Raw genomic sequence first — 248,948 nt, forward strand, 5'->3', positions numbered from 1 at the left:
GAGAGTACACGTAAATATGAAAATACTCAAAAAATAAAACACTAAGTAAACAGGGAGAGGAGCAGGCCAAGTGTTTCAGGGGGGTCCATACAGAAATAGCACATTAGACTTTTTAAAAATATCACTAAAACCACTTGCAGTCCCTGTGGCAATGCATTTTTAATCAGCAAGTTAACTTTGATTATTATAAATTATATGTTTGAAAGATCTGAGAACAAGAGTGGCTCAACAACCCCAATAAGTGGTGTGTTTGTGTGTGAACTATATTTGTAAATTGTTTGTCCGTTTTTATTACGACAGTTTTCTTTTAATGCTTTAATTTAATACTCTTCTTGCCTTCCCGCAATATTTGTAATTATCTGTGTGTAATATTCTACACAAGGCTAGTAATTTGCTATAAAAGGAACAGCTGCGCACTGATCTGGTTTTATTTCGGATCCTACTTATACCATAGAGTTAGGTCAACTCTTTTACATGTTGGTAAAGTCCCAAACAAGATATTTAGGAAAAAAGGATGGATAGGGTAATAAGAGGAAATATTTAGATGTATTATCTATAGAAACATTTAGAAATGTATATCCATTTTTTCTTTCTTGATTAATGTAGAAATTTCTAAAATAAACATTGTTGCCTTTTTTTTATTAAGATCTTCCAAAACTTTTACAAAAGTGTATTTATATATCCTGTATTACTTTAAATATTTAGTGCATTATACCGTACTGTAAATCCCTAACAGGTGTTTCAAAGTAAACCAATGTGCCAATTATCATAGTGCATGTTTCAAACTCAGAAAACATGTTTAAAGTAAGAGTCTCAAAAAAGTTGAGATACCGATTTTGATCTTCAATGTCTTGAATATCTGATAACAAATACAATAAACAGTAACTTTCTTTTAAAGTCTCTGCATTATCTAATAGTGGCTCAGTGGTTAGCAGTCACATCCAAGAAGGAGTTTGGATGTTTTTTTCTCTGGATAGGATAGTTTTCATCAATATGTGCAGGCCAGATGGATTTTAGATTCTAAGCATTATACAGGACATTTCTACATATACTGTATAATGTATACATGCAGGTATTAGGAATATGCCGTTTATAATACATTTCTAAACATGATGACTTTGCTTGGGGCTTTTTCAGGTTCTGACCTTGTGAAAAAAATGGTTTAAGCCAGATGCCAAACAAAAGTTTAAGCCAAACTTCTGTTAATATTTTAGACCAACATCCTGAGTCTGCTCAGTGACTGCAGTCATATGAGTTTCAATGTGGTGAAGTATGTGTGGCCTGATGGAAAAGTGGAAAAGTCTGGTGATGTAACACCCTCTGAGGCTGAATACTCCACACCCTGTTCCTGCTTCTACTGCCTCTGCGCCCTCCATGACACTTCTTTTCCTCCCTGTTATATTGTCGAGTTTGCAAACACTGACAAAGCAGAAACAGAGCATCACCAATTTTTGACAAAATATTTATTTTTTTCATGGGTACCCTATGCAATGTCTGCTATTTAATTAGAGGCCTCCCTGATGAGGTCACTACTCAAAGGGAAAACTGACCCTGCTTGGAAAGATTGTTGATTGTTACAAAAAGGAATAAAGCTGTTTAACAAAAATTGTTACACAGCTTGTGTGGATCTGGCAAACAGTGCACGGACATCTGTTTTCTACTAGTTTAGCAACTTCATACTTGTTCAGGCTTGGTAAGGCCAAGTTAAGAGCTGCAGTTGCTATAGAAACAAAACAGGATGGACAGTATTGTCGGCGTTGTGGTTGAAGGTCTGGGATGAATAGGCTTTCATTGTGTTCTCTGGTTGGCGATTTGAGGGAGTTTTAACTAAAAGAAAAAACAGTAATATCCTGTTTTGGCAGTAGCATAGCTTATTTAACCTTTAACCCATCACGTAAGTTCTCAAGAGGAAAATGAACAATATCCCATCAGCGGACTCCCAGTTTGCGACAAGCGCAGATGAACCTGAAAACAGAAAGGGTCCTAGCCCAGAAAACTGTACTCCAAAGGCAAGGTGGACAGATGGTGGTGCTCCGGTTTGAGCCTCATCATATTAAGTGAAATCATGCAAAAGAAACAACAGCATTCCCTCAAAGGAATGCTCTTAAAAACATAACAGAGACAGGTTGCTCATTTTCTCCAAGTTAGTTCAAGAAGGGTTTCCACACAACAATAAGGATGTCTACAAAGTCAGTTTCAATCCAGAGATAGCAATTCATCTGAGCGAAAAACAAAGCCTTCTTATTACCTGACCTCAGAGATGAGCCGTATTCTCTACCATTAGTGAACGCACATTCAATTACACAGGCTGGAAACAGCTCCAGGGTGCCGGATGGGTGAAGAGAGCCAGACAAGACAGAAATTAAGCTTGTTACAGACTGATTTTCAACTTCACTTAGCCTAATTCAGCTTCCCTTTACGGATGCCTCCCATACCCTAGTGTTTCCCCCCCCCCACCACTCCTCAACATGGAAGCAGGATTTACATATTGCAGGTGAACTGGGGAATAAAGAATGCAGATCCAGTTAAACCTCTAGGGAGCTAATTAGTTACAATTAAGTTTCTGCTTCACTTGTTGTGTGGGATTATTTGGTAAACACCTACAGAATGTTGAAAGAATCTTGGCCTTTTCCCTGAACTTGAGATGTGCTTTATTCATCTACTGGAAACTTAGCCTTTGTAAAGAATTTTTTTTATCACATTAATTAATCTGTAAGGATCCTGTGGTGAGTTATTGACATCAAAGTTGACGGAGACATGGTGAAGGAGCAGAACATTCACCCCATGGCTTTATAAGGAATCTAAGAGGTAAACGAGGTGCATAATCTGACACTCCGAACACAAAGAATGGCCAGTGTTAATATCAAAGAGGTTGAAGGAGTCATTGTACAACCAAGGCCTGCTTTGAGTTAATTGCATGCTGACTTCATTAACCTTGATGTTCCGTATTAAGCACCAGTTCCACACTCCCTCATTATGCCTAAACATCTTAAAGAGAGAAATCAAAAGCTGGCAAATAACACAGACAAAGATAACAGAAGCTTTTGTATCAAGCTTGTTGCTCAGTTGAACTGAGCGCAACAAGCAAAGAGCAATGTCACATAACATTAAACAACAATGGCTAAGGCATTTCACCTGCCTCTGCAGACTAGCCTGCAGCCAGTCATAGGTGTGTTCAGTGGCTTTGTCCTGTCATCACATATCACCATTCATTTGTGCATTACATGGTTCCACACGACATGTCCCTTTCTGTTACACTGCCCACTAAGTGACAGACATAGTTTCAGCTGGCAAGACAAATAGTCCCATATGCATCACAGAAAAACAACAGTAGAGCGTTGCATTAAAACAACACAGGGGGCTTTGTTGGTGGGGGCGTGTTGTTTACAATGAAATACAATCCAGGAAGTCCAGTTGGAGTAACAGCTTAATGCGTTCTAAGGCTTATCAGATGCCAAAACACTGTAAAATACAAATATTTTATGTTTTGTCACAGCGATCCAGGTTAAACCGCAGAAAGACGGCATTTACATCACAAAGCACTCTAGGAACGCGTGCTTACATGTATTTGGTTGGTGAAGACAGCGCCTTGCTGGAAGTTGTTCCACGGTGTTGCAGGAAAAGTAAAAAATTCAGTCAGGTTAAATTTTTTTGCCGGCCAACTCGGCGCAGTTTTGACGGAGCTCACTGCATTGGTGCCAATGGTTTAGCACCATTCAAATGAATTAGAGGACTGCGGGTTTTTTCATGCAGGGCTACCGTCAGTCTAAATGCCATCATGTTTGTTCTGCTAGCTAATGTTAACTGTCAATGTTTCTTTCAACTACTTTCTTCCAACGAAATCGTCCCGGTGAAAACAGTTCACAGGTCTGTAAAATTGTTACTTTTTTGTTGCTGTTTTCCTTTTTTTTTTTAAAGCTGTGAGCACCACAAATACAATTTCCATTGACAGAAATCTCAAAGACAGATATCTCAAATAAAACCAAAACTATAACTGGATCCCACTAAAGGTGGGTGAAAAAATGTGTTTTTTGTAATTTGGGTGAACCAACCCTTTAAGATTCAAGCACTAACAGAGTTTAAAACATCACCTTAACACCAACTGAGCTTGAGACACATCACATTACTGACCCTTTATCCAGGTGGTGCAGGAGGTGTTTAAAGAGGAGGTCTGTGAGCTACATACCTAAGTTGACATTTGCATTCAGTGCGGTAGCAATGCAAAGTGTTTCAAATTATGGCAGAGAGGGAAATGGCACCTGCTGGGCAAACACACCATATATTGTAATGTAGCTTAGCAGCACTTGCCCAGCTCCTTGCACTACAAAGCAGTCCATCAAAGTGAGATCTGAGAGGGAGAGAGAAGAAGATCATGACTCTTTTCACACCTTGTCAGACTGACTCGCCTCTGCCAGTTTCAGACCGGTCAGTGATTTTCCTCTGCACTACAGCAGCATCTCCAAGCTGTGCTGTGGCCAAGAAAAAAAACTACAGACTGTGGGACTGTTATAATCAGAGCGCTTTTTAATATAGGGGAGTGTGGGAGTGGTGTAGGTGAGGGGGTCTAATTCCACCTTCGCAATCAAAAACAACAGTAAGACGTTACAACACTTATAATATGTACTTCAGTGAAATTTAACAGGGATGGAAGGCACACAAAATGTTCAGTCTGATTTTGAGTCTGATGATTTATTTTTTAGTAAATTAATTTTACAAAGCACAAAAGCATAACGTGCAAAGAGGGTTATTAATCTACACAGTACACTGAGGTAACACTTGGAGATAACTTGAAAGGGTCAAAGTCAGTGTAAACCAACAGTAACATTTGGCTTTTCACCGGGATTGGAAAAGGTTGGCAATAAAGCTAAAGGAGGGCAATTTCCATATTAATGACCTGTTTGATGAAGCTCATTTAAATGATAAAAATGCAGTGGAAAAAAACTCTCATTTCTTCTTAATGAGCAAAGTAAGATAGTTCATATAGTTTGGGGAGTTTTTCAAACATACATCCTGTTGTTGTATTGCATGTTTTAATAAAAACTTATTGGAAATACAATGTGAAACAAAACATGGAGAACCTGTACAATACAGTACAGTGCAATATGACACATAGCACTGCAATAAATATTAACTTTGCAAAACTTGGGAAAACTTTTTGTTGTTTTTTGAATTTTATTTGTCTCTAAAATAAGTCTAGATGCTGTAACTTGTAGTGTAGTGTGGTTGTACTGGACTGCACAGGTATTCCTGTTATTTTGTCCACTGCTGTGCATGAATCCTTTCTCAGCTACTGCCATTATGATTTTGAAAGTAACTGTCCATACAGGGTAGATTTTTTTTAATGAGAAACATCAAACTTATGTCACTGGAGAAAACTCACATACAATGTTGAATATCCTCCACAACAGGCAGATTACAAGCCATACTGAGCACCCCTGCTGTGCAGGGGCCTTATAAATGTCACAGGAAAAGCTCTGCCACATGCCAAAGGCACTCGTCTCCATTAACACAGCGCCAGGGGAGACTTACTTAGACTGACAAGCGGCAACAATACTGAAAACTCTCCCAACTGTGAGAAGAGAGACACAAAATGAAGAGAAGTGAGAAAAATGAGTTTGGAACTTTCATTGTCCTACGCCTTCCCTCCGCACAGATGCGCAGCTGAGGAGTGCAGCTGGCCAACTGACAAATGGGAAAAAATAGTCCAATTTGAGCTGGTCGTTAGGAGTCGGAGCACAGCATTCCAGATAAATGAGCGGCTGCCTCAGGTATGGCAGGAGATCTTCCTGAAGCATTCCTAGGAGACCGGTCCGTACCACTGCAACCCCTTAGCCATGCCTTCGATCCGACAGGCCCGACACTACAGCAGAGGTGACCTTGCAGTGCCGCTCCTGCCGGGCTTCTTATTTTTACACTCCCCCTCACAGCCCCCTCTTCTCCCTTGGCCTGCACTCCTCTTTTTTTCTAATCCCCACTTAAAGAGACAGTGTGGTGGTTTTTATATCATTAACTTCCCTTTCCCACCATTTTTTGTCCACAAACAGAGGCAACGATCGAGAGAGAGCCAGTGAGAGAGAATTGGTAGTATTCATCTGGGCTGGATCCAGGGTAAAGGGTGGAGGGAGAGCCAACTCCATTAAAAGTGTCCATGAGGGGTTGAGCGGAGTCAAACACTTACTACGGATGTTAGGATTCTGACTCTCCCCTTGTTGATGTAAGTTTGCTTCTCTCAGTGCATGTGTTTGTGCGTCTGAGTGTGTTTCTGTATGTCGCTGTGTGCCAGCGTATGCCACTGTGCCTAAATATATATGTTTCAGTGCCAGCTGCCAGAGTGAGGCCACTTTCTTCTGCACACCCACCGTGGCCTGTGGGCCGTAATCTTTGTCAATGCCACGCTGGTTACAATTCGCAAGAGTCCTGAACGGAGTGGGCCAAACAAACACAGACATGGTTGATTCTGCTTGTTTTTCACTCTATTTTCAGGACACAGCTTGTGAAACCCCACTCTAAAGGCTGTATTTAGACATTTCCAGATTAGAAATGAATCAGAAACCAATTTAGAAAGTGGTTGAATGCCCTTGACGAACTGTCTGCAGAATCAACCACATACAGTGATACAATCAGACATGTGTTTTAAAAAAGTGAACTGTCAAAGAAATTAGCTTTTTCACTCACAAATACATGATCTTCAAAATGTTTCTATATCATCAGAAGACAATTTATGTCCCAATACAGTAATTTGCCTCTTATATTACTGCATTTACTACATCAGCACTTGATTCATTCTTGGCTTTGGTTAAAATTAAACCTCCCCATCTCTGTGGACACTAATACAAACCAGTGTGTGCCTCTCATCAGCCTCTCCACACTTCGCACAACCACTTCCTGACAGCTACTTCATTGAATAAATCATGACTATTGATTAACATGCACACAACAGTCTGCACAGGCACATTCTGAGGTTTGTTTCTTGAGTGCCAAGCTCATTTAACATGGGCTCTATCATGTGAGTAATTGTGTGCAATTCCAGCCATCTACAACCCCCCCACCCCTATAAAATAGAAAATCCCACAGCTATTTCTCTCAAAGAAATTAGTGAATTGTGATGAGGAATTGAATCAATTACTGCCTTAAGGTCAGAACCTATTAAAAACATTTTCCCACTGTTGCAATCAATTATCTGTTCTGATGTACACGATCTCATTTTGTGCACTAAAACACAGTGACACACCTTGTGATTGTAATTATCTATTAGTATTCCCTGTTCTTTTTCTTGAAATTTGTAGCACTCCTCACAGCATTAATGCCTGACTTGACCATAATTGCACAAATAAAAGCTTTGGTGAGAATTTCATCAAATATTCTCATCATGTCATGCTCCTTATATAGATATATTGTGAATAATCTTTGTAAAATCTGAGAGAAGCAATGCAATTATCAAAAAGTGTTAAATCTATTTTGCGTGTAATATTAAGCTCAGCCTGGACGTGAAGAACATCTACAACACTGACACAAAGTGCACAGGAAATGGTGTGAAAGTGGGAAATTATTTTGATTTTACTATATATCTCTACACCTCAGTATTAGTGCACAAGATGCTTGAAAGTGCTTTTAACATTTTCTGCACACTCTGCAATGTCAATCTGCAAAGGGAAGTGGTGAGAGGAGAGGAGAGGAGAGGAGAGAGGCTCTGACTCTTACAAATTGGAGAAGAGATCCCATAGACAAGGTGCACTCTGGGACTTGTTCAATCAACTCAGTGCTATAGTGAGTACGTAGATGCCGTCAGCCATCCATAGGTGTCCCTGGTCATCCCAGCTAGTCCCTCCACTAACCAACAAATGAGCCACCACTCTGTCGGACAGGCGTGCTCATTATAAATGAGGATGTACATTTGTGGGGGGAATGCGAGAACCTAGGCAGGAACACCAGGACTTTCCGCCCACTCTGTCCATCCCTCTCTCTCTTTTTTCCTCTTGTGGAAAGCTGAAGACCAGTAGAGGAGGGTGAAAGCATCTGGATCATGACCTTTCCTCAGGCGCGCTGAGACAAATTAAAGCCAGACATCTGATGAGAGGAGACTGAGGAGACCTTCCAAGCTGCTCCAAGAGCAGCCTCAACGCTTCCACACTTTCAAGTCACTGCACATAGAGCAGGTTACATTGTCCAGTTATTTTAATAACAAGCTGGGGGCCTATAGTGCATCTCACTATTTTTCACCAACAGACAATGTTGTTTACTGGGGGAGATCACAACTAAATTATTAGAGTGATGATGTTTTTATTTTAAAAAAAAAGCTGGGTCTAAACTCTTCACAATGTCAGAAACACAAGAAACAAACATTTATCTCTAAAGAACTACATCCTCTGCTGCTAGCTCCAAATGACACAGCAAAAGCCTTAGACTCTAAGGCAGAATCCAACCACACAACAGACTACCTCAGCTATGGAACTAATTGTTTCCATTTCAAAGCCGATTAGCAGCCTCAGGGAAACTCTGACAGTTGGACATCGCAGAACCAAACATCCAGGAAGAAGAGCCATGGCTGAGGCTCAAGCTGATCACCAAGCACTGCATCTGCTTCTCTGCACTCTGGCATAGGCAGAGACTCACTTAGCATCATGGTCCATCTCAGTCAAGACCAACAGAAGCTACGCATTACAGTCTGGCTAGACTAAATAAAGTGTTCTCCCTGAGGTCTAAATGGAAAAAGACTCCTGGAAAGTCCTTTTTTCACACTGTCTTAATTGCTGAGGGAAACCAAGAGACAGAGGGGCTATTGCTTAATACATCAGAAACAAGTACTGAGATTGGCTTGACGTAGACATAATTAACCATGGATTCAGTGCCGGCGAGAGGACCTGCTAAGCACAGTAACAGAGCATGCAGATTTCGATTTAGTGTGCAATTTTCTGTGGAATAATCAGTAATTGAGCTCAGTGTAAAATGAATTAGGCTGACGAAACATCCAGGGAAAGTTTGGGAAATATGTTAATGTTATTGTGATGGGTTTGAATTAAAGCTCATGCTCTTTGAAGACCTTTATTTCACTCATGGTGACACATCTTCATGTGAACTTTATGTTTCAGCTTATTTATCTGAAATGAATACACTCTCAAAAGGAAGAAAACACACTGTATATGCTTAACAAAATTGCAAAGTAAAAGCTGAAAATGAAACCACAGATTGGAATTAGAATTAAGATGTGGAAAGAGTTAACTTTGCCAGGCGGAGACAAAGGACTCAGTAAAAACATTTTCTTACCTGAGGTACAGAAGGAAGAGGCCACCATCAATGGGACAGCAACATAAAGAAAAAAAGAGAACATTTGTAGTTAGGCAAGCTGTGGGGTTTTTTTCTATTCAACGTGCTATCCAATTATCATTTTAAATATCTTTGATCAGACAGCACTCACAATATTTATGGAACAATAATATGTAAACAATCTTCCAAGAAACTAAATCTGTAACGGCCTGTGTGGCATCCACCAAATATGACCAAATATGCATAAGTGCTCTCATTAGATAAAACCTTCAAGATACCCAGGGGAAAGATGGGAAATTTAAACTAAACCGCAGCTTTCATATGTCTGGTCTACGCCCTATAGACACAGGCTCTTTGACAAGCTAAAATATATATTATATTATACACACATATATACACACACACACACACACACACACACACACACACACAGCTTGTAAGGCACAAACACTCTCCTGGAAGTCTCTTTGCCTACCTCTGACTCCCATATCCATAGATCTAAACAGTCAATCACAGTGGCACGTTAAAACATTAAAATAAAAGTCAATGTAGGGAAAAACACTATTGTCTGAAGTACAGATTATGTGGGCAGTTGTTAGACTAAGGGCAGTTGTTACACTAAGGTATGATTTGTAAAGCTGTAATGGAGGGGTGTCTCTGCAGGAGAGTCTTCAGCCAGGGCTGAATACTGATGCGTCTGACTGATTGCCACGTCTGTGGGATCTAATTTGAAAGGTGGACAGTGATGAATGTCTTTCCTCCACTTACTGGCCGTCTGATGTATTATGCATCCCCATCTGATCAGAGAGGCTGATGAGGCGCGGGGAGATGAGGGGTGTCCATGTCCGACGCACCCTGACATTGGTTATATAAATGACTGCACCTCCACGCCTTTCATTTCCCAGCTCACAGGTCACGGGAGGAGCTAATAGGGCCATCGTTAATAGGGGATGACTGACTTCAGCTGGGGCCGCCCGTGCATTTTGATGGGCTACACATTTGACAAAGTCTCTTAACACAGTGGCTGAACCATGCTCCCCTGTCAGCCTGGAGTCTAATTGTCAGAGACACAAACGTGGGCAGCAGCCGGAGGATAGTGCTATCGGCTGCCCAACCGCCACTGTGATCATCTGTCTGTGTACATCTTGGCTCTGCGTGAGAAAAGGTATGCTTACTTCAGTTGTTTGGCAGACAGACGTGGAGGAAATAGGACCCTTATTGTTACAGCTGTCAGCTACAAAACCCATGATTTAAGACTATTGCTTTGATCCGTGGCTACCAGAAAGCATATTGTGCTGCTGACATCATGTTGCCAGCTGTATAACTGAAGGAGTGAAACCCTTCTATTAGCCTGTAGGAAAAAGACTGAGTGCCGTACTATGTTTTGTTTTCTCCCTAGGAAAAACAGCATTGGTAATTGTGGCTCTGCTGAGGGAGTGGAGTAGGCTCATTCTTTGTTTAAGTGTCCACCAGGAGAGCACTCTCTGACACAACCAGGGCTCCTGAGCGCCCATCAAGTCCACATTTTAATGTGCTGAAGCAATATTAACCACAGCGGCAAATAAAAAAGCCCCGACCCTGGCGGGCACAACGTGGGCCCTAACGAGTTTATGGCTGCCCTAATTGAGCCATTTTCACATCAGCTGTTGTTTTTTGTCAGATCAGGAACTACTCTCCCACTCCCAGCTGTGATTTTCTCTCCAAGAGTCAACTCACGGCCCCCATTTCAACCCTGCACAACAGAAGGTCACCGTTGGTACAGATAAACTCATTCACACAGGCCCACACACTGACACGCCCCGAGAAGGATTTGTAGTCAAGAAAACATCGCCTGGAAATACAAAACAGGATGTGTGATCATTTTTCATGGCTGATAAGACAGAGCACAAGTACAAAAGTTGACAGTGAATTAGTGCTGCGAGTGAACAACTCCATCTGATTCCACATCCACTGTTCTCAGCGTCTTTCACTTTCCGCCATTATCTGAATTTTGAATTTAACCATGGCACTCATTTGTATAAATCCGTATGCTGATTATGCGGCAAACAGCAGTGTTTACCAGCCAGAGAGCAAGGAAGCCATCTTTAATTCATTAGAAAAACACACTTTGCAGGAAGACTTTCAGTGGAGGCTTTACATTACTTGGGTTGCTATAATACATGCTCAGTATGCAGAGGAGGCCTATGTTAAAGTAGTGGATAATAGGTGAAAAGGGCTGGGGTGAAATTCAGTCCTCCTCCAATGAGCCATTAATTAGTGCTGAAGGAGGTGAACGACGTGTTCAAAAGCTGAGGATTCTTCATTAGTCATCCCCAGGCTGCACACTAGTCATACAGACACACAATTAGCCCGCCAGCAACAGCCTCTCCTCTATGGAGCGAGCCATAGGGTGGCATTTTCACAATTTGACGGTGTCCACGTTGTCCATACACGGTGTCGGTGTCAGCGTTGCTTCCCTATCACCCTTCTCTGTCACATAACTGCTTTGATTTAAAATACATGTGTCCCATTATGGCATATCTGGCCGTTATAATTAGAGGATGGGAGCAGATTTCATGAGGAGACACTGCATGTGATCTAATTAGCATTGTATTAAAGCGCTAAATCAAAGTTGTAGCGCATGTGCTTTTGTTTGAGAGTTCTTTCATCTTTGGGGGATTGTTGTAAAGATTGTTCATGTCATTAATCTCTCTTCAAGATGCTAAATGAGCCAGAATATTAAGTACATGATTGACATACTGTAGCCCAACTGGATTTAGTACACATGGTTTTTGAAGATTTATTGTAATCTTTCAGGGGAATTGTGAGTTTTTTTTAGTATCAAGTGGGGACCGGCATTTTGCTTTTCTAAGCAATAAAAGCCAATGATAAATGAGAGGGATCAGACATATATCCATTACAAAGCTCTTGTGAACAACTACTTACTGCAAAAGTGGCTTAGCTCTTAGTGTGTACAGTTTAACATCTGCAGACCATTTAGTTAACATTAAAATGTCCTACTTAGAGCCAGAATGGTTCATTCAGCTAGACAATTTACTACGGACACAAACAGCCTGGGTGTTTTCTTCTGACCGCTCTGAATAAATGACTAACTGCATTGTACCTTGGCAGCCATAACGCTTTGTCTACTGTTTTGTTTTTCGATAAACCTGTGCCTAGTATTTACCTTTAACATCACAAATTATTTGAAAAAATAAAATAGTACAAAAGAAACTACAAGTCAATCAGGACCGAATAGGGCTAGGCCTTGATGGTAATCTTCAGAAAGCTGCGCTCTGGACAAGTGTGGTAGCAGCAAGACAAAAGCAGCATAGTAGGGAGAGGAAGGCGGGAAAAAGACTGTTGTGCTGGGAACACGACAGGCTTCTCTGTGCTGAGCATATTCCACCATGCTACTGCAAAACACATGCATGCACAAAAGCAGATTCACTCAAACAGGCTCCCGTCACTGATAGTCCTACAATTTCTTTATTTTTTTATGTGCTTCCTGTCGTGATACGCTGATAAGTGGCAAAGAGACCAAACAGTGAAAAGTAAGAAAACAACAGCAATATAGTCATTTAAAGGGAGTCTATTTTGAGTCAGGGACAGCTTCTCTCTCCGTTACTGAATTAATCAAATCCAAAGGACATCATCTTCAAACTCGACATCCCCCTAAAGGCGAGCATCTCATTCTGTATGCAGCTGAGGAAGCTTCACAACATCCTAAAAATACAGCGCTCCTGGAAGAGAGGTGCTCTTCCAGTCTGAAGGGAAGCATGAAGAACTAGCAGGCCCGTGGGAATAGACATTGTGATTAGATGCAAAAACTCTGCTTTCATAAACAGCATTAGTTCTTGTTAGACATCCCACCCCTCCCACAGATGCAAGCCCTCTCTGTTTTGCAAAGCTGGGAGAAGGCATTATTGTTTTATTTGCATTTTCTTTTTCCAGAGCTCTTTACCCCCACATGTTAAACACTAGCGGGCAAAATCTGTTGCTGGCAGACAGGTGTTTGGACTGAATGCTCAGTCCGCATTCATCTTCTGCTGGTCGCTGTCTCTAGAAACAAAGAACCATCTGAATTTTTTTCCCTTTTACCCACTTCCTCTTTGAACTAATCAATTTGCTCCAGGCTATTCCTCTCCTGTGATCACATAATGTGAGTCCAATAAAAAGGCCTAATAGAACATTTGGACAGGGCATCAGTTTATTTTGCTGTTTCATCATCATAGTTAACTTGGTGTGCAAAGGAAAATTAAACACATACTGATGAGATGCTTCACTGCTTAATATTTAACACTGTGATTATTTGAACATTTACTGAATGTACAATCACATCCTGTGTTTTAAATAATAAAAGCACACATTGTAGATATTTAATTGAGAGTCTACTTGGGTCTATTGCATAAAGTTGCATGCAATATATTTTCCATTCTAAACCATTTGTTTACCAATAATCAATGTCAGGTAATGTAGGTGGGGCTGCAGTTGCAATGAATACAAATTATATGACACAACAAGTATTTCATTTCCATAAGGTAGTGGGAGCAGATCATTTTGCTACCTATCACTCAGTGTCAGCGCCAGTTATCAACAAATTTGTCAGGTTGTCACTCTCTGGACTCCCCTATTACTCCTCTGCCTAAATTCAAGAAAGCATATAATTTCAGATACAAAGTGACACTCACTGAAACTTTACTAACAAAGGAAATATGACTGCTGCTGCTTATAGTTTATCCCAATAAAAATGGCATTATTGCACAGATGTATTAATTAAAGTACTAATGCTGTCTACTTTTGCTTCTTAACACGAAAAATCTTTTTTGCACGCTCAAATACAACTGTTTATCGTTTATATTCACATGATTGGACATTTAAAACTATCAATTTTACTTTACGTTACGTTTCCTTCGGTCATTGCGTTGCTCTTTTGGAAAAAACCTTAACGATAACTATTGTCCACCAGATGGAGCTTTGTCATTTGTATGTTTAATTTATAATTTAGTTTATCATATACTGAGATTGGCTATGTCAACATTAACAGTGGTCAAGTTTCCATCCAAATGTAGTGCAAATTTTAACCGAATTTCCAACTACCAAAAGAAAAATGCAATTTAGTATGTGTTAGGGTATCCATCTACTACTACTATGGGAATATTAGGAGTTGGGGGTATTGAAATAAAAAGTGAGTGCACTAATTTAAAGTGCCATTAACCCATGAAAGAAAAAAGGGTGCAATGAAAGAGGACCAGTCAAACTTCAAATGATGGAATATGTGATGTGTGCATTTATTTTTGTTTGTTTCATTTTTCGCCTCTCCAGTGGAGCGGAAGCTTGTGTGATGCTTAAGTCTCATGCATCATGTGAGTCACGGTTTATTTGAGTTTGTTTCCATTGCACTTTATGACATAATCCTTTTATCAATCCACCAACCTTTCCACCTCAGCTAAGTGTAAAACTTTTTTGCGATATTTACATTTTTTTAGTTGTTTATTTCCACTCAGTTTTTTTTTATGTGCATTTGAAAATATTCATAAAAACTAGTAGAGGGAAATGCACTTAGAGGCTCCACCATTTTCCTGCCTCAAGGCAAGAGAAAAATGGTATTAGTGTGTTATATATGGGATACTTTTCAAAATTAACTTTAAAAGTCTAAAAGTCTATCTTGAAATTATATATTATGCTTTTTGGCTACTGTTGTACCATCTCTCTTGCATTTTGGTGAGAAGTTACTGTACAATAACCATTTGTAAATGCTGAAAATATACTTACAGGCTTGACCATTGGGGCTATATCCATACCTAATTCAGGAGACAGTTCATAGCTAGACTAAGAGAAATCTTTAGCACTGTTGCAGTTTCAAAATAGCCTGAAGGAAGACATTTTAAATTCCCTAATCCATTTTGATTACACCGTCTTCATCTAACTTAAACAGCCATCTAAACAAATTCTGCTTTGTGCTTTCACATTGAGGCTATCTATTTTGGTCTAATGTGTTTTGAATGTGGGTAAAAACCCACCCTTGTAGCCTGCAGTCAAGACATGTATTGTCGCTTGCATTACAAGCATTTTTTTGTACATTATAATGAAATTTAAACAATGATTAATTTATGATAAATTTCCATCAGTTAAAATAATTATTTAAGCTTACAAGATATTTTAAAGGTGCCGTAGAATGGAAAACTGTATCTAACTTGGCATAGTTGAATAAAAAGATTTCAGTACATGGAACAAACATGCAACACACACAACCCAAAAAACGGGCATATGCCAACAGCACTAGATGTGATGTAACATCTGGGCTCATTAATATTTATGTACCCAAAATTTACATATAAGAGCCCACATTCTACAGAAGTTATCGAACTACAGCTGAGGTTATTCAGTAACGTTATGTCTCACAGAAAGTGCTTTTATGGTTATAAAGGAAAGGTAAATCTGGTTTCCCTCGGATGTCCTCTGGCTGCTCTGCTCTGGCTGCTTTATGAGGTTTCCTGATGGACAGACACCTTTACTTACTTTTAACGCTACAATAACCACTGCTGCTAACTGTAGCTGCTGTTATCAGCTGGATCTGAACGAGCGGTCCAGTGCGTCTGTAGTAATGCTAGCGGTGTAAACACCAACACAACCCTGGAGCCCCAAGATTCCAGTCCAGTTAGAACAGCAATACGGTGGCTAGCTGCATGGCTAACTAAGTAGCTGCTGATACTGCTGATAACAGTAGTTAGTGGCTAAAGTAAGTGGTAACATACAAACTCTGGAAATCTCCAAAAATGGAGGCAGAGCAGTCGGAGGACATAAGAGGGAATACCAGACAATATTTTCTCCATCAAATCTTATCCAGTTTACCAATACCAGTGAATAAAGTTATAAAGTTGTGTTTTTGGACAATTGTCAGTGAGGCCTAGTCTCGCATAGCAGGCCTTGCTTCAGCACTATGTATCTAGGCCCCGCACCTCTGCTGTTCTCAGGGAAGTTGGCTAATCAGTAGCAAGTTGGCTTTTAGGAAGGAGGGCCTTAAAGAGCCTTTCAAAAAAAACTCCAAGGATAATCCAAGGAAGTGTCAACTGCATACGAGTACTTCAGTGTCATAGGTTGTTAAATTCTTCCTTCCAGTTTCTGGGAGCAAATTAAAAGTTCTCAGATTCCCAACACATGCATCTCCTCTAAGTGACTCTACACATAAACTTAAACTACACTTTTGTAGCTTTATTGTCTGTACCAAGAAATTGACCGTTGCAGATGTTCCCAAATGTGAACATATCTAGCGTGCCATATCCTTGCCACTGACTGTAAAATCCTTTTGTACGTCAGTATTGTGAGGCTTCTGTGAGATATGGATGAAGCCATTTTGTGAGCATAGTTCTTGTAAAATGAAGTGTATATAAAGTAATAACATGCAGGAGGGTCTCCTCTCTGCACCATGAATGAGTCGCTCCTGCCGTGGGGAGTTGGTGACATGATTGTGATTGGACGAGACACAGAGAATCCAGATCAAAGCAATCTCTAGTGTTTTGGCCCCCAGCGCAGTGTAGAGCAGGCCCACACACACACACACACACACACACACAAACACACATATTATACTGTATACAGAAGTATGTACACAAACCCACACACACACAGTCTTGCACTAACACTGAAACACATGCATCGTCTCTACCTTTTCACTCTCACACATGTACACTCATACTTGGTGTCACACATTTATGCACTCTGCCTCACAAATTCAGTCTCTATCTCTCCTGACACATTCATACATGTTCAGCCGACACTCTAATGCACTCAGTGGCTGGAGAGTGTTGATTTAGATGAGTAAACTGCAAGAGCTGAAGGACACTACCATGTCTTTACAGAGCACAAGACATTTAAACTCGTAGAATTAAAATTCTTAGTATTTAGTATTATGTTGTTATGCAGTAAAAGAAGCATTTTAAATGATTATCCAAGGAAGGTTAAAATCAAGGACTAGCTTGAAGATAGTTGAAGATGTTTTGCCTCTCATCTGCGGGGCTTATTCGGTTCTGGGAAATGAAGAAGCCTCTCGGATGACTGAGAAACTCCACAGATATCTGTTAAATGATTACGTAGGAAATTTTAGTTGTTAGAATTTACACATTTACCATCATTCACTTTTTTATAATTTAGCGTTTTATATCCTTATAGTACTTTGCACAGCATTTTGTCTTTGGCCATTTTAATTGATTAAAATATATATTTTAAATCAATAGTGAAATTAATTATTAGTTGCACCCCTAGTATTTACTAGCAATGTATTGTTCATATGTTGCTTCTTGCAGCTTTACATCTACAGGTCCCTCTCTTGTTGTTGCTTCTCAGATGTCTGGTCTGACTATAGAGCTGAGGTGAATCTGAGGTGATGATGAGGAAATGCACTGCCTGTGGCACGCAATAGCCACACACATTTACCACGCTGCAGCTTTAGCTCTCCTGCCTGTCTCTTTACTTCAACGGACCATTTAGAATACAAATATAATTATTTTACAAATATCTTTAGAATGGTGGGTTATGATCTCACCATGGCGAGCTGCCATGGTACATAAACACGGCAGTGAGACTTAGGTTATAAGTAACATCATTAGATCTAAGTGTGCGCTGCTGTGCATGTAAACAGTCTTTGTCTTGCATGCACACACACACTGTCACTGTGTCTTATTTGTTGTGAATACATGCAAATTCAAGTTCTGTCTCTTTCCATGAAAGACACACACAGACATGCACATACAAACAGAAACTCATTAGCTGTAGATGATGGGTCTGCTGCTGGGGGGAGAGGTAAAACCATAGACTGTATAAAACACAGACATAGTGTCTTTAAATTCACCCATAAGTTTCAGGAGAGCTGTTGTGAAGCTCAATTTGTGTGGCTCTCGGTAGCTCTGGTCATCGCCATCTTGGAAGTGTTTGATTCCAGATAATCCAAAAATGGGTAAAGGGGTAGAGCTGAGGCGGGCCCCAAGATGCCTGGCTTCTGAACCACCTCGCAGCTAGCCACCTGAGATTGCACCCACCTGTCGCTGAAAGCGGCCACGTCCCTAATTGTGCATAACTTAAAGCCTTAATATGATTTAAATGGCTAAGTTATATAGAAATTCACCCAACATGCAGTCATGAACAGGGAAATTAATTCTAGAGACCAAAAATGTTTTCTGTACCAGACTGTAAACATTATTTCTGCTGTAAATTTGGGCATTTTAACATGGGGGTTCTATAGAGATTGACTTGCTTTTGGAGCCAGCTTTAAGTGGCCATTTGAGGAACTGCAGGTTTTGGCACTTCAATGTTGGCTTCATTACTCAGCACCAGAGGTTGCTGATTGGGTAAAACTTGGATCTGAAGGATGTAGTGCCTTCTATGTGACCTTGCTGGTGACATCAAAACAGAGTCTGTAGTAATGTCTGACTGACACACGCAGGCACACACATATACACACATACTGCTTAGAAAAAAGAGCAGAGCGTGGTACAAGACTCTCAGTCTTATTTCATACTTTCCAGTGGTAACAGTTAAATTGACATTTTCTGTCCCCACCATCCCATAAATGGAAGCCTCCGTTTAATTGCTTTCATATGGTTAATCCAAATTAAGCATACCCACAAAATAAGATATTCCATTTCATTTGGATAGCTGATGATTCCAACAAATCTTTCTTTTCCTTCTCCGTATGCTCGCAATACCCAAGCACTTCTGAATGAATAACTTCAAACCTTGGAAAAGACCCAATTTTGGTCAAAACTGTTTGTACAAGACAATCCTCTATATTTGCCATGGCATGAATGCTGAATACGGCAGTATTGAAGTTTTATGGTAGAATTAGAGAAAGTACATTTCAGTTGGAAAAAAGTTGCCTAATTGAACCAGATACTCTATTGTGTAACATTCACGTTCTTTTTCTAAAACCAACAGAGCAGAAATGAATGTGTGAAAAAGCAGAAAGAATGACAGAATTATCTTCATGTCATAATTCATGTGACTCTTTATGCCTGATGATTTATCTCAGCAGTGGTCGGATACATTTCCTCCTTCATAATCAGAGATGAAGAGGGAATTAGAGCTGCGTTCATTAAAATCAAACAATTTCTTTAGTCTAGTCCTACTGCTGTGCGCCTTGTTTGAGTTTCCTAAAAAATGTATAGATACTCCAGAAAAAAAGCCTATAGATATTCTTGAGAAGTACTGCAACTGTGTATTTTTATCCCATTCAGTTAGTTTTAACTTGCATATTCCATAACAGTCAGGCTTGCTAGGCTGTACAAGTGCTAGGTTAAATTGTCTGAGAGTCTCTGCAGTGTCACATTTTGATCATGTTGCTGCATGGCTTATGTCACTAAAGTAAACCGAATGCTAGAAGAACTGTGAGCCAGATGTTGGAGTAACTGAAAACAAGACTATAGTTCACAGATATCTGAAGTGCCTGTCTTTAGTTCCAAGCTATAAAAAATTAGTATTAGTTCTGCTGTCAGTTCTGTCTTCACTCTTCCAGGCAAAAAACGGGAGACCTATTCTCTCCTCACAGAGGACCTTCTCTGTCGCACAGGGAGTGCTACCACTACTCAAAAAAGCAAAAGGGCCTTCAAGTCGGAAAGTACTCTCTCTCCCTCGCCTCTTTTTCTCCCTGCTTCACACTTGATTCCCACAGGCCTCCATTGATTCATGTGCTACAGTGTTGATGGAGAGCAAACAGATATCCCCTTCTTCAGTGTACTAAAGTCTGCATTGCCTTTTTAACCTGTCTACTGATAGAATTTCCTGGTTTTGAGTCCTAGGCTAATACAATAGAAAGGCATCCCTCATATTCTACACAAAACTGCTTCATTTCAAGCATAAAATCAACCATGTAAGCACAAACATACAGCCAGTATTTACATTACTGGTGAAGTGTGGGGTTGAATGAGAACAGGGTAGCAGGGGCAGAGAGGTTCTCTCCCTCATGCTGTGGACAACACGATACATAGCATTTACCATTACTAAACAGCCTTGGATTGTTGAACTGTTGAGATGTCTACTGTCCCGCTGTAAGAGCGATTTTGTGCAGACGAGTTGAAGAGAAAGCCGACAAGCCATTCTCAGGGTGACTGAGTTTGCAAGTGCAAGTCAGGACACACTTTAACAGCTGGCTCTACAGGAGCTCTTGTGCAATTATCAACAGTAACAGCAGGGAAAGTGAAGAAGGGGCCAAACCTTATGTCATCCAATGGGAGAGCACCACAGCCAATTCCAGTGTCTGAAATTTATGATGAAGTGTACTGGAAGTGACCATTTCAATTGACCAAAAATCATGTGTTACTGCCTCAGCTGGAGATAAAATATCTTTGAGGGACTGTTCAAAATCCCCAAAATGAATTACATGTGTGCACATGTACTTTGATGAACAGTTTCTATGGTATCTCGATATTAACCAAACATTGCAGATCTACACAATGCAGCATAAACTTTGGAGGGTTCTCAGCTCTTATCTAGTGGGGCTGCGTAGTAAGGTAACAGCAGCTGAAAGCCATCTGCTGTGGAGGAAGAACTGGCTGCTTTAACAAGTAGGCAAACTGTCAGAGAGGATTAATGCTCTACCTTAAACCTGAGTTAATAATAAATGGGCTGTTTACTTGTTCAAGGGGGAGGCCATAGATAACAGCACTCAAAACCCCTCCTCTTACTGCCAAAAAGATAAATTCTGGTTAAGTGGGGACCTGCCTGCATTGTGGCCTCTAGTTCCCCAATCATTATGAACAAAACAAGAGTTTTACTCTCACTTACTAATGGAAAAGGTCAGATTGCAAGCATGTATACACCACATTCTGAAGAAACTTAGGGATGTTCTGTTCAGTGTCAGTAACTGGACTGGACCGTCTCAAAGTGTGAAGTTCACGCGGAGAGATTTTTTAAAATATAATTTGGGTATTTTTTTTCCTGTAGTACACACCATGATTACGTGTGCAATTTGATCATGTAGATGCATCACATCTGACCACCAGCACAGCACCCAGCACTGTCAAACCCCTCAATGAAGGGCTTCAATAGAACGCTGGAGGCGGCTTCAAAACTGGCGACGTGCATCACCTTCTTAGCTGCTGATGCATGCAAGAAAAAAAACCCTGAGAAAGAGTCAAAGAAATGTCTTCTTCTCTCTCCCCCTCTCTCCTTCGCTCCTAGAGGGCTGTATTAGCCCACGGTGGGGATTTAACTAATGAGCCTAGCTGCTCTCCACTGAGGGCATCCCAAGACAGCCTTTCTCCTACAATTGGTTCCAAAGGGTTTAAATGCGCTGGTCGCTGCAAAGCTCCACTCTGTCCAGGAGATTATACGGTAATAAAATAGATGGGAGAGATGTAGTAGAGGGTAACGTTTCACATTATTTGCTGTTATGATGATTGCTGAGCAAACAAAGGCATTCTGGTAAGTCAATAAATTTGACCACTGAATACATTTTACACCTTTGTGTAATTTCTTTTCACCATTTTGGATACATCTTGAAAGCAAACAGCAAAAAACACTTAAGGCTCTAAAGTACTGTATACTTTACATAAAGTAAGATGGAAGTCTTGAGAAAGTGCACAGAGAGGAAGTTAATATTCACTTGATGTTGAAATGAAGTGCAATGCTCATTGTTGGACTGAAATTTTACCCTTCATGCCCAAAGTCCTTACTTACTACCTTGTGTGGTCACTTCTTGGAAATTCCACTGCTGTAGTATAACGACGCATACAGCCAATACCTCATTTCCTGGCCACTATATTCTGGCTCTCAGAAAAATCTGACAGTACTGAGGCCAACTAAAAACATCCTTCAGCTTCTCCCTTGAACCATGAATGAAGTATATCTAGTTGTAATTTTCTGCTACTGTGTGTTGTGGGCAATTTTGAAGTTGATTGCTGCATTACGAAGATATTAAAGCTGCAATAAATGTGGGTTTTTTTGGCCATTTGGGGGCAGCACACCCAGCTAAATGCTCTACTCTGTTCACCAGCTAGTGCTAACTTTGTCTGTTGCTTTGCTGGCATGTGGGCAGGTAGTGTACAGACGATTTATGAGTTTTACTGCTTTAAACACCTGCTGTAGCTGGAAAGGAGTTTGACGAGAGCAGTAAGACTGAAACGAAACAGTAAAGTTGCGTGGCAGAGGTATGTTCTGTTATGATAGCATGTTGCCTTATTCCAACTCAGCTTTTGGCCTTCGTTTTATCCAGATTTAGAATTGCTGGCTTGTAACAAACAAATGTGGCAGCTGATCCATTCTTCATTTTCATTCAAAAAGCTATGAGTGACATCACAAACATATACACATATTTTTTATACAGTCTATGAGATCATCCCATTTCCACAAATGAGCCTGTTGAAGTTGCTGGCCATTGGCAGGCAGAAGGTTTGGTCTTTTGATGTGGTGATCCTACATCTGTGGCATTACAGAACACATTGGAAACTGACTAAATGTTCCTGTAGTGACGTCAGTTTTGAATTAATTCAGAAAACGCAATTAGGCATTGTTTCAATTGGACCTATTTACTATATGTAAAGGAGCACTGAACAACCCTTCCAAGTGCATTGCAACTTGTCACCTCATTGCACTAACTGCAGATTACTGCTGATTTAGGCTGTTTAGGGATGATCAAATAGTTGCAAAGGTAGAGATTGGAAAGAGGCAATAATGACAGCTGGCACATAACAAACAAACAAGTGTCAGATTATTGTCAGTATCACATTTGTGCTAACAAACAGCTATAGCAAGTTGTGAATTGAGTTATTTTGTGAGATAAATGTCTGAAAGCTGTTTAGTGTGATACAATTTGTCTGTTATTGTAAACATTCAAATACAATGCTGTGCTGCACACCATCTCGATCCTGAGTGGCACCAGTTCACTCTGCATGCTGGCGGTGACCAGCACAGATGCGTGATGCTCTGAATATCTGAACAGGAATTCTGAGAGGGCTCTCAGAAAATATTTTACAAATATGAACATAATGTTTGTGTGTATGGCGTAAAAACCAAGAGGTTGTTAAATTATATCCATATGGTCCTGTAATTGTACAATGACATTAAGTCTTCTCCACATGATTACTGAGATCAAATAGAAGATATTTTCACCCAAGCATCCATCTTGGCCAAGAACCATTCATTCAGAAGGATCTATTTCAATCTTGTGTCCAATGTGCAAACAAAACCTGCTATAATCCTGACTATGGCGCGTGTGTGTAAGGATTGGATTCTCTAGACTTTTCCTGTAACATGAACAGCTGACAAAGAGCTTATCACAGAGGATTAACTATTGCTTTTCAAGGTGTTTTTCCACATCAGACCTGTAGTTTTTGGCACTCCACCAAAGAGCATGGGTGTGGCGTGCAGCAAATCTCTTTCAAAATCCCCCCTGTGATGGTCGAGCATTTAGACAAGCCCAACATGACAACTTGTCTAGCAGCAAGCAAGGTAAGCACTTGCAGTGGGTATGGGGTAGATGAAAACTGACAACCACCCTGATTACTGTGTATAGAAAGCCAGTGAATGTGTTACCCTGAGAAATCAGAAAGGATGTTCACTGATTGGACAAATGTGGATTAATCTACAGTGTATTCATCATCACTGCACAATCACAGCTGACTTTATCCAAGCTGAGCTGTAACATGGGTGTGTCCCTGAGCAAAGATGTCTATTCAACAGCCGCTGCTTTGTTTGCATGACAACCAATAATAAATAAACCTTGAACACTGACTCACTCTTCGCAAGCTCAAAGCTTGAGTTACTCAACCTCATGGCTGAGGCGATAGCTCAGAAAACCGAATCAAAGTGTTTAGGCTGTCTCTTCAGCAAACTAGCAACAAGGGAGTCTAATACATTTTCTCAAAACTGTTTTTTTTTCCCCAATAAAAGCCAGCAAAGGGGCATCTCCTCACTTTTCAAAGCACCCCTCCCTCCATCAGGCATCCAAGGAACACTCATTTGCAACACTGAAACAACGCCGTGAATATCACCCTCAACTGCTAATTCTCAGAGGTCTTTGTGGAGGTATAAATCATTAAGACAGATACTCCTCAGAGATGCTATGGTGGTCATATACCTCTTGCGCCAAAATGCATTTGATTTCAATTGTTCTATGCTCTGTCTTTGGGATACCGTATAACAAGCCGAGTGATGTTAATTGAACACCTTGTTGAGATCATTTGCATTTTTTTCCAGCTAATTTACACACTATAGCAGGATCTGCAAAATGAGTGTTGAGAGGGTTTGGCCAGGGAGAGTATATCAGATTAAATGATACTGAAGTGTCACTAGAGTCATTTACAATCCAAAGATTGATGAGCAAACAGAGTAAATTCAGTCTAATTCGGAATGCTTATAGGTGAGCCTTCCATCTGTAGCAGATACAGTGATGTGCTATATGGAGGATGCTCATTGTAAGGGAACCATTGTTCTACTGCTAATCCTAGCTCAGCTTCTCAACCAACCAGCACTGGAGGCTTAAATGCAGCAGCCCTTTTAATTCTCCACTTTGTGCTGCCGTTGATGTTCTCTACTCGTAAATAATACCAACAGGCTCAAGAAACAGGCCTGCAATTGAATATGAACCATGTCTGTAGAAATGCATTGTGACTTGCAAATTAAGGTCCCCCCCTTCCTGTGGACTGGCTCTTGTCGTCTGCCAGGAGATGTGCAGTGGCAGAGATATGACTCTGGTGTCGAACAGCACATCAAAGATGAGGCCTATGAGAGGTCTGCTTTACCTTTGAACATAGAATAGGATTGGAGGCTGCGCCAGCTCTCTGCAGGCAAGGCTCAGGCTGATCAGAGGCTGCCCAGCGCAGCAAATGCAGCAGCAGTGGGCACAAACACTCGTACTATAGTCAGTTTCAAAGGAGCCCTCTACCCACCACTGATAGCCTACACACAGAGTGAACACAAGCTTCGCCACTGAGGGAAACTGAGACTGTATACCAAAGCACAACACCCTGCAGAGCTGAGGCGGTGTCATATGGAACAAAGTTACTGATTTAACAGTCTCTCACATAGTTCCTCCTAAATACTGCATTTCCCACTTCGCCAAGCCAGCATGAGGAGAAAAGATAAGTACACACTTGAAAATCCATCCCTCAGAGGGAGGCTCAGAGTGTCCACAAAATTATTCAGAAAAACAACTCACACGCACACCTTTATGTCTGTGCCGGCCAATGGGAATCTGATAGCAGAGATAAATTCAGCTTGCTCCTCTGACCTGTTCCCAGGGATTGATTCAATTAAAATTGGCTTTATGTTTTTTTTTTTCCAATCCTTCTTCCACTTCTTCTGCGCAAAATATTAATTACATGAATCATAGTTCACAGTCTCTCAGTTAATTGTTCAGCAGTAGAGCATTTCACAGGGCCGCAGCTGAAGCCTGGGAGATGAAAACAGGATGGAGATGGGGGGGGATGTGAGGGGGTCGGGAACAGGGCACTAATGCTTTTCCACTGTCACTGGACTGTAAAACGCAGATGGGACCCCCATCATGTGTTGCTTGCTCAGCAGAGAGACAACCACCTTCACAACTATTAAAAAGTTCTCTACTTAATTATTACAATTCCTGTCAACAACTTATATTACATGCCTCCGAGTGAACTGAACATTCAGTAACACGATAAAGTCCCAAATCATAGCAGCTACTCTTGCCACTTCTGAGAAACATGATTGTTTTAAAATCATTTGGCAAATTATCTCGAAAAAATGTTCGTGGGCAGAAAAGTCTTTATGAGCACAAACGATTATCAGGTTAAGCAGAAGAAAGCCATGAGCTGGCGGTTTCCTTGCTTTGTAATCTCTACCCCCATATCTTTGTAACAAATTTAGTGTGGACTCCACAGCTTACAAAAAAAGGACTGTATTCTTGCAGTAGCCCACCAATTAAACAGATAATTATGCAAATGTAGCCTTTACTTAGTCAGCGAGTGGGCTGCAGCAGCAGCCAGCGCTTTCTACAGGGCAAAGGCTACCACTGAACTCACACAGGAGAGTCTATAGTTGAGCAACATACTCATGATCTAGCCTCCCTTTCATTTACACACACACACACACACACACACGCACACACACTTCACCTTCAATTATCAGAAACAGGAAGCTTACAAGCCGAAGTCAATGACCGGAGGGAGAAAAAGAGACACCGCTGCTGACTGTGCATGAATAACATTTGAATGCAGCAACACTTTAACTGTATGCTGAATGCGTAATGGCTGTATTCCAGAACTGATAAGGCAAACTTTCTCTCTCTCTAATGTGTATTATTACTCGTGACAGTTTGTCAACAGCAAACCACTTGTCATGATTCACATATAAGAGGATGGGAAAAACAAATTGGAATTGTAAAGTGACAAAAGTGCCAATGCAGTTTTAGTATGGAAGCAGCCTCATTAGTATTGGATGTACTGCCTTTTTTAAGACGCCTGCCAGATTGAGAGGTTCTAGAAGCGTACCAAGCCATTCAAGATGCCCACCACAACAAAATGATGGATTTCGATGCGGGGATTGTCAGATTGAACAGTCAGAGAGAGAGAGAGAAGGCTGGATGCCCGAGTGCTCTTATCCCACCTGCCTCTCATTACGCAGGGAGGGGAATTGGGGGTGGGGGTGGGGTAGCCCCCAGGAAGTTCAGTATCTGCATCTGCTTGACCACATCTCAGCCCCTCAATGAGAAGCTAGTTCTCTGTCTCTGTGGCAAAGTGAGACAGCATGGCTCAAAGAGTGCAGGATTAGGCCACGCTCTCCAGGCAGACCTCACAGCACTTCACTGAAACATTCATAAGGTTTCCAGCATGGAGGCAGAGAGACAGAGGCCAGCGTCTGATCCATGGGCAGAGCCCCCTGCCTGAACTGGACCCCTAGCTGCTCCTTAACCAGGCAAAGTGTGACAAGCCCTCTCACATAGCCCATCAGCTACCGGCTGCGGAGCTCTGCTGGGGCTCTGGTGGGCTCTGCAGGTACTGGCCAGTAACCAGGTCCCTCACGGGAAGGTCCGGTAGCCATGCTGAGGTGCTCTTTAAGCTGAGAGGACTCACACTCTGGAGGCGGAGGTTGGGGCTTCCTTTGCTACGCATGTGTTTGTTCCTTAGTGACTAACAGAGGTCTGCTTGTGCCTGCGGAAAAGACACGGTGAAGCTGACATGTTTAGATTGGAGAGCAGTCAGGCCTGTCTACGTAGTCGCACTGAAGCGACAAAGGGTTGCTATAGAATTAATAGTGACAGAAGAAATGGTTTTGACAGCAAAGACCAGGATGTTTTCATACTGCAGCGAGGTGCTCATGGATACAGTGAGAATAACAGAAAGGTCGAAGACTTACAGTAACTTGGCAGGAACGCTAATTGTTACTGAACTCAAGACCAAACCTTTTTCCCAGCTCTCTCCACTATTGATTCTTTTGGAGCCAAAGGTCTCCATCAGTGTCGTAAGTGGGGATCACTTGTTAAACCAGTTGTGGGATGCCAAATCATTTCCATTTGTTTCCACAGCACACCTGACCTTGGTGAATAGATGTGCCAGACGTGTCAATTACAGTAACATGAATCATTTCTGCCTCCACACCAATAGAAAACTCTGAATGTGTAACCACTGAATATCTTGACTTTGTCTTATTTTCTTCCTTATTGCAATCATTCTTTTAAAGAGGAAGAACCACAAAGCAGCAAGCAGTCAAGGTATGCCTGGACTCTTCTGGACTGTAGGAATTGCATTGCAGCAGCTCTAAGTAGCCTAATGGTAAAATCGGGAGATGGTTTTAAAGTTTACACTATTGTGTTGGTATGTTTATAGAGAAAATACAGATGAAAAAACAATTGATAGATTATGATAATGAAAATAATCGTTAGTTGCAGCCCAATTGATACAAATTGTACTAAAATTTAATTCAAAAGCTTTGAAGTAAAAAATATATTTTGATTCAAATCTTGAACTTAATTTGATTTTGTGTGCAGTATGAACATACAATACATACAGTAGACACATGCAGTTCTGTAACTTGAGCAGAGATGCCTGTCAGAGCAAAGCACACATTGAAGTATAAAAATCACTGCGTCTCTGTTACCTTGCCTCCGCCACACTGCATGACAATCACAGCACTACAGACATAAAGTTGGGCTGTGTTAATTTGAGCACTACATATCCACAGGCAATCTGCAGAAAGACACCAATTACACAGAGTTTTAAAGTGTCTAATTGAGGCCCTTCAGTCTGAATATGTTATTGCCAGTTCTGATTCAAGGATGAAGACAACATGCTCAGCTGCAGCCTGCTGCTTACTCTTCAAGGGATATGTGGTGTTAATAGGATGGATGCTCAGCCTTTGGTTCAGCGTCCTCCTACTGAACCAGCACGCCACAGGGTGATAATCCTTATTTTGTTGCACTGGCTTATTACAATGCTAGCAGTAAATTTTTGCATTTAACCACAGGCCCTAGCTGCTTGATGTGAGAGCAGCCCTCTGGAGAGAATGTCAAGTCTACAGCATATCATGAAATGGTGCACTGTTAAGAAAACTTTTTTAAGTAAAAAAATATGCTTGGAAAAACTAAGCATTACTATTGAGGAAAACTTATTTCTGACATAAATTAACATCAACCCATGTTCTAATGTTATATTGGACTTAAAATAATAATTTATGAGTCTAAAGCCAAAACTGTAAGACAGATCAAACTTAAAAAGACACAAGGCTGTGATGAATGTGAATGATGTCTAGAACTTGAATCAAAACTCCTCTAAATTGGAGTGTTGATGAACTTGGTTGGCCTTTAATTCCACTTTCACTGCACCACAAACGCAAAGCTTTGTCCACAGACTCGAGTACGGGTCACACTGATTTCCATGACTCCAACTCCAAAAACAGCCACCAGACTCTCATTAGGAACCCCATGTTGGAGAGCATGAATTATGCAGCACACTTAGAACACTGGCCAGCGTCTGTACATTCACCAGTGTGTTTGATCTTGTCAAGTTTAGCTCACATTTCTGCATTTATTCTGTGGCGTTTAACTAAGCAAGTTCCCCGAATGCACACAGGGGTGTCGCAGGCAGTCACTGGTATTTGATGGGTATAAATATGGGAACGTTTGAAGATTAACCCAAAAGACTAATGCCGCTGTAACACTTGCAATGGGTAGATCAGCTAATGAGAAGCCAGCCCTGGTCTTTGGCATAATAAACATTTTACCAAATGTATTCCAAAGCCCCCTGGAAAAGCATCTTGAGAGTTCTTCCCCTTATGTACTGTTCTTCATCTCATTACTATAAGGAGTCAAAAACATCATCAGGAACTTTGAAACTCTGAGCTCTTCTATGAACCCGAAGGCACAGAGGTGAGAATGGGCATATTAAAAAAATAAAAACTCAAAACAGTCCCACAAGTCCAGCCACTGAGGTGCAAAATACAAAATAAACTGCAAGTACATTCACCCAACAAGTGTTATAAAAGGTAACTTTTAAATCAGATTACTCCGTGGGGTTTAGAGTGTATAAAAAGGGTCACATATATTTCAGCAATCCATTTATCACCTTCATCTTAGTTTCTCACACCTAACTGGATCGAAAGAGAAAGAAAACAAATGATTTATGTAACTGTTCCTTGCATGTTAAGCCATGCAAAAAGCCAGAGCATCATTAAGGACACACATCTGTAAAACACTGACAATCTACTCAGAAAAGTGCTTTTACATCTCTACCTACATAATGCTGGTCAGAGTGATAAAAAAAACCAGGTCAAACAAAAAGAAACAGTGGAGACCTCTGTACTCAAATACTCATCAGATGAAAATCCATGTGTCATTCAATAGTTCAAAAGTTCATTACAGTCAAAATATTTAAGGGGGAAAAAAGGCAATTTTAAGCATATCATCTCAGGGAAAGTCCTCTGAATTCCAGCAAAAAAGGGACCTTGGAGAAATGTAGGAAACTGATGGCAGTTAATACCAAGCCATCATGTTACAAGCCCGCTGATTGGAAAAGACTTGAGCAAAAAAGGGGAGAAATAGGCATGTCAAGCTTAGCTTTATTGAAGGTCAGAGTAGCCTACTTGCAGTGTGGGCAATCTTCCCCTTAAGTCATTTAGCTTTAATTTCCACATCTGATATCACAAAACGTGCTCCCTGTAAGAGGGATAAGCTTACCATTGGCCAGAGCTAAAAATAATAAGTCTTAGATGTTAAGAGACCAAGGTTTGTTCTCCCAAGTCATTAGCTGAGATAGCCGTTATACTGACTTTTATTCCCTGAGAGGAGCGCAGGAGGAATGGTGCACTGCCCGCTCTTGCCTTCAAAGTCATTCCAAAGAGTTTTGTCTCCTCCAAATAAAACAAGATTTTCCAAGAAATATTATTCCCTAACAAAAGAATAAAAAAGATTACTGACATGATGAAGGTCTCTTTTGAGCATGATGCTGAAATAATGCTGTTATGAGTTACTTATTTAGTCACTGAGTCAGAACCTATCAAGTCAATTTAATGAAGATTATCCAAGTACACTCCCCAATGGATGACAAGCTGCATCAGCTGCATAAAGATAAGAGCATCTTCAATGCACACTGGGGAGATACTATCAATGCCCCTGTGAAAGCAAAGATGAGAAAGTTCAGTAGAATTACCAAGTACTCGTCGAAGAACTCAATTACAGTAAACAAGAATAGTTAATTTGTTGCCAGCAGATAATCAAACCGGATTAAGCTGATAAAAACTGATTTTAAGGTGCCGTGGCAGTGAATGTAGTGTGTGAGCCAAAATGTTTCCAGTTTGATAAGTCAACCGGCTCCTCCTTAAAGCAACACATTGGTATATTTGATACACAGTCACTCATCCTGCGCCTTTGACAGCAGTGAAGGTAAAAAGTTAGGGGCTATAAAAATGATATACATGACAACGGCATTTCATCATGTGTTGTAGCAGCTCCCAGATACTCGCTGTTAGCTCGGGACCCAGAGGAGCTTCTGTATCTCCATGATAAACTCATCTGGCATGATTTATTAACTAGTGAATCACACTCTACTCTCGCTCCGAAACACACACACGCACACACACTACAACTTCTCTGGAACAGTAAGCCTTTCCACAGGGACAGTCAAAGTCATTAGCACCTCCAAACTTTCTCCATGCTAATTTTTGCTTTGATATACTGGGTAGCTCATTTAAAACATAGTTCAGAAACAGTGTGCTAATGTTTAAAACTTTCACAGCCAATACAACTTCGTACCACTCTCACTCTCATAACTACAAATTGTGAAAACTTTAATAATGCTTCTTGGAAAAGGCATCTTTCAAGTTCCATAGTTAAAAAATCATGACTTGTTTCACTTTCAACTCATCCATCTTTCTGTGGATTCAGGGTGCCTCCCCTCATCAGCGCGATGCTCTACTCTGGCCAAAATGACCTTGTGGAGGTTAGGCTAAGGCAGCTGTCTTATCACATCGGCCCTACACTGGTCTCAAGCGGTCCATCGAGTGCACTGCTGGCACCAGACTGCACAAAGAATGCTGGCATCATTTCATTCTTTGAGCCTCCATCTGCCATGACTCTGACCAAGGGGCTACTTCTTATTTTAGACCATCTATTCACATCCCCGCGTCCGTGTCCGCTCATACGGACCCCCACCGGCCCATCACCCTCGTCCCATTTACCCCTCACATCCACTCTTCAAACGCAAAACTTGGGCTCCCAAGGCAGAGCTATGCTGAACTCTATGAAGTAGACTGGAAACATCCGTGTCCTTTCCCAAACTTTGTCAGGTGAAGGATAGTGGTTCTGCTCTAATGGACAGAGGAGCAGCTTTGCCCTCTCACTTACACAGCAATTTAAAAGGAAATCCCGCACAGACAGTACAAAAGCAACATTCAGACGCACTTATCATCTTGTAATGAGTACAATTTATTAATGAAGGGGTAATTTCAATAGCTAAAAACACATTTGCATTATATTTTAGCAAAGTGTGAGATTATAGCCAGGGACAAACTGGCAATTCAATATAAAATTCAATTCAACATATGTTATAATCTATACATCTGTTTCCTTCATAACTATTGTTACTAAATGATCATTGATGAGCACACAGAACAGCAGAGATTTTTTAATTACCTAAAACGCTTAAACTGACCCTAAAAACCCTGTTTCTCAGTATGACTTGCATTTACTTTTCATTCATTGTTCCTGTTCACTCACACATATAAGTACCTATGTACACACACACACACACACACACACACACACACACACAGCACAAATGTTGCTGGCTCTTTTAGGATAGGATAGAATCACATTTTTATGACTACTGTAACTGCCTGACACACTAGGCTGGAGACCACAACATCTGGAATGATGGATGGCCTTCATATTAAAGATATCAAAGTAACCCCAAAAGAAATACATTCTAAGTGACATCTATGTATTACCAAGGGGGAATGGTTGCACATAATTGACTTCATATGCAGCTAGAGTGAGATCTGGCAAGCAACTGACAGCTCTGCGGAGATAGTGACATTTTATACTACACAGAATGTGCTGTGGAGGACGGACTGCAAGGACCAAATATTTGGTACAAGGCCTTGGTGTGTGTTTAAATTCACATTGCTCCTTCTATTTTACTGGCCTATCGTGCATGTCTAAAAATGGACTAGAAAAGAAGAATAAAAAACATTTTGTCTTTGACCATTTCCACTAGTTGTCATGTAATGCCACATACCAACATTATAGTCAGTCATATAAAAAAAAGTTGTAACGATGATCTGACACCTCCTAACATGTGTATGCTTCAACATTGTTGCTTTCTTAACCACCTTGTTGGCTGGGCTGGTAGGTGCAACCTCACAGCCAAGTCAAGGAGTGAAAGATTGCCAAAGAAATGTCTGGCAAAAAAAAACTATTTCTCTCCTGCTGGATGAATCTCCACGGTAGAAAAGTACACCTGAGGCCACTACTGTACCAGAATGGTTGACTTTGAATTTTTTTTGTATTTGTAGTCTCACAGGTGGGACCAAATTAACTGTAATCATACCCAACTTCTAAATTAATACACCTCTGAAAGCGCAAACGACATAAAAACTTAATATCAGAAGCACTTTCATTAATTTGGTATCCTTCCAAATAATGGCCAGAAAGACTAGAGTATGTAGCTCAACTCTTCTCGGACAAAGCTATATTGAGCAGCTGCCCAGCTTGTTGTTTGAGTGCTAAAACACAGTCCACTAGGAAAGCTAAACTTCACAGTTTTTTGTCCATGACATCCACTTCTTGAACTTTTGGCTTTGGAGCTTTTGTTCCTCGTGTCTCTTGGCTGCACTGTGCAGTATATTGTCTATTCTCCAGCAGTTAGAGAAGACAGGACTTTGGTGAATCTGAATTGTTCCGTTTTAAAATTACTCCCCGGAGTGTGCATCACAGCTCCACACCGTTAGTTTGGAATTTAAAGGAGTGCAGATTAATAAATCATAATCCTGAACTCAGCACTCCTCAGTCACCTTTTTTGTTGTATCTAACACCCCAATTCCCGGCAGGCTGGGCACAGAAAGGCATGTAAGATCTGTGATGCTGACGAGATGGGAAACAAACAGGTGGTGTAAACCTCGGCGGGCCCAGCATCTCGGCACGAAGCCTCCCTGACTCTGTCCTATCAAAGCAGGTTGTGAGGCCTTGCTGCAGTTCCCTGGTAGTCCCTTGCTATGCACACTTAGCAGCCTCTGGGAAAAGCACTCCAGGTGCTCATTGACTTGCATGAAGGCTGACTTTAGTTCTCACGCTGGTGCATTCGAAAGACTGATGAGCTGCTATTGATCTCTTGCAACACATGCCTTTTCTCGTGTACAAAGAAGATTATATTGGTAGTAATAGCAAGAAAATGATTTTACCAGTTATAATCAGTGGTTATTATTCTAGTAACCCTGAAAAAAATTCAGCAGGAGAAACATTTTGCATCCTGTTAACCACCAACCATTTTTAACACTACCAGCGGAGAAAGTATATGAATCAGCCTGATACAAGGTGCACGGAGTTGGGAAACTAGACTGCTATTACCCATGAGTGCTGCAAGATGCCCAGCATAAGTGAGATGCCGTTTGCTTTCAAGGACACTCAAGATCCCAAGGTACTTGTTGAAGAGGAGGAATATTATTAACCCCAGTGGCATGGCTTTCCATTTCTTTATATTTCACAGGCAGAACCGTCAAACCATTATATTACAACATTTCTTTGAATGGTGAAAGCTAATTTGACTTGGGGAAAATTGTTCTGCGTAAGGTCAAAACAATGCCACAACAATGGCGGAAATGGGGCATTTTAAAAATAACTAGACAGGGGAGGAAACTTCAGCAACACAAGCTGTTCTTTTTTTCTAGGCCAGTGTGCACCAGCTTGCCATGACTAGACACTTGTCTAAGTAAAAAAAAGGGAAGTAACACACTTTTACTTTTAGAGAAAAACCAGATGAGAGTTGATAGATGCACAACTTGCTTTTAGATTTTCGGCTTCAACTTTCACTTTCGAAAACTTTGTAAAAGACCTTGAAAATTCTCAGATGGCAAATTTGTCTCCCTCGCAAACCAATTTAAGCTACAATAGTAGATCCTCTTGGAACCACTGAATTAACAGGGAAGTGCCTGATAATTTCCATTCTGACTTATCTAACAAGTGCTGATAAATTAAACAAGACTAAAGTTTGAGGCCCCACTAGTAGCCATGTAGCTGCAATGCCCCCCACAATACAATTTGCTAAAAATGTATAGTGTAACCTCAAAATGACTGCGTAAAAGGTACATAAATCACAAAGTTCATGTGTTTTTTCTAGTGGAAAGTATAAAAATGCACAGAACAAATAATGAGAATCAGCCACAAAAAATATAAAATATCTTATGTTCAACTTTTTCTGTAAGAGGGGCATTACTGGAAACACTAACCAAAACCAATCAAGGTTTATCTTCTGGAGACCATAAACATCTACAACAAAATTATTTTATGTTATTTTGTGTGCAGCATTGCTAATTTGGCACAAGAGTGGTTCCACAGAAAAGGTCATACAATGTTCCTCTGGGGAGTATGACAGTGTGTAATAATGTTCATGGTAATCTACCCTTTACATTTCGGGAGATCTACTGTATAATTGAAAATTTTGTCCAGAGGGTGGTGGTAAAGTAAAGGTCAAGGGGTCACCCAGTGAACCATGCACCCTCCAGAGGATGGCAGGATGGTATGACAATGTTCTTGTGTACAGGTAGAAATGGTTGTGACAGTCTGTTGCTGGGAAAATAGCCATTGCACTTCTGGATGTCAAGGATGAAAGTGTTGGTCAAGAAGAAATTATGACATTATGATGGTGCTATACAAAAGGTCTAGGCATCACCAAATAATTAGGAATTGCTCTCTAGGGACCTCGAATATACAGCAAACTTTGCTCTGCACCCAAGAGGTGGATGAACCAACATACGTCAGCATCAAGTACCTGCCAACAGTTGTTTCCCTAAGAAGAAATTAACTAAATTATAAAACCACCAATTTTACACATCAAAGTTTGTTTACAGGTCTTGGGGAGTACTACTACATATGTGAAAAAAGTTATATGAAGCCTCTTGTGGTTTCAGAGTGAGCTGTGTGAAGTCCATAAAATTGCTTAAAGTGATGTCACAAAAAGAAATCTGAGGGGCTGGTTTCAAGTCTTCTTCAATACAGCAGGACGTTTATTTTGTAAATTATGGTCCCATTTAGAGTAAAACAGACGATTAAGCTGAGTATGCTTTGTAAGTCCCCACCACGGTGACCTGTCAATTAACATAGAGTCGAATCATATCCACTGCACTGTGTACATTTAACAAGCCATGAATTTGTTTTTGGGTGCTGTCACTGTTTTCATCCAAGACCTTTTATACAGTCTATGATTCTGTTGCATCGATGCTGATAATTTTTTTCACCTGTCCATCGGAATCTATAATCCTGATGTTCTAACCCTAACCCTTAATTTCACCATGCTTAAGAGAGATGTAGCCTACAACCACAGCCACGGACAAAGTCTGTGAAAAATTTCAAGTAACTCTTGGAATCAATGTTAATTAGTGAAAGCTGATTTGACTGCCAATGACATTTGTCATTTTTACCAGCGAAAACAGTCTCCACCGGCTTGCTGAAAGTTTTGAATCCATGCTATAATACTTATCCTTAGGTTTGGCTTGGGATGTTACCATCTCTCAAAAGTTACTGGTCAGTGTATTGGTGTATTATTGCAGCTTTATCCACAAAACATTCATTATACCAGCCATTTAGCTATTGGCAACTGTTCATTTCACCTGGAGTGAATTGACTGTGGAAGAGAGAAACGCTGCAGAAACTCTGGCTGAGCAGGTATGCTCTTACTCTTGTCTTTTCTGTATAGGACATGGCAGTATGACAATATTCTGTCTACCATCCTTAGTGACACAAGACTCTGGAGCTCCCCTATAATTAACCCTGGCTGAGCTCCAGTCCAGGTAGTGCAGGAGAGAAGGCCCACTGACTGCCAGTATGTCTGGCAGACACCATCCATTCCCCAAACCTGAAGATGATCCTGCGCAGGAGACACTTTGACACTCTCTCTACCGCATTCACGGTGGACTCAGCAGAGCTTCAGCCAACAAACCCATCTGTGGAACTCATTATTAAATCACTGCTAAAGACTCAAGCAAGACCCTCTACAATGATACTCGGTTCTGCATATATTTCTAAGCTGAATATGCAACATCGCTATTCCATTACCTCTTTAAGTGGATCTCTTTTTTACCCATATATATTACATATCATTCACATTTTTGTATAGAAAGATGCTACACCTTGGTTGGTTAGCTTGAAGGACCTGGAAGGCTGTTTTCTTTGTTTAGATGGTTAGTTACATATAAATAACAGACAGCATAAATATGCTCCTTGTAAGATGAAGAAACATTACTATGTTAATGATATATAGCTTGTAGAGTTACAACTCCATACTGTATTCAAAGCATGGAAAGATTTCCACAGCATCCACAAGTGCTGAGCATTATTGTGCATCAGCATTTCCTAAAAGGGCCCATAAGAGCTCTAACATTCTAGGTATCATCTCAGTCATTGTTGGATAAAGAGAATCCATAAGCCCCTCATTGTTTGCAGTTTGACCAGGTGCTTGGCACATAAAACCCCTACATTCATCTGCCAAAAACTGCTGGCTCGCACACAAGACCGCAAACATCTCCTCTTGCTCACTGCTCTGAAAATAATTTTGTCAAGAAGCTGCGCTCTATGTGGAAACAGAAAGTGTTTATATTCAGATATTTCTTTTTAAAAATGTAGAAAAGAAATAAACATTTATCTTAGCTGTGGATATAGCGTAATGGCTATTTGACGAAACAATATCTTCATCCGATTATCTGTCCTTTTGTCATAATCTGTTACTCAATTCCAGTTAATGAAATGCATATCACCACACATAAATCAAACTTATCATAAATGCCATATTTTTTAATGTTCCTAAACAAAAAAAACATGAGCACAGTGCAATCTAGTGTCTTTTTTTTGCTGCCTTGCGATGAATATCAACCTAGGGTTAAACTGTTCCTTACATAGACCAGAAATCAATTAATATTTAATCTGTCTGCGAATTAAAAAATGTCTCTGCAAGTTTTTATTAGATTAATTTAAGTGTTTTTCATCAAAGGTAATGTTACACCAACGCTGCCACATCCCCTCGCCTTCCCAGTTTTGGCTGCACTTTTCTTTCAAAATGATTGATTCATGAATGGATGACTGCACAGGCCTGGTGTGCAATTCAGTGTTTCTTTCATGCTGCTAATACAATCTGGTTTTAAACATTTTATAAGGTTTCTCATATAAAATTTTACATATCCGATATGACCAGAATAAATGAGGTTAATAATACGGACCATATTTCTTTTTTTTTTTTTTCAAGTGTATTGTGTAACAAACTCACTAACAGGTTATAATTTGTTGTTACTAGACTTATTAAATACAAAACACACTTGCAGTAATTTAACATCATTAAATTCTCAATTATGAGCTGTCACTTCATAATGAACAGTGAGCAATTTCATTGATTTTTTAAGTGAATACGATCCACTGAGCAAGTACAACACTAATTACTTCATACAAACTCTTGAGTCAAACAACAGATAAACACAAGCGACATTTTGGCATGCACATCCATGCTGCTCCGCGCTTACACTTGAGAAGCTCACAACGTCTGACGGTTTTGATGTACTTCAGTCAGCCGGATATTTCCCTTGTTTAGACAACCTGCTGTGGTTTCATCATGTGAATGTCTGAAATCATACAAAATAACCTAAACAGTCACATCGGATCCCAGACGCAGACATAACTTGCCGTTTGAATTCTAGCCACAAGCCTCTACAAAGAATCTAACAGTATTTTAATTACTGGGAAGCTGAATATTCATGTTATCTATGCTGACCATCACAACAATTTAAAATTTCATTTTAAATCCCCTTTTCTCAACTTTCTATCAAATTAGTGTTCAAAGGCACACAAAGGACCGTCTGACTTGTTACTAAACAATCAAAAGCCAGCAATGATGCTTGTTAAGCTTCAACATGTTCAGCATATCCAGCTGGCAGACCGTCATTACACAAAATCAGACTTGCTGGCAACATTCTCTCCAAAAGATTTAAAATGACTGTCATCTCCTGATATTTAAATCCTCATATCTGCATTAAACTATTGAGAAATATCAGAAATATAAAACATAATTAGGAGACACCAGATTTATCAGTGAGTGAATCGTTTTTCTTTGCGTGGATTAAAATGTAATTTCACTTTTTCCATTAAATACAGAGTGGTATAAATCATTTTATGGAATAGATAGTTGAACCTGGGCTGTCGCTAAGGGTCAAAAGATATCCAAATGTATGGCACGGGATGAAACCACCCAGTGCTCCGCAAATCAGCTGGGCACAAAATACCCTTCTGTTCCCACTGTCACCTCCTGGTACCTTCACGCTTTGTGGATATATCAGGGAGGGAGGGGGAGGCAGGGGAGAGCCAGAAACCACGGGCTGAGGCCGAGGAGCTTGGATAAATTAGCCAAACCACTTAGGTGATTTCAACTAAAATTAGCAGTGCTGCCTGTGGGCTCCATCAATTCTGAACTTGCTCAAACTCTGACAAGCATGGGGGAACTTTTTCCCCCTGGCTTCGCTATCTAGGAGCCCCCTCTGTCTGGCTCACTTTCCTCCTTACACCCTGTCCTCTGCTTTCCCTCTACATTTTACTAAAAAGAGCTCCAATTAGGGCTCTCAGCCACTTTGCATGACCACACCGACATTCAAAGATATTATTTTTCTTTATTTCTTACCTTATTCATATCAGAGGCAATTGTAGTATTTCAATTAAGGAACATTTCCCAAGGTTTGCTCTACAGTGTATTAACTGAGTGGGCCGAGGTTAATAAGAAATTATAAAATTGAACATTATTTCAATTTGACATCACAAATAAATGGTGTAAGTGTTTCAAAACTGTGTTGTGATTCGTTTTCTAGGTTCATACTCAGCATCCAGTTCCATGATCACAGGTGCCCACAGTGTCTGTTGACACACAACAATGTGGTAGCTGAGAAACCACATGATCTGAATAGGGTGGAACACAATGAGGCTCCTTTTGCAAAGTTATAACACAAATATTAGCTACAGGACATCAGAGATTTCTCCTTTTTTTTGTACATGAAGTACATTATGCACATATCTCACTTGATACTGCAGAACAATGTACTTACAATTAGAGAATGATATAGCAACCATTTGTTAGAATTAAGCATTTTGTTCTGCACATGCAGGATGAATAGACAATTGCCTTTATAATCTGATGACATATGTGCAACATGTAGTTACACCTGGCTCCTCCTGGAAATTGCCAGTCTACCTAAACTGACAGTAGGCCACTCTAAAATGGAAAATTTATATTTAGTCAGTGTCAATTGTGTCTCCGGAAGGCATTTCCAAAACACTGTAATATCACATGCTGTATTAGAAACAGAAGATAATGTGGAGAACATGCACACAGTACCTGAACTTTATAAAAGCAAAAGTGAATCCTCTATTTAGCCACACAGAAACAGCATCCACTCAGCCTGAAACATCACACAAACCTCATGTGTGACTTGGGGAACATTTCTCTATCCACATATGTTTATGAAATCAACCACACATTTTAAGGTGATTTTTATTAGCGTAATTAATTGCTCACAGTAGTTCAAGCTGCAGGGTGAACACCGCTTTTCATTGCTAATCAGACAGCAGCTCATCAGCACCCAGGCGCCATGCGTGCTGAAACAGAGCACGGGAGCATGAAAACCCAAACACATGTGTACACACACACATTCACACACCAATAAAAACAAAATGACAACATTTAAAACTACACTGCCATGACTCACAGACATTCAATCAGACATGTAAACATGCATAAAACAGTGACGGATCACATTTGCAGCTCGAGCATCTGCCCGCAGAGGTTGGGCAGATGAAGACAGAAACATTTCATAGGAGGAAATGCATGGCTCCAACTAGCCAAGCAGACTAAATTGACCTATTCCTTAATCGCTTTTAATGAAGACAATGTGAGCCCTGAGAGCCGGTGAGACCTCGGGTGCTGGCGCTGCCTGTGCGCACTACCGAAAACTGCCTCCCACACAAAGCTGAGGAGCTGATTTTTAATTCTAAATTGTGAATTCCAAATCATCTCTCCCTGAGATTACCTTTCTCCCAGCAGACGTTCTCTAATTTGTTCAATTAATGGGAATAGTGTTCCAATTAAAATGTCACATCCAAATGAATTTAATTTGAGATGAAACTGCCTGTGACAACTGGTTGGCGAGAGATCTCTGACAATGGAAATGAATAAAGCAGTTATATTAACATCCATCAATCCATTTTCGACTTTTCCCTAATAAGGGTCTTTTTTATTATTATTATTGTTACTTCACAAGATATCTCAAGATTATGTTCAGAAATAAATCAAATGGTTGTTGGAAAACCTAACTTGCATTATTGACATGCCCTCATTAGTTGGATTGTTTTACTAGTTTATGACCTGTTTGATGGCACTCTGTTTTGTAAGGTCCTACCAAGAGGCAGCTCAAGAGATACCACTGAGACAAAGAGCTCAGAACAAATTAAACTATTTGATCACACTGCTGTACAACACCAGAGCTGGTTGAATTTTTTCTAGCCATTATGCAACTGCTAACATCTGTTACTTCTTCCCAGACATTATGTGCTGCCCAATAAAGTTGCACAATTATATTTTGGGTTTGAACAAGAGCTTAAATTTACATCAACACAAAGCTGAAACAGAAGGACCCGTGCAGACCATTTGAGCATTTAATGAACAAATCAAATATCACCAGGATAAAGGTGCTAATATGCTAATTGGATGACTTTTTCTCCCAGGTGAAATAATTTATTTGCTCACATTAAATGAACTCATTTTGCTTCAACCTCCATTTTCTACTGGGCCACGAGCGGTAAAAATGTATGCAGACAAATGTTCTCCTCTCTTTTGGGAATGTCTAGCGGAGGACATTTCTCTGGGAATATGCGAACATTCTTTATTCGGCGTAACAGCTCCTGCAAACCTATTGTTTTGAGTTGACAAGGTGCTCCACGGAAGCACGTCAGCTCTTATATCAAATTCGCCATTCTGACCTTCACCCTAGTTTCAATTGGGGGGGTGGGGGTGGGGGAGTGCACGTGAAACAGAGTGGGAGAGGGAGAGGGGTAGAGAGAGCGAAGACAGGAGAAGTTATAGAAAGGAGATTTCCAAGGACGAGTCCAACTTCCTAATGGAGTCTCCAGAAGCTGGAGACTGGTACGCCAGTGAAGAGGAGGGCAATAGGAACAACAGCTTCCTTTGGGGTGAAACAACAGGGCAGTGGTCAAGGGTGCTATTAAGATAAGCAACCAGATAACTGGCAGCTTTACTGATCCATCTACTGTACCTGTAAAGCATTACAACGTCATATCCAGCTATCATCTATAGTGTAGATGTCTTTATAAAAATAGCTACCTACTCTTCACTTTTAAGACTGCCGTTGGTTTCCTCTCTTCATAAGTTAGATTCTCTTGTCATCTTACATGGTTTGTGTATATTTCTAAACTATAGAGGATTAACAGCCTGTAAAAAGTATGCTGTCAAGGGGCCCAATTTCAAACACAGCTGCTTATTTTGTCATTACAGACCTCCCTGTACTAAGTTGTGTTAAAAATACATCTCCTCAACACTGCTGCTGGAGTCCGAACGGTAAAATACCTTTTCTTAAATAAAATATGAACGAGGGGGATTTGTTTCTGCTGCCTTTCATGACATCATCATGCATTTTGGCAACCGTTACATGAACTGATTTAGAATCAGATGTTAAAGAAGCTTGTTGACAGTAACGTATCAGCCATATTTTAATTTACATCACACTTTCTATACTCACTTGTTCACTATACACAAAACTATGGACTCACTATTCTTTATCAGAGGAGATACAAAAAAGTAAAAAGACAAATCTCTTTTGTCTTCTGTTATTTCTGACAAAGTGCTGAAAATGTTGCTACTGCAACACTTTCTCCATATGCCTCCAGACATCATCAAAAGACTATTTTTACTTTTTATTGGTAAATCATCAACTTTTATTTGAAAGTAAAACAAATGACAGACGTTTCAGCCCCTTGGCGCACCATCATGCGGGCAGGACAGCAAAGCCAGGCAGCCTGACGAATGCCCAGCCAAGGCAAGCTGGAGGGAAGTAAAAGACACTCCTCAAACGGGCCCGTCAGCTTTCAAAGAAACAGCCATTAGTGAGTGCTCATCAAGCGGGAGCAGGGGTCCGTCCATTCCCCTGGTGAAGCGGAGCAAACGGCAAACCACAATGCGCTACGAGAGCAGGGAGGCGGAGGACTACAGAGATGAGCCCTGGACCCAGTGGTGTTTCCGAGTGGAGTCAAGCCGCACGTCCCAGGCACACTCAATTCCCAGCCCAACTGTCACTGCTGGCACTCAATTCAGCCCCTTCAAGCACATAATCTGTGCTCGTATGGCTGTTAAACACCACACACTCCGGTCCTCCACTCATCCCATGCCATGGTATTGTTGTGTCTGCCGTCTTTCTTTCTATTATGGAGCCATTAAAGGATTTGGATGGAGAACCATTTCTCAGCATATGGTATCTTGATCAGCAACAAGGCAACTTAGGGACAATAGATTCCTTGCACATTTAGAACCTAGTCATTTTTTATACCAGAGGTACAACAGGAAATATCATGTACTGTATATCTGTAGTCTGCTTTGGAGCATGCTATAACCACCGCAATCATTTGCTCATTGGTTCATGCAGTGAGGAGCTGTGTGCAGCACTATCACCTGAAACAAGTGGGAGAGAGCTAACTGAGATTCTTGCAAGTTGGAGGGAGAATCGTTGCATTAATCTCAGTGAACACAGTGTGGTCTAAGGTGGCATGGTGCCATACTGGAGATTCCCACTTACAGCCATCTCGATGACAGAGCGATAATGTCACATGGGTCCAGGTGAGCGAAAAATGGCAGCCTGTTTGATGCTCAGCCGGCTGCTTTAATTGGCTAAAACAAAGTAATTTCAGAGCAGTATGTGGGGCACGAGGGGGTAAATTATGGGACAGAAGGTCATTGCTTCTCTTTTACTCTGCTGTGTGCCATCCACCAACACTCCCAGCATGTGCTACAGTTAATATTGAGATCTATTATGCACTAGCCTTTCACCATCTGCTTCACACACTGAGAACCTGTGCTGCACACCTTGTTACTGAATTTAAAAACAGAAAATTTTGTTTTGCTACACTGTATGTCTGTTTAAGGATGTAGCAACATTCTTTGATTAGTGGGGATCATGCAACACTCGGATGTTAGTGGTGGTTGGCAAATGGTAATATCATCAAAAAAGCTTTTAAAGGGCAAAGAGCAGAGTATTTTTTTAAATGCCTTCAGTATCCATATGGCGCAGTCAGAGCAGGGAACAATCAAGCGTAATGCCAATATGAAGCATTATATTTATTCTATAGTTCAAATGATACTGGAGCTGCAACCAATGATTAATTCCATTATAAACTGATCTTTTGATTACTTTTTGAGTTAATCAATTAATTATTTTGTCTATAAATGTCAGAAAATAGTGAGGAAAAAAGACTCATACAATTTTGCCAGAGCCAAAGGCGATGTCTTCGAATTCCTTGTTTTGTCCAACCAACAGTCCAAAACCTAAAGGTATACAATCTTCAACGAAAAACAAACGTATTATATTTGCAACACTCAAACCACAGACTGTTTTTTTGCTTCCTAAATGACTAAATTCATCAATTATCAAATTGATGTTGATCTATTTTCTGTCAATAGAATAATCTATAAGTCACTGGGAAAAAAAGACGTCGGGAACATCAGTTTGAAAACTTAAAGTAACAATCTCAAAGATTTTCATTTAAATAAATTATAGTATTAAGTAAGTATGAAATAAGTCATTGCCAAATGAGGCAACACAATGGTGATTAAGTCTATGGCCCACCTATTAAAGTATTGCAATGTTTATATATTTGCAGTAAGAACTGGGTGTCGGTGGTGACATTCCCAGAACAAATTCTGCATTAAGTCACTCCTAATGCAAACCGAACTTTCTCTACTGCTGCAGTTTCACATTAAAAGCATTTACCTGGCAAAACACAAGTTGTCTTTTATTGTGAAGTAGCCACAGGAAATGCATCTCTGTAGTTCAGCAAAAATGCGTCTATAAAACAATGGTAATATTCAGCATTTTTTGACAGCGGATCAGTTTGAGTAATTGAACAAGAAGGTCACTGTGGCTGCTCCGGAGCAGCTATAGTGAGCTGTTGAGGATGAAGAGCTGCAGGCAACTTCTCAGCGAGGTACACAGTAAACTCCTTTACAGTGCCCTGCTGTTCGCAGACTCATGCCGTGTGCAGCATTATGAATTAGAATTATTGCCTGACTTTTTTATTAAAAAAACAATAGTTGGTTTTGCTGCCCCCAGAATTCTAGGATCCATAGTATTAACTCGCATTTGCCATTAGGCCTACCACCAGTAACTACAGGTCAAATCAAACCCGGACTGAAATCTTAACAGTTACAACTTTAAACTAATTCAAAATATGAATCCAGTAAGACATATGCTACTTATGAAATACTAAATGATCTGCTGATATCTAATACCTACCGTAAAACTTTGATTAATAGCCCGGGCTTTTATTTGCTAAAATCACTGAATTGACCCTGCCTATATTTAGGACAGGAGGAGGAGTTCACATGGGACAGGCCTTTAATGCCTTTTGCACAAAACTTAAACTACTATGAAACAGATTATTTATTTCAAACAAAATATTACTTGTATAAAGCTTATCCAATCATATCAAATACACGTCATTCATTAGATCTAGCTCTGACATGCGCTTTTATTTTGAAGTAACATCACAAAAAACAACATAGTGCAGGATGAGAGAAGTTAGCAGACAGAGCGCGATGGACTTCACATGGCAGGATTTACAACTTGGATAAATTTTTTATGAAAAGCTGTTTTGCTTCTTTTGATCAGTGGACCCTAACAGACTAAAGAAATATAAATGATCAAGGAACGGACACATTTGGACTTAATGAGCGCTTCAAAGGTAACGCAGTCAGAACTTTTTTTCCCTTTCCTCTCTTGTACCATGCAGGTTACACCGGTAAACCTATCAGAATTAGACTTTGGGGCTCGTTGTTTCCGTTAAAAAAAACTGAACGACTTAATTGTGGAGAATCTAACCGATCTAACGATGTGCAGCATGTTCAAACTGACATATTGACCATACCTTTAAACATTAACAGGGTTAATGGATTCTCAAAGTTAAATTTAAGACTTTTTCAGACCTTTTTAATACCACCTAGGATGAAATTTAATACCAAGTTCATGGCTGTATAATGGAAAATCTGTATGAATTTTAAGCCCGAGAAAATTAATTTACAAAGCTATGTGAATTTAATAAAATATTTTATTATAATACATTCATATTTAACACACTAAAGCTTTTTGGGGTGTGTTTGTACTTTGATAAGATAAAATGAATCAAGGACGTCACTTTGTGTTGAAAAGTGGTGGGGACATAAGGGTTCAGATTAGGGGTGTGACGATACATTTGGCTCACATGAACGATTTACAATATTGAGTTCACGAGAACAAGACAAGAAGACACTTTAACACAATTTGATTAAATATTCAATGCTGAAATATAAAAATGGGTGGTCTGGGGGTTTCCCCTAGACAAATTTGAGCACTAAACACTTAATTTCCTCAATTCTGGAGACATTTTCTGCACCAATTTGTAGTAGAATTGTCTTTATCTATAAAGTTATTCAGGTGACAAGTCAAAGAATATAATGCAGTACACAGTAGCTTGTTTTTTTAGCTTAAGAAACTTTTTCTCTTTTTTCTTCTATCTTTAAATTGCATTGCATGTTTTCTTATTGTCCAAATAATTCTTTCACAAAGTGTTTTCATTTGTTTTTTTAACATTTCTTGTTGCAAGCCATTTTCAGAACATGTTTAACAAATGCTTTTAAAAAGTGATCCAAGTATCCACAGTGTAAATGACAACTATGAAATGAATACAATATTTGTACACTAAGAACTCTTAAGGGGTGAAATCAAAAATACCAAAAAATTGTGTGGTATAAGTTGTTGCAATTAGTTACACCTTGGCTAGATAAGGTAATGTAATGTAATCTAATATAATATGCCAATTGCTTCTGTGATTATTAATTCTATTCTGTGTTTACATCTAAAGGCTGCTTGAAATACAGTATTAGCCTATATAGTATTGGCTTGAAAGCACCCGGGATAAGAAGTTGGGCTCCTGTTTGGGTGATGTAAGTTTAATGTGCGTTAACGTTAGTTGGACGTTTCCATTCACATAACTTTACTCTACAACAGTGACACAAAGACACCGTCCTCGTCTTATACACACCTGTTGTAACGATATCACGACCAGTAACCTGCAGCGGGTCTTCCAGCTCCGCTGTTCCATTAGCGCTTGCTAAAGTGTGACTGGCTCGCACTCCGACTCGCTTGTTGCGCTAACCTCAGCAGCACTGCCCTCAGCCTCAACCGCCAACTGGTCATATCTCTGGCTTTCTGAATTTCAAACAGTTGCCCATTCTCAGGCAACGAGCTAGCGTTAGCTTGTTAGTAGCACGTCAGAGAAGTTTTGTTTTCATTCCTGACAACTGACTGATACGCGCTAGAGCTTGGATGCCAGAGCTCGTGCACCGCGATCACTCCTCAAAGCTAAACGCTGATGTAAACGTGAACGTTAACTGTACTGCCCTGTAACATTAGTCACACCAAACGGAGTATATTATTAAGTCTCACACGCACAAAGTAGGTTTTAAGAGGTTTTATACATCCAAAGAACTTCTATAAAAACCAGACCAGGCGTTTAATTGGGACCTGCGTTTATTTGTCAAAATGTGATCCCACACCAGGCCAGTAAAGGAGATAGGCGGCTATTTGGAACTCGGCTATTAATTGAAGTTTTATGGTATATATACATAAATGGTATGTAATAGAGTTTCATATATACATGCAATTAATGTTCTTTACCTCATCACACTCACTCATATGAACATCGTTTCTTAAGTAGTACACAATGTTGATTTATCATTTTATTCATTTTGATTTTTACTTTATTACAGTATATTCCCTAGTGATATTTTATCAAGATTAAAGGTAAAAATTGACAGAAACAACAGGTCATAACAAAAGGTGCAGTACTGCAGACATTTTTCCAATACAAAATCACATGCGCAGACAGCATTTCATTAACACTTGTGTATCTCTGTGTGCATTCGAGCATGTGTGTCTCTGAGCGCTCATTCAAGCGTGTGAATGTGTGCACGCGCTTGTTTGAGTGTTGAGATACATGATGCACCTGTGTTAAACAAATGACCCCCATGCCTGTGTGGGTTTCTCCCAGGTGTGGCTGATGCATGGATCATGTGGTGCAGAGTGCTCGGGGCCACATTGGCTCAATCGTCCTGGGATCATCTCTGAATGTGGCCCTGAATTTGCATTGAGTGAAGGAACGGTTCACCTCCTCAGCACAGCCTTCGACGCATCTGAGGTGCAGGGGAGGAGTGTGCTAGACCAACCCCCTGCAGGCAGAATCAGGTGTTATCTGTCTGACTGGGGACACCACCATCAATCTCTCCTGTCCACTTTCCTTTGCCCAGAATCAAATCAGCACAGGGTAATACATCTGCGCTGACGACGTGCAGACAAGATAAGCAATCGAGTATGCCAAAATTTTGCCATGTTTGCCCGATGTGTGAAAGGAGTAGTGATAATGTATTTATCACTATGTGCAACTGGTTTGGCCTTTCCACTGTGAAATGATACTGCGATAAAATGAGACAGTGCTGTTCCAGAGCTTTGCATTCACCTTAACGCTCCATTGGTAACTAGAGCCAAAGCAACAACAATCTAGGTGTGATGTTGTTGTAAGTAAGTCAAATAACAGCTTTCATCTTCAGAACAAAATGCACAGTGCAAATGTCATCCTCCTTAATAAGCTTCGTAGAACAAAAAAATTCCAATTTGTTTAGTGTTATCTGTTTTGATCTTAGTGCAGCCTGAACAGAGCTGAATGACCAACCACTAATACACATAAACACATATACATATGATACTTTGGAAATAAGAGGTTCAGTACAAGCTGAACCGATTACACTATATTACAACAGGGCTGCTCTTCAAGGTTAAATTTTATGCTCCATTTTATTTTCCATTTATAGGCTCACAATTTTCCTATATACAGAAAACAAAATATTTCCTCCTACTGCTGCATTGACAATAAACTGAGCCCTTGAAGGCCAGCGATTCAAACAGTATAAATGTTCAGTGTTGCTCTTGAAGTTTTACATTCAATCACCTGAAACATTTTGACAAAAGCTTTGCCGATTGCAGGCTTTTTATCCACTGTAAGCTGTCCAGAAAAGATGGTATGCCGTGACCTAAAACATTACCTCTTTTTCAACATTTGAGTTTTTTCTATAATTAATCTGTAAAAATATAAATGGAAAAAGTCTTTTATCTTCTCGCGTTTAGAGTACCCTAACTTTACTCTTAGATCAATCACAAGTCTGTTTCACTTCCCTGGCTCATTCAAAATTCAGCAGTTGTGCTTTCAGCTGGTTCAAACAGACAAAATAACATCGCCCGAGTTCTGCTCTTTTCGCTGGTTACCTGTTACGTGAAGAATTGATCTGAAGATTTCACCGATTACTTTTACAAGCACAGTGAGGTCTGGCCTTGAGCTATACTGCAGACCTTAAAGCCCCCTGTGAGCTAGCCTACAGCCTCAGATTATCCTTCTGGCTGTTGCAAATGTTTCTGTACTGGAGACTAAAGATGACCAAGATATGGCTTTAAACTTAGGAAGGACCTGTTTGAGGATCTTAGGCAAGCACATTTAGCCCCATCTGTCAAATTACTTTACAATTATTTCTTATCTCCCCTGGTTTTAGATGTGTATTGTCCATATGTTGCTCTACAGTAAACTCAAAAGTAAAAATAGCAATTGTACTTTCTTGTAATTAATCTGTAAAACAAGGCTTTTTATGCTGTGGGTCACTAGGCTGCAGGAAGTTTAAAGGTGACACAGCAAAGGGAAAATCTGAAAGTCGCCTAAAAGATGCTGAAGAGAGCAGGAGGGGAAGAGGGAGGTGAAAAACCTCTGTTGACACCTGGTCTGTATGATAATCTGATCTGTGTATGATGGCTCAGAGTTTGAAAGGCACTTTGTCCAATTAGAAGTGTGCAGCAAATTTCCACCTGCCCCTGACAGAGATGAAGTGGCTCTTTCAGAAGACGCTGTGGCACGGAGCCAGCAAAGAGAGCCCAAACACTGCAAGTGGAGCAAGCAGAAATTAATGAGCATCACAAGCCACACTTGTTTAACACATGATGACATCGAATGAATATTCCCTCAGTTAAACTGTTTAATACTATATTTCAATTACTACATGCGTACAACCTCAATAAAGGCTGAGTAAAAATACTTTGTAAAGAGAGAAGAAGTTGATGGCAGTTTTGTGTTTTGACCTTTGATTTGTGTTGGATTTTTTTCTTTACCTGCCACTTTCGCTGTCCAAGTACTGTCCATAACCTAGCTTTAACCCACATACTATACCATTCAACAACTTTTAAAAGTGAAAAAAACTCCAGTTTTTTATATTAACATAACTTGAAAGCAATAGGAATCATCATGTGGTGAGAAAATTTCAAGTTCTTCATAAGTTCATAGAACAGTGTATAAGGAACGCCTGCACGATATGCCACTATCAACATCAACCAAAGGCCTTCATCTTCCTATTTCTGTATGTCTATTTCTGTCTGTCACATAAAAATAGGCTTTTAACAACCCAGCATGGCGTTAATTATTGCCTCTTAAGTACTGCATTAGTAAAATAAAGCTGCAAATATTGATTGATCAGATGATATTTGTCAGAGAATGGGAGCAGGATTCGTGTATGTATGGTGAAGAGTGACTGTCTTTCAATCACTGTCAGACAGCAGCACAGCAGCAGCATTGCTGCATTGATTGAGCCCCATAGTGCCTCACTCTGTCTTAGTACGCCTCCTAAAGCAATCAATCCACAGACATGCAAGAACCAAATATTCATTAGTGACTTATTCATATTCAGAAGCTGCCTTTTGAAAGTAACAAAAGAGCAGAGTTGTCTTTGACGGGCACATTACAATGATTATGTGACATACTGTGTAAGGCATGAACAACTGTGATCATCTTCTATTATTTTATGAGTAAAGAGTTGTGTTCACTATTGTTGTCTGGCAGATGAGGAAATCTGCATTAACAACTAGATTATCTAACAAAGATTATAGTGTTATGATTAACAAGACTCAGACGAAATGTTACACCATGAAACAAATACAAATGGCTCCTTTGATTTCACAAATGTTCAAGCCAGAAGTCTCCACTCAGATTTGTTTATAATGACACAAATATCTACATTTGGATAACTCGCAGACTAGTGTGATATGTTTCAACAAGAAGAAGCTAATAGTTTCACACAGAGTGATTCAACATGATTAATACTTATGGGTATTGTTTAACTACTCCAGCCCATTGGCCCTCTGTAACTGGCAAAAAAAAGAGAGATGGGCTGCAATGTTAATAATTAGTTGGTTCTGCGCTCAAAAAAATTCTGTCCAACCTCACTAGATTTTAATCAAAGGCTGAAAATAGTAGCTGATTGTAATCGGCACTCAGAAGTCACCAGGGGTTTTTGAAGAGCCCGTCAAGCCTGAGAGTGGAGCTAATTCGATTAAGTGGCGGCAGTACCTGGAGGGGATGGATCTGTATCTCTCCCTTTTTTATTTATGAGATTAAGTCGCGCTTGTTATTCCAATATAAATAATCAAGCCAACAGAAATGACACTGATTTTCAAGTTGTTTTATCTTCCTTGTCTCCAAAAGTTTTTTGTTTATTTCAGGTGACAAATAAACTTTGTTGAGTAGTACTCAACTTAGCAGTACTGATGTAACGAGGATGTGATATGCGTGCTCAGCTTTTCACAGCATTTTTACCTTACACCATGTGATAGCACCAAAGAAAAATCTAAGTATAGGCACTAGAAAAAATGTTCTGCTCCTGCAACTATATTATTTATAATATTTGTAAAATTAGAAGATGGATTTGCGCAAAAGAAAAACAACAGCAACTTCACGTGTGGTGAAATAATGATGCAGAGACTTACAAAAAGTAAAAACACACTAGGAAACAAGACTAATAGTTTCAGCAATTCCAGAGACCACCTTCTCTTGTCTAGACTATTCTAGTTATATTTAATACATCCTGAGAATACACAAGTGCAGGCATTGTTAAGTTACATTTTTATTACACCAACCAAAAGAGAAAGCACCTGGCTTCTGCTGCCTTGCTACTGTTCTCCGCTGTTCTTATGCAGACAGCTAAAAGCATGCAACACCTATTTCTATTTTTCATCTTAGTTCGATGTCGTAGTCCACCACGCAACAGTCCTTATAACAGAGCTGCAGTGAGGGCCATTTAGCCTACAGAAAGCAAGATAAATAACGGTTAAGAGGCTCTTGAGGTGTGCTGTTTGAATAACATATTTTAGATTTTACAACGTCACTTCTGCCTGTTGTAAAGTGTGAGAAACTCCGTGGAGATTTTTCTCTCAAGTGTTCAACACATGTCAGTGCTCTGCAGCCTGCATGAGGCGGTAAAGGCTCTGTGGTAAAAAAAAAAAAAAAAAGGGGTTTCCTCTGAGTGCGCAGACCCCAAACGGCGTTAGGTTCACATGATTTGACACACATGACATGAAGCCACATTTAATGTACAGTATATGTCCAGTATGATTTTGATCAAAGACACCGGAATGATGGTTTCAAAGATACTGCTGGTCAAAGTTCCTGAATGAGTGCTGCGAGGGGCTTACCTACCTGGTTGGGAGCTTTGCACCCTCTACACTGGTAGAGATGTGAAAGGCTTGGCCCTAGATGTGACATAAGAATTCCTCTGAGTGATCCTGTCCACCACTCTCACCACCTCTTTCCCTCTAGGCCTCTTCTAAGGGGCCCAGTTCATATCAGAGAGGCACTGAGCAGCACAGAGCAGCACAGAGCCAAGCAGCACTAGTACTTAGGTCACAGTGTACCACATTAAATTTAGACTCCTTTAACGCCCTCCAATAATGCATCTGGAGTATTTCCGGTCATTACTATTCAGACTTCTATCTAAGATACAAACTTCTGTAAATGGGCCATAGATCTGAGCTATCATTCACCACTGGAGATTTCACATCAAATCTGGTGTCTGTCACCAGTTGAAACTTCTGCGCCAGACCCAGTTAAGCCACTGGTGATTCAAACTCAAAAATAAATTGTCCCGCAAGACTAAAACTTTCATATTTGGTCTAGGGTAAGTTTGACATTTCTAAACTTTTTTTCAATTAATATACCCTACTGGGGGATTGCGTTCCCTACAATATCTACCCATTATATTTAAAAACTGCAGTTATACCAGAACATTTGTAGAATGCATTTTGGTAACAGTGTTTTAGTTTGTCAGACCCTCAGATCTATAGTGTGTGCCCTGAGCTGTGTAACGAACTGGTTTGTAATAAGTCAGCACCAGTTAACGGCTTGTACAACTATTGCACTTGAAAAAAATTCCTCCACTTATTGAAAGCACATGGACTCAAATAACTTGACCCTTGATAAAACAAGTTTTCTGCATCTGCATTTTCAGTGCCACGGAACACAGATGATCGAAATTTGTACGCAATTGATATAAATGCATGTAGATTTCAGCACGGTTGAAGCTATGGTCAGACTTATAGAGAGAATCAAGTGTTGAACTCAGGCATATGGTATGCCCGCTAACAGCTAGAAATGTCACTGTGTAAATGTTAACTGGCTGGGGAGGACCAGTGTGTCTACAAAGCAGTTTCCTACAATAAAATCCACAGGAGTCCTTTCATGCAGTTTCCTTCGTACCAAATACAGCAAACGTACTACTCTACATCATCACGGGTAATTTGCACGATAAGTAAGTCCTTCATATCATAGATATGGAAGATTAAATGCTCCAATGATAATTACAAAAAAAAAACGCCTGACCAAAAAAGTGGCAGAGTCGCTTTTCAGCCTTGCACTCGCGCTAGTGGAGCCCAAAATATCCAAATGTCTGCTATTTAAACATAAAAAGTACCAAAACCACTTAGTTAAAAAGGTCCCATGAAACGTCTTTGTGAGTGTAATTTTCTTGCAGTCTGATCTGTTTCTTCACAAAGCAGGATGTTACGGCAGGACTTCAAATCAGAAGGGACTTCATTTAAATATTTGAATATAATGAGTTTAAAGTAAATTTAGGCCATTTACATCACAACTAAGACACGTCAGGAAAGTTTCTATAAAGAGACACCTCTAACACAAACACAGCCCTCTGATCTGTATTACTCTAGCTAAAGTCACTTAAACTTACAGATTGTGTTTGATGGTGGTAAAATCGATGATGTTTTATCGGACAGAATTTATTTAGACAATGCATCAACAATTTGTTTTTTAAGTTGGTTTATAATATTAAGTTGGTTTATAATTGGATTAAAAATATTCAAAAATGCAGGACAATATTTTTGGTATATGATAGTTATAATATAAAACAAGCCACTGAGCACTCAGTTAGGGTTGATTTAACAACTAATCCTGATGTTATATTGACATTCACAGTATGCTTGGCAGTATATCAAGGTGTTGAGGGTATTTACAAATCCCCCCATATGACTGTCAAAACTATGTTCCTCTTTCTGTTAAACTGATAAGGAAATGGTGTATTGAGGTGATGTATTATAATGTATGCTCTTACCGTAGGTGGGCAACGCCGCTTGAAACTTACTAACATCAACTTCAACGCAATGACGCAATAACCCCATTCACTTTTCCAGCAGTTGGTAAACAACGCGCACACGGGAGCTTTAGCTGCAGCCTGCAACTGTAACCTACACTTTACATTTACTGCTAAACTGACAACTTGACTGCTCACCTTTTCATCTGCTCCGCTGCATTCACCGTCACTCTTTGTCACTCGCACTCTCTCGCTCAATCACACACTCACTACACACACAAAAAGGAGCTACTGGTCAGTGACTGCAAATGGTGGGGATAATGTTACAGGGTTAGTAAAAAAATTTAAATGTCTCTGCCGTTCTCTGGGAGTATTCTGGATTTAGTCTTGATGATAAAGATGAGCCAGCCAACTGGCTAGATGTGTGCACATCTTCTCCGTTCAGCCCACAGATGTGTGGTCTCCACCGTTGCAACCTCCTCCAGCCAGAATCTATGGAAGAAGGGTGCTTATTTCCTATTTATACATAATTGGGCCACTTTTGTGTCTGATTCGCCACTCCCAACAGTCACAGGGATGAACAGATTATCTGCCCCAAATATCCTGTAGTGTAAAGTGTTTACAGACATTAATCTTAAAGTTACCAACTGGATTGGAGGCTCCCTGATTATTTCCTGTTCTGTGAAAGTAACAACAATGAAATGTTGAGTAGAAACCCGCAACAGCAAATGAGAGTGAGCTGACCGGGAAGCGTCCCAGGCGTAAGTTCATGCTAAAATGTGTAAACCATGCTGATTCTGTCAACTCAGCCATTGATTTATTCTCATTTTTTTGTTTTTCTGTGCAAAACATAGCAATCAAACGTGCAAATAGCTGACGACGACAGTCTTACTTTATGTTTATTCATTTTTGAAGTCACGTTTGATCACACAAGTTTCTGTGAGATCTCAAGTGCTTGGAATCGCAACTCTGAAATCATTTAGTAAAACGGCAAGTGTGTTATCATGTATCTTGACCAAATTGTCTGTTGTGTACGTTCTTACGGTTAAAATATTAAACGGTAAAAATCTGTTGGCTGTGTCTGTGAAATCCCACGTTTTTAAAATCGGTTAAGATTGGAAAATCTTATAGTGTGCACCAGTAGGCTAATTGCATATGAGACACACAGCATTGTAGGCTAGACAATGTCACACATGCAGCTGGTATGTCGTTTTTTGTGTGTGTTTTTGTTGTATACCATATACCCCGGTGAAATGTCAGGAAGGTAATACTGCTCAAGCCTAATTCACAGGTACATCCTCCTTACATAGGCTAAACATGCTGCTGCTCAAATGTAATTTGACCTTTGAAGCTCATAACAACAGAAGGCCTTTTTTTTCCAAAGGTAGGGGTGCCAAAGTCTAAACTAAGAGCAGATGCCACGTCTATGCAATAGCTCAGTGTACAGTTAAAATAATTCTGTTCTTCTTTTTCAGTTAAACTAGCTGTTTCCAACAATAAATCAAATACTCAGCTGTGAATTCAAATCGGCTGATTGTTAAATGTCTGACACATACCGATGAAAAAGTTCATGATATCATCACCTCACCCACACTTAAGAATTGAAAAGGCAGCAGGGCTGAAACTCGATATTATGTTACAGGCAGCCAGCCAGAAAAAAGAGACACCTAATGGAGTTCCTCTCCAGGATCTGTCCGAGCTGAGGGCTCAGCTATAAGCCTATACCTGTATCTTCATGCTCTCCAGCGGGCAGAGAGCCCTAATTCCTTGAATTTGAGAATGCCACAACCTCAGTAATGTTGCCGTCCATTCGAGTGGTGTGCGAGCCCCATGCCAACTGCCGGCTTTTCGAGATTTTGTGCAAAACTTTTTTTTAAAAGCCTGGGTCCCAGATCCGTCTTGTGTCAACAACTAAATAAATGCTGCCACCCTAGCCGAGAGCTCTCATTGCGCTGCCCAAAAATAAAACTGCTGGATAAAAGTCTGGGTATGTGTTCATTAAGAGAAGACTGAATATATTCACACCCTACCTTTTTAGATGGGATCAGCAACTAAAACTGCAGTGTCAGGTAAGATTTGTTTCCCACAATGAAACCAACATTTAAAACAGCTGATTTTTTTTTCACTTAAGAAAATGGTAACACAAGCATGTGACTGGCCATAACAACTACAAATGTGACATAACAAGTTGAAAACTGGTATTTTGTTTGAAAAGCTCAAAAGAAGATTAAATCTAGATATGACACTCAGGCAAGCTAATAAGCAAGACACTGTAGGAGACCACACTGCATGTCACCTGGTGACAACTTTCACAACATTAAAAGCAGCATAATGTTTTTTTTGTCTTTAATGAGTCATCCACCTCTTTCTCCCTAACGAAGGAAAATTATGTTCAGAAGACTCGTTGTCACTGAAAATAACAATAACAACAATTGTACAGCATAAGAAGACAAGCGTAGTAGGCATTTAGTGCAGTCTTCTATTACAGTAACACAACACGCACATGTACTGTAGATGTACTTTTGACACTCAAACTAGCTTATGTTAACAGAGGATCCAGGACACAAGAGCTCTTATCAGATCTGCGGCTACAAAACGTCTCTATGCAATTGTGAGGTTTCAAGCCCCTGCAGAGACCATGACCTTACATAACCAAGCCATTAATATTGATTGTTTCCAAATTTGCGAACTGAGGGATCTTGCAATATGAAAATAACACCCTTTCTTCTTTCCAGTAATGATATCTTCAGCCCTCCAAGGCCTGTTCTCTGACCCACTCAAGTCTTACAGCAGAGCTTCTGCTGAAGTAAGCCCTTTCTACTTAAAAGGTATTAGCACTCAGGGTTAAAACAGTAAACGCTCTGCATGCAGGATAAGAAATGTGCATCCTCAGAAAGTCTAATACAGCTGGTGTAAAGAGGGAAACTGTGCTTGAGCAAGTGTCTGCCGCCTTTCAGATGTTGGTTTCTGTGGCTGGCCTGAAAAGCCCAAGTCTGAGCAAAGAACAGTAATCCTAAAAAATGTCCGTAACACCACCATGAGTCATAAACATAATTTATTGTTTTTTTATTTTTTAGTAATCCCGCACTAAACAGTGCCAGTGCAATGAACCAACTGCAGTTGCGTCTTAATAGACTTTAGTATTTTTACATCAATGCTTTACTAAATAAAGTAATTAAGGCATAATTTCTTTATGAAAGCACACTTTTTTTCTATTCTCCTGTATGGTGAATGTTCTGAATATTTGAACATTTATGAATAATCTGTTTCGTGAACCCATTTAATTTGAAAACAAATATGTTGCAATGTTATAATGCTTTGTAAAAAGTACAGGTTAGAGGGCAGACCACAATAGATTGCCGTTACTGTATGTAACTGTACATCAAAGCTACAGATGGCAACTTCATGATTCTGAATGATAAGATAAAAAGGGAATTGCCTGTTGTTACCACAGTCTTCTGAAAATTGAACAGGCTCTGTCTGTATGAGGGAATATACCAAATGATGGGCTAATACACACTAAGATTTGAACTACGAAGCAGAGTCTGAAATAATTTAGGAATTTAACCCATTTCAGACAATTAGTGACTTACAATAAGTTATAGAAAGTTCTCAAAACTTTTCTTTAAGCTGTCTGCTGCTAATGATCTCTAACAATCAGGTTTTTTTCTTTGCAAAAGGGTCAAAACTAAGTTTCAGTGCAGGGAAACTCCTTCAAAGCTGCAGAGGTTGTCCCACTGAACATGTGTTTTTTTTTTCACCCATTCAGCATTACATAACAGACCAAACCGTTCTTTTTCCTGTCTTTCTCTTTCCCAGACGCACTTTAATCCTGTGCATAAAAGGGTGGGGTGAATATGGGTCAGCAGGTTAGGAGTGTCTCAAAGTCAGACTTGCAAAAAAATAAATCAATCCACGAAGCCTCCCAACTACCTGTCTTCGCCCCACTATTACATAAGTGTTCCGGCTGTGCCAACCGACAAAGTCACACAGTTTCCCTTCGGGAGCATATAAATACCCGCTAAAGTGCCTTGATTTTTGTAATTAAACAACCGTTGTGATCATGGCGAGTGGGTGCAGCTCGTGTAAAAAGTGAAAAGATCTACGATGATAATTTCTGCTCCCAGTTGCGCGCCGCTGTTTATGGCTAAACCTGTTACATAACCAGCTTACATTCCACATTCACCATATCACACTCTAAATATACCCTTGCGCACAGGAATAGTGCGCACACACACGCACACAAAAACACCGTGCAATGAATTAATTGTCACAAATACACCGTTCGCCTCACTGTCATGTACACACCAACTCTGCTTGTCAAGAATCAGCAGAGAAATCACTCTATCTTTGAACTTGGATGAGCCCGGTTAGCCTGCACAAGAGACAGCCGAGAGGGGGTGTGGTTAAATACTGTCTGTACTGTACAACATGGACGGGACGTGGTGGATAAATCACGTAAAATGAACTAGTCCTCTGTAGCAACGCACACAGACTTTTGACGAGCTAACAGACAATACAGGCCTGTTTACTTTTTCATTGTCTGATCATGTGGAGGTTTTAGTCGCAAAAGGCGTGCAGCGCCTTTCATGCTTGCAACAGTGTGTGAGAGCTGGCGTTGAACAATTTCCAGCTGCTGGGGCGTCTTTTTGCACACAGGAATAGCCTAAATGTGTTAGCTGGAGATGTAAAAATCCATCCAGACGGCGCTGTGTGCTGTATCAGGAATAGTGGAGGACACGTCCCCTGTACAAAGGAGAATGGGACTGATCGATAAACTGGCCCACAGTCTCCAAAAGTTCACTTTTGACACTTTGACAATATCGCGTTTGAGCGGACAGGTTGGCCCGTTTTGGCACGAAGAGAAGCTCCTGTTGGTCCATTTTAAGTTGCTGGGTAATTGATTTATCTTGCAGTCTGAATAAATGTGACATCTGTGACCGTATCACCCCCCTATGATTTGAGCTGTCAGTGGAGCCTGAACACCAGCAACACACACCGAGGCACTAATTACAACCGAACAGAAAAGCCGCGGTGATAAATAAAAAGCCATGCCCCTGTGGTTGGGTGAATTTAGAGAGTGAGCAGTTATTTATGAGGGAAGCGATTTAATTCATTTATGAAGTTTGATTATTTTTTTTGTAAATCCCCCGATCGGTCTTTATTTCTCATACAGTAAAAAGCGAAATACGGTACGCTTACCTCTGTTGGTGCTTGAACAGGTCTGCCTTCGAACCGGGGCTGGATGGTCCGCTTTCCGGAGCGTCTCCAGGTTTACCGGGGTTTCCCTGACCGGGGTAGCCGGCTCCGAGGCGCTGTTGCCCGGGTCGCTCGCTGGATCTGGAGGGGACTCCATGTTGAATTTCAGATTTACTGTTTAGCTACTGCTAGTACTTAAAACTAATTCTATGCGATCTGTGAGCTCCGACACTACGTCTTGCTATCTAATTTAGACTAGAAGTAAGAAATGAGAAATGCGAGTGTGTCTGGAGGTGGGTGTGTAGGTTTGATTGTCCACTAGCAGCGCTAGTGAGAGCTCTAGTCAGGCAAACTGAAAAGGGAGAGGTTGTCAATAGCAGAAGAATAGATGTAGGCCTGAAAAGTAATCCATGCTGGTCAACCCTGCGCAGTTTTACATGGGAATGGAAATATTTTATTAGTCTAACCTCAGTTGTATTATCTCACTTAGCCTACATGTTGTGTGATAATAATAATTGTATATCCCTATCTATTGGCTGCTGTTAAATTTGAAACTGAAAACTGGTCAAAATACATCATAATGACATGCATTTGCATCATCTCATAAACCATTTAATTGGGCTATTCAACTGGAATTTAAAAAAAAATAAATGTAATTTGCAAGGGAAATGCAGCAATGGTTATTTTTGCTTTAATCGCAATCTGCAAATCGCTTAGGCTATAGCTAAATAACCATTAACATCCACATCCTTATATTCCATTCACAACACACAATCACATCTATATGTTTGCAAGTTCGTAGTCAAAAGCGCAAATTTGGAAACAATCAAATGCGGAGGTAGCCTACAAGAATGATTTACTGCAAAATCATTAGTTGTGTGTCATCCCTGGCTGCAGCAGTCTGTAGGCTACTCCAGACCATATAACAACTCAATTTTCATGTCTATACATTTTTTAAAAAAGGATAGCCAAATCGCTTATCATTATTTTCATCATCATCACCACCGTTATCATCATCATCATCTCCACCGTGCTGTGGGAGGAGCGGACTGCATTTCTCAGTAGCCTACTCTGCTCGAGCTGATGAAAGGACTCTTCCTTTTACTCACAGCCTAACCTGTGTGTCTCCGCTTTTCCACATAAAAGTTATGATTGACAGCTGTTTGGAGAGGATACGCTTTCAGATACAGTGCCGTGTACAGCTGGCATCAAACGTCACTCTGGCAACCGGCATCCATGCGCTGCTTGTTGCGCAGCAATTACAAACACCATGCTTTCTGCATGTGATCGGCGGGCAAGCTGCGAGGCGGAACCCCGCCTCTTCAAAGCGGTGCACGTGGACTTTGACATGGTCCTGCCCTCTCAGTACAGAGCCAGATACTGATAGACAAGACATTAATAAAAAGAAATCACTACGCAAGAAACTAATGAACTTAGAATTAGTTATTTAAATAACAGAGGAAAGGTTTATCTCTTTAAACACATTATATATATATATATATATGTAAAATTAAAAGTATTTGTATATTAATATTCTTAAGGCTGACTTTACATGGTCTTTCTCAAACATTGGGATCGCTTAATGAAAATGATCATTGTTCACATAACATGTAGCCCCTTGGTGATTACATTTGATTGAAACCAGTATGACTTTCTTAAGCATAAGAAAGAAAGGATCACTGATATGAAAATGAAGACTCAAAAATTGTGAAAGTTAAGGTTATGTCTTGGACTAAACATGGCCAAAACAATATACATAAGCATCATTGTATTTGACTGCATCCACATGCAACAGCTGTAGTACACACTACAATATACTGTAATTGGCAGAAATGAAAGTAATGTACTTTAAGCAGATGCTTCGGTATGTATTCTCATTTCAAAAATGTCATCTTGTCCTGTATTTGGATTCTGTGTCAGATTTGGTCTCCTCTGCTTAGTGTCAGATTTGCTAATTAGTTGGGTGACAAAATATAAATTATGTAGCTTTTGTATAAGGTGTCAATCTTTCTTTGCTTTATATGTTTGTTTTGGATAAACACTTCATTAGTGAAGTGACATAATTTACATGAAGGTAAATGGTGTCAGACATGGTATTGAAACAAGGTGAATTATGCAGAGTACCATGGGTTACAATGCTTCTGTATGGTAATTAAATCAACTAATTTCAAATCCAATGAGCATGTGCAAGAGCGGATAGCATAAAAGCATAAAGCCAATGAGCTATGTGCAAGTTAGTCCATGTAAAAACACTGAATGCACTAAATTCTATAAAAAGTATTAAAAAACAGGCAACATTTTAGATTTGGACTAGTCACAGGGAGGGACTTTTTCAAAAGAAATCTGTTCTCATGTTTCCACTGCAGCACTCGTTGCGTGTAACTCACCAACAAGAGCATGATATAACTTTTGGAGCTGTGCTGCACTGAAGGCCGGCTTTTTGACAGAAAGCCAGAAGGAATCTCTCACTGCCAAGCGAAGAGGCCAAGTTCCATTCCTTCTGCTCAGCTTCAGCTCCTCCAAATTTCCCTGACCTCCTGACCCACTGCAATCTGACTGTGTGAACCCTATGCTACCATTCCACGCCTGTTGCATGTTCAGCATCGAGGCTGAGAAACTTGAGCTTGAGAGAAACACACTCGGGCTATTACCTCTGGAATACACAAACACACACAACACATCTGTATTACTAGTATGAACAATATATTGCTTATGCATGCACACCCACACTTGTAAATGTAGCCTACATTGTACACAGGTACGTCTTAATAATCCTTACACATGCATTTCATAAAGCAAGGATATGAAAGAATGTTTTATTTTGCACCTACAAAATATAGATGCAGTATAAATGCATAAACAAATTAAAGCAACATAAACACACACACACACACACACACACACACACACACACACACCAACACACTCAGCTGTGTTTAAACCAAAGGGATGCAAGGACAAGTTTGATGCTGCCTGTTTAATTTTTGAGTAAAAATGAATTATGCTGCTGTCACATTGTTGAGCAGGGGAAGGATGTGGTGGATGTGAAGCGAGTAGAGTAAGCATGCCTGCCTGTGTTTAAAAATGATTGATTAAGCTGACACCGGCTCAGGGGTGCAACACCGCTCTATTTTTCTCCCTCATTATGTAAGGCTATATTTCAAATCAGGAGTGCACTGGAGGAAGACACCAGAGACACCAGACAGGACACCCTTCAAATAAAAAGTTTATCAGACAACAGGAGGAGACTGATGAGTTTCCCCTCTAATCTTGTCTTGGGAGTGGAGATAGAAAAGAGGAAAAAATGTGTTTGTCAAACGACAGGGTGATTTTTAACAAAACACAAAAAATCAGTTTGACCAGTTTGGCCACAAGCACAGCATTCACAGTGTTTGTACAGTTTACTTTGGGGAAATGTTTGTTTAAAACTAAACTCACAATCGGGCAGCATACAGAAGGTTACATGTAGGCTATGCATTTTTAATAATTCAATAATTTTCCCTGAAATATACTACTTGTACTGCATTAGTTGCCTATTTAAGCAGCAGGAACCAAATGTGAATTCTCAGATTGACACTTTTTTTTTCATACGGACATGGTGACATATCTTTGTTGCCTTACAAATCGGACATCAGAACCCAAGCCCGGCAAACACACAGTTCTTTGCGTGCTCATGCAGTGCAGAGTGCCAGAGTGTAATGAAAGAGACATATTAATGGCCTCTCACTTATTCATGCGTCGGAAATGAAGAGGCACAGTCGGTTGAAACGGTTGACAGAATAAAGAGCCAACATTGGGGAAATTATTGTATTTATGATTTCACTCTGACAGATGAAGGTATCAAGAGAGAGACAGAGTGACACATTTCTGACAGTTCAAAGTGTTAAATGATGTGATGTATGGCAACATACTCGAGCACGGGGGCACCCGCTCTTATATATTTTCACTTTAAGATTCAGCGCCTCAGGAGCGTAGACCTGGGAGGCAGCTGAAAAGCCATTGCTGCTATTTCAGCAACACGGGGGTTACTGTATAATGTACAGTATATACACATAATGCATTGGAATATAAAAACTGAACTGCAGAAGAGCTACTTACCATATGGCTTTACACGATTTTGGGAAATGCAGATGAATCTACAGTGTTGCTTCAGTGTGTAGTCTCTCCATCAAAGACAGTGCTACCAATAGCACCACCTAGCAGCAGCTTGACCACAGTAAATCAGTGTCCACACTCAGCCTCTGGTTGCTAACACATTATTTCTATGTAAAGAATGCATACTAAAAAATAATGAGTGTATTGATACTGTTGAATGTATTCACTATTTAAATCTACAATTTCTATGAATTGTTTTTCAGGGTCATATTAGCAAAGATGTAGAAAATGAGAATGTTCATGGTGTATCATCTGTTCTCCCTATCTCACATCAAAAGCTGCGATGACATTAATTCTTGATAACAATTATGCATTTCATGCAGTTAAATAATGTCAGTACTATCTGCAACTGAACTCCTTCCTGTCAGAGCTACAATTGACTCATGGCATGTGTGTAGAGTTCATATGACTTGGGACCGGAATGATTTTCTCAGTTAAAAATCAGGATGTGAAAAATGGCATGGTTATTTGTGCCTGACAGAAGTTAAGAGCTTTTCCCTGAGGCCCGTAGCATCCCTGCTGACCGCAAGGCAGCCTTCTCCTCCAGCATCCACTCACCTTGTGAGATCACACCTCTACACCGGCTGCTGGGATGCCACATCCCACAACTCCACAGCAACTTGACTGTCTGTGTATTCAGTATGAGGATTCCAGCTTTATTGTTTTTAAATTGTGCACACAAGTTTGTGCATCACTGTCTTGTCTTTGCTTGTGTGCAAGATGCCTACAGAAGTTGAATTCTGGGGCAAAGCACAGAGGCAGGTAAATCAAGTGCAAGGTCAAGGTTTTGTATTTGTGTAATTAGTAGTGTAATTGCCGCCTGGTTCTAAGGCTTATCAGAGAATCCTGTATGGCATAAACAGGTCCCACAGGAAGAGATCAAAGCAGTATCTGGGGAAGGAGGATCTGGATTAGAGTTTATGTTTTAAAGGTTCAGAGGATAGAAAACAATCTCATATCCAGGACGTAATATTTCATATGGACCCATAAATGTATACGTGGATGTAGATGCCAGCAGCCACACAAGTAAGTTTGCTTAACACTACTAAAGAGTGGCAGTCCATCTGTGGTCTGTAATCTGTTTATTAGAGAAATGGATCAGAACAACTACATACATACCGAAAATTGTTGTGTTTACTTTATACATGCGTATACTTTAATTGTATCTCTATTTTCAGAATTATGACTGAGAGAATTTATTTTTAGCTGACACTTTTATCCAAAGCAACTAACAATGGCTTTATATGTCAAAGGAGTTGTGCTTTGCTCAGGGACACATTGGTGGTTGTGTTGCAGTGGAGAATTTAACCTGGGTCTCTCACACCAAAGGCATGTGTCTTATCTACTGCGCCATCACCACCTCAATGATGTTGATAAATAATGTTCACAAAGGTCATATGATAGGTGTGAGATAATATGCTTATCTCCGGATTTTATACTATCACGATACTGGGGTGCTGATTGGATATGTATTGCGATTCTTAAGAATTGCGATTTCATATGAAGTTTCATAAACTAGACCAAGAACCAAGACCATGCCTTGAACTCACCTTCCTCACACCAAGTATTTAGGCACACCTGTTCTGTTCACCTCCCCTTGACTCAGCTTTCTCATGAGCGTGATAAACAACCTAATCACTTACCTTCAACAATGGATTCAGAACTCGTCCTAAATACTTCAGACAGTGACATGTTCAACGAGCATCCGACATCAGAGATACAGGAGTCTTCTTATTCCCCTGACCAACTTCGTCTGAAACGTCGGCTGTGTTCAGCAATCCACATTCCCCGGCGTTCTCAGCCTGCAATCTCCAACAATTCCGACATTACCGGGCCTTCGCTTGCCAGCAGCTCCAGGGGTAGATCCAGGCTTCGCCACTCCAAGCACACAGCATCGACCAGCCACCGGCCTGCTCAGGGTCCAGGCGCTCGAGCGATAATCGTAGCTATTGCTACCAGCATCCTCTGAGCCAGCACTCCAACCGTCCTACCACTCCAAGCATTTCCGAGTGGACAGTGGCCCAGCTCAAACAGGAACTCAACCAGAGAAACATCTCCTTCCATCACTCCGACAGAAAAGCAAAACTTTTCCTACGGTACAAGGAATCGCTACAACATGCATCCCCCCGCAGCCGAGCTTCCTCAGTACTTCCGGGTCACCAGCGCCACTCCCGGGACAACGGCAACAACTCCGTAGCGCATTCCCCAGCCGAACACGCACAATACCACACATCAGCCCTCACACAGGTCCAGGTCGTATCGAATCCAGCTGTACCCCAACCTCTTTCTCATTCGTTTCCTACGTCTCAAACAGTCCTATCTACCTGAGCACATGCATCCTTCTATCCCCGCATCCTTTCTTCTTCCGTTGTTCCTACTTTCCCAAACCCATCTCCTCTGGCACCATCAGTCCTTCCTGCCTCAATACCAGCTACCACAGAAATCCAGACCGCACCCACACAGGTGACCCATGACTCTGCCATCAGCCAGACCTTTCCTCCTGTCTATCCTTTTCCCCCTCCCCCCACCCCATATCCCAAATGCATCCAACGTGATTGTTCCCTCCTCTAACACACTCCTTTTCTCCTCAGCTCCAGCCACAGCCGCTACTACCGGTCTTTCCACACATTCGTTCCCGCCCAATCACTTCACCTTAGCCACAACAACACCTTCCGTGTGCCCCGCGGGCCCAGCCAGACCATCCCCAGTGTAACCCTCACTCAGGCAACAGATTCCGGCTCAGCTTGCACCCTCGCCGTCCCTCTGCCTCATGCCCCAGCCCCCAACCCTTCATCCATTCCACACCCTTGAAACCCAACCGTTTTCAGCAGTAAGCCCCTCAAAGCACCCCCACCGTCAATCACCCCCAAACCAGCCTGCACGCAGCACACCACCCGTGGCCCTCTCCCTCAAGGCGTACATGGGAAAAGCAGACCAGTCCTCTTCCACGCAGGGAGGATGGTGTGCAACAATTTCAACGACCTACACTGCTCTGTTTCTAGTTGCAGATTTCTGCACTCATGCTCTTTCTGCGGCGGCGCCCACGCCAGAACAATCTGCCCCCACAACCCAACCCAGCATGGCAAGTGTGAGTATCTCAATACCCCCGTTCAAATCCATACACTAGCTACAGCCTTAAAGAAGCACCCAGATCGTCAGTTCGTAAACTACCTTTACAGGGCTTCACTCACAGTTTCCACCCAGGCTTGCTGGCCATACCAAATACATCATACACATGCCATAACTTGCAGTCAGCCATCACCGACCCTGACACAGTTGACAAACTCCTGGCTAAAGAAACCAAAGAAACTTTCATGATAGGCCCATTTTCCAGTCCACCGTTTCCCACGTTCAGAATAAGTCCCATTGACGTGGGCACACAGGAAATATTCTAGAAAAAAGCGTCTGATCATCGACCTCTCTTCCCCGCACGGCTCCACTGTCCCGAGCATCAACAGCCTCATACCAAGCTCAGACTTCTCCATGCAATATTCAACTATCGATCACGCCATTTCCCTCATCCGTACCTCAGGGCAAGGAGCCTGGCTATCCAAGGCATCACTAGAGCTTTCAATGTGCTTCACATCCAGCCCGATTACTGGCACCTTTTCGGCATTCTCTGGAAGGGCGCTTACTATTTTGCAGTTTGTCTAACTTTCGGGTGCAAGAGCAGCCCAAAAATATTAGACTCCCTCTCCGAAGCACTTTGCTGGATCCTGACCAACAACCACAAACTCCCATTCATCATTCACCTTTTAGATGACTTTCTCACCGTTATGAGAAAATCCACCACATTTTCCTAATAATTTCCAATTTCCTTCTGGCCCACCGCTGCACCAAACGCCAACTTCTCTCACTCCTAGGCCACTTTAACTATGCTACCCGGATCATCCCATGAGGCTGGTCCTTCCTGTTGCATCTCCTTTCCATAGCCACTTCCGTCCCATCTCTCCACGACTACATCACACTAGACGCCGCATGCAAAATGGAGCTTAAAATGTGGCACTATTTCCTTTCATCCTGGAACGGCATATCCTTCTTCCACGACAACCACGTCACCAAGGCAGAAGATATTCAGCTCTTCACAGATGCTGCCCCATTCCGTCGGCTTTGGCGGCTACCACAGCAGTAGTTGGTTCGCAGCGGTCTGGCCGCCTGAATTTTCAACCCTCTCTCATTCCTCTACCATCCATGAAATGTTCCCCGTCATTGTCGCAGCCATTCTTTGGGGGTCTAAGTGGTCCAAGAAAACCATCGCGATCTACTCTGACAATAGTGCAGTGGTAAACATAATCAACAAAGGATGGTCCCATTGCCCAGACATAATGCAATTCATTCAGAGGCTCACCTTGGTGTCAGCACAGCACCAATTCGTCATCCAAGCCTCCCACATCCCAGGCCACAAAAACAACATCGCTGACTCTCTTTCTCGTTTCTTGTTTCAGAGATTCAAGCAAATGGCGCCAGCTTCCGATCCCTTTCTCAATCTTCATCACTTTCGCGCATTCCGATCTCAAGATTAAATCCTCCACCATACAGGTCTACATCAGCGGAATCAATTTCTTCTTCAAATTATCCACAGGTGCTCCTTGTCCGGCTTTGTCCCAATCACACATTAGCATGCTAACCAAAGGCCTCCGCAAGGTCGAAACACGACCCTCGACAAAATGTCTAACCCTCACTTCGGACCTCTTAGCCCCCTGCATTCAAACCATCAGATCGGGTTATCTGACTCCACACATAGACAGAGTCCTGGAATCCATGTTCCTACTGGCATTTTTTGGTTTCATGCGGTGGTCAGAGTTCACAGCCTCCAGCCTCCAATACCATCCTAGTTTTCATGTCATACAATCCGCAGACACACTCATCTATCATCTCAAACGCAGCAAAACCAACCAGTAGGGCTTACCGCAACTCATCTAGCTCTTCTGACTCAATTCCTACCTCAGTCCGTAAGAACCCTTACATCACTGCTTGGACTCGAGACTAGCCAGCCACGCCGCCCCCCAAGATCCGCTGTTCGTCACATAGACAGGAAAAGTAGCCACGCACCTTCACAAAATCTTATCCAAATCTAGAATATCCCCCGAACTGTTCTACGGGCATTCGTTCCGCATCGGAGCCGCCTCTGGACAACATCATCAAAATCCTCGGCCGCTGGTCCTCAACAGCCTACCTCACCTACATTCACAACGATCTAAACGATATCAGAAACTCTCACACGCACCTTTCCGTATGAAGTTCTCTTGAGGGTTTTTACTCGTCCGCTGACGAAGAGACGGCTCCCCCACCCAGAGTCTGCCGGTTCCCGCATCCCTTCACGACGCAGACACCGGTCTATTCCTTCATCCCCATGGATCTGACTCCTCCCCCATGGTCCCTCACCCGTCTCCCCCTCAACTCTTCATCCATTCATCCTCATTCCTCGACCCTCTCCCCCATCCCTCAGCCCACCATCTGGGCACTCGATCCGTACTCTCCATACGATCCCTTCTTGAGCTCTATCATAAGCAATAAACCTTTTCAAATCTACATCTTCACAGGCGTGCTCTTTGTTAGTGAAATTACAATTTATTGTAATTTTTGATTTCTTTTTTAAAAATAGACCATGAGAAAAAGTTGAATCGCACACTTCTAGAGGCTGTATATCCTGAGTCATATTTCCTATGCACATCTTATGTCAATTAGTCTTTCTGAGTTGTTTCAGAAGCATCATTGCTAAGTAGTAAATAAGATACTTTTGAAGTAAACTGTAACATTTAGAAAGGGGCGTAACACAAAAGTCTGGACCCCTGTGCATAGGCATTCTCAATGGGCCCCTCCCCGCATCCACAGATATTCATTCTAGTATAGTATTCTAGTATTCTGATCTCCTCCTCACATGAGGGCTGTGTATACTCAGTCCTACGCCCCTGCATTTAGCTGTTCCTGCTCACCAAGCTAGCACCACAAGAAATCAGGAAGTAAAGTAAAAAAAATGTAAATGAATTTATGAATTTAATTATAAAAAATCACGATACTTACGTGAATAAATTCCCCCCCCCCATATAAATGTTACGATGAATCCAGAAATGTGTTACATGCAAATACACAAGTTATAGTAAATAGACATTTTTAGTGTAAAGCTCATATATGTTTTGCTTTTTCCTTGATGTGGTGTCGATTAACATGCGGTTAACATTCAAATTGCACAGAATATAAATTGCAGATTTTAAATTACAATAAATATTAGGTTATTCTGACTCGGCAGTCAACAAAGTACTGTGGTCGCCAGTCTATACTGTTGCATGTGATGATGAAAACAAGACAGCAGCACACTGCCTCCCTGAACTTATCTGACAATCCTCGCCCGATCAACATTACTGTTCGGTCTCTGATGTTGGGAGGCTGCTAATTTAGCCTTTAGCTCCATGGTACCGTAAATCACAACACTCAGGAAGATAAATGTCAGAACACATGTTGCCAGACTGTGTCTTTGAGCAGAAGATTCCTTTAATTGGGTGTGCAGGGACTGGGTCCAATCCCCAGCACCCCCCTCTCCTTCCTCCTTCCTCACTCTCCCTCTCTCTTTGCCTCTCTCAACATACTAACAAAAGGCAGAAAGATGAAAAAGACAGTGCCAACCTATCCCTACTTTGTGCCATTATAGAACAGACACACTAGGGGTAAAGAGGTACGATGCTGAACATCAAGGAGAGCTTTATATAACTCTCTTTTTATTCGCCTTGTTTCATGTTTATTTTACTTCTTCAAGCTATCATGTCTGATTGACACTGCTCCCTGTCATAACAACCATTATTCATCGAACCAGCTTATGGAATACAGTGATAGCTTCTGGATATATTTGTCTGAGTTTAGGAAAATGTGTAAAGAATCAAAAATGCTCTCCAAAGTATGTTCGGTGTCATCTCATCATCAGTGTTATGATTCCACCCTTCCCCTTCCTCCGCTCACGCACACTCTGAACTTCAGCAGAGGGAATAGAGATCATAAAGAATAGATATTCAAAGGCTTTAACACAAAAAGACTTTCCTCAAAGCCTGCCTCTCTCTGGATCCGCTGGGCTAGGGAGGGTGAAATGTCCACACAGAGAAATCACAGGGCTCAAGTCAAAAGAAGTCATTTTAATTCTGTTAAAATGTATTGTTCACAATTTAGATATCATTAGCTTTTGAGCAGCGACTGTTTATTTCATCATTTGTTACCAAATCTGAAAGTGTGTGCCAATGTTAAATTTACAATTTTGCCAAGATTGAAGTTCAAATGCTTAAACCTCCTTGCTATCATAACCCACACTGTGGAAAAAGACATTAAAACATACTTATACAAGGGTAGGACCCAATTGCCTCATTAGTTGTAATAAAGCACAGTCAAAGGTTGCAGGCACACTAAAAAAAACTCAGACCAAGCTGAAACCACTTCAGATGGTATCAAGTCACCACAAAACTAACTTTAAAACACCCTAGGACCCAAGTTTAATTATCAGATATGTTTTCCTCTGAGCAATGCCTTCCCCAAAGCTGAAGGATTTGTAATATAATTACAATAATTCTGCATTTCTTCACTAAAAGTGAGTTAATACGGTGGAATTATTTGTTCAGTGTCAGGCCATGCAGAATACAGGCTGTACAACTTAAATGGAGCTGTGACACCTGCAGGTAAAAGGGAGTTGGAAAGCAAATTAGATATTGCATGTAGGATAGATGAAGCTTTTCCGAAGAAATCCTAGCCATCTTATATGATCACTTTCTCCTAGCAAAATCTGGAACTAGAATATTTATCTTATTTTTGCTACTCTATGAGAAAAAGCGATCTGAGAGGAACTGATGTGAATGTGAATGATTTATTGATTTAAAAACATTGCGCATACTATATATCATGTTCAAGACGTACATAGCCCGTAATAGATAGTTTAGTTCATAAAGTTGGTGAGTAAATATTTTAAAGGTGAGATTCAGTACCTACTTTTATTTTAGATTAATGTTAATATTCCACTACATCTAGACTTTGTTAGCTTTATAGAAACAATAGTAGCTAATAAAGGCAAGATAGGTCGACCCACCAAATGCAGTTCTGAATAGAAATGAAATAGAACTTGTTTAGTCAAATAAGAAACACTCAATAGAATGAGCAACACTGTGGTGTGTTTGGGGCTAGTCATTGGGTCACAAAAATCAGTAGGTTTCTGTCTTTTTGGAGCATTAATGTGAACAAAACACTATGGGTCTCAGTAGTATATCGTATATTGTTATATTTGTGTTGCCTACTGTTCCCTGCAGTCGAGCTTGATTTGTGTAGCGATGTGAGGAACTCTATAGTATAACATTCCGATAAAAAAATGACAACAGCTCATAGGGATTGTTTTTACACCATTATGTAACATTACCAAACATTTTAAAGTTTTGTTTTTTTAAGAAATGTGATAATATCCATACATTTTCACTGCAAACTATATAATGCATCACTGTTTCTAAATTAACTTAAACATACAGTATACTATATGCTGATATACCAACATATGCGCCTGGCTGATCATCTAGCTCTAGATAGTTCTCTGATGGTTTCTGGTTAAATTCTATTACTTTTGTATCAGTAGACTTAGCTGAAACTAGTGTAATTCACTGTGTAAACTAAACTAAGTTGATAGGTCTTAGGGGTAAAAGGTGAGTTGTATTCATATATATATATATATATGTTTCCTGAATGTACACTTACATTTTGTTTTTACAACATGAATCATTCTAATCTTACATGAATAAATATAATCCACCAATCCTCTTATGATTAATTAATTATTACAAATTTTACAATGCATGACTGGGGTCTAATAGATTACATGCAGAGTGATGTGTAAGTGTACATCACAAAATGTAAAATTAGTACATTACTTTGTACCTGATGAAATTATGATTTATACAGTATGTATTGTGGATCGTAATAACACTTATAACACTTAGTAATGCACTAATTTTTTCCTCCGATTCTGAGTCTGATGGCAAAATTCTGGGCGCTGGCTGATGAAGAGTACTAATCTGAGGCTACATTAAATCTATATCCCTCATTGTTAAGATCTCTGATTATTCTTTCACGTGTAAGGCAATACAAAGCTTTAAATACACTTCTTCACTGTAACTTGAGACATTCATGCGCCAACATTCATTTTAGGCTGGTACAAAATTTTTTGTTATTTATCGTTGTTCTTGCAAGTTTATACTATTATTTTGTTACACCTTTGTAATGACAAAGACAAAGAAACAGTATTTAATGTAGATCGGTCACATCTGGCCGTTATCTGATCATTTTCATAAGGTCAGTCAATATTGGTGCAGATAGCGATCCAGTATATCACATTGTTGCATTACTAATTATAATCAACATATTGCACTAAATGAAACACTCCGAATGACTCCAACAAGATCTGAAATTAATCAATTTTTACAATTATTTTATTAGATTAGATTAGTTTTAAACATGCAACAGTGTCACAGTGCTGATTTTAATGACTATAAATAACCTTTCCTGATTTCATGTGTTGCAAACCCTCAGCACTGGAGAAACTCTTATTTCCTGCAATAAACTGAGATGTGATTCACATCATCTCGGTTTGTTTGGGCAAGGCGCTGCATAGCAGTGGGGAGCGATGGGCCATGAGCTGCACAGCGCCACACTAATGAGCAGAGCTGGACACAGACAAAGAGAGTCTGGACTCTGTTGAGCATCTCTGCCGTTTATCTGGCTCTGGTCCAATACACAGATATTAATTCCTGTTCCTTTTAGTGACTATGATTTCAAGAGTATCATTCTGTCCACAAAGGATGCGCAAACTTTAATAAATATGCCTTAAATCAATATGACATTTTCTGACCAAAGCTGTTTTAATCCAGAGAGAGCACTGATTTACTTAAGCAAATTAATTTAATAGACCAAGACACAACCATATGTAAAATCCTTACACTCTTGATAAATCTGAGGATTGGGATACATATGCATTCCAAAATGTGTAAAAACACCTGAAATATAAATCATAAAAAAAATCTTTGATTAACATTAAACACATCATCATAACATCACACTCATGTGGACATCACACAAGTATACATTACTTTGTAATGTAAATATTTACAAGCTTCATGAATGGATCACGGCATCTTCATTCTCTTTAAAATGTGTTCCTTTAGGTTAAAGTCTGACCAAACTTGGAATTTTATACTGTTTTTGAGACCGTGTGGGTTCCTTAACATCAGTCTAAAATTCACCAAGACTAAAATAGACAGCCTGTAAAGAAAATTACATAGAGACAACAGCCAAAGCTGTCGTTTTCCCCAAGGTTTTCTAAAGCCTGAATTGTTCACAGTAATGTTTGTCTTCAACAACAAAACAAGTCTCTACTCTTTTTCCTAGGTGGGTTTTTTTCCCCAGCCAGACCCCATAGTGAGCAGCAGGCACCTTTTATTGATCAACACAAAGTCCCAAATAAATGAGCGCAGAATGAGAGCTATGCTCCAGGGAGTTCAGGGGAGCTGGAGCTCCATAGGTTCCCATCAATTTTAATCACTCCACTAATGAAGAGGCTCCTCTCTGTTGGGTGTCCATAACTCACTGTGCCAGTGCTACCTCCACTACCTCAATCAAATCATTTCTACACAGCCCGCTTCTCTTCACATCTCTAATGACCTTTTCAAAATAAACAATGCCTGCATTAACAGAGCTGAAAAATAGTTAGATATGAATAGAAACGTTGAGTGTTTTACATAAAGAATGTTCGCAAGACAGAAGGAGTTAATCACGCTCACTTCAGCTTGTGAGCCAAGACACAAAGCATTTTTGTAATACATTCACATAAGTAAGTCAGTATATTACAATATATTTAAATTGGGGATATTCTCAGATGATCACTTTGTAAAAATAACAATTTGATTGTCACTAATAAGAACTACTTAACCAGACTATTATTCCTTGTAAAACATTTATTAGTTCTAACAGAACAAAAATCGTTATTTGATTAGAGAAAAACAAATTTTGAATTGAAACTGAGTTCACCAATTGTAATTTTAGTATGTGATTCATACATCCACAGTTTTCTGTTTGTAAAATGCCGATTTCAAACCAACATTCCACCTGGGCAACATTGTATATTATAAATATAATATAATATATATTGTGTATAAATATATCATATAAATATAATGTGCTGTTAGTTTGACCAAATGCATTTGCAAAGTCCTTTTGTCTGCAATGTGTCAATAGATACTTCAAACTTCAAGCCCACAAATAAAACTTGAGAGATCTAGGCCTTCGTGTGGAGAAACTCCTCATTCCATGTTGGTGCGTAATCTCTTCGTCTCATCATTTTTTTACCCTCCAAGTATTCCAGAAGTTGTTGAAACTCCAGAACTCAGTGAACTAGTGTTTCATGTACACACACATACACACACACCCACACTCATATTTTACTTCTCGTGACGTCCAGAATCTTTCTCCAGCATCTGCTCCCCTCACTGTAGGTAAGGGAAAAAATCCATCACCTTCCCCCTGGGTTTGCATAAGCCTCTCAAAGAGGTGAGTCACTGCCATTGGGCTATTTGTTGCCACGTTCTGGGATTTGCCCTGTCTTTTCAAATTTGATATCTGAACACTCCCTTGTGTGCATCTTGGCGAATGCTCAGGCAGGGTGATGAGAGGCATTAGGTATTTGCAATAAAGCCTACTCTTCCTTGAAAGTGTAACAAGATATTTCTATATTGTATGACTTTCGCAGTTTAATTGTACTGGGACTGTATTTAATAACCAAATGTACACTATGTGACTTTAATATAATGCTGGAGAGAGTCACACAACATAAAAGAAAGCCATTATATGCCATTTCATCCACTTCTACTGTGGCAGTGCAATAACGTGTACCCAGTTGTGTGGATATATATTTTTTTTAAAACAACAAAAACGCTTCACTGAAAACACACAGTTTAACTGGAGTACTCTCTGGGTGATCTCTCAACTTGAATACATTAAATTCACTGTGATTAACAGCTTGCTCTAAGAGCCTATGGTGAACATTGATGTTTGATCTTTCATTTGTGATGTAGCACATGAGGCACTCGTGTGTTGTTGTGTAGCCTGTGGGCACACTGCGCTGTGTGCACAGGCAGGGGCAGTGGGCCAAGTGGACAGAGACTTTACTATCTTCTCTGCAGCTGGCCTGACCTGCTCATACATCCACATTAAGCGTGGATGTGACCAGCTCCAGTGTCGCTCTTTAGACACCAGACTGGGAATGCTCCTGACACATTGTTGTGTTAAAGAAAAATTTAAACCAAACCAAACTTAAAAAAATAGCTTTACAGTTATAAAAGTGAGTATTAAAGTATTCCGAGCTAATTTTGTTATTTTATATGGCTGTCACAGCTTCAGATATGTTATGTTGCATGCCTCCGACAGACAAAATATTTCTCCCTGTTAAACATAAATTTAAGAATAAGATAATGAAAACAAGCTGATGAATGAGTTTGCGTGGCAAGCATGTCTATGTTAAGATGCGTTGGTTATTATCGATCATACTAAACAAACTGATGGAGCTGACTGAAAGTCACCTTGATATAATTCTGGCTATCAATCATTTGGAGTCCACTCTTAGTCATGGTTGGCAGTGCCATTAGCATCACCATGGCATTGTTTGGTGAAGACAACAGGGCTGTTCCGCTGTGATTAACACAATGAAGAATCATATCCTCCTGTCCCACTGCAGCGTCTATTGTTTCCCATTTAGCTCTAGCTAATCTCCTCTGGATGCTTCATCTCTGCATTGTAACTATCCCAAAATGTCTCGAATGTCACTCTGAAAGTGTTTGCATGTGAGATATAGTATAGCGATATATATTGTATTTTAAAGCCTTGCATTGTCAAGCAGTTGAATCTCAATGAGGAAATCTACCATGGATAATAATTTAATAATAAAAAGGTGCAGAGAAGCCAGGAGATTTCTTAAGTTTTTTTTTTCAAACAGAACTCTTAAGCCTTTCCTTTTTTGCTTTTGTACAGTGAATGTTCAAAAAGGCACTCACATTAAATGAAATTAGCCTAGACCAGAGCTACTGCCCAGGTCAATTTCCATGAATTTGTTCTCCAACTTCTAAACAATTACAGTATCAGACCTGATCTACTGTTTATCCTCAGCAATATGTAATCAAGCTTTTTTCTAGATCACTACTTACAGTGCAATAGTCCTCTGGACACAAGACCTGGCAGTGCATTTTATTCATGATCATTACCTTATTATACACCACCATCCAATTTTTAGCGGTTTTGCTGCCAATGTTCACAACAGAAGCACAGAGAAGCAACTTGCTCAACACCTGGTTTGAGATCAGGGAGCAGAACACATTTGCCCGCTGGTCTCACATGGACTGCATTCGGAGGCGAACTATGGGCTTCCTAAAGGTTCTGTGTGGTAGGGAGACATATGGCTTAGCCTGGTGTTATGTAACCCTCAACCCCCACCATCTGCCTGGAGGCCCAGGTGTATGGAGCCTGCCAGCCTCCAACTGAATCCAACACCACTGGAGCTCTGTCATTCATGCCCTTAAAATGTTGCCACCGTCCCTTCCCTTCCTCCAATTACCAGACACACACGTGTACAAATAAGCTGTATTAATAAATGTGGAAGCCCTTCTCAATTTGGCCTGTACAGAGGAAAGAAGGACTGGAGAAGCTCCTACTGTGGATGTGGGAGGGAAGGTGTAGGGGGATAGTCATGCCCGGCGTTTGATGACAGGAGGGCCCAGTGCACAGAGCAGGCTGGGAGTTATTGGAAAATAAATCATAAATCATCTCACCTCAGTGACAAGGAAAGGTTCTCACAGAGCACATCTCCTGTGTGGCCAGTCTGACGCCTGCTCTTGTAATACTCATGCTAATACAGCTCTAACGACTATGCACGCACCACACCATGGATGGATCATTAAGGAGAGGGACTGAGATATGAAAAACTCTCACTCTCACTAGCAGGAATATCTTTGACCTCTCTATGAGCACCACTAAGAGTTCATCCCTCAAACCCTCTGTGTTCCCATGAGGCATCAAGGCTTGTTTCTACACAGGGGTGATTTAGACAGCAACTCATCCCCTCAGAATATTGGGGGTGGGCGACTGGGGGGTCTATATTGGGACTTGAAACACCGTGGGTGGCTTTATATCCAAAGCACTGACAGGCTTGTAGTCAAGAGTGCAAACGTTGCAAAACCAACAAATGTATTTGCCTTTACAAATACAGTGCATCCAGTCAGGTGATCGAGCCTTTAGTAAATATTGAGTGGAGGGGTGTCCCAGCAGCGTGGTCTGCAGGTTTATCTGTAGAGAGAGGAGTACAAAGATGAGCCCCCACGAGGATTCAGGGAGAGCTGGCTTGTGTTTGATCACCCATCAGGTGTCAGCGATGTTTCGGCTGTTAAAAACACAGGAGAGGCTGCCGCTCTTGTTTGTGCCAAGCACATCTCTTCAAAGAGCCTCGCAAGCTCTGTAGCTCCTCATTTAAATGGGAAAGTTTCTTTCAGCTGATAGCGAGCGCTGGTGGATCTCCTGTTGACACAGGACATTTTTTCCTGTGAAAACACATCACTGTTGTTTTCCTGCCTCGTGGTGAGAAGGTGATTAATGACCAATTTTGAGATTCTATCAAAGCAACTGCACTGCTCTGCAAATCCACCCTAATTACTACACAATGTTACAAGCGTAGGAGAAAGAGAATATCACATGAATGCTGAGACCAGAGGAAAGAACGCCTTTTTGTATTTGACATATATATTTAAAAATACTTTCAACAATGCTGAATCATTTCTACCTAGATAATCACTTAATTTTTTTCTTTAGGGATGATTTTCCTTTTTTTAACCACGATCTCTGAAAAAAAACAAAACAATGTAAGCTCACTCTCAGCGCATACTATACTTGATCCATTTTAATTGCCACAGTTCTCACCCCTCCAATATAAAGAGAAACTTGAAAGTAAAAAGTAAGAAAAAAGAAAGAATGAAATGTATTCCCGCATACTATGATATGGTAAATGTTAGCGCCTGCTGCATCGCACTCCATATCACTTCGCTCCATATGAAAAATAGTTTGCTATTTTGGAACCCCCTGGCAGCCATAGTGGATCACCACAGACCCAGAGCTCATTTATCTTTTGTCAGAGATGAAGCCAAACTAACGCCATCTCCTGAAGCTGCTAAAGAATGAGGAGGGACGTAGGGAGGGTAAAAATAAACCTGGAGCCCAGGTAACTACACAAAGAAGTCACTCTACAAGTAATGGGTGGCTTCTGAAAGTGGAACTCTGTTTGGAACTGTCTCTCCGCTTGAAAATTATATTATTTAATGTCCAGGTTTACTCCTTTGCTGGCTTTTAAGAGATTGGAGATGTAATGACAAAAAGTGTATTTAATAGGTATGTTACCTAACTAGATAAATGACCAATTAAATTATGCTTTTGTTAAGACCCATGTAAAAGCCCCTGCAAATATGATAAGATTAGGAACCAAAAAAGGAACCTTCTATATGTGTCAAAATAAAGTGCAGCCAGAAAAGCTCCAGAGCACCTTACCATCAAATTAATCACCTGAATGAAAATAAACAGCCAGTGTATGACACCACTAATGCTTTATAAATTACATCATTATATTGTGTTTATAAAAGAGAAAAAATATTTTAATTATAATTATATAAGTATTATATTCTGTAAATATCTAATTATAAGTTTTTTGAATTAAGTAAGTAATTTAATTATTTTACATAAATACAGACAGCCATTCTGGGTCATCTATAATACCACCACATAACAATTCAGTTTCCCTTCATGTTCTCTAAACAATTCCATAGACAAACCACTAAACTCTGTTAAACTCTAAACTAATGGAGACACAGCTCCAGTAAGAAACACAGCAGGATCAGGATTTCCGTTGACTCTGTTTCTTAGCAGACAAGTTGATTCATTATATGCTATCAGAACTCTTCAGCCATATACTAAAGAACATAGTACAAAAAATAAAGAAATAAAATTATAACCCCCAACTTTGCAGGCTCACATTGGGGTTTTGAGCCAGCAGATTACATTTGTGTGTCTCCCTCATTTCTGTCCCTTCCCCGCATGACCAGGTAAATCATAGCGCGTGCGTAGTGAGTAACCTGGCTATCAGCCACACTCACACTAAAAATCGTACTTGGCTTTAACTGTTTATACAAACCTTTGGTACCCTGCAAATGTACATCCCTGTTGCCATGAATAAGCCAGTTGGAAGAATATTCCTTTACACCTGTGGTGCCGCACCGCAAGATAGAGTGGTCTTCCAGCAAAACAATGTCGGCGCCAACTACAGCTTCCCTCTTTGACTCAGCTCTAATAGAATTCTTCCAAACATGAAAAAGAAATGATAAACCTTATGGTAACAGTAATGGTAAAAACACCTAACCACAGTATGTACTGATACACACTATACATACAAGTTTGATTTCGTAGATGATCTAGTGAATAAACTCAAATGTTTTAGTGACTCATTTATATCGGTGTAATACATCTTAACACAGTTATGACATTTATGTATGGTTAATTATTACTGGCATAAATTGAATCAGAGCACACAGTGACACTATCAACATTTTCAGTCAGAAACTTTAAAGGTAAATCATCTTTTTTTATCATCTCTACCAGTCCTCCAAATTCAGACAGCAGTGGGCTTATACAGTACAGATAAATGCACACAAAACCACATTGTTAGGTCTCACCTGGAATTGACAGTTCAACGTTAAAATCAGTACCCCAAGTCCTTCCTAACAGCTGTATTACTATATTTCTTCCTACTCTCACTACGGGTTATAAACATAAATGGAATGACTTTCAAATGATAACAGTTATCTGGAAATAGAAAATGCATTTGGAGGAGAAAAATGCCTACAGAAATGTTGTATGTCACAGTATGAATCATTCTCTACATCACACAAAGGCCACATGATTGGCCATCCTGTGCATCTTTTCAGCTCTCTACATGATTGACTAGATCTGTGGCGCAATAAACTGTAACTGTAGCATATCTCACTGACAAGGCAATGATAGACCAGTCTGTGTCTACTCAGAATGAGCCATCTGTGGGGAGCTGGGGCTGGGCTTTGCGGACAGTATGACAGTCCTCAGGTATATCTCTCAGCATGGCGCAGGCTGATAGTGTAGTGGGTTGGTGTGATACACTGCTTGGTTACTGTTACAGATGAATGACCCTGATGTGTCTGACTCACTGTCTGACTCCACCCGTCTCTATCGGTGTACCTCGGAGAAGTTCCTCAGTGGAGGCAGGAAAGCAAACGTACCCAGAACCAACACACAGCCAGTGGGCTTGTCATTGGGAGAACACACCATGACTAAAAAAGGCCCAACTGTGATTGCCTCTCCATGCCTGATGTGGTCTGATGATGGCTCATCCCTGGCCCGGAGATGAGAACCTGATGAACTGTCAGGAGCCAAACAGCTTTAAATGAGAAATCGACAGACAAGAGCTGCATATAGGGAACATAATTGACGCATTGGGATGCTTGAACATCTCCTTGCAGGTGGTAATATGATGGCTTCTCTGTGTCTCCCTTGAACATACAGTACAATGCCATACAAGAGCAACAATATATCCACATAGTGTCTTGTATCCTCTCTACTTGGATACAACAACTGGCCATATTTCCATTGCAGTGTCTTGTTAATTATAAAACTGCTGAAACAGACTATGCATTGTTTCATGTTGCACAGCTATTATCAAAGAAATGTATTATTCCTTCTCGCTGTAAAAAGATTTCATCACATCTGCAGTGCTCGGGAGCCGTTTGACTTTGATCTTAACGTGTCTTTTTAATCAAACTCCAAAAGAGACGTCTTCATTGTTGCAGGCCCTGGCCAGACAGCACTGGGAGACATATGCTAAGTTTATCTTCAGCAAATAGATCAGCAGTGCTTTAATATTTTTGCTCTATAATGGTCTTCTTTCCCATCACACTGGGCCCATTTGGCATTATTTGCTGCTGGGCATGACTTCTTAATAGAATCGGAATTCCAATTTGACTCTCCCGCTTAGCAGCCTACATTTGAAGACAGGCTGTCCACAGCCTTGGAAAGTGGAAGCCAGTAATTTGAGCAGACCCCCCTAGCATTACCACTGCTGCATAAAGCAAAATTCCTGGTTACTTTTTTTCTTTGAAGGCTATAAATGAAATAACAGTGTTTTTACTGTTTTCACATCTACTCAGTAAGATTAAACTGTATTGTCTTATTATATGGGAAGTTCATTTGTTTGCTTGCCTCCCCCCTACAGAGTGGTCAAGGTACAGGGTCAGCAACAGAACAGCAGGGCCGGGGTTGGTGGAGATTCAAACGTTTGCTCAAGGACACATCAAAAGGATGGATGTATTCTGTCATGGAGGCCTGAACTCGGACCTTCTGTATGAAGGACAGTCTACCAGATCACAAATTTCATAGTATTGTAAGCGCAAATAAGTCCAATAAAATTGTACACCTAAGCTGTAATTGCAAGGGAATCAATAATAAAATATTAGCTTTAAGGCAACAGACAAAGAGGCTGCTAATTGAGTGTATAATTACCAGAAAATGAAGGGAGGCAAGCATGTGACCAGTGGTTCCTTGGGAAGTTCTTTGAGACATCATTCCTTACATTTGCCCTGGAAGTGACTGCATCCTAATGGTGCATATGAAGGGAAGCTAAACAAACTCAAAACAGGTCTAAACATTACATTTTATGCACAATGATTAAAATAGTATTTAGAGAAAAGATAATAGATCCAATGTGTGTTAGTTAGTTAGTGTTAGGAGAGAGGGATGCAACAGACACATTTCCAGGTGACAATCATTTCAAGATGATTTATGCTATCCATCATATATATACACATATATTTACACATAATTCACCAGGTCAATATAATATATATGATTGCATTAGTTATGAATCTGAAAAACAAGACACTTCAGTGTGTGTAATATGGATGGATAACAGGGAGAGAAGAGAGAGATGAAGAGAGAGATGCCTGCCCAGTCTGCTGGCACTCAGACCCAGCTGGGTTATAGGGAGGCAGTGGCTGCCTAATGAGCCTCTCCTACCCTAGAGAGCTCACCCCTCTCCTCCCCCTAGAGTCCCTAATATATGGATGAAGGACTGCACACACTATATCACTATCACATGTGTTGCTTCTCCAACCCACAGCAGGGGAGCTGATGAAAACACAATCTCCGTCTATAAAACGATCACTTGCTCACCAGTTAGCGGCACGCTCACATTGTCTTAAACCAGAGGAGAAACAATGATACCTATCAACACCAATACTCACACATAGGACTAAGCCATTTAGTCACCTCACTGCTTTCTTTTCTGTTAACTTTCACCAGGATTGCATTCTTGAAACATACTCATGGGATCTGTCTCACAATAAAAGCACCATAATGTCGTTACTAATGACCACCAACACTATTGTGGCAAAGGTGGATGCTTCTTTGTGATTAACAACACTGTGAACACGTTTTCTTTGGCAGTTATAGTAGATCCATGGCTTGTCCATGAAGTCCATCTAACTTTCTCGGGCTTGTAAAAATCCTGCTTAATGGCCTTTGCTTCGTAAGGCCAAAGCCATAGTTCAACATCTGCAGAGGAGTACTCCCCAGACAGTTGTAAATTCCAATAAAAGGTTCATGCCAAAGTGAGCATGAGTGAGTTATTCTGTTAAGGAGGGTGGTGGAAGAACTCCAGCGGGCCCTCTTTCCATTACCACAGTTCCCTAGCGCGTAATGGTCAAGGCCTGTCTCCACTGGGTAAATGTTTACCCTACAATAAGAAAAGAAGAGGCGCACCACACACAGGAATACTGAGGCCAGCATGGGCAGGGAGATAATGAGCTACTATCTGCCTCCCTGCCTCGGCCACAGCCAATGCTCATTAGAGCCTGGGTGATGGGCAGGAGAGTTGAATGCACTCAGTCAAGTGGTTCTCCACTCTTCTACAGACAAAACTGCCTTCATATTCCAAACAAGAGAGAGAAAGAATCAACAGTAAAAATATTTGAACAATCTATTCAAACACCTTGTGCATTGTACTGGAGGCAGGCGGCCAGAGAGCAGTTGTTGAGAATGAGCAATGAATAGATGGCGAGGACTTGCAGGCAGTTCAGTGGGTTTTTTGTCATAGGCTGCCAAAATGGCTTTGATTTACTGAGGGACCTATTGATAATTAATTGTATCATCTGTTTCCTCCTCCACTCAAGCCAAGAAAAGCGAACCCCAACTCTTCATCAGAGGCCTGGGCACAATTCATACCATCAGAGAGGGTGATTGGACCGAAGCTGGCTGTGCAAGCTGTCAGCAGATGGCAGCTAAAACTAAACAACTTCACTCTCACCCCCAAAGAGAATACAGACTCATGAGCCCAGAACTTTGCCAAGGTGTGGAGGAAACAATTAATAGTCTACTTATGAATTTACCACTCTGGATACTGCTTACCTAATTAAATCAACTGGAAGATGGGGTGCCTCCCCATGCCTGGTGCCACCATTAAACTGTAATGGTTGACACTGCAAACAGTCTTCTTGATTTTAACATTCCTTAATTCAGCCAGTTAAATGTGGCATTACAGGTTTAGGCAATTCGTTGTGATGGCTTTAATAGCTCCTGTCTACCCGCTGTTTCACACAAACACAGATCTCCCACACATCTATGGAGTGGGTGCTGTCTACAGCAAGCTACAGTACATGGCCATATATGGAACATACTTTTAGCTCAATAATTCATAATCTTGGAGGGATGCTGAATAATTGAAATGAACTTGGAGGCCTTTCAGCTCAGTGGAGCTTTGCATGTAGCTGATGGATCTGTGGGACTCAATGCACATTACAGGGGGAGAGGGGAAATATAGTGCTAAGCTGTGTTTCTGTTTTTCATGCACATTCATTGATCAATTATTCAGCCAGGCCCTCTGACTGTGACCCACAGTTCTGAGAAGAGGCCTGAGTCTTCTCAGCCTAAGACGGGTCTGTGACAGTGTTTGCCTCTCTTATTGTGCTGCATTTCATGCTCTAGCCAGCATGCTCTTATACAGTGTATCTCATAGAGAACACACTCAAACTCCTCTCTGAAGCGCTCTTATGTTGTTCAGCTGCAGTGGCCACTGCTTCAAATATTACAGTAACTGTCTTTCATCTTCTTAAATGAGTCAAAGTGGCGAGGCTGCTTATGAAATGAGAAGCATGGCCACTTCGGGCTGTTCTTTTCTTGTTCTCCTCTAGTCTGGGGAAAGAGGTGAAAGGGGTAGTGGGGGGGTTGCATTTAGAGAGCTGGGGGTGTCCCCTGACTGAGCATGGCTTTATCACACAGGCCTTCTCGCGGGTGCTGGATCTTTTAATCAAAGACATTATTTCACAGCAAAAACCAGCCTCGCAGCCAACATGACTTGGAGTGTCTAATTAACACAAAGAAAATCACTGTACTTGAGCAAAGTCCCTCAAAACAGCGACCTCCATCACAGCATCTGAGATAGCCTTACATTTCCTTATAATGCTGTTTTTCCACAGTGATTAATTTATCCACTCTGGCTGTTTTAGCCTTAGAACTCAGAGCTTACCGTGCAGACAACAAATATTGTATTGAAGGCTTGGTTTATTGTTAATCAGTCATGAGCTCATTTAAATACAAAAACGAACTATTTCACTGAACACTGTAGGACTTGGGAAATGGTGCAGCAAACTCTCTCTTCTGAGGTCTATCTGAAAAGTACAGAAAGAGCCGAACCAGAGATGGTTTGTTATGCAGAATCAGCCCTCAGGGATTAAGTCTGCATTGTTCAAAACTCAAATAAAGTAACTGTACCTATTGAGGCCAACAGACATCCACACTGAATCAGAATAGCCTGATATACAACCGTTTAGAGGTCAAGCTGAGCTTTGTCTGCTATGATTTATGATCCACTTGCTCACCTACAGCTGTAGGGGAGAATACATGTCATATAACATTGCTTTGTTAGAAAAACACAGTTTGATACCATTTTGATAGATGGATTTGAAGTTACCCGGGCTTTCTGACATGAGCTGAGCGTGTTTTAGACAGAGGTGTTTAATCTTCATCCTGACTGGTAGGCTCCTCACGTCCCCTGAGCTCCTTGTTTTCCTGTATTGATTAAAATCTGCCCTATCCACCTTCCTGCTGTAAGAACTCCTTCAAAGAAAGCTCAGTGGGATTATTCACTGAGAAAAACTTACCCCCAGTCTTTGTTCTACTGGTTGCTCTACCTCGTTCAATGAGGCAAGTTTGTGGGCCAATGTGGTTATGAGCAGGCGGTTTTGTAGTGAGCTCCTATGTGACTGATATATTTTCATACTGTACATCAGGTAATTTATCATAATGCTACATCACAAAGCTTACTTGAAGGATCTAAACTTTAACAAGAGAGATCCAAAGGTGACCTTTGTACGGCATGGACAGCTTCCCTGTTATTTTAGTTTGACCCTTGAAGCTGCGGTCTGCACAGAGAAAATGAAGCGGGGATTGAAACAAGGGATTACTTTGGAAATGAGCCCTGCCCTATCTTTAAACACGGACTGGCTGAGGACTAGGTAGCTTACCTCTTATCTTTTTTTCATTGTTGCCGGAGCTGTGGAAATAATTTGAACACACACATTCACAGGTCCGTGTCTGTGGGTATGTTTTACAAAGGTATGATGGCAACAACCACTTAATTCGTGATTAGGGCTTTATTCAAAGGCGTGTTTATTCTCCCAGGAATTCATTAGATCCAGAAGCTGCTTCTTTTTTTCCCCCTTTCTTGCGACTCATTCCCCAAGTGAGGTGATTTAATGCTAGTCTCTAGGTGATAAAAACTGAAGAGCATGACCACAAATACACTGAATACATTATCTCTTTTTTCCCTACCAAACACAAGGAAGGTTATTCTATCATGCAAATTACCCAGTGCACCAACACATTTCTCTTGTGTCTCATTCCACAGACATCAAATTATTTTAGGTTTAGTGCCAGATGACTTACCTGTAGTGTTATAATGTTGCTATTGAAAAAAAAAATAGTGCTGTTGTTGTAGCAGCTGAAACTATTTGAAAAACATTCCGTGCCATGAACTTTTCAGTGAGGATTAATGTAATATATCGGAGGGAAAGTAAACACTTTAAAATTAAGACAAATCCTGATTCTAAGGTGATACACCTTCCCAGCTGCTGTTAAAAATAACTTCACTTTGACAAATATAATTTCTTTTAACTTCTTTATGGTAACGTTTTAACTTTTGACTTGACAAGACAAATGTTGAAGTTTTATTCAAAAAAACAGGCACAACTTCTAATTGTCCATCTATCCATCCATTGTCAACCTCTTATCCTGTGAACAGGGTCACAGCTGACATCGGGCGAAAGGTGGGGTACACCCTGGACAGGTCACCAGTCCATCGCAGGGCCACACATAGACAAACAACCACTCACACTCACATCCACACCTAAGGACAATCTTGGAGACACCAATTAACCTAACCTGCATGTCTTTGGATGGTGGTAGGAAGCCGGAGCACCCGGAGATAACCCACGTGGACATGGGGAGAACATGCAAACTCCACACAGAAAGGCCGGGGCAAAAAAGTTGGGTTTAGATTGAGAGAATGTGATTCCCATCTTGAAGCCTTAAACAACAGGCAAGGAGCAATTTGTTAATCTTATATTAGTGTAGAAAGAACCATCAGTTGTTGTTTTTTTTTTACTGTTGTGACTGACAGAGATCTAACAAGAATTAACCTGAAGCATCATAAAAATTTAAAAACATTGAGCATCTGTATGGAGATGAGGACTGAGCCTTTGTTTACGGCTAGCTTTATGTAATGCTGAATTTTAGCTTAAGCTGAGTATTGCAACAGATTTTGTAACACCTGCCTAACTTTATGTGGCCTACAAAGTCAATGAGAGTTTAGACCACAACATAGTCTGAACTACACGTTAAGCATTTATCTGTAGTTAAGGAAAGCATTGCTCAGTTTAAAAACTTCATGTTCATCATGTTTACACAAATGTTACCAGGCAAAGTTTCAAAATGCTGAACAATGTCCATCCATCCATCGATTGTCAACCGCTTATCCTGCGTACAGGGTCGCAGGGGGCTGGAACCAATACCAGCTGACATCAGGCGAAAGGCAGGGTACACCCTGGACAGGTCGCCAGTCCATCGCAGGGCCACATAAACATACACTCACGCTTACACCTGAGGACAATTTTGGGTCACCAATTAACCTAGTTCGCATGTCTTTGGACAGTGGGAGGAAGCCAGAGCACCCAGAGAGAACCCATGCAGACAATATGCAAACTCTACACAGAAAGGCCAGGGAAACCAGGGTTTGAACCCACAACCTTCTTGCTGTGAGGCGACAGTGCTAACCACTGCTCAACTGTGCCTCATGCTGAACAATGTACAAAAGAAATTTTGTTTACATGTCTAACAAGAAGAAACATTGAAACATGCTTGTTATATACTTTTGAACCCCATTAACCTTCTTGCAATGCTTTTGTTTAATACTAATATACTGATATAGTGTACTGTATTGGGCCTTAACATAGTCCTAAAGCCTAAGGATAGATGCAATTTCATTGTTAGGTACTTTACCTTAAATTGTAAAAAAAAATTAATAATAATTTAAAAAAGTGCCAGAACTCATAGAGGCATTTCCTGGTATGACTAGTGGTCATACCATGTGACCTCTATTTCTGTATGATGCATATGGGAAAGTAATTATATTTCAAACAATAATGAACTGCAGTACATCTCTAAGGTGTATTTGCAATGAGAAAAACTTCCACTAAAGGCAAGGCCAATGTGTTTGGGACCATTTTTGCGACTTGGGACCATGACGTGCCGTTGCAACTGAATTCAATGAACTTTCATCCGTTGATGGAATTTCTACTTTTTCCTTCCTTCCTTCTTTCCTTCTTTTGGTGAGCGTCATTACAAACTCAATCTATAAGCTGTTATGTGGACAATCAATTTTGAAATCCATAGAACTTCATTCTAAATTCCAGTCAAGATCAAAAAGTCACCAGATGAATCGAAGGCAAATGTATATAAAATGATACACAAGTCATACAGATTATTTCTTTTCGATGTAATAGAGTTCACTCGATATAAGCATCACATAAAGTACATAGTTTCACTGAAGTGTTTGAACACACACAGATACAGAATATATTCTGTGATATTGACAGACATTTTTCTTTCCCAAAACCTTTAGCACAGCTTGGGCGACTATGAGGTACTTGCAGGTAATGCTGATAACAAAAGCGTTCTAATCAGAGGCAGGTGTTATGCAAGGCGTTTTTGTTGTTGTTTTGAACAAAAAGAAAGAATTTCATAAATACTGATTTTTATAAAGTAATGCTAGAATAAACTCTCCTGTTTTATTTTAGTTTGAAACCAATTTGGTGTAAATTCACTTTGCACCTGTACAGTATTAGAGACTGCCTATGTTAGGGGATGATATGTGTGCTGTGAAGGCTATGTTTCCAGACGGCTTTGAGCTGAGCTGCAGTGCACCATCTGTAGCGGCCAAGGGGACAACTGTTGCTCATTAAATTAGCCAGTTCCATCATCCTGATGCATCAGAGGAAGACCTGGGATCTCTGTGACCTTTCTCTCCCCCACAACCAAGCCCTTTCCTTCACTAATATAGATGCAAACTCAAGTAGGTCAAACACCAGGTATAAATCTTCCTTGGCAAGCCGCTGCAGCGTTTGCCAGGTATGCACTGCAGGGTGGCGTGACGGACTGTGAGTGGAGGTGTGGCTCAAGCATAAAGTGGGCACGCTGTTGCTGCTGCCAGCAGGCTGGGACCAGCTTGCCGCTGGCCGAAGGGTTTGCCTCCTACATGGGGACCAGTTGGCTGCTACAATGTGTTTCTGAAAACAGATATTTGTTATCAGAATCCGGCTGACGGTGCATTTGTGTGAACAGTTTAGAATGAAGTGATGCTGCAAAGGCTCCAGCAAGCACCAATCATGAAACTCCCCAAAAATATGCATGCTTTTTTTAACCCATGCACTATTAGCAGGAGTAAGGTCAAGGTTATAACTCTGTTCTTTTTTATAGACGGCCCTTGATATTAGAAAATAGATAACTGGCATGGCCATAAAGTTTTTATAGTAGTTACTGTATACAGTCTATTTAACACTACAGCATTTGATTTTGACCTTTGAAGTTTTACTGCAGACAGAGAGGTCCTGCCCTCACTGGGTGATAATATAACAACGAGGACTCCATAAAATAATTTTAATGCTGCAGGAAAGAATTTAAATGCTCAGAAGAGGTGACTCTCCTGTGTGATTTAAAATCCTACAGAGCACACTACAGAATAGGGAGCGAGGATACCCACAATTTTCCACAATAAAAGCTTTCTAAAATGTTCATTGTCTTTTTCAGGGGGCTTTTCAACAAACCTTCCCTACAGTGATTTGCCAAGTGTACCTGCTGATTTAGCCAGTCAGCCAGCTGATCAGCTAATGATTTTAGTCAAAATACTTTGATCACATCAGCTAATTACTAATGTAAATGCTAACATTGTATAATGATGAAAGTGTTGACATGACCATTTGAGCAATTATTTATCTTCACAGAGTAGGAGACAGTTATAGACTGTGACATTAGTGGTAAATGTATGTAAATGTATTTGAAACTATAATTATATTTAACAATACATTTCTGTATCAATGTTGTCAGATTACTATTCAGACTATTTGACTTGTTTGATTACACATTATGATAAAATGATAAATGAAAAGGATTAGAAGTATAGACAATTGAAAGGGACAGAAAGTCATTTTTCTTGGGTGAGCAAGAGAAACTGCCTTTCTGTCTCGTTGTGTTGTATCACCCTCATTGAAAAACACTGCATTAGTAATGCCTCAAAGTGGTCTGTGCACACTGGGCTTTCTTGCACACACACCCTCTATGTAGTCTTAAATTTACAAACCACTCTGAAAACTCACACCTGAGGCAAATTCATTCTCTCCTCTCCTCTATTACACTTACATAAGGGGGCACAACAGGGCCCTCAGTGGTATTGTAATGCCTGTTGAGTAGTGAGCCATCTTCACTTTAAACATACAGGTTTTCCTCAGTAACTAAGAACACTGTGTCTGTAAATTCTCATAAGCTACTAGTGTGAAATTGCATTAATGTATATTTTAAAATCCAGGTTTTGTGGTCCAGTGTGTGGTTTTATTAAAGTTTCAGTTTCAGTTATTCAGTTAGTATAGGCTTAAAAAGGACAAATCCCAAACTGGTATAAAATATTGAGTATTGACATTCCCTCTAGTGGCTTATAGTGTGCACAACACTTTATTAGGCTAGAACCTCAAAAACTCCAAAATGTGATTTAATTTGACAAAGTTATTATGCAATTTCCCCACTGTGGGACAAATAAAGATTTTCTTATCTTATCTTATGTTGCACAGCTTTTTAAAGCAAAAACGCTCAGACAAGCCAAGCGAACACTACCCGCACAGTGCTAAACGGCGGCTGCTGCCAGAGACTTTTTTGATAGATCTTTTTTAAGGTGTTGGTGGACAAAACTACTGTGAACTAAAAGGTTGAGTGTTAGACCAACAATGCTAATAATATACGTGTATATCTACATTTAATCTGAAACAAGTCTGGAACTAATTTTTGATTTCTCAAGCATAGATCTATTACAGAAAGACATCACAGTACATGCTCAAGTTACGTGTCTAAGTTCACACTGACTTGCTAGTTTGACAAGCAGGAATAAATTTCACGGTATGCGTATTGTAATGAGGGAGTATATCAAACAAATGCATCAATCAAATGGTTCACCCTGGTAGTCTTGGGGTTAATGCTCCAACCATTAACTGCAACATATATATGAACTGCCAAAAAAATCTAAACAAAGAAAAGAACATTTATAGTACTTCCATTTTAAAATTTCAAGAAGGTTTTATGTATCTATGAGAGTGGAATCTAAATTATGTAGTATTTTCAGAGGATAACACTGACTGGCCAGAATCTGATTATTCACAAAAGACAAAAATCTGTAAAAATGTATTTACTACTCAAAAAACTTTAACCATATACACACTAATAAACCCAATAAGATATATATAAGCCAAATAACAAATGTTTCTGAACTACCTTCAAAATGGAACACTGACACAAATAAAACGTGTCTAGAGGAGTGCACCCTGAGTTTCAGAGGTTGAGGAGAGTTAGCAGAGGTTGCTGTGCTTAGCCAGTATAAAAAATTGAGGCCTGTATTGAGTTTGTAGGCCTGCAGCTCCAGGCAACGGTGATAAATCCACCTGTGAGAGAGCTTGTATCAGACAGGCCCAGGCCACTGGCAGATAAATCGACTGGCCCGTGCCCTGACTGGGAGACGCACCCCTGTGGGCTTCCCTGCCGCTGAGAGTTATATTTCCAGCACTGTCCCTCGTAGGTTGGAGCAGCGCTTCAGGATACGGGCAAGCTAAATGAAACACTAATGCACCAAGTTTCCCATCAGAAATTTCCATAATTCATTTCCACACATTTCCTTGAGTGCACACTGTGGGATTTGAGGGAGGGGCTGGGAATCTAAATGTACCAGCTGTGTGAAAAGAGGTGTCTGATCACCAGCTCAGTGGCTGGGGCCTTATGTTGAAAGCCAACCACCTGACCTTACAGGTGTATTCCCTATCTGTCTAACAAGGAATGTTTGTTTTTTTTCATCAGGGTGCAGGTAGCGTTAGTATAGTTAAAATGTGCCCTGCCTCCTCCCCCAGTCTCTTTGGGTTTAGAGTTTATACAGTTGAGAAAATCTATTATTTTATGTTGCACATTTCAAAGAAATCCCCTTTCTCAGCTATTTCATTTTCATCAATAAATAAGCCAGATTCTGCTTTCATTCAGCGCTTGAATCTATGTTGAATGATTTGAAGGGCTTAAAACTGCTTCAGCAGTTCTCTTTGTGTTCTGGGTTAAATGTTTCCCTCCAGTTTGTTTTTGTTGCTGTTAAACTACTTACTGAAACCATTTGTTCTCTGTAAAAATAATTCTCTCTTGGATTGCAGAGCAATGAAGATATTACTTTTGATGTTGTTCTCTCAGACCAAAGGCTGTTTGTGTCTGTTGGTATATTGAACCAAAGCCTGAGATGTCCAATATTACACTCTGCTCAAAAAGTTCAGAAACCATTTCATAAAAGGCTCTTTCAAGCTTAGGATCTTTTAGAACTGTAGCTGTCCCTAACTCTTTGTTCATGGATTATTACTTTTCCATCCAGCATCCAGTCAGAAATAATGTTAAATAATGGTGAAAGTGAATTACCCTTTTTAGACTTCTAAACAGAATGCAAATTGAAAATAACTAATATTTTGTTTAATTTAAAAATACTATTTAAGATGGGTGCAAAATGTCCCAAGAATAATGGAGCAGTAATGAGGCTTTGCAAGCATTGTTAGATGGAGAACAAATGGTTTGTACCAACAGTGTTTAGAAAACAGAAATAGTCTGAACACCAGGTGCTGTAGAACAATATTCCCTGCAGTGTGATGAATTGGTTGACTAAAGAGGGTATTCATCCAAAAGCACCACAGTCTGCAATATGTGATTGCTAAACCTGACAAAGTCTAAGAGAAATGGCATGTTTTTACAGCTCGTGATACATCAACTTTATTCTGAAAAAATATAATGACACATCTATTTAACATTGTCAAGAGCACACAAAATAATAATTTCTATATAAAATCTCAAAAGAATCATATTATCATTGTTATTGTCACCATAAATGTTCAGTATTAAAACCCAAAAATTTAATGGGTGCAATTGTAGATAACGGGATGTCACTAAAATGCCTATTTTTTTCTTTTCGCAACATTGTTCCAAAGCCACAAATAGACATAAGGGTCAGGTTGTAAAAAATTAAGATAGGTTTACTCTTGTGTTCCATTGTCCGGAAAACAATCCTATTAGTCTTTTTTCCTGGGTTGGTAAAGACAGAAAAAAAAGGAAAATAATCCTCCAGGGGAGCTTTTGCCCGAGGTAAGACACAGGTGGATGGAGCCCAGAGCAGGGTCACAGTAAAGATTTATACTATGTACAAAGTAAAGAACAGAAGAAAAATGGCTGTTCATGTAGCGTCTCAGTGAAGCGAGTGAAACAGCTGTTCACGGAGTGAGGAAGTGGTCAGGTAAGACAGGCCTGGAAATAATAATCAGAGGCCCATCTGCTGACCTGGGACTGCATGGCCCCCGGGCTCCCAGCACAGGCCCTCCGTATGGAGCGCAGCACAGCCCTCGCCCCAGGAAACCTGGCCATGCCGCACTAGGCTGCTGACACTGCCACATGCTCTTTTCTGTGGCCGGGCTAGCCTGCAAGCTTGTGTACTCTGTCTATATGATACACTCAAGTTAAGGTGCCACTGCAGATACTATCTATAACCAACTGACTGCTATTAAATGTAGTGCACTCTAGGATCCTATTTATACTGTATGTGTACCTCAGGGAGGATGCCTAAACTTAAAGGAACAAAAGATCCCAAACAAACCTCTGCTATGGGTGATGATAAATTGTTGTTTTACCCTAAGCTCCATTTGAAGAAATGAGTTCATTAGATATGAGGACAAAGTTTTAAAGCAAAATGACCAACAACAAGGGATCAAGGGCCAGTCTCGTTCCAACTGCCAAACTAGTTAATTCTGATCATTAATTTAGCGACTAATAGCAGTGTAAAATGGCATTTTAATGTAACGTTGGATTAAAACACATTTATCATATTAGAGAGCATATCAGTGATTTCCTAGCTATGCATCCTTGATGGTTTCTCCAGGAACAAATCAATATTGTGCTGTAATTGAGCGATGAGAAGGGTGAGAAGTGTGAACAGCCTAATCATAATTAAAGAGCGGGCTGCTGAACATGAGGGTGAACTAAGGCTCTGTAAGATAAACACTGTCAGCAAGAGACGCTGCACCACAAGGAAAGCTTTGTTACAACTTTCCTGTGTTATATACCCGAGACAAAATTAAAAAGATCCAGGCTCCAATCACCAACCCTGGAATTTTTTTTAAAAAACTGTTCAGAAGTACAGAGCAAGTCATGGAATCAAAAGGGTAATGACATTCTTGTTATTCTGTAGTACTACATACACGATATTAAGACTAATCATAATTAGTTCCCATATTCACTTCACAGTCTGAAATGTGATGCAGATATACTTCAAAAGCATTTAAAGGAAGCAGATGCTTCCTCAAAATCCACCTGCTAACACTTAAAGCAAACGCATATAAACAAGCTCCCACTTAATCACTCTCTCTGCCTTTCTGTCTCCCTCACACAAACACACACACTTCACACACACATATTCTTTGCTCTATGACATGCCATCAAAGCAAGCAACACAAAAGCACCTTTAATGTATTGGAAGAAAAGTGGTAAACAGATTTGCATCACTACCCCACATTATCTGCTGACACCCTGAAATGATTTGTTTTATGCACACTTGGCCTTGAAGTTTGCAAGCAGGTTGTCAGTGATGATAGAATTGAGGTAAATGGTGTAGACTGAGAAAACAACAACTTTGCTGAGGTCCCCACTTTGAGTTGGAAGGCAAACTGCTTAACGCAAAAGGCAATTTTAATTGTATCGATTCAGCCATACAAATGTAGAATTCTCTTCAAAACTGTGCAAGTCAGCACAGTTTCTGTCTCCTAATGCAGCCAAAAGAAGCTAGTTTATTTTGTAAAGCCCCTCAACTCAAGTAGACGGCACACAATCATAGGATGGGGTTTTGGTTTCGCATGATCCATCACAATGCTCAAAAGTTATCTGACAGAAAAAAAAGTGCAGATTGTTCAAAGCCCTGTTTAAATATGATCAGCATTGCAAAATGCAAACAGCAAAATAAATATGAATTTTTGCACTTGCAACTTTATTTCATTTGTCAGGTGGGGAGTAGCAAAGTGTCCTTTGTTGCTCTTTTAATAGCTGAAAAATGCTTTTGTTATGGAACAAATGAAGAAGTTTCAAAGACGTGCTATCAGAAAATAAACCTTGCCGGAAAAAAATTACAAAGGCTGGACAAATAACCTACAATTATGGTAACAACTACATGTGCATTACAGAAAATAAGATTTCTAGTTTTCATTATCATGTGTTAGATGGTTCTTCAACCTGTGAATAGTGAAATCAGATACAATCATGACATTTTAATGCCCTGTCTGGTAATTGAAATATAAAACAAGCATTCAACAAACAGGCGTCACAGAGTAATCCCATATTATAAATGGCTCTTATATTTAGGTATTAGACTTTGATAACTTTAAATAAATTGTCCACTTTACCTTCTTCTGAGTGTGTGTGTGTGTGTGTGTGTGTGTGTGTGTGTGTGTGTGTGTGTGTGTGTGTGTGTGTTAAGAATTTAGCTTCTGATCAATAAATAATTTATAGACAAGCTACTGAGAGTGAGAATTTTGAATGGAAACAGACTAATGAAGTTATAGAATTTAGCAGTTTAACAACGTTGCTTGTACAAATGCAAATGAACCCAGTTACAGTAAAATGTAGTTATTTATTAATGATCATATTAAACTGTGAAAATGAACCACTGTTAATGGTAACTGCATGGGAATTTCAAAATTCATGACCAAATCAGTTATGTCACTAAGAGACAGTAGTTAACAGTGACATTTTTTCCAAGGCATTTGTCTTATCATTTATTAAAATCTATTTATTTAACAGCTACGAGTAAGAGCTGTGGAAAGTGCAATTCCAGGGTGTTCCTGCTACACAGGGATGAACATTTATACTGTACCATACAGCTTTATTTTACTTTATACTGTTTTTACATTTAGAACATTATAATATATTTAAGTATAATTATGGTGCAGTATTAAATATGGACATTTATGATATGAAGTCAACCCTGTGTAAAACTTTTTGTTTTGACTTTTTTGTATTTTTTGTATGTTTGTGCATGTGTTTTTGTTTGTTTGAATGTATGCATGTGCTTGCACACTTGCTTGTGCATGTGGAAAAGCCTGGGAATGTTTGCCTTTGTTTACACACACAGCCTTTCTGACCATATGAGGCTGCCTTACATTGACATGTAGTAGATGACAGGCCCGGTCAGATGGGGATGGTCATTTCCCAGGTAGATCTGGGCACACCGTGAGGGATGGGTTCTGTGTGGCTGTCACAAGACATTACCAGACGGCACATACTGCTCCACACACACCACAAGCCCATGAAGATGATCACATTTGATACACAGATGACATTCTATCCCTGCTGTGACAACACGGGCTCATTTTTCTGCTCTGACATCCGTTGCTGTGTGGGTGTTATTCAAGTCAAATCTATCATTTTAATGGAGAAGTAGTCAGACCTGAGGATTATTTGAGGGATAAATATATCATCGTCTGTTCGTTTGGTATCGACCGAATGTCATTGTGCCCCGACTAACTCTTTGAAGACGAATGTCTTAAGATACCATTAAACATACTTACTGTAGATGCAGCCTTACCATACCATAAGAACATCACATGAACAGGAGTAGCAAGCTGCAGAACAATTTGCATAGGCTCTGATAAACTCTTTAACATAACCACAGAGGAATAATGATCTGGGTAATTATGTTATCCTTAGTGAGTACAAAGAAAAAATAGATCCATCAATTAAAAATCCTCAGGACCACTCTTGTTGAGCGCCATGAGTGTAACAAAGTGAATTGTCCACCATGATTTTAGCTTTTTGTAAATGTCTTTAGCACAGTAGATCTGATGAAACTCCAATTTGCCAGTAACCAGTGCAGGGGGGCACAATGGAGTATTCCAGCATATTGCTTAAACCATGGCCATTGAAAGCACCACTAATTGCATCTGGGATTTGGTTATCCAATCCCACAGTGCATTGCAGCCGGGCGAGGAGCAGGGGGGTGAATTAGAGGCTGGCGGGGTGAAGCTTCTGCTTGCTGAAGCCTTGACAGTGCTTTGTACTGAATGATTGTTCTCCAGACAGCTGACGGAGGTAGCGGCGCACGCTGAGTTGTTTGAAAGCCCAAAAGGATATGCGGCTGCATCATCAAAGTCCAGCAAGTCTTCCATGTGTCAGGGAGAGATTAAGCTCTTCCAGAGAGGGCAACGCCTCTGATCACTCTATTCAATCGATGGGATTTGAATAAAGGAATAAAAGATCAGGCATTGTGTATCTGGGTGCTGTGCAACCGCTGGATAGGATTAAGGCATGTTGGAGCTGTAACAGTGACAGACGCCATCAATCACAAGTTCCCTACACTAGTTAGCTAAAGTTGATATTAGCCCTAAATAGGACACATCTGTTTGTTGCTGCACACTCTCTGACTTTAATTAATTCTCAAGTCATTTTATTTTTAGGCACGGGTTTTTATTTGTTGCTGCTCCTGTACATGTGCACAAAAATGTAAATTGCATCCTTCCTTTGCTCACAGTGAGGGGCTCACATACACTGTGATACTGCAAACTATGCACGCACACACAAGTTCACATGCACAACAGAGCACACACGCACACAAACACAAACAATATGAAAGTCACTGTGCAAACAAACTTCGGCCTGGTGGTCAGCTTCGGCCTCATTTTCCTGAGTTCTCTATCATCGCCCAGTGTCTCCTCCACAGGCTGTGTCAGATAATAGCTTCCTTTCTCCACTTTTCAAGAGAGAATGAGTCTATTCCCTGGGAACTGAGTTCAAGGGCAGGTCTGTGTAACCCAGAGAGACAGACTCTTGCCAAGACCTTGGCTTCAGATCCTGGAAATGGCCTATCACGTTTTATGCCTGATTTGAACAAAGAATCCGCACTGACCAGGAGCCCCAACTCTCCCACATCAGGCTGAAGTGTGTTGATCCAGTTCAGGTACTTTGACTGTCCTTGCCATCTTAACCTCCAAGTCTAACCTCACACTAATTGTTCTGTCATCCTCTTGCATCAGAAAAAGTGGATTCAACTGATGCTCTCACTTGCTCTGTTTTTTTGTCACCATTGTCTTCTCTCTCTTTGCCCGATCCTCTCCTCTTTCCACCCATCATGTCCCACAGTGGGGCATAATTACTAGAATCCTTTGCCTGGCTATGCTCTCCTATTATTAGCCTAGCGTTTAAGCCCTCTCCCTGGTCAGATGGTCAATGCTTGAGGGCAATATGTCACACTACATGGGCACAAAAGGTAGCCAAACAATGCCTATTGAGGACCAGGTGCCATTGCATTAATACCATTTGGCTACCATACACTATTGTGGTGCACTGTGCTTGTTGATACAGTACATTAATGCAAGTGGTTTCAAGCAACCATCTTAATTAATGCACCCATGGACAAGGTGTGTGCACTCAACTGTCCATAGAAGCTATTATGACAGTTCTCTGGATTAGCTCGTTGGCATCCTTGAATGACTCATATAAAGACACAATGACAGAGAGGGGAAAATATGACTGCACCCCACATAAAAGAATATGCAGTAGCATTGTTGTAGCATCATTACGATGGCTTTTCATCATTATGCTGCATGAGAGAAATGGCCTTTTTTGCAAAGATATGCTTGGCAATCAAGCCAGCCTCTTTAATGATGTTTTGGAGCTTAGTGTTCACTGACAAGAATGAATTTGATTGGTATTTTTGACATTCAGTCTCTCTTTTATTTTTTTAATGGGTCCGCTATATATTTTCAATATGGCATGTTATAAAGCATCAAGATGTACTGCACTTTATGCTGTAACAGAACGATTGTTTCTCTGTTTGTATCCAATTTGAATGAGAATCCAGTGATTCCAAACCAGTGATACAGCAGATTAATGAAGCATGTTTATTGGCTTATCTGTAACAAATGAATAATCATACATCATCATATTAATTCGCTAATCAGGTTTCAAACCAAAGTTGCTACCTATTTCAAAAATTGTAAATATAATGTGTTGGAGGATATTTACAGGCATTGCTATTTATCCATCCATCCGTCCATTGTCAACCGCTTATCCTGCGTACAGGGTCGCGGGGGGCTGGAGCCTATCCCACCTGACATCGGGCGATGCTATTTATTTATTGGTTTATTTTTTGAAACTGAAATTTGTTGGTGACTGTGGATTTACTGAACCTTCCACAGGCTCTAAAGGTGGAGGTAAAGGTGGGATGAAGAGGATAAAGGCCTCACCAGGTCTGGGTCAGGCCTCCTGCAGCAGCAGCTTGCCTCCTGGATAAGAGCAGCAGACCCCAGTCTCTTTATTTACAGCCCGCTGGAGCAAGAGGTCGACACACACCTGAACCCTCCCCAGCACACAGTGGGCCGCGGGGCCCGGCAACACACAGGACAGCCAACCTGCTTTGACCTCTCCTCTGCTCTGGGCCCCTGGGACCCCCGCCAATAAGCTCAGGGACCACTCACAACCTCTCTGTTAACACACTCTGCCCCCTCAACACCTCAGCCGGAGAGCGCTGCACTATTACAAAACACACACCCACTCAGGCACGTACACTGTACACATAAACAAAGAGATACACTCAAACATATACAGGCACAGGCACACATCACATACTGCCTCATGCAAACACAATCTGTCACACACAGCCATGTAGTGCATCTCTCCTTCTGTGTCTCTCTCACTCACTCAGGCTCTCCCCCTCTCCCCTCTGTCTATCTGTTTCATGTGAAGCCAGGTGGGAGCTCAGCATTAAACTGGTGAATATCTCCATCTTGTGGACAATGTTTGTTTCATTATGAGAGATGTTGTGGGGCAAATGTTCATTGACTGTTTAAGCACTGGTCAGGCAGGGTCACAGCACTGATTATCTGTATGTTGGTGACTAATACCATTCTTACTCTTTATATATACTGTAGCAACATATTTGGCTATGGTCTATCAGTGCATCAGTATAGTAATATCAATTATTTTCTTTAAATTAGCATATGAACCAATTGTCTCTCTTGTAAACAAGGTATGTTCATGTGTGAAATAATTTGTCCACAGCCTCGCAGGGTCAAAGAGGCGGCAGGGTGACTTTATCTTGAATGTCACTTTGTTTTTGGTTGGTTAGACAGTACCCTCTCTTGGATTGGCTTCTCGGATGAAGGCACAGGTGAGGCCCACAGAGGAGCAGCCCCCTCTCTCCACAGCATTTCCTCTGCTAAAACAGCCCTACATTTTAATATGCAACATCTGTGCCGGGAGAGCCTTCCAAAATGGCTGCTCCTTAGAGGATGACGGTAGAGTCTGCTCAAACTTGGGGTTGGGGCATTTGGTACTGCAAGGTTCTGCACAGATGTTAGCATTCACAATGTCACTCTGTCCTTTGCTTCAGTACCCAGGGAGATCTATTTTAAGGGAGGGTGGTGTGTTTTCTTCCTTAGTTCCCTGAGATCACTTTATCTGTAACTGTCATTGTAACAATTCTACATAGACTTTGTCAACTGAACTGGGACTGCTGTCTCTGATCAGTAAGGTATGAAGGAGCTTTCTGCCTGCTAATTTATCATTTGGTCTGGTCATACTGTATTCTAGCTGTGCTACGATAAGGGACTTGTTCTATGTAGTCACGAAACGCAGAGTTGCCGTACAATACAATACATCAGGCAATTACATTAAAAGGCTTCAAAGAAAGCATTAGCTTAGTCGCACAGAGCCGTGTTTGTGCTATGCTTTCACAAAGAATTTAGAATATTTTCTTAACAGAGATGCCATGACCTAAAGGCTGCTTGTCAGTCAGATTATTCAACTGATTCTCAAACAAGAATCTAGACATGGCTCCAAAGAATCCAGGAGGGGAAGATCGGACGAAAAAAGAGAAAAGGCGAAAGCAAGGAGAGGGACATGTAGGGCGCCTAATGCATCGCTTACACAAAGAAGATGTTCAAATTTAATGTTCATCATTAAGGCAGGGTTTGAGCATGGAAGACGCTTCTGCTATTTTCCCACACCCCTTGAGCCAAGTCCTTGTGACAGCCCTCCACTGCATCCCGGCAAATTATCCGCATGAGCTGCAGTGAACAAAAACAGCCCAGTGCGGGGGAAGTGAAGCCCAGCCTCAGCTCCACTCCTGTGATGGGGAGACACGTCACTTTGCATCAGCTACAGCCCTCCAAACCACATCATCTGCAAGTGAGGAGAACAAGACCACTCTATGGGGAAAGGACAGTTGAAGAGAACAAGGCAGATAAGAATAAAGGAGATAAGAAGCTGAAATGCTAGTGAGGAGAGGGGAGGAGTGTGAGAAGAGAAGAGAAGGGAAGAGAAGAGAAGAGAAGAGTGTTGAGGCTTTAGGATACACTGTAGTGCTCCCTAGTTGAAGTCAATGCTAGTCAGTGATATTGTAACATTATTAACTAGCAGAGACATGATACTGATTTCTGTAAAATGTTTTGGCCTGATGATTTTCCATAGCCACGGGCTTTAAACTGCATGACAAATGAGTCATTTAGATTTGCTAAGTGAATACTGTATTCCCCTGAGCGCACATGTACTCGTGTGTGTACTCGTGTAAAAAAAATAATTACACACACATGTCCTACTTGCACAACATTAATAAGCAAATTGGCCATCATATTTAATTTCTCTTCTTTTATTGCATACATGCTCATAATACAAATAACTGTAAGCATCTCACTACAGATATTTGATCCGCTAACTGGGAAATGCAGGATGTGCCTTGCTAGTTTCAGCCAGTGGTTGGTGCTAGGCAATCCAGTGTTAAGCAGTGTCAGGGCACTCTCTGCTGGACATTGCTAAACTTGCAGGGCCTGTGATCTATTAAAAAGTAGACACTGTGGAATTTTTGTTACACTGAGTGCTACTTGATTTTAGATGTTTAGAAAAGTACAGATGCCTCTGGCCTCTTTCTCAAGGATATTTCCCGACGGCCAAGGAGACTTGAGAAAAATTGAGTTACACCAAAATAAACCTGTCTTCCAAGATGCATGTGGTCCAAGTCTAAATTGGCCTATTTAAAGGCATAACCACAGACAGCCTCTGAATAATATTGACTTGCAAACTATGCTGAGGTCAAGGACAGGAAGCTAGACCATGTTAGTTGGCACAAGAGTGATGGAATGTAAACCAGATACATTTAGGATCGGTGCAAAGTAAAAAGTCAAGTACTCTGCTTTTTTTTTTTTTTTTTTTTTTTTACAAATAATGAATGATTGGATATGTGGTATAAAGAAAATTAGCTCACAGAAAAAAGATAAAAACATTCATTATGAATGTGTAGAAGTATTTTGTAGTAAAATTCAATCTATATTTTAATGCTTACTTCCCATGTTTAAGAATTGAATAAATGTTATATTTCAAGCAAATTAGTGTTCAATATTTTTCTTTTTTTACAGTACATTTTTGCATCATGAATCCATTCATTGTGTGGTGGTGCTATTTTTGCAAACTCTAATGATCACAAGAATAATGTGCTTTAGATGAGGATAAAAATATTGCAGCAAGCTGCAAAATCCTAATAAGGTACCAACTGAGGAATCTGCTGTTTTATGTGGTTGTGACACTAAATGTGATTTAATTGCATTTTTCTATATTATTCACTTTTTCCGTAAATTAAGAAGGAAGTGACTTCACAATCTCTGACTAGGTATTGATGCAAGAAAACTAGTCATATAAAGCCCCAGTGAAATAGGTATATATAATAATAATAATAATAATAATAATAATAATATAATAATAATAATAATAATAATAATAATAATATGAATAAAGCAATAATAGAATTATCACAATTTTATTTCAAGAAAGAATGATATAAATCCTGATTTCTACACTGCATGTTTAGTGATTACTGATACTGTGACATGTCTCCTCTTAAAAATACATGTTCACTGACCAATAATCTTTATGTTTTCTATTCCTTGAAAGCCTAATGATAGTTCAGTACTTGTCCAGTATTTATTGAACGCACATAGAGTATGTGCAGGCTGTCTGACTGAATCATTGCTCTCTTGCTGCAAACCACTCTGTACAGCCAAGCACACTATCCATATTCATGTGATTTTTGCCGGAAGGCATTGGTGTCTACTAAAAATAGCTTGGTGAGAGAAAGGGTCTCACATTGTGTATACTAACATGCATGAGCCCAGTTCCTGTGATTAAGTGTAAACAAGTGTCTCTTTGCTGAAACCATGCTTCATGTTGTTGAGTAAACACTTGTAAATAATTGCTGTGGGCAATGTGGGCAATACATGTCAATTTCTGGCTGTGTGTATGAGTCCATGAGCAGATATACCTGTACAAAGGATTGGTTTTCTTGTAGAAGTGAAATTTGCATAATTGACAACATTCACACATTTTAAAATATGTTCAGTGGGCAGTGAGAGTAGCTTTAAAATCCCAGCATATGGGCCTTGTCCACTTGGTTTCCATCCATCCATCCATCGTCAACCGCTTATCCTGCGTACAGGGTAGCGGGGGGCTGGAGCCTATCCCAGCTGACATTGGGCGAAAGGCAAGGTACACCCTGGACAGGTCGCCAGTCCACTTGGTTTCCACTACGACAAATTGTTTAGGTTTAGACTGAGTTGAGTAACTATCACCAGCAGATGGCGGCACACATCAAGCTGCTGTGCAAACTACCTACTTGCAACAGTATATTGATGCCCATGGTAGATTCTTCTAAGAGGTGACCAAACTGACAATTAAAGCAAGGCCAACATCTATACATCTATATATATACATCTATATACATACATACTAAGTAAACTAATTAATTTCAAATATAATTAAATCAAATAAAACACTATGTCTATATAGCAGTTTGTAGAGCAATAATGTTTCTCATTAATAAGCATCATATTCTAATTTTAGCTTGGTTCTTCTTGATCAGTCAAATGTACTCAAACATAACTAACAACGTAGGTAATTACCGGAAGCAATGTGTAATGGGACATTCTGAGCCAAATACTTTACGTAAAGATATTCTTAGACCAAAATGGGAGTGTGTTAAAAGCGTATGCAGACCCATACAGTCCGTACTAATGTGGCAAAGATGCAGGTCATTTCCTTTTTGAAGAAATAAAAGGCTGTGGTGCCAGAGGCTATACTTTGACTTCACTAAATCCGGTCATGGAAACTGTGACAATGTGTCTGTGAGCCTGGGAGCATAAGAGGTGGGTGTGTATTAGCTGATAAGAACCAGTCAGACTGGAGAAGGACCAGATTTATTTACTATTGAATTCTTTCAAGTTCTGTACTGAAAGCAGGATGCTTTCATGTCGCTGTTAATTTGGGCCTAAGGACCATATTCACCTACAGCACAGAACACTAATGTGTTCAAATGAATATTGTATTCCCTTCACAAAGCCCAGTTGCAAGATGTATCACCCAACTGTCCCTCACTAGATGACTTATATCAGATAACACCTGATCAGTCAATCACACAGATGGAGATTTACTGATGTTCATGATGTCGATGTGACTTGGTTGCAAGATTCATTTGGCTCTTCCAAAAATAGCCACTGACATTTTTTGTATACTTCTTCCAAATCTCTCTTTGTTGATGCAGCCATTTGCATGTGGACAATTCTCTAATTCAAACCACCACCAGTGGTTCTTATAATGTCTTGTACAATAATACAAAAAAAGAAATGTATGATAACAATGTACCAAATGACAATGCAATAACAATGTGAAAGCAGTTGCTATCACCCAAATCAGTTTTGGAAAAGCAGATCTGAGAGGTAACTTACACACTGTGATTGACAGACAAGTCTTGATTTGACAAAGTAGGCTAGCACTTCTGAGTGTGTACACATTACTAACTACCTTGCTCCTTTGACCCCAAAATGTGTTTTTACAGGTAACCTTAGCATTTTCACCACAACATGAAGCCCAGGGCAGGCACAGTACAGTTTTGCAAGCATAAACATAGACCACACACAAACACACACTCTTTCTGCACTGTAGCATTGACATGTGTACCAACACATGCAGCCTCACATGGTGAGAAACATGTGCCCTACTGAGATCTGAGATTTGTGGCCTTTGAAACTCTAGCTTTCAACTCACTGCATGAAGCAAAGGATGTCCATGCAGTATTGTTGCTCTCAGAGAGAAACTAGAAATAATTAAGGTTTTGATCAGAGAGAGAAAATAGTGATTCAGTAAACGTTCACCAGATAGGATAATCAAAACACTATTTTTTTCCATTGTGCATTGTGACAGTGGGGCAGAACATCAAATAAACACTTTACAGATACAGTGGTGTTGGAGGCGGTATGGAGACTTTGTTGCACTAAATCAGTCAACAGTCACAGTTGTTTCAGATGTCTTTAATGCCTCAGCACAGCAGAGGCATTAAATACAGAGGCTGATGCTAGCTGCTATTATTTGGATTCTACTATGTGTGGGCCATGAGGGGAATAATAATGTGTGTACTGGGCATTAACAACCATATATCAATCCCTCAAAAAACGCCATAATTTTAGGGAATCAAGTGAATTGAAATGGATAAAACCAAACCCAGCAATCCACTTAAATTGCAGCAGCATGTCAAGTAGTGCTAAATCGATGAGTTGATTAATTGTTATAGTTGAATTGTTGTTCACTAGTTAATAGACAGAAATTAATTAATAACCATTTTCATAATTGAAAGTGTTTACAAAGGTAATAAATCAAGTGAAAAGTAGAGTCATTTTGTCATAGACTTCTACGCAATCAGATTTCTTTTTTCAACTAGTAGAGCTGCCCCCTGTTGGTCAGACAAAACAAGCAATTTGAAAGATTAACCAGTTAATGGGAAATATTTCACAGACCTATTATGAAATGAACCATTAATTACAGCTCTAATTTCAACAGGCACAGTATTTGCATACACACAATCACAGAAATCTCTTGTTTTTACAAAATGTTATGTGGCATTGATAAACAAAACAGCAGACCTCCAGAGTTAATTGGATGTAGTTTAAAGTTGGCAGTGAGTGTGACTGAATGTAGCAGCAGTATAAACAGAATCACAAGAGCTCAGCTATTTATATATTATTATGACCAGGCCAGAGGCAACAAGAACCTCCAGTCCTTCCATTGCTGGTACCAGCTCAACTCGCCCCAACCTGCCTCGATTCTACTCGACTTGCTTTTGGCCTGCCATCATCCGTTTTCCATTGTAAATAGTACCTCCTCAATGTAGCTGGTCGTCATAGCAATGCCGCATAAAACTGCCTTGATGTGGCCTTTCCTCTGCCGTTGTTTGTTGCTGGAGTCGTCTGCTATGTAGGCTGCAGTGGTGTATGTGACTGTAGCACCAGAGGGGTCTGTGAGCGTGACTTGGTAGCCGGCTCGCCACAGTCTAATTTGTTCCTCCATAGTTTTAAAATGAGGCAAAAATATTTTTACACTTCTCATAATAATAATACAGACCTCTAATGTTGTGTTTTGCGCCACTGCTGTAACCTCACACGCTCACACACTTTGGCATCCTACTTGAGACAACCATTTTTCTTTTGAAGTTACTATGGTAACGTTAACCAAGGGTTATACCACAGCTTTGAGTCTGTCACTGTCACTCGTTTGAGAAAACACAATTAAGTTAGCCGCACCTACATTTGGGGTGCACACGTCACATATCCATGCCTTAATGGTAAATGCACTGACACAAAGACAAGCATTGCAGTATGAGAGTCTTACCTAAAGAGAGGCTAGGAAGTTTTCATTGTACACAATATGAGAACCACGTACTATATAATTTATCAAATTGTGTCGGACTTGGTGAATTTAGTGTGACGATACACATGTAACAACATCCGGTTTTCAAATAAAGTGTTACAACATGTATACATATATACAGCATGGTATGCAGTATGGAAATAAGCTTAATTGGATTATATTCACAGGAAGCATAAAACATTTGTCCATTAAAAGGAAAAAAAACACTAAAATGTTAGGGAAATTACTTCTTAGATTTAGAGTTGCTGGAAAAACAAATTAAACAAATGCACATTTTTGACATTTTGACATTTTTGTTGTTTGATCGCCATTTACATCTTTACAGTGTCTTTATGATCAAATTGTTAACTAAAGCATGACATTGTTAACAAGAGAGCAAAGTTCTTCATAGATCTAGCCTCTTTATTTTGGTTTCAAAGTGCAGCAGATTGATGCACAAACTTTTCTTCTGGGGGGGCATGGAGGTCAGAGGTCCCTCCACCATAGTCTCACAAATTCCTGTGGGAAACAGCAGTGTTTTCATATCACCTTTTGGTATCACCTCAGCTCAACTCAGCACACTTAGAACCTCGACGAAGGTGATACAAGTGCATAAGTACCAGGTAGCAAGTATCACTGTCACACGCTTTAGATTCGACCTAATGAATTGACAAAGTAAATGAAGTATCAGCACCGCATTTAAACAGCTTTTGACCTATTAATCCGGGAAAATGTACTATAGCGTATTAGAGCCATTGTTATTGTAATTACAATATTCTGAGAAATAATTCAAAATTTCCAAAATTAAAGATGTAAATTTATGAAAACAAAATTTGGATATTCTCTTTTCAAGATAAAACTGAAAATTTGGGAGAAAGAAACTCACAAATCTATGAGAAAAAAACTAGATATTCTCTGAGATCATAAAGTCATACAATATCAAGAAAAAGGGTTGCTTATTCTTAGAGAATACATGAGTTTCTTTCTCATAGATTTACTACTTTAATCTCAGAGAATATCCAAGTTTTTTACTCGTAAATTTGTGAGTTTTTTCTCAGAATATTACCCCCTCTCCTGGATCTGTAATTTATTTTTTTTATCTAAAATGCCACAATCAAGACACACAAACAGACGTTATTAAAAATATTTAACTAAGTAACAAAAATGCATGTTCAGTCAGGCAGATTGGGCCCCTTTGAACCGTGGGCCCGGAGCAGCCACACCCTCTGCCTACCTGCTTGCTCCGCTACAGATTGTGACCCATAAATATAAAGTTGTTCCCATGAACACAATACTACAGGAAAATAAACATGAATGGGCTGTGTGCAACACATCCCGGAAGCCAACACAAACTAGAGATCATCTTGCGATGGGATCACACCATCCCCAACGCCAAATCAGTGAGATGTTAGTTTGAAAAAACAGGTGAACTGTGGCATATTTATTCAATATGCCTAACCATTGAACCACTGTGTATCAAGTTCTGCAACAAGGTTTGTTATTCAGCATACATGCTTGGAGGGACAGGTTGGTAAGTTACCTACCACGACTTGAGAGCGCTGAACCAGCTGTTTCACCACACCAGTGTAGCCGAAATCCTCATCATGGCTTGAGAACACTTTCGTCCACCTCCGCAGCATGCTGGTCATCCTAAGAGACCCAATGTCCTGCATCAGCCAATCGTAAGCTGTAGGGGGTTCGGTCCAGTTAACATACAGGTGTAATACACCCTTTCCTATCACTTTAATCTAGTCCTAAAACAACCTGCAATGTCCACTGCAAACCATAAAAGCATGCAATACAACAAATTAAAAAAGGCAAATATAAAGTGTTTACAAATAACAGTAACAACCCAGGAACAACAGGAACACAACAAGTAAGGTTAAGATCAAGTGCATAAAAGTTACATTAAAAATCTGTCCAACTCTGACACTGTCTCCTGTAGTAAGTTACTATGCAACCACAGTTAGACCTACCTGCCTTCCAAACACCAAAAGAGTTATAATGACCTAACGTTAGCTAGCTAAACTGTGAAAATCAACATTGGTACTTCACTGAGTGACTAGCAAACATCACTAACGTTAATGGTTTTTTAAGACACTGAAGTCAAAATCACTATAAAAACAAACAGTAAATATAATATGTACAAAGCTGAGAAACGTAACTGTTAAAGCAACTTATGTATGGATAAAAAAGTGCTTTTGACTGGGAGGACCTCCAAACTTCAGAATGTAACGTTTTATGTGTTGAAGTTCAGAGCCCCTCCTCCCTAATTTCTTATTTTGAGGTCCCCAAATTATTATAAATTAATTTTGCCCCTTCCCATCTCCCTGTACATATCCCATTATTTCTTGTACTTAAAATGTTATAATGTCTTTCTTTGCCTGTCAATATACTGATTTCAATAATGTGGCACGTAAAAACAGAGTTCTGCTAGCTTAAAGTCGCGGCAAACTAGGCTAAATTCCGTTTCTGTTTGTCAGAATAAATCGGGGTCAGCCACATACAGTCTATGGTCAGCCATAAAAAACTCCCGGTGTCACAGCGTCTTTCCTGTCTTACCAACACAACGCAAAACCACACTATAACAAAAGATCACACTATAGAAAATAAAAAGATAAAACAGGAGAGTAAAAGTACCGTGCAGTGTGAGATATCAATCAAAAGCCTCGCATTCAATTTAGACAGCAGCAAAAATAAAAAAAAAGTCTTCAGCAGTTTCAGCAGATAAGTTACATCATCATGTCTCATAATTGTCAACCCTATTTAAGTGTGTTCTCCAGTGTTTTATACATTGTTCTCCCGTGTTTTACATTGTTTACATTCCCCTCCGGTGAAGCAGGTGGCAGTATGTAGAACATTACCCGTAACAGTGACGGGAAGTTACCTGCACCCGACAATAAAACAAGAATAAGTGCAGTGTGAGGGTTCCAGGATAAAAAGCATTGTTTTAGTTTACTTTTCACAGTATTTCACTCGCATATGCCCCTAAAAATAGATATGGTGCGAACCAGAAAAGTTATTTAGGCCTATGATATGTAAATGAATGAGTATAGGCTACAACCTACAGTAATTGTTCTGCATGATTGGTTATGATTATAAACAAGTTAGTACTTAATATTAATAAATAAGAGACCAATGTAGACAATTTTTCTTGTACAAGGTTTTAAATGAAAACCCACAAAAATGAAACTGTTGTAACTGGAATTAATATTAGGCCTATAGGTTAGTAGTGGTAAATTATGATGAATATAGTAATATATTAGCATTAAAATAACAGTATTCTATGGAATTATCATACTTTTTAATGTTGGAATATATATGTATTATTTGGAATATATCAAATTTTTCACTGGGGGATATCCCTTATTTTCAAATCCCAACATTGACATGTATGCATGCGCTACGCACATGAGCACTTGTGCATTGGTGTCTGCGTCGCTCTGGTGTTATATGCTAAACTGTGTTGAATTTCCCGGCCAAGCCAATTAATTGGGTTAGCCCTCCGCTAACTTGATTGAGGATAAAATGATAATCGTGGGCTCTTCTACACTATCCAAATGTTATTGGAGTGAATGGATCAAATTCGTTTGGTGAAACGAGTCATTTTGCTGAGGTTGTAAAGCTAAAAAAAATGTATCCACCGTTTGACAGCTGCTGGTGTGGCATCTATTACAATTGACTTTAAAGCACAGAGAACGTCCTGTGGGCTTGGAGGAAATGTGATACTACAAAGCCGACCAATCACAGTTCTTGCAGTCTACATCGGTGCAACATGTAGTTACATAATTGGGGAGATGTGCGTCAGGCAATGGCATAGACTCAACGCAGAAGTATAAATCAGGCTTTAGGCAGAGCAGGTACAGTTACAGTAAGTACATGTAACTTACAGGGAAAAGAAAACAGGCAGTCCTGGGGAAAAAACATAGAATGTATATTAAAAAAACACACTTTAGAGAACAAATAAAACCTAAATCAAAAACAAGTGCAAGCGAAGTGCAAACAATTATTTCAGTTTTATCTTTGTTTAATTGAAGAAATTTCAGTTGTTGATTTGTTTAATCCATTTACTCAGGTCTTGTATGGGATTATAGTCCCCTTGTGATATAGTTATGTAAATTAGTGTGTCATCTGCATAATTATGGTAACATATTAAGTTGTTTTTCATAATCTGAGCTTGTGGAAGCATGTAGATGTTATAGAGAAGAGGTCCCACAATGTAGCCTTGGGGAACTCCACAGGTAATTTTTGTCAGCTTGCTGTGTAATTACCTATAGACACAAAGTAGTCCCTGTCCTTTAAGTAGGATTCAAACCAGTTTATTACTGTGCCAGAATGTCCCACCCAGTTTTCCAGTCAGTCTAATATGTTGTGATCGATCATGTCAAATGCAGCACTGAGATTAATAATACTAGGACTGAAATTCTGTCACTGTCTGTGTTTAAATGGTTTCCATTAAAGACCTAACAAGTCCTATAGTGTGGTCAAAATCCTGACTGGCGGACATCTAAACAGTTGTTCTAAACAGTTGTGCCAAGAAGATGTTCAACTGTTTAACAGGAGGTTTGATATGGGCCTATAGTTGCTCGTTAGTGACTTGTCTCTATTGTTATTTTTTAGAGTGGCTTGATGATTGTAGTTTTCAGGGCCTGTGGGAAGAATCCTGATAAAAAAAGACATGTTGACAATTTGTAGAAAATTTGAGGCAAACCTTTTTGAAAAACCCTGTGGCAGATTATCAAGGCAGCAGGAAAGGATTTAGGATGTTGTATAATGCCCTCCAGGTTTTTGTGGTTGATAGGATCAAGTTGTGTCATGCAATTTGAATTGATTTTATCTGTGGACACAAGGACAATACATATTCTGTACGTTCGTCATTGAAGAAAGAGCCAAATTCCTTGCAGGCCCTGGGTAGATAAAAATTCACAGGCCACTGACACAGGAGGGTTTGTTAGCCTGTCAACAGAAGCAAACAAGGCACATGCTTTATTATTGTTTTTGGCGATGATGTCAGAAAAGAAGGATCACCCTGCATTTCTCAATAATATTATCAGTTTGAATATTTGTGTGCGCAGAGATGGCACTCTCAAGGAAAACACATGAATGATCAGAGACAGCAACATTAAATGTCAAGTCTGTTACAGAGAAAAACATTTTTTAATCAATGATTTGATAATCAAGCACAATCTTTTAACCAAAACTTGGTTAGAACAATATAACAGTGCAGCTGTTCTTACTGAGTCTGCCCTTCCCAACTTCAGTTTTATGGGCAAAGCTAGAGTGCATAACAAAGGAGGTGCAGTTGCCATTTTGTTTAATGATTCCTACCAATGTAATATGTCTTATGTAAATTGTTTTGAATATGTGGCTCTTCAGTTGAATTCCTCTTCTCGAGCTATATTTCTAAACTTTTACAGGCCACCAAAACATTGTGCAAGCTTTTTGATGACTTTATTTAACTGCTGTCTTCTACTAATACTTAATCATTTCCAAGGGTCTGAACATTTCCAGGGTTGTTGTGGGTATTAAAAAAAGCTAAATTTAATGTGTTCATCATCATTATCTGCCCTAATTTTTGCAACAGGCTATGGCTGACAATATTCTATTATCAATACATGAACTGAGAAAGCTACTGGCACACGGGGCCTCAGCTTGTCCTGGGAAGACTCATGAGTGCCATTTGTCTTGTAGCCAGGACCCAGCAGATATCAGTTAGAGCTTGTTGTATTTTTTATACAAATGGATGATTCTGACATGATTCTGGTGGTTGTTAGTGAGGAAGGTGGAGACTCTTCCTCTCGCTCTGATGTCTCTCATGATCAAAGCTTTCTTTGGACATGCATATAATCAATAACTTAAGTTTAGGCACACACACGGTGATGGTTGTGGTAAGGATAATTGTCTTTTGGGGGCTATCAAGAGTAACATCTAGGTAGGTAGCAAACCAGCTAGCTGGCAGTATCAAAGTAAACAAGGGTCCTAGAAATGCAGTTCCTGGACTGGGCCGCCTGAGTGCTTTGGAACAGGGGAGAGGCCCATGGCAGCACCCGCTGCTCGTTGAGAAGAGTATAAGAAAGATACGTGCTTTAACATCATAGTCTCCAAAAGTTTCTCAGTAACACCAGAAATAGGTTAGCTTGCCAACCAGTTGCTAACAAAATACTATAGTTGCCACATCACTTCACCAGCTTACACGACCCATATTATATCTCTTGTTGATTTTAGCCTGCAAGAAATGAAATAACAACAGCAAACATGAACAGTGGAAATATTTGTTTATACTAGCCTTTAGTGATGCAAGGCGGGGGCAGCCAGTTACATTAGTACGGATCTGCCGTTGTTGTCATGTTCAATTTAGATTTGTCGTTTTACTGATGCTCAGGTACCTATGTTCTCAGTCGGTCTCAGTCACTGTAACTTACGTGACCCACATAATACAATAATGCAACATAACAGTACAGGACAACACCACAACATCCATCCAGTACAGTAACGTTACTAAGGTCTAACTGGTACTAAAATGTGACAACAATATCATTTATAATATTCAGCCTAGGTCACTAACTGTTTTATCCAATTAATCACCCAATACATTTTACCTGTGCTTACATTTGAGAGCCTCTTATGAAAGATACACAATGCTAACATGTCATGTCAGCTAAATGCAGTTAGTGTAGCATTATCATTAACAAGCATGGATTTTAACAGCACTTGTCGATCCGAAGATCATTTTTGAGATAGCAGTTCTTCTCTTCCAGATATGAAAAGCTAAACTCCATTCATAGTCTGTAGACAATGTTATACTATCACCTGTTTGACAAAGAATGGAGATAGTATTATCCATAGAGAAAACATATGCTTAATAACATTTTGAAGTACTATTCATATTGATATTGTATGTAGGCAGAAGCACACATTTATGTTCCAAAATCGCACACCTGTTTTGAAAAATAATCATATCACAATACAGAGGATTTTTGTGTTAAAATGTGTCATCATTTTAATAGGCTCTTTATTAACCCTTGGGGCAAGTTCTTTTTGACACTTTGTGACATGAATCCATGTCTAAAGATAGGTAATTGAAACAGAACTTGGATTGTGGTGAAAAAAACTGCACCCACAAACTTTCAGCTTTAATTTTTATAACCCGCCCCAAGACACCGCAGTCTGTGCAGTCTTAACATCAACAACTGAAGCAACACCTTTCTTACAGTCAATGTGGAGACATTTATTAATGCAATATCACTGCTTCAAAAGCAGCTAGTTCTTCCCACATCAGATTTATTGTAGCTGTGGTCTCCGACATTGACTACCAAGGAAAATTTGGCTTATGCTAACTTGAAAGTGCAGTCTCAGAGCTTGAAGTGTGAATGTTTCATGGTTCAACTCAGTCGTCTTTTCTAAGGCAAACTCTTTCCTCAGTGCCATGGGTTGTGAAACACTGAAATTTACCCTGGTCTGTATCAGTCTGTTGCTCAGTAAACCAAATTGCCAAACAAAGACCCATCACCTAGCTTCCATGTTTACCCTCAGTTAAATAATGTGACTGGAGGCTGTGGACTATTTGTTATCTATAGTCCCTGATGCATTGTTATATTTACGGCCCTTTTATGAATTATATGTTGATACAGTATGTCCATGTACTAGTGGGAATTGATGTTCCAAGTCTGTTTGCTTCACATTACACAATACTCAAGATGTGAATATCTGATAGAGGAAATACTAGTTAAGGCATTGTAATTAAATGTACTGCACATTAAGTACTGTAAGTAAGAGATGTTTCTCCCTCTTCCTATACAAGTGACAGAGGTTTGGGTCTCGTTATGGTACTGATAGAAGATGAGCTAAAGAAATCCAATTTGCACATCAAATCTGCGAAGGAGGAAGAAGATTTTTAAGACACTACAGTGCTTTGAAATCATAATTAAGCTTTAGTGAATTTGTTGGTTCTTCAAAATGCAAGCAGAGGATCCTGTGCCTCTTCTAAATTACACTTGTATCTGTCTCCCTGGTTCATTCATGCAAATGGCAATTCAATGAATTTGGTGTTTGTGGAGCTACCATGACATTGGATTTCTCCATTAAAATGTGATAATTACATTGGCAAATGATATAGAGTCCATAAATCGACTCTCCTCTAATAAGCAATTGGCTCTACGGTCCACAACTTTTATATCTCAAAGTCAAGGACAAACAAAGTCGAAGGAATCGGGACTGTGAAGCCCCTCTGTGGTTTGTAAGTGTAAGTGGATCATAGTAAGTAGGACAGTTAAAATGACACAGACAAACCTAGATGTGTCTCATTGCCTCTCCCTCTCAGGGAACCTGGCACCAGACTGTGCGTGGACTGTGCAGACAAAACATACTGGCTAATGACCATGCAGTACAATACAAAGAGCTTTGATCCAAAGTGAGATTCCATCTATTTGAAATAATGTGACACCATTGTTTTTAAAAATCATCAAAACTCTCTAATGAAGTGTAATGTTATTTAAAAATACAACAGATAATGGTCTTGGTAATTATATAATAAGCTTACATTTGAGTCTTGACAGTGTGATCGGTGGATTTGTCTTAGAACTCTTTGTGTGTATCAATGAATACATTTTATTTGAAATGTGTTCAATCTACCTAGGCAAAGTAGTTATACATAATTATATGTATATGCATGTTTGTCTCAGAACGGCGTGGAGTATTCACAACACTTAACCCATACTTTGCCCCCCACTTCATTTTAGATTCACAGGAAGGATCTATTGACAGCTGGCTTTGGATGCAAGCAGCCACATGAAGAAGCTGAGATGCATCTGAATCAAACAGACAGGGACAGCCTCTATCAACTCATGAGTCGAAATAAAAGCATCTCACACATGAAAGGCAGGATCTCCATGGTTTCCCCTGGAGCTGGGCCTTGTTGCCATGGGAGTGGAAGGCGCCATTGGAAGAGGAAAAACACAGGCCGGAAGACGTGTGTGTCATCCTTCCATGTACAGTACCTGATCATGCACAGTTCATTTTTAGTTTAAATATGCTCATCATTGTGCTGCTGTCACCATTTTTCTTTTAAAGTAATAAATAAAATTAACTTTAGAAATTACATCTTGTGTGTTTAATCACCATGATTGTGTTAAGATTTGTTTAGATGGTCTCAATTTAGCATTAATCAAACAAATCCAGCTATTATGGTATTATGGACTGTGGACTAACTAATGGCTATTTAGACAATATTATGAAAGCCCTGTCCTAATTGTCCTAATGCATTTAACCATCCCATCAGCATGTGCCTGTTCACAACTATGATCAGACATATCCCCGGGGGCAACTGAGAAATGAACACACTGATGTGTTACACAAGGCCTCATGGTGAGTTATTATTAGCCCCCGCATTTTGCTGACGTACTGTCAAGATAATAACCACACAGCCATGCTTGTGAGTAATAGCTTACCTGGGTGAGACAAAATACCTTGGTTCAAACACCTTGGTTCTGTTTATATAAGTCTGATCAGATGTGATCTGCAGTATGTTTGGTTGTTATGTACCGAAGAGGTCACGCTTGGACTCAGCTCCATACAGGGCTTGAAGTGATAGAGTGGGTGGTGTAACACAGAGCAGGTGCACAGGCTAAGTGATGAGTCTTCTACGTGCAGATACAGCATGAGTTGTTCTTGGCCTTATCGTAAACTGGGAATGTCTATACAGATATGTTCGGCAGTTGCATCAATTTGATTTTGTTTGTTAAAAATATGTTGTAACTGATGACACAAAGGCAGACTGAGTGACCTGAATGGTCAGTATGATACTGGAAATGTTCGATATGTTTAGTCAAATCAAGAGTGATTAAATGTTCTAGTCTCAAACAAATAGGCTACTGTGTCACAAATTACATTTCTTTTTACTATATTTTTTGATGTCTTACATCAATTAAATACTGCGGACTCCAGTAAGTTTGGAGCATCATCTGACATTGCCAGCTTTTGTGTGTGTATGTGTGTTTGTGCGCGCGCACGCGTGTGTGTGTGTCAGTCTGATCTCGTTTCATCTTACATGATGTGTCCTCACACAAACTAATGACGCAGCTGCAATATATCATGAAGCCTGCTCATTACTTTGACAATCTGCTGCAAAGCTGAACATTGAGGACAGTGTTTGCCAATTTGAAGAGTGGGCCATAAACAGTGATGTCATGGCTCTGAGACAACAGTCACCCACAGCATCACGACATCATGGAATATTTTGACCTCTTTTAATCAGATAATTTGGTCATCTGTGTACATGCAGTCTATAAGCTCAAACCCATTCCTTATCAACTCACAAAAGAAGTTCCATACTTTTCTGTCAATGTTAGACATCATAATACTGTCCTGACAACATCAGGCGTATGACATCAGAAGAACTTTTTACAGGATATTTTGAAGTATTGCAGTGGGAGGTGGAAAAAAAAATTAACAAAAGAGGTCCACTAACCTTCGTCACTACAATTCCAAAGCAGTTCTTACCCTGAGAACATAAGAAAGCGGAGTAAAGAACCAGCTGATCACTACATTGGTCAAACACGATTACAATGGCATTTTCAGGTTTATGCCTGGTAAAACAAGAACAGTGATAAGAAAAGTGCTTTGAAAGGAGCCGTTTACGTTGGAAGCTGTAAAACAGACAAGTGAGATATGGGAAGGGGGATAGCTTGCATTTCTTGATATGAAAACATTTTCTTTCCATTTCAAGAAACAACAGAACACTGAATAGGTTTTGCAGCAAATAGAGAGCAAAATGGAAGAGTTGCATTCAAAATATGCACCTGATCCGTATACCTAATCATGTCTAAATGTGGTTGATGTCAATTCCAGCTCATTACTTCGAAACTGTAAATGTGCATTAGCTAGGCAAAGACATTCCTGGTGAATGAAGGTAACCAGGCAACTGTTTTTAGACACTTGAGATTAAGCCAGTGCACTTCCCCTGTTGTGCATTTACATTCATGATGCACAGCTCTTAGGGAAGCAGATGTTTCCTACAGATAATATCAAATCACTTCGAAAAATCAGTAATGTGTAAGTAAGTAAGTAGGCCTACAAAACCCAGCAAATTCTGTACAAACCCAGACCAATCAGCTATTGCTTAAGGAGAGAAAGGCATTTTAGTGAAGCTGTACTGTTTTCCAGAAATAGTAGTTTTCCATGAGATTCAAGTGCCTGTTTCTTGTGATCTGAAAGCTAATATGAATTGCTAATAAGCTGTTATTTGATGCGTTTATTCTGTGCCCACTAGTAGATTACATTTTAGTATGGGAAGAACCAGCTTGTATCAAGGCCCTAATGCTGCTGTAACCACTGTGTAATATAAAACCAACGCTTCTGCTTTTTAGAATGAAGATAGATCAGTGGAAATCCCTCTGAATCCTATCAGTGGTTGACCAAGAAGGGGAAGGATCATTTATTACAGGGTATTCCACAGCTGAATCAACACTCAATACAAAAGTGTCCAACAGTTTCAGCCCCCTCACAGGATCTGGGAACACATTCTGTGCACAGAGGTATTGTTGAAAAATGTAGCGTGTCTGTGTAGGATATTTATAGATTTCTTTGTCAGAAATGAGATACTCCTATGTATTACAGCAACACAAAAGCCTGCGTATTAGGCCACAAATTGTAGAAACACAAAACCCTTATTTCCATCAAAACAATTGTGAGGGGATTGCAGGTCTTTGTGACTGCGCTGAATCTGTAATTCAAACTGAAAGTGGATCGTGAGCTATATTTTCCCAAAGGCTTTTCTCAGTGGCACAATCCAAACTGTAAAATCTAGTAAAATATTTGCATTATAAAGCATGGGTCATTACAGCCATTGAGCTTTTAAAACAAATCTCTCAGCAGTTTATTACAATTATAGCTTCGGCTGCAATAGCTACTGTATATTTCGTTGTGAATGGAATGCTTCATCTCTTCACAATACTGTATGTTGCTTTGTCATATACTGTATAACCAGCAGTTGTCAGTCCCCTATCAGAGCTTTTCTGAGCCCTGAGAAACCTATTAATCTTTAACTAGGAGCTACAGTGGCAGCTGGTGCTTTTAAGCCTGATCTTTATTGCTGAAAGCAGCAGGATATACTTGCCTGGAGTCTAGATTAAGAGCTGCTGCTCTGTTCAGTTGGGTAAACATGTATATGTATATACGTATATTACATAGAGAGATTATATTTTTATTGTCATGCCGAGTTTAAGTGTTTTGTAAAAAAATAAATAAATAGTAGCCTTGTCACCTCAGTGCGTGACTATCAAAAGAGAAATACTCTTTATTAAAGGATCTATCTCATAAGAAAAGTATTTACAGGTTTTACTGATAAGTATCATTTACAACATTGTCTGGTTTAGGAAATATCTGATGAAAAATTCATGCTATTCAACTTGTAGAAAGTTGTAGAACAGCTTCAGTTGTTAATGCTTTGAAATTGTCATGAAATATAACAATAAGTAATTTCACAGTGTGACCGAAAGCAGATAGAGCTTCTTTTGTGCACTGATTACAATTATGCATACTCATACCCTTTAAGGTTTCTGGTTTCTAGTGATATTTTTAATCATTGGAAAGGTCAGGAAGAAAACAACAGGCTCAGGAGAAATACGAGACGCCGGTTATCTCATGCCAGCTGATGCTGCAACCACAAAACACCAAGGAATGAAAAGGCTGCAAATCATTAGATTAACATTTAGTTGTATTTAGTTTGTTTTTAAGGAATTATAAAGCGAAGATTAACTTTTTTTTGGTGGTGCATTTGTTTTTCTCAAATTAACTGAGCATTGCATTCTAAAAATGCCTACATTTATAAAAACTGGGTGAACTGTTCCTATTAATTTACACAGACAAAATCTATGATATTACAATGAAACTTAGTCATATTTAAATGTATTAAAGACAAACAACCTCAGTGTTTTCCATAATTTAATCGTTATAAAATCTAATTTCAAAATACAAAAATGAAAATAAATAATTCATAAATAAATAAACAGTTAAGGAAGTACTTGGGTTTATAATGTCACAATGCTAGAAAGAGGCAAATCACAGTCACCGAGGAGATAGTCTCTTTTCAGGGTGGACATTTTGTTCACTACTTTAAAGCGAAGGGACCGCTGGCTGAGGTCGTCCTCTGACATACTATCAAAGAAGAAATCCTCATTGAATATTGGATTACGGCTCTTTCTGATGACTGTGCTGCGTTGCTTCTGGATTTTTCCAGGAACCAGAGAGAGGCTAACGCTGCAGTTGATAATCTTCGAATCTACAGAGAGAGGATAGAGTCCCTCGGCACTGATCAGTCGAACCCGTAGTCTTTGGTTATCTGGGCAGTACTCTGCTGAGAGTCTCAAGCTGCCATCTTTTCCTATGGGTACCATTCTTTCCTTCATCACCCTTTCTCTGTGAAGAGTCAAGTCCATGGGGAAGATGGTGGGCGGTGCCAGGCTGTAGGTGCTGGGTAGGCCCTCAACTAACCCCTCTGATGCCCTCCTCATGACACTGGGGCTATTGTCTGTGGAGCTACCTTCATCTGTGGACAGGGAATTGTTTCTGGACAGCATTGCCTTCCTCATGTTCCTTGACAACAGCAGTTCATGGCTCAGTGCTTTGAAGAGGGAAGACTTGGCAGGGCACCTGGTCAGCAGTGGCGAGCTGAAAGGAGAGGATTCAGTAGAGGAAGTTGTTTCGCTGTCCAGAGTAGCCTGCCAGTTCAGGGTGTATCCTCTTGGAGAAAGCCTGGAGGTTAGGGTATTGAAACTGAATGGGGAAGGAGAGGAGGAGCGTGGTGGAAGGGGAGACTTTAGAGCACGTGCTAGATCGATTCCTTGGCAGCAGCAGGGGAGAGGAGCCAGGATCAGAGTGGAAGAGCGACTCCTTCCTCCTGGTGTGGGGGCTCTCCAGTAAGGTGCAAAAGCCATAGCAGGTCTGAGCTTTGGCCAGGTGTGGAAGGGACAAGGCAGCCTGGCTCTGGGGATCTGCATTGGTGGTCTCCTCATCACTGCAGCCATCGTAGGAGCTCTCATCCACACTCTCCACCTGGATAATGTGAGGGTTGATGGACATGGACTCATGGCATGTCACCTCTATTTCAGGGCTAGCCCTCTCACAGGGAGACACCTTGATAATGCGAGTAGCTCGACTCTGCTCCGAATTCTTCATCTCCAGCAGGGATGGGATTGTTGGGGGGATGCAGAACTCTGGGATGTTGTCAGGGGTGATGACATTAGGGCAGAGGGAAATCATTTTGGGTTTGTCACCTTTTTCTCCAAACATGATGTCGCCAATCTTAAAGCTGATTTTTGCTGATGGGATAGGCAGGTTAGATCTCTCTACTGACCCACGCATCTTCTCCACCACCCACATGGGTCCTCTGGTAGAAATCTGCTTTTAAGTTGCTGCGTTGTATTCTGAAATTAAACACAGACAAAAAAAAAGTCTATAAAAGAAAATCTTAGAATATAGAATATCAACTGTATCAAATGTTAACTTTGTAGGACATTATTACTACCTTATATTCTGACGATATGTCCACAAGGTTGTCCTGAACAGGATGGGCTGATAGCTCCAGCTAAAAGTTCAGGCTGTTGTGAGAAATCCACAAAGCTCTCTTGACAGAAGATGGAAGTTATGTCTTGTCAAGACCAGCACATCTATGACTGTTAAAGAGATGAAGACAGTTTAAATGAAGCAGCAAACCAGTGAATCTAACACACACCCCCTGTGCTGCTCGAACAGGATCCTCCCTCTCTCCCTGGCAATTTGGTTCCCATGGAAATATCCTAATCACAACAGGGCTCAGTTGCCCCTGTAGTAGCCCATTGTTCTGTTTAGCAAGATTAGCTTACTACTTTGAGTGAACAACTACTTTTAAGCAAATGGCAGGCTTTTAATTCACATGTTTGTTTTTCCATTTTTTTTTTAATTAGATGGTGTATATGACCTTGTTCTGTGAACGGAAACGAGGTGATCTGATAAGATAATACTCAGTGTATCTTTTAGTGGCAAAAGTTCAAGGGATAAAGCTAGCCTAGCTTTACTGAGTTTAGGAGACCTATGGGTCAGTCAGTTTTAAATGTGTTTAGTGAAAATAATGGTTAATAACTTTTCTCTGAACTATCTGGCATTAGTATATTTTATGTATTTTATATATTTATGCATATGTTAGTACTTAGTACTTCATCGACACTGATCACAATAATATTTTAAAGAAATACATACACATGTTTCAGTCATTACATATATGTACATGTATAATATATGTGTGTGTGTGTGTGTGTGTGTGTGTGTGTGTGTGTGTGTGTGTGTGTGTGTGTGTGTGTGTGTGTGGTGGCAGATCATAATGTGGTTTCTGAAAAGTCAACATCAGTGTTGGAAAGTACAATGAGAACATTGATATGATTTATAGACAATAAAGATTGCGCCTTAGGTCTGCAACCTTTATTGAAAGATTGTCATGTCAGTGCTACCCTCTTGTGGTGGGACACAAAGCAGCTGCATTATGAACGATCACCAGCATGACAGGAAGCTGAATTTGTGTTGGGTCTATACTGTGACATAACTTACTGTATATCATCACAAAATTTTTTTTAGTTCTATTCATTTTGTGTGTATGTATGTTAAGAAGAAGAACACTTAAAATGATAAAGGCACTTGGAAATGACAAGATAATACAAAATGTAAACTATACTTTTTATATTATATTTTACCTCTTTACTTAAGATTTTATTAAACTTCCTTTTTCTCTCTTTAAAAAAATGAACCAAAACACTGACAAAGAGGGAGATTTCTGGTAGATAATAAAAAGGAAACAAAATTTAATTCCAAACTAAACTAAAAAGATATCAGGTTTGAATTTAAGTCAATGCGGATCCATAGAAGAAACCATAAAGTGCACCTTTGGATAGCTGGGAAAAACAACACTGAATGGAAATGCAATTGACTCTTGTATCCCATAAATAATTAATGAACAGTTCCTGAAAGGTTTGGTTTACACACAAACTAATTGCTCCAAAATTGAAATCATCAGACTGAAAACAAGTAAAACATAGAAAAAAAACAAAATCAAACAACTAAAATGATCTTAACCATAAACAAAACAAACATTTGAATTGACATTCAAACTACTAAAAAGATATTAACCATACACAAAACAAACATTTAAATTGATATTCTTCTTCCCAAAAGGCAAAACAATTAAGACAAACTTCCAATTAAGACAAACATGAAAAGGACGGGCCCTTTACTTTTGTCCCTTGACTTTCCTTAGCTCTCCATTGAAAAGTGGTATGGGAAAGATTTTGTTTATAAAAGCTACACTCTGTACTGGCCAAGGATCAAGTGGAGTAACTTGGCTATCGTGTGTTACCAGGCACTAAAGGACAGAATGATGTCAGTGCTAACAATATACCAGGAAAGTGTCCTAAATGAGGGAACTTCTCAGAAATGTTTTCCAAAATGTTCCAAATCCAAAAGTCACATCAGTAATTCAAGCTTACCTCTCAAACATCTTGTACCTTTCAAACCAAGTGTAAGAATCTAATAAATTTGAGGTCAATTATAAAAGATGCTAGAAAATATTACACAACTGAAGTTGATGAGAACATGCTTAATGTGGGTCTGTGTGGGAGTCTGCTATGTGTTTGTGCATGATACCTGTAATACAGTTTTAGCTCATCAATATCCATGCAGACCAGGGAGACAGATGATCAATTATCTCATAATATTTTAACATGAAAAATGTAGGCCATAATGTGTATTAATATGTAGCAGATAAAGACCTTACATTCAATTGCTCGGCTGTCCCTCCATATGTTTGTGCATGTGCATATGTGTGTATTTCAGACTGGTGTGTGATGTGTGGTGTATGATGCAAATTAACAACAGAGTGAAAAAATCCCCTGGCGGGATTAATAAAGTAGGCCTATGTCTTCTTCTTCTTCTTCTTCTTCTTCTTTTTCTTCTTCTTCTTCTTCTTCTTCTTCAATCTATCTGAACATTGGCATTAGGGGGCAGTATATGCTCAAGTTTAAAAAAACAACAGGATAACCACTGAGATGATGAACTGCGAGGGGGAGGTTAGTCTTATACATTTACTTATCTGTAATTATTACAACGATTTTCATAACTGTTAATCCAACCAAAAGTATCTCGTTAAGTAAAGGCCTATTTATGAATTCGTCCATACCAGCTAGGCATTGTTTAAAAAAAATATTGATGATGCCATTAGTTTAAAATGTGCTGCATGGTTCTGTGTAATATTTATTTGCGGTTGACAGCATCCCAGTTAAAACATCATCTCCCATGTGCCATCAATTGTGTCAAAGTGGGATGGAGCGCAGCAATAAGGACCGTCCTGCACTGACGGTCGGTGTGCTGACAAGCATTTGGCAGGTGTACTTCACAGCACAAATCCAAAGCATTTTCAAAATAAGAGAGAACTCTTTCAAGTCTTCCGTGCCTTCATCTTTATGCATGCACCTACATGATTTTAAGGTCTATTTTTATCGCGCAGGATTTGCTCATCGCAATCAATAACCTACTCTTGAGTCAAATCCATCTCGATCTGATTACATCTTAGATTATCAGAAACCATGGGTGATTGTGACGCTGCTTCCATTTTTCAGCGCATAGATATGCGGTCGTTTTTCTTTTTTCCATCTCTCTCCACTGTACGCTAAACGGGGAGGGGCTTGATTCCGTGGAGGAGGCAGGCTGAGCTGACCCGCTTGCTGTGTGTGTCGCCTAGCCTACGTCCAAGCCAGGTCGCATGCATTAAAGGGTGACAGACATCAGGTAGGATTTCGCCTTCATTTTTTTCATTATAAACTGCTTTCCTGTGTGTTTTAAACCCTGGCGCTGTTGTTCAAGGTGCCGTTCCTCCTCCCAAAAAAGGGCTCACTACAGGGAGGCAGACCGCTCGATGTTGGCTCAGCAGAAGCGCTGAAAACATTTCATATTAACAGCCTGCAGACGACCTTTTCACATGATCAGTGTGATGTGTCCCACTTTACCATCTCCTTGCTCTTATTCTGGATTGAACATCAGTCGATTTGCTTCATCTGGTGCGTTGTTAGAAGCCTGTCAGGTCGATATATTCGTCTAAAATGTGACTGACTGCTTTTGACATTGACAGATAAGAGGTGATAAGATGAATATTTCATTGACCTACTTGTTTAGGGTTGTTGGCGCACGGTAAATATTTAGGTTCGCCGAATTTCGTGCTTAGAAGTAGACGAAGCTAAATATGCAACTAATGCTACCCAGCTCCAGCATCCTCGCTGCTCTGCGAAGAAATGTGCCGAACTGTAACTTGGACTTGACCTGAATGTTATCTGGATCGGCTCAACATCAAAGCTACATTGACGACGTGAGGCTGTGGCGCGCATGCAGGGGATGTAACCACTGATGATTTACAGTAGGCTGACAGAATAGGCAGGGGATAGTTCATAATGGTCAGTTGCTTTAAGTTTGTGAAGACTGCTGAAGCTGAACAGCCCAGTAATCCTTTGCTCCAGTGACAGAAATCTACTATTTCATGGATTCCAGTAGGAAAATCCCTTCTTTTTAACCTTTTTAACCTAAGTTAAAAAGAAGGGATGCATGCTCACCTGGCTGTACTTCTGTTACTTTCTCCAACCAGAAGGGAGGATGTGCATTCCCTGATTAATGGACATGTCTCCTTAACCACTAGGCTGCCCTGCTGCCTCATACAGATGTGTGTCTATGAGCTGTGACATGTGGTTGTTTCAGGCAGATACCGGGGCATTTAATGTTTCTCCAACACAGTAACTATGGGGTAAAGGAGCCACACAATAAACCCCTATATATCTTTTCATGTTTTACATACAGTACATTCATTTGTGGAACAAATGTGTACTGGGCTGACTCCCTGTGCCAAACCACATTAGCTACACGTCAGCCTCTTTTGACATTCTCATTTACCGAAGAAGCTTTGGGTTGCTATGACCAACTGTTTTCTCCCCACCCTTCTACATTATAGAGCAGCTGTGCATTTTCTATGAGAGACATCTTGGATATTAAGGGTCAACTCAAGGATACTCATGCCATGAGTGGGGTTTCAAACCAATGATGAAGACATGTTTTATATGAGTGATGTATATAGAAAAGTGAAGCTGTTTCTGCATGATGCAGACAGCTGTGATTCTGGATGGCTTTATACAGTAATGCACCACTGAGGATGCTATGGGTTTGATCCCAACTGGAAGTACTCGTACTAAAAATGTAGTCCTGGGTGGTAGTGTAGGATTAAAGCATCCACCAACCACACTGTAGGAAATGGCATATGGGCTCCTCAGTAGCTGCAGCATTATTGCATGTTGCTTAATGAATTAGAAAAAATGTCTTCATAGGATCTCTTGGTCTTACCTTGATGTACATGTATATAAAGGACTAATTAATGTTAGATGGTTGCATCCTGGTTTGACATGCTCTGTGTAAAATATTGTGTCTCAAAAGAAAATAGGTTGGATGTTGACAGTTGGAGGTGTCAAGCATCATCAATTTTGCTTTGGCGCTGAAGTCTGCTTCATGTGTGATGGGATAGAAGTCTCAAATAAAAATACTAAATCCATGAAATGTTTCTTTTATCAGATATATTGGAGATTGACCTTAGTGCTAACATGTTCATTTTATGTTTTCGGTACCTCATCAATGATCCATTCATCTAATTACAAAGATGACAATTTACACATTTTATCCGTATCTGTAATGTGTGTTGTTGTTGAAATTTATTGAATTGCAGATTGGCGAAATGTGCCAAAAGACAATAATCTCCCGACTACATAGTGCTGGAAGGGGTTTGTAAATCATAAATTCCCTTTCCTTTTAATGGAATTCAGTTGGATTGTCTGTAGGATTAATGTATTTAAGTTTAGACAAGCCATAACAGATTTACTCATTATGAGCATATATGTGTTTGTTTTTGTGTGGATGGACACGATGTTTTCAAGTGCAAATAGTGTTGTGCATTCAGATATCTCATTTTGGGGAAATACTGAAGCTATGTAGGCTAAATCTCAGCAGCGATACACTGCACCTATTGGTTCACAATATGAGTCCTTTGCTTGCCCATGTTTAATACAGAGGTGGAGTCCTTCCCAGTCTGAGCCTCTACACAACGTACTGTACACTTTCCCACAACCCAGTACACAGATATAATTAGATCACAGCACCACCAATGTCACAAGCTCATATGCAGCATGCATCTGCCAGCGGCAACTGATAAAGGCTTACTGTTCCATCAAACAAAACACTAGATGCTATTCACAAGACCCAAGGTCATGAAAGCAGTGCTTGCCAGTTTGCAAGCTTGTGCCAAAAAAATTCAGAAAGGTTTTAAAACATAAAAAGGTAGCTCACATTCGTAGATTTCTTCAACATTCTACATTTCCTCCTGCTTTTGAAATATTAGATACTGCAATTTCCCTTTGCAGTGGTAATTAAAATCAAGCACTATTTAAATGGTGCCTTTTCCCAACTCATTGTCAGCTATTGAAGAGGCCATTATCACAGTGATTTTGTATTATGGGAAGCTATTAACGTTGTCTCTACTACAACAACTTTAGTTTACACTTTGATCTCTGCACCTAATTTTCTGGAAATCACAAGTCTCAAACATGGTCTTGAAATGAACTGCTTTTAGTCAGGGTTCATTCAAATTCTGCAACCCAGAAAGAAATACACAGCCCTCAATCTGATCCATAAATAAAGATAACAAGGTCATGCATTCCCAAGTAAGTATTTTGATCCACAAAGTGTTGAGAACAGGCAAAGACAAAGCCTCAACTGTATTTCCGTCCTGTTCATTAGAAAGTGATTTTCCTCTCAGCTGTTGCAGTTGCTCCGTCATCATGACTACATTCCTGGTCGGAATTCCCCAGGAAATGTACAGTTGGAGGGTGGGAACCAAGGGTTTTGAGAGTCATTGGAGAGTGTGATTGTTGAACCATATTTAATACGTGAGTGTGTAGGAGGTGGAAACAAAAATACACCCCATGCTGTCGCTGTGACCTAGCCTTTGTGTTTCGTGTTCACCAGTGGAATAGCTTGCTCCTATGTATTTTCTCGCTGTGGTCTCTGTGATCACAGCCTCTTTAGGGCCTGGCTCGCCTCCATATCCCGTTTTCATAAAACAAGAGGTAGATGTATAAGCCTGCCCAGTTAGTACATCATTGTGAATTCATAATTTTCTGTATACAGATGATGTGGCAGACAGTCGATATGTGAGAGCTGTAATGCAGATGGACTGTTTTCCATGAGCAAACACTTGACCACATTCCCGATGTACTTTCAGATTGGAAGTCAGGGTGATCTCACTTGTAATTAAAGATTGTTGTGGCATCAAATTAAATTGACTGTGTCAGTACATCCACAAGTCACTCAATTGTTGATCCTGTAAGTGTAGCGGTTTAATGTACTATATACTTTATTTGACTGTTTTTAACTTGCAGAATACAATATACAATATAAATGCTTTTTGACTGAATGTAGAAAGCAGTTAATTGTAATTTCTTCTTTCGTTTTGTGATCAGATCAGCTGAGAAGACATGTATGCAGGACATCACATCATTTATTATAATTGAGCATAATATGAAGCAATCGGTGACATGGTACCATTTTTAACATAACCCTCACAAAGCTGGCAGTGGGGGCTGATGCAGTACCTACCAAGAGTTTACTGTACATGTGGTCTAAACGGACACGGGCTAGTGATGCGTAAGCAGACTCAAGAAGTAGGTCAGTAGATTCCGGAGTGGTGTGCTTCAGGTCAGAGGCAGTGGCAGAACAGCCCATGGCGCATCTTATCAGTGGGTCAAATGAGACTCCAGTGGAAGTAGCAGACGACAGGTCTGACTTCACTGTCATGCACACAGTAAATGGTCCCAAATTGGGTTAGTGTCATTAAAGAAAAGATGTGATGGTTCTCTGAGCACCAGTTGTCAGCTTAAGTAAATAGCTGTCTACTTACCTTAGGCTGCTTCATATTTAAATGTAAGGAAATGTATGTACATTTAGTCAGTCGTGGTTGATTGAATATTCTTTTGCCTAATCTGTTTTCTGTGTGTTTGTGTGTGTTTTGAAGTAGGGCTTTTTTACTTAAGTTTTACTTAATGTAACAGTGAGCAAGCATCGGACAAAAGCTTTTGTATTTGTGCTGAAACTGTAAATGCTTTGTGCAAATTGTGTGACTTACTTTATTAGCATTCAGTTGTACTGCTGAAGTGTCAATGAATTGGCGTACCATTAACACTACTTGGTTTTGTTACTGCTGCAGATACACACAGTCTGTCCAGGTTAAAGTGAAATGTCTCTCTTTTGGTGTTACAGAGGAACAATAGAGTAATCAGGGACATGACCCGCTCTGCTCTGCTTGAGGCAAACTGATTATCAGCGGTAAAGATCATGTGATACATGTGCTAAAGATCATGTGATATAACAGCCTCCTCAGAAAAGAGGAGAGTGGCTGAACTAATGCTATTTTGTCCCTGACATGCCTGTTTTGCCAGTTTTTGTGAATACAATTAAGAATTCATTTAACATTGCATTGCGTTTGAGTACACATGGAGTTGATGTACTTTATTCTGTTGAAGTCAACATTCCTTTTTGTTCTTGCACTGTTGCTTTGGGTTGTAATGGTACACAGTTTATCACCTGGTAGTCTTTATTCAGTTATAATGGCTGCTCTTGCCCAGTGAATAGTCACCCCGTTGTAACATGCCCTGCTTCTTTTTACTCTATTAAATGTAGGTACTAGTGCTCAAAGCATCTAACTGCCAGAAACGGTCTCTTTGTGTAGAGGTGTATTTGAAGTTAAACTCAACAGAAGATTGAGAAATAAGTGTTCTTGTACATTCACAGCGTCTTCATATTGGCTGTATTATGATGTGCAATCAAAGACATGTATTTATGCTCCTCTACATACAATAAACTGTATATCTATTGGGAGCTTTAGTATATTATGTTGTTATTATTTGTGCTCTGCTTTTGGGAATTTTTGTGTGTGGATAGTATCACAAAGAAAGCACATTAGAGGCACAGTCTCAAAGGCTGTGATGGTTTTACCCCCTTCATCAGCATGCTGTGAGTTTTTCACTGGCAGGGGGTCTCTGAGGAACACCACAGCAGCCAGAGGTCAATGACAGTGGGGCACAGATCCTAGTGATCCAGCCACTTGCCATCGATCTGTATCAATGATACATCACAGCCAAATAGAGCTGAGTGGTAGGGGTCCTGCAGCACAGTACAGTGAAGACATTAATCACTTGATGAGAAGGTGAACTGTTTTTTTTCCACCTATGACACAAACTACTACAGCGACTGACAAAAATCAAAATGCAACATTTGAAGTAATCCCACTCTGTAAATTGCCTGTGATGGGAAATGTCCAGAGGTTGCCAGGCTTGCACAATTTTTGGACAGAGGGAGCAAAGGCCAGCTGCACTGGGACAGAGGGGAGATGGAATAAAAGATAGATAAAGTAAACAAAATGATATTGCTGTTGAATGGCACCATTGATCTTGTTTTAGGGAGAAATGATAAGGCAGTAGTTTCACATCAAGGTTAATTGAGGGCCGTCAGGTCCTTTGTGTGTACAGCAGCTGTCAGGTTGTTTTCGTGACTGCCTGGGGGAAAGGACTCTGCTGTCTGAAGACCATCACTGAAATTACTGCTCTCCTCTGCTCTGATCCTCTGCAGGCTGCAAGGGTTGCTGACCGAGTGAGAACTCTTTCTCACTCCCTCTCTCTCACTCTCTCTCTGTCTCTCTCTGCTCAGAGCTATGTAGTGTCAGCACCTTGAGTTTCAAAGAAGAACTGTGGACTGCTCTGACACACTCTTGTTGAAATTATTTTATATTGGCCGGGCGGAAGTGCATTTAGCAGCTGGAAGCTGTACTGTATAAGTGATTATGTTACTTTAGCCTTGTATATTCAGCTCATCAGCAGTGCAGTGACCTTGTGTTAAGGGCAGAGGGACTCTCTGGTTACCCTTAGTGGAAGACAATATATAGGATTACATTCCTTGCTCTGTCTTTAGAGATGGAATGATAAAGTTGAGTCCATGGCATGACCTGTGCTCTTCGTAAACCTTTTTCTTTTGAACTTATTTGCTCATTCTCCTTAAAGCTGCACTAATAATATTTGTATGTTAACAACAGATTAAATGAGTATGTGGATGTGAAAGGGGTCACTCATAATGCCAAAACCCAAACGGTTTCCAATTGTTTTCAGTGACAAAGAGCTAAAAGACCATTGTACACTACCTGCGCAGCACCAAATGCCATAACACTGCAGGGCATTTAGCCACATTTATTTACATAGGCCTATACAATATTTAGGAGTTGAAGAAAAAACAAGGATCAAAGAGAAAAAGAAGAATCACATTCACCAGGTAGCCAGAAACACGAAACACCTCAAATGTATGCTAATGTACCCTATGTCCACAAGATGTGTAAATAGGAAATTGTTTGCTATCGGGTTAGCCATAACAACTGAAGAAGGTGATAATATGTCATTGTTTGGTTTATGGCTTGTCCCGCTGACTCAGGTAGCCAAATAAAATACTAATTTAAAATGAATTCTGCTTTAATAAGACGGTAAAAGCTGACAATGAATGTCCAGTCAGATCTGTTATTTTGTTTACTTATCCGTGATTCAAATCAGAATTTTTTGTCAGTTTGTTTTATTGAGACTATTTAGGGTGTAAATGTTGGTTTACGCAGCATAAAGCATTGGGAACACCTCAATCACACTAACATTTTGAAAAGCTTACAAAGTGAATTGTAGCTCATAAGTACAGAATCTAGCATATGCTAATTTTACTGTTAAATACATCTGTTCATCTCATAAATGTGTTCATTCAACTTTAGTTGCTTATCCCCTGTGTTGTCTGTGACGTAAATTCTAATTGGTCGCTGTGGGAATAAGGTCACCTGGCCTGATGGCACAAAATCATTAGCAAAGGAGTATTTTAATTCAAGTCAGGCATTAATTATACAAAATCCTGATGTTTCCAACTGTAACCTTGTTTGTCAGTACGCTGTTGTTCTCAGAGCTGAACGAGAGCTGAATATAAATATCTTTCTTCAGAACATGCATTGTCTGGCAAATCAGAACTGATGAGCTGACTTGAGTTTGTGTTCAATTTCCTGTAACTGTGTCAGCAGCCACTGAGGTGAGGGAGAAATCAACATCCTCCTGAAGCAGAGTCTAATGTAATTGCTCATCTCTCTATCATTAAATCTGTACATTTTGGCCTGACATTGAATGACATCTAACACTGGATACGTTAAACATGCTAAGAAGCTGCATTGAACCCTTGTTTTTTGGAAATGCCTCCTGAATCTTATGTAAGTTTGAGTATGATTACGCTGAAAAGAATCACTGTAGTGTTTACAGAACAGAAATAAGGAAAACTAGCATTCATTAATCTCCTCTAAAGTGTAACATAGAAGTGATCAAATCATTTGACCTCTCCATGGGAGGAAAGAAAGCGACTCCAGGGTATAGGAGTTGTGTGTGTATATTATGTGTACATTATTTATTTGATTGTTTCCGTTCCATTATGCTCTAATTTCTTCCCTGTGGCTATTCTGTCGTGATACTGGTCCAACCTGCTTGTGAACATGTGCAGTATGGTAAAATAGTCATTCAGTAGAATAATTTGGTTATTTATAGAGATAAGTATTGTTGAATTTAATGCACCACTCTGAATTATGTTGTCAAAATCAGTGAGCCATCAAAACTAGCGGCTATTGTTTCGATGATGCTCTGCCTTTTAAAGACAGCACAACATGAATGGACAGTGCTTTATGTAAGATGAGACATTATCTTGAAAATGCTCTAAATAGGGCAATCATTATATGTCTAATCTATGCATGTGCTAGCTTGTCACACAGCTTCCCCAGCATTCGAGCTGTAAGAGAAGCTGCGTTTCATTTTGTGAAAGCATAATATCTGGACTGCTAATAACTGTATGCAATATTAATTGGATAAAGCAGTGGCTACGTGGACAAAGTAATGGCTTTGTAGCTTTGATTCCAAACCCTTAATGAGCTTTGCAGTGTGGACAGACAGTTCTGTGGTGAAAAAAGCACCCGTGTGTGCAACCAATATAGCTGATGTTAAATCTATATGGAATATTCTGGTCCCAGTGGAAAAGGGATGTTTTATGCATATTAAAGGTTAATCAAGAAGTTTGGACTGTTAAATCTGTATAATGTGAACACATCAAGCCACCACAGGAAAGAAGTTGAACATTTTCAGTTTTGACTGCAGTGGCTGAATTGCTGCTGGAAGCTCAGTACATTTGTTAAAGAGGTCATATTATGCTTTTTGGCTTTTTCCCTCTCCTTTTCAGTTATATACCTTTTTTGTGCATGTAATAGGTTTGCAAAGTGAAAAAGCCCAAAGTGCACCCCAAAGGGAATTCCCATCTTCCACAGAAAACACTGGTCTGAACTGCCTGAAAACAGCTCGTTTGTAGTACAGTCTTTTTCTTTTGTTCTCTGTGACGTCACAGTAGCTGGTAGTCAGACTCAAAAAAAACGGTGGAAAAACACTCTGAGCTGCAGCACACAGTGACAAGACTGCTGCCTCTCCTCTCCCTTCCAAACACTAGTTACCCTCCAGGCAGTCAATGGACATAAAGTTGTTACTGTGATTTAGAGACAGAGCTCAGTTAAAACTTTGTGGATGAAAGATACATTTGTTACAGATTAATAACTCACCATTCTGAAACTCCTGCTCAATTCCATGTTGCTAAGCTGGTAAGGGAACATATACAGCTGAACCGAATCCGTGTTTGCCGACTTTTCAGGACCCGCCCTACTCTGCTTCTGATTGGCTAATAGTCCTTAACTAGGTACTGCGCATGTGCAACTCCCAACAAAGATTTTATACAAGTAAGATGCCTCACTCCGTAACTAAAACTCAGCATTCAACACAAGCTTTCCATCCAATTGTCATGCGAATTTTAAGAGTACTTTTGAAATGTTGCAAAAAAGAAAAAAAAAAGACATTTCAAAATAGGTGTGTTTCCATTAGCTGGTTTGGAACGAATAAACCAGGTTATGGCAAGTGTAGTTATGTCAGTAGTTGACGTTACACATGGCTGTAATAAACAAGACGTATCAGAAAGAAAACCATCGAATGAACCTGATGGCCATTGATCTTAGAAAAATGGAGAAAGTTCCTCTGAAATGTGTTTCAAGTGAGCAATTTGCCAGCCATGTTTCCGCACGTAAGGATAAAAACTTTTTTGTGAAATTAAGGATTTTTTTTTCTTTCGAATTTTGCAGTTTCCATCAACCTTGCGAATGCGATACTTCAAAATGCGCATTAAAAAACGTTGATGGAAACACGGCTACAGAGTGAAAAGAGGAGCTTCAGCAATGTGCTGTTTGACAAAAATATGGGGTTTTTTGAAAATGAAACCATGTAAACATGTTCTAGTACAATCCCTAAATAAAATTGGAACCTGAAAATGATAATAAATAATATGACTACTTTCACATCCACATACTGATGCATGTGTTATATTTCTGTCAATGCGGTTGGTATAGGTGAAGAGGATGCTGTTAATTTGGATTACTGAGGACACTGTGCAGTCACATAGTACGTAATTCCATGACATTTGCTGATGATGTCCAGGCATAGCACACATGGATCAAAGCATTTATCTCACCTTCTGTCATACACGGAAAAAAACAATGTAACAAATACACATGCTCTTTCGGTCTTCTGTTAATTCTGTGAATACAATATAAGGAATATATTAAAGCATGACAAATGTTTTGTGTGTTTTAGGACAAGAAATTCTGTAACATTGTTTCAAACATGCACTGCACAACAATTATTACAAACATGCATCACTGAATTAGAATGAGCTATTGCATACTCACCATTGTTATTACTAGAAGGCTCTTGTACAGTACAATAAGCAGTATTCACTTTCATCCAGAAAACATCAAAACATTTTCTCATACTGGTGGATGTGAACAAATTGCTAGTGGTGCATGCAGTGTGCTGTTCCAAATATTTCTAAAAGAATATCTAATCAGACAGACAGCAATCAACAATGTTCGGCGGCACAGTTAGAAGTGATATCTAATATTAGAAAAGTGTTGAAGTTGCAGACATGTATCTGTTCTTCGCTCAAATGGCGATGCAGTGTATTGGTTTTAAATGATACGGTGTTAATTTCTTGCCGCCGTTTCCATCTGTTTAGTCCATTATATGGCAGCTGCTTGCCTCTCTCTCTCTGACTAGTCTTCAGTTTCTTCAGACAGGAGACTGATGGACCTGCAGCCACTGGGGGGTAGCTGCCCACCCGCACTGGACATGTTACCCTTGCGAGGCTATACCCACGAGATGACACCCTCTCACTCCAGACGGCTGGGATGGAGTCATATAACATAGCCAGGTGTGTGTGTCAGCCTGAGGTCAAGGGTCACTCTAGTACTAATGACCACAACTGGCAATCCTCCCTTTAACAACAGTATAAAGTGGCTGATGCGCAGCTTGGTGCCTCTGGTAATTCTTCAGATCCTCTGATTTGTTTCTGCTGTGTCTCATTCATTATCCATCCTTTCTGCCCTTTGCATTATCCAAAATCAGATGTACTGCTCCCACATGTGGGATTATTGATGATGTTATTTAATGACTGTCAGGATTTCTGCCATTTATTTGTGATCTATGTACTACATACGTGAAGTGCGCATACTGGGAAACATGCACTATATTTACAGTTTGATTTTATTTCTCTGTGCCTGGGAAAAGGCTGTCATAAATTACAGGAATCTCATAGAGCGAGGCACTGTGAAGCTTTATAAATTCCCCACCGGGAGGAGGGACAAAGAGACAGTGGAGGAGGCTGTGCTCTCTGAAAGGGCGATCTGTATGCAACTTCAGTGGGAGACAGCATCCTCGACACATGGCACAAGCTCAGAGGCATTGCTTAGAATGTGGCTGGCTTGTCATGTAAGGCGGCTCACTCTTCTCTCTGTTAGCTTCAGCCTGCAAGCCCTCCCCATTCAGCCACTCTTTAGATAAGGATTGCTAAGGGTATATTAGGAGGAACTGCTTGGTGTTGCTGGTATGGAGATTCATGGGTTTATTTATTCCCAGCAATTCTTTAGTGAGTGAGACTATCTTTAATTCAAACCAACAGCACTAATGATGTGCTGCCAATATCTTTTGTGCATACACCGGGCCTACACATCCTGGATGTCTCAATGAGATGGATCTGTCTGCCTCCTTTTGGTGCAGAACTGTGGGACTAATTGAATTACACACACCCCTTCCTTAGCTTCTTAGTCCCAGAGGAATCATTTGGAATCTCTGTTTTTCAGAAAAGGGGAAGGATGGGTGCATTAATAGTTCTCCTATGAGTAGTCAACTGTATAGACGATGTTGTTTACATTGCCATAACATCTCCATAGCTACCATAAGATTAGATGTCGTCACCCCAAAAGGCTCTTAACCTATTGACCTCTAGAGGCTGTGGTGCTGCCACAGCTGGTACCCAGATGTACCCCACAGTTGTTTTTCTCCCTAATGAAAGAGGAGTTCAACTAGGAATTCGACTGACGACTTTTCCCCAGAGCACAATATTTAAATTTGACGATGTACAACAATATATGTGACCTTACTCCACAAGGAGGGAGTGTAAAGCCCAACAGCGTTAAATGTCCAACCTGCCAGAAATCCTAAGATCATGTCTTAATATTATGACAAAGGATGTAGTGAAGATTACCACTGAAACTAATTAAACCCAGTTTACATAACTGCATTGGCTGATGTAAAGCATTGTTACCGACATCCATAGCACAATTTAGCGCCAGTATTATGAAACTGACTTATCATGTATAGAGAGGACAAATAACACATTAGAAATTAACACATTGAGTCAGGGGAAATTAATGCACTTAAATTATAATTGATTTTTGTGTAATGCATGCCTCATGATAATCACTGGGGGTCATGTTTTACCTGCCTTTTCTGTTTACAGTAAATTGATTTTCTGATTGCTTCACATTTCAGGTAAGGAAATGAAATATGTTATAAGCTTAGGAAATTGGACTTCCATAGTATTTCATGCAACATGACTTTGATTGATTGATGAAGTTGTTCCCCTTTCTTTGCCTTCTGTCAAACACGGGTTAAGCTGTGGTGAAACGTAGGACATTGGGTGTCCCAATCATCTGCCAATATAAATAATTTAACTTGCCTTTTATGATGATTTTATGCCTGTATGTCTGTGCTGCTTTAGTTGTCACCCTTTCATAAATAAGATTTACTGCTACATCTGTAGTGCCCATGCTAATGAAGTAACACCCAGCGCAGAGACACAGCATTGATTTCATTTCCTGCCTCTCTGGCTGCTCTCTGGGTAGCTAGATGGAGATTACATGACGATGTCATATAAAAGGAAAGATTAAATAATCTGTATCCAACTGGAGTGTCACAGCAGTGTGCTTAGCCTCACAATTAGATGCAGAAGTTTAAGAGAGATCAGCAGAGATGTCAGTACCATGGGCTTCCTCTCTTTCCCTACTGATCTTTGGAGCGTAACTTTTTGTCTTGTTAACCCAAGCTGGATATAGAGGATGGCAGGTTCTTTTCTCTCCCACACATCTCTGCCAGTGAATTGGATGATACTACCCCTGTCAGAGATCTGCGGAGAGCCAACGATGAAATGGATGGGTTGTCTTGTTATTATAGAACAGAGGAGGGCACAATTCATTGCTTGCCTGCATGCTTGCCTGCCTTCATGCTCACCCAGTGCCCGCAGTCCATCTGTCTGTCTTCCTATCAGTGGAAGAATGAAAACAAGGCTAGACCGAATGTAAATATGATGATTTATGATTTCAAACAAAATTTTGTCTTTTACCTTCTCTCACAAGAGCTGAAATGTGTACTGCATTGTATACCCTCCTTTGGGTGCAGCAGTTTTAATGTGACAACTGTCAATTAAAGATCAGTTATGCGACACAGGGACAGTGTTGTTCATTGAGTGTGCAGTGTGTTACAATGCAGTGCAGTTGAAATAACTTCTTCACAATGTATTTCCCATCAATGTACTGTCATTTTAAAGTGTTGAAGACCAGATGCCATGAATATAATTTTTAAGTGCATCATTTGAACATGCCCTGTATGCAGGATAAGCGGTTGACGATGGATGGATGGATGGATCATTTGATATGATTTCTGTGGCACTCTGTGGGCGGGACTTTTGAAGCATCAGCACCACAGTTCTGATTCATTCATTTAATCAAGTTTGGAGCAGATGCTTTGGGTGTTTATATGTTAAGACACTGAAAACAATTGGGGAATTTGAAAACTCTAATGTGCTAGAATCATGAGTGTAATGGGTTTAAGCATTGCAAATGGTTTAAGGTTTTTTGTTCTATGAGTAATTGCGCTGTGAGATGCCATTATTTCTGTTGCCCAATTTGGGAATTTTACTGTGTATTTGTGTAGTTTCAACCCTTAGCCCACTAAACTGTTTAAAATAGACGCATCTTTTAAAACCCTTTTAAAACTCACAGCAAAATTGTGTCTGTCTGACTTGCTATATAACTGCATTGTCCCAGTGATATCCACCAGGGCTGTCCACATTTAAAAAAAAAAAGTAGAACCAGTGAGAACTAACATAATTAATTCATTTGTGTAGCCTATAATCCTAAAATACACTGTAGAATTGACGCTGTTCCCTTTTATTCAATGTGCCTCCGCTACCTCACTTGGTTTACAAGCTGAATCCGCAGATTTATTGTCTTAATATAACTGTAAGGCAAATGCATTTAACAAAGTGATTTTCAATGGTGGAGAATCCAAAATGCGTACTTCTCATTTGGTCTGTTCAACACAAAATGCTAATGTCCTCCATTTCATGTTAGTAAAGGGAACAACAATAACCTAATTTAGTCCATGCAATAGATCCAAGTGACAGTGTGCTTTCCCCAGCTGGAATACAAGGCATGGTCTGCTGCCCATACATTTTGAACATTCTGACATATCATTACAGAGCAAATTTAATTCTTGCCTGTGTTTGATTTTCAGATAGATGATTGTCAGCCCTATTGCCCACTGTTCCTCTTTTTGTTCCTGACACTCCTGAGCACATTTTCTGTCATTTAGTGAGCATAGAAGTTTGTAAAAAATCATATTTTGGACAAAGGAGCCAATTAAATCCATGCTGCGGCCTAGTTCATTCTATTAATTGCTAACTATGATCCCCAAGGCATAAAAACTTACATGAAATGATAATGCCCAGATGTTCTTCAAAAGACAAGCAGTTTTTTTAATTAGGACATTAACTGAAGATGCATAGTTTGTGTAGGATATGGAAGCTGTTGTTCAACTCTGGTGGATAATCACTTCCTTGATATCCTGTGCATGTTGAGTTTTTAATAAATTGTGTTTGATGTTTGTTTTCACCCGATGTAGTCTTTACTTGGAATTCAAACCCACACACTCTGAGCAGATGATTGCCATTTTCTGATCTGTGATATCGCTACCTCAATTAATGAGAAATTGCCAAAAGCTGTCAATGAAAATAGCATGTATTCTGTATAGGCTGTTGATAACAATTTGTGTAGATGTTGTGTTTAGTGCAGATAATGAAATGTTATTATAGTTACTCAAAATGCAGAAATAATAAGAATTCAAGTTATTAGCTGGCTGAATGCCCCCACTTAACTAATTAGGAGTCTGAGTCAGCATTAATGAGTTGTGCTCTATGGTGGCAAAATTCATTGAGGTAATTAGTGAATCTCAGAAAGCATGACACTCCACGGCAAATTGCTGAGCTACACAGTAGCTGGGTCACTCATAACTGACAGCAATCAGCAATACGCAGCTCAGAGAATGACCTCTGGTGTCTAGACTGTGACAATCAGTCACATGAAAATGTTAAATATGCCATTATACTGATACATTCTGTTGTCATGATGTATGGAATGATATTATGAAGTGTAACGTCTGTTTTGCTGCATGTGAGCTGAACAAACCTGTTCAGCTGAGTGAGCAATTAACTTGCCACAGCCATAAATCAGGAACAGATGATGAGTATATGCTATCAAAGTTACTTTTGTTGACCTCAACATCAAAGTCACGTTCAGTTATTTGGATCTTTTGAATGAGCTGTACAAAACACACTGTAGAAAAACATCAACCCCAAAAAACAGATGTTTTCTGTAAAGCTATGGGTTCTGTGAGTTAATGGCGAAAGTGCATTTTGTCAGATTCTGAGTTTTGTGCTGAATTGCCCCCAAAATATGTAATAGGACTTGCAGCTCTGTGAGGCTTTACTCAAGCACAGCATAGCTTTAGAGCTAAATGCTAATGCTCACAATGCTAATGCTTACATGCTGATGTTTAACAGCTATGATGTTTACTATGGTCACCATCTTAGTTAACCTTTATACTAAACACAGAGTACAGCTGAGATGGGATGGAAAGCCATTACTTCTGCAGGTATTTGGTCATAAACCAAACTACTGGACAAATTACAATTTTGACACGATGATGGAACTGCCAGATCACCAAAATTATTAGGATTTACCCTACACGGGACCATAACTCCATCCTATATATTTGTTGAGATATTTCAGTTTGGACCAAAGTGGTGGAACGACCGACTGGCAATGCCATCCTTAGAGTCATGCTGCTTGCATGACTAAGAATAGACTTGAATATATTATTTCACAGTAAACCCTCTGTATAAACTTTACAATAATGTATTTTCTTTGTATACTACATCTTCTCTATAGCATGTGCCTGGTAGTCAAATTGGTTCTCAGACAAGAGTGATAAGAATGTCTCTCCTACAATTCCTCTCCTAGAATTCAAAGTCTTTGGATGAATAGCATTAGTCAGAGAAAGCTAATTGATGTGTAAAGTATGACATGAACCTTCAAGTAATTTTGCAAAGCTGCAGTGTCTTACATATGAGCCTGTTTTCCTATCGACACAAGAACATAAAGGGAACCAAGATTAGGAACACAATGGTGGCAGGTAGATGTTTTATTTTTGTGCTCTCACAGTGAGGTATATCTCCAACAGAAATGAATACAACTACTCATCTTAGAGTTACATATTAGAGTATATATATTCAGTACAGATGCAAGTTTGATAATTAAAGAAACACTGTGGTATACGTGTATAATATGATGCAAAGTGTAATTTGACTGCAAATAGGCCAGTCATTATCCTTTGTTACCCAATGTAGTCAAATTCTCAGAGGTAGAATGTCTGTTTCTGTAAACATCACTGCTGCACCAGAGATCCTTTTCAGTCCCTCAGGATATGTGTCCTTTACCAATCACTGTGTAGTGGACTTAAGGTAAATCAGCACACAGAAGAGCTTTATTTTTTTCTAATGGGCTTGAGTTTCTCTAACCCTGAGATGTCACATACTGTACTGGCTCCAGACAGTGTATACTTTAGGCATTTGTGCTACAATTCGGTCACTCTTTTGAAGGATAAAGGAAAATAAACCTGCAGGACTGTGAGATAGTGAGTGGTGTAATTCAAGGGATGCAGTGTACCAGACAGTGAGGAAATATTTGTAGATCAGACAGTAACAAATTGTCTTTTTGCTTGTTAGAATCAATCAAACCTTCCTCTGATAGCCCCTTCTGGAGGTACTATGTGTATCTTTATATAGGCCATACCAAGACTGACTGGGCTCTTGTCTGAATTATTGCAGTTTCATGGATTTTATTAAGTACAGTGTAAGCCATAAAATGTACTTTCTTCAAGGACGGGGTACTCTCACAGTTTCTGGCGATTGGAGAACAGAACTGGTTTTCGTTCGTCTTGTCCTTCACCAAATGCTGCTTCTGTGACAGGCAGAGTAACAGACTTAATTATAGCCAAATTGCAGGGAGTAAAATAACTGCCCCTGTAAAGTATTGTTTGGTGACTAAACCATCTAAACACTTTTCCCCGGTTCCCAGATGGTTGTTGATGCTATTTGTGGATCTTTTAGGCAAATTGGGTAAAATACTTAGAACTTATTGTGAAAAATCTTTATGCTATTAAATGTGAGCAAAAACGTTATGAAAGTTACGTATGAAGACAGTCATTTTAGAGGACCTCCCACATTGCTGTTTAAATCTACAGTAACTTTGTGCCTTATGCTCGTCCTTTCTTGTTATGGTATGTTCATGTTTTTTGCTGAAACATTGCAATTAAAAAAAATTAATTCAGTTTTCTCTGGATGAGAATTTGCTACAGGCTCCTTGGACATTAATTATACAAATGCCATAATAAACTAGAAAATTGTGCCTATAAGAAATCACCAAATGCTTGTAAAAAAATATAAATCTAGTTTTAAAGCAGAAGATGAATTTCTCAGCATCAGTTATTTTCAGCAAACGCATGAGCCCATGGTTTGCCTGCAACTAGAGAGAATCTGGTCATTATTGTGTATTTGTGCACCGCTGTTCAGTCAACATACACAATTGTGAATACACTATGATGAGTCTATTAATCATAATTTAGAGCTTCACCAGCTTACATGCACCCTCTTGATAGTCTTGCAACAGGTGCAACGGCCTGGCAGGATGTCCATGGATGTTTTGGGAATTTTTAAAACCTCTTGTGTCCTCATGCCTGGTACAGGTGTTAACAGGAAGATAATGTGAATATACAGGCACTGATGAACAAAAGGTCCCATCCGTGTGGAAATACAGATGCACATGAGTGTTTTTAAACCCTTTATTGATATCCTCTATGTGTGCTACTAACATTTTCCTCTGTGGATGTTCACTTATCTCATAAGAACATGAGGGGTTGGGTACATCTCGGTGTCTTTGTTGTTGAGGTTTGTCAAATTGCTTTAAATGCCAACCAACTGTTCATGGACCAGCGGACTGCGTTGCAAAGCCGAAATCATTGCTTTTGCGTTTATACAGAGTCAGATGATCCAATGATATATCTCTAACATTTACTAGAATGCAGACACACAGTCAGAATCTGTTTCTATAATATGAATATATTAAATATGGACACACCTTGATTTAAGCTTTTCTCAGCTGTTTGCAGGAGGCACAGTATGACTTGAAATGGCTGTGGGGTATGTAGTCCTTAAATCAAGGTATGTATGTCAAAAGTTAATTTAAGAAAAGTGATAAGTAACTGTGGGCTTCTTTATGCACAAAATGTCACTTAGGCACATACATTTACTTTTGTGGCTGGCATAATTTCCATGGCATTTAGACAAATTTTCTCCAAGCTACCCCTTAAATCTACTTCACCTTCGACCAAATTGCAATTTCCTGTTCTCATCCATTACCCTAACGATTTCTATGGTCAATGAGCCATCTAGCTATGCAGGGTTTGAGCCTGATGGTGCTCCTTGCGTTCAGCTGCCTGTGAGCGTACAGGGAATGAGTGAGTGCAGTGTGTTTGTCTGCATCCACATTAGATGTTGTGCATCCAACAGTCTCTAAGCTCATTACAGTAATCAGGTTAAAAAGAGGGGAATTGGGGAGCTCTTGGCCTGCGGTATGTTTCCTCTGGACCTCTCCAGTGAGACGGAGTACCTCTCACACAGGCTCTGGCTGAGCCACTGGGACGTGGCCCTGCAGACGCCTGCTCCTAATGATCGGCTCCTGCTGCTTCTGTTTGTATGAAACCCACACTGGGGTATTCAACTGCACCCATGCTGTCATAATGACCAGCTTGTAATTGTAAAGCCCTTCTGATATACAGCCATTCTTTTTCAAGTTTCTGATCCATTTATTGTGGTTCACACTAACGCATTTGATAAATAGAAAATCCTACTTTGTGCAATTGACTGCGATTTTGCACAGATGAGACATAAACAACATGAAGCACAGATGAAAAACAGATGTTTTTTTTCTGTAGTTTGTCTTCACACAACTGAAGAAAAAGTGTCACTTTTGTTGCTTTCTGGTTTTGTAGCTTGTGTTTTGCTGAGTCACAAAAGCTGTGATTCATCAGTAATAATAGTGCCTGCCTTGCATAGTGCCCCTTCTGTTTGTGCCTTGGTTTTATTTTTTGTTTTCAGTTGTAAAATATTTGAAATCCTTAAACATTTAGGGTTGACTGAGTCTTTTTTGTCTAGCCCCTTGAGAACTATAGAGCAAGTTCAGTAAAAGGGACTCAGACACACTGCAATTGATCTGTAGTAGTGACAGCTTGTCTCTTTAAACGCTGACTGTGTGTAGCCATTGAAAAAGCTTCAGTGACCATCTTAAGAACCACTAATGAAAGTCAGAGCCTTCTATCATTCATTGGTTTCTTTTGCAAACTGCACAGCTTAGAAACAGCCCTATTTTTTTCCCCTTTAGAGCTGACAGAAGCCACCTGACCTGGGAATTGCCCAAAACCAGGGTTGCTATGGTAACCAGCAGATGTGGAGCATGAAATAGTGAGCCTGTGAGTCGTTAACTAAGCGTGGCAGCATCCCTTACATGCAACACTCCATATCGTGTGTCTCCCTCTGTATAGGTGCAGCTGCAAGGTGTGTACAGAGGTGTTTCGCAGTGTTTCCCATCATTCACCTTGGCTCTGAGCTGGAAGCGTGCACAAAAAGAATTTGAAGTAGTCAGCATGGTTCTCGTCAGTTGACCCTGTTGCACAATATGCTAAGGATATGCATGCTGAGTGTGGGTGGGCGGTTAGTTGACCAGATGTTTGTTAGGCAGATTTAAGCCAGAGATGTTTGTCTCTAGAAATCAGGAACACTTGGACTTACGTTAGGGGTGGAAATCCAGTGAGTTCTGCTTGAGGTTTCTGCTTCTTAAAAGGAAGTTTTTCCCTGCCTGTGTCGCCAAGTGCTTGCTCATGGTGGGAATGTTGGGTCTCTGTAAATAATATTACAAAGAGCACAGTCTAGACCTGCTTGAACTGGTGCCCTATAAATAAAACTGAACTGAACTCAATTGAAGATAAATACATTATTTAACTCCCGGTCTCCCTGTTGACGAAGTAGTTGGTTTTTACTGTGTTGTATGTTTCACATGTCCTAACCAGATCAGATCCTGGACATGGAAAGTAACTGATTACAAGAGCTGTTTTTAATTGTGTAATTATGTCACTTTTGTACATTTGTGAATTTTACTTTGAATGAAGTAAATATTCAACAACAAATATTCAATTTCCTTCAACTACTTTTGGAAACAATATCATAGTAGTCTACGCTGCTACTCTTATGGCAAAATCAGGATATATCGATGTTTTTTCTTCCTTTCAATATTTGAGAATTCTTGTAAGGAATAGAAAGGTCGCCAATTTGGCAGAGCATCACAGCCACGTTTTTGCTGTTACTGAATTTAAAAAACTAAAAAAATTACCCTAATTCTACTGTGTAAATAAGCATGTAAAAAAAGAAAAATACATTTAATTTATATAGCACATCTTCTCACCTGGGGATTGTATCAGTTGAATATACCAGAATCATGATAAGAATTGTGTAAAAAAAAAAGGTGTATGTCTTTAAAACAGAAAAGATTTTCAATTTGTTGGCAGCCCACCAGCGTACAGCCTCCGCTTGAAGAGCTTTCTGAAGTGTACAGTATCCGTCTGAGGGAAAGTTGTTGTATACGCCTTCTCCAGCCAATTTAAACATTTGATTCTCCAGTGCTTTTAGTCCTCGCTGAGAGAAAAACAAAGCTGCAAGGAGTCGCTCAATGATACTGCGCTTGGAATGTACTCCCAAGTTAACTGCATAATGGGGTTTTTCATTTGTCTTGACCTTGCACAGTGTGCTTTCAACTTGTATTGTTTGCTCTAGATGTTGACCAATCATTCATTATTTTCGGAAGGGAACACACTCTTGAAAGCTATTTGGTTAATTGTGTGGAGGGAAGGTTCTTGCTCAAGTGTTTTCTCTGTACATTCTGTGTCTGTCTGTCTTTGTACATGCACATCCCCTTCAGTACACAGCGGGGATCAATGCACCAGTAGATGATATCACAGACAGTTTCTCATTCTCACAGTGCAGCTCTCCACACTAAAGGTTACATTATGTTTCTCTGCAGAACCTTCAACAAAGCAGCGAAGCTGAAGTGACACTTTCACATAAAGGTATCTTCATTTTTCAGACACACTATCAAAGTGAATCAAAGTCAACTCCCTCAATCTTTTTCTGCTGAACTTTTCCATGTACGTATTTGACAGGATAGCTGAGAGGCCTTCTGGATGAAACTAGGATTGTATGTCATGTACACAGATAAAGCAGCCCTTAACATTGCAAAAGCTCTCTCTCTCTCTCTCTCTCTCTCTCTCTCTCTCTCTCTGACCTTGTCTGCTTGACATTTAAAAGCTGACTTTAGCTGAAATCCTTAAATCACTGCAAGAGTGGACAATACATCCAGATAACCCTGGAAGCAGTTGCAGCCGTGCACCTGAGGGCAGAGTGGATGTGGCTGCTGCTTCTGTCTAGCCTTATATGTCCAGGAAAAGGTGGGCACAGCAGCAGCCATGGCAACTGTGGGCAAAGTTGCTGATGTGGAAACAATGGGCCAACAACATGGCCTCTCCCTGAACCTCCTCTTGTGCAACAACATGGTTTCAGTCACCATCAACAGAGGATTTTTTGTTACAGACACCACTTTGGTTACGGATAACACAAGAAATTGTGTAGGAGGAACTAACAGGAACTGCACTTTGCGATAAAACGGATACCGCATGTCTGCTTATGGTGTTCTTAGCTAAATGGTTGGTTTGCTTAAAGAGCTAGAACAGTGAATCTCCGCCTTTATGTGTCAGGTTTCTTCCTTTACAGCATGCCAGAGGATATAAAATGCTGATAGAGTCCTTCAGTGTATCTCACTTTGGAGAGAAGCCAGTGTATGTTCCGTTCCACTGCTCTTGATACTGTAATCAGCATGCAAGTGGTAGTAGGCATCTACCAAAGTATGAGAGGGAGGCTCAGTGTTGGGGAGACGGCGCAGATTGGAGTCGCCTGATTTACAGGACATGACACTCCAGGCAGAATATACTGATCGTGCGAGCCAGAGGTGTCATCATCTAATACTCCTGCTCATTTTGAATATTTAAGTTAATGAAGCCTGTTTGGTTTGCATGTGTGTACATGTGTGTTATGCACACAAACACCCACATTCACCTCACCCTCTACCTATGGTACTGTATTTGCTTGTGCTGCAATCTCAGGCAATAACTCCCACATGATTTGTTATAGAGTTATACATAAAAGATTGCGTTGTTCATTTTTCACATATTCTGTCAGGCTCTGTTGTATAATAAAGTAATGTTTGGCAAACAGCTCTTGCAAGGTTTTTATAAGGAAAGGCAGCATCAGTTTGAGTTTGTTGTATGGTGCAGGGAGACAGATTGACGTTGAGATACTAAGAGTGCGGTTGACATCTTAACTGTGACCTTTGTAATTGTGATGCAATGATTTCATGAGCTGCCTTGTACTTACATATTCTTGCACTAATTACTGTCACATTTGTGGAGTCTTTCTTGATATACCTTAATCTCCCTGTGCCTGTCTGTCTACATTTGGTAAAACAGCATTTAAATGATATCATACTGTATGCTGGCACATAGTCCTATCACATTGTGTAGTGTTAAATAGAGGAGAAATAGAAGGCTTATTACTGTGAGTTCCTATTGGTTTGAGTGAAACATGGTCTGTTTTGCATAGGTTGTGTACCATTTAAGGTAGCGTCAACTTACACAGTTCTGTGCATATTCTGTGAGAGAAGGTCAAAAGTCACGCTTTGTCTGAGATTACCTAGCCAATCAGAAATCGAACTCTGATCAAGGGTCCATGCAGATGTAGTGGTGCTGAATTAGAAATACCCATTAAATGAAATAATACAATGTAGCTGCTAAATGGCAACTAACATGATTTTGTGGTTGTCCAGGTATTACTGATAACATAATGCTAACTTTTATTCATGGCATGGTTCTAATGCAGAATACATTATGCAGCATTGTTTTATTATTATTGTCCTATTGTTCTGGACATAATTTTATAATACATTATCAAGTTGTTCAACTGTTTGCACCCTTCTTATACATAGTACTGACAGAATGTCAGTTTTTGTAAATCTTTTCTATACCATTTCTTTTATATTCATGCACAAAACTGCACCTTCTTTTGAAAGGTGGGTTAATTTCCATGTTAAAGTGACCCATACAAATTAAATAAATGTGCAATCACCACACTTCATCACATCTCCTCTAGTGATATGTGTGATCCAGCCATACACACAAAGGAGATGAGTAAACTTGATTGCACACATGTTGCTCCTCGGATGACAGGCAAACTGTGCTTCCATGTTGGATTGTTGTCTAATCAAACAACACCTGTGTCTATAGGTACAAAATACACCTGAGAGGAGGAAGAGAAAACTGAATAAATGATGTCCAGTGTTCAGGGCTTGCTATGAAAAAAAAGGTTCAAATGAAGCTGACCTTTTGTTCGACCAAGACATTGTGAACGACCACTCACTCTGTCGCTGTCCGCTGTCCTTCACATGCCCATACTGGTGATTCTGGTCCTTGAAACAAGAGTTATGGTGCACCAACCCAAAATGTTTGAATGCACTGCATGCAGCTGATGTCAACGTATATATTTTACAGTTGGTATGAACAGAAAAGCAAAAACAGAACATGCAAATGTGTGTTGGCTGAGCTGGAAAACGTGCATGTACTGACGCTGACAGAACCAAGTTGGCTCTATAGTGTGAGTGTGAGTGTTATATACTTTTATATTACAAAGGGGAAGTTGCCTTTTTAATCTTTAATACTGGGTTCTGTAAGTGCATACTGTGTATACATATTAAATGTGTGCTATTGATTATTTAACGAAAATCTGTTGCACTAAGATGATTATATTCTGGATGTAATTGTGAGGAAGCAATGCTTTCCAGCTTGAACATACTTTAATGGGTTGAGATCAAACCATCCATATGGTATGCAGTAAAACAGTAATAGGCAAACCTGTGTGGATTAAGTGGTTGAAGCCACTCGACAAGCACCTGTTCAGTATTTTATTCTCATTATAGTGATACTCAAATATTTTATGTGGCATGAGATATATTATGTAAACAAATACACAATGTATATGAAATAGGAATTAAGCCATAGTGGATTTAATTTGTGTGATGCACCCTTACACAAGTACACTTCACTAACAGAGAAAGTAGTCTGCTTGATGGAAGGTTTTACATTTTACTGTTGTTTATGTTTTAGATACTAGGTTTAGTTGTAATGCATCTTTTTTCCAACTCTTATTTGGAGTCAAATTATTTCTCCAAACATGTTTCCTGTTTCATATCATTACATCACTTAGTCTGGCATCAGAATCAGTCAAAAAACAGATGTAGGCTAGTGGACCAGAGGCTGCACACTGTACATGCTCTAAAAGAGATTTATTGTTAAAAATGAGGTTTATAATGATAATGAAACCATCATGAGCTGAGTCTTTGTTGTTTTGGGGCTGATCTGCATCCATCCGTCTATGTAATCAAATAAAAATATTTGGGCAACATTTGTCTGAGCAACCATTAACCACTCCCACTGAGTGACTGACACAGACGCCAGGTCAACAACACTCTCTGTCTGACTGACTGACTGACTGACAGACTGAAAGATGAGTTCACTGGTTGACTGACTGCAGCTGCTGGGTGGAGCTCTCCTTCTGTAGCCATTCCTGTCTCCATCTGTTCTGAAGCTCATTCTTCACATCTCTAAATGAGGGATGAGGGGTGGTACGTATTGAATAACTCTTGGAAGACTCAGTGTATTGACTCCAGGACTGTTGGACAATCTAAACCAATAATATCTCAATAGTAATGTAACTAAGCCAATTGCATTCTACACCCACTCATAAAATTTCTCAGGTTACTGTTATTTAAGAATTAGCATAATTTATTTTAATCTGCTGCCATATAGGTGTAGGTATTTGTGAATGCCATTTTCTTTTATGGTTCGGAAGAAAAGATTACATTTATTGTACTGCATCTGCTGTGGAACCCTTTGAAACGGTGCAGCATGGAGGACGCTCTACTTCACTGGATATTTTTAGTGTAAGAGGAGCTGTTCTCTCCCTCCCCGCGACAAGGGCAAGATTCATAATTTCTGTCAGTATCCATACCCTCAAATTGCATTACGGCAGAGTGTGTTGCCCAGGAGCAAAGCCTGTAGTCCAAAGAGTGGGTCATAGCAACATGGCATCTTTTTTTTTTTTAAATAAGTCAGTGTAACTGTGAGTAGCTTTGAGTTTAGAGTGTGCCTTTTGATGCTGTTTTTTATCTGGATTGACAACCACTGCTTGACTAACACTCAATTGAGTGAAATAATACCATGCAAGCCACTTGAATCATTCATAATATGACAGCTTGTTCATAGTAATCCTGGTGAACTTTAAATAGCAAGGGTCAGTTCTGCTTCATAATGACATCCGGTGATTGCTGTGGTCTGCTGGAGCAAGGACTAATTAATTTATGAAATGTATGGGGGAAGTGATAAGGGTGGAGGCAAAAGCCTTTTCACTTATTCATTATTTGAATTGTATTCAGGTAGACTCCAAATTCATTGGGTGTTCATTGCTAGGAAATGTGCACATCAAGGACATCTTCACATAAAAAGGAGAGAAAAAAATAATGTAATCACTGCAAGGTATAAGAAAGTGAACATTTGGAGATAGTACATGCAACAGAGGGCACAGTTCATTTTATATCTGCTATCCGAAAAGGAGATATGATAATAAGCAGTAGTATAATAATTGTATGTTTACGCTCTTTGCACCTTCTAAAATAATTAACCTGCAACCTCTGTCATTCATTTGGCAGTACAGATATTTGACTTTTTTGCATCAGTGTACCATAATCGTATTCTCCTCATGCTATTAACATGGTGAAGGCAAGCTGACAGAGTGATGTCTTTGTGGCCCCATGTGCTGCTTAGACAGCCCTGGGCTATTAAATAGACGTATAATAAGTTGCTATGCATTAGTTGTAAATCAAGTATATCGCACACTCATAATAAAGACGTGTTTAGGGTGGTTGATTAATGCCTGCCTCTCGTGTACTGTTAGGGCTCTGATTTACCAAATTCAAATTAGGATTTGAAGTGCTCAGAATGATGGCCTAGCAGTCATTAAATTTAGAGGTAGCTTTCACATCTGGTGGAAATAACACACCTGACCTTGACACATCTCTTCATGGTGAAGAGAAATGTAGTTCCTGGGTTGCAGGAATATTGGATTTGAATACACAAATGATCAAAACAACTGCCCTTGTTTGCTGTTATGTGACCCGTTATTGGACTGTCTGTGTTCCAGGAAAGCATAATGGTCTCCAGGGACATACTGTGGTCTTTCAAGAAACTAACGTTAATGTCAGTCAGACAGGGGTAAAGGGCGGATGTTGTTCTCAGAGTGTCAGTGCAGGACGTAAAGAGGAGAGAAAAGGAGGTGGGGTGTGAAGCAGTTTAGCCAATAAGCATTTTCTCAAGGCACACATGCTTTAATCCTGCAGTCCTTGACAATCCCGAGAACTGCTGAGGTTGGAATTACTCACACCCCCCTTTCAATGCCGTTGACATACTACATGCTTAAATTAAACAGCATAATGGTCCACCAGGCTAGAGATAATATGGAATAGTAAATGCCATTTCAGTGTGTTTGTGAGGTTAGTAAAGATTGCACCACAATGATTTCCTGCTGCTTTACTGGCTTTCATTTATGCTTTGGGGTTATTTTGAATTGCATCACAGCTTGTTTAAAACAGAAATGTCATCCTTTACAATAGGTGTGCTTGCTTTAGTAATCTACTTTTTATCCCAGAGTGGCTGTTTTTATACTCACAGTTATCACTGCCAATTGCAGAGACAAGAGAAGTGTGCATCTGCTTCTCTATTTGTGTTTCTACTCACAAATGCTGCTAAAGCAGAAAGAGTGTAAAACTCTTTGTTTACCAGGGAATCATTACTGTTTCTCCCATGATCTCCGTTTAATTGGCTGACCTTGAAAATCTCTCCCAATGTAAGGGTGTGGTTTACATTCAGTGCTGCAAGAATAACAAATTATATTAATTATAAATGTGTTATTATTTTCTATTTTAACTCAAGTGGCTTTCTCTTTATAATGTTTGTGCTCTCAATGTTTGACGGGTCACGAAGGTTTTGCCCTTCATGCAGTAATTAATGAGTAATTACTTCGTAATGTCAAGTGTTTGCACTGTGTGCTCCTGGATCTTAGTCATCAGTTTTTTTGTTTGAGAACATATCTATCTTCACAAAATGAATTGATTTAACAGATAATAGTCACCTGACATCTAGTGTAAACTGCAGGGGGCAACCTTGTGAAGGATGGCTGACACATACAATTATGATTTGATTTTTGCATTGAACATGTTCAAAGCAGCTGTAAAGAGCGTGGATGTTCTTCACAGTTGGAAATCATGGCCGCAGCTCCAGGTAACCTGGGAATATGTTCCTCAGAAGAATGACTGATGCTGCCTTTTGTTGCACTCTGTATGTCCCACATCTTCCTCTCCACACTGCATGAGAAACATAGGCATTAACTTTGGTATTGATCAAATTTGAAAAACACAAAATTTAAGCACCCCTGCACAGCATTGTTGCATGATCGTCCTTGAAGGAATGTTATTCATTCTCATCCACACCCTATTATGCTCTCAAGGGTCATTCAGCTTCAGATTTGTTGTTCTATTACAAACATTTGGAAGAAACTGACCAACCTGGACAAACACTGTTTAAGTTCCCTGTCGAGCCACCTCCTTGCTTGTATGACAGACTGGTGCAGTAATTGCCGCAGTTGTTGCTCTCAGGCTCTGCGCTGATGCTGCTATTACAGTCAATCATTAGAGCTGGATCCTCTCCAGATGGCTCCTGCCTCCCCTCGTCTGTATTGAATTGTCTATGCTTAGACCCCCCAGTAAGCTGCTCTTTGGCCATTTTCATGTCTTAATATCTAGAGTAGTGAACAAATCAAATTCAAAGCAGGACTTTGCTAATGGACTAGTCATTGTCACAGGAGATAGTGTTTTGAAATCACATTTTTTGGTCTCCCTAGTGACCTAGAAAGGGTAATAAAATAAACAAGATTCACCAGAGAGTCACATAAGTGAGTTGCTTCTCATTGCTCCTCTCTCAGATGTGGATCCGTCCATGCTTGAAAGCAGAGCTAACGAGTAGCTGGCTGCATTGGAGTGTTTGCACGAGGATCCTAGTGAAAAATGTGCTCTCACACTACTGTAAGCTCAGGGATTATCATTATCCTCCTGGGTTTCATCATGTGGTTTCTGCAGTACTTACTCTCTGAAGTGACTGATGCTACTCACTAACAGTAAAGTGACTATTGCTTTAGCTGCAGACCGACAGTTATCTTTAGAAAATACCTGTCGTTAGAGTTAACTCTGGCTTTTTGGCAGAGATGGACCTGCCGGAAATCCATGAGAAACTGCCACAAAAATATCTATACATTGGTTGTGTGTGGTTACCTGCGAATCTTTGAGCATGCATCTGCCTCCCATGTGGCCTTCCGTGCTGTCAGTCTGGGGTCTCAAGCTGCTTGTCTAGAATAGAGTGTCTGTGGAGGAGCTGGATGACAAAACCTCGGTGGGGCTTCTCTGCCAGCCTGTATAGAGGAGAGCTCATGCAGTGCCATTACCCGTTCTTCTTTGTGCTTGTCTTTCCCACTTTGTGTGAAGAAAAACTCAGGGAGAGGCGCTATTGGAGACGAACCCATGGCCATGATAGAGACACAGTCACAGGCGGGCTCATTCACAGCTCCATCATTTACAGAAAATTTACTTCTCAGACATTCTCTGCTCTGGTTCAGAAAGGGGCCTGTGGATGAACTGTGAATCCTGAGCACAAAAAATCTCTTTGTTTGCAAGTGAGGCTAGGATCTGAATCGTGTCAGTGTGACAATTTGAACTTTTGCCATTAAAGCCGGCCATGGAGGGAAATGCTAAAATTCTTTTAGTGTTGAAATAGCATTTGAAATATAGTATAGCTGAAACGATTAGTAGACCGACTAACCGATTTTGATTTAATACCAAAAACCCAACTTTCTCAAATGGTCCTGGGTTTCTTAGTCTTCTACTGTGATATGAATATATTGTTGTGTTTTGGACCATTAGTCAGACAAAACAAGCAATTTGAATATGCCAACTTGGGTTTTTAGAAAATTTATTCTTACGTTTTGTATTAACCAAATGAGTAATTTATGAATCAATTAATGTAAGAAATATTCAACAGATTTAAATAATTGTTGATTGCAGCCCTAGAATATAGTAACATCAATACTTGGGAACTTGAATCTAAGCTGTTATACCAGTCTTCTCCAGAAGAGATGGTTTGGCTTTGAATGTGCCACAGACTAACGCAAAAAAAGTAATAACTACATTTTAAGTCCATGATGTGGTTAAGCGAGAGGCAGAGGGCCTCTTGGGTGTAGATGGCCCTATTTATCAGGTTCATCCATTTCCCTGTTGAAGCCAAGGTCAAGGAAGAGGAGAAACACTGCAGTATCAGTCTCTTTCCTTTTTTGCGCATATGAGGCTCAGAATACCTGAATTGATTCACCCTAATTGCAGCATGTGACAAAACATCTGCTGATTTGTCTCACAGTGAAGTCTGCTTCTGGGGGAGAGTGCAAGCCAGCAGAAGAGCGAATAATGATGCAGCGGCGAAATGTCTTTTTCTGTGTTTTGACTCAGCTCCTGTTATTCCTGGCGATTAAAGAGATTTGCGCATATTTCCCCTTTTCTGCTCAAAGGTTATGTCACTTCCATGGTCCAGCTAATTCCTACATACACTGCAATCAGGCAGAACCTTTCATACATTTTACCTGTATATATCAGAACAACAGAGAATAATGAGAGGCTGCTGAGGCAGCAGTGTGGAATAACACACAATCAATTTCACAGGTAAAATTGTCTCCAAAGAGGTAATTGTGATGATTTGTTCTGTGCCGTGTGGTGTAGTATACTACATCTGAGACTTCCTCTTCACACATTCAAGCGTGATTGTTTTATGAGAGGACATTTTAATAACAGGCTTTGTCATGGCCATAATACAGGCCATCTATTTAGGATATTAGCTAGCAATATGATTTTAACACTCTGGCCCTTACATAATGTTTCTATCTTTGTTTTTTCCAGGTGTGTAGGTCGGTGAGGCCACTATATTACCCACCAAGATGGTAGCTTTGTCACTAAAGATCTGTGTACGCCAGTGCAATGTCGTGAAGACGATGCAGTTTGAACCATCCACACCTGTGTATGATGCCTGCAGAATCATCAGAGAAAGAGTTCCAGAAGCCCAGACAGGACAAGGTTGGTGGATAGTTCAGAAAATGTAATTTACACAATGCAAATCTATAGGCAGCTACATTTGCATGCTGTGTTTCACTTTGTGTTTCAGCGTCAGATTATGGCCTCTTCCTCTCTGACGATGATCCCAGGAAAGGAATCTGGCTCGAGTCTGGAAGAACCCTGGATTACTACATGCTGCGAAATGGAGTAAGATTAAGTCACATAGTCTGAGGTGGAGAACTGTCAGTGTCACTTATCATCTCTTAAAGTGGTTTACATTTTCTCGTGGGACCTGAGATATTTCTGCTCTCCTCCTTGCTGGGAGGGATGAGTGGGGTTGTTGATTTCATTGTGCCTGGTCTCCTGTTTTCTCAGGATGTCTTGGAGTATAAAAAGAAACAAAGGCCCCAAAAGATCAAAATGCTGGACGGTGCTGTTAAAACCATCATGGTGGATGACTCAAAAACTGTTGGGGAGCTGCTTGTCACCATATGCAGTAGAATAGGTAAGTGATAGCACTGCTAATATGAATCTTGTCAAGCCATCATCCGAGGCTTGAATTATTCATCCTCTGTTTTATTTTTAGTCCAAGGCATACCACTTGACTTCACACTGAGTTGTATTAGGTTGCTCTGTTATTATGTGCTATTAAATCCATATTTAAACAGCAGCATTTGTTAAGCACTTCTGAGCATTCATGTATGCTTGATAAAGTCCTAATCACTTTTTGTTTAGAGCACGATGGGCATGATTTATCAAGCTCAAACAAACTTGTTTCTAATAAATGCTGAAGTGTTCTTCCTAAAGCTCAGACCGTGCCGTCCTTGCCTGTCACAGAGGTGTTCTCGAAGCAGTGTATTTCAATTATAATGAGCTTCTATCAAGCTCAACTGGGTGAGGAGAAGGGGGACGTGTGTCTGGCAGATAGCTTTATTGGAAAATGTTTGTTTAGAGCAGGTCTTTCTGTGTGGCTTCTTCTCCTCCTCGGCTCCCATTTTAGTTTGCTGGCTTTGTACCAGAGTTCCGTTCAGTTTCTAAGCAGAGAGAAAGAGATAAAGAGAGCGTGCAAGAAAATTGCAGAGACCCTTTTTCATATCACTAGTTATCGTGCCAGTTTGAGGCGTCTCCTCCTCTGAGAAACCCCTGGCTAACTTAGACCCTTTTCAGGAATCACCAACTATGAGGAGTACTCCCTAATTCAAGAGGTGACGGAGGAAAAGAAGGAGGATGGAATGGGGACGCTGAAGAAAGACAGAACGCTGCTACTACGAGATGAGAGGAAGATGGAAAAGCTCAAAGCCAAACTTCACACAGATGATGACTGTGAGTGTAAGCTTGCAAAAGCCTCCAGAAGTCTCATTGATATCTTGATGGCTTTACGCCCGTTCCTTATTTTCACATTAATGGATATGACTGAACGCCATCATCTGGATGTGCTTTATCAGTCTAATTTATTGCATGGGCATATCAAAGTTTAATGAAATTACAACCGTTATCTTTTGCCCAGAGGAAACCAGTTCAATGTGGAAACATGTGAATATATAAATCACGCTCAAACTTTGGCTGAAAACTAGCTCTTGTCTCAGCAGAAAATAATGCAAATGGAACTGCTCATGCCCCTTCAAGATTTTCACATCCTCGCAATTCATTTAGTAGATTGTGTGTCTAAGCTGATCTGTCTACCCAGCTGACGTTTTACAACTGCCTGGTTAATTTCACCATCAGTATCCTCGCCTATTAACACGTTTGTAAAGTGAATGTCTTTTCATTTCAGTCCATGTGGTAACAGAGTATGTGTATTGATTGGGCAGTGAACTGGCTGGACCACAGCAGGACATTCAGAGAGCAGGGAGTGGAGGAAAGTGAGACTCTGCTGCTCAGGCGCAAGTTCTTCTATTCGGATCAGAATGTGGACTCACGGGACCCTGTCCAGCTAAACCTGCTCTATGTTCAGGTAAACCAATTGCGCCTACTTCTGTTTTTTTGCTGTTACAGCCCGACCTGCAAAATTATGCCCAAACCATCAAGCATATTAATAACACTACAAATTTTTGGGTGCTTTTTAAAAAAATGTCTTCTGTCTAATTAAGCTCAATAACTATGTTGTAGTATGCATCTTACTTGTGGCCAGGTGTGGACAGACTGAAATGTGGTATGTTCTGATGTTGTCCAGACAGGATTGACTTGATTCTTGGTTCATAGCATACGATGACCCAACTATATAAATCATTCCACAAAGGCAAAGCTTTAGTTCTTGATAGAAAAGCAACATTTTGTCTCGCTGCTGAGTGCAGCAGAACAAGCTGTAAGCACAACACTGACATATTATTATCTTATTAAGTTGCTACAAATCCAGCAGGTGTAACATTAGCATGCACTGAACGTAAGTCCAATATTCACAATCCTTTTAGCTGTGTTTGTGTCAGAAAATTATCCAGCTCTTTAGCTGCTAAAAGCTCCGCTATGTTCACCAGCTAATATATAACGTTGTCTGTCTATGGTTTTGCTGGGCAGGTAGCATACAGCTGGTTTACAAGAGCTTTTTCAATGAAAATACCTGCTGCTGAATGGATGTAATTTCAAGTTGACTGCACAATGAACGATTGACAATATTCCTTTTTCACACCTGATTGAATGAATGCACCATTCAGTCGGATGGCTTTGGGTTTTTTTAACTGAATGAATGAATGACAACTTACTTAAGTATTACATATTGAAAAATGATATGGTCACCGTTTTGTAAATATTATCGACTAAACTATCCAGTTTAAATCTGTGCTGTGAGAAATAAGCCATTCAGTTGCTTCAGTTTATCACCTTTAAATAAATTTTTCCCTTATATTCCCGTAAGTAGCTTTAAGTTGGATAATCATCTTATTACACACGATTTTGTAACAGCTTATTCCAATTCTTTGGAATATTTACAATGTTCAATTTAAACCCAAAACTCCATGTTTTTGATGGCTGCACCATTCCTCCAAATAATATCTTCCAAAACTCAAATATATTTTAAAATATTCTTGTCATCTTGTGCATTAATTCTGACACATTTCCCCAAAATTAAGCTTGACATATTTGGTGTCCTTGGAAACTTTAGGATCCCTACTGCAACTTTGAATACGGTCCTGTTGGTTTGAACAATCACTGATGTACATCATCAGTTCGTACTGACTTACCAACCAGTGACTCGGTGAGATTGAAGAGGTTACATTTATTTTATAATAGTTGTTCATGAGATTTAGTCATTTTCAGAGGCAGTGAGTCATGTCAGTATTGCTGAACATTTCCTGTTGTTTGCAGATTCATCCACATTCAGCATATATCTGGTTGGAGAGAGATGCAGTTTGGCTTTGTGGGGTTACATCTGGATAAGGCAGTGTGTGTTTATTCACCAGTGTAAGTTCTACCAGTTTTGTAAACTGAGGGAGGTTCCCTGTGGAGGATCAGCTGAGTGATGTACCGCACTAGTCAGGGTTGGCTCACAGCACACATCACCGCAGTTAACATTAGCCCCACCAGCCAGGGGAGGAGAGCTCCCCACTGACACCAGGAATCAAACACACACACACACACACACACACACATATATACAGATGGCTCTTATGCATTGGAGAGAGTTAATACACTCACAGAAACAGATGCAACATATTATTTAAAAGAAATACACTATAACAATATGATCGTTGAATGCACTCACTTAGAGATATATATACTATGTCTGAAATATGTATTGTCATTTGTATTTGACTCTCTACATCTTTTCAACTCCTGCTGCATTGGGAGTTGCTGAATATGTTCATAAAAACACCCATCCACCCATCCTCCCTGTCTGCTCCGGCTGCTCTCCTCCCACCTGTCTGTCTGTTCCTGTTTTTGCCTCTATTTTTCTTACCCTTCGTTTCCTTCCCTTCCAGTTGGCCCATCTCCACTCCCTCTCCATCTCCTACACATTGTGACCTAATCACACACATCCCCACCCTGTCACACTGGCACATATTACAGCATAAGGCATAACATGCTGTCCCCTCCACAGAGACTCATATTTCCTTTCACAATAACAACCCCGCCCACCCTGTCCCCGCCTCCTTTTGCCTCTCCATTTGCCCTTCCCCATCTATCTTTCACTCGTTCTCTCTCTGACACACACTCAGATTGTTGCACAGGCAGATCACAGAGACTCTTCACATGGCAGTGGATCTAATTTGTCACTGTATTAAAAAGGCCAAACCAAGCCAGAAGAGAGATCTTTAGCAGAGTGGAACATACCCCAGGGTTCTCTTCCACTTTCTTTTTTTTCCTTTTTTTTACACAGCTTTTTACTCCCTCTTTTTCCTTCTTTAACATCCTTCATTATTCACAATTCCTGTAATTCTCAGAAACATATTGCGTAATTTAAATCAGATTGTGCAGATGATGACATTATTGCTGGTATTTCTTTGACAGAGCATCCCTGCGAATCAGTGATGATCTTAAATGTTTATTAATGATGTGAATGTCAAATCCACCAACGCACACATAATGGAGGCTCTGCCAGTAACAGACTAATCTCCTTTACTACTCTGCCACTCCCTTCATGTCATGTATTTGTGCTAAGACCAGGATAAACCTCTGAGGCAGTAGCATCACCCTCTGCGTCCTGCTATTTTGCTTTTACTTTTCACTTACTCTCTTGGGTTGATAATGAAAATAAACTACTGTACCATAGCAGGAAGCATAGTCTAAAGCTGGGTCAGATGAAGAATACATTTTCAAAATACTATGTATCCTATATAACCAAGGTTCCTGTTGTAACACAATTTCATCATGTTTTTTGTATCAATAGGTCTGTAAGAGTTCGCAATAGCATTTTAAGAGCTGAGGAATCATCATGCTTTATTGGAAAATGAACAAAACAGATAAATAAGAGAGAAACAAGGGTCAAAGGTTGGATTTGAACCAAGGCCAGTTCGTGTATGGTACCGTAACTAACTGAGCCACCATGATGCCTGCAATTCATCTTTTCAAACTGGAACATTTAGGATTTGTCTTCAGCTGTCCTGATAGAACACTGTGTGCATTTAGTTGCTTTAGTGTGTGCCTATGTCAGCATTTATTTTTAAGGCTGTATTGTACTCTGTGTGTTCTGCTGTGCCATGGAGGACTGGTTGACCTCAGTGTTGTAGCCTCGGGCTGTATGTGTCACAGCTTCTGATGTCTTGTGCTTCACTTCCACCCGTGCAGCTCTATTAAAAATTCCCAGAACCACTGCCTGTATCACTTGCCATATCTCCTATAAGAAATTCAGGGTCTGTCCTCACTGTCTTGTCTGCTGAGAATCATGGTAGAATTATCTGGCCAGTCGTCTGGCCAAATAGAGACAGGTACCTGTAAATTGACTGTTTAATCTGAGGTTTGTAGATTGATTGGAAATGACACCGCTAATGTCCAGTTACTTCAGTGTTAATAGTAAAGCTTACTACTGTTTGTGTTATAAATCTTTACTACTTTGCTACCTTCAGTAGCTGATTGACATCAGCTGTTTCATTCATGCTTCACAATCACTGACTTATTCACAGCTGTGTGGCTGTCAGCTGACTTGTAACTTGTAGCCAGTTGTATTTGTGCAGGTGTACTGCACCCATTATATCCTGACACCTCTCACCTTACTCTGCTGATATGCTCCTACCAGAAAAGGCTGCTGTGCCTGTTTCTGGTCGACTAAATTAACTCAGCAGTTGAGGATAAACCCACTTCGGTTACTGGATGCCTGGCCACTGTTGCATTTAACACACATAGTTGGATATTTGCGCCCTCATCTAATTGCCAGTAGTGGAAGATAAGAGCAACAGACGGTAAAATGTATCCTTTGCATTACCGGTGTTAACCTTTCACTTTCATTTTAAGGTGTAGATCATCATTACATTAATTCTCATCATATTGTTTGTTTAACTGACAAAGTACTGGGAACTCCAGTTAAGGATGCATATGCAAAACCTGAATACAGTGTTTATATCCAACACTATCCTAGTTCCTATCAGAATGCTCCAGGTAGCATATCTGAATTTATCAAAACCAGGATAGGCTTTTCCAGGTTTCTGAAACCATCTTTACATTTGCAAACACATAACCGGGATACTCCAAAAACAGGATAATAACATACTAGAGTGCATGTAACACACTAACTGTAAATCATGTGAACAGTGCATACCATAGTGAATGGCATGTGTGAGGGCTTATTTTAGAGTGTCTTTTTGTATTCAGTAAGAGCTTATGTACTCCACTGTGAATTGCACTGGGGAAAGGACTTGATTGTGAGTGGAGGAGATTGTTGTCCTCATTACAGCAGTAAGCTGCTGCTTAGTTTTTCATTGATGTAATTGGACATAAGAATGAGTTGAGTCCACGCCGGGCACCGATATGCTAATGCTAATAACAGTGGTGGAGCCTTTCTCACTGTCAGCAAGGCCACTCAGCTTTTGGAGCCATTATTTTTGCAGCAGTGAACTAGAAAGAGGGAGTGAGAGAAGACAGAGAGCGAGAGCAGAGCTGACTGCCCCCTGGAGAAAACGGCACACATTGACAGCCATTTGAAAGATGTCAACAAAGGCTTCTCCCTTTCCATCTACCTTAATGGTAAATCTAAATGGTGAAGATAATGTAGACAGCCTGGCTGAAAATGCACTGAAACATAAGTGATGTCTTACCAGCAGCAAACGGGCATAAGCCCTTTTTTTTTGCTCAGCGGAAGAAAACATTCATTAGATTTCTTAACAGCATATTGAGGGCCATTCTGTAATGCAGATGGGATATTGTGAAAGACTGATGCATTTCTGTAATGTGTTTTCCTTTTTAATAACACGTAATGGACTGTGATGACAAATTGTTGGAGCTGCTACATTTGAAAACCAGCAGAGTGGCTTTTGTTGTCACAAACAAATCTTATTTGGCTCCCCTATATGGATGAGTCTCAGCTATGATGTCCCTGCTCTAGAAATGCACTTAGTCATTCACTTAGAAGACATCCTCTGTGAAGCAACAGTGCATTCAAAGCACACTATGAATTGCTCGTTACGGAGTTCTATTGGTTTGAATTTTGGATCATTTTCATGCCTTTGTAGTCCTATCCTTTTCCTGGATGTGTGTTTCTGCCTCTCACTTACTCCCCCCCACGCGCTTCCCCCTCTCCTCATGTCTCCTCCAGGCTAGGGATGATATATTGAATGGATCCCACCCTGTCTCCTTTGATAAAGCCTGTGAGTTTGCAGGGATCCAGGCTCAGATCCAGTTCGGACCCCACGTGGAGCACAAACACAAGCCCGGATTCCTGGAGTAAGTTTTTTTGTATCCGAAAGACACATTAACAGCAACATTCATAATAACTCTGTACATCATGTTGTGCTTTCCTATGTTCAGTTCACAGTTGTGCACATACAGTGGTTATCTCCTATTTCAGCACAGGCTGTTACTTCAGGGATTTCCTCCAGTGGAAAGCTCAGGGATGATGTCAGCTGTTACAACTGTTTTCTGATATATAGGCATTAGGGAAAGAATGACCTCATATCTAGAGGTATGTTAATAGAAACGGAAATGCCTGGAGCTCAAAAGGGTAACCATGTAAAAATGTAATTTATCTCTGTAGCCTGAAGGAGTTTCTACCTAAAGAGTACATCAAGCAGAGGGGGTCCGAGAAGAAAATATTCCAAGTATGTACATTTCATTGCTGGAATGTTGCATTTAAGGAAAGTCATGTGTTTGACACCGTGGGCGGCCTCTGGGAATTATAGTAATTTGGGTAACACTTTCTATGAAGGTCATCGCTATAATGACTTATGCTTATATTTATAACATGATATAATGCGTCCATAAGACTTTATGACAGTGGTTATAATCACTTACAAACATGCATTAGGCGCTATAGCAAAGTTCATAATGTGTTATTACCATTTGATTTAATGTTTTATAACTAATAGTAATGCCAGTTTATGTCAATGTGCGACAAGAATCTCCGACCATGTTCCATAACACATTACAACCACCGACTCTGCCTCGTTATGAATACACTTTAGTCACCATTTACAATTAGTGATATAAAATGGAATAATAGCTTATAGTAATGTTTAAAGTTATATAACACGTAATTGTTTGCTTTAAGTAAAGTGACACATTTTTGCAGGAAAACAACTTTTATTTATGTTTCTTCACTTTATGAACAATCTGTATGAATTTTGAACATTTTGCAGTTTAGCACAAAAACACAACATAATTACATCAAGGACACCCATTCTCAGGGTGGTGAAAGATCGCTCAAGAGCAGACCTGTTACCGACCATATAACATCATGTAAGAAGAGGCTCAGATGTTGTCACAGATGAATGGCGAGCCTATGGACAGGCCCTAACAGATGCAGTGGACGATTAAAGACAACCACTTCACAAAACGTAGCCTATTAAGAGACATTTTAAAGTAATTGAATGGGAATACTGTTTACTACTGCAGTAGGAATGAGAATCTCTTCACCTCACGATTCGTTTTGATTACAATTCAGAGGGCAGTGATCCATCTTGATGCATTTTTTTCTGTGTAATTTCTGGATAAGTACTAAGCATTTCGTTTGCACATTAAAATCCAAAAGAAATATCTCCTCAGTTGCTTAAAAGGACTAGTTTTCATCCCTGATTTACTTTAGTAGCCTCAGCTCCTCCGTGGTCACCAGCGTCCTTCCTTTAATAACCGGTTGTCCGAATCCTCTGGACACTGAAATAACGTTATAATTTAACGTAACTATCAGGATGTACAGTATGTGTACATGACACCAGTTTAGCTTCAACCTGCAGTTCTCATTCCTCAACAAGTTAGGTAGTAATGACACGCAACTAATTATCATTACTCCGTTACTAATTTAACTTAGCTGACGTTACAGTGCAGCCAAAACCGTGCTTTAACGTTACAGACCGGGGATCTAGCGCTAACCGCCTTCACTTTTCCAGCAGTTGCGGAAACAACAGACTTAACGGACACACTGTGACCTACACTGCACATGTCTGCCTGACGGACAACTTAGTAAGTAACTTTATATATAATATATAATATTTCCCTCCGCTAACCTTCACCGTCACGTTCTCCCCGTTCTGCTGCTCGCTCTCTCTCTTTCGCTGGCACACACACTCGCTTTGCACACAGGAACCAAAACAGCGATTGTTGCTGCACGGTGTGCAGGTGAAAATCAAGTCATATTGATGACCGTGTGAAATTTTAGTACCGTGGTCATTCATTCAGCAGCGGCGAAATACGTCGAATACAACACTGGTCTTAGACCAGTAACAGAAATCACGGGTCTCTGTTATGTGCACACCTCCGACTGTCCGGGCGCTGCACTACCGCAGTTCTGAATTTTCCATTGCGCCAATCACAGTTTTCTTGATGTAATTATGTTGTGTTTTTGTGCTAAACTGCAAAATGTTCAAAATTCATACAGATTGTTCATAAAGTGAAGAAACGTAAATAAAAGCTGTTTTCCTGCAAAAATGTGTGTCACTTTATTTAAAGCAAACAATTACGTGTTATAAGGTCTTATAATTAGTTCATGTGGTATTATGTCCACCTGTAATATATTATACAGGGATAGATATTTTAACACTTTACTTACATGCTATATAACTTTAAACCTTACTATAAGCTATTATTCCATTTTTATATGACTAATTGCAAATGGTGACTAAAGTGTATTCATAACGAGGCAGAGTCGGTGGTTGTAATGTGTTATGGAACATGGTCGGAGATTCTTGTCGCACATTGACATAAACTGGTATTACTATTAGTTATAAAACATTAAATCAAATGGTCATAATATGTTATGAACTTTGCTATAGCGCCTAATGCATGTTTGTAAGTGATTATAACAACTGTTATAAAATCTTATGGACGCATTATATCGTGTTATAAATATATGCATAAGTCATTATAGCGATGACCTTCATAGAAAGTGTTACCGTAATTTGTTCTCTCTTGAGGCATAAATTGACAAAATACAAAACACATAGTTCACATAACCTAACACATGACATATATAATAACCAGACTAAGGAGGTGATGGTCTAACTGCTGTTGTTTGTCCAGGATCATAAAAACTGTGGAGAGATGACAGAGATTGAGGCAAAAGTGAAGTATGTGAAGCTTGCCAGGTCCCTGCAGACATATGGAGTGTCCTTCTTCCTGGTGAAGGTAAGGGCTAAAACCATGCTCATTTACAAAGTAAAGAGGTAAATTATTACATCTTGCATTGTATTCTTCTGTCATAATTTTTATTAGTTATGGTAACATTGTACTCAAGACGTTTATTGCACGAGATTGCTAAAAAGAAGTCAGACAGAAGAGACACAGCAGTCAGATGATCATACAGGTTGTAAACAAACCCTCAGGTAAGCCAAAACATCCATGACAGTTTACAGACAGACTTCCTGGTTCACCTTTAACCTACCATGCTTTGCATTAGTTGTGTGTTATGAGGGACTGTTATGCATTTTCAGCAATGCTCACTTTTCGTTTTACCTCCAGTGATGGTAGCTAATTTGGCTAAACGATTGCCTTGTTTACAAGCGTGAAGGTCTGATCACTTATTTGTTCCAGTTTAACTTTGTCGTAGTAGTGCGGCCACATTTGCAGGTCTCAGCAATTATCTTACAGTTCAATGTTACCATAACTGATACAAATGAGGGCCAAAGATATTAAAATAAAATCTGAATTTTCCTTTAGTAATTAGTGAGCAATGTCAATTTAATGATTCATCTGGTTACAGAAAACAGGCACATGATGATTCTAAACTAACGAGTGGCTGCTATGATTAGAAAGCTGCTCTGATGTTGTATGCACTGCGCTGTCAAACAGGTATGAAAGCTTATTGGAAACACCAAAAACCCCATTATCACAACAAATCTGAAGCTGCAGAGGGGAAGCTTGTGCGTTTGCAGTTCAGCAGCACACTCAGTGCTGTGAAATACTTGTGACAATAGCAATTCTGTTCTGTTCTGGTTTGGCGAGCACAAAAGTGGAATGGAAGTGTAGCATGCGAATGGGATGAAGTCGCACCAGCCGGTATTATAAAAGCTCTCTGACAGCAGCCCATTTGGTACGAACTTGCGGGAAAGAGGAAAAAAGAGGAAGAGTGCAGTTGTCTGCCGGCATCTACATGTACGAGCACTGTCTGTGTCCGATGAGGAGATGTAGTGATGGAGATTTCAAGACTCTGTTAAATAATTCACTCCAGCTGCACTCTTCTATTTGATGCTAGCAAAAGCAAAAGCACAGTTTTCATTGTAACCTTCCTTTTCCCATATGTCAGTCTGTAATCACTGCAGGTTCAAAGTTGGCAAGCCCGATATTGCTGTAAACTTCACCAGAAAGGAAATACCGTACATGGGAAGTAAATAAGCCTGTTTGTTTGTGTTTATAGTAAAATGGACTGTACTTCTGACCAGTCAAAGCGTTTTACGCTACATGTCACATTCACCTTATTTACACAGAGTAATGCACTGATGAGGCTACCATGCAACTGCTCATTAGAAAGACTAATCACTGACACACAGTCACAGCCTTCTACCACTAAGCCACAGCTGTCATTATTATATTGTATTGTTTATACAATATAAAGCTTCCCTTTCTATTGTGATTTTTTTTGTACAAGCAGATTTCCCCAACAATAATCAAGGTGAAACTATTTGAGTTAATATAATACCTCAGTTACCCACTTCAGATTATAAAATTATACTTCCTGCTTGAATACAGCCTTGATGATGATGACGTTCAAGTAACGTATCCTCAAACAATGGAAGTTTTTAATAAACCTTCGTACAGTGATATCATGAACACTGGGATAATGTTATCTGTCCTTGTGTTCAAGAGCCCTGAACGAAGAAGCCGTTCTACTTATTGGCCTTTGTGCGGTTCTCAGAGCTTTCTGTTTTGACCCAGTGATAAAACAACAATAGCCCGAAGACATGAAATGTACGTATTTTGAACTCCCCCGTCTCTACAAACCGCTAATTTTTGTGTCGTCCTCTGCACCCCTGGAGGGGAGCCAAGTGTAGGCTCAGTCTCTGAAGTGAGCTGTAATAGATTTTCAGTGGGCAGAGTGGAGGGCACTGGAGCTGGTCAGGCAGAGAGCTAGTGGAAGCACCCTGCTGGTATGCTGACAGTGACTAAAGCCTGTGGAGACCCTGTTCAATAAAGCAGCAGTTAAACAAGACTGAACTCTGCTGGGTCAGTTCACAGCCGCCCTTCTCCTCCTCCATTTTGGGCTTTAAGCCATGGACAAAGCGTGTTTATTGCGACAGCACCAGCAGAATGGTACAACGATTTTGTGTTCGCACCTTGAATGAATCATCTGTGTAGGTGTTCAGCACAGACATAAATGTCTGATATTTTTCCTATCTGACAGGAAAAGATGAAGGGTAAAAATAAGCTGGTCCCGCGGCTGCTGGGGATAACCAAAGAGTCAGTGATGCGGGTGGAGGAGAAGACAAAGGATGTCGTGCAGGAGTGGCCTCTGACTACAGTAAAGAGATGGGCCGCCTCCCCCAAGAGCTTCACCCTGGTACTGTGTGACTCTCTGCATAAAGTCCTCAGCATTACTTACAGAGTCAGATGTTATACACTCCTAATCCTATGCACATATTAAATTATTCTGTGTGCATTTATACAGCTCTGTATCACATATTCAATCTATCCCCCGGTTTTCATTTTCCAGTGCAAACGGCATCCTCAAAATTGTTGAGACCTCAGACCCCAATATTGAATGTTTTCAGCATGCTAGCCAGCTATTTCATCTGAGTTAACAATAGATGCCCTGGGAAGAATGTGCAGAATTTGGATGTATTATTTATCTGGAAGGTTTTTCAATTTTCTTTACCAGCTGTTGGCAACAGTTCTGTCTGTTTTTCTCCCATATTGGAAAGAAGCTCTCCATTTAAAGATTAATAGATTATGCAAATTTAAAAAATACTCTAAGGTCTATTTGCCAACATTGATTTGAAGTAAAAACATTCAGCCTTGCGTTGCTGTTGAATGCTTTGAGGTCAGTTTTGAGATTCACTAGATCTAATGTTTAATCAGCTCTTTGGAGAAGTGGGATGCGCTGTAGAACCCAGTCAATTTTTCTTTTCATTAAGGGTAGAAATAATTATGTGTTAAAAAATTTATTCAGAACCTCAACCCAGCAAGGCATTTTTTTTATATCCGTGAGCAGACTGTAAGGTGCTTATTAGGTAGTTTAGCATTGCTAGATAGATTATAAACTATTACAATACTTTGCCCTGACTCTGTGCTATCTTCAATGGATGGAACAGGATTTCGGAGAGTACCAGGAGAGTTACTACTCTGTCCAGACTACAGAGGGAGAGCAGATATCTCAACTTATTGCTGGATACATTGATATCATTCTAAAGAAGGCAAGTAATAAAAAATATTATGTAAAAACTACATCTAATTTTCCATACATTCAGCCTACAATATTCACTGTGATGTCTGTTGCTCTTCTTTCTACAGAAGCAAAGTAAGGATCGTTTTGGTCTTGAGGGAGATGAGGAATCCACCATGCTAGAGGAATCAGTTTCCCCTAAAAAGTGAGTAGTACTTTATTTTCTTTCTTTCTTTTCTACTGTATTGTCTGTGTGGTGCTAAGTGTATTAGAATGCTGACCATTCTGATTCAGCGAACACAACACAACATGAATTTTAACCTCATCGTTTAATTGTGCATGTAATTACATTTCTGCCTGCCCAGCATTGTATCCCAAGAGAGGTAATATTAGAATTAAACACAAAAACAGCACTTTGAATTTTAAAATAACACCGTTCTCGATATTTCAGAATACAATTTGTTGAATTGCTTCCTTGTAGGCTTTTTGTTTTTGCAAACCTAAACACAAAACCTGCCTCAGGATAAAGCCACTAAATGATATTCTTTCACAAAAGAAATCTACATAATTTGGAAGTTCAGGTATCACGCAGGTAACAATATCATCTCATTGGAAGCTGTTGTCTATAATTTTTATTTCCCAGTCGGTTGTCGTCTCTCCCGATTTTCCCATGTAGCTTAGTAACTGATGGAAATTAAGGTAATGCTGATGGACCAGGGCTCTATCACACAGAGCTTGGAAATTTGTTGTCAGTAGAAATCCACATGGCTCTTAGTGAAACCACTATCTGGCAGAATGGGGCATCATATTCCTGCTGCTTATGGGCCAATTGACTCATGTTGTGGTTCTCAGCACAAAAACATAATTGCTGCCTCTCAAAACAAGCCATAATTAACCAATGGAGTCAGAAGCATCTGTTGAGCTGGGCAGGAAAACAGACGTTTTTCCGTACAATATTCTTTCTGACAATGCCTACTCACTGTGTGAACAGTTGTTAGCATGATAATTGTTTTAATTATAATTTTGTATTATAATTGTTGCTTTGTCATCTGGAACAATTATCAGAATTTAAAGACCCACTCACAAGTAATACAAAGGAATAACACCTCCATAAGTCAGTTTGCCAAGCACAGTGCCACTGTATAGATAATTATCTTAAGATAGGATCATTTATAATTGATGTGATACTTTTCATAAAGATAGAAAATTAGATGAAAAGCGCCATCGACATCATTACACAGACACCAGCCCTGAATAAAACTGTTAATGCAGTGTTTTAGTTTTGTACTTTTCTAAATTTTACTTGGTTTGACCTTTTTGCATATTACTGATCTTTCTACTACACACATGCTTTCATATGGATCCTTAGGTTTGAAAGCACCTGTATGCATCCTGTGCATGAATGTTGATTATACATACACAATGAAACAACTTCATGATTGAAATGTTTTTAATTATGAAATTCAACATCCACGTCCTATCTTTTTTCTCTTGTATAAGGTCCACAATTTTGCAGCAGCAGTTCAACCGGGTGGGTCGTGTGGAGCACGGCTCAGTAGCACTTCCAGGTATAATTCGATCTGGGTCTATTGGCGGCCCTGACACCTTCAATGTGGGTACTATGCCCTCTGCCCAGCAGCAAATCACCACAGGGCAGATGCACAGAGGACACATGCCCCCACTGGTGAGTAAGAGCATTTTCACTTGCAGGCAAATATGGTGTCCTGGAAAAATGTCCTATTATCCCTGTATCACCAAATTTTGACATGAAACCAGTATCCAAACCAGCCAGTCTGTGCAATTAAGATGCTGTGTGTCAACAAAAAGCTTTTAACTGAGGTAATGAGAAAATGTTTTCTCTATTTTTTTAATATCAGGAAACAATGTTGAAGTACATCATTCTCACATTTATTATGTAAATCAGATATGTGGCGTTTGAAATATTTCTTGTGGTCCCTGCTGTCAACAATAAACTGCAATGAACAATATGAAGAAGGCTGTGAGTGAGATAGGGAATTCAGTGTTACATACACTAAATGCCCATCTTGTCTCCTGGTCCTAGATTGACATTAGACATGACATTAGTTTCCCAGTTTTGCACATACAATACATATTCTCCAAACAGTTTGCTTGTGTTTAGTCATTTGCACACTGAAGGCCAGATTTACTAAAGGTTTGCGTGAGTAAAAACAGGTGCAAACTTGAAATCACCAGCAAAATAACAATAATAAGTAAGCTGATCTACTAACGGTGTGCACGGAGAATGACGTCTTCCAAAAGTGCAAGATAGCACCTGTTGTTCATTTACTATTTTTGCCTTTAATGAATATGAAATTTGGGGCGTTTCAATTTTATTGTGCAAGGTAATGGGAGGGCAACATGCAAATGCATTTATTTACTACACGCAATGTGATCTAACAAGCCTAAAAGCAATTTCATGTGGGTGACACAGCATCTGTATTTAATATGCTTGAAAGGAAGGTGCAAACCGCCAAGTGTTGCGCAGAGATGGCTGCTGTTATCGTTGTGAGAAGGAGACAGCCGTAATCAAAGAAAACATAGAGAAATTAAAAATCTTTGATAATTTTATTCTATATCCAATATATAGAAAAACAATTATTTTATTTTATTTATTCAATTAACTATATGAATTGAATTGGGTTTTTTTCTATTTTCCTTTAGCTATGGTAATGGTGTTGTATTAACATTCATGCCAATAAAGCAAATTTCGTTTCGACCTGACTTCCTTTTTCCGTGAGATGGAAGAATTTAGAAAGTTGCGTGGCGCTGCGGAGAGCCCCAGCTGCAGTAGTGCATGGATCACGTGTAAAATTCATCCACCCAGAGGGAACGATCACCAACTGTTCACAGTGCACCGGTGGTAATAGCGACACAACCCATTGTAGGTATCGGAGAGGGAATGGGGCGGTGGGGTGGACAGGGACAGGAGACCGCAGAGCAACCGGGCTCAGTGCGGACGGTCGGTGATTGTTCCCTCTGTCTGGATGAAGCACGATCTGTTGGCATTTCCTCGTGTCTGGGTCATTCTAGCATACTGTATCTGTTTCTGCAGGGGTTTCCCAAAGCAGTTTTTCAGGTGTGCTATGGTAGGATGGGCAGGTATATACGATTTCCACATACTCGGGAAGCACTGAATGAAACAAATCAAGGTTTTTAGTGGCTGCTTTCCCTCCCGACTCTCCATGGCAGAAACCATTAAAACACGCAAAACCCTCATTTAAATACTGCCACCTCCATTGTGTTTGCACCTGTTGTCATCTACACAATAGTTCTTAGTTGATCACCCATAACAGGTACTAAAATTACACTTGCTATATTTTAGAATACACACGCAATTTAGTACTCTTTATTTGTGATGTTAGTAGCCCTGTGTGTCTCTTTGCCAGAGTCTGGCCCAGCAGGCCCTAATGGGGACCATCAACAGCAGTATGCAGGCTGTGCAACAGGCTCAAGCTGACCTGGGATATGTAGATAATCTGCCTCCACTAGGCCATGACTTGGTAAGACTCCTGTCCACTTACTACACAGTTTTTTATTACAGCCTCTGGTTGTGCCAAGCAAGATTAGATAGAATTAAGCATTCACATCACATCAAAGTCCAATCATATTTCTCAAATATAATTACGATAAAGAACTGTCTGTAAATATGGCGGCTGTATTTAATGCTTGAGTGTTTCCAAAGCTGTAGGTGTTGCACAGCCCTAGTCCTTTAATCCTGCATGAGAAAGTTTATATGAGCTGAAAATCACCCACTGTGATGAAAGCCAATAGCTCTCCTTTTCCTCCTCCGCCCAAAGGCATCCAGGGTTTGGGTTCAGAACAAAGTGGATGAATCCAAACATGAAATCCACTCTCAGGTTGATGCCATCACAGCTGGAACAGCATCTGTGGTCAATCTCACAGCAGGTGAGTGCCCAGGGGAATACTAAGTAGCTAAAGGTTTAAATATGCTATCATTTTCAGTTTTCATTTATTTCCACGCCAGAATTCTGGTTTATGAATTGCCCTGTTTTTTTATTAAAAATATTGTTTATTTTTACATTACTGTAACCCCAAGGTGTGGATCAATAAAAATGTTTTCCAAGTCAGTGTTAAGCACTCACTAATGAGCTTTTAAACAAAAGTGTATTCCCCCGATAAATATTTCTACTAATAAATATATCTTGAACTTGTTGTCTTGAAACTTGACGTACTGGCAGTGTCTCTCTGCTCCCCATGTTGCTTGGCACATAGCCAGTCAAGTTCCTGCTTGCCTTTTTCAGGGTTTTAATCTTACCCCGCCATCTGTTTGGTTGCACTTACACTCCCTCCACTATCTAATACAAAGATTTTCTTCTTCACAGCCACTTGCTCCATCAATGTGCTCATCTCTGTGGAACCATTTCAAATGGATTCTAATTATGACACTGACACTGATGTGTGTGTTACAGCATATGACACAGCAAACTGCCCCGTGGATTAGCTAAATCGATGTGGCAGCAGCACAACAAATTAAGATGCACAGCAGAGGTGTAGTTTGTAATGATGGCGATCTTCCACAGGTGAGCCCACAGAAACTGACTACACAGCGGTGGGCTGTGCCATCACCACCATCTCCTCCAACCTCACGGAAATGTCCAAGGGTGTCAAGCTGCTAGCGGCATTAATGGACGATGAGGTGGGCAACGGACACAAACTCATGGGTGCTGCAAGGATGCTGGCAGGAGCTGTGTCAGATCTGCTCAGGTCTGTTGAGCCTGCAGCCGCTGAGGTGAGACTCCCACTGATTATGTAGTATCGGACATCATCCTCCACTGTAATCCCGGTAGCCACAGAGCCACATATAGTGTTAAGCTTTTCTTTGTTATCAGCGTCTCAGTGAAGATGATAGACTCTTTCTGGGATGATTTTTGATCCAAAAAGTCCAGGCCAGGCAAGTGTAATGAATGTGGTGATGTCATCCTCCTACAGCCCAGACAGACGGTACTGACTGCGGCAGGAAGCATTGGACAGGCCAGCGGGGACCTGCTCCGTCACATGGGGGAGGGCGAGACTGATGAGAAGTTCCAGGTTGGACGCTGCCCACTCACTGTTTCTATGACACTGCCGGCCAAACAGGAAGACACACACATATTCTCAGCCCCCCCCCCCCTTGAAAATGTCAATACACACTTAAGGAATCATGTCAGGCTTTATTATTAGACTGTTACTTTGTGGATTTAATGGCACAGTTTTAGAAGGAGAGCTTTTAGTAAAATTACAACTCACTCAACCATTAACACAAGCTTTTCTGTAGCCTTCAGTAGCTGCCTCATTTACCTGCCACGTACAAATGTTTTAGGTTAGCCTAATCCCTGGAAAAGAAGTTCATATATGATCTATATTCTTGGACACGGACTTACAAGCCAATACTGTTCTGCTCCATAAATCAATGTAGTTTTTTATTATATTTTTTAATTGCTATACTTAATAACATAAAGAATTTGTTATTCACCTCTTAAAATTCATAATTCACTCTCTACCTCTTACTTGATGCATTTTTACTGTTATACTTCTTTTATTCTTTGTGCAATAGATGTCCAGTATTCACACTATATCAACTCAACAACATGAGTTAAAAACATTTACTTTCCTGATCCCTTCAGTCACATGTGTGCAGCTGTGCTGTGTTTCAGTGAAGGACACTGATTAATATGTTGCAGGACACCCTGATGAATCTGGCCAAAGCAGTGGCCAATGCAGCTGCTATGTTAGTCCTGAAGGCCAAGAACGTGGCCCAGGTGGCCGAGGACACCATATTGCAGAACCGGGTGATCGCAGCTGCCACTCAGTGTGCCCTGTCCACGTCACAGCTGGTAGCTTGCACCAAGGTACCGATCTAAACTTGTTCATCTCAGAAGCCAAGTAGGTAAAGGACAGGAAATCCTCCAGCCAAACTGTGTGACACTGGCCATTGTAGCTTATTTACTGTTACTGTTACTATGGAAATGTGCAACATTAAACTTTAAATTTAAAAACAGGTCTTTGTGTCATATATTCAGTGAAATAAGTGAATTTGAACTAATTTAATTTTTCTTGTCAAAGGCCTGAATTATTGTACTTGGCTAGATAATAGTATTATACATACAGTCTGTCTAACTTCATAATAACATAATAGTCTTCAACTCTTGTAATCCGTCTGAGTTTCGGCCAACGCCTGTGTGTGGTGCAGGTGGTGAGCCCAACCATCAGCTCCCCAGTGTGTCAGGAACAGCTTGTCGAAGCCGGGAAGCTGGTGGACCGCTCTGTGGAAACCTGCGTCAAGGCTTGCCGCTCGGGCAGCGACGACGGCGAGCTGCTGAAGCAAGTCGGGGCAGCAGCTGGTGTGGTGAGCCAGGCCCTCAGCGACCTGCTGCAGCATGTCCGCCACTACGCCAGCTGCGGAGAGCCCATCGGACGTTACGACCAGGCCACAGACACAATCATGAACGTGACAGAAAACATTTTCACTTCCATGGGTGATGCCGGTGAGTACAAAAAGAAGTCCTCAAGGCCAGAGAACGTTGTGGGTGAAGTCCAGTTGAAAATGCTTTCAATTAAAGTTGTTTGGTGTCTCTTCAGTTTATCTAAATGTTTACTCACAACAAGGACTAAACCATAAAAAAAACAACATCCTTAATGAATACCTGCTTTTACTTGACTTGCTCTGATGTGTTTTGACTGCCTAAGAGTGCCTCAAGAAATTGCCCATATTTGTGTCCATGTTAAGTGATCAAAAAAAAAATCCTGTTGAAACATTTTCAAAGCTCAGGCTATTTGTTATGGTTCGAGCCATGACGCTGAATTTCTAAACCTGGCCAATTCTCAAGGGGTTGTAGGAAACATGTCATCCAAAACCACTACAGAATTCCAATCTGGTCTCAATCAACATCAGGGAGGCTTTGAAACTTAAATGGAAACATATGACCTGGGCATTTTTGGACAGAACAAACTTTTTTACCTTCTACTTCTTCAACAAGGGGAAAAAAAGAAAATCTGTAGCAATAGATCAGCGTTCAGTGACTGAAGTTCATTCTACAGATTGTGTGCCGGTTGATTCCCAAAGCCATTGTGTGTAGGTTGTAAAGCACCTCGATGGTCTTGTCTTTCACAGACTTCTCTGGGTGAGTTATTTCAAGCTGGAGGTGGGTGTTTGGGAAACACAGTTTTTTATAGCAGGTGTGTGGGGAGATGTTACATATATACATATAAGACTTTTACTTGTGTGAGAGAAGATGACTCACTAGAAACCTTCAGCTATGAAAGTTCATGAAGGTGAAAACAATGATGTGACTCAACTCAGCGTTCTGTTCTCACAAAAATGTCTGTAACATATGTGATTATAAAATGAAAATGCATAGTGAAATCTTTTCTCTGCATCTAACCCATCAAGTATTAGGAGCAGTGGGCAGCCACTGTGCAGTGCCTGGGGACAAACTCCACTTCTAAGCCAGTGCCTCGGTCAAGGGAGGTTCTCTCTAAAGTGTAGTGGAGTGGAAGGAGATTTAACCCAACAGAGGAAACCAATGCAAACACGGGCAGCACATGCAAATTCCACACAGAAAGGCCCTGCCCCAACCAGGAATCTAACCCAGGAGCTTCTTGCTGTGAGGCAACAGTGCTAACCACTGAATCAACCATGCTATAGAATGACATGATATGAATTTGTCAACTGTGTAATTTCTTCTGAAGTAATTATAGCTTTAATATCGCTGCTGGTTTACAACATCGCCCACAATGGCCTAATACAGCCAAACAGGACTGCTTTAACTCTAAAGTCTCAACTGAACATCCAGAAAATAGAATATTTCACAATACTTACTATACTTACTCAAGTACAAGTACCAGTTTTATGCTTGTATACTTGTACTTGAATATTTCCATTTTCTCTTACTTTTTACTCCACTGCACGTTGTAGATACTGTTTACTTTACCTATTCTGCAGATCATTTTTCATATTATTTTAATCTGGAATTTAAGTGTATTTTCTTATAAAAAAGTGAAAAAGATCTATTTGGAATATTTCAACTAATTCCAAAATCTGAAATCAAATTAGTTATAATTCTAGTGTCGGGACATGTTGATATGTTGAGATCATACAGAAAATTTCTAGATTTTTTAAAAATCATTTAAAGTTTCTAGGAATCAGTTAAAGACAGAAATGTCTTTATAATTTCAGAGGTTTTGCAGATTAAATTACCCAACACTTAATAAAGTATTGAAAACACCTGGACATACCACAACAAAACTGCTGCTCACATGTTAATGCATCAGTGATAATAACGCTGTAGTATACATAACACATATAACAGACATAAATTAGTTATTCAGTATAATGAGTACTTTTACTTTTAATACTAAAGTACATTTGGCTATTAATTCTTACATTTGGCTACTTTTACAGTTTTACCTTTACTCAAGTAAATAATCTGAGTACTTCTCCCACCACTACAAATGAATCAGTCAGTACTAATGAGGTGATATTGGCAGTTAAAATATAAGCTTGTATGAGGGGACACATGAATATACTTAAATAAGGAGAGACTCAGATTGGGTGAACGATAATAATTTATTTAAATTTGTACAAAGAATTTGAGAAATGTGAAAAGTCTTTGGCAGTTAGACCCCATCGTGATGAAATGGTAGTAAAGGTTCAGTGTGTAACTTTTAGTGGCATCTATTGGTGAGGGTTGTGAACTTCAACCAGTGGCTCACAGTGCATTCACATGCTTCCCGGATGGTCCCATTTCCTGACTTGTGAAGTTCTTACGAATTCAGTGTGTGTTCATATGCTCTGAAGTCAGAATGTGGACATGGACGCTGCTAAAAAGATGTGTTGGATTAGCATTGGCAGAGCATATAAACAACATGCAAACATCTAATTCAATCTACATGGACAGCAACCTAACCATTATAACCATATTACAAATGACAATGCAATACGTGATTTTGCACAAATAAAATACTTCTTTATGTTCCAGATACACATTATTTCTCTTTTTGCAGTAAAGATTTCAGGAGGAAAAAAAGATTCAGATTTTTCCCGACACCACATGAATGCACCATCATTCGCAGCCAGGAGGAGAAGCTACAGCGGCCAATAAACTCTGTCAGCTCTTGTGCTAAATAATACGTGTGGGCCATTTGGGCTACTGTAGAAACTTGGTGGCGCAGCATGGCGAAGTCCATGTAAGGGGACCCGCGGTGTATGTAGATAGAAATGACTCATTCTAAGGTAATAAAAACATAACGGTCCATTATGTAGGGTTTTTATACACCACTGAAAACACGTTATGGATATTATATTCCATTTCTGTCAATAGATCCTACTAAATATTACACACTGGAACTTTAAAGGGAGAGATGAAATCATATTGGTATTGAAAAGCCCCCGATGGGGTCTAGGCACTGGTGGCGGTGATAAATGGATGAAGAAAAGCTTGAGATCTGGATGTGATGAGTAGAGGACTTCTGCTCAGCTTGAACTGGGCCGGGATGTGATGAGCAGGAGGTGAATGGGGTGGAGGAGAAACGCAGCTGTTTTGTACTGAAAGCAGCAGAAAGAGAACAGATTCAAAGTTTGAAGGTGGCTGCATGATTGGCTGGTGGAGATCATGGCGAAAATCTGATTGGTGAGCTAAAGAGTGAACGCCTGTCGTTAGCTGATTGAGAGGCAGGAAGAGATAGAGTAAATGAGAGAGGGGGAGTTGTGAATGAATGAAGCATGGAGATAGACTTCCCAGTTGAACTTACGCTGAGCTTCATTCATTGACAAAGAGTGTTGCTGAACTCTGAAACGTAACCAACACTTTCAAAAATGTCTGGCTGTCGAAATGGATACAAATCTTCATCAGTCTGCCCAACAAACAGATAGTCCTTGTTGAAAAACAAGAAACAAATGTAAATGGACTGAGATGTCAAAGCAGCTTTGCAGCACACACTGAATTTCTGCTGTAAAATGGGCTTGTCTTTGAGCTGCAATCCTAGTTAATAATCCTGAAGTTTGTGTGGGTCATCTGTCTTTATGTACTTACATACTTTACATCTGTATGTGTGAACAGGTGAGATGGTGCGTCAGGCCAGGGTGTTAGCCCAAGCCACCTCTGACTTGGTTAATGCCATGAGATCGGATGCAGAGGCAGAAGTTGATGTTGACAACTCCAAGAAACTGCTGGCTGCAGCCAAACTCCTGGCTGATGCCACAGCTCGGATGGTGGAGGCTGCTAAGGTAAGAGTGTAACAGATAATTTACTAAAATACTTCAACTTTAACAATCTGAGATAATTTCTTGCTGTCATTATTACATATTTTTTCCTGTAGTTTAATTAGTCCTTTATTCCAAATTAATTCTTAAGATACATTTCTCATTAGTTTAACCCATTACAAACAATCAGTTCAGATCCACAACTGACAATTTTGTTTAATTTTATTCAGTTTATCTCTTTTTCTATCTGCGCTGCCATGATGTTTTTTCATGTCTAATGTCATGTTGATTGCAGTGGTAAAAGATGAGCTGAACTGCACTGCTTTCATTTGATAGAATACGCATTTTGGCTTTGCTGCATGCACTGGCTACCATCATCACCTCAAATCCGAAATAAAAGCATGCAGCATCAGTGTCTCATAATAAGCCCCGGCACTGTCGCGCAGGATATTATCATGTGTGAAATACACAGGCAAGTGAAACACTGCTTATGGCATATTAGATGTTTCTGATCTATGACACATTAATCACCACATCACTGCCATTACCAAAGAGGAAGTGGGAATCTGGCACTGACGGTTTCCTTGGAAACAGACAGAAAGCAGACAGAGCTAAATGCCTCTTTGCATCTATTTTACAATGTGTATAACCAGAGTTGTTAAACTGTCGTTGCTGAGGTCTAATAGCTATTGTTATAAACTGTATGTATGTGTCATTGGCATGTGACGGTGTATGTTTGTGTGTTGTGGCTTTCAGGGGGCGGCTGCCTACCCAGAGAATGAGGACCAGCAGCAGAGACTCAGAGAGGCAGCTGAGGGGCTACGTGTAGCCACTAATGCTGCAGCTCAGAACGCAATTAAGAAAAAACTGGTCAACAGGCTGGAGGTGAGTCATAGGAGTCAAAATGTTCTCATCTATGTGTTGTTTGACCTTGATCAAAACACAACTCTTCTCCTTGTTTCTCCCAAACATCTCTTTCCAACCTTTTGTCATCCCTGTAGAATAAACATAGAAAAATAGTCTATGGTTTAGACATGCCAAAATGCAAATAATTAAATGCCACAGCAGTCAGTTGTGCAAATAGGGCCATTTAGTCTGTGTTATTTCTCGTTTCCCGAAGCAGTGAGCTATAAATCCCATTTGTGTTGTGAATTAACTATCTGAGTGTAAAGATCCATGTTTAGCCCTTGGTATCAGTTTGTCCCTAATGACTAGCCCCTCTCTGCTCCAGAGCGCCCAATGTTCAATTTCCCAGGACATAAACTATGCATTACCCTGAGCTGGGATCAGCTTGCTATCAGACATATATCTCAGTCTGCCTCCTTGCATCAGATGGTCACACTAATGGTTCTAATGGTCAACTCTATCAAGAAAATGTGTGAGCCAATGAAGAAGTGTCATGAATCTTCAAGTGTGCATATAACAGTTATCACAGTCACATTTAGGCCCCTTAAGACCTAATCTTACCTGTTGTCTACTGACTCATTGTCATTTAGTTGCGGTGCAGATTGTTATCATTATTATTTATAATACAGTATTTTTTTTCTCCCAGTATAATGATAACATGTATTCCGGCTTTCTCTTCTCGTCCTCGCCTCCTCATGCACTTAACAAGGAATGTCTTCTCCCTCTGTTTTCAATCTTGACATCACTTCAAAGCTAGTCTTGTGTCTATGAGTTAATGTGAGCTAAGCAGTATATTTTTAGTGTCATAGTTTTGGAAGCAAGGGTAAAGCAATGCTGATCACCTCATGAAATAAAGATTGAGCAGTGCCATCCCAGCCATTTCCCTCTTATGAAACATTTGGTTTGTGGCCCCTCTTAGTTTGATTAGAACAAACTAAGAGGGGTCCACTCTTTTACTTTAGCCTAAACGATTTTCATTTGTATCTCCTGAACAGATAGCTGCTAAGCAGGCAGCGGCGGCTGCTACACAGACCATCGCAGCTGCCCAAAATGCTGCTGCTTCCAACAAAAATACGGTCTCACACCAACAGCTAGTGCACAGCTGCAAGGTATAATCATGTACACTTTCTCATGTACTCTTCTTACTGGTGTATTAAAAAAAATATGTCAAATAATGTACTGAAAAACAAAATCATATATCTTATACATTTGTAGTCTTGGCAACACTTTTCTCTTTCAATTATGATGGTGTGCATATGAAGCGTACATTAAAGGTATGTTTAAACGCAGGCAGTAGCAGATACTATTCCTCAGCTGGTGCAGGGGATGAGGAGCAGTCAGGCCCAGCCTGAGGAGCTTGGTGCCCAGCTTGCCCTCATCATGGCCAGCCAGACCTTCTTACAGGTTAGACCTTCCACCATGAATAACTCTCTGTCATCAGACACACACACAAAAAAAACGCTCCTTCAGTGCTTATGAATTTGTTGTTGTTGCATCTCTCAGCCGGGAAGTAAGATGGTGACATCTGCAAAGTCAGCAGTTCCGACAGTGGCTGATCAGGCTGCTGCTATGCAACTGGGCCAGTGTGCCAAAAACTTGGCTACCTGCCTGGCCGAGCTAAGGACTGCCACCCAGAAGGTATCTATACATAACACCGTTAGAGATAGCAGGATTTATCTCTTGAAGCTGGAAATTTGTTGTTACCTTGTGTGAAATGTTGTTTGTTGAAAGGCTACACTTATGTAAGCAGAGTTCACTTAGAAATGGCAAGCACAGCATATACTATAGGCAGGGTTGCATGTGAGTAACATTTATGTGTGTGTGTGTGTGTGTGTGTGTGTGTGTGTGTGTGTGTGTGTGTGTGTGTGTGTGTGTGTGTGTGTGTGTGCGCACGCGTGCGTGCGTGCGTGTGTGTGTGTGTGCGGTGTTTGAAGGCCCATGAAGCCTGTGGTCCTCTGGAGATCGATTCAGCCCTCAAAACTGTACAGACGCTCAAGAGTGAACTTCAGGATGCCAAGATGTCTGTCATTGATGCCCAACTCAAACCTCTTCCTGGGGAAACGGTCAGTGCAAAGCAACATGTTCTCTGAAGTTCAGTTGAAACATTATACTGTAGATATCCAACTGTACATAACATGATGAGGCGACCACAGCTATGAATCAAATTTGTGTGTTTTGTCAATCACACAGCTAGAGAAATGTGCGCAGGATTTAGGAAGCACATCTAAGACTGTGGGCTCATCCATGGCCCAGTTGCTGACATGTGCTGCACAGGGCAATGAACATTATACAGGTAAGAGAAGTGTATTCTACATAGAGAGCAGGTCTCAGAAGCTCAAGTATGTGTTTAGTTAAATAAATTCCTTCTGTTTAAAGTAGTTACACGGATAGAGTGGATAGGCGTAATAAATAATAATATATATGGATTGCTGACTATAATTTTTATTGAAAAGTAAGTTGTTCATTTAAACTAAATTCATTGTGAGGATAAAGCAGGCAGAGGAAATAATGACTCCTTTATTTGTCTCATCACTATTTCCTTAAACTGCACCCTTTGAATCCAGCATGGCTTGGCTGTTTTGCTGTCAATTCTGGCTCATTTCAGGATCTCAGAGGAGTAGAGATGAAGACAGATAGAAAATAGCAGTTTTAACGATGAATGCTCCCAGGCAGCACTTCATGCGGTGGCCCAGGGTGCTGCTCGCTACTCATTAATCTTATTTTCACTAGATTTAACATTCCATCAGCAAATGGCTCCACTTGGCTGGTTAATGCAATTTGATGCAATTTGCTGCTTTTCTTCTCGGCTCTATGTATAATAATTTAAGGGCACCTCCCATGCGGGGCCATATTTATTACATTAGCTAATTTATTTAAACAATGAGGGCATTTCAGTATCACAGTTTGTTCTCAGTGTGATACGGCTAGCCCCTGCCAGCTGATTTGCACAATGCTATTACAATTTTAGCAAAGACAGGAAATACACATACCTCTCAGTTTGTACTGCTTAAATGGGCCTATGGCAAAGTAAAACTAATGAGACTGAAATTACTGTTAAATAAAATGTCAGTTTCAATTTACACAGAAAAATACTTACTCTCACTACATAACACAAGAATTTGAACATTATATTTCCTCTATTTCTGTAGAATCTTACACCCATGTAACATCTATAGTTACTACAGTAAATGTCTGTGATGCACATGAAATGGTCAGTCTGTATCTCACCTTGTTGTATTTACTGGTATTATTTGGTTTGCTTCGCAATATTCTCTCTATCATTGTCCCTATGATCAAAAGTATTTATTGTCACTTCAATGTGTGGGTGACTGCAGGTGTGGCTGCCAGAGAAACAGCGCAGGCTCTAAGGACACTGGCTCAAGCAGCCAGAGGAGTGGCAGCCAGCACCAAGGAGCCTCAGGCTGCAGCTGCAATGCTGGACTCAGCCCAGTTTGTCATGGAGGGCTCTGCCATGCTGATCCATGAAGCCCATCAGGCCCTGGTTCATCCAGGAGATGCTGAGAGTCAGCAGAGACTGGCACAGGTAGCATAGCTCCCAGTTATATATACCCCAGAAGCAGTGACATTCATGTAGCGATCACATTGTTCCTCTCAGGCCCATCTCTCTCTCCGTCCTCTACTGATTTGTAAACATTTCTTCTTTCCATAACAATCATCCCCTCTAAGCGTTGCTATTTTCTCTCTGCTCTGCCTCTCGCCTAGTATTCCTCTCTCAGGAGTGCCAGAGTAAAACTGTTCATTCTCCTGCAGCCCTTCAGGGGATAAACATATTGTTTGGCATATATCTGTGACAGCAGCATAAATTAGTGACACGGATTACTGTGCACCGCTGTGAGCCCAATTTGCATTTGAGATGTTTTTCCCCTTATAGCTTTGCTCTGGGACTTTGTGTTGTGTGGTGCATTGTTAGAATGACTAATGGCAGTCCATTGACAGAGCGTTGTGCTGTGTTTCAGGTGGCCAAAGCAGTGTCACACTCCCTGAATAATTGTGTGAATTGCCTGCCAGGCCAGAAGGATGTTGATATGGCCCTCAGGAGCATCGGGGAGGCCAGCAAGAAGCTGCTGGTGGACATTGTGAGTCCTGCCCAGGTTTTTCCTCAGGGATTACATTTAGTGTATTTGTATTTAAACAAAAACATCTGTACTGAACACATAGATTCTAAAATCACCCCATAACTGAATGGGTTAATTTCATTTGACTTGATTTTTTGATATCCTGCAGTATGCCCTAATTGATGTGTGTCTTGTCTTTGAAGCTCCCTCTCTGCAGTAAGACATTCCAGGAGGCCCAGACTGATCTGAACCACACAGCAGCTGAACTCAACCACTCTGCAGGCGAGGTCGTCCACTCCTCTCGTGGAACCAGCAGCCAGCTGGCTGCGGCCTCAGGGAAATTCAGCCAGGACTTTGATGAGTTCCTGGATGCTGGCATTGAAATGGCAGGACACACCCAAGTAGGTTTGAAACAGTTCAGTGGTAAGCCACTGCCACACATGGAGAAGAGCGTTCAAACCTTTGATGGATGAATGTAAAAGTGTAATGCTTAATGTTCAAGCTCATATTTTTGTGTCACTTTATTACCTTAGCTATTTAAGTCATTTGTTAATTAGACCTTTTCATCCAATTCACTTAGGAAAATGATTGTCCCCAAGAGCTCCAACACAGTCCGATGTAATGAGATCTTGTGATGTTCTTTTTCTGGTTATTTTGCTCATTAATTTGAAAAGATTGTCTGGGATTGGAGTTGATGTAGCATGACACCCGAGCTTAAATCAGGCTCAAAGAGGCTTGCTTAGTGAGGAACGTGAATATAGGTGGTAGGGACACATTAAATACAATGCTGCATATAGTAAGTACTTTGTGTTTTTGTAACTATATTTAATACAGCTCTAACAATCATCTGTGTTTGTCTTTGTACTTGCCTCTGCAGAGCCAGGATGACCAGATCCAAGTCATAGGTAATCTGAAGAACATCTCAATGGCGTCCAGTAAGCTGCTGCTAGCTGCCAAGTCTCTGTCTGTGGATCCAGGTGCAGCCAATGCTAAGAATCTTCTGGCTGTGGCAGCAAGGTGCGATAAGATGCAGATAGTCTCTTCATTTGTTTCTAATGCAAATCATACAGCATTTGCTAGTAAACTGAACCAATTGGTTCTACATATGAATCGTGGTCCATATTCAAGCCTGTTGCAAGTTATTGTTATTATTAATATTTGCTTAAATCACTGAAGACACCCTGCCTATATTTGGGACAGGCATCTATATGGGACATGCCTTTAATTCCTTTACAATGCCGGTAAATTTGAATAAATATTACTTTTGTGCTCATTATTTCAATAAAATAAATAAACGATTGAATTGTGAAGAATCTAACTGATCTAACAATGTGTATCATGTCCATAATGACAAATGTTTAAACATTTTAATTTGGTATGCACAATCTAAGCAGCTTAGAATTAGCTCATGCAGGTGATGCGGTTGGCTTTAAGAGGTTTCATATAGCCAAAGAACTTCTATAAAAACCAGACCAGGCTTCTAATTGAGACCTGTGTTTATTTGACAAAACATGCAGCCACATTAGAAACGACAGTCGTCTAGGCTTTTAACTGAAGTTTAACGGTAAATGTCGCAAAACGTCTCCCGTCTGCATCTGTATGCCACTCTTAAGCTGTGACTGTTCGGCTTTGCTAGATGTAGCCTCCCCCTAGTGAGAAGACAGGCAGCTGGTCCCGCAGGGCTTTGGGGCTGACTGACTTCTCTCTGTCTAATTAGGAGATAGAAGCCTGGGCTAGAGCCTGTCTGTGCTCAGCAAGGCTGAACACAAACTCAAGACAATCTCTGTACTCCTGTGCGCTGTGTTAGCCTATCGCAGTGAGAGGCCAGCAGTGCCATGCTTGAACAGGGGAGCTAAAAGCATGTGCGAGTGAGTGTGAGTGAAGCCAGGCTGTGCGTGCATGCAGAGAACACATGTGAGAGCTAAAACGCCTGTGTGGCTGCCTGTGTGTTTCAGGGCAGTGACAGAGAGTATTAACCAGCTGATCACACTCTGTACCCAGCAAGCAGCAGGACAAAAGGAGTGTGACAACGCCTTGAGGGAGTTGGAGGTAGCCGTCCTCACATACACTGTACCACACACAGACCTGTTTTCTATTGCCTTTACATGCCTGTATGTTTTTCATCAGGGGAACTAGTTGCATTTGTTCACCCTTGCCTTCCATTTATTTTGCATTTGGTTACTCCCATAGAGCCTTTCATTGTCAATGGACATTTAATTCAGTGATTAGTGAAAGTAGTGACAATGGCTGAACAACAGCATTTTGCATACTGAAGCCTAAATTCATGTACTTACTACGCAAGTAACTGAAAATGACAATAAGGCTGTGTATATTGATTAAGGCTTGATTAGCAGGGAATTATATTCTCATCAGCTTGATTTAAATTTTTACTGTTTCCTTTTTCAAATCTAAATGAAGTGGCTGATAAAAGTGTAAAATCATAGCAGGAATGTTCAGTGGTGTGTCCATTGTGGTTTCAATTATCATCTCTGTTTGTGTACAGGCTGTCAGAGGGCTCCTAGATAATCCCAATGAGCCTGTCAGTGAACTCTCCTACTTTGACTGCATCGAGAGTGTCATGGAGAATTCAAAGGTACAGGCTTTCAAAATAATTGCTTGGACTATACACTTTAACTGTCAGAGAGAGATATTTTGCATGGCAGGCAGCTGAAGATCTCATTTGTACACTCATTTTGTCCTTTTCCACATTGCCTCAGGTCCTAGGAGAGTCAATGGCAGGCATTTCTCAGCACTGTAAGACCGGTGATGTGGTAGCCTTTGGGGAGAGCGTGGGTGTGGCGTCCAAGGCTCTGTGTGGGCTGACAGAGGCTGCAGGACAGGTGAGATCACAGCATGGTACTTACTCACTTACCATGAGTTACCATGCTTCTGCTCTCATCTCACTTTTCTGCCATAGTTTTTAATATATGCTTAGAATTAATCGCATTACATTTCAATCAGGGAAAAAAACAATTTAAGCCTTTACACGGTTGACACAGCCCTCTAAACAATACATGAAAAGAAATTCAAACATCTTGACATGGTGGAAATAATGGCATTTACACCCTAGCAGGACATTTTCCATTGGAAACCATGACAGTGAGGCGGGTTGAGCCAGGTTTCATTGGAGGTTTTACAGACTCCTACCCCTTAAGCTCTAAAATAACATGCTCACCTCCATGCAACATTCAGTTTCCTTTTCTGGAAAAGGGCACTCTGACAGATTTTTTGTTCCCTCTGCTTATCTACTCCCCTGAAATGTAACATGTATACAGTATGAATTCATGTATGTATCTGTTCAGTTCATGTATTCATGTATGTATGTCAGAGAACGTGGACTGCATGTGGGGGATGTTTACTTGTCTGTGACAACAAATGGGACCTTTTAGGACAATAAAGAACCTGTCTAGTGGCAAACGGATGCATTAATTTAACTCTTTGTTTTCTGCCCTGTAGGCCTCTTATCTTGTAGGTGTGTCTGATCCCAATAGTCAGTCAGGCCACGAGGGGCTCGTTGATCCTATCCAGTTTGCACGGGCCCACCAGGCTATACAGATGGCTTGTCAGAACTTAGTGGACCCAGCCAGTAGTCCCTCACAGGTAAGAAGTGTGGGGCTTGTGGACCATTCCCTGGCATATGTGGATTGCACTTGGGACAGCAGTGTATATAGATCTCTTGTGACTTGAATTATATGGCTCATTAAGTTTGAAAACCTTAAAATCGACCTGAATGTCGCAAATCATTTACTCTACACACCTTACCGCAATTCCTCGTTTTATACCACACTGCTTCCTATTTGTTGTTGTTTCTCTGTTTGTCAGGTGTTGTCTGCAGCAACAATTGTAGCCAAGCACACTTCAGCTCTCTGTAACGCCTGCCGCCTGGCTTCCTCTAAAACCTCCAACCCTGTGGCTAGGAGGCAGTTTGTCCAGTCAGCCAAAGAGGTGGCTAACACCACAGCCAACCTTGTCAAAACCATCAAGGTCAACTCCCCATCTGATCAAAACGTTGAGTGTAAATTTGTTACAAAATTCTTCCATCATGTGAGAAGCTGTGAATGTGTGTGTATAATTAAGTTACTAGCAAAAATCCAAATACTCATATGGCGTTGGCGTCTTGTTTCAGGCCTTAGATGGGGATTTTTCAGAAGAAAATAGAAACAGGTGCCGTGTTGCTACAACCCCACTTCTTGAGGCTGTAGAAAACCTGTCTACTTTTGCCAACAACCCTGAGTTTGCGAGCATCCCAGCTCAGATCAGCAACGAGGTATTCATCAATTTTGATGCTTGTTTGTAATGCCCCCTTTTGAACATTTTTCATTAATTTTTTCCCACAGTTTCTCATGATTTAACGGAATGAAAATGAATGGCAATCTGTTATCATGTTCTCTGCTCTCAGAAACATCCAATTTGTCATTTTTTTCCCACTCACCCTGCAGAGGATCTTGAAGCTACTCTTCAGAGAAATTTAATGAATAAGTTTGTGACTTCTGCACTCAATCCTCTTGAAACAGGCACTTTTATGTGAGCCAACACAGAAAGGTTTGTACAGCGAACATGAGGCGGGAATTGGATTGAGAGTGAGGTCCAATTTTCCCTTTTCTTTTAATGTCAAGAAAAGACTGAAGGAGAGAGATGGATTTTTATTTTTCAATCTGAGCAGAACATTTCTCTCACAGTTCTCTAAAAGCTTTATGGCTGTAATCTTTTGGAGGGCAGTGTTTAACGGCACTCTTTCTCAACACAGCTGCTCTAATCTTCAGCTTGTTAATCTAATTGTCGAGGGAGGCTTTGGCTCGGATCATAAAGACTGAAGGTGTTTCTTCCTGCATCTGTGTAAAGCTGCCCTTCTAATCTCATCCCTCCTTTTGATTGCACCTTTGATCTCTCTAAGGTAGTCAAGGAATATTAACAACTGTGTCCATACCAATGTGGCTAGCGCTTTGCTGTTACCTGGGCTGGTGTTTTACCTGCACTCACTTTTTCATTTCCACAGGGCTCGGCCTCCCAGGAGCCTATTGTGCGATCAGCCCGCTCCATGCTCGATAGCTCCACTTACCTTTTAGAAACAGCCCGCTCGCTGGTCCTCAACCCCAAAGATCCTCCCACCTGGTCGATACTAGCTGGCCACTCCAGAACAGTTTCTGACTCCATCAAGAGCCTCATCACCTCCATCAGGTTTGTATTAATCCCACTTACTGCCACATCTGTCTCTGCAGGATTATCCTGAATCAAAGTTTATAATGGTTTGCTCACAGTTGGTGGGGCAAAAAAAGTTTCTGAAACCAGAGGGCTTATTCTGTGATGTCTGTTCAGCTAAGCAATAAATTGCTACATTAGTTTATATCTGCTGAGATTCCCGCTGCCTTGTAATAGATTAGTGAACAAGATAGAGCAGTGATGAGATGATGAGCCACAGTGGATCTGCCACACATTTTTATCAAAGCTAGGGCCCCTCCCACTTATATCTTCATCATCATCCTCCAATCATATTAATTAGTTATTAGAGCAGCTAAGCCCCAGAAGAGACTGCATTTGGTTATAACCTGCCTATCGTTATGCTTTAAAGGAATACATCGTCATTCTGGGAAATATGTTTATTCACTCTCTTGTCAAGAGTTAAATTAAAAGATTGAGACCTCCCTGATCTCTGTATCCTAAATATGAAGCTAAAGCCAGCAGCTGATTAGCTAGTCTCAGCATAAAGACTGGAGGGTCCATCATGGTGAAGACAAGACGCCAGGAAGTCACTGTTGCGGGCCAAAAAATAGTCCTGCACAAAACCGCCTGTAAAATCACAACACGACCAAATTTACGATTTCCCCTTTTTAAAAATCAAGCTGTTTCTAATTGCTTCCTCTCTTTATGCTAAGCTAAGATAATCGGCAGCTGGCTGCACCTTCATATTTAACATATAGATATGACAAGGGTTTCAATTTTCTCATCTCACTGTTGTTAGAAAAGAGAGAAAAAAGCATTTCTCAAACTATTTCTTTAGATTAAATGTGGACTTTTTTAATTGATGTACTTGTTATTTGCACAGTAATGTGCAAATGTTTTTATGTATGCATTTTTCAATGTTTCTGATGACAGGGACAAGGCACCAGGACAGAGGGAGTGTGATTACTCCATTGATAACATCAATAAGTGTATCCGGGACATTGAGCAAGCTTCCCTCGCTGCCGTTGGGCAGACCTTGCCCTGCAGAGATGATATCTCCATGGAAGTGAGTACAAGTAACCCATCAGCTTCATCTTGTCCAAGAGAATGAACTTAATGGGATCTGTAGTCTATATTGTGTGACTTGAACCGTAATTCTGTGCCGTTGTAACTCACCAGGCACTACAGGAGCAGCTAACATCCTCTGTGCAGGAGATAGGGCATCTGATTGATCCCGTCTCCACAGCGGCCCGAGGCGAGGCTGCCCAACTAGGACACAAGGTGCTGGTCTGGCCATATATCCCTTCATCCCCTCTGGATTTAGAAAGAAAAGTCTGTTTTCTATCTTACGAATCCTTCCTCAGACAGCTCTCTTAAACTCATTCTCCCAGGTAACCCAGCTGGCCAGTTACTTCGATCCACTCATTGTGGCATCGGTGGGCCTGGCCTCTAAGCTGCACGACCACCAGCAGCAGATGACCATCCTAGACCAGACCAAGACCCTGTCTGAGTCTGCCCTACAGATGCTCTATGCTGCCAAGGAAGGCGGGGGAAACCCAAAGGTACTAGGCAGTTAGGCATATAGGGCATATAGCTACAGTGTGTGCCTGACATGAACAACGGTGACCTGTGATAGTAAGCAAAATTTCAGCTTGTCAATACAGTAATGCAGGCATATTTTCCCATGGTAGATCTTTTTAAGATGATCATACCATTCCTCCCTGCTGAGCATTAAAAATGTCCTAAAAATGGCCTCAGCTTCTGTAACTCGCTATTATATGTTCTTCTCTCAACTTTAAGTCATCAAACTCAGACAGAACAAAGTGACAGGAGTTCTTAGTAGATTTTATGGCTCTATTAGTGTTGGAATTGAAGATTTTAGTGAAAATGTTTTGAAAATTTAAAAACTTCTAATCCCATTCTCTGATGGTTCTGCCGTTGCTCAAACTCAGTCACAAAATAATAAAATAAGCTACTGAGGAACTTCTGTTGTCTCATAGGACTGCCTGTCTACCTGTCTACTCCTGCTTACATTTGAATAATTAACATTTTTCTGGTTTTTTTTTCATTATTTCATTTCATTTACTGTATAGTATGTGCACTGTTATTTTGATTTTGAAGTTGTAGTTTGAATTATTAGAAAATAGGGTGGTTCAAGCCCTTACAGCCTGGTGACGTGTCCTCTAGTGAGACACTGAGTACCTAGCAGCTGTAGGGACACTCTGGAGCTGTTGTCAAGCTGATAAATATCTTTCTGGCTAGACCAAGACAGTGTCATAGAAACATTAATCAGCTCGACTGTGTCCACAGGCGTCCCACACCCACGATGCCATTTCTGAAGCAGCCCAGCTGATGAAGGAGGCTGTGGACGACATCATGGTGACTTTGAATGAGGCGGCCAGTGAAGGTGGCATGGTGGGGGGCATGGTGGAGTCCATCGCTGAGGCCATGGGAAGGGTAAGTAAGGTGTGTTTGTGTGTGTTTTGATAGAGAATGCATGCACGGTATGTGTGATATCATCTCATGAGAAGTCTGCTCAGGTGGTTTAAACAGATTTTATGTTGACACTTATTCCCTATCTTAATTGTCTGAAGGCAACATGAGCTGTCCAAATAAGAGTAATCCCACAGTGGGTGTGCTGAGAATGTGTCCTTGTCAGTGACTCTCATTAGTCCACTCGTTGACAAGTTTTAAGTCCGCAGCCCACTGGTGATGTTAGCTGTCACTCATCCTGCTGGGGGACATGTCACTGTGTTGACAGCGCAGTTAATAATTGACGATGTTCTGCGCATACTCAGACATATACGCTTGGCTCAGATCTTATCCTTTATTTAAAATGTTCTTCCTTGGGTTTTTATTTCACCCTCAGCTTGAACATAGCATGGTAACCATCATTAAAACACCATTAGCAAATATAAAGTGGAACACTTTACAACAATACATACATAAAATGGGTTATATTCACACTAATGGCTTTTTAATTGTTAAGAAATTATATATCAATTAAGAAGTTGTACTATAAAAGGACTTGGGTTGCTAAATGGTGTGCATCCAATATTGGTATTCCCAGCACACCCCAATTTATCTTTGTAGTGGCCTCTTAAATGAATCACACTAAGTTTGGACCCCCTACAATAATGTACCTTCTAGAAGAAGGCTACAAAGTGTTGAGGCTGTCTGTTAATTAGTGACATCCATCAATGTACTAAACTTTAAATGTTTTTTTCTATAGCCTGACTGATACTAGATTTTAATGCCGACATCTGTACTTCAGAGTTCAAAAATATAGCACATAACATAAACATATTTTTGATAAAAATTCCTTAAATTTGGTTATCAAAGATATGTAACGCATATATTTACTGAGCTGGGCACTTTTTAGTTGAGCAGTAAGCAAAACCAAACTAAATCAAAATTCTCACGTAATTGTGAAGTTCCTAGTGTAAAAACACATAGGATAGCCATGTAAGCTCTAAAATAAATAAATACTAAAGGTTTGGTCCTCACAGTTGGATGAAGGAACACCTCCAGAACCTGAGGGCTCCTTTGTGGACTACCAGACCACAATGGTGAAGTTCTCCAAGGCCATCGCTATCACTGCACAGGAGATGGTGAGTGCAATAATGTCTGACTCTGTGTGTTTTCCATTACATTTCCAATCTACAATGGCAATATTTGCCAGTACAGCTAAAGAAACATTAATGTGCCTCTGCTGACAATGTATGTGCTCTCTTTCACCAGATGACTAAATCTGTAACTTGCCCTGAGGAGCTCGGTGGCCTTGCCTCTCAGGTGACAGTGGACTATGGACAGCTAGCACACCAAGGACGCCTGGCTGCTGCCACTGCAGAGCCAGAAGAGGTGAGAAGCCATGCCCTCTGTCCTATGGAGTGTGTGGGCAAAATTACATACTCTTATGAAAAATGTAAAGGGTAACTTTGATATTTTTCAACCTTCAACCTATTTTCCTATGTTTTTGTTTATATGTGACTAATTGGGACGACATTTTTTGAAATTGGTCCAGTATTGAATGAGTGCGCTGTGTGTATCTGTCTTATGGAAGGGATCCCTACAGAGATAGACCTTTTTTAGAAAAAGGATTAGATAAAAGTAAGATCTTTTTGTTTAATGAGAAACAGTCGCTATATCGCTGTTGTCAAAGCCACCAGACTCATCACAAAAATAGTAAATTTAACTCTCTGGTCTACCGCTGACTGGATCAGTTTGTTTGAGTTATTGTGTGACTTTGGTGTTTTTAACCCTTGAAAACATGCTGTTTTTATCAGTGGAGTCCGGTGGCTTTACTCTTTGACGGGGCGTAATTGCCCACAAGGATTACAATGCAGCCCTGTTTTGCTGCTGCCAACTGCAGCACGCTCGCTCAATACTGGATCAGTTTCTAAACATGTTGTCCCAATTAGTCACATAGACACAAAAACATGGGAAAATAAGGTCCAGGGTGAAAAATCCCGAAGGTACCCTTAAACACATAACGCCGTATATCTCTTTGCAATTGTGCCCCTGAGATGTCAGACTGAAATATCAGCTTAGGTCTGCATTTTACACCCAAAATGCTTTTGGATGTATTCACTCACGCTCTGATCAGAGCAGATGTTTGGTGTTCTTTCATATGACACCCTTTCTTTAAGGCTGCTTCGGACAGTGTGAGATCAAACAGAAATATACCCTTTCAGCATCCATCGCTGTTGACACACACACTCTGTTCTATGTAATCCAGCAATATGTGGAAACATTGCACGAATAAGCACATAGCTCTTATCAATATCTTGTATATAACAGGCTGCTGGAAACCCTGCTGGTTACCATAGTGACATTGTGCCTCTATGAGTCTAAAAGCCTATAGTGATGCTTATAATGAAGTACCACCCACCCATGAATCTCAGTCTGGAAATTAAAGGTGTAGTGTGCCACCATCAGCATTCCCTCTCTGAGCTTAAAATCATTTTTCATCCACCCCGCTGGATAAGAGATTGTAATTGTGTACTACAGTGACGCAAATGAGAAGATGCGGTGTAAGTCCATGCCTGGTTATGCTTTCAGGTTGGTTTCCAGATAAGGACACGGGTGCAAGAGCTTGGCCATGGCTGTATCTACCTGGTCCAGAAGGCTGGAGCCCTACAGCTCAGTCCCACTGACAGCTTCTCCAAAAGGGAACTTATTGAGTGTGCCCGTGCAGTCACAGAGAAGGTAAGCCATGAGGACGGAAACTGATACAGCACCTTTAACTTTTGCAGAAGGAATTCTTTATTTTTATATACATCTTGACTCTTGAAGGGAAGTCTGTTTTTGCCGTTATTTTCCATCTCTGCTGTTAGAAGTTTGAAAACAGCATCAACTCAGCATTAGCATTTTTATGAAAATATATTCCCCACATCGCTCAGCACAGTTGCTGTGTATATATACCTATTTAAATAAAGTCATGTAAGTGTGTGCAAGTTTTAAGAAGAAGCAGTTCAGATGTGAATAATTTTTTACTATACTGTAGCTGAGAGATATCCTTTGAATTATTATTTGTTATTTATTATTTTTTATGGTTTAGCTTTAGCCTTAATATTGAACTAGTATAGAGTCAGAAGCATATAGGTTTAATATATGTTATTTTAGGTAGTAGAACTGGTGATTTACTGTATTATTGTACTAGTCATGCAGGTCATGAGAGCATGCTCTCACATCCTCACACTGTGCAGTTAATAATATTACCTATGTCTCCCTGCTGTGACCCTGGCAGCAGTATAGCCATGCTGCTCACACATTAGAATTTCTCTCCACTATGAGTCAATGATTTGATTCAGGCCTCCTATCAAACTTGAAAAATCTGTGGTGTCACGTTTGCTGACACGTGGAGCTTGTGCCTCGTTCAAACATACCTCTCAGGGTTTTACATTTGTTTATGAGTCTTCAGGAAAGATGTGTGATTTGCAGAGTCAGGCTCATTGGCTTAATTTGATTGTGCAGCAGACTCTGATTTGATTCACATTTAATCCAGCTCTCTTTTCTTACTTCCAGTGTCCTCTTTTAATCCATCTCGTCCACATCTTTTACTCTAAACATTTGCAACCTCAAATACCTGGTTTATAAAGATTCGACCAACGTCATTTAAAGAGGATGTTTAATCATTAAACATATGCAATGCATACAGAAACTGGGGTTATTTAAAGCTGTTTTTACACCTATGCTGTGCACGTTCCAGGTGTCCTTGGTACTCTCAGCACTGCAGGCAGGAAACAAAGGCACCCAGGCCTGTATCACAGCAGCCAGCGCTGTTTCTGGCATTATCGCTGACCTGGACACCACCATCATGTTCGCCTCAGCTGGAACACTGAACCCTGAGAATGAAGAGTCTTTTGCTGACCACAGGTACAATGGCTTCGCCACCAGCAAAACAGAGAGATAATGTAAAATGAAAACCTCTTAACAACAAAAAAACGAAACACGTGATAATGTTAAACATGAGCAATAGAGTAAGAGCCTATTTTGTATACTATGAGTTAAGTTACTAAGATTTCAGTTCATAGGTTTTTACACTGCAACACCAGGGCTCCATTTTTCTTTTGATGACTCACTCAGGAAAAGTTGAGTTTGCCAATAAAGCTGAATATTCAGATGCATTTCCCATAATGAATGTAAATTGAAAATTGTCCTTACTAAACACACGTTCTACTAGAAAAACAACAGCTTTCTTTCATATTCCCGGTACTTGAGTGTGACTGTGCAGCAGATTGTGACAGAATGTGTCCCGTCCCTCAGGGAGAGCATCTTGAAGACAGCCAAGGCGCTGGTTGAGGACACCAAGCTGCTGGTTGCTGGAGCTGCGTCCAGCCAGGAGAAACTGGCCCAGGCTGCCCAGTCCTCAGCCAAGACCATCACCCAGCTTACTGAGGTGGTTAAACTGGGAGCGACCAGCATGGGCTCTGACGACCCAGAGACACAGGTGACGAAATTCTATATAACATTTACAATCAAGAATGTCTAATACAACGACAGATGTTTCAGCTATATGTAGTCAGTTGTATACCTTCATATGTAGTCAGTTGTATGCCTTTATTTTTCTAACAATCTTTTATCCAGCTGCACAGAGCTTTAACCACCTTTGCAATCCATTATCTTTATAATATTCTGTCATATTAGTTATCTAGAATGAATGTCTTTTATCTTTCTGTACATCCAGTGTTCATCTGTGTAATTGCAGTTACATCTGATACACATTGTGTCTCCACTTTCCCCTGTGTGTATGCCTCTATCTCTGCCCTCCACTAAGTCTGAAGTACCATGACTAGGTGTGAGTGATAAGGGCTGCAGTGTTAAATCCTCTCCCCGGGGTGTTAAACCTATACTCTGACCATTGTGCCGTATTGATACCAGCTCTATCTCCTCAGGTGGTTCTGATAAACGCGGTGCGGGATGTGGCCAAGGCTCTTGCTGAACTCATTGGTGCCACCAAATGTGCCGCCGGCAAGCCAGCTGATGACCCCTCCATGTATCAGCTGAAGAGCGCTGCCAAGGTAAAGGCAAAGACCGCTCAAACAAATCTCTATTGATTTCAACAACTCAAGTCTTGAATTTATTATTCAGCCTATGCCTCCTAGCTGAGAGGATACTGGGTGTAAATGTGTATTCTACAAAAGTACTCTTTGTTTTACTGATGTGTTTAGTTTGACGTATCTGATAGCAAATAGTAAGGCTTTTTCAAAAGAATGATATGACAGTCCTTATCAGCGTTTGTAAGGTATTCTCCTTTTCTGTCATATCTGTATCTGGGACTAAACACACCACTAAGACAGAAATTGTGTGCATGCATTTGTGCATGTAAGAGAGAGAGGATTGGTATGCTTTACCAAGAACCTTCTGTGTCTGTAACCACAGGACATTTTGTGTTATGAGCGTTGAGACTTCAGTAGTTCAAGTTTTTGAATCAGCGTGACTGTCAAGACCTGATCTAAGTGAAATTTCAAATAAAGCTCAGCCTAACAATTCTATTTCTCACATCAAGGCAGTGGATTTCTAACTCAAAAACACTAGTTTGAGTCTGCCTATTAATGGAGGGACAACTCCACATTAAATAGGTGAAACAAATGGGCAAAACATCACAAAAAGCAACACACAAAGAATTCTTCTTCAAGAACAAACAGACATGCCATAGATGTTGTATGTGCAGAAATATCAATTGTTGAATTACAATATAAAATAAATAAAAAGGAAAGCTTCAGGCAAGTTGTAGTTTTCTTATAAAGACTTGATCAGAGAAAAGATGTTTTGCGCAAGGTGCCGAGAGTTGTACTCTTTGTCTCATTTTAGTCTTGATCGTCATGACCACAGTCACACCTCCCAACTGCTGAAGAATAAAAACTAAAGATTAGACCTTTTATATCTAACCTTGGTACAGCTGTGTTCGCTGCAATAGAGAAACAAAGATGTAAGTATTTAATCAGTGACAGAGCCAGGGATACCTCTGAGCCAAAGATTTGCTTTGTCTTCTGCAAATGTTTAAAAATTTTTTATATATTTATTTATTTTTCTCACAACTATCACACTAAGCACAGCACGTATCTCTAACTGTTGCATGAGGTTTCTTGTATTTTCTCATCTAAATGGAATTAGGGCCACCCATGGACCTGGCTATGTTGACAGATTGTTTCTGTTCCTCTAACATATGGTGACCTCCAAATGGGACCATCTCAAACTCCCGGTTATCATGTTGCTCAAATTCCTAACCTAATAATGTACACTTTGCTGAATGCAGCGCAGACAGAACAGAATGTGTCACCATGAATAAAACTTGAATTTTTGAGTTTTTTCCCCCCCTTCCAAGTTGTCAGTGAATAAACTGTATTACCAGCAGTGAATCACTCTCTTTTAATTTGAAATTCATCACGCGGTGTTTCTTCAGCAGGTGATCGCTTTCATTTTCATTAGATAAGTGTAACTGTTATTCACTGTAATGGAATCAGTCAAGGGGGAGTCAAAAATAATGTTGTAATGTTTTACTGCTGAGGAGAAAGAGCGCCACCTCCTGGTTTGACTGCGAGCCTCATCATTACTCACTTTATTTGACAGGTCATGGTGACCAACGTGACGTCTCTTCTAAAAACAGTGAAGGCAGTGGAGGATGAAGCAACCCGCGGGACGAGGGCACTGGAGGCCACCATTGAATGCATCAAGCAGGAGCTGACAGTAAGAGCTCCTCACCGGCCGAAACCGCTTCTTTATGGTCTTTTGGGAGTCAGATGATGAGACACAGCCTCTCTACAAAGCTGGCCCAAAGAGGGTCAGGGATATCTATGTCTATTATTCTGAACAAAACAGGGGAGCTTTTTGTTCTTTTTTCCTTTATCTGTCCGGCTCCTTTCCTTCCCCTTCCCTCTCAGCCCCTGAAGCTTTCTCACAGCTCTTATCAGGATCTGGGTAGCAGGCGCAGGCAGAGTGAGAAAGGAAGAAGATTTCAGGAGCTTGTTTTTTTTGTAATTTACTGCTAATCCTTATTGGAGAATCCCCCAGCCCTAGAGGAGGCTTAACTAAGAGCTGCAGCCAAAGCCAAGTTCAACACAATCTACCTAACTCCTAATTATACAACCACCCATATTTGCTCCTCACTTGTTTACACATTCTGCTGCCATAGTCTAGAGTCCATATGCACTTCTTCATGTCCCATCTGTATTAACATATCTGAGCCACTAGCATGCCTATATCCAACTACCTGTGTCTGTGGGTAAGGTGTTCCAGTCCAAGGACATCCCAGACAAGCACACCACACCCGAAGAGTTCATCCGCATGACAAAGGGCATCACCATAGCAACGGCTAAGGCAGTGGCTGCAGGCAACTCTGCTCAACAGGAGGACGTTATCGCCACTGCCAACCTGAGCCGCAAAGCCATCTCCGATATGCTGACTACCTGCAAGGTGCTAATCCACACTGCCCTGCCAGAACAGGCCTCACACAGACATCACCAGGCTGCCAGGGAACATGTGAGCCCATCCTGCTGAGAGCAGATAGGACATTAGAGTCTAGTCTACTTTACGGCTGCTCCCGCTGGTAGTGACTCAGTCACATTTTAAAGTCGTGCAGCGGAGCATCAGTCAGGATGTCCTTCAGTGACTGAGCATTTGTAACAAGGCAAAACCAGAATGAATACAAAGCAGGCATGCATTTTAGGGTATGCTTTTGGCAATCAAGGCATGACAAACTAATTAGTTTTTCATTAGCTATGAATTTGATATGTGCTTGGCACTAGATAATGTACATATCAACATCCCAAATTGTATAGAGGCCGTTCTGGACCTCACATATCACAGGTATACTTTTATGTCAGGACTTGTGTTAACTGTTAAATAAATAAAATTCTAGGGGGGACAAGTTTTGTGTCCTTTTCTTTTTTAATTTACCATACAACATGGTTTTCACACCCTTCCAGCAAGCAGCCTGCCACCCAGAAGTGGGCGAAGAATTGAGGAGTAAGGCCCTGAAGTATGGCTCTGAGTGCACCACCGGATACATCAACCTTCTGGAGCAAGTGCTGCAGGTTAGAAAAAGAAATTCTCATTAATAAATGATGGAAGTTACTTGCGTTTGTGTGTGTGTGTGTGTGTGTGTGTGTGTGTGTGTGTGTGTGTGTGTGTGTGTGTGTGTAGCAACAGTGTGGAAGAGTGGATCTTGATATTTACCAGTACCAAGTGAGGTTTTACTGTTTTTGTCTGCAGGTTTAAATCCTCTCATTCTTGAAAAACCATTCCGGGCTTCCTTTCAGTCATCTGCTTAATTCACTGTAGCGTCACCATTAACCAAAAAATTAGGCGATATTCTATGTACAAATCCAACAGAAATACCCAAACCAACAATAAACTGATCCTTGTATCAGGCGTTATCTTTGTAGCTAAAGCCTGATTTTGCTTATTTTTCGGTGTCACAGGCCTCTCTTGTTGTCCAGAAACTACTTTTCTTGAGGTAGTTGTCAATAAGAGAAATATAGAATAATGCCAACCTTATCTTTGAAAGAAGGTCTCCTAAATGATAACCAGCCAGTGAATGACAAAACTGACGACTGCTATATCCGTCTGTAACCACATTAATCTTAAAAAATGTATGTTTTATACATATAAAAAATAAACATATATAAGATGTCTTACACCACAATGTACCCCTGCTGAAGATCTGATTTAATTTCTGAGCACCTTGTTGCATAAATCTGCAAATTAATCAGCAAAACAAATTTTCATAAAATCCCTTATTTAATGATAACACTCCCCATATGTTATGTGAAGACAAGGACAATTGCTAATTAATGTATTAAGTAGCTTAATTAATTATTTTACTTGCATAATTAATTACGAGTACATCATGTTGGTTCTGGCAGGACATTAGGCCACTACAGGTGTCTTGTGTATAATTTGTGGTTGTATAAAGAGTGTCCTGTCTCTACTTTGCCAATCAACTAAGAACCAAATATGAAACATATTGCAACCATAACTGAATTAAATAGTGACAGTGCAGACTCCTTCATCAGGTCAATCTTTATTACACGCCTCTTGTTCACGTGCGTTCGTGTGTGCATGTGCACATTTTGGGCTGTTGTATTTTCAGGTGCTGCAGAAGCCCATGCCCGAACAGAAGCAGCAGCTGGCCGTACACTCGAAGCATGTGGCAGCGTGTGTGACAGAGCTCGTCCAGACAGCTGAGGCCATGAAAGGTGAGGCCACACACATTGCTGATACACACACTCTCTTACAACATTGCCACACACTCTCTTACAACAACGCACACAAACGAAAGTTTGGCTGAACAACCTTTAGTTATCAGTGACCCCACTCTGGCCAATGTCAGGATTATAAGGACCATTTAACACAAATGACAGTTGTGTATATTTAGCATTCCAAGCGTTTGTGATACTTGAAACAGCGTAATGTAATTTTATTAGGAGGCATGAATTTTACAGAAGCTTGTGTGCTGTCCAAAAATTGTCTGTGAGCCCTTAAAGCCACTGCAGGGTAACAGGGAAAGCTGAAAAAAAATAAGACTTGAGGAGATTCCCATTCAGAGCCAACTCAATTTGATAAAATGTTTTGTTTTGTTTTTTGAAAAACAGGATTATGAAGATTTTAGAGAATAGTCAAAGGAGTTCTAATCCTCTCGAATGAATGATATTATGGTGTTATTGTGTCAAGTCACCAAAGCTGTCTGTGTCCGTAATAAAGATGGGTCATGAAATCGTACCACAGAGTGATTGCCATGTAAATTGTTCCAAATTAAGCTCTGTATGATGGTTATGAACAAACGTACAAGTGTTTCCTCTAGAAGCTGCACTGCTGCATCTGACAGGAGTAATAGATTGAGTTTGGATGAGAATTAGATTTCAGCGTATAGCCTGAGACCCAGCGGGGCTATCCACTTCACCTCTCTAATGTCCCATGTGCTCTCTCTCTCCCCCTCTCTCTCTCTTTGCTGCTTCAGATGGAGGTAAGTGGGGAAGGGTGTGTTTTGTTCCTCCAGATCACCTTTCATAGAGTCAGAAGGGGGTAGAGGAGTAGACGGCTTGGGAGTGGGCGTGCAGAACAGATTTCCCCAGAGCTCAACATAATCTATGAAAACATTGTTCCATCTGCTTTACCAAGCTGTTCCCAAACTGCTCCGTTTTATGGGCACTTAAAAACCTATAAAAAGACAATGATCCATCAAATGTGCATTTCCTCTAACTTTTCATTTATCTTATTTAACTTTGAGGCATTGCTATCATACTGCAAGTAATTCTTTTGGAGTGTATAGTGAGTGTGGCTACAGTTGAAGTGGGTTGAGATTTAGAATCTCTGACGTCTGGATTGTGTGAAAGTGCATGAAAAGCCTTTAAAGCATACTGTTGATCTCTTGTTACATAAAAAAAAATGGTGTTTATTTTGTGAGTCTGTACAAAAAAACATGCAATAACCAACGCATGGGCATGTGATGCTCCTGTTCAGGATCGGAGTGTGTGGACCCCGAGGACCCCACTGTCATCGCCGAGACTGAGCTCCTCGGAGCAGCAGCGTCCATTGAAGCTGCAGCCAAGAAACTAGAGCAGCTGAAACCCAGAGCCAAACCCAAGGTATAAGTGCCCCTCTCACCCTTTCCACCCACACAAACCCACGCACAGCTTTTTGCTATTAATCAGCAGGGAGGCGAAGTGGGCCAAAGGTAGGAAAAGGTGACACTGACTTTGAAGTGGAGTCTTCTTTTTCAGTGACTGAGCTGCTGTCTCGATATCATTAAAGGAGAAAAAAAAAATCTGCATTACACATACCAAGTTGACTCAGGCAGCTGGTCCAGTGAGCAAACACATGATGCCTTGGAAAACTTTCTTCAAAGGCACGTTTGGACATTATTTTGAGTTTTGTTGCCAGGAGACGCAATTACACTGCTGGGTCCTCCAGCTTATGTTGGAATGAGTTCAAATGTGTGATGAACTGTTGTGACCCTTTCCGAAAGAGAGGGCCTCTGTCTTATTTCATTTGTTTTATTGCAGTGGCTTTTTCAGCCTGTTAATCATCCCCCCACGCTGTGGTATTGCCTAAAAAACAAAACAACTTTTACCGCATCATATGCAGAGAAAATAGGTGGGAGGTGGTGGTGATAGTGAAATTACTTTTGTTCTTCTGTATGTAATACATGGTTGTGTTTGCTACTGCATGATTGTGTTGTTTGTTTCTGTCTCTGGAGACTGGATAGTTGGGTCCTAGTGCTCTTCCTTCTGTACATGCACCTGTAGTGCTCACCCCCTTCTCTGTACCTCTTCCTGTACAAAGTGATTGTCAGCTCAACCCTCAGCCCGTATGACATGAAGGAAAGCATATTTAGTCTCCCCCAGTTTTAATAAAGTCCACATAATGCTCTGTCTCATACTTTAATTCCACAGCTACAGACTCCATTTATGGGGACCTTCATATTTATGAAAAGGGATTAGTGAATGAAAAGCTTTTCCTCTTTTAGATGTCGGTGTCTCCCTCTAGTGATCTAATAGGATGCAAGCCTTACCTAATAGCATTTAAAGGGGGACTACCTTTCAAGTTTTACCCTGTTTTTTCCCCATGTGAGGACAGTTCAAAATGTATTTACGAACATTTCTTATTCTCCTCCATATTCAGAAATGATCAAAATGTTTGTCCATCCATCATCTGTTTTTATATATTGATGTAAAGGACAAAAAAACAGTTCAAAGACAGAACTCTGATCATAAAGGCAAATTTTCATTCCACAGATTCTGAAACAATTACAGAGCACCATATATGGTGCCATATATTTTTTAATAATGACAATGTTCTACCCTGAGTAAATTTTTTACTGAGACAAAGCTTACAGAATACCACATTTTAATACTCAGAGCATTAAACCACCCGAAAGTCTGAAAAATCTCCTTCTTCCTCTTTTTTTACTCTCTTCTCTGCTCCTTCGTCCCTCTCACCCTATCCCAGCATGCATCCTTGCCCTGCCTCCCCCCTTCACCCTTTCCTAGCCGTTGTAGACCTGGAAGCCTTCTCTGCAGGGCTCTGTCTGATATGTTTGATATATTAGGTTGTTATTCAGTCCAACTATATATCAAACATATTCCTACAGTGTCCCGCCCTGTCTCCAGCCACCTGTGCCTTAATGTGTTTATGGAGGTCTGTGGTCGATCACATGTTGTTGACTGCTGATTTTTTGAACTGTCTCTGAACTGATGCTCTGTGATCTTCATAATGGCATTCAGTTCGGGTTTGGAAACCATAACTACAGTACCTACCACTCTGCAGTGTTTTTCTGGGAATTTGAGGAAGCTGGAGGGGTTGACTTGGATATTTAGATTCCAATATTGTTTTATATTCTTTATATGTAAATTCTACTTGTTTTAGGCATATTATCAAATTATACATAAATGATTCAAGGAAGTAAATTAAGCAAAACGTACAGACAAAAGGGTTGAACAGTTTTGTTTTTCAAAATCCAGATACAGTAATAAAATTATAAAAAAACTTTTGGTGATCATGACTCATGATCTTAGTATTCATAAAATCCTGGTTACGGCTCTGGTTGACCTGTTGACACAGTAATAATTGTCGCATTTATTGTAGCATTCTATATGTGTAAGTCTAATTTAATATGTGGTTTTACTTTCAGCAGGCAGATGAGACACTGGATTTTGAGGAGCAAATCTTAGAAGCAGCAAAGTCCATCGCTGCAGCAACAAGCGCGCTTGTCAAATCTGCATCAGCAGCTCAGAGAGAACTGGTGGCACAAGGCAAGGTCAGTCAACTCAGACACTCTGCAAGATACAATATATTACTAATAATGTAAAACAACACATAGGTTGTGTTTTTTACCCAATGTCTACCTCAGGTGGGATCCAATCTAGCCAATGCAGTGGATGACGGCCAGTGGTCACAAGGTCTTATATCAGCAGTAAGTATTGCTGCCTAACACTTTGAACATGTCGACAAAGTACTGTATAAACATTACACTGTATGTAATGTAATCCAGTTTAAAACAAGATGTAAACCCAACCCAAGAGCATGTGAGCAATTTATTGTTTGCTGCAGGCACGTATGGTAGCGGCAGCCACCAGTAACCTGTGTGAGGCAGCTAACGCCTCAGTGCAGGGCCATGCCAGCGAGGAGAAGCTCATTTCTTCAGCCAAACAGGTTGCGGCCTCCACAGCTCAGCTGCTGGTGGCCTGCAAGGTGAAGGCTGACCAGGATTCTGAAGCCATGAGGAGACTACAGGTAACACTGAAACACCATTTTAATGCATCTGTTGGAAGGACTCTGTGCATGCTAACTTTGAGATTATCTGTTTGAAGGCTGCTGGCAACGCAGTGAAGCGAGCTTCAGACAACCTGGTGAGGGCTGCTCAGAAAGCAGCATTTGACAAGACTGAAGATGACAGTGTGGTGGTAAAGACCAAATTCGTTGGAGGCATAGCTCAGGTGAGAGAAAAGCCTAAAAAATGTTTATGTGAGACCTGGAACCGGAATCATCTCTGTTGTGTGGTTTGCCCTTTTCACGGAATGTTTGCACCTCTCGCTGATATGCCAAAATGCCACCGTCATTTTTTTCCCGAAATTGTGATGAGCTGCTGTGGATAAACAGCCCATCAGCTTCATTTCAAAGCTGTTTGCCAGGTTTACCAGACACCCAGAGCTGCAAAACATCACATCTCTTGAAGTCTTGAGAATTTGCTTCTTTTTGATCTTAACAAGAATTTTACAGTAATTGAGGAGTGAGTGTCTCTTTTTCCAAAACCTCAGGGTGCTACAGGAAGCTTTACTTTTCATCTTGATTGATTGGGTTCCTGTCTCAGTCAGTGGTGCAGCTCGGCTGGGCATCAGCTTGTCAGTTTTTCTATCTAACGAGAGAGGCTCGCTGTCTCATTGATTTCTGATGATTGTCGCACTGAGGGGAACTTTGGACAACATTATTTGTTTAACCACTTTGATTGACCATTTATTGTTTTTTTAAACACTAGTATTATCAATAATTTTAAAATGTTATAGCCTAATGCTTACTATCCTTACAACTAACTAACTAAGTTATTTTCATAAAATGATGAAATCTGACTTAGGAACCACTAGTGATTGACAGCTAATGTAACAACAAAGCACATGCAAAACTAAAGTTGTCATGAAATTATCTATTCAAGTTTTGCTGTAATGTTTAAATGCTTCTTTCTACATGCATCACTACCGATCTTCTCATCTTATGTAAATGTACAGTATAGACATGTTTAGGAAATGTGGTTAATTTTAATAAAATGTTCCTGTATTTTCTCCTCTGTGTTGTGCTTAGAGTTAACTGACAGTATGAGCTGATTCTCAGCCATCCACAGGAATGAGATTATGATGAGTAGAAGGCACATTTTCTGTCAGCTGTTCCTGTGTGTCCTCAGATCATTGCAGCTCAGGAGGAGATGCTGAGGAAGGAGCGAGAGCTGGAGGAAGCACGAAAGAAGCTGGCTCAGATCCGACAGCAGCAGTACAAGTTCCTGCCCAGCGAGCTGAGGGAGGATGAGGGCTGATTGGCTTGAGCGGACAGGATGTGCGCTGCGCTGACGAGACCCGCCTGTCATGGGGAGGTGTTGCCGATGTACGATTGGCTGCTTTAATCTCATATAACCGAGGAATATACAGCACTTGAAACAGGCCTGTTTGGTGAGAAAACAAGTGCCTGTGCTCTATAGTGTATTTGTGTGTGTGTGTGTGTGTGTGTGTGTGTGTGTGTGTGTGTGTGTGTGTGAATGGTATTGACATTCAATATTGAGAAGGTTGTTAGAGTTGTCACTTAAAGGAGGATGAGACAGTATGATGAAGTTGTATGATAAACGTATCATTGCTTTGTGAGTGTTACTGCATCATGAGCGTCACTGACTGTTACAATCATGAATCAAAGGTATTGCGAATACAGTAATTCTTTATAATCATTGAATGTTTTATAATTGTTAAAGGTTTGGAGCAAAGAGAAATGAACTGATGATATCTCTGCAACTGGCAGAACAAACCTTAGGGTCCATAGCTTGTATTTTAAATGTAAAAACCTCAAAGGGTTAATAACAAGGCAGGAGAGGTGGGTGCCTCATTTCAGCACTGGCATGCATGCACCATAATGTCTATACATATCAATGAAGCTACTAACCAATAGAGTAGTATAGAGTGGAAAGGCACTCGTGTTTTACTGATAAAAATGTGAACTTGGGGTTTGCTGCTAAACTAGCAAATCTTTAGCGTTCAAGGATTCTAATTAAACTAAACCAAACAATGGGGGGTTCTGATTGGAGTTCATGTCAAATAGAAAAAAGAAAATAACAGACCACTGACCAAAACTAGCTATACAGATATTTATTCTTGACTGATTTCTTTTAAAGAAACTAATTGTTCTTAAAGAGCAGACAGGTGTGATCTGTGTTATTCAGATAATCTGGACTATATGTGACCAAATATGTCATGCTGCTTGTACATCATGCCACTTCACGTAATCCCACCAGTTCTTCCCTTATATACACAGAGCTGTGTAAAGAATATATGTTTACATTATCGCTCATGTTTGTTCTCTCTTGTCTTCATGTTTTAATTCTTCCCCCATTAACACTGGCCAGATTTTGTTCAGGTATCCACTGTACTGCACGCGCGCACACACACACACACACACACACACACACACACACACACACACATACACACATATACAGTTATTCTCCACCAGCCACTGCCCTGTCATAGTAAAGGCATTCTCAGTTTAGACTGGCTGTCTATAGCAATACATTACACTGAATATCCTAGCAAGATAATAATGAGACTCTGCGCTGTTAATGGTTGAAAGACTGGTTGTGTGCAATGATATTTGGCTTTTGGCTCTTGAATTGAATGAAACAAGCATACGTTCTGCACTGATAAACTTACAGCACTGACGAAGGCAATTTAAAGCTTCCATTATATTAAATGTAGGACATTCTCCTTAAAACTAGAAGGCTTTGAGCTCTGATTGAGGAAACAAGGAAATGATGATTTTCATTAGTATGTTAATGAATAATATATTGGAAATTTTAAGCAGTTCATCTCCTCAGTCTGTCCATGCCAGTGTCTGGTCTGCATTTTGTACTAGTGCCTTACTTGAGTCTGCCCTGCAAGCAGCTCAAGATCAGGCTGGGTGGGAGCCTGAGCCTTGTCCTCTCTGGATCAGAACATTATGCCAGTCTGTTCCCCATCAGGGTCTTAATAAACTGTCACCTAGTTCTTTGCCATACAATACAATGCCTTTGCTGGTGGCCTATTTGCCTACAGTGTTATAATGCTAATATCAAAGGGCATCTGTGGATACCTTAGGATTTAGAGACCATATCGGAAGACTAACACTAGACTGCATTCCATGAGCATGTGGCAATTTGTTTCTGAAGTCGAGGAATTGTTGCAGTCATTATGTCCCTCTTAAATGTAGGACCGAATCGCCTCCTTGTTTCATTGTCTAACCACTAAAAATACGTTTTTATCAGTAAATGTAAGAATTACCTTAAAATATATTGTCTAACTGATCTGTGCAAGTATTAACTGAATTAGAAAAAGTTACTAGCTCTGTTATGAATAGGTGTTGTGCTTTCTTTAACAGACTGCATTAGTTTTATGATTTGAAGCTGTATGTATGATATTTATCTGGTCACAAAAGTATTTTTTGTATTCACCAAAAATAAAGAGTTTCAAACAACCAGTACCGTTAAGATTGTGTTGTCCTTTTTCATCTAGTCGACAAACGTCATCCTGCATTCTTTCCAGCAGATGTCAATATTGTCCTTCATAGTTCTGTCAGAGGGGTCAGTGGAGTGAAGTGTTTTGAGAAATATGTTGTAGTGGAAGGATTGGCAAAGGTAACCAGACCAAATATGGACATAGTGGATGTGCTTTTTTTCCCCCTTCTGGTTCACAGACAGACCCTGAAGTATGCAGTGACTCCCATTTAGATGTTTTGGTTCCCATTCATTTTGCACCCTGAGTTACACAGCTAAAACCTTTGTAATAATAATAATCTTTATTTGTAGAGAACCTTTTATAACCCATGTTATAAAGTGCTTCACCAAGGCAAAAAAGACGAAGAAGTAGCTCGTCTAACATATGCTGGTCTGCCACTTTTGAAAATTTTGAAATGATTGAAACTGGAGCTTGGCCTCTTTTCCTCAGGTGATACAAAACTTATTTCACTCTGAAGCTGATCTTCTTTCTTTGTCTGCAACAATATGGGGGCAGAGTGTAAAGCATAGTTAGAGGTGGTCAGCACAATGCACATCGTCAAACACCATATTTGGTTGGTTGAGTGTTTTGGTTTCAAGAAAGGTCAAGCCACACAGTGGAGTGGGGAAACTGAAGTCATGTGTTTAACTGGGAGAGCCCATCTAATACTTCCTTGAAACATACAGTAAACCTTAGCATCAACAGTATGCATCTCTGGCATCCTAAATGACTTCTATTTGCTGTGTTGGAATTTTTGTTTTGCAGTCACTGTGAGTTGTGCCATGCCTAATACACATAGCCTGGCAGCCATTAAGTTTAGACTTTGTTACACGCTCAAGTTCTGAAAAATGAAGCCATGTTAGCCTGTGGCTAAACCAAATGACATTGGGTCAACTCTCCATTTATATTTTCCATTTTCATTGTTTCATCACTAATCTATATTATGGTAAATAAGCCATGGCAGAACAACAACAAATGCACTTGGCTGATATGTTTATATATTTTACAGTGTGAATAACAGGCATTAATGTATACTCAGAAGTGAGACTGTGCAGGAATAGAGTCATGGCTTCAGCTAAGAACAGCCTCAGTGAAACTAATAGTTGTCACACTGAAGAGCTATGTAGCCACTTACAGCATTTTAATAATACCCCTTGAAATTTCAGTGTTTATTAGTTTCATCATTTGACTTTTGGGGAAATACTTTTAATGTTATACTACTACACTGAACAATGGTGAAATCTTTATATATATAAAAGAACAGGCATACATCTCACTATTGAAAGAAACCTGTATGTGAACTGAATTTGGTCAGTCTATTTTTATTTGGAACCCAATTCTGGAAAGGCTAAAATTATAAAACAGATTTAGAGGGCATCGTGATCTTTTACAGCATTAGAGAGGGAAACTGCCCTAAGCCAGTTTTCTCCACTTCTAGAGAGTGATGGAGGAGGAAGTGAGGTTTGGAAAAAATGCAGAACAGGAAAGGCTTTTGGGTTTTGGGCTGGGTCATTTGTCCAAAGCATGCTACTGACACTTTCATTTTTGTCATAGACAATATTTCAATCTGACAGTGTCTTTATTTCACAGGTCCGTGTCAGGTCTTTGAGCAATGTGAGAGAAGTTCTCATTTCTTGTCGTTTTCAGCTGCTTTCCAAGCACAACATCCCGTTCTTCAGGATTTTCATGAAAGCTTACAGAAGTAAGTGTTTTGTGGTTACAATTACGTTGAGAGTGATTGATATACACAGCATGTCATAGTACAGCTTGCCCAAGCTGTTAAAACAGTAAAACCCAGCATTGTTCATGGGTTGAAACTCTGTTAATGTTTGGCTTCAGTCCATTTTGTCAGGAAGTGTCACATAGCCCAGACCCAAAGATAGCATGGCAGCGAGAAGGTAGAAGGCACTTAACAAACTGCAGAGGAGAAATTACAAACACCTCTCAGAAATTTCAGATTTCGAGGGAAAAAAGACTGAACCATCTATTATGTCCATCATTATCCAAGTTTCCTTCAGTGAGGTACTTGATGTTCCAGGGATGTGGCCAGTGTAAAGTGTGCGTGTAGTGTATGGACTTTGTACAAGACAATTGTATTCAATTAAATGCTCTGAAAAGCCTGAAAGAAAGAAACACAAAGGAATATTAGCAGTGACTTGGTTTTTACTAAGGCCATCGTGTTTAAAGGAACCTCATACTCACATACCGCCCCTCTGCCTGCTCTGAGAAGCAGTGCTCCCTAACATAAACCTGGGAGACAGCAGCTGATGGATCTAAAAGAGCCTTTTACTCAGGTCTGGAACACATGACTATTTTAGGTCATCAGTGGGGATCTCCTAACATGCTGGCTCTATAACCTACCCACTGTGCAGTCTGTGGTTTAATGGGTATAGTAAACAGAGTCTGTAGAGATTACTCCTGTGCTTTGGTAACTTAGAACTGGTTAATGTTTATATGATCTATGTGTTTATGTGATTTCACAAAGTTAAAATCTAATGGGTTAGAGTAATATTGCTCTAAATGATGAGTTGTTGATTTCACAGATAATTATAGATGTAAGTCCCATGAGACGGAGTGGGGTGGATTAGATGAAATCAAAAACGTGCTTTCTATGTAAAATTACAACAAAAAAAAGTTGGTTCACATACTCTAGGCTTGAACCGTGCAGCCAAATGTCGTGAGAGTATATTTTGAGTATCAAATTACAGGAAGTCTCCCACATTCAGGCCATTATGAAATGCAACAGCAGACAGAATTCACCCATTTTGAGCTAACAGGTGGGTGGTGCTTTATGTGAAGTATGTGAGTTAATTGCAGTCCCCGTCAGAGTGTCCATCCTCTGCTGAGTGACAGTGCTTGCTGTCCATTTCTCCAATGACGGCCCAGCAGCTCCTTTAGCCGTCATGTAAGGAAGGCACAGTATTTCTCAGTCAGCAGGGCTATATTGGGTCTGAGCTGAGACTTGCACCTTGGGTGCTAATTTTGGACAGCTCCACAAGTAACACTAGGAATATCTACTAAATGATATCTTCTGACTCCAACACCCGCTCTTCCAAAATCTCCAAGTTCTCCAAGTCTTTTTTCTCAGTTTTGTTCATGCCTGAAACAGTGTTGAGAATGAGCTGCGGAACAGGGGAACTGTCTGTCTCCGACTGGGCTGCAGACTGGAACTGATCTGCAGTGTCTCCTGGGATTTAAGCTGTCTAGAGTGAAATGTAACACTCGTCCATCCAAACCCTCTGTCTTAATAAGGAAACTTTGCTCTACACTCGTAATGTGACGGGCCACATTTCTGCAGAGAAAAAAGTGCTTGGCTCCTTTTCTTCTCTCAATCCTGCGGCCTCCCCGCCCTGTATTAAAGCTGAATAAACACTCCACTCAGTGCTCAGCAGATTTTTCTCAACACTGATGCCAATTTTCATGAGAGGATTTGGTGTGGAGACAGCCAGAATGATCAATCAGTGTGACTTCAGCCATACTATTATGTCTTGCATGGACAGTTTGTCTGTCTGCCCTTCTTCTGCTGTATTTACTCAGCTGATTACCTTTGATAGATCCAGGGAGTAACCAAGAAACTTCACAGTCTTTCACAATGGTGGAAAATAAAGTATATATATTTACTCAAGTACTGTACTGTACTTACATTTAGAGGTTCTTGTACTTTTTTCCACTTTATGTAATTTTATACTCCACAAGCTACATTTCAGAGGGCAATACTGAACCTTTTAATTCACTATATTCATTTGACAGCTGTAGTTACTCATTATTTTTCTTTTTTTTTTATAAAAAAATGTAATTTAGTTGTTAACAGTTCCACCAAAGAGTAATTCCGCCATAAACTTTTCAAATGGTTTCATTTAGAGATTGGAGCAAAGTGTATAAAAAATGTATACTTTTTTTGTGAATTTGGGTAGCAGAACTTTGTATTTGTTTTGTTTCTTTCTATCCCTCACTTTTATCTTGAGAGCCTTAAGAGGGGGCTAAACCCCTAGGTTGGAAACCACTCGACGACCTCCACCTCAACCAGCTACGACAGTAAAATGCTATGTCCTCATTGATGAAATTTAATAATGCTAACATAAGCCATTTTTCTTAAGAGCATGTACTTTGTGTTGATAATACTTTTTATAAGCAGGGTTTTAGATGCAGGACTTTTTTACGTTATTGTTGGTGTGTTTACTTAACTAAAGGATCTGATTCTTCCACATCTGGTCTTTCTCATTCTTTCAATGGGAGTGATGTGTTCTTTAGGCAGCCTCAGAGCATAATTATCCTCTTGTCATACTGTATATTGTTATCTCAGCCATCCAAGGCCTTGGGACAGGAACTAACCAGACCACACCATGTGGATGTCTATATTTTCTCACGTCTCCACACGCAGACAGTTGTTTTATGACTGGCTTTGCACAATTGTTTTATCCAGCTCACTAGCTATGAACCTGAGCCTGCCTGGAAAACAGTCACGGTATCTGATCAAATACGGGGCTGCAGTCAGGCTTTGGTACAAGAATGCAGGTGCCGCAGAGCTGTGGGTTCCTGTGGAATTCCTCACTTTAGAGAGACCACTGTGACTGGGTTTCACTGAACATAGCCTGCAAGCTTTCAAACAGCCACTCAAAACCACAATGGAATGTCTCATCACCGTAGATTCTCACACACACTCCACATTATGGCTTTTTTTCAGCCAAGCTATGATCATTATGCGGTTTAAAGTTCATAAACTTGGTATAAACCTTCACTTTCACTTTCAAATTTAGAAAACTGAACTTTTTGTTTGCCAACAATGGAAATTGTAAATGTTTTAGTAATGATTATTTTCCCTCAAGGAGAGCAGATGGATTTTGTTGTTAAGAGAGGGTGTATTCAGAGAAGTTTGTTTGTAAAGAAAGGGAAACTGACATTCTACCATAGAAGTCCAACATCCTCCTCCTCTTGCCATTGCTTCGTTTATCTGCACCATAGGGCTCTGACAGGCAAGGCTGTAACAGGAGAACAGTGGCTAAGCTGGAAGTGCATACCAAGAAGTTTTATAGCCCTGTGGAATGGAAAGAAATATCGAGTACATCTTTGGACCGCACAAAAAGCCCCCACAACGTAGCCCTCTCCTCTGTCTCCTCCACCTCGCTTACACCAGAGAGCCCATATATGGACACATATATGAAAGATTCTCCCTCTGTGTAAACACGGAAACTTCTAGCCTCGTGACATGAGGGTCAAATGATTGAAGACAAATATTTAAAGTGGGCTACAACATGACTCTGGGCAGCTGTAGACTTAGATATAAAACTAGTAAGAGCAAGCAACATTTGTTAAGAGGGTGAAGATATGAGTGAGCATTTAAGTCAATGATTTAGAAAGATCTTTCAACAGCATCTAACCTCTGAAGGAATTTCTGTGCAGGACAGGACTCTGATGCTTCGGAAGGAATCTCTTATCTGGAACTGGGAGAAGTTCAAGCTGCCTGTAAACAATCATTTACTCCCCACTTCCCTCTTGAATTGCCCTTTACTATGTACAAATAAACACAACGAAAATGCAAAAAGTGTTGTGTGTTGTTTTCTTAAATTGAAGACAGATTTTTATTGCAGAATGGCAGACAGATTTTTTGTTCCAGTATTCGTGCTATGACAAGTCTAGGATTCTAGCATAGCATCCCACAGGAGTTTGAAATGAATCGTGACAGTTTCCCCCGAATGCTTCCTCTCCTCCCCTCTTTTAGTCTAAGCTGTCTGCGCAGCATCAGATATGGCTGACATTCTTGTCTCTCTGTGTGTCCCCATCTGTAGAGGGGGAACACAAACAAACAGACTGGGAGGAGCCCTGCCGAGGCCACAAATATTCCTCCATCATCCCACATTTGCGTTTGCAGTACTGGAAGCCTTTGCTTTTGGTAGTTTTACTCCATAGCTCAGCTTGTTTTCTCTCAATAAGTGTCACTGTGGCTTCTCTGCAAACTTTCTCTTCAGCTTGGAATATTGCATCTAAATCCCAACTTTGAATAATTTAAATAATCTGTATAAAACTAAATATGAGGGTCAAAAATTATCTTAACCTCAAAGATCATATTTCTTACAGTTTTCCCCAAGGTCAACTTTTGAACCATTTCAGTCATGGGGATTTATATAAAATCCCCATGACAAAAATGTTTGTGCCGCATTATCCTGGCCTGTAAGAGGCCTGGCCAGGTATTTACAGTTTGAGAGATGACAGATCCTTTCATTTAACATCAACTACTTCTACTGTAGCAAAAAAACTGGCACAGGGAGAATGTTACCTATCTTCAATGAAGCACCTGCAGCTGAAATATTTGACCTTCATACCTCTGGAATTTGACTCTTCAAATTATTGAGCATGGTGAAAATGCTGGAGATACTGCACACACGGTTTCCATTAACTAAACAGAAAGTTTAAATAGAATCAGATCTGACTGAGCAACACTTTCGTGTAATTTATACCTTAAATGACAGATTTATCACAACACAGAACTGTGCAAGTCAAAGGGCCTCTGCCTTATTGCAACTATCCATCAAGTAAAATATTGTGTGTACTGTGCTCACTCACATATACCAGTTTGAGCCTTATAACCACCAGTTCATGTCAGTGGGACAGAACAGTGAATAAACCTAGCCGCAGTAGGCCATTGACCAGGCTTGGGTTACGGCTTGGGTTGCACCCTCCCAGCACTCCCTCTCCGTTTTTGCTATGCTAAGTGATTATGCCCCTGCATGGAGCTTTCTACTCCCAGGGGTACCGTCTGAAAGAGCGAAGGAGTTCTCTCTATATATATCTGGATGATGTCTGCAGAAATCTCAAGATGGTATTTGACAAGGAGCATGCCAACACTGTGCTTCTCAGAGAGAGAACATGGAGGGAGAGCTCCCCTCAATATTCCCTTTCTGTTCTGTGTCTGTTGCGATCATTAGAGAATAACCACACACATCAGAATGCTGTAGCTTCACACCAATTTTATACTTTTTTGGTAAAGAGCAAACAAAATTCAAGGTTTTTGTCTTTGAGAAACTTGTAATTTGCGCATCAGACAATCTTTGTGACTGAGTTTCAACAGAGGCAGAGACATACTTTCTCTAATGCAGTAACATTTTAGCCATGAGAGAACCTTAAATGTCTCACCCAAGGGTCTCCTTATGCAAAATGATTTCAGCATTTCGGCAAAGTAAAGCACAGCTCCTCCCTGTGCGGCAACTGAGGAGAACCGGACATTCCATATACATAGTGGGTTGTCACTGCAGGCCTTAACAGATTAACTGACACAGTGTTACAGTATTAGTACTAAAGCACTTGGAAAGGCTGCTGTATCATTTAAATTGGCAGGAGGACAAACTGCACTACCACCTCAAGACCACAAAGTTGCACAATTAAACGTCTGAGAGTTCAGGAGTTGTTGATTTTCTGAATATCCATTAGGAATTTGATTATTTGACACCTCATTTTGTCCCATTTACATCTCCATTTACTCATGTATCAGTATAAACACTTTTGTGGGCTCAGATTTGTCTCATGCTTTGATGTGGTTCTCTGTGCTGTATTTTGTACTACCTTGTTTAAAAACATGGCTCCCATAAAACATCTCACATGATAGAAAAGTAAACATAATGATAGCATAGTGAATGTGAAAATAAATTCTGCTCTCCCTGTCCCACTCAGCTGTTGCCTCCTGTAGATGACTAAATCAGGATACAGAGACAATCAGGATTCCAACATTGTCAGTGTTTCTCAGATCTGTCCTAAACATGGGCAACAGTTGTCTGATGGCAAGTGTGTCAGATTCACCGGACATTGTGAAGAAAGAATTCCTCTTTCAGTCAGTCTCAGCTGTTTGCTGTCAATGAGCATGAATACCGAGAAGAGTTTTGGCTTTTTGAATAATGCAATCATTGTTTTCAACATAGACAGAGCCTTCTGAAGACAAATTTGTTGGCAAAGAAGAAAGTATAGCAAGAGAAGAATCACATTTATTTTTTCAAGATTCTTGTTGTTCCTACAAGTCAGTTCCTTGTTTAAGAAATTATGAGTTTTCATGATTCAGTATCATTTCAAATGCTACAAAATGTAAATGGTAGGACATAGGCAAAATCTTTTTCAGATGCTTTCATCAGCTGTTCTGGTAGGAGGCTTTAGAGGCCTTAAGAAGCAGATTTTTTCCAAAGACTACAAAATTATATGTTTGGAGATTTTTTTTTATTTACTCTGGCTGTGGTGCCTTCAGAATGCCACCACAGCCTAAAAACTGCCTTAAATATTGAAGGAGCTTATTATTGCTTTTCTCATGACATGTATAATGTAGTGAACTAAAAAAAAACTTAACTATGCTTTAATCCTTTAGCTCTGTCTTAATGTGTAAGGGCTTTAATTATCCAGTGGGATGTAACTCAGAACGCAGCAGCCTTTCAATAACGTCTGGGCAGAAGGAGAGATTTGTGACTACTTTAATCAAAGCAAGCGTTCTGAGCCCTGGGCTATTTTCACTACGCCAATATGTTAAAGGAAAACATAATAATGGAGCTTATTTTCATTCCCCGAATGCCACAGCAAATCTAGTGTGCCATCACAAACCTCCCATGAGTCTATTAAGTGAAAATGCTGTTTAAGATAATTAAGATCAAATTGCAAATCAAGATTTAAACCAGTGCTTTATTGCCAGTGGTAAGGACATCATGCAGACAAATAATTCTGACAATTTCATATATTAATAAAATATAAACAGCATAAAATAATGTATGCACATAGTATCAAATCTAGAAACATTTACAACTATATGTATAAGACAGCATATTTTATATGTAAAATGATCATCTTTGAAGCACATGATGTCCATTCATGCACACTGTAAACATAAAATAAAGCAAATTATTTAATTCAACAATGCAATACAGTATTTTGGAACATTCAGGGCCATTTATGTGCAGCAGCAACCTCCAAGCTTTATATATAAAGATGTATTAGTTAAATAATTTTTACTCCTGTGCATTATAGAAAAGAAAAATAACTTTTCCAGCCATGTGATCCTATAATCACATGTGTTACTATTGATTCTGATCCAGAGCAGAAGAATTATACAAATGGCAGTCTATTAGAACGTGGGCTGGCCCAAGATTATCTAAATATTGTTCTATTACTGTGCCTGTCAATCAAAGTCTCAGACCAGGCTGATGCCTGAATTACCAGGACAATACCTACAATTGTAGTCAGGCAATATGAAGAGAAAATTGTAAACACCATACCTGATATCATCATTCTCTGTTGTTGTCTTGGTCATATTTTACTACTCACTGAGTGAAGTCTGAAGACTGAGCAGCCCATTTGATTCTACAAGCATGAACAAGTCTGCCAGGCTTAGCAACAATAATGTACAAAACAGACCAAAGCTCGAGCAATACATGGATTATTTTAGGGGGCATATCTCATAGCACAAGACATTGGACTCTTGGCACAGAGTGTTGGATCCATATTACAGACTAAGGCAGGTGCATGAAAGAGAAGGCGATCCTAAATATATCCTTGAGAATCTCTGAAGACCAGAAGACACTTGGTGTGTCCTCAGTCGCTGCAGCTGTGTGCTTTAGCTTCGCATTAGATCAGTGCATTCATGTAATGATAAAAATGTAAAAATCTCCAAAATGAGATTATTGGATAAAATAATTAACTCATAATGATCCACGCATTGTTATAACCAAATATAATAGAATTATATAAAATATAACCCATTCTTACCCATTCCGATTTAAACCTGCTAATAAATGTACTGTATATAAACTCAAATATGTACTTCGTTAGTATTATGTAAAGTAGTTAAGATTTCTCAAATGCCAAGTCAATCAGCGGCTCAGCTTCTGTAATTGAGGTATAAAACCCATCCTGCCTGGCTGGTGCTGGACACTGTGCTGCCACAGTCAAATAACACATCAACAGTTTACAGGGAGGATATCCAATACATTATCAGGTAAACACTTTCCTGCCTTAAGCCCTCAGACTTTGAACAATGCCACTAGGGCTTTCTGGGCTTACCGAAAGCATTTCTTCTCAGACAGCCCACTTGCCTTGAGCTATACAATTTATCCCAGAGGAACTTACACTCACCTACCCACCAAACACACTCACACACAGACACAGACATCAGTGGCTGCAAGTTGACAAAAGCCTGGCCAAAGTGTTATTGCAGCTGCCTGTGGTCCTGCTCCCAGCCTGTCTCAGGCCAAAATGGGACACAGATGAATAGAAAAACACTGTCACAATGAAATCAGAAAAGATCATTTAAATGAAAAGCAAACATGTCCCAGATCTCAGAACACTGAAAAATTGAACACACTCAAAAGACACTCTATAAAGAGACACTTGCTGCTTTAAATATGTTGCCACAGTGGTAAAAGCAAACTGTGCCATGCAGAGATTTAATGATCCAGTAAGAAATGGTCATCTGCATATTTTGTGTGCATTAAATGGCTTCTGTTACATTCCCATTAGGGAGCCTTTCTGTGGGAGTTGCCTGCTTGTCCATCACACCCCATATAAAGGCGTAAGAAAAGTCAAATGTTTGGGAGCAACGAATCGCTGAGCAGATCCTTAAAGAACGCCCGGGCACCCACACACGCCTACTCCAAAAAAGTATTGGATGTCCAAAGGAATCCAGTCACCCCCCTTTTGAAAGTACATATTTGACAGGGCACAGTAAGGCAGAGCCTGCACTCCAGCTTAGCGTTCAGTTAGGCACAGACGCCCGAGCCCCTCTCCCACTCTCTTCTTTGGTTTTCATTTGGACGTTTTGTTGGTGCAGCCGAACAGCAAAAAGCAGCCATGGATGCCATCAAGAAGAAGATGCAGATGCTCAAGCTCGACAAGGAGAATGCCTTGGACAGAGCTGAGCAGGCTGAGTCAGACAAGAAAGCAGCAGAGGACAGAAGCAAACAGGTCTGCAGATATGTTTTCTTTTGTGGAAGATCTTTAGTAAAAGCAGGAATCCCAGTAGCATTATTTAACTGCTGCCCTTTAAATGGATCGCCTCCTAAATACGGATTAATTACGTTCAAGGATAATCCGACATAAGGATTAAATTAAGAATAACCCATCCTTCTGTGTTGTTTTGGATGTTACAAATCCTCCTCTCAACTGTTTTGGTGATGTAAATATTGGCTAAATAAATTATGTTGATAATTTTTTAATAATTATTATATTTTATTATTACATTTTGAATATTTTCGTATTTCTTTCATATTATGTTTAACTTTATAATGTCTTTTATATGCATGTATAGTTAGACGACGAAATAAGAGAGTTGGAAAAGAAATTGCGTATTACTGAAGACGAAAGAGATAAAGTGTTTGAGGAGTTCCAAACTGCTGAGGAGAAGCTGCTGAGCGCTGAAGAGGTCGCCACCAAGGTATCTGATTCTGACGTGCATGGGCTTCCCTAACTTTTCTCTTTTCTCTTTTCCCTGTCCTGTCCTCTCCTGTCCCGTGTGTCTATCTGTACGCGCTCTTGCGCCTTTGCGCGCTCACGCAACTCCGTCTCCCCGCTGATCACCTCTGAAACTGTGCGCGCACTGAAACTCGCCTCAGCTTGAGGACGATTTGGTAGCTCTGCAGAAGAAGCTGAAGGGAACTGAGGATGAGCTGGACAAGTACTCCGAGGCTCTTAAGGATGCCCAGGAGAAACTTGAGCTGGCTGAGAAGAAAGCCACAGATGTAAGTAAGAAAGGGATTCACAATAGCACCATTCCCGCAACACGCTTCCTCCACAACTTCATTCTCTCATCACTGTGTTTGTGTGTTTGTGTGTGTGTGTGTGTGGTGGTGGTGGTGGTGGTGGGGGGGGGTTGTTTCCTATCTGTGGCAATTCAAACTGCCCTCATTTTTATCTTATCTGGATTTGGTATCATGGCAAATTGTCAAAGTCAGAATTTACTTTTTGATCAAATGTCCATTGTTGAACTGTCGCTTTGTATTTTGTCAATGATCACATGCACAATCACTCACAAGTCAGCCCAAAGAAAGTCAGACATTATATATTTTTAATTAAATGTATCCATGGGCTAACTCATAGGCTATCATTTATACCCTATACTGGATAATGATTTTGTGTTCAGTCGTATATGTCCTATGCTGAAGAAGTCTTCTTCAGAGTGAAAAGTGCCTTATGCGCAGTATTCTTAGCGCAGAGGGCAAGCGCCTGGATAAATATAGCCCACTGCTTTATATGGTCAAGATAGAGCTCACATCTGCGGGCTGGGCTCTTTGCTTACCACAGGGGAAAACACAGTTTCCCATCAAAATATCCCAGGCAGCCTAGGCTACTATTAAAAAGAAATACAACTTACTTATCTACAGAAAAATTAAATAGGCCTTGATTCTTTTTTTAAAAATTAGGTTGTTGCCCATAATCCTTTCCTCACCTTTTGGTTAAATTGCATGGCAGGAAAACTATGTAAAGAATTTAGATTTAGGTATGTGATGGTCGCGAAGTGCTTGGGAGAAAAAAACACAGGTCCTCATAGAAAAAAAATATTTCACGATAAAACAATAACCGAGTAAAGGTTAATGTTTAAGTGGAGACACTTTGTCCACAAGAGTCAATCAGAAGAATCAATAGTGTGGCTTATAAATTGCTTCTTGGAAACCCCGTTGTAATAATCCTTTAATTGGATTCCTCCGGGGAGTTAGGCCACAGTGTCACTACTTTATAGTCTGGTGAGTTTTATCCTATCACACTTGATGCTGTATGTTATTCTCTATAGGCCTTTATACTGCTGTACTTTTCCCTTAATATTCCTATAGCAACGTTTAAGTAGGCCTATGGCTCCAGTGTTCAAATTAATTGAACAACTACTTAGTTTTTTATGGCCTTGTTTTTTTCCCCTTTCATATTATTGGACGGATTTTCTGTTATATTTGCAAAGTCTGAAACGTAGCCTGTAATTACTGTATTCAGTGAATAGAACCTATTGAATGGCCCGTGGTGTAGAAATATTTCACTGCCATGTGTACTGCTCACAGTTTACCGGCAGAGGGCGCTGTGGCTCTTAGTTCGCAACGAGAGTGATTATGACTGGATGCGTTTTTGTCATTAAAAATGAACTGTTACTTTGTATGAATGAAATGTTATTATTTTACAGGGCAGTGGAATATATTTTGGATATTTTTGCCACAACCCTGCAGAACCTACAATTTTTTTTTTGGTGTATTTTGAAATCAGAGGCACTTCCTGGACAAATAGCAGGCATTGCAGAGTGCTTCTCCAGAAAGCTTGCGCACCGTTCAGCCCGTCTTCACGCAGCTTTCAGCACAGTCAGGGACGTCATCTCGTTGCTTGACAATTTCTCGGAAATTGTGCTGCAACTCATAGTGTAGTGTTTGTTTGTTTTTAATAGTTGTACAATAAACAATGGCTGGAGCTACATCTCTGGAGGCAGTCAAACGAAAGATCAAATTCTTGCAAGAGCAGGCAGACGGCGCTGAGGACAGAGCCGAGAGATTACAGAAGGAGTTGCTTGCCCAGAGGAAAGCCAGAGAACAAGTAAGCATGTTTACCGCGTGTACAGCCGACCAGGAGCTGCTTATCGAACGCAAAAATTACACATCCTCCTCTTGTAGCCTTTCCTCTGTATGTGTGTGTTCCGCTCATGAAGGGCGACAGCTTGAATTGATGCACAGTGAGATAGCGGGATTTCTCCTGATGCCGTTGTCCTGCAAGCTGAGCTTGACATGGCCCCATGCAGTGACACCACAAAGTACCCTGAGGGTTTGAAAGCCAGCTGCTCCTGGGTAAGAGCTTATAATTGGGAACGTTAGGCCGCTGATGCCCAAGTCAGAGCAGTTGTACAACCGTGGCACTTCTATCACTGTGTTGCTCCATCTCCCGGCGTTGTGTCACTTGCATCTCCGTTGATGCACTTTGCTGTAACGGCCCCATTCAACCTGCTTTCCAGGAAGTTCCGTTTTTTTGTTCTATTCTACAGGCACGCGAGTCGTTGGTTAAATATTTGAATACATTATTTTCAGCAACCAGGAAGTTGTAACTAAGCTGTGGCAACGTTTAAGGTGCAAGTGTGCACCGTGAGCTTGTGCTCTTTGACTTGCCCTTATAAGGACAACAGGTTTTCACAGCTACGAAGAGTGATTTCCCTCAGTGTGAACATAGCCGCAGTAATCTAGACGGGAAATAAATCTTTCTGCAAGGGCTTATATCTGTCTGAGTATATCACAGGCTTAGCCTGTTCGTTTGTAATTGATCATAATCATCCAGTGAGGTATTTTGAATGGAGTCGAAACTCCTTCTTCAGTTTATAGATCATTACTAACTTCCTTGCCAGGCTTTACACAACTTCAGATGCACTTTGGTCCAGCACTACAAACATTTTTCATTTTAAGTACATTTGTGGTTGTTGCCTCTTTTCACTGTGCATTTGTGAGCATACACCAGAAAGCAGAAGTAGCTATAGGTTTGAATAGTCATAGAAGATCTGCTCCTTTTAAAGTCATTGTTTAATCAATGAATTATCTTCAAAGATACCAGATTATTTAAGGTGGAGCAATATGATGCAAATGTGACCAGTTCATTTAAACTGAAACGTCTGCTACAGTTAAGAAGTATCCAGGGAGTGTCCTCTGTGGTTGTATGGGTACCAGATGAGCAGTCATTTTCAATATAATTGTCTCAGGGCCTTTGACTCCAGCCATGTTTTCTCGGGGGCCTAGTAATGAGGCAGGGCATCCAACCTTCTGTCCGCTCGGGTTATCATTATACAATGAGGAGCACAGGCAAGTCTCCGGGGAGGTCTTTTCCCAACAGGTGGCGTGCAGAAACACTTTCGAACAACACTGACTACACATTCACCCACCTGGCATAAAGCAAGTTGAAGAGCACCACAAAAAAATCTAATTCACCACCTACTGTTCATTCTTTGGGCTGACGTGTACATGTGCACTTGTGTGATTTCCAGGCTGTATGTTATAGATGGTGACCTCCAAATTCTCTGACGTGCTCTTCTTCTCTTCCTAGGCTGAGGGAGATGTCGCTTCCCTTAACAGACGTATCCAGCTGGTTGAGGAGGAGTTGGATCGTGCTCAGGAGCGTCTGGCCACAGCCCTGACCAAGCTGGAGGAGGCTGAGAAGGCTGCTGATGAGAGCGAGAGGTGGGTTCTTGTGAGCAACACGGACCCTTCATCACTCGCTCTGGCTCTCTTGCTGCAGAGACCAGTTGGCGGGGGCAGTGTTTCCATCCCTTTGTGACGGGTGCAAGCAGAGCCTCTGTGCTGCAGAGCTGGATGTCAGACACTCCACTGTCACACTAGCTGTGTTAGATAGAGCAGTCATTTCTTAGCATCCCAAATGATTTTCTCCCTCTTTCAAACAATTCACCTTTAGGGGTGTATATTAAGGATTTGCCAACCAACACTACTGTGCTCCAGACGTGTGTGTCCTCAGGGAGACTGCAGGACGCCTGTCAGGTCTCAGCTCCTGATATCTAAACAACTCCTTTGTTTCCTCACACAGAGGCATGAAGGTCATTGAGAACAGGGCCATGAAGGATGAGGAGAAGATGGAGCTGCAGGAGATCCAGCTGAAAGAGGCCAAGCACATCGCTGAGGAGGCTGACCGCAAATATGAGGAGGCGAGTGTTCCAGCCACTGGCAGCCACCCCAAACACCAAATGTGCAGTTGCTCCTTTACTGCAATCAGTAATTCTGGGATAGACTTTTTACAGTTATTGACAACGTAATGATAATAGGTGGATTTCCCAGATGTAATTATTTCTTTAATAATATCTTAATCTGTTAACTTTATGTAAATGATCTGTGTTTTAAGGACTGATTGGGAAGTATTTTTACCCATATGCCTATTTATGGCAACTCTTTTGAATTTTCAATTTAAAATCAGCTGCTTAGATTCAAAATCAGATCTATGCATATACTAATGTATTTGTCAACAACTGTAATTCTTGTTGGCATCCATAAGTGGAGGCTGATGTATAAACAGATAATGAATGACAATATAGTTAAACACAGCTGTAATTAGTGATGGAATGTAACTACGTACAAATAAGTAGTACTTTACTTGAGTATATCCATTTTACCTTATGTTACTTTATATTTCACTACAAGGAAATATTCAAATCTATACTCCTTCACACATATTTGACAGCTTAAGTTACTAGTTACTTTACAGTTTAACATTTTGCTTACAAAACGATTGAAGAGCTTATAATATATGATGCTTTGTTATAGAATAAACTATCCAGCAGAATATACATTTGACAATTAGTTGATGAATCTATTAATCAGTTGACAGAAAATCTACAGTAACATCTGATTATGCTTACACATTTTTACTTAAGTAACAATTTCAATGCAGGGCTTTTACTTGTAATGGATTCACAGAAATATATTAGTACTTTTAGTTCCACAACTGGTTGCAATAATATAAAATAGGGACCATGTCTTCATAGAAGAAGTCATAATTGTTGGCAAATACTATACATTGAGAAACACTAAAAATGTCCTTGTATCTACATTAGAATGTGTTATTCACCATTTGTTTTTATCATGCTTATAAATGCTAAATGAAGGGGTGTCGATCCGTCTATGTGTAGATAAATCATATTAGAGTGGTCCTTTCTAGTATTTGTTGTGTTGTAACACTTTTTTGTGCTGTACCTAAAGGTGGCCCGTAAACTGGTCATCATTGAGGGTGACCTGGAGCGTACAGAGGAGCGCGCTGAGCTGTCAGAAGGGTAAAACATTTCAACCCTTACGCGCACTTCATCTACACTTGCATGTACACTTGCATGTAAACCGGCATTTCAACAAATGGCGCTTTCAGCACTAACACACAAAGTATTGGACGTGTGATAATTTGAACAGTGTGTGCCCTGTGTACTGTATATGTTGACTATTTGCATGCTCTCCTCCATGTTTTGAATGGTTTTGGTCTGCACGCGTACGCCACACCCACTAACAGAGCAGCTCGAAGAGCAGAGGATGAGCTAAGGGTTTTGGAGCAAAGCATGAAATCACTAAAATCCACAGTCACTCAGGTACTACAAACAAAGACTAACACAAACACTTTGATGAGTGGCTCGGGCCACTGTCATTCATGCTGTTGAGTTAAGCTTCTGCTTTCCTTGCTGTGCTTGTATTGTTTTTTTTTCCTCTTTAATGCTCTTTTATTCTGGGTATATTAGACTCTTTTACGCCTCTAACATGGCAGAGACTGTGCGAGAATTACACCTCACGTTTAAGAGAAGCATGATATTTAGATGTGGAAATACCATTGACCAAATTATTAATTTTGATGTAACCTACTACTCTTTGTGTGATGAGTGACATTGCTATTCTCACATTCCTGCTCTGTTAAGGCACTTGTAAGGTACTTGGGGTTTCCTCCTCGTTTATTCCCTGTAGTTCTTATTTATTTTGTTTCCTCTCCCCCTCTTTCTTACTTTCCTCCTACTTGTTTTGTGTCAACCTCTGGTTCTGTTCATCCTTTGCTCCCCTCCTTTTCCTCCATCCCCCTCTTCTTCTCTTTGGCAACTTTATCCCCTTGTCTAAAACACCAGCAAATGCTCTGAGCTTGAGGAAGAGTTGAAAACTGTGACCAACAACCTGAAGTCACTGGAGGCCCAGGCTGAGAAGGTAAGTGCGACCTTATGGCCGAGTGCATGCTGTCAACCACACAGGGTGGATGGGGAGCATAAGAGCCTGGGGAGCCCAATCTCTTCACTTCTGTTTTATTTCATAATACCTCTCTGTAAATATGTATTAAAATGTGTTTGAATGCTCTAAGACATTCAGAGTTTGACTACATGTCCATATGTTTGACACCTGTCATTGTTTTTGTTCCACAGTACTCACAGAAGGAGGACAAATATGAGGAGGAGATCAAGGTCCTCACTGACAAGCTGAAGGAGGTAAAGTTTCACTCAAAAGTCTTTATCTTGGGTTGCAGGCCGCGTCCAGGATCATTTATACAAGCCACATGTGCATTTTCACAGTTGGATTAACTCATAAATCTCTCTCTCTGTAACACAGGCTGAGACTCGTGCTGAGTTCGCTGAGAGATCAGTAGCCAAGCTTGAGAAGACCATTGATGACTTGGAAGGTATGTTTTTTTTGCCCCACACTCTAAAATGTTACTCTGGTTATTTAGAAAGTGTGTCGTTGATGGTATTTGTGCTCAGCGCTTTAAAAAAAATCTCTTTAGCCCATTCTTTGCTTACTGTATTTCTGCTTCCCTCTTAATCTCATCGTGGTTCATTTTCAGAGAGCATCAAACTTTTGTTATAGTGACCCTTATCCTTCCTTTTAAGTCTAGTTGATTTGTTTTTGAGTTTCAAAGTAGGAAAGAAAGGCTTTGATGTTTATCAGCAATATCAGGCCTAAGTGCTGGCTCAGTGTTCAAGAAATCAGATTGAGGTCTAAGGGCTGAGAGCCATGCAGCATGGTACATACATGGTCCATTTCTTCATGGCGCTGCTGAATTTTCCATTCTCTAATTTTCTGGTGTAACTTTGCTTTCCTCTTTTTCCCCTGTTTTCATTTTTTTCTGTCACCTCCCTGTCTTGTCAATGGTCTGGATGCTTCACCCTTCACCTCCTTGTCACGCACTCCTTCACCTTTGCTTACTTTCACTGCACCTCCCTCCCTCCTGCTCCTCTGGCCCACCAATAGATGAGTTGTATGCCCAGAAACTGAAGTACAAGGCCATCAGCGAGGAGCTGGACCACGCCCTCAACGACATGACATCCATGTAATTTTCAACTTGCTGCACCTGCCTGTTCCGTCGTCACCCTCTCTTCCCCTCTGCACCTATCTTCCCCGTACAACAGCTGCCTCAACTCCATCGTCTCCGTTATATTTCCTGTACCCATCATCATTAGTACATCCAAGTCTTGTATCTGTTCCTCCACTTAACATAGTTATGCATCTATGTTTTTATATAGTCTTAAAGTGTAATGTCTTAAAACAGACATTGTGGTATTCCGTGTCTGTGTAATTGAAGCCTGCATGCAATAATTATAAGTGTTTTCCTCTCACACTGCTGTATTCGTGTGGTCATGATGATACTTTATGATACCTTTGGATCAGTATCATTGGTGTTTGAGAATACTGTAAACAGGAATGAAGTCATGTTATGCATGAACAAAACTTCAGTGATCTGGTCTCTGTTTACATTTCTTATCCAGGTCAATTGTGAATGGTATCACTTTATTGTGAAAAGTAGCTTTGATTTCAAAATATTCATGATATTTTCACATGATATTTTGACATCCTAAGCCACGCATGCAAGTTGCCTCATGAAACGTAGTAGACTTGGTTACAAAAGCATTTCAGTGAATCTGATTCACTCACTGTAAGGTTATGAGTGTTTCCTCTTTCCTTTTTCTACTAACATGGTCTACTTCTGTCCAGAAGAAAGGCCCGCTGTGTGATTTGAGAGCCCCCTTTGTTCTGTTACAGTTTAGCATCACTGTGGTTGAGACCCCAGTTTTGCTAAATGAGTGTTGTCCCTCAACATTTGGCCATTCTGTGGGAGATTGACAAGACACACGACATCTGTCTGGTCCAGCGCCGCTGCTCCTCGCGTTTTAGCAGAAATGTCTCGATGTAATCAGAGAGAGGCATTGGTCTGACCTCCAGTTAGTGCTTGTCAGCGTGTCCTACCTCACAATGCATTTCCACTGTGCATTGGGGTTGTTGTAGTGTTGTGCCGTGACTCATGTGGTTCTAGTTTATAGATGTGTACATCTTAAACTTCTGTAGGTTCCCACACAGACCCCCTGGTTCACTTTACTTCTTCTCTCCCACACAGATAAAATTTTTACACCTCATCAAAGACGCCTCCTGCCGGCTGAGCGGCATCTGTCTGCTCTCTCCAGCCTTCTCTCCATTTTCCTTTCCCTCTCTGTGTTTGCTTTCCTTTCTTCCTCATGTTTTCATCCTCATGTCAAAGTTGATTGCATCCCATCTCTTGTACAGAATCCTAGAATCTTTCTGCATTGTGTAAAAAATAAACACCCTTCCTTCTATGTAAGCTGTATCTCTTTACTCTGTCCTTTTTTTCTTTTTAATTTCTATTTATTTTCAAGTGGCTCTAATAAAATCAGGAAGCCTTGATTTTACGTTATGTTTTTGTTTGTTATGTTTCTTCATCTCCACAAACCATTAGTTGAGCTGTACCCTGCTTTGGTGTAGTTTTAAAGATGGCAAAGGATGTTCTTTTTATTTTCTTCAAATATTGTTCTCTGAAGCTGAGATATTAGGAATATCACAGTAGTGCTATGAGCACAGAAACCTAGAACAACCACAGGTACTTGACTGAAAGCTGAGCCAAGATGTCTTCTCTATTAGCATTTGAGACTGATGCATGCAAGCACTTTTCAACATTTAGTACTGTGACAGTAGGAGCGGAATGGAAAGATTTGAGTATTGGAGGGAAATAGTGTTGGATTGTTAGCAGGAAGATTGCGGAAGAGTAACAGGTGGAATGGTGGAACACAGAACAGTATGTAAGATTTGTTGAGCATCATCTGGTTGCTGGAAAATTTGGATGAAACTGCTATCGGTGATTATGACACATGGGCTTTGTATCCTGTCATATATTTGAATAAATATAAAATCACACATTTTGAGTGTTTTTTTTATTAAAGTCAATACTGTAAATCCAGACACAGAAAGAAATGCAGAAGTGAGCAATTTTCCAGTGTGTTTTGAGACTTTATAATTCAAGTTGGACTAGAGAACAATAGTTTAGCCACATCCTTAAATGTCAGATCAAACCGAGGCTACAAAATGGTTGATTCTCAGTAACAGTTTATCCAGTTCTGGTGTTGAGCATATGATAAGATGCACTGGATAGAGAATTTTATGCCCAAAATGGCAGATATGGTATTCAATATATTCAGTTTGTTGCCACACTATCCAATGTTAGATTTTATTTTAAGGTTAAGTTTCCCTGCTACAGTTCCTTTCTTTTTTTAAAATCCTGTTTTCACTCTACACACTGTCCTGCCTTGCTTCACCTTTTGCAGACAAAATCTAAAGAGTGGATTGCCTCTCAAAAATACAAGAACATTGAAACACTGTTTGACCATGTTATTTAAAGGCTATTCAGATATTGTCAGTGTATTTTATAAAGATTAAAAAAGTCTCCAGTGATCTATTCTAGAAAAGGTAGGTGTCAACAGGCATTGCATTTCAGGCAACAGGCGTTTCTTTTCCTCTGATTTCATGTCCTCTCTCTGTTTTTCAACCTGCTTTCTGACTGCAAAGATCCCCTCTACCAGCAGCTTCAGAAAAACCGCCTTCTCACTAATGAACTACGCGTGGCTTTGAATGAGGACTAAATTGTGTGAATGTTTTATGTGTTTGTTATGGTTTTGTTTTTAATGTGTGCGACAATCTGATCCAGTTTAAGATCCAAAGCTCTTCCGTTTGCGTTGTCCACGTACGATGCTTGCACTGCTTGAAATCTGTGTTGCTGTTTGTGGAAAAGTAATTAAAATATAAATAAAATCACGGATTATTGCAAATATATAATTTTATAGTCTTACATCCTAGTATTATAACATTGTACAATAATCACTTTTTTATGGATTGTTGTTATATTTATGTGTCTTAATAAGAGCTTTGTTGTAGACTGTGACCTTTTTGCATGGTTGCTTGCATATCATAATACGAGCTTGTTAACTGAATGTGTTTGTCTTGTTTCCTGTCAGTGAAGTGTAGGTCTGGTTTAAAAGCACTCAAATGTAATGACTGATCTGAATGATGTAGCCAGCTTGATTATTAATGCAAGCTAACCGACTAACTCACTCAATGCTCGCTTGTGTGAGATTAAAACTTCTTCATTTCATGTTCTAACAGAGAAACTGTCACAAGCTAAAGAAGAGAACCTCGATATGCACCAGATGCTGGACCAGACTCTAATGGAATTGAATAACTTGTGAAAGCACGGTCTGACCCCACGCACACTGTGGTTTTGGCTTTTTGTACCTGCACCTTGCTTACCATAAACCCCTCGTCTCGTACCTTGCCCATGGTGGAGATTTCAAACAGCCTGATGCTATTCCTGCCTTCAGCGGAACTCGACCAAGGAGCAAAGCTAAGGGGAAGTAAAGCTTAACCATTCCCTTTGATAAAGCCGAAAAACAAGAGTGTTTACGCAAGCCAAGTTTTTATCTTGTAATTTTGTCTGCCTTTTGCAATCCTTGAGATAGTTTTTTTTGACAAGTCGTCTGGTGAAATGACACGTGCCATTGGTTGCAAAGATTGTTTTTCTACATCTGCATTGAAGCTGATCTGGTACGTTCCATTCCACCTTGATTATGCACATACCAAAGGACAAAGTGGAGAAATTTTGCACTTAATTAAACCTCAATATTATGCACATTTTGCATTCTGTAAGACAAACTATGTTTAAAAAGGCACATGCCCCCCTCCCAGAACATGTGTTTAAGTATACATTGGCTTTGCCTGTCAGTATGTATACTGGTGCTACTGTCTTGTTAAGCAATGACCAAAAATGCTAATGCATTACAGTATGTTCTTAGATTTGTTTAAAACCATGGTTCAAAATTTATTCATCTTGTCTGTAAAGTATGATTTCAGTCATCTGGTTGTGCATTGTTTTAGCATTGTATTAATGTAGATGTTTCAAGTGTTTATCATATCTGAAATGTACAAATGATGAATATAAATAAAAGCACGTTTGGAAAGTTTTCTAACTTTGTTTGTGGTGCATGCATAGACTTTTTGAGGTGGACCAAATTAAAGGTCTAAATATATTTTGGGGTGATTAAATAAAACCTGATGCAATGCACAGGAAAAGAAAGCTTAGTTAATAGACCTTATCTTTCCCCCCAAAAGGTGTAGAATGTGTTACATTTTCCAAACATCTGTTCATTTTGCAGCTTTGTCGCATTACTCCTGGCTCATTTGTTTGACCCTCAGTTTGACTTCCAGCTGGGGGAAAAACATTGTCATGTGTTTCTTGGTTCACTGGAGCTCACTAAGCTCCACTGGACCATATCAGGTCAGTTTCAGATTAATCAAAGCATGCAGCAATGGTAGAAAACTAACTAAATGGTTAAATAAGAGTTCTTGCATTCAAGTTTATGTATCAAGGTAAAAGCCTGTATTGGTTGTAAGTGTTGGTGTGTGTGGACCTGGCTTATCAGTATATGGCTGGGCGGTTATTTAAATGTGAACTATAGTTTATGGCCTTATGATAAACTATAACTTTACATGACTATATAGTTTGCATGCTATCTTATTTTAGTTATTCAAATGCAGTGTTTCCCTTTGACTGTAATGTAATGGGTTAAAAGCTTGCAAAATAAAGTACAATACAGTCTAAAGGGAGAGCACCTCAAATAATTTATATAGCTAAAGTGTTTCTCAGTAGCTCATTAGGCATGGAAAAAAATGTTCTTCACATGTGTTGACAGCATCTAAGTAGTTAGAATGACCTCTGTGAAAGTCCTTTGTTGCACCAGCAAGGAGATAAGGGTGTGTGTGTGTGTGTGTGTGTGTGTGTGTGTGTGTGCGTGTGCGTGCGCGCGCGCGTGTGTGTGTGAGAGAGAGAGAGAGATGTACATGGTCCTTGAGATAAGCTTGTGAAGGCTGTGTGTTAAGTTGACAACCTGAGAATTAGTCAGTAATTGTCCCCGAACGTGAACAAGCATGTTATTGAAAATCTATCAGTTCACTTCACTTTGTTTCAGACCTTAAATACTACTAGCCTATATATTACATTTTATGCAAAAATCCTGGGGCCTCAGACCCCCAGAGTGTACCCAAAAGCCACACTGCATGTTAACTTTGATTAACACATTTGCAATATCAGCCAGGCGGGTCCTGCAATAATATCATTGTGCTTGCATTGTGCATTTTACTAACAGGCCTATGTAAATAAAGTTGATCAAATTTCCTCCACCTTAACTGACAAAGAACCTGGTGCCAGATATTATTTGAGCATAGGAGTAATGATCGGTCTCTGGGCAGTATGATGTGTGCTTTGTACTTAATGGTAGTTTGGAAGAGATTGGGTAGGCTACAGAATGCACAGAAGAGGGGGGTGGAGGCCAAACAGCTACTACTACATTGTCTGTATCGCAGATAGAATTACCCTACCTCACTGGATCTACTCCGAATCATGATTTGATTAATTTGGTCTGGCTCGACGATGCAAACAGGAAGTCGTTGTCATAACTGGGTTCATCAACCAGGGAGAGGTATCAGCTCTCGCCATCGAAAAGCAACAGAAGCAAGATATTTAACAATGTCCCGGTTTTTTTGCCAAATCGTTTTTGCGCCAAATGTACCCTGCTAGCAGCGCGAGAGTCTCCTTTGTTGACACAGCGGGTCGGAGCGCGAGTCAAGCCACAGCTGTCAGATAAGCGGAGTGTTTTTACTCAACAACAAAGACGATATTTCGCACGGTCAAACACTGCCTTTTGTAAATACAGATCAAAGTCCAGGATTTGGATATGTGGGCTTGGTGTGGGGATTGCTTTAACTGTCGGACTGAAATACCGCACTGACACAGCCAACAGTTCCTGTGATGATAAAGTAAGAGAAGCGCAGAAGGCTGATCGATACAGCGATGCCATAAAAGTTAGCAGGGACCTTGTGGAGCGGATAAAGGTAGGCATAGAGGTAGGCCTGTGAACTGCTTGGTTTTTCCACTGAACACCACTTTCCCTTCTCTCTCGCCTTATAACGTCACTCCCAGCCTAACTTCAATGCCACCTGTATCAATTCAGTGTTTGTTACACGCAGGCTGAGGTCGGGGCTCCAGGGCTGGTGGTTGGGGTCTCCGTGGATGGTGTACAAGTCTGGCGTGAAGGTTGGTGCCTGAAAAGTCCACTTTAAATGTGCTACGTGTAGCATTTATACAAATGACAATAATAAATAATCAAACCAATGTAGCTAGTCTGATTTTCCCAGCATCATTGTATTGTGGGCCCACCTTAAGCCATCTGGATGAGCCAGTGCTTCACTAGTTTGGCTTGTGCGATGTTGGACCACAACCAGGGATTTCATAATTTTAGGGGAATGGCCACTTGTCCTCTAGTATTGTCATTTTTTTTTTTTTTAGGGCAGCAAGGCCATCAAATGAAACAATAATTCTGATGTTTTCTAATTTGTTGTTGTGTAATTAATGCTAAGTACTAACTTGTCAATAATCATAACCATGCATGCATAACATTGAGTTTCGAAAGTTTACTATTGCACGTCAGTCTTTTGTTAATGTCCCGCCCTATCCGGCTGTGATTGAAGTTGTGTTTCAGTAAAAGGCACCCGATATAGGCTAAACAGCCAGCAAGCCAAACCCAAACCTTGAATATATTATCTTCTCTCTTATGGCTTCAGCTGCAAAACCTTGACCAACAGTTGAACTGGTATTGAGGATTTTGAGGAGGAGGATGCAGGCTGCTTCTTAATCAAAGTGGGCCATCGATGCATCTCTCACTCTCGTTTGGGCTACTGAAGCGGCCCACAGAGCAACCCGGTGCTCTCGACGGCCTGTGGTTTCTTGTCTTATTCATTATATGTTTGAGGGGCATGAGGCCAAACTGAGGGTGCACAGCAGCTATGGCCTCCATGAAATTTCTGCCCACAATACAAATGCATGCTGGTCCAGTGTTAGAATAGTCTCAATATTTTATATCAAAGAAAACTAACCCCACATTTGCGTTTGTTACATGTGGACCAACAATGGTACAGCTAGGGCTATAACTATGAGAATAATGGTTACTGCCAAGTAATTGGCCAATTACGATAATTGATCGATTTATTATTCTGCCTGTGTGTGGTGTAAAGGTGCGAAAATAGTAAAGAATCCATTCACAATAATTCCTCAGAGCCCAGGTGATGTCTTCAAATCACTTGTTTTGTACAATGATATTGGACAGTGAAAAGTAGCAAATCTTAATATTGGACAAGCTTAAGTTTAAGAGAATATTTAGCATTGTAAAATGACTCCCACAATAAATCGTTCTTTGTCCATCAACTAATGAACTTATTGACTAATCGTTTCATGTGTAGGTACAGTGGGGGAAAAAAGTATTTGACCCCTTGCTGATTTTGCAGGTTTGCCCACTTACAAAGAATGCAACGATCTATAATTTTAATCATATGTACATTCAAACAGTGAAAGACAGAATCTCAAAGAAAATTCCAGAAAATCACATCATATGAATTCATTAAAATTGATAACCATCTGATGAGGAAAAACAAGTATTTGACCCCCTGGACAAACAGCATGTTAATATTTTGTAGAAAAGCCATTATTGGCCAGCACAGATGTCAAACGGTTTTTATAGTTGGTGACAAGGTTTGTGCACATTTCGGCAGGGATGTTGGCCCACTCCTCCCTGCAGACAGCCTCCAAATCATTCAGGTTGGAGACTGGCTAGGCCACTCCAGAACCTTGATGTGCTTCTTCTTCAGCCACTCTTTTGTTGCTTTGGCGGTGTGCTTAGGGTCGTTGTCGTGCTGAAACACCCATCCTCGACCCATCTTCAGCTCTCTCACTGAGGGAAGGAGATGTTGGTCCAGAATTCCACGATACATGGCCCCGTCCATCCTCCCCTCAATACGATGGAGTTGTCCCGTCCCCTTGGCTGAAAAGCACCCCCAAAGCATGATGTTGCCACCACCATGATTGATGGTGGGGATGGTGTTCTTTGGGTTGTACTCGGTGTTCTTTGCCCTCCAAACACGACGAGTTGAGGCCAAAAAGTTCTATTTTGGTCTTATCTGACCACATCACCTTCTTCCAGGCCTCTTCTGAGTCGTCCAGGTGGTGAATGGCGAACTTCATGCGGGCCTGTACATGTTTCTTCTTGAGCAGGGGGGACCTTGCATGCGCTGCAGGATTTCAATCCATGACGGCGTAGTGTGTTACCAACCGTTTCTTTTGTAACTGTGGTCCCAGCTGCCTTCAGTTGATTCATCAGTTCCCCCCTTGTGGTTTTGGGATGATTCCTCACCGTTCGCATGATCAGGAGACACCCCACGAGGCGAGATCTTGTGTGGAGGCCCAGACCGAGGGAGGTTGGCAGTGGTGTGGTGCTTCTTCCATTTCCTGATAACTGCACCGACAGTTGATCTTTTCTCTCCAAGTTGTTTTCCGATTCTCTTGTAGCCCATCCCAGCCTTGTGCAGATCAACAATCTTGTCCCTGATGTCCGTAGAAAGCTCTTTGGTCTTGCCCATGGTGGTGATGTTGGATGCTGGTTGTTTGGGTGTTGACAGGTGTCTTTTATACAGGTAACGAGGTGAGGCAGGTGTATTTGATGTAGATAATTGGTTGGGATTGGGGCTGTGTCTTAAAGAAAGACTAACTGGCTTGTAGGAGCCAGAATACTTGCTGTTTGTTAGGGGGTCATATACTTGTTTTTCCTCATCAGATGGTTATCAATTTTTATAAATTCATATGATGTGATTTTCTGGAATTTTCTTTGGGATTCTGTCTTTCACTGTTAGAATGTACATATGATTAAAATTGTAGATTGTTGCATTCTTTGTAAGTGGGCAAACCTGCAAAATCAGCAAGGGGTCAAATACTTTTTTCCCCCACTGTACAATGCTAACTATATGTCTGTGTTCTCCCATTTAATTAGTGTTGTAACTAACATTATGCCAACATTGGCATAATGTTTTGTATTGGGGACTATATTATGGTCCACAAGACAAATTAATGCTGTTATAGTGAAGTTGGCAAGGTTGCTGAAAGTTCCCACCCTTGATAATGTGGTTGTCGATTGCCAACCAAATTATCGAAATTGGCTTACTATCTAGGAACAATTAGAAAAACATAAGAAACAAATAAATTATTAACAAAAAAAGCTTTTAAGCTTTAGCTCTGTTTGCCTTGGAACACAGGTGGCTCACTTCCAGTTGTCAACTGAAGTGGCATTTTGTTTGTGCCATGAATCAAGTCAGCAGAATCGCAGAGAAACCTGACCCAACAGCACATGATGTGAAATTAAGCATCACCCTCTGCCGTGGTCTCTTTGCTTTACTGTCTCAAAATTGATGTGAGTGGATTTTCACAGTAAATGACTTTAAAATGCAACACATGTAATATTATGCTTAAAGCACATGACGCATTTAAATTCTTCATGTAATTTAGGGATTGGTTTTGCTGATTTGGAGAATCGTGTGCCATGCAGCCCAGAAACAGTGATGCGAATCGCCAGCATCAGTAAGCCCCTCACATCTGCAGCTGCTGCACGACTGTGTGAGGAGGGGAAACTAAATCTTGATGTCCCAGTCCAGAAATATGTCCCAGAATTTCCCCAGAAACAATTTAATGGACAGGATGTAAGTGACTTGAACAAGATGTCAGAGTTGTCTCATTATCAGCAGTAATATCATGCCTGTTCCTTTTTGTGTTCAACATGGACATCATGTGGACCTCCATTTATTCTTTTTTTTCAGGTCACAATAACCCCTCGTATGATTCTGTCCCACCTAAGTGGTATACGACATTATGAGAAGGATGCAAAGAAAGTGAAGGAGGACAAGGAGAAAGCTAAGCGACTTTTAAAGCCACCCGTTAAAGAGAAAGATGATGAAAAGAGCTCAAACAAAGATAAACCCTCAATAGAACAGAACACCAAAGGCAAAGAAGCGACTCCGGCTCAGAAGAAAAAAGAGTTTGAGCATGAGGAATACTACTTGAAGGACAACTTTGAAAGTGTCACTCAGGCCTTGGACCTCTTCAAGGACGACCCACTGATTTTCAAACCTGGTAAAGCCCATATTTGCTTGCTAAACCTTTTAAACAGGAATCACTTTCAATGTTATTGTCTTGATTAGTAAGACAGATTTTTTACCATGCGCAGGCACCACTTTTCTGTACTCCACCCACGCCTTTACCCTGCTTAGTGCTGTCCTGGAGCAAGCTGCTGGGCAGAACTTCCTGGATCTCATGATGAACATGTTCCGTGAGCTGGGAATGCTCAATACTGTGCCAGATGAGAATAGCCCAATTATTTACCACCGCTCCAGGTATCCTATAACCACCAATGTCAAGTTATGTCCAAAGACAGGGAAGATGTATCAGTAATTTCAGAGGAAAACTTTGTAGACATCTGATTTCTTTGATGTTGTTTTGATTACTGTTTGTTGAGTGCACAACATGATAAAAATCCAATAGTGAGTCCCTTAATCGTTGATTCTCCTCCACAGATTTTATCATCTCAACAAGAGAGGACGTGTTGTGAACTGCCCATATGTAGACAACTCCTACAAGTGGGCAGGAGGCGGCTTCCTTTCCACTGTGGGTGACCTGCTGCTGTTCGGTAACGCCCTGCTCTACAGCTACCAGGTGGCCCACCTAAGGGACACTAAGGGCTTGCTCCCTGGCTTCCTCAAACCCAAAACTGCTGTAGATCTGTGGGCACCAGTTGACAGGACAGAGGCCAGCTGGGACAAGGATGGACTGTATGCCCAAGGCTGGCTGGTAGTGGAGCAACTACAGAAATATGGCCAGTGCAGGAAGCGCAGGCACTATGTGTCACACACAGGAGGCGCTGTGGGGGCTAGCAGTGTCCTCTTGGTGTTACCCTGTGATAAGTTTGACCAGCACCAAGGACAGACCCCCCTCCTCCCACAGGGGGTGGTGGTCACCATCATTACTAACATGCAGTCTGTGGGACTCAACAGCACAGCACTGAAAATTGCGAATGAGTTTGATAAAGCCAGAAGCCTGTAAGAACAGATTGTTTCCAGATATGTGTGACTTCAGATTTTTAGTGAAACTACACCTTGTGATGTAATTGTGATAAAGCTTTTAAATTCCAGAGGATGTTTTAGTAAATGGCATAAATCTTTAAGATGTATTTTCTATGTGTTATGAAATTTGCAAACTCAACTTACTTTCCATTACAACACTTGGCAGGGAAGCCATATGGCCACTAGGTGGAAGCAAATTACTGCATTTCTAATACAGAAAGAAGGCCACTGGCTTGTTGACTCAATAAAGAGGCTCATGCATTTATATCTTTTTATAACTAAAAGCTAACACAAGAACATTTTAAGATATATATTTCTGCATTTGAGAGAAATAAAACATTTCATACACAATGGAAAGAGGTCGGTTGCTATTTAAAGCAGGATGGTACACCTCCAAAGTTTCTTTGTCACATATAGTGACTTTAAAGGCCCACCTTGCACAGATATTTCCTCGTAGCAACATGACAGGCATTGGGAAAAAACCTGTGGTGTGTTTACCTAATAGTGTCCCTATATCGATAATCAATAGGTTGACATTTTCACTTTTGACTTTTGAGATCACTTTTATATAATGCCAGTAAATCCTGACTTAATAAAACAAGAACAATTCCATCTTTTGATGCCTGAATGAGTGTGCTGCAAAGCTTGTTCATCAATGGTGACAAGAATTTTAGGGAGTAACTGAGCTGTCGGCAGTCCAAGTCTATTTTTTTTTCCCCCTTCTTGTTTTTACAGTTGGTTGTTAGCAACTGTTGGAGAATACTGGAAAATACTGGAAGTATATCAAAACAGAAAGACTAACAAACTGTTGGAAATGCAGTCCAACAAGTTTTGTCTCCTAAGCTCACTGAACTGAAGTATATTTTATACCGCCATTCTCATTATGAATCTCCAGGGATCCCCTGTGCCCGTTTTTAGATTTAAAGGAACTGATGAGTGGTTTGGGATATGCTAATTATACAGACTCCCACACACAATGTATCAGTCAGTTTTCTGTGTGTGTTTCTTTATGTCCAGCTTTGTGAGAGCCAATTTGAGTTATAAAACTGGAGTGACACAATTTTTGAAAAGTGGGGTCATTCTGACCAGTCCTGACTACTGTAATGGGCAATTATGGTTTTAAGATTAAGAATAGGCTAAATGTTGAGGTTAGGAATGCTGATGGCGAATGGCCAATGACTAGTCCATCAGGGTGTGTGTGTGTGTGTTCGTTCTAGCAGAAATCACGGTCAAATCATTCCAGTAGGGATCATTGCATATATTTACACATTTAGAAAAGATAGAATATTGAGTATATTCATTCATTATGCTTTGTAAATACATTTCAGACAAAGCACACATATTGAAATGTGATTTAACACAAGTAACACCAGTGCCAACTTCATAGCTGTGTCAAAAAGGCTGCTGTGCAAGGTGTGATTCCAGAAATCTCATGAGACAATCAGCTATCAGTTCTTCACCTGCCTTGTGGCGTTTAGTTGAGGTCAGTGCAGCAGTTTTCCTCTATTAGTCTTTCGTAGTGATATCCAAAATAGTACAAGTCCAACAAAGCAAGTGACACAGAATTATTTCATAATCCAATCCAACACATAGCCAAAATACAAACATGTACATCAGAAGAAAGATCATACTCTTGGTTTTACTCTCCAATACTCTTGTGGATTGTTCTGTTGGCTCTGCTGCTTGGCTTTCAACATCCTGTGTGTAAACATAAGTAATGGTTATTAGCTTTAAAGAATATATTGTGGCTGAAGTACAATAATACCAATACTGTATAACAAATAAAACACAACAAGCACATCCTAAAGCTATCTTAAGACACCTTGAGAACATTGGTAGGCTAATTTTAAATTCGTAATGTACTTACTTGCGTATGTAGTAGATAACAACTGCCAGGATCACTAAGATGAGGAGGGCAACAATGACCACAGCTGCAATTAATCCTGCTTCCCCTGCATTGGTGGAAATGCTGAAGAGCTGGTGCTGCTCACATCTGCTGCCTTTGTAACTGTCATTGCACCTGAAGTAAGATATGACGTACAACAAAATGGGCCTTCACTTGTCAGCACAGAGGAAATTTGTCAACAATATTCGCATGTTGTGACATCAGCACATATTTCTACATAAAAGAACACACATTCTAATGTCAAAGACAATTAAAAAAGTTGAGTTCTGTATTTAACTTACACACAGGAGAGTGTGTTCATGGAAGGTATTTTATAGCATGTCCCTCCATTCATGCAGAAGGTGGCTTCCCACCCATCACAAGGGTCTCCATGGTCTATACAGATACAATAGTAACATTTCAGGAAAGATAGCTCTAACAGGACTGAATAGTAACTTTTTAGAATTATTTGATGTTTCTTCTGAATATTTATTATAACTACCTGCCATCATTTGGAATGTTTTTTTTCTTGCTGCTTCCTAAGAACACAAACATTTTTGTCACACAAAAGGAAGTAATTTCTCACCACCAATGAAAGCATAACCAGAAGTTTCACATGCCAATAATAACCTACATATATCAGAAGCTTTTGAAAGCTGATACCCAACAAGAAGTAATACTGAGTTGTAAAAGGAATATATTATCATCCTGACTGAAATAAATAAAAAATCTGTCCTTACCAGCTCGTGAAATCCCAGCTTTTGGTAGCTAGAGCAGGTTCCCAATATGAGTCATAGTGACGCTTCAGAGTAACACAGAACTGCTTTTTGTTGGTACCTCTGAAGAAACTGTGGGCGTGTTCCTCCCTTGGCCTCAAAAATGTTGTGATTGCAGTTTGTCCACATTGTAAATGGCAAGCTAAATGTCAGGATACCAACCGATTATAGGTAATTTGTTTGTGTGTCATAAATGGTGTCATTTAACAGTAAATGAGCAATACATACAGAGCTCTCAGGTCTACAAAAGTATCCCAGAAGTCATTTTGACAGTGTTGTCCTTTGTGATGAAGATGAGTAGATTACATTTTGTTTTTGTTCTTAGAGGTTTAGTTGCATCATCAGATCATGCAGAGGATGGGTGAGGAAATCACCTGTTGTGCATGTGAGCTCAGCCTCTCTGGGTTTAACAACTGAATGATTGGTATGCAAAGAAGGCATGAAGGCATGAATGGAATCGTGGGAACTTTTTTGTAGTCTAAGAATACATCACAAATAATTACTTAAGTATGCTCTAAACCGTTAGTTAACTCATCAACTGGCCATTTTTTAATACTTTACTGCTTTCTTATTAAGAAATTATGTTGTTCTGAACTGTCAATTAATCATACAGAATACAGGCTTCAATCAAGCAACATTGTGGAGATGCTGAATTGATTTTACAGGACATTGTGATCATTTGATAGCATGTTATGAGTAGACTACTAAGAACAACATATGGGTTGCCAAGTTGTGAAAAATCCTTTGGCTGTTGTTTATCCCCCTCCAGCATAAAACTTGATACTTCAGATAGCTCTGCAGATAGGGAGTCCCTCTTTGGACCACATAGTTGACACATAGTTTTAGTATCAAAATATACTTAAAGTTGTCATGACTGGAGCAAGGAGGGTAGCAGGAATACAGGGGTAGAACCCAAATGCAGACGATTGAGGCAGACCTTTTGCAGTTTAATGATTGAATCACACAAAATGGAGGCTTACGAGATGGTGAGGCGGAACAAGAGGCTGCTGCAGCTCAGTGGCAGGTAACGGCTGCTGCGTGGGCACTGAAGACTGCTTCAGCCCTATGTGAACAAGAGGTTGGTGCATCTCAGCAGGACTGGGAACCAGACAGGACCGGTGGTAGTTCTGTTGCACTGGGCAGTTGAGAGAGCTATCAGTGTGTGGAGCCACGGGGACAACGCCTTCTCTTGTGGACTCCACGGTACCCCCTGAAAATGTCCAGGTGATTCCCAAAAGGTGATCGCTGGACATCAGGGCTGCTCCACAACTGTTCCATCAAAGGCTCATGGGGTTCAGGGAATGCAGGACTACAGGTAGCGGGCTAGCCAGCTCAGGATAGGCACGCTCACGAAACTGAGCTTAATCAGCTGGAGTGCAGTGTGAGGACGGGAGTGCAGAAGGCCTCTAGCAGACCAGAGTGAAGGCTGGAGGCTAGCAGGCTTGGGTACAGAGAGAAGGCTGGTTGCTGGCAGGTGGAGGGAAGGCCATCATGCTGGAGGTTAGCTGACTTGGGAAGCAGGCTGGGGTGCAGGTTTATAGGTTAGCAGGCCAGAAAGCAGGCTGGTGCAAGAAGGGCAGCAGGAATACATGGGTAGGACCCAAATGCAGATGACTGAGGCAGTTCTGGTGCAGGTCAATGATTTAATCACACAAAATGGAGGTGGAGAAGCATGGATGGATCAAAACCAGAGAAAAGTCCAACACAAGCAAACAAGTCCAGAAAGGAGTAGGAAAGAATCCAAAGTCCAATAAACAGGTAAATGTCAAATCCAGGTAATGCAGGCAGAAAATGAACCAACTCATAAGCACACAGCAGCATAACAGCACGTTCTGGCAAGGAGTGAGTAAAAGGGCTGGTTAAGTAAGGCTAATAAGGGAGAGTGGAAACAAGTGAGAAAGAAAGGCCTGGTAACTGTAGGCCTGATAAGAAGCGGGAACAGGTATGTGAATGGGTGGGGCAGTCAGGTGAAGAGGAAAGGAGGGAAAGTCAGAGGAGATCTGGTGGATGGAATGAGGATGGCAGGTCTGGGGAGTTGAAGAAAAGAACATGGCCTGAGAGACCAGGGACTGGAGACAGGGACGGACAGAGAGCGTAATGCAGAGGGCTGGGAATGAGAGTGTTTGGCAGCAGGAAGGGACTAAGAGACACACTTGAGACAAAGGCACCAAAAGTATAAGTACTCATTAGGGCTGTCCCTGACTAAGGATTTACAGAGTTGAATCAGAATCATCAAGTCCTGCCTGTAGTCGAATCATGTGTGTTTTTTTGTGCGCAGTGATTGCGGGTGTGTGTGTGTGTGTGGGGGGGTGTTCCACATGGTAGCTCCGCTTTAAAGAGGTGGTATTATGCTTTTTGGCTTTTTCCCTCTCCTTTATTGAGTTATGTATCTTTTTTGTGCATGTAACAGATTTGCAAAGTGAAAAAGCACAAAGTCCAGCCCAAAGGGAGTTCCCATCTCCCACAGAAAGCACTGCTCTGAACCACTTGAAAACAGCTCTTTGTAGTCCAGCACTTCACTTCCTTTGCTTGTGACGTCACAATGAAAACGCATCATAAAGCTAGCCAAGCGGGGGTCAGGCACGCCCTCAAACCAAGCTAGTCTGAGTGGAGGCTCCACTCGCCTTTGTTTGGTTTTCCTTTGTAGAAATGTTGCACCTGTACCTGCTTCCAGGTACTTTTTTTCGTATCACCTCACCTCCATCGAGGTTCCAAGCGAGCTGAGGGATACTAAAATGAAACGTGAAAACGTGACAGACTGCTGATTGGTCAGAGAGAATCGTCACTATTCACTGCATCATCATTTCACACACCAGACAGAGGCCAGCAAGAGAAAGTTTTATATTTTACAGTTTTCGTATGGAATTTCATCAGTAAATCCACTTCTGAGAAGTTTTGAGGTGAGAAATCAGCTGTGTAGATTTCGAATATTGACAGTTTTACGAGAAGTGATGGCAGAACAAAAATATGCTTGAATATTTTCGGAGTTGAGGAGCTCCGCAAGTGGCTGCGGGGGAAGCCTGCGGCAACCGGCAACCTATGAGAGGCTGATTAGGGTGAAAACATTAAAAAACAGACACACGCACACTGAAAACTGTCACACAACCACTGACAATGTGCCCACATACACTGAAAACTGTCACATACGCTCTGACAATGTGCCCACATACACTGAAAACTATCACACACGCACTGACTATGTGCGCATATACACTGAAATACAGGGGTATCTGAGTGTGTGCGTGTAAAATTATTTTTGTGCGGCCAGAAGCTGTTGTAGTGTAACAGGAAGCCTTAGATTCCTGTCCTACCTTTCAAAATAAAAGCATAGCTAACATGATGAAACATAGATTTCAGTGCGAGTGGTATTCCTTGTTCAGAGAGATTGTTTATCTAAGCAATTATATGAACAGTTAATCATCATCATATTTGTATATTTAGTTCAGCATCCCTAAATCTACAGGGAGGGATATTTATTGTATGTCACATTTAATTTTTGCTCCTCACCTTCAGATATTTTATAAACTTCATCTCTGTCTTCTTATTCACATGAAACCTACAACACTTCACTTTATGATCTACAAGCCGCCCGCTCACAGAGCCCTCTGCTCCCGCCGTCACACAGACCGCTGCAGCAACAACGGCAGAGGAAAACACAGCTGGAAGGTTTTCATAGACTTATCTGTCTTTAGATTCTGAGTAATGTTGAAACGTTTTAACTTAAAAAGAGAAAGCTGTGTGGATCGCTGGTGTGTGTGTCGCATTGAACATTGCGTCGCGGCAAATCAATTGGGTACTATCTGCAATGGAACACGGAGCAGGGCCGAGTAGAGTCGAGTCTTTCGATTTGCGCTATGGTAGAATTTTTCGGCAAGGCGGCATAGATCTTCAGAACACCGGCAACAGTTCAACGTTTAGTCCTGATGGTAAGATGTGGAACAATGATGTTGTGTGGTTGTGGACTTGCAAGCAACTTATACCATCTTAAGGTTAAGGTGCCAGTCTGAAGCGGCTTTGATTTGGATTACACTTGTTTTTTACAACCCGCCCTTCTCTGCTTCTGATTGGCTAGTAGTCCTTACCTGGGAACTGCGCATGTGCAACTCCCAACAAAGATTTTGTACAAGTAAGATGCATTAAGCTGATGATATACAGAGCAACTTTTACAGCAATCGTGCAGGGCAACTTGTCAATGGTAATGGGTAAAGATTACTATCGTAATCCCCTTCCCCCACCACTCCACTACCTGCCCCGCACCGCCGCTATCCATTTAAAACATAGTCGGACTTGCCTCTGGTAAGATTGCCCATCAACATTGCTCAAAAAGTTGCCCCCTGTATCATAAGCCTCACTCTGTAGCTCAAGAGCGGAGCGTACAACACATGGGGTGAAAAGAGGAGCTGCAGCAATGTGCAGTATAAGAAAAATATGGTGTTTTTTGAAAATTAAATCATGTAAACCTGTTCTCGTACAACCCCTAATTAAGATTTTGAACCTGAAAATGAGCATAATACCACCTCTTTAATCTTGAGAAGCTGCAGAGCTGCAGTCTCTATTCATTCAACTTGCACTGTAAATTTCCAGCTAAACTGAGGCTTTTTGAAGACCCTTCTCTCTCTCTCTCTCTCTCTCTCTCTCTCTCTCTCTCTCTCTCTCTCTCTCTCTCTCTCTCTCTCTCTCTCTCGCCTGTCATTCACCGGTCTTGTGCAGAGTTATACGTGCATTACTGCTGCTGACAACTGCATGCACGTCGCGGTTCTTCGCGGGTCTTCGCGGGTCTATTTCAACTAGCCGGCTATTTAAAAACAATAAAATACAATCAATATAATCAGCGGTGATTAATTATCCGACAGACCCGCGACACACACACACACACACACACACACACACACACACTACGCCTACAGATGCGCACTGAGGACCCTAAGTTACAATTTTGGATTTATTCACGCACTTAAAAAACATTTATTGGAAGTTTTATTCTTTTTACATGTTATTTACAGCCTTAAACGTTGAAATTTATATTGTAATCGGCTGTACATTAACTTATTGGGAGAAAACTGGTAGTTGTATGTAAAATCAGACGTTGAGCACCCCCATATCGCCAAAATGGCATGATCCTTGTTACGCTGCGAACCTTCTACAGTGAGATTGAAAGTCGAATCAGGCTCCGCCCATCGAAACATCGAATCTTCGACTATTGGGGGTCAGCCCTAGTACTCATTATGCCGAATGGCCCATTTCAGAATCATATATATTATATCACTGGACTATAATTAGTGATGCATTAAAGTGTACATCCCTAATGTCCACTGTGGGTAGCTTAACCTATAACCTACAGGGCCTATATCATAAGTCATTAGTTCATATATTGTGTTAATCATTTTAATTTTCACAGTAACGTAAGCTGTCAGATAATTGTAGCGTAGGAGTTAAAACTACAATATTTACCTCTGCACTGTAGTGGAGAAGAAGTATAAAGTATTAAAAAGTCAAGGAAAGTACAAGTACCCAAAATTGTACATGCCACCACTGCCTGGGAATATTATCGTGAAGCTGCAGACATTGTTAGCCTACACTGAATACAGACTCAGTCGTCATAAAATCACCATTGAGCGCCACAGAAACACTTGAGGTCACTGTAAGAGTATTAGTGTTTTTTCTCTTCGTGCGCGTGGGTTGTTATCGCGAGGAACTCTGAAGCTCAAGAAGTGAAGTGAAGCGAGAGTGTTTTTCTACGTCGACGCTTCCAGCTTGGCATACATAAAGGGACGTCTGCAGGCTCTTAAGCTCTGGCTTAATATGAATATAGACTAGATATATGGTTTATTTAATATATTATTATGCTTGTTGTTTTGTGTTTTTTTTTGTAAATGTAGCTCTGTATCCTCCGTGTTGACGGCGCTGCCCGTCACATCTGTAGCCACTGGAATCTGGTTTTCAGCACCTGGACAGCTCCCGGTCGTGAACCTCTTATTATTATTATCGGGCACATGGAGCCCCTGGTATGATTGTGGGGGAAGCCCCGAAATCACATTATGCTTCCCTCCGAGGATGTCGTTATCTTCCTGATTCACTGACAGCCTCGTCGTCTCTGCTGAAGGATGGTGTTTTCAGTCCGGAGTAGGTGTTTTCGTCGTGCGCTTTCTTCTGAATGGCGAACCGGGTGCTTGGCCAACGCAAATCTAAGGAGAAGCGCAGCCTACACACAGCAAGATCCGAGCTTCCCTCACACTGATCATCATCATAGGCGAGGAGGGAGCTATTACCATCATCATTGCGAGGGCACAGGAGTCACGACCACACTTTACACAATGTAGAGCACGAAAACACAAGGTCAGTACATGTGTCTTTGTGCTTCTTTTCGAGTAGGGATTTGATGTATTTGTGTTGGGTTAAATGAGAATGAGACTGCGTGGCCTCTAAGCACAGTGGGGAAATGTTAACAGCATCGTTTATTTAGCTGCGACTTGGTGGGAAATTAATGCAAATGCACATTGATCAGGTTAAATGTAGAAAGTCTGGATTAGTCATTGCTTAGTGCAATGAAATAGTAAAGAATTCCTGCCTTCTGGACAACCTCCTCCTCTGATGAAGCACTTACTGTGAACTGTCCTCATAGTAATAAGTGGCAACTCAAGATCTCTCTGATAGTGTGATTTACTCAATTCTATAAATACTTTCTTCTGCAGTAAATCACCTCCTTGAACATATTGAGCTTTGAACCCACTTGCCTTTCTTTTCACCTCACACAGGGAAGCACCTTGTTAAGTATTTTGGCTGTGTTAACCTATCTTACCACCAGATAGATATCTTTTTTTTTCTGAGTATTTAATTAAAGACTACATGTTTTAGGTGCTGCAGTGAAACAGAGTCACTCGCAGCCCTTGAATGACCTGCACTGATTTATCCTGAGTAGCATTTAATCTGCTGTGCTTCACTACATTACTCTGCTGCGGCTGTGAGTGCTGACTCCTTACCTCTTCATGTCAGAGGGTTTTTCGCTGTGCCTCTGTGTGTCACACACTACCCCGAATCCATGAAACATTGTGTAGATGATGAAGGTGTAAACAATGCAAATGTCCCATTGTTGCAGTTATAATTCATCCCTTGTTGGCAGCTGATTTCAGTGCCACATTTACTTTGCAACACTGAGAATTGCTCTTGTTCTTTGAAATAGTGGATGTTTCATGAGGTCATGTCACGCCTTTTCCCTGCAAAGCAGCTGGAGTGGGCTTTCACTGAACGGACTTGGACATCAATGGCTCTCTATCCTGTGGCACAAAGACCTAGCATCCTGCTGTACTTGCTATGCAAGAGGTGTGATGTTCCTCAGCCCCTGATTCACAGAGCGAAGCGTATATTGGAGGAGATTTAAAATCCATTACAGTTTAGTGCTGCCCAGGAAAATAGTTGTAGAGCATAGCTAAAGCTGAAGTTAGGACATAGTGCCTTCAGGGAAAGCATAAGCACTCATACTTCGTTGATGCATTTGTGTTA

At 40.4% G+C, this 248,948-nt stretch overlaps 7 protein-coding genes and 1 long non-coding RNA gene across 23 annotated transcripts in view; 5 read left to right on the top strand and 3 right to left on the bottom strand.

The window, feature by feature from the left end:
* Positions 1-60,180, bottom strand: part of roraa (RAR-related orphan receptor A, paralog a) — a 174,744-nt gene extending 114,564 nt beyond the window's left edge. The window contains exon 1 of the mRNA XM_038705299.1: positions 59,865-60,180. Coding sequence (XP_038561227.1) covers positions 59,865-60,018 — 154 coding nt within the window. The 5' untranslated portion in view covers positions 60,019-60,180. The remainder of the gene's footprint in view (positions 1-59,864) is intronic.
* A 60,543-nt stretch (positions 60,181-120,723) lies between these two features.
* On the bottom strand, positions 120,724-122,123 carry c2cd4a (C2 calcium dependent domain containing 4A). The gene is given in 2 exon segments (XM_038706683.1): positions 120,724-121,514; positions 121,516-122,123. Coding segments are annotated over 2 exon segments (1,350 nt in total). The 5' UTR covers positions 122,097-122,123; the 3' UTR covers positions 120,724-120,745.
* Positions 122,124-125,391: 3,268 nt separating this feature from the next.
* On the top strand, positions 125,392-209,014 carry tln2b (talin 2b). Of its 6 annotated transcripts, none has more exons than XM_038706818.1 (58): positions 125,392-125,525; positions 155,896-156,069; positions 156,158-156,255; positions 156,424-156,553; positions 157,216-157,371; positions 157,860-158,002; positions 163,229-163,356; positions 163,667-163,730; positions 166,144-166,248; positions 168,461-168,616; positions 169,368-169,469; positions 169,567-169,643; positions 170,939-171,122; positions 172,846-172,959; positions 173,257-173,365; positions 174,001-174,209; positions 174,410-174,508; positions 175,141-175,308; positions 175,650-175,944; positions 179,518-179,684; positions 180,417-180,545; positions 181,562-181,675; positions 181,857-181,970; positions 182,070-182,204; positions 182,501-182,629; positions 182,757-182,859; positions 183,902-184,110; positions 184,544-184,663; positions 184,846-185,043; positions 185,520-185,659; positions 186,598-186,691; positions 187,146-187,235; positions 187,360-187,482; positions 188,099-188,242; positions 188,465-188,650; positions 188,769-188,909; positions 189,639-189,820; positions 190,736-190,868; positions 190,982-191,083; positions 191,194-191,364; positions 192,113-192,268; positions 193,312-193,413; positions 193,544-193,663; positions 194,864-195,010; positions 196,014-196,180; positions 196,571-196,754; positions 197,200-197,325; positions 198,878-198,994; positions 199,535-199,720; positions 200,233-200,340; positions 201,399-201,504; positions 202,266-202,271; positions 202,769-202,893; positions 204,939-205,064; positions 205,158-205,220; positions 205,358-205,540; positions 205,618-205,743; positions 206,703-209,014. In XM_038706818.1, exons 2-58 carry the CDS (start codon positions 155,934-155,936, stop codon positions 206,829-206,831), a joined length of 7,674 nt encoding a protein of 2,557 aa, XP_038562746.1. In that variant the 5' UTR covers positions 125,392-125,525; positions 155,896-155,933; the 3' UTR covers positions 206,832-209,014. The 6 variants fall into 6 exon arrangements, with proteins under 6 accessions (XP_038562746.1, XP_038562748.1, XP_038562749.1 ...); XM_038706820.1 differs by having other exon boundaries at positions 192,113-192,259; XM_038706821.1 differs by having other exon boundaries at positions 188,465-188,626.
* Positions 209,015-210,527: 1,513 nt separating this feature from the next.
* On the top strand, positions 210,528-214,570 carry LOC119894216. The gene is made up of 2 exons (XR_005442892.1): positions 210,528-210,730; positions 214,429-214,570. It is a non-coding gene; the product is annotated as an uncharacterized LOC119894216 (long non-coding RNA).
* Positions 214,571-219,700: 5,130 nt separating this feature from the next.
* tpm1 (tropomyosin 1 (alpha)) lies at positions 219,701-231,760 on the top strand. 11 transcript variants are annotated; one of them, XM_038706835.1, is made up of 10 exons: positions 219,702-219,954; positions 220,298-220,423; positions 220,602-220,727; positions 224,041-224,174; positions 224,536-224,653; positions 225,702-225,772; positions 226,598-226,673; positions 226,886-226,948; positions 227,070-227,139; positions 230,904-231,760. In XM_038706835.1, exons 1-10 carry the CDS (start codon positions 219,841-219,843, stop codon positions 230,984-230,986), a joined length of 981 nt encoding a protein of 326 aa, XP_038562763.1. In that variant the 5' UTR covers positions 219,702-219,840; the 3' UTR covers positions 230,987-231,760. The 11 variants fall into 11 exon arrangements, with proteins under 11 accessions (XP_038562757.1, XP_038562763.1, XP_038562754.1 ...); XM_038706826.1 differs by lacking the exons at positions 220,602-220,727; positions 230,904-231,760 and adding exons at positions 227,709-227,787; positions 228,850-229,159; XM_038706830.1 differs by lacking the exons at positions 220,298-220,423; positions 226,598-226,673; positions 230,904-231,760 and adding exons at positions 226,000-226,075; positions 227,709-227,787; positions 228,850-229,159 and having other exon boundaries at positions 219,704-219,954.
* Positions 231,761-233,249: 1,489 nt separating this feature from the next.
* On the top strand, positions 233,250-239,399 carry lactb (lactamase, beta; the record flags this gene model as incomplete). The annotated part of the gene is made up of 6 exons (XM_038706132.1): positions 233,250-233,696; positions 233,820-233,886; positions 237,181-237,371; positions 237,489-237,801; positions 237,896-238,061; positions 238,242-239,399. Coding segments are annotated over 6 exons (1,710 nt in total), but the record flags the coding sequence as incomplete, so codon positions are not given.
* Positions 239,400-240,030: 631 nt separating this feature from the next.
* Positions 240,031-243,341, bottom strand: LOC119893926. The gene is made up of 5 exons (XM_038706337.1): positions 242,429-243,341; positions 241,175-241,211; positions 240,975-241,068; positions 240,655-240,807; positions 240,031-240,485 (listed from the first exon to the last, which is right to left on the bottom strand). Exons 1-5 carry the CDS (start codon positions 242,699-242,701, stop codon positions 240,413-240,415), a joined length of 630 nt encoding a protein of 209 aa, XP_038562265.1. The 5' UTR covers positions 242,702-243,341; the 3' UTR covers positions 240,031-240,412.
* A 3,748-nt stretch (positions 243,342-247,089) lies between these two features.
* Positions 247,090-248,948, top strand: part of tmem266 (transmembrane protein 266) — a 32,190-nt gene continuing 30,331 nt past the window's right edge. The window contains exon 1 of the mRNA XM_038705965.1: positions 247,090-247,784. The gene's annotated coding sequence lies outside the window, so the exon portion shown is untranslated. The remainder of the gene's footprint in view (positions 247,785-248,948) is intronic.

Source organism: Micropterus salmoides, unplaced genomic scaffold (assembly GCF_014851395.1).
Source record: "Micropterus salmoides isolate LMB-PRFRI ecotype aquatic unplaced genomic scaffold, ASM1485139v1 Ms_hic_scaffold_8, whole genome shotgun sequence".
NCBI classification, from domain to species: Eukaryota; Metazoa; Chordata; class Actinopteri; order Centrarchiformes; family Centrarchidae; genus Micropterus; species Micropterus salmoides.

What these genes read in the sequence shown, in the direction of transcription:
- tpm1 (XM_038706835.1), top strand. Translation starts at nt 219,841, where the DNA reads ATGGATGCCATCAAGAAGAAGATGCAGATGCTCAAGCTCGACAAGGAG. An exon ending in CGCGCTGAGCTGTCAGAAGG is followed by an intron (nt 225,773 to 226,597) that starts GTAAAACATTTC and finishes CTAAAACACCAG; the next exon opens with CAAATGCTCTGAGCTTGAGG. An exon ending in TGGAGGCCCAGGCTGAGAAG is followed by an intron (nt 226,674 to 226,885) that starts GTAAGTGCGACC and finishes TTTGTTCCACAG; the next exon opens with TACTCACAGAAGGAGGACAA.
- tln2b (XM_038706818.1), top strand. Translation starts at nt 155,934, where the DNA reads ATGGTAGCTTTGTCACTAAAGATCTGTGTACGCCAGTGCAATGTCGTG. An exon ending in TAAACCTGCTCTATGTTCAG is followed by an intron (nt 158,003 to 163,228) that starts GTAAACCAATTG and finishes TGTCTCCTCCAG; the next exon opens with GCTAGGGATGATATATTGAA. An exon ending in AAGGCGGGGGAAACCCAAAG is followed by an intron (nt 191,365 to 192,112) that starts GTACTAGGCAGT and finishes CTGTGTCCACAG; the next exon opens with GCGTCCCACACCCACGATGC.
- LOC119893926 (XM_038706337.1), bottom strand. Translation starts at nt 242,701, where the DNA reads ATGTCCAGCGATCACCTTTTGGGAATCACCTGGACATTTTCAGGGGGT. An exon ending in ATGAACACACTCTCCTGTGT is followed by an intron (nt 240,808 to 240,974) that starts GTAAGTTAAATA and finishes ATCTTACTTCAG; the next exon opens with GTGCAATGACAGTTACAAAG. An exon ending in GTTATCTACTACATACGCAA is followed by an intron (nt 240,486 to 240,654) that starts GTAAGTACATTA and finishes GTTTACACACAG; the next exon opens with GATGTTGAAAGCCAAGCAGC.